This window comes from Oncorhynchus kisutch, linkage group LG15, assembly GCF_002021735.2.
Source record: "Oncorhynchus kisutch isolate 150728-3 linkage group LG15, Okis_V2, whole genome shotgun sequence".
In the NCBI taxonomy this organism is placed as follows: Eukaryota; Metazoa; Chordata; class Actinopteri; order Salmoniformes; family Salmonidae; genus Oncorhynchus; species Oncorhynchus kisutch.
Window position 1 is genome coordinate 63,082,784 of NC_034188.2, and position 223,761 is coordinate 63,306,544.

Here is a 223,761-nt window from a genome sequence, read left to right on the forward strand (position 1 = left end):
ACTTGTTCCTTCTTTCTATGTCTTCCGGGCTGAGATGCTCGGCGAAACGCATACCATGGCTCTGAAGGAAGGCGTTCTTCCTAGCAGCTTTCCAGACAGCATCCCTGTAGAATCTGGTAGTGAATAGGATGATGATACCCCTGGGTCTTGAATCGCTTTGCTGTTGCTTCTTGCCGAGGCGATGTACAACGTCGATGGTATCACCAACTTTGTTCTTCTCTGCAGGCAAAACTTCTTGGCAGATACGGATAGCCTCTCCTCGCACATCTTCATTCTCCACCTCTGGCAAGCCGTAGAGTCTCAGGTTCCATTTTCTTGTGTATTGTTCCAGATCAGTGAGACGTCTATGGTAGACATTGTTATTCTTTTCCACCCTTTCCACATTTTTTTCAACTTTTGCCACTCTCGTTTTCACATCATTAATTTCACCACATGCAAACTCCAGTCTTTTTCAAGCCTTCGATAACCATGGTGTTCGCGCCTACCATTTTCTCAATGGCGTCACACCTGGAGTTGATGAGTAAGGAGAGGGTAGCCACGATGTCAGAGTTCATGTTGGGTTTTTTGGAGGGTGGAGGTTTGCACGGAGTAACCGGTAAAGGGGGGAATTCGTCATCTTCAGCATTCGAAAGCATGATATTATCCATAGGCAAAGTGTAGTTATGGCAGTTGTCTATAAGCACGTTTCTCTCTTGTTGATTAGCAATAGAACGGCTAACTTTTTCCTTTCTTTTTTTGTCACGACTTTGCATGGACATGCTGAAATAAATTATCCAATTATCATTCCAGTCACAGGAAAGGTCTTATATCTTGAACAAATAAAAATAATGACTAAACTTTAAAGAAAAAAAAAAACAATTTTCACAATCTTTCTGAAGTTTGGTACGGACCCCGGAAAAAAGCGTCTGTTCAAGCAGCCATCTTGGCAGTTCTCCCCCCGAACACAGCTATCCTGTCCAACTGACGAGACTTCCGTTTCTTAATCCGGGGACTTTGAATTAGTGCGCATGTATTTTACGTTTGCGCATCTTCTTGCGTAGCTCATTTGTTTGTGTTGGTCGAAATCCATCAAACAGCGCACTGTACGTTCGTGAATTCAAGCGAAGTGCGCGCAACGTGCGGTGTCGTTCACACTGCATGCTTTGGACAGGAGGAAGGCTAGTCTATACAATCGTGAAAAGCGGGGAAGAGTTCATTGAATTTTTACAGAGAGATGTTGTTATAATCGTGTGCAAACCAAGGCAATTTTCAAGACAAAGCAGTTACCCTGGACGTGGAGCAGGAGGTATGGTTTGGTAGACCCTCTGGTTGTGTAATTGAGCTGGTTAGCATTAGCAGACTAACGTTAGCTAGTACTTTCATTTTGGGCCTTCACAAAAAAAGTTGTCGCCCAACCAATCACAATTACTAACCAACTAGTTGTTTAAATCAGACCATAGGTTAGTATTTTGTTAATCTATTGGTTAACAAATTTGCCCACTTTTTTTAAATCTCCCCAATGAGTGTGCTAACGACGCACTTGAAATTGTACGCGTGCTACAACTAAGTTACAAAGCATTCGCACATTCATTGGCTAAGATAATTTAGCTAGCCAGCGAACTAACGTTAGCTAGCTTTCCAGACTTTGCACTGCTAAAGAGTTCACCTACTTAACTAACAAACATTAGGGCGAATTTACCAGATAGCAGCAGCCATGCCTTTACATGTTACTAATTCGAAAAATGTCTTGATGAATTTGGTTGAAGCACAATAAGCTGATGCGTTACTTGTTATTGACATGCATGGACTATGTACGTTGCTGAAGTACTAGTTAACTAATAATACATTATTCTAGTTTGCACAATTTTTATGTTTTTTTGTATACATCTTTCAAGTTGTGAGTCGCCATGGCAGCTGCATTCCCATATAGAGGGGTACCAGGTGGAATGCCCCCAGGTATCCATCCCCCAGCCCAGGTTCCAGACTACATGTCTGAGGAAAAACTGCAAGAGAAAGGTGGGTTAAGCTCAATGGAGAACTTTTGATCCATGTGTTTTATCTAATGCACAGCTACTGGACTGGCTTCATGGAGCTGTCTACTAAAAAGCATAACATTTCATTGCCCCTTTGGCTATGATTTCCATGGGGTTGTTATTCGATTCATAAAATGGAAAGTTCCTTTGAATGAACATATCATATAACCATTATTGTTCTCTTCCCAATCCGACAGCCAGAAAATGGCAGCAGTTGCAGGCAAAGCGCTACTCTGAGAAGAGGAAGTTTGGGTTTGTTGACGCCCAGAAGGAGGACATGCCACCTGAGCACGTCCGTAAGATCATCAGGGACCACGGTGACATGACCAACAGGAAATTCCGTCACGACAAGAGGGTATACCTGGGGTAAGAAGCAACTTCCCAGTGTCTCTATGGAACTCTGGTGATTTGGATTAGAATTGAGAAAATGTTGTTTATGATACCCAGGGGTGAATGTAAAGCGGTACGGTGTCCTGGGCAAAATAAATAATGTGATACGCAGTACATAGAACATGAACCTATCGCAATAATTATAACAAAAGGGCAAGAAAACTGTAGGCTATTACACCACTATTTATCATTACTGCTTGTCAGAGGCATGGAGAATTTAGCGAATGGACTTTAACTATATATTCATGTACATACTACCTCAATTGGGCCGACCAACCAGTGCTCCAGCGCATTGGCTAACTGGGCTTATCTGCAGTCTGACCCGCCACCCCCTCTCTTACGCTTCTGCTATTCTCTGTTCATCATATATGCATAGTCACTTTGACCATATCTCCATGTACATACTACCTCAATCAGCCTGACTAAATGGTGTCTGTATGTAGCCTCGCTACTTTTATAGCCTCGCTACTGTATATAGCCTGTTTTATTCCTTTACTTACCTATTGTTCACCTAATACCCTTTTTTGCACTATTGGTTATAGCCTCTAAGTAAGCATTTCACTGTCAGGTCTACCTACACCTGTTGTATTTGGCGCACGTTACAAATAAACTTAGATTTGAATGGACCTGAAAACGGGTGATATAGTGTATGGTAATTTTTATTTTATTTTATTTCACCTTTATTTAACCAGGTAGGCTAGTTGAGAACAAGTTCTCATTTGCAACTGCGACCTGGCCAAGATAAAGCATAGCAGTGTGAGCAGACAACAAAGAGTTACACATGGAGTAAACAATTAACAAGTCAATATCACAGTAGAAAACAAAGGGGGAGTCTATATACAATGTGTGCAAAAGGCATGAGGAGGTAGGCAAATAATTACAATTTTGCAGATTAACACTGGAGTGATGAATGATCAGATGGTCATGTACAGGTAGAGATATTGGTGTGCAAAAGAGCAGAAAAGTAAATAAATAAAAACAGTATGGGGATGAGGTAGGTGAAAAAGGTGGGCTATTTACCAATAGACTATGTACAGCTGCAGCGATCGGTTAGCTGCTCAGATAGCTGATGTTTGAAGTTGGTGAGGGAGATAAAAGTCTCCGACTTCAGCGATTTTTGCAATTCGTTCCAGTCACAGGCAGCAGAGTACTGGAACGAAAGGCGGCCAAATGAGGTGTTGGCTTTAGGGATGATCAGTGAGATACACCTGCTGGAGCGCGTGCTACGGATGGGTGTTGCCATCGTGACCAGTGAGCTGAGATAAGGCGGAGCTTTACCTAGCATGGACTTGTAGATGACCTGGAGCCAGTGGGTCTGGCGACGAATATGTAGCGAGGGCCAGCCGACTAGAGCATACAAGTCGCAGTGGTGGGTAGTATAAGGTGCTTTAGTGACAAAACGGATGGCACTGTGATAGACTGCATCCAGTTTGCTGAGTAGAGTGTTGGAAGCCATTTTGTAGATGACATCGCCGAAGTCGAGGATCGGTAGGATAGTCAGTTTTACTAGGGTAAGCTTGGCGGCGTGAGTGAAGGAGGCTTTGTTGCGGAATAGAAAGCCGACTCTTGATTTGATTTTCGATTGGAGATGTTTGATATGAGTCTGGAAGGAGAGTTTGCAGTCTAGTTAGATGAGAACACTGACATTTTGCTAAGGTAGCAATGAGTGGCTGCATAAATTCTGGCCTAATGACAATTGCCAATTGGTGTGTTTTGTGTGACATATGCCTCTTAACATTCACCATTGTTTGGAGGCTGGAAATATGTTTAGAGTGGATTAACATGCGCGGGCAGCCTAGTAAATGAGCCCTTTGAAGTGTTTATTTGACAGGGGTCCCGTACAGGGAATACATTCATCTTACTGCTGATGAAATCTGACATTGTTTGGTTACCATTTTGAACCTGGTTGTTTAGATGTTTAATTTCATGTGGAGATTACAATGGTGAAATCTACAGTGAATATTTGATCAATTATTGCATGAGAGCACAAGGTGTTCTGGATGACTGATCTCGCTCTTCGTAGCCGATGTAAGACCTTTAAACATGTTAACATTCACAAGACCGCAGGGCCAGACGGGATACCAGGATGTGTACTCAGAACATGCGCTGACCAGCTGGCAAGTGTCTTAACTGACATTTTCAACCTATCCTTGATCCGGTCTGTAATACCAACTTGTTTCAAGCAGACCTCTATACACCCCGTGCACATGAACGCCAAGGTAACCTGCACTCACATTTACAGCGATGAAATGCTTTGAAGCTATGGTCATGGCTCACATCAACACCATCAGAAACCCTGGACCCACTCCAATTCAGATACCGCCCCAACAGATCCACAGATAACGCAATCTCTATTGCACTCCACATTGCTCTCGCCCACGTGGACAAAAGGAATACCTATGTAAGAATGAGTTTCATTGACTACAGCTCAGGACCCTGGGAATTAATACCTCCCTCTGCAACTGGATCCTTGACTTCCTGATGGGCAGCCTCCAGGCATTGAGGGTAGTCTACAGCGCTTCCGCCACGCTGACCATCAACACGTGTGCTTAGTCCTCTCCTGTTCTCCGAGTGGCCGTGCACAACTCCAACACCATCAAGTTTGCTGAGGACACGACTGCTCAACTTGAGCAAGACAAAGGAGCTGATCATGGACTACAGGAAATGGAGGGGCAAGCATGCCCCCACCCACATCGGTTGTACTTTAGTGGAGCGGGTCAAGAGCTTCAATTCCCCGGTGTTCACATCACTAAGGAATGAACATGGTCCACCCACACAGTTGTGAAGAGGGCATGACAGCGCCTCTTTCCCTTTAGGAGGGTGAAAAGATTTGGCATGGGTTCTTAGATCCTCAGCATCTTGACGGGCTGCATCTCTGCTCAGTAAGGCACCTGATTGCAAGGTGTTGAGTACGGCCATGTACATCACTGTGGCCAAGCTCACTGCCATCCAAAAATGGTCAGTCTCCAGCCACCCAAGTCATAGACTGTTCTCTCTGCTACCACACAGCAAGCGGTGCCAGTGCAGCTGTGTCTGGAACCAACAGGACCCGGCATACACGCATACTTACACTGACATTCTAACACACACGTCATACGCGCACACATGCATACGGAAGCCACACAAAAGGAGAGGAAAGTAAGCATTTCACTGTTAGCCTATACCTGTTGTTTACGAAGCATTTGATAAATAAAATGTTTTGTGGTTTGCTAACTATGCCCCCCCGTCCTCCTCTTTTCACCCAATGCTCACACCACTTCCTATGTCTCCTAATCTTCCCATCTCTCCTTTGTGTGTGGTCTTCTCCACAGAGCTCTGAAGTACATGCCCCACGCGGTGCTGAAGCTACTGGAGAACATGCCCATGCCCTGGGAGCAGATCAGAGACGTGCCTGTCCTTTACCACATCACTGGAGCCATCTCCTTTGTCAACGAGATCCCCTGGGTCATAGAGCCTGTCTACATCGCCCAGTGGGGGTGAGACAGACTAATATTCTGTTCGTGCATGTTTTTATTTCTGTTTTGGTGTAATTTTTAGAGTGAATGAACAATTGAGGACTGTGTATGGATTTAAGCATGCCTAGTTTCCATTAAAGTCCTATTTAGAATTTTTAGAAACTAGAGTTAGCCATAGATGCCTCAAACCACCTAGATGATCCTCGTTCACTTCCTAGTTAAATTCTCTCCGTAGCGCCATGTGGATCATGATGCGTCGTGAGAAGAGGGATCGTCGTCACTTCAAGCGTATGCGCTTCCCTCCTTTTGACGATGAGGAACCTCCGCTGGACTACGCTGATAACATCCTGGACGTGGAGCCACTGGAAGCCATCCAGATGGAGCTGGATGCAGAAGAGGACTCCTCCGTGGCTGAGTGGCTCTACGAACACCAGCCCCTCAAGGACGCCAACAAGTGAGTCACAGCGAAGCCTGTTTTGGTTTCTCTCTGGTCAGTCCTGATGTGTAAAGGACACCTGCTCACTGAGTTTAATTTTATTTTCAAATTACACAGTTTAAACTATTGCCTGGTGCTCATCAGAATATTATCACAGTGTACCAAAGACCTGAAACCTCTTAATGTAAGCCACAATATTTAAACACAAGTCTTGGTTGGTTTAGCACAAGTTCTGAGTAAGTTGAAATCAGTCAAGTGTTCTTCAAGCTAAAACCCTAGATTGGTTGTCTATTTTCTTTTTGTCCTTGTATGAACCTGCCTTTCTCACCTTCCCTTCAACCCTAGGTATGTGAACGGGACCACGTACAGGCGTTGGCAGTTCACCCTGCCCATGATGTCCACGCTGTACCGTCTGGCCAACCAGCTGCTGACTGACCTGGTGGACTACAACTATTTCTACCTGTTTGACCTGAAGGCCTTCTTCACCTCCAAGGCCCTCAACATGGCCATCCCCGGGGGACCTAAGTTTGAACCCCTAGTTAGGGACATCAACCTCCAGTAAGAGCTGGGGTATTTAGTCTGTTACCCCTTAGTGGGGACTCTTAAGTACATTGCTGAATCGCTCAAATAAATATTTTTAGTGCTGTCTAACTTGTGGTGGCTTTTGGGCATTACACTGTGGAAGTATCTGTTCCTCAACTCTCTTCTCCCATCTCAGAGATGAAGACTGGAACGAGTTCAACGACATCAACAAGATCATCATCAGACAGCCTATCAGGACAGAGTACAAGATTGCCTTCCCATACCTGTACAACAACCTTCCCCACCACGTTCACCTCACCTGGTGAGAAAGATGCCCTCTACTGACATTACTGTCTATCTCATACAGGCCCCAGAACATCCTCCTAGATTCTAGAAATGGAAAACTCCTATTGACATGCACACATTTGGGTGATATGCTAACAAGTGTTTCTGTAGGTACCACACTCCCAATGTGGTGTTCATCAAGACTGAGGATCCTGATTTGCCAGCGTTTTACTTTGACCCCCTGATCAACCCCATCTCCCACAGACACTCAGTCAAGGTATGTGTTGTTTTTAATGTACAGTACGTTATGCACTGCAACCAAATTGCCATTCAGAGACAAATTCCTCTTGAATTGTAATGAACCCTGCCCAAGCAGCTCCTTTAACATTAACTTTAAATGTTTTCTCAAATTGTATCTACCTAGCTAGTAGCCCTCCCACAAAGGCGCACTTGCATTGGTTTGCTTGCAAGTGCGTAACGACTGGAGGAAAATTGAATTGAATGGTGGGTTACTGGCTGAACAGAATCTGTGCTGCAGTTGGTCCATCAGCATTCAAACACCTATTTTGAGATTGGAGGAGTCAACTAATAGCAGATACTTCTTTATTGTAGTGTTGTTTTGTCCCCCCCCCCCCCCCCCCCCCCCAACATCTCTCACACATCGCTCACACCCCTACAGAGTCAGGAGCCTCTGCCAGAGGATGACGAAGAGTTTGAGCTTCCAGAGTACGTGGAGCCCTTCTTGAAGGAGACGCCCCTCTACACAGACAACACAGCCAATGGAATCGCTCTACTCTGGGCACCACGCCCCTTCAACTTGCGCTCTGGGAGGACCAGGCGGGCCATCGATATCCCACTCATCAAGAACTGGTGAGGAAACACTCAAATAACATTATGGTGGGATGTAGGATGGGAATTGATATTGCTGTGTAAATGTATTTATTGCCTTTTTTAAACCAGGTAAGTCATTGGAAACCTTCTCTTTTACAATAAATACTCAGTAACTTGTCCTACATGGACCTTTAATGACTGAAGATGACTGCTATATCTGTGAACTCTCTTGTCTCTGCTGATATTGTAAACCTAATAAAGATGGCATGGTAATACTAAATGAACATCTAATTAGTCAGTGTCTGCCTGACTGCCTCCCATGTCAGGTATCGTGAGCACTGCCCGGCCGGCCAGCCAGTGAAGGTGCGTGTGTCTTACCAGAAACTGCTCAAGTACTACGTACTCAACGCTCTCAAACACAGACCACCCAAGGCCCAGAAGAAGAGGTAAGCATCAATGATGCTTCTGAAGTTACTAAACTAACCCCCAAATGATTGTTCGTAGATATTTGATACAGAAAAATAACTTTACTATTTGCAGCACAATTTGGTGGAAAAAATATACCACAAGTACAACAATCTGACCAGCCTCCTCTGTCCTCCCCTACCAGGTACTTGTTTCGTTCCTTTAAAGCCACCAAGTTCTTCCAGTCGACTAAGCTGGACTGGGTGGAGGTGGGCCTGCAGGTGTGCAGACAGGGATACAACATGCTGAACCTGCTCATCCACCGCAAGAACCTCAACTACCTGCACCTGGATTACAACTTCAACCTCAAGCCTGTCAAGACCCTCACCACGAAGGTAACCAGACAAACTAGATGCCAACTGATGTAAGAGGGGCAAGACGGAGAGAAGTCCTGTCCAACCCCCGGGTTACCGCAGACCTTCTTAGTTGTCAACATTGCGTAACTAAATCCTAATTTGTGTAGCACAATATTAACGGGTGCTTGTGACATGCTGCATTGCAAGCATGTTTTATCTAACCTGCAGCGAGTTAACAATTTAGTAGTGGTGTTGGCCAACCTTGTGGAAATTTGCAGATAGAAATGTCGTGTCAGAGGCATGTTTGTTCTACTTATCATATTTCTATCTAAATGCAGTCCATAACCTTGTGCCCTGCTGAATGCGCCTGTGGTGTCTGTCTTTTCTTCAGGAACGTAAGAAGTCCAGGTTTGGGAATGCCTTCCATCTGTGCAGAGAGGTGCTGCGTCTCAGCAAGCTGGTAGTGGACAGCCACGTGCAGTACAGACTGGGCAACGTGGATGCTTTCCAGGTCAGCAACACAGCACTTGAATAACATCCAATAAAATCTTCCTTTATTTGGTGTTAAAAATAAATTTGATTTTGGCTCACAATTGGAAGTGCCTGTTAGAAATTCAAACCTATTTAAAGTCTTTCCTAATATGTATTGTTTCTCCCTACTTCCTCCTTGGTCTGTAGTTGGCAGACGGGCTGCAGTACATCTTTGCCCACGTGGGCCAGCTGACTGGCATGTACCGCTACAAGTACAAGCTGATGAGACAAATCCGGATGTGCAAGGACCTCAAGCACCTCATCTACTACCGCTTCAACACTGTGAGTACAGAGTATACACCCACACACTTATATCCATGTAAATGGTCACAAACATTACCTACGTTGTCAATTTCGTAAAGGAAGAATTTTCCATTATTGCCAACATGTCTGAAACACCACTAAGTAACACATCTGCTCTGTAATGTATTGGTGGTGATATTGGGACACAACTAAAGGCTGAGTTTGTTGTTGAAGGTATGTGTTTTGCTGTGTGTTCTCAGGGTCCAGTGGGTAAGGGTCCAGGCTGTGGGTTCTGGGCACCAGGATGGAGAGTGTGGCTGTTCTTTATGAGGGGCATCACCCCTCTGCTGGAGAGATGGCTGGGCAACCTGCTGGCCAGGCAGTTTGAAGGTAAGGCCTTTTAACTTCCCTTTATCATAGGTGATGTTAGAACTGTTTGTGATACTAATTATCACATGAGGCACAATGGCCTATCAATGAACTACTTGCTTACCCAGTTGCATTTGAGCCCTTGAACAAAAGTAAATATTTCGATAAGTGTGTTTGTGAAGGGTGAGGAGAGGGAAAAAGCAGGACCATGAACTGTGACGACAAGAAAACGCAAATGAATTCACTGTGGATCGTGAGAAGCTCTCGTACTGATGGACTGATTGGGAACACCAGTAAATCAACCAATTGTGGATGTCCCCTTCAACAGGTCGTCACTCCAAGGGCGTGGCGAAGACTGTGACGAAGCAGCGTGTGGAGTCCCACTTTGACCTGGAGCTGCGTGCGGCCGTGATGCACGACATCCTGGACATGATGCCTGAGGGCATCAAGCAGAACAAGGCCAGAACCATCCTGCAGCACCTCTCTGAGTCCTGGCGCTGCTGGAAGGCCAACATCCCCTGGAAGGTATGAGATTATAGAGATGAAAAGGCATGAGGCAGCATATAGGGGGAAATGAATGTTGGGGCTTCATTCCAGGGTCTTGTGTGCTTGATTTTACAGCCAGAAAGGTAGGGGCAGTTCAGGGAATGTTTGCTTTAAGAATATTTATTGGTGACATGTTATAGAAATATAATCTTTCATCAAACTCGGTTGTCTTCAGCATTTATGATTTTGTAAGCAATAAACAGAACTTGTTTTCCTGAAAGGTTCAACATTTGCCATTACTGGAAGGTAGTTTATTTACACCTATGTAGTACTGGGACAGTTTTTGACACACTTATCCATGTCGTCCCTCCAGGTCCCAGGCCTGCCCACACCCATCGAGAACATGATCCTACGCTACGTGAAGGCCAAAGCTGATTGGTGGACCAACACGGCCCACTACAACCGCGAGCGAATCAGGCGCGGCGCAACCGTGGACAAGACTGTGTGTAAGAAGAACCTGGGTAGACTGACCCGTCTGTACCTGAAGGCTGAGCAGGAGAGGCAGCACAACTACCTGAAGGTAATACAGCACACACTATGATCCTCGTTTATGGCATGGAAGGCACTAGGTAAGTGCATAGCTGTTGCAACCATAGAGGTAGAACACATAGTTCTCTCTATTGTGCAACTACCTTCTCTGCTGTGAGGAGTGTAGACAATTCAGCCATGCAACAGCAAACCAGCAGAGTTAACAGGGCCACCAGTCTCTCAAGAACAGGCTGAGTCGGTAGTATAATACTCTGACACTTGTTTTAAAAAATGTGTGTGTATATATGGGATGTTTGTTTATAGAAAAATAGAATTTAATGGTACGGCTTATTTATTTGTATCGTAACTTGGTTCCTATGACTTCATCTTGCCATATGCAGTGTGTATAATGTGTCAGCTGTGTCTCCCAGGATGGTCCATACATCACAGCAGAGGAGGCTGTGGCCATCTACACCACAACAGTCCACTGGCTGGAGAGCAGACGCTTCTCCCCCATTCCCTTCCCCCCACTGTCCTACAAACACGACACCAAACTGCTCATCCTGGCCCTGGAGAGGCTCAAAGAGGCCTACAGGTAACACACACCAACTCCCTGTAGCTGCCTCCTGTTAGGGAACATGTACTGAAAAAGATGGCTTTAGATCCTTTCTGCTAGGGTATCTTGCAGTGATTTGGCCGTGTGGTTGTTTTCTCTTCCCAGTGTGAAGTCCAGGCTGAACCAGTCTCAGAGAGAGGAGTTGGGGCTGATAGAGCAGGCCTATGACAACCCTCACGAGGCCCTGTCCAGAATCAAACGGCACCTGCTCACACAGAGAGCCTTCAAAGAGGTTGGTCCCAGGACCAACTCTAAATACATACTGGGCTTTTTGCTTAAGCCACCCTCTAAATTTCATCCCTTTTCGTCTAACTATATGGAAATGATTTGAACTTTCAGTTGACCAAGTTAACTGTCCTAAGAACCAAATCTATCTCGCTTCTATGAACTTAGCACTCACCCATTCCACTCCAATTGCTCTCCTCCCCCTCTCTCTCTAGGTTGGCATAGAGTTCATGGACCTGTACAGTCACCTGGTGCCTGTGTATGATGTGGAGCCCCTGGAGAAGATCACGGATGCCTACCTGGACCAGTACCTGTGGTATGAGGCTGACAAACGACGTCTCTTCCCCCCCTGGATCAAACCAGCTGACACAGAGCCTCCTCCACTCCTCGTCTACAAGTGGTGCCAAGGTGAGGACTAGGTTGGGTAGATTTTGAGTGTGTTTATAGTAGTTGTATTTATGTCCTGTATGTGTATTCACAGAGCCAAGGCATATTGTATAATAGGAGAAAGTATCTACGCCCTATGCAATCGTTTCTGTTCAACGCTTTCAATAATTCTATATCCATTCATTGTAGGATACAAATCAGACTTTTTTTCCCTCATGTTTTGTAACCAGGCATCAACAACCTGCAGGATGTGTGGGAGACGATGGAGGGAGAGTGTAACGTGATGCTGGAGTCTCGCTATGAAAAGATGTATGAGAAAATAGATCTGACGCTGCTCAACAGACTGCTGCGTCTCATCGTGGACCACAACATCGCTGACTACATGACTGCCAAGAACAATGTGGTCATCAACTACAAGGTGAGAGCACCTTGCTGTCTCGAAGAGGGGTTTGTTGTGCAGGGTTTGGATCAAGTCAATTTAGTTTGAGTCAATTCAGGAAGTAAACTGAGATTCCAATTTTCCTCATTCAAAAGCAATGACGAAGATATTGTGCTGGTCTTTTTGTCAGTTAAATGATGGCATTGCTTGATATTATACCTTTTTACTTTTCGCTCCTAACTGTTTAGTTGCTTATATATATCCTTCTCTCCCATCCCAGGACATGAACCACACCAACTCGTACGGTATCATCCGTGGTCTGCAGTTTGCCTCGTTCATTGTGCAGTACTACGGCCTGGTCATGGACCTGTTGGTGCTGGGGCTCCACCGGGCCAGTGAGATGGCTGGACCCCCTCAGATGCCCAACGACTTCCTGTCCTTCCAGGATACAGCCACAGAGAGTGCTCACCCCATCCGCCTCTACTGCAGATACATCGACCGCATACATATCTTCTTCAGGTACAAAACAGCAACACAACACCTTAGATAGAAGTTAGTACTCCTTTAACTGACGCTACATCAAATACCTGAGTAAGAGCAGAAGAGACACACACATACATACACAGATTTTACTTGGTGCAGACTAACGGCTTCGACTTATCCATGTAGGTATCTGTTGAAATCTGTAGAAGCTCAGTGATTGACGTGTCTGCTCTTTTCTCCTTCTTCCAGGTTCTCAGCTGATGAGGCCAGGGACCTGATCCAGAGGTACCTAACGGAGCACCCTGACCCCAACAATGAGAACATTGTGGGATACAACAACAAGAAGTGCTGGCCCAGAGACGCCAGGATGAGACTGATGAAGCACGACGTCAACCTGTGAGTCGTTGTCGCCCCCCCATTGTTTGTTCTTTATATGGAACAGTAGCAGAGTAGCTGAGAAAATAATGCAGGACTCATGTGAGATGTACTGATGTGAGACATCCACATTTTATTTTCCCTGCTTCACCAATGTTGGGATTCTGGTTAATTCAGCTTCAGAAGTCTGCATTGTCAGTTGAGCTCTGCAGAATCACTGCATTTTGGACTTATCTTTGTTTCCAAACATTGAATATTATTAATCATTAGTTATGCTAGACACATCAGGGGTGCGATAGTCTACGGTCTGTACCAGAAGTTAATGGGTATCTGTAGGAGGAATGGTCAGTGCAATTAAGCTTGGAATGTACTGAGTGTAGGGGAAACGGTCACATGTGGCAGCAGTGATAAGGGGAGAGAGCCGTGGTTTAGTGATTGACGGGGGTCGAGGTCAGGTCACATTAAGGGAGAAGGAACACTTTATTACCTGTATCACTTAATTTCCTGCCTAGCAATAAAGATGCAATGTTTAGCAAGAAGGAGGAGACTCTACCCCAAATTGGGGTGTATATATACCACCACTGGTAGAACCACTTCTTGGTCTGTTCAGCTGTTCTATCCTCTGGGATGAATAAACTTTGTTTAAGCTTTCATAGTGTCTGTTGAGATCTTACTCTGATATTTAGAACCTAACACCAGCAACTTGAATGGGAGGAATAGCGATACTCCTATCTTGTGAAATAATAGTTGTCCCTCCCTCTCTGTAACCGTCCAGGGGTCGTGCTGTGTTCTGGGACATTAAGAACCGCCTGCCTCGCTCTGTGACCACGGTTCAATGGGAGAACAGCTTTGTGTCAGTCTACAGCAAAGACAACCCTAACCTGCTCTTCAACATGTGTGGCTTCGAGTGCCGCATCCTGCCCAAGTGTCGCACCAGCTACGAGGAGTTCACCCACAAGGACGGAGTATGGAACCTGCAGAACGAGGTGAGAGGGCAAACAGAGGGATGGAGAGAGAAGGGCTGGAGGAAGAGGGATGTTGCCTGGTTAACTTAGTTTATACCCAGTTTAAACTCAGTTTATACCAGTTGACCCTGTCCTTCGTCCCCATGGCGATACAGTGGTGTGCTAAATGATCATGGCAGCTGCCACCAGATAGTCAGACCTTTATCACCGTGGCTGACTGGAACTGATACGTTGCTACGCTGTTGTCCCTTGTACTAAGACAAGGCTGTTCTTGCTGTGTGTGTGTAGGTGACCAAAGAGCGTACTGCCCAGTGTTTCCTGCGTGTGGATGATGAGTCCATGCAGCGGTTCCACAACAGAGTCAGACAGATCCTCATGGCCTCAGGATCCACCACCTTTACTAAGGTAAACAACTCATTTACAGAACCTCACTGTTTCTTTCTTCGCCGAGGTTCTGTAATTTTATATAGAAGTATACCAACTAAAGAAATCTGTTGTCAAAATGAAATTCATAACAGTAGTTATGAGAACCGTACTAATGTTGAAATACATTAACCCCCCCCCAATCTCCCCTCAGATTGTCAACAAGTGGAACACGGCTCTGATAGGGCTGATGACGTACTTCCGTGAGGCGGTGGTCAACACCCAGGAGCTGCTGGACCTGCTGGTGAAATGTGAGAACAAGATCCAGACCCGTATCAAGATCGGTCTCAACTCCAAGATGCCCAGTCGCTTCCCCCCTGTGGTCTTCTACACCCCCAAGGAGCTGGGAGGGCTGGGCATGCTGTCCATGGGACACGTCCTCATCCCACAGTCCGATCTGAGGTAAGCGCAAAATGCATGTAGAATGAGTGTAGAAGCTAGGATTTGTCCAAAAAGGGCCATAGATGTTCCTGTATGAGGTTAACAAAGTCTACTTACTGCAAACTTAGAGAACATGGTATTGATAGAAATGTGAGCTGGATAATGATGTGACATTCCTAGTTGACTAATGAAGATAGACCTGGTTGCATTACTTCCTCTTTGAAATGTAGTTGTTACATATTAATGCATGTTTTAAATTACGAGTTAGAGGGAAGTTTTCCTTCCTGCCACTAACCCATCTTGTCCTGCTGCCCTCCCTCTCCCCCAGGTGGTCAAAGCAGACTGACGTTGGCATCACCCATTTCCGGTCCGGTATGAGCCACGAGGAGGACCAGCTGATTCCTAACCTGTACCGCTACATCCAGCCCTGGGAGAGTGAGTTCATCGACTCCCAGAGAGTTTGGGCAGAGTACGCCCTGAAGAGACAGGAGGCTATCGCACAGAACAGGTACTGAACACCTGCACAGGCAAGACAGTTGCTCTATCTCAACCCCTGGTCCCCATGTAGGCTGGATTTAAGCTCCACTTGGCGTTCTTAATCACACACTGCACGGATGGTTCCACTTGGAGATTTAGGTGCATGTCAGAATGTATAACTCAACATTTTAGAGGTTTTGCTAAGGAGAAGACTTTTCAAAGTGTAAATGTAGCCTTCGCTCCATATTCTTTAACTAGATGGTCATACGGTTCAGAGGTTTAGTACTATGAGAGTTGATAGATGTCTTGTGTTCCTGTCAGGCGTCTGACCCTGGAGGACTTAGAGGACTCTTGGGACAGAGGTATCCCCCGTATCAACACCCTGTTCCAGAAGGACAGACACACGCTGGCCTACGACAAGGGCTGGAGGGTCCGCACTGACTTCAAACAGTACCAGGTAAAACAGTAACCAGGTGGTACTCTCGCAAAAGTTAACCAATTATACTCTGGTAAAAGCCTTCAGTGTATGTCCAGGCATTAATGTGATGCTCTTTCTCAGTGTGTCCTAGGTTGTGAAGGAGAACATTAACTCTGTTCTGTCTGATTGTCCTGTAGGTTCTGAAGCAGAACCCGTTCTGGTGGACCCACCAGCGTCACGACGGGAAGTTGTGGAACCTCAACAACTACAGGACAGACATGATCCAGGCTCTGGGAGGGGTGGAGGGCATCCTGGAACACACACTCTTCAAAGGGACCTACTTCCCCACCTGGGAGGGTCTCTTCTGGTCAGTACCACACACTCATTCACTACGTGACGTAGGTTATTGTTGCATGTTTGTGTGCGCCCATTTTCTAACGTATTTATGTAATTCATGCTCAGACATTTATTGCCGTATAACATAATGTAGATGTGGGGTTTTACCTAGCTAACCTCCAGCCTTATCTCTACTTCACCACAGGGAGAAAGCCAGTGGCTTTGAGGAGTCCATGAAGTGGAAGAAGCTGACCAACGCCCAGAGATCTGGTTTGAACCAGATCCCCAACCGTCGCTTCACCCTCTGGTGGTCTCCCACCATCAACAGGGCCAACGTGAATACCTGATTACACATACACATGGATGCATATCCCAGATTGGTTTTGTGTCTTATATTGTCACTCTTAACTCACAATCATGCTCTGTACTCTGTCCTCTCTAGGTGTACGTGGGTTTCCAGGTGCAGCTGGATCTGACCGGGATCTTCATGCACGGAAAGATCCCCACCCTGAAAATCTCCCTCATCCAGATCTTCAGGGCTCACTTGTGGCAAAAGATCCACGAGAGTGTTGTCATGGATCTCTGTCAGGTACTTTTATCTCCAGCTTGATGTATTTGGTTCAATCAGGGATCACAGGAAGACGGATGATCTTGAGACATGGCTGTAGACTACAATGATACGTTTGTGTACCTTTCCCTTCAATGCCTTTCCAGGCAGCAATAACTTGCAGAACCCAAATACATTTTATTAAGGACATTCTCTACCAACATCACAAAAACAACGTGGTTGAAAAGTACATTTTTATCATATGAAACTTTTCAAAGAAATCTGTTTCCTCTGTCTGTGTAGGTGTTTGACCAGGAGCTGGATGCCCTGGAGATCGAGACAGTGCAGAAAGAGACCATTCACCCCAGGAAGTCCTACAAGATGAACTCTTCCTGTGCCGACATACTACTCTTCGCCTCCTACAAGTGGAATGTCTCACGCCCCTCCCTGCTCGCTGACTCAAAGTACGACGCTACAGTTTTTTTTTTCCTTATTCCAGGTTAACACTGAAGCTGTGTCTTTGTTGGTTGGATATGAGCTATGTTTTGCAGGTATCCATTTTAATGTGCCATCTCAAAATGGAAACGGCTTCCAAACTTCCATGACATAATAGATCCAAGTTCGACAAGAAGCCAAGTTATTCTTGCCAGAGAGACAATGACTCGCACGACATCGAGACCTTATTTCTGTCTTAGTACTGATTAATCCTTGACGTCTCTCCCTCTTCAGGGACGTGATGGACAGCACCACCACCCAGAAGTACTGGATCGACATACAGCTTCGCTGGGGAGACTACGACTCTCACGACATCGAGCGCTACGCCAGAGCCAAGTTCCTGGACTACACCACAGACAACATGAGCATCTACCCCTCCCCCACCGGGGTGCTCATCGCCATCGACCTGGCCTACAACCTCCACAGGTAAGCATAGCTACGCTAGCATTTCTGCTAATGTCTGGATGACAAGTAATGGATACATTTGCTAGCCTGTAGACATGAGTTCTAGCATTACCACTAATGTCCACATGATAAGTGTGGTGATGGGAAATGTTGTTAGCGTAGCTAGTAGTCTTGTATAGTTGTCAACAGTTGCCCTCTCACACACGTGAACTCAAGGGTGTTACTGAACACTTGTTTGTTTACATCTATCACATGACATAGGAACTCACCAGCCACCCTCTTTCTTTCCTACCTCTCTCCCGTCTCTCCAGTGGGTACGGTAACTGGTTCCCGGGAGGCAAGCCCCTGATCCAGCAGGCCATGGCTAAGATCATGAAGGCCAACCCTGCTCTGTACGTCCTGAGGGAGCGCATCCGTAAGGGTCTGCAGCTCTACTCCTCAGAGCCCACTGAGCCCTACCTGTCCTCCCAGAACTACGGCGAGCTCTTCTCCAATCAGATCATCTGGTTTGTGGACGACACTAACGTATACCGTGTCACCATCCACAAGGTGGGTGAGGAGTCTGGGGCTGAATTAGAATTTAGAATTATTAGAGAACCGACATTCTGAGATTCATGTCAACGTTCTAGGGCTTCAAATTTGATGGGTTGGATTCTCTGACACAGCAGTGTACCTCCTAGAATATTTTTTTACTGTAACATTTTCAGACAATGAAACATTTCTGAAAATATATACTGTTAGGTAACTAGTCTCAGACGATGTTAAACACTTTATCTTCGGTCATGTAAATACTCCTGCTCTGTCCTTGCAGACGTTTGAGGGTAACTTGACCACCAAGCCCATCAACGGAGCCATCTTCATCTTCAACCCCAGGACAGGACAGCTCTTCCTCAAGATCATCCACACCTCTGTGTGGGCCGGACAGAAACGTCTGGGACAGGTTCGTCTTCAAATGAAAAATACCTTTTACTCTCTTTCGCAATGCATAGGGCAATCAGACTCTGGAAAGGAGCAAATCAAAAATTAATGAAAGACTAGTTATGCTCAATGTCCTCACTACTTTTTCTCCCCTCTTTCTTTCCTTCTCTTCTCTCTCCCTTTTTATAGCTGGCGAAGTGGAAGACAGCTGAGGAGGTGGCTGCTCTGATTCGTTCCCTTCCTGTGGAGGAGCAGCCCAAACAGATCATTGTCACCAGGAAGGGCATGTTGGACCCCCTCGAGGTGATACCCCATACCTCACAATTACATTGATTGATTACACTGCACCTCATTGATATAGTCATAGCATTAATCTGCCCAATTTACAGATCAGTACTTGACTGAGATGATAAATATTTTGACTATCACGCTTCTTTCTCTGTGATACGGTTGAGATTATTGAAAAACTGAGATGACCAATGTGTAGCAATCACAATCTCTTTACAACCTAACATTTTATTTTTATCCCTTTCTCCTCCCAGGTCCACTTGCTGGACTTCCCCAACATTGTGATCAAGGGCTCTGAGCTGCAGCTGCCCTTCCAGGCCTGTCTGAAGGTGGAGAAGTTTGGAGACCTAATCCTGAAGGCCACCGAGCCTCAGATGGTCCTGTTCAACCTGTATGACGACTGGCTCAAGACCATCTCCTCCTACACCGTTAGTCTACTTCCTACTATTTTTGTACAAGAATGAGACTTAAGCAAGGTGGTGGTAGTAGACTGACTGGTTCAAGGCGTGAGTGGCTGTTCACTTCCTGTGACCGATAATACTAGAATGAGACTAAAAAGGATTCAACAGCGATTTCTGCCAAATCTAGCCATTAGCGGTTAATGTTTATAAAACAATTAAGTGTATTGTATACATAAGAGCCGGCTAACTGAAGAATAATGCCATAAATATCAACAATGTCTAGTCCTGTTTCTCATTCTAGAAGCTCTTCTGGAGTGCAAAACCTTTATTGGGCGAGCCGTTTCTGTCATACCCCTGTTTAACCAGTGTCTGTGTGGCTCTGTTTCCTGTCTCTAGGCGTTCTCCCGTCTCATCCTGATCCTTAGGGCGCTCCATGTGAACAACGACCGTGCCAAGGTGATCCTGAAGCCCGATAAGACCACCATCACAGAGCCTCACCACATCTGGCCCACGCTGACCGATGAGGAGTGGATCAAGGTGGAGGTGCAGCTCAAAGACCTCATCCTGGCCGACTATGGAAAGAAGAACAAGTGAGTGGCTATAATGTCTGTGGTGGCCTTTGTAAAGCTGTCATGAAGCTTCACAACGCTGTCATATGTATATTAACTTCCATTTGCTATTATGAGAGTTCACAACACCTACAAGAATAATCTCTAACCATCTCAATAAGCTATTGCAAAAATGTTTATGGAATCAAGTAACATCTAGGATACCCACTACAAGCGAGCATGCATTTCAATCCCAAATCTCCCTCAACCATATCTGACCTCGACTCTCTGAACTCTCCAGCGTGAACGTGGCATCTCTGACCCAGTCTGAGATCCGTGACATCATCCTGGGCATGGAGATCTCTGCTCCGTCCCAGCAGCGCCAGCAGATTGCTGAGATTGAAAAGCAGACCAAGGAGCAGTCCCAGCTCACTGCCACGCAGACACGCACAGTCAACAAACACGGCGATGAGATCATCACCTCAACAACCTCTAACTACGAGACACAGACCTTCTCCTCCAAGACAGAATGGAGAGTCAGGTATGTAGGGGGGAGACATTTTTTGGTACCCTTCCCCAGGTCTGTGCCTTGACACAATCCTGTCTTGGCGCTCTACCGGCAATTCCTTCAATCTAATGGCTTGGTTTTTGCTCTGACATGCACTGTCAACTGTTGGACCTTTTATATAGACGTGTGTGCTTTTCCAAAACATGTCCAATCATTTGAATTTACAACAGGTGGACTCTAATCAAGTTGTAGAAACATCTCAAGGATGATCAGTGGAAACATGATAATGTCTCATAGCAAAGGGTCTGAATGCTTATGTAAATAATGTGTTTCTGTTTTTTATTTTATTCTCCAAAAATTCTAAACCTATGTTCACTTTGTCATGGGGTATTGTGTGTAGATTGAGGAAGAGAAGAAAAAAAAAGAATTTTAGAATAAGGCTGTAACGTAACAAAATGTCAAGGGGTCTGAATCCTTTACGAATGCACTGTATATCCTTCCAATCACCCTTGGTGCTGACAAGGGAATGTAATACACTTTGGAGCTTTTTGATTGTTATATTATAGTTATTCTTCAAAGTAGGAGTTGTGAAATCATGGCCATATCTTCAGAGGTGAATGGAGCGCCAATAATGGCTCTTTGATAACTTCCTCCTGCAGGGCCATCTCTGCTGCCAACCTGCACCTGAGGACCAACCACATCTACGTGTCGTCTGATGACATCAAGGAGACGGGCTACACCTACATCCTGCCCAAAAACGTCCTCAAGAAGTTCATCTGCATCTCAGACCTGCGAGCCCAGGTCAGTACTGCAGCCTACTGTTTATCCTGTTTGCATCACCGTAACCTCTCCTAGTTATCTCTTTGCTTGTGACCCTTGTGGTAAAATGCCTACAATGATGCTAAAACAGTCAAATCACTCTACCTTCATCTCTTTGTACATCTCTTTAGATATTATTGTAATCTTCTTTATATATGAATGAAGTGCTTAACTGCTTATACAGCTAGAACAGGATTATTTGGTACCCTCAATCATGTCTATTGTATAGTTTTTATATATCGGTCAGTCTGAATGTCTGTTGCTGATGTGTGCATCCTCTCTGCCTCCAGATTGCAGGTTACCTGTACGGCACCAGTCCCCCTGACAACCCCCAGGTGAAGGAGATCAGGTGTATTGTCATGGTACCCCAGTGGGGAACGCATCAGACCGTCCACCTACCCAATCAGCTGCCAGGACACGAGTACCTCAAGGTACAGACTTAGGGGATACCATACACACATGAACACACATGCTCAGATACAAGCATATAATTTGATTTGATGGCATGCTGTTTACTGGATCATGTCTCATTACGTGGAAGTGATTAACCATGGACAATGGCTCATTTTCCTTGTCTTTATGTTTTTGAGGCTCATACCAAGTGTGCAATAGCCTTTGAAATTGGAAGTGTTCAGTTCCTGATCAGGGCAGAACACACACGCACTCCTGCTTCCCCTGTCTCACCTCCTCTCTACCCCTTCTCCGCCTACAGGAGATGGAGCCCCTGGGTTGGATCCACACCCAGCCCAACGAGTCTCCCCAACTCTCCCCTCAGGATGTCACCAGCCACGCCAAGATCATGGCTGACAACCCCGCCTGGGATGGAGAGAAGACCATCATCATCACCTGCAGGTAGGACAAATACTGTTGTACTTGCTTTTTATTAATCAGCAGTTAATCTACATATAGCAGCAAATTTGAAGAAGGTTTTACTTCATGACAGATCAGGCCAGCCCGGTTATAGAGGGCTTTATTGTATGTTGGTTGGATTGACAGACTTGGTTTAAACCCAGACTGTCTACTCGTCACTGGGCTGGGTTAGCCTAAACTAAGGCCTTCAGGTCTCGTCAAGGTTATTCATCGTCCCAACCACCCCAGCTACATTTGTAAACATTGATTAACTCCACCTATACATGCATCACTCTTCTAAACATTCAAGTTGCATCATGTACATCAAGGCTAACTACCGTATAACATCTTTATTCATTTCCAGTTTCACTCCCGGCTCCTGCACTCTGACGGCCTACAAGCTGACTCCCAGTGGGTACGAGTGGGGCAGACAGAACACAGACAAGGGCAACAACCCCAAGGGCTACCTGCCCTCCCACTATGAGAGGGTTCAGATGCTTCTGTCTGATCGCTTCCTGGGCTTCTTCATGGTGCCTGGACAGGTCTCCTGGAACTACAACTTCATGGGTGAGTAGTGCATAGAACCCGGGATTTCGCAGACACTGATTAAACCTATTCCTAGATTGAAAAATGAATAATAATAATTAATGAATAATGGAAAGTCTTGTATAATGGCTAACGTCCGTTATCAGTGTCTTCAAATCTTAGTGTATTTGAAACAATGAAATTCAACATCTGTGTAACATATCAGGAAAATAAGCATATTAGGAGAATAAGCATTTTACAACCACATGCTTGCAGTGTTTGATTATCAACATGTTGTCGGGATGTGGACAGCTGCTCGTCAAACATCTCATTCCAAAATCATAGGTATTAATATGGAGTTGGTCCCCCCCTTGTTGCTATAACAGCATTCACTCTTCTGGGAAGGCTTTCCACAAGATGTTGGAACATTGCTGGGGAGACTTGCTTCCATTCAGCCACGAGCATTAGTGAGGTCAGGCACTGATGTTGGGAGATTTAGGCCTGGCTCGCTGTCTGCGTTCCAGTTTATCCCAAAATTGTTGGATGGTGTTAAGGTCGGGGCTCTGTGCAGGCCAGTCAAGTTCTTCTACACCGATCCATTTCTTTATGGACCTCGCTTTGTGCACTGGGGTATTGTCATGGTGAAACAAGAAAGGGACTTTCCTAAACTGTTGCCACAAAGTTGGAAGCGCAGAATTGTCTAGAATGTCATTGTATGCTGAAGCATTAAGATTTCCCTTCACTGGAACTAAGGGGCCTAGCCCCAACCATGATAAGAGCACCTGACTATTATTCCTCCTCCACCAAACTTCACAGTTGGCACAATGCATTGGGGCAGATCGCGTTCTCCTGTGATCGACCAAACCCAGATTTGTCAGTCGGACTGGCAGATGGTGAAGCGTGATTCATCACTCCAGAGAACACGATCCACTGCTCCAAAGTCCAATGTTGGCGAGCTTTACTCTACTCCAGGCAACGCTTGGCATTGCGCATGGTAGACTTAAGCTTGTGTGCGGCTGCTCGGCCATGTAAACCCATTTCATGAAGCTCTCGACTAACAGTTACTGTGCTGACGTTGCTTCCAGAGGCCGTTTGGAACTCTGTAGTGAGTGTTGCAACTGAGGACAGACGATTTTTACACGCTTCAGCACTCAGCGGTCCTGTTCAGTAAGCTTGTGTGGCCTACCACTTTGTGGCTGAGCAGTTGTTGCTCCTAGACATTTCCACTTCACAATAACAACACTTATAGTTGACTGGTGCAGCTCTAGCAGGGCAGAAATGTGATGAACTGGCTTGTTGGAAAAGTGGCATCCTATGACGGTGCCACTTTGAAAGTCACTGAGCTCTTCTGTATGGCCAATGTTTGTCTTTACTCAATGTTATACACCTGTCAGCAACGGGTGTGGCTGAAATAGCCAAATCCACCCATTTAAAGAGGTGTCCACATACTTCTGGCAATATAGTGCATCTCAATACATCCTCTCTTCCTCTTTCAGGTGTTCGCCACGACCCCAACATGAAGTATGACCTGCAGCTGTCCAACCCCAAGGAGTTCTACCACGAGGTCCATCGGCCCTCTCACTTCCTCAACTTTGCCTCCCTGCAGGAGGGAGAGATCTACAACGCAGACAGAGAGGACATGTATGGTTGAGACTGGCGCTCCGCTCAGAGATGAGAGGATTACCTCTCTATTGTACATATTCTATGATATGGACATCCTTATGCGGCCTGTCTAGTACAGTCAGACGTATTATTTGACCCAGCCAGCCATGAAGTTATGAATATAACTACTGCTCCATGAAGAAAGGAAATGAGGTACAGCACAGCAATGGCAAACTCACGAGTGTGTGATCTCCATAGCTGTGATGGACTGAGTGTACCAACTGATAGGGATGTTCTGAAGATATTGGGGAATTTGTATGTAAGCCTAGTACCACCTTTTTAGGACACAATGTCACATTGTGTATGTTTTCTGCAAAATTATGTTTGTTCCATTTGGTTGCCCTCTCCCCTCTGATCTCTCCAATAAGGCTTCAGCATGTGAATTCTACTGCGTTTCATTTATGGCTTTCCTTTTGACACATTGCTGCCAATGTGTAATGGTATTTGTGTTTGTCTTCAGTCTGTAGTAGTTGATATAGCTGTAAGATTAATTGTTCTGTGGCATTTCTTTAAATGGGTAGTTAATCACATTCATAATGCTCTTTTTTTTGTAGAAACTGAACTGTGACAATGGAATTGATATGTACTGTTTATGCTAGCAGTCTCTTACCCACTTGCTATGTTGTGCATTCATTGTGGACACTTGGTTTGGGTTAAAATAAAGATCAACATTTTATAAGTATTTGCCCTTGTTTGCTTGTCTCAGTTTTGTGTGGGAGTGCAGTTATCATGTATTTTGTGAATAGCACCATCTTATAGCAAGGACATACCAGGGATACTGACTGCTGTCAAACTGGTGGCTGAGATGGGACTCATGGGACAGGGTGCAAACTGGCCAAAGACTGAACCTTTTATTTTGTGGCATTGTCTCCATGAAGAATTTAGCATTCAAAAAAGTACAAACGTTTTTTTTTTTACTCTGATTTGTCGTGGCAATGAAACAAATGTGGGTAGACTGTCCTTTTAATTGTATTTGATCTATTTTGTTTGATCAATTCCATCGATTCCATTTTACCTATGGCTGCTGTTAAAGAACAGTACAGCATCATTGATCGTTTCCCATGCCTTCAGAGGAAATCCAATTTGTATGCTCAGACTGCCTGATGCATTATGGGTGACCTAGCGTAACATTACACTGTTATGTGGCTCTTGAAGAGGAGCTTCTTGGACTGCTGAGTGGTGCAGTGGTCTAAGGTACTGCATCTCAGTGCAAGAGGTCACTACAGTCCCTGGTTCAAATCCAGGCTGTATCACATCTGGCCGTGATTGCCATAGGGCGGTGCACAATTGGCCCAGCATCCGGGTTTGGCCATTGTAAATAAGAATTTGTTCTTAACTGACTTGCCCAGTTAAATTAAGGTACAATAAATGACTCACTCCTATTACATTGGTCAGGAAAGTAGGAGGGATGTTGAAACAAGCCGAGAGTGGGCAGAAATATTGGCCTCCAAGCGATTTTTTTTTACACGGTTTTTTATTTGAATTGGGCCTCATATTAATGTTCTAGACTAGGGTTAGGTAAAATGTGTGACGTATACTCGAATGAGGTTCAAGTTTGAACGGGTTTGTTCTAGTCTCTGACCAAGCATGCAACTCAGAGTCAAGTTCGAGCATAGGGTGACGATTTGACGAATGCATTAAGTTTAGATGCAGCAGCATATCGCGCTGTTTATTGCGAGAACACTTTCAATTTAATTGTGTTTCGACTCTTTCACCGGGGAACTGTCATGTCGCGGTGAGAACGACGTTCTTTTTATTTCTGGGTTTCGATAGTAACACTTGTGCACTTGCACACTTGTGTAATAATGGAGAAGGATTGCGGTAGAAACGATCAAAAGCAAGACGTCAAGAAGACAGAGGTGTGTTTTGAAAGGACCTGTTCAGCACTAACTGTGGACGATGTATACGAAATAGCTAAATTGATTGGCTCGGAAGTGGAAACACTTATTGACGGCTACGGTAAAGAGAGCGCCACAGGACTGGTGCCTAAAATTGTCAAAGTTCTAGAACTTTTGGAGAGCTTCGCATCGCGGAACCATGCTCACAAGTCAAAAGAAGAAGAATTACTTAAAGCGTTCGAAACACTTAATGTACAGAAACAGAAGAAGACGAGAAATGTGAAAGAATGCGAAGAAAGCAAGAGCGAAATACAACGGGTGAGTCGGTGGTAATAATATGGTAGTAACATGGGAGATAATAACTCCAGTGACGTATCGTTTCAATTAGCGGACGATATGTGATTTGGAGTTGCTGCTACAATGTAGCAATTTAATTGTTTTGACGGCTAGGGTACAATTGAATAACTATACTACTTGCTGCACGTTAGTATGCCACGTTATTCATCATGCCCATTCAGTGGCAAGTGACAGCTCACAAAACATATTTGTTATCTGTGTGACACATTATGTGTAGAGTGTAGACCTACCACTGGCAACTATTCCCCCACACAGAGAAGGCTCCATTTTAGTTGTATTAGTAGCCTAAGCGAAATGTAGACTATATTTCGTTTTTGTTATGTAACATCACGGAATGGTGTGTTCGGGAATGGACGCTCGTGCAATTGTCGTTATGATGTTCCTCGTGTGTTTTTATTGACAGGTCGCTATTGCCACAGTATGTATCACGGATTTCGGGTTTGATAAAAATACATTAACTGCACTGTGCATTACGTGGGTCGAATGCTGTAACAACGCAGAATTAAACAATAAAAGTATCATGCAATGGATTATGGTCAATGTAGTTAATTACCACATTTTCTGCAATGAGCTATGTAGAATATTGTCATGTTGGAAACTACAACTCCCTACTACATCGCACATTTCGGTCTTGATCAGATGTATCTCTGGAGAAACTGCATTGTGCAGTGTTTAATAAATAATAACCCAGGCTATATCGCAGTATAATTAGGGAAGTCACTGTTATCTGTGTTATCTGGTCTGTGATCTCAACTATCATAGATTTGATATGATAGGAGGAAACATGTTGGTACTACAGTTTTCACTACACCACATGTCTATGCACTACACACCACACCATGGGCCCTGCTCATTACAACACGTTGTTTCTGTCTCACACCTGATTACACTGTCGGTTATTGGTCTTGTTGGCTTGTTTTTCTCTTTCACTTGGAACATTCTTCAGCTAGCACTCAGTAGCTATCAATATATTTGATTTAATTAGGAGCCTATTCTTCCTCACCACCAAGTACCTGTAGACTCCTCTGGTATTGGGCAATGAGTTCACTAGAAGTCAATGGTTATGGGTACCATAGAAATATAACGACTAGAATGTCATTCTATTTCTATGGTGGGTATGCTGTGTGTCTCCTCCTAACCCAGAGTCTGTAACAGCTCCTCCTTGTCCCCCAGCAGGAGGTGCAGGAGGAGGTGGAGAAGCAGAGGAGGAGGTGCGAGGAGCTGCAGGCCCAGGTATTGCATCTACAGATGGAGAATCAGGAGTTACAGAGCTGCCTGAGGGGCAACCATGTCCAGGAAGGTTGGTTTAAAACACATAAACACACATACACACACTGTAACGGTTTTGACTTGAGGTTATTATTTATAGGGGTGCCAGGTAGGTTGTGCCTACCAGAGAAAACATTGGTTTCTCCTTTTGGTTTGGGAGGGAATGAGTCCCATCTGGTCCGTCAAGTCTACACCAATACAAAGGACTTATGTTAAAGTCAGGATGGAAATAAACTTTTCATAAACCCTTAAAACATTGAAAATAACTTAAAAAACAACTATATTCTTTTGCGTGGGTTGTATTAGCAACATCAATGATTACACACACATATAATAATATAACACAATGAGTTCTGGTTCCTCCAGAAATGTCCTGTACCTCGGGCCTAAAAAGAGTCCAGCCCGGTAAAGGAGTTCAGGGAACTCAAGTGACTTTTGTCACTCAATGTTTGTCCGTTCATTCAGTGTAGTGTAAACCCAGTATTAATCATACAATCAATATAACAATTATTTTACCACAGAACGTTAAAGCGTATCAACTCTTACTAAGTCCTCAACTACAACTAACTACATAAATCATCACAGTATACATCACAAACAAAAAAAATGAAATACCGTATACAAAAAGGTTGTAGTTAGTCGGTCAGTCAGACAATCCAATCCACCAACAGATCTCCAGCGGAGAAAGGCCACGAAGAACGGAGAGGTGTAGTCCACGGACGCAAAGAGTGGATCCGATCCTGGGTAAACTCTATTAGGCAACAAAACAAACGGAATAGAGAAGCTTCGGGAACTGAGGGTTGAACACATCCTCATTCACTGCTCCATCACAACCCCACTTTTGCGCAGCTGATGCTGGCTATTTAATTGGGAATTAAAGGGAAAGCGCCCTATTGGAAGGAGAAGCACTATTTAATTGGGAATTGAAGGGGAAGCGCCCTATTGGAAGGAGAAGCACTGAGACGGTTCAGAAAAATTCAGGGCCGTCACAACATGCGATTGGCTTAAACAGTGGCCTTAAGGGCAACGATATAGGGAGGTTGGTTGATATAGAACAGCCGGAAAGTTAGGACAGGAAAGTTAGTTTAAACAACAGGAAAGTTAGTTTAAAAATCTGCCTTAGGGTCAACCATGCTCAGGAAGGTTAGTTTAAACATCTGCCTTAGGGGCAACCATGCTAAGGAAAGTTAGTTTAAATATTTACCTTAGGGGCAACCATGCTCAGGAAGGTTTTTTTAAACATCTGCCTTAGGGTCAACCATGCTCAGGAAAGAAGCTGTAGAAGCTGCTATAGAAGCTGCTAAGAGCACCAACCCTAGTATCATTCAACAAGATAGTATCACGATTCAGGATATGAACCAGATGCAGACACAGGAGGTCGGATGGTTCGGTTCTCAGAATATTTATCACAATAAAGGGGCAGGCAGAGGTTCGTAGTCCAAGGCACAGTCAAAAAAGGGACAGAACAGCAGGCTCAGGATCAGGGCAGGCAGGAGCAACAAAAGACGAACAGCAGAGGGGCTAAGGACATTAGGGATTGGGAATGGACAAATAAAATGGGAGGAATGTATTTGAGACTCCACCCGGAGGGGCAGACCACGGGTGGACAGCCATACCCATTGCCCTGGCCGATAGCGGGGAGCCGGAGGCCGGTGATGCCTGGAGGTGGTCGTAAGAAGAGCGGACCGGCCTCTCTTCCAGGTACGCCGACAGCGGCGGACGAACATCTGGGCCGAGGCTATGCTGACCTCTTCCTCTTGCTCAGGGAAGAGCGGGGGCTGGTAACCCAAGGAACACTCGAAGGGCGAGAGTCCAGTGGCCGAGCAGGGAAGGAGTTGCGGGCGTACTCTACCCACACAAGTTACTGGCTCCAGGTGGTGGTTTTGGCAGAGACGAGGCAGCGAAGAGTAGTTTGATTAGCTCACTCTGATTAGCCGTTAGACTGGGGATGAAACCCGGAGGACAGGCTGGCCAATGATGCAATGAGGGTGCAGAATGCCTTCCAGAACCTGGATGAGAACAGATAACCCCAATCGGAGACCATGTCGACCGGAAGTCCATAAATCCAGAAGATGTGCTGCACCATAAGCTAGGCTGTCTCCTTGGCTGAGGGTAACTTTGGAAGGGGAATGAAATGTGCAGCTTTGGAAAACCTATCCACCACAGTAAGGATGGTGGTGTTGCCATCAGACAGAGGGAGACCAGTGACAAGGTCCAGGGATATATGGGACCAGTGGCAATGAGGAACAGGGAGTGGTTGAAGGAGGCCAGCCGGAGCTTGCCGCAAAGTCATATTCTGTGTGCACACAGTGCAGGCGGCAACGAAGGCGGAGATGTCCGGGACCATGGTGAGCCACCAAAAACGTTGGTGGAAGAAAGCCAGGGTCCGGCGGGAGCCGGGATGACAGGTGAGTTTAGAGGAATGGCTCCATTCCAGGACCGGAAAATCTGGGATGAACATCTGGTTAGCCGCCCCCTCCCCGGGGTCTGGCTGGGAAGGTGGCCCCTTGCGGACCCGGTTCTCAATTCCCCAGACTAGTGTAGCTGCTAGACAGGAGGTAGGGAGGATGGCCTCAGTGTCAGATGCTGTAGCAGCGGAACTATACAGGCGGAAGAGGGCATCAGGCTTCACATTCTTGAATCCAGGGCAGTAGGAGATGGTAAAATTGAATCGCGTGAATAACAGAGCCCAACAAGCCTGCCTTGAGTTGAGCACTTGGCGGTGCGAAGATATTCCAAATTCTTACAATCGGTCCACACTAAGAATGGATGTTCCTTCCCTTTGAGCCAGTGCCTTCACTCCTCCAGTGCCATCTTGACTGCAATAAGATTTCCCACATCATAGTTCCTCTGAGCGAAATTGAGACGATGGGAGAGGAAAGCGCATGGATGCAGCTTTTGGTCCTGGACAGAACGGTGGGACAGGACGGACCCCACTCCAATGTCTGAGGCGTCAACCGCCATCACGAACTGACGGGATGTGTCCAGATGGATTAGGATGAGGGCTGTGGTGAAACGGTGCTTCAAATCCAGAAACGCCCGGTCAGCAGCTGGGGATCACATGAACGGAACCTTGGGAGAGGGGAGTGCAGAGAGGGGGGAGGCCAGGGTGCTGTAGCCCTGAATAAAGCGGCGGTAGAAATGAGCAAATCCCAGGAAACATTGCAGCTGAACTCTGGATGTGGGTTGGGGCCAATCCACCACGGCTTTCACCTTGTCGGACATTGCGAACATGCTCTTGAGCCGCCAGGGAAAAGACAAAGATGTTGTTGAGATAGACAAACACAAACCGGTTCAACATGTCACAGAGCACATCGTTGACCAGGGCCTGGAACACTGCGGGAGCGTTGGCCAGACCAAATGGCATAACCAGGTACACATTGTGTCCGCTAGCCGTGTTGAAGGCTGTCTTCCACTCGTCTCATTCCCGTATCCGAACCAGGTGGTAGGCGTTCCGAAGGTCCAACTTAGAAAAGATGGTCACCCCCTGGAGATTCTTTACAGTGATGTCATTGAGGCCCCGGTAGTCAATACAGGGTTTTGTCCTTCTTTTCCACATAGAAAAACCCTGCACCGGCAGGAGAGGCAGGAGGATGCATGATCCCGGCAGCTAGAGAGTCCTCAATGTATACCTGCATGGTCTTGGTCTCCGGGGCAGACAGGGAATAAAGCCGACCCGAGGTGGCGTAGTGCCCGGGAGGAGGTCAATAGCGCAATCATAGTGTCGATGCAGAGGAAGGGATGTGGCACGAGCCTTGCTGAAAACCTCCCGGAGGTCCTGGTACTCCGCGGGAGATCCGAGGCTTTCCCCAAGCCCGCAGCAGGCTGCGCCGCCTTAACGCAATGTGCATGGCAGAACGGACTCCAACCCAGGATAGAACTAGTAGCCCAGTCGATCAGGGGGTTGTGCCTCTGGAGCCATGAAAATCCCAAAACCACAAGTGTATGAGGAGATGCAATTAGTAGAAACTGTAGGGACTCACTGTGATTACCCGACACTTGCAGGTTAATGGGAACCGTACTGTGAGTAACCCTGCCAATGGAGAGTCCGTCAAAGCTCTGGCATCCATGGGAATGGAGTTGAGTAGAGATTCCCAGCTCAGCTACCAGGGTAGCGTCCATGAAGCTCTCATCAGCCCCAGAGTCAATGAGCACCCGAATACATTTTGACCGACCACCCCACAGCAGCAGTGGAACTTCCTAGGAAACGATGCAGTTTTTTGTTTTTTTACGTGTTATTTCTTACACTAGTACCCCAGGTCATCTTAGGTTTCATCACATACAGCCGAGAAGAACTACTGAATATAAGATCAGCGTCAACTCACCACCAGTACGACCAAGAATATGTTTTTCGCGATGCGGATCCTGTGTTCTGCCTTACAACCAGTGCCACGGGATGGTTCCCATGCAGCGACCCCAAAAAACGACTCAGAAAAAGAGGGAAACGAAGCGGTCTTCTGGTCAGACTCCGGAGACGGGCACATCGTGCACCACTCCCTAGCATTCTTCTTGCCAATGTCCAGTCTCTTGACAACAAGGTTGATGAAATCCGAGCAAGGGTAGCATTCCAGAGGGACATCAGAGACTGTAACGTTCTCTGCTTCACGGAAACGTGGCTCACTGGAGAGACGCAATCCGAAGCGGTGCAGCCAGCGGGTTTCTCCACGCATCGCGCGGACAGAAACGAACATCTTTCTGGTAAGAAGAGGGGCGGGGGCGTATGCCTTATGGCCAACGTGACATGGTGTGATGAAAGAAACATACAGGAACTCAAATCCTTCTGTTCACCTGATTTAGAATTCCTCACAATCAAATGTAGACCGCATTATCTACCAAGAGAATTCTCTTCGATTATAATCACAGCCGTATATATCCCCCCCCCAAGCAGACACATCGATGGCTCTGAACGAACTTTATTTAACTTTAAAACTGGAAACGATTTATCCGGAGGCTGCATTCATTGTAGCTGGGGATTTTAACAAGGCTAATCTGAAAACAAGACTCCCTAAATTTTATCAGCATATCGATTGCGCAACCAGGGGTGGAAAGACCCTGGATCATTGTTACTCTAACTTCCGCGACGCATATAAGGCCCTGCCCCGCCCCCCTTTCGGAAAAGCTGACCACGACTCCATTTTGTTGATCCCTGCCTACAGACAGAAACTAAAACAAGAAGCTCCCACGCTGAGGTCTGTCCAACGCTGGTCCGACCAAGCTGACTCCACACTCCAAGACTGCTTCCATCACGTGGACTGGGAGATGTTTCACTGCACACTGCCCTAACCCATCTGGACAAGAGGAATACCTATGTGAGAATGCTGTTCATCGACTACAGCTCGGCATTCAACACCATAGTACCCTCCAAGCTCGTCATCAAGCTCGAGACCCTGGGTCTCGACCCCGCCCTGTGCAACTGGGTACTGGACTTCCTGACGGGCCGCCCCCAGGTGGTGAGGGTAGGCAACAACATCTCCTCCCCGCTGATCCTCAACACTGGGGCTCCACAAGGGTGCGTTCTGAGCCCTCTCCTGTACTCCCTGTTCACCCACGACTGCGTGGCCACGCACGCCTCCAACTCAATCATCAAGTTTGCGGACGACACAACAGTGGTAGGCTTGATTACCAACAACGACGAGACGGCCTACAGGGAGGAGGTGAGGGCCCTCGGAGTGTGGTGTCAGGAAAATAACCTCACACTCAACGTCAACAAAACTAAGGAGATGATTGTGGACTTCAGGAAACAGCAGAGGGAACACCCCCCATCCACATCGATGGAACAGTAGTGGAGAGGGTAGCAAGTTTTAAGTTCCTCGGCATACACATCACAGACAAACTGAATTGGTCCACTCACACAGACAGCATCGTGAGGAAGGCGCAGCAGCGCCTCTTCAACCTCAGGAGGCTGAAGAAATTCGGCTTGTCACCAAAAGCACTCACAAACTTCTACAGATGCACAATCGAGAGCATCCTGGCGGGCTGTATCACCGCCTGGTATGGCAACTGCACCGCCCTCAACCGTAAGGCTCTCCAGAGGGTAGTGAGGTCTGCACAACGCATCACCGGGGGCAAACTACCTGCCCTCCAGGACACCTACACCACCCGATGCTACAGGAAGGCCATAAAGATCATCAAGGACATCAACCACCCGAGCCACTGCCTGTTCACCCCGCTGTCATCCAGAAGGCGAGGTCAGTACAGGTGCATCAAAGCTGGGACCGAGAGACTGAAAAACAGCTTCTATCTCAAGGCCATCAGACTGTTAAACAGCCACCACTAACATTGAGTGGCTACTGCCAACACACTGTCAATGCCACTGACTCTACTCCAGCCACTTTAATCATGGGAATTGATGGGAAATGATGTAAATATATCACTAGCCACTTTAAACAATGCTACCTTATATAAAGTTACTTACCCTACATTATTCATCTCATATGCATACGTAGATACTGTACTCTATATCATCGACTGCATCCTTATGTAATACATGTATCACTAGCCACTTTAACTATGCCACTTGGTTTACATACTCATCTCATATGTATATACTGTACTCAATATCATCTACTGTATCTTGCCTATGCTGCTCTGTACCATCACTCATTCATATATCCTTATGTACATATTCTTTATCCCCTTACACTGTGTATAAGACAGTAGTTTTTTTGGGAATTGTTAGTTAGATTACTTGTTCGTTATTACTGCATTGTCGGAACTAGAAGCACAAGCATTTCGCTACACTCGCATTGACAAATAAATTTGATTTGATTTGATTTGAAGTAATGGGAGTTTGAAGACTCCCTGTATGGCCCACCAGTGTACCCGTACCTACTGATGAGCCTGTTCTTTTACTGGACAGGTGGCTATGTAATGTCCTGTAGTACAACAATACAGGCAACTGTTGAAGCTCAGCCTGCGTAAACGTTCACAAGGAGACAATCTAGCCCTGCCCAGTTGCATGGGTTCAGGAGGAGACTAGTCGCTGAGGGGGCTCGGGTGATTTCGGATTCTCTCAGGAATGCAGGCGTCGGGGACTTCCGGGGTTCTTCGGAGGCGAGGGAGAAAACGTGGACGAGCGAGTGTGCACTTAAATAAATGCACTTAGACCAAACGGCATAACCAGGTACTCATAATATTTTACAGTGATGTCATTGAGGCCCCTGTAGTCAATACACGGGCGCAGGGTTTTGTCCTTATTTTCCACAAAGAAAAACCCAGCACCGGCAGGGGAGGCAGGAGGACGCATGATCCCAGCAGCTGTCCTGTAGTACCACAATACAGGCAATGTTGAAGCTCAGCCTGCATAAACGTTCACTAAGAGACAATCTAGCCCCTGCCCAGTTGCATGGGCTCAGGAGGAGACAAGTCGCCGAGGGGCTCAGGTGATTTCGAATTCTCTCAGGAATGCAGGCATTCCGGGGTTCTTCGGAGGTGAGGGAGAAAACATGGACACATGGAGTGTGGGTGAACACAGAACTCCTCTCTCTCCTACGTTCCCGTAGGCGCCCATCGATCCTTATATTCAAGGCTATGAGGGAGTCGAGGTCCCTGGGTAACTCCCAGACTGTGAGTTTGTCTTTGATTTCCTGCGATAATCCATGAAGGAAGGTGTCGAACAGGTTCTCCGGATTCCAGGCCCTCTTGGTGGACAGCGTCCAAAAGTGAACCACGTAGTCTGCCACACTGAGGGAGTCTTGACTCAGATGAGGTAGCGTCCAAGCCGCCTCTCTCCCGGACACTGGGGAATCAAACACCTTCCTTACCTCCGCCACAAAATCCTCCAGACTAAGGCAAAAGGCAGATGGTTGATCCCACACTGCCATAGCCCAGGTGAGCGCCCTTACAGACATCAGCGTTATAAGATACGCTATTTTCGACTGATCCGAATTAAACAAAAGGGAGCTGTACCTCAAAGATGAGGGATCACTGGGAGAGAAACGCCCAGCAGGTTCCAGGATCTCCAGCATAGCGCTCCTGAAGAGGTAAGCAGGGTTCTCGGGAAGCCGGGCTAGGCTGGGGAGAAGAACCACTGGTAACGGGGTTACTGAGAGTCAGGGGTGTTACTGTAGTGGCTTGTTGCCCAGTTGATAATCCTTGTAATTGCTCCAGCAATGTAGTGAAAGTGTGGCAATGGCATTCCACCAAGGTCTGGAATCCTTCCATAAGGTTTTGAAGTACCTCTTTGTGTCTTCTAATGGGGGCTCCTTGGAAGGAGACAGCATTGCGGAGCTGGTCCGATTCTGCTGGGTAAGTCAGGGCCAGTTCGTACTATCACGACTCAGGATATGACCCAGATGCAAACACAAGAGGTGGATGCTTCGGTTCTCAGAATATTTATTATAACAAGGGGGCAGGCGAAGGGCAGGTCGTGGGTAGGCAGAGGTTCGTAGTCCAAGGCAGAATCAAAAAGGGACAGAACGGCAGGCAGGCTCTCATTTTGTTTTATTTATAAAAAAGTATAGAAAATTGTGGACCACCTGCAGTACCTCTACGGGCCCAGGCCATACTACACGCTGAAACCAGTTTTCCCACCAAGAGGTCCATGTTAGCTGCTTGTTGTTAAGTTTGATTGTTTTATTGCAGTTTGGCCTAGGAACATTAGTGTCTCCAATGTCCATCCAAAGCAAAATGCCATAGATCCTGAGTGGCGCAGCGGTCTAAGTCACTGCAGACCCGGGTTAGATCCCAGGCTGTATCACTACAAGACGTGATCGGGAGTCCCATAGGGCGACGCACAATTGGCCCAGCGTCGTCCGGGTTAGGGGAGGGTTTGGCCGGGGTAGGCCGTTGTTGTAAATAAGAATTTGTTCTTATCTGACTTTCCTAGTTAAATAAAATAATCTCCACCATAGGTTATGTATCAGTCATTACATGTCCAGAGTAGTGTGTCTGAATCAACAGGTATAAACCAGACCGCTTAAAGATGACCATGTGCTGAAGGATAATCCTTAAGTGTCTTTACTGTTTAACCACAGACCTTAAGATACACTCCACTGAGCAGCTTTGGCTGGGGACTTAGTCTTGACCGACTGTTGATGGTTGATGAACTACTAGGTCATGTTCATTAGGGACTTCCTGGACATTTTATGCCCTACTGTGTTGTCTCTGTGCCGTCTGTTGACCATTGAAAACCCACAGTGATGATATTGTATTGTTGTGGTCCTGTGTTTCAGACCGTGTCCAACGGCAGGAGCGGGAGGTGATGCTGAAACTGAAGGAGGTGGTTGACAAGCAGAGAGATGAGTTGAGGGCCAAAGTACAGCAGATAGGAAGCGTGTCTAAGGAGGTGGAGGCGGTAAGGACAAGAAGACTACATGTACAATCTGAATACACACACACACACACACACACACACACACACACACTGAGTGTACAAAACATTAGGAACACCTTCCTTATATGGAGATTCAGTAACTTTTGCCCTCAGAACTAGAGGTTGACCGATTATGATTTTTCAACGCGATATCGATTATTGGAGGACCAAAAAAAGCCGATACCGATTAATCGGCCAATTTTTTTATTTGTAATAATGACAATTACAACAATACTGAATTAACACTTTTATTTTAACTTAATATAATACATCAATAACATCAATTTAGCCTCAAATAAATAATGAAACATGTTCAATTTGGTTTAAATAATGCAAAAACAAAGTGTTGGAGAAGAAAGTAAAAGTGCAATATGTGCCATGTAAGAAAGCTAGCGTTTAAGTTCCTTGCTCAGAACAGAACATATGAAAGCTGGTAGTTCCTTTTAACATGACTCTTCAATATTCCCAGGTAAGAAGTTTTAGGTTGTAGTTATTATAGAAATTAAAGGACTAATTCTCTCTATACCATTTGTATTTAATATACCTTTGACTATTGGATGTTCTTATAGGCACTTTAGTATTGCCAGTGTAACAGTATAGCTTCCGTCCCTCTCCTCGCTGTCAACGGTGGGTGTAGCTGGTGCATGGAAGTCAGGAGCAGGAGAGCAGAAATGAATGGACAAAGCACTTTACTTAGACAATCATAATACAGAACACAACCGCGTGACAACACAAAATGCCCAAAGAACAAGATGAGGCAGCAAAAGTACAAAACCCAAGTACAAAGTACCGGCTGCCACAAAGCACGGGTAATAAAACAAAACCCGGCGCAAACCAGCCGGAAGCGTGCCTTGACAATAAACAATACCCCACAGAGACATGGAGGGAACAGAGGGTTAAGTACACATGTAATTAGTAGGAGATGTAAACCAGGTGTGCAGGAAGTCAAGACAAAACAAATGGAAAATTAAAGGTGGATCGGCGATGGCTAGAAGACCGGCGACGACGACCGCCGAACGCCGCCCGAACAAGGAGAGCAACCGACTTCGGCGGAAGTCGTGACACTCGCCCCTACCTGGGCTTGAACCAGGAACATATCGATAACAGCCACCCTCGAAGCATCGTTACCCATCGCTCCACAAAAGACGCGGCCCTTGTAGAGCAAGGGGAACAACTACTTCAAGGTCTCAGAGCGAGTGACGTAACTGATTGAGATGCTATTAGCGTGCACCCCGCTAACTAGCTAGAGATTTCACATCGGTTACACCAGCCTAATCTCGAGTTGATAGGCTTGAAGCACAGCGAAGAGCTGTTTGTAAACGCACGAAAGTGCTGTTTGAATGAATGCTTATGAGCCTGCTGCTGCCTTCCACCGCTCAGTCAGACTGCTCTATCAAATATCAAATCACAGACTTAATTATAACATAATAACACACAGAAATACGAGCCTTAGGTCATTAATATGGTAAAATCCGGAAACTATCATTTCGAAAACAAAATGTTTTCAGTGAAATATAGAACCGTTCCGTATTTTATCTAACGGGTGGCATCCATAAGTCTAAATATTCCTGTTACATTGCACAACCTTCAATGTTATGTCATAATTATGTAAAATTCTGGCAAATTAATTTCCAACTTGTGTATTGATTTTAAGAAAGGCATTGATGTTTATGGTTAGGTACATTGGTGCAACGACAGTGCTTTTTTCACGAATGCGCTTGTTAAATCTCCCGTTTGGCGATGTAGGCTATGATTCAATGATGAATTACCAGGCACCACATTGATTATATGCAACGCAGGACAAGCTCGATAAACTAGTAATATCATCAACCATGTGTACGGTAGTTAACTAGTGATTATGTTAAGATTGATTGTTTTTTATAAGATACTTTTAATGCTAGCTAGCACCTTACCGTGGCTCCTTGCTGCACTCACATAACAGGTAGTCAGCCTGCCACGCAGTCTCCTCGTGGAGTGTAATGTAAATTGGCCATGATCGGTGTCCAAAAATGCAGATTACCGATTGTTATGAAAACTTGAAATTGGCCCTAATTAATCGGTCATTCCATTTAATCGGTCGACCTCTACTCAGAACAGCCTCAATTCGTCGGGGCATGGACTCTATGTTGACTCTAATGCTTCCCACAGTTGTGTTAAGTTTGCTGGATGTCCTTTAAGTGTTAAGCATGAAATACCCAGCAGCGTTGCAGTTCTTGACACACTCAAATCGGTGCACCTGGCACCCACTACCATACCCCGTTCAAATGCACTTAAATATTTTGTCCTGCCCATTCACCCTCAGAATGGCACACATACAACATCCATGTCTCAAGGCTTAAAAATCCTTCTTTAACCTGTCTCCTCCCCTCCATCTACACTGATTGAAGTGGATTTAACAAGTGACATCAATAAGGGATCATAGCTTTCCCCTGGGTTCACCTGGTTTGTCTATGTCATGGAAGGATCATGTTTTGTACACTCAGTGCACATTCATGCTACACACACATCACAACTGCTACTACGAGATTCTTGTTATGATTGCTTAATAGTGCACAATTCAAACACTTGCCCCTCAATCCTCCCTTCCTCTAAACACATGTAAATATTGGACTATAAATAGTGTATTATACATATACTAAAATGTTTATTCTATTCTACTGAGCCATTTACTTTACGTTTGTATTCTTATCTTTTATTATTTATTGTTGTTGCATTGTCAAGAAGGAACCTGCAAGGAAGCATTTCATTGGACGGTGTATACCATGTGTATCCTGTACATACGACTAATACAACACGATACTGAAAGAGTACTGGTATAGTTGTTATGGTTATGGGTTGTGCAGGGCATCACCCACACCTTGGAGACAAGTCTGGGCCATGACTCCACTCCCTTATTCACAGCAGCTCTCTGTCACACAGTAATGGTTTTAAACTCCAGCTCGAGCTGGGTGTGTATGTTGATGTTTCTTGGCTTTTCACCTTACTTAGAACCCAGGGCATCCTAAATTAAGTTCGCTCAAAATTATGCTTGAACATGCTTTTCTGTTCATGGGAGTAACCCCCTTTGTTTGTCTAATATGGTCCTCTCCTCTTGCTCCCAATGAGTCCCTGCACCCCCACAAAGGCCTGCTATGATAACTATCATATATCATCGGCCTGGATGTGAATGAGTGTATATGTATGTAATATGAGTGTTATGTTAATGTGTTGTTACATACCTGTGTGTGTGTGTGTGTGTGTGTGTGTGTGTGTGTGTGTGTGTGTGTGTGTGTGTGTGTGTGTGTGTGTGTGTGTGTGTGTACAGCTGCAGGAGCAGTTGGAGCGCTTCATGAAGATGAATGGGGAGCTGAGACACAAGCAGAGCATCGTCACGGCCCAGGTGAAGAATGCTGTGGAGAGGAAGGCTGACATGGAGGCAGACCTCCGAGAGAAACAGAAAGAGATAGAACGCCTCACCACCCAGCTGGAAAAAGCCAACACTGCTGCTGGCACGGTAAGAAGTGTCTGTGTGAAAGCGGTGGGGTGTGTGTGCATGCATGGTGTGGGGGGTTGTATGTGTGTGGATGGGTGGCTCTGTGTGTGTAGAGGTGTGTTTGTCCCTTGTTGAAAGGATAGGATTCATTTCCATTTTTGAATTGGCCTTGGACCTTCATATTATATTTAAGCAAAAAATCCCCCAAATCCCTAAGGTGCATTATTGCTATTATAAACTGGTTACCAACCTGAATAGAACAGTAAACAAGTACTTTTAAGTCATACTTGTGGTATATTGTCTGATATACACATAGTTGAAATGCTGTTTCAGCCAATCAGTATCCAGGACCCAAAGTACCACGTTTATAATACTACATAACATTAGTCATCCAGTGTATTCTGACTCACTTTGCTGACTTGTTTGTTCCACCTTGTTGTCATTTCTCTAGAGAACTTTTAGTGTCCTGCCCTCTCCCTCAGTTTATTTTGGAGCTGAACTTTAATCTTTGAACATTTGTCACTGTCCTCTCTCTGCCAAGTCTTACACTTGGCCTTTGTTTCTTTAAACTCTTCTCCCTGTAAAAGAAACTGTAGCCATTTTGAAATATTTGTTATGATTAAGATAAGAGAAATTAAGGTAATATCTGTGACTTTTTTCTCTGACAAAGGAGTTAACTTATAGTTCTGAGAGGAAACACCATTGGCACAAGATGTGCATGTATGTATTGTCCACCTACAGTATAATGTGACTAAGACATCTCACTACAAGAAAAATGTTGTCTTGTTACTTTGTAATAGTCACACATTTTGCCAAATCTCATCATTTTGATGGGTATTATGCTTTTCCTATTGCTTTTAGACAATTTCATAGACTGTGAAGTTCACTAAATGTGTTATACCAGGTGAACAACAATATTTTGTTTCCCTTAGCCATAAAACACATGACTGTTGTTACATTAACTAAATTGTGTACCTCTGTTTTCTCCACCCCACAGGCCAATCCGTGTAAGACCGAAGTGGACCTGACTGACAAGCTCGTGATAGACTTGAAGGATCCCAACAGACCCTGTTTCACCAAGCAGGAGGTCAGAGAGATGCTGACAGAGAGGAACGAGCTCAAAGCCAACCTGTTCCTGGTGCAGGAGGAACTCTCCTACTACCAGAGGTAGGTACTATGGGGGATGTTTCATACCTTTTATGAGTGTGTGTGTATGTGTTTACATGTTTGTGTTTGTCTAGTTTCATATACCTGTGTGTGTATGTACTGATGTGTGTGTCATTTGTGTCATCCTCACAGGGAGATCCTGAATGATGAGCGGTGTCCAGGCTTCTTGCTGGACGCTGTACGTTCTGCCATAAAGAAACAGAAAACTGTCATCAAGGCCAAGATGTTGGGCATGCCAGAGGATGAATGCAGCAGGTGACACTGACACACACACACACACGGGTACACACACACAGTTACACACCCATACGCACACACACACACACACACACACGCACGCACGCACGCGCACACACACACACACATGTACACACACACACACACACGGGTACACACACACAGTTACACACCCATACGCACACACACACGCACGCACACACACACACACACATGTACACACACACACACACACACACACACAGTTACATACCCATACGCACACACGCACACACACACACACACACACACACACACACACACACACACACGCACGCACGCACGCACATGTACACACACACAAAGACGCAGTGCTGACTTTGTGGATGTGCTTTCCTTAAACAGTGATGAGGAGAAAGGACCCCTGTTTGAGAGGAGAGCAGAGACAGAAACCGGGACAGACAACACTGACAGCAAACCACAAGAGTCTCGCATCAGGAACCTGTAAGTACTACTGGCCTGTTTTTGCTAATGTAAACAACACATGTATTAACATAGCTATTTACATACAGAAATGTAAGCATGTTTAAAGAACATTTACAACATTCAAAGAAACCCAGTCAGAATATAGTTCTAGAAATTTGGTATGAATAGTTGCCTGTTACAATGTTGTTACGCTGCTAAACTGATGCAGGACCTTGTTCTGTTGGAGAATTCCTGCAAAAGCCTGATTTGAAATGACAATGAGCCTCAGTTAACTATGCAGTTCCCTACCATAACCCTTACTGCGAGGCCACTGATTGGCTATGCAAAGTTGAGGCATGTCTGTGGTTGGTTAGATAATCGTTCCATCAACTTGTTGCTAAGTCCTGAATCCTGATTATATTGTCTGTCTATGTTAAACTACCCCTGGTCTCCTGATCATACTGTTGTGTGTCTATGTTTACCTCTTGGCAGACATTCAAACACATGCTGCCGCTCTGTTCACTGTTCTGCTTTTACTTTCAATGTATACATTTCACAGCACCTGCTGATGCCTCTGACTAAGCCCATTAATATAAACATAGACTACTCCCCCTTGTGGTGTAACCAGGGATTACCTCATATCTACAGAATGTAGTACTTACTACAGGTTTTATTTATTTTTTATTTAACCTTTATTTAACCAGATAGGCCAGTTGAGAACAAGTTCTCATTTACAACTGCGACCTGACCAAGATAAAGCAAAGCAGTGCTAGAAGAAAAAGAAACGCACACCTATTAGGCGAGGTGCTGGCTAGAGGTGCTGGCTAGAGGTGCTGGCTAGAGGTGCTGGCTAGCGGAGTGGAACACCTATTAGGCGAGGTGCTGGCTAGAGGTGCTGGCTAGAGATGCTGGCTAGAGGTGCTGGCTAGCGGAATGGAACACCTATTAGGCGAGGTGCTGGCTAGAGGTGCTGGCTAGAGGTGCTGGCTAGCGGAATGGAACACCTATTAGGCGAGGTGCTGGCTAGAGGTGCTGGCTAGAGGTGCTGGCTAGAGGTGCTGGCTAGCAGAGTGGAACACCTATTAGGCGAGGTGCTGGCTAGAGGTGCTGGCTAGAGGTGCTGGCTAGCGGAGTGGAACACCTATTAGGCGAGGTGCTGGCTAGAGGTGCTGGCTAGCGGAGTGGAACACCTATTAGGCGAGGTGCTGGCTAGAGGTGCTGGCTAGCGGAGTGGAACACCTATTAGGCGAGGTGCTGGCTAGAGATGCTGGCTAGAGGTGCTGGCTAGCGGAGTGGAACACCTATTAGGCGAGGTGCTGGCTAGAGGTGCTGGCTAGAGGTGCTGGCTAGCGGAGTGGAACACCTATTAGGCGAGGTGCTGGCTAGAGGTGCTGGCTAGCGGAGTGGAACACCTATTAGGCGAGGTGCTGGCTAGAGATGCTGGCTAGAGGTGCTGGCTAGCGGAGTGGAACACCTATTAGGCGAGGTGCTGGCTAGAGATGCTGGCTAGAGGTGCTGGCTAGCGGAGTGGAACACCTATTAGGTGAGGTGCTGGCTAGAGATGCTGGCTAGAGGTGCTGGCTAGCGGAGTAGAAAACCTATTAGACGAGGTGCTGGCTAGAGATGCTGGCTAGAGGTGCTGGCTAGCGGAGTAGAAAACCTATTAGACGAGGTGCTGGCTAGCGGAGTGGAAAACTTGAAAATAAAGGAGAGCTGCACACCCTAGGAGCTCAGATGCAAAAATGTTTATGTCCAACGTTTCGACAGCCAAGCTGTCTTCATCAGGGTATAATCAAACACTGCGGGATGACTCCTTTATATAGTGTCAAAAGACACAGGTGTCTGTAATCATGGCCAGGTGTGGCCTAATATCATTGGGTAATTATCAATTGTTAAAATGGCATACAAAGAACAGAATACAAAAAAACATATGATCATAGATTCATTTTAGACTACAATAGCTTACAAACAATTACAATGGCAAAGTCACAATAATCACAAGAATGGCTTCAGATCAAAGTCTACTTTGAGACCGAAGGGAGCAAGGGTCTTTAAATTAAAGATCCAGGCAGCCTCTCGTTTTAACAATAAATTATCAAGGTCACCCCCTCTCCTAGGGAGGCTGACATGTTCGATGCCAATATAACGCAGAGACGAAATCAAGTGGTTTGCTTCCAAGAAGTGGGCCGCAACTGGGTAAGTCGAGTTTTTGCACCTAATGGTGCTACGATGCTCTGAGATACGTACTTTTAATTCGCTCTTTGTTAACCCACATTTTTTTACCACAAGGACAAGTTATAAGATAAATAACTGCCTTAGTGGAGCACATAATAACACCTTTGATTGGGATCTGTTTCCCTGTTTGTGGGTGTTTGAAGGATCTACATTTATAAGTGCCATTGTATTGAGCACAGCCATTATACTTGTAATTTCCATCCAGTAGGGGCGCAAATAGACGTTGTTCAGGAATATCTTGGGGTGGTAAATCAGAGTTTACCAATTGGTCTCTGACATTTCTGCCCCGTGAGAATACGACCAAGAGAAGGTCAGAAAACACATTACCGAGACTATCATTGGATTTTTGACGTTAAGGTAGACATGTTTAAGTTCTTTAGAAACATCCGTTTAAGGGAATACTTTAGCTCCTCTAATCTTAATATTCCTACTGAACCAGTAGGTTACTCACCTGCACATACTCAGACTCCTTTTAGAAGTAAGAGTTATTTTATACCTCCAGCCAATCACAATCACTCTATCGAGACATATTGCAGACTCGTTGAAAAAGAGATCGTTCATCTCCTTAAGAACAAACAGGAGTCCAAATCTTTCCATAATTTCCCTAAGGATGAAAAACAAGCTTTGCTTGATAAGGGTGGGTTGGTTGTACAATCCGATACGTCAGTCCTTACCCGCCCTGCTGATAAGGGTGGGTTGGTTGTACAATCCGATACGTCAGTCCTTACCCGCCCCTGCTGATAAGGGTGGGTCGGTTGTACAATCCGATACGTCAGTCCTTACCCGCCCTGCTGATAAGGGTGGGTTGGTTGTACAATCCGATACGTCAGTCCTTACCCGCCCCTGCTGATAAGGGTGGGTCGGTTGTACAATCCGATACGTCAGTCCTTACCCGCCCCTGCTGATAAGGGTGGGTCGGTTGTACAATCCGATACGTCAGTCCTTACCCGCCCTGCTGATAAGGGTGGGTCGGTTGTACAATCCGATACGTCAGTCCTTACCCGCCCTGCTGATAAGGGTGGGTCGGTTGTACAATCCGATACGTCAGTCCTTACCCGCCCTGCTGATAAGGGTGGGTCGGTTGTACAATCCGATACGTCAGTCCTTACCCGCCCTGCTGATAAGGGTGGGTCGGTTGTACTCATGGATAGGACTGTTTAAGTAAATGAGTGTCATAGACAACTGTTTGACAACACTTTTTTACAAGAAACTCAGAAGTGACCCTACTTCCCAATTTCAGAATACTATCTTTACTGTCCTAGATGGTTATTTAAGTTCTGGTCAGATAACCAAAAAAGAACATGACTTTTTGGCTATTCAGCACCCTAAAATTGCCACTTTCTATACTTTGCCGAAATTACACAAGAATGTTACAAAACCTCCAGGGCGCCCTATTGTAGCGGGCATTGATGCAGTAACGGCCCCTCTATCTACTTTTGTTGACTTTTTTATTAGACCACTTGCAGAACAGCTCCCCTCCTTTGTAAAGGACACCAGCAGTATGATCTCTATCATTGAATCTCTTGATCCTCTCCCTGAGAATACCTTGTTAGTTACTTTTGGTGTTCAGTCGTTATACACAAATATTCCACACGGGGGCGGTATTGAAGCTATGGAACATTTTCTTCTGCAACGTGACCCTAATGAACTACCTTCCAGTGCTGCATTATAACATTGGCTGAAATACTACTCACACATAACTATTTCATGTTTCTAAATGATTTCTTTATTCAGATGAAGGGTACTGCTATGGGATCCCCCATGGTTCCTAACTATGCTAATTTGTATGTGGGTTACATGGAGAAACAGTCTATTTTCAATCCCCTCAAAAATGTTTTCTTGCCTAACATCATTATGTGGAAACAGTATATTGATTATATTTTTGTAATATGGAGGGGTGATGTAAAACAGCTCCAGGCGTTCCATGCTTTTCTTAACTCCTGTTCTGAGCATTTGAGATTTAATATGTAATCTGACACGTCAAATCAGTTTTCTTGATCTTCTGATGTTGTGTGAAGATAAAGCTCTATACACTGATCTTTACAGGAAACCTATTGATCGTAACAGTTTGTTGAGGGCTGACAGTTGTCACCGACTTCCCTTGGAAAACAGTTTTCCCTACAGCCAATTCTGTCAAAAGAATTTGCAAAAAACATTCAGATTTCGACAGAAATATGGCTGAGACACAAAGTAAATGATCAGATTAATATTTTCATTGAGAAAATTCAAAACAAAACGAGACATGACCTTTTTCAAGGTCAGTCTCGCAAAAAGACGCATTCTTGCCTTCTAACTACCCGCTATTCAAAGTGCTCTGAACAAATTAAGGGAATCGTTCACAAACATTGGCACATTCTAAAATCCGATGATAGTCTCGGTAATGTGTTTTCTGACCTCTTGGTCGTATTCTTGCGGGGCAGAAATCTCAGCGATCAATTGGTAAACTCTGATTTACCACCCCAAGATATTCCTGAACAACCTCTATTTGCGCCCCTACTGGATGGAAATTACAAGTATAATGGCTGTGCTCAATACAATGGCACTTATAAATGTAGATCCTTCAAACACCCACAAACAGGGAAACAGATCCCAATCAAAGGTGTTATTACATGCTCCACTAAGGCAGTTATTTATCTTATAACTTGTCCTTGTGGTAAAAAAATGTGGGTTAACAAAGAGCGAATTAAAAGTACGTACCTCAGAGCATCGTAGCACCATTAGGTGCAAAAACTCGACTTACCCAGTTCCGGTCTACTTTTTGGAAGCAAACCACTCGATTTCATCCCTACGTTATATTGGCATCGAACATGTCACCCTCCCTAGGAGAGGGGGTGACATCGACAATTTATTGTTAAAACGAGAGGCTGCCTGGATCTTTAATTTAAAGACCCTTGCTCCCTTCGGTCTCAAAGTAGACTTTGATCTGAAGCCATTCTTGTGATTATTGTGACTTTGCCATTGTAATTGTTTGTAGGCTTGTGTAGTCTAAAATAAATCTATGATCGTATGCCATTTTAATATTTGATAATTAACCGATGATATTAGGCCACACTTGGCCATGTCTTTTGACACTATATAAACGAGTCATCCCGCAGTGATTGATTACACCCTGATGAAGACTTGGCTGAAGATTGGCTGTCGAAACATTGGACATTACATTTTTGCATCTGATCTCCTAGAGTGTGCAGCTCTCCTTGATTTTCAAAGCAAAGCAGTGCGACACAAACAACAACACAGAGTTACACATGGAATAAACAAACATAATAAATTGAAATATATACAAAAAAATATGAAAAATAAAAAATTTACACGGGAGAATGACAAACAACGTTTGCACTGCTACGCCATCTTGGATGCGATCTCAGAAACACTGAACCAAATCTCACATGCACGCTTACTGTTTAATGATCACAGTCGGTCACAAGAGACTATGTGGCATATAACCTTCCAGACAATATCTCTGACCTGTGAACTGTGTTGTTTTCTCTCCTCCTGTGTGTACCTTTAGTTTCTTCTGGGTGTGAGTTAGTATAGCTGATCCTAGACCTGTGTTGTCTCCTAGCTTTGGCTTCCTGACCCGCTCCGGCAGCAACCACAGCAGCCGTAGTCCCGGTGAAAACAACGCTGCTTCTTCCTGGGAAATCATCGACGACACTGACAACACTGCGGAGACAGAACCCCGACAATCACCATGACACCCCTCAACACCCAACCAACTACACTCCATTCTGTTCAGTTTTCACAGGATGTTTCATACTGGTTAGGTCTCCACAGCAGCCCTAAGAAAGGAAGAGCATTCTCTCATCCCTTCCTTCTTCATTTGTTATTACCCCCTTGTCCTTGCTCTGTATACCTTTCTCTTCCTCTCTCTCTTCCTCTTCCTCTTTCTCTTCCTGTCTCTCTTTCTCTTCCTCTCTCTCTTCCTCTTTCTCTTCCTATTTCTCTTCCTCTCTCTTTCTCTTCCTTTCTCTTCCTCTCTCTTTCTCTTCCTCTCTCTTTCTCTTCTCTTCCTCTCTTTCTCTTCCCTCTCTCTTTCTCTTCCCTCTCTCTTCTCTTCCTCTCTCTCTTCCTCGCTTGCGCTTCTCTCTCCTTTCTCTCGTCTCCCTCTTTCTCTTTCCTCTCTCTGTCTCTTCCTCTCTCTCTTCCTCTCTCTTTCCTTCCTCTCTCTTTCGCTTCTCTTCCCTCTGTTCTTTCGCTTCCTCTCTCTCTTTCTATTCCTCCTCTCTCGCTTCCCGTTATCTTCTCTTCCTCTCTCTTTCTCTTCTTCACCTCTCTCTCTTTTTTCCGCTCTTTCATCTTTCTCCTTTCCTCTTTCATCTTCCTCTCTCCTCTTTCGTCTCCTGCTCTCTCTTTTTCGTCTCTCTTCCCTCTCTCTCTTCTCCCTCTCTCTCACCTCGTCTTCTCTCCTCTTTCTCTTCATCTCTCTTTCTCTCGTTTCTCTTCTCTCTTTCCTCTCGTCCTCCTTTCCTCCTCTCTCTCTTTCTCCGCTCTCTTTCTCTCTCTTTCTCTTCTCTCTCTGTTTCCTCAGGATAGGTTCAGAATGGTGAAAATGGCCAACTGTACACGTTGCATTGACAATAACTGTGCAGGACATTATTAAGAGGGCCTTTTTTTACTGGATAATGCTTTGGTCCTTGTTTTAGTATTTGTATTCAACATTATAGTGATGTGTATGGTATGTAACCATCTACAACAAATCTCTGTTGAATCTCTGAAGCAAATTTGTATTGAGATATTTTAACAAATATTTTTAGCCAAAGATACCAAGATATATTTTGAACGCAGCAATCATTAGTCATTGCAGGAACACGTTTGTTCCACAGAGGGCATTCTAACTATTAACAACCATGGTGGACTTCCATGTGTTTAACATTTGACCTAGTGTGGCTGTTTTTGGTGTGCTTTGTGGTTGCTGTAATTCTTACAATCTGTCACTGTCTTGGACATGGTGTGAGTTATAGGAAACGTTTTGCAGTAAATTATACTGTGTGTTACTTCTGAGCCTGAATGTATTGCCACAGAGTAACAGTCATTTATTGATTAGACTTTACATTCTTCACCATCAGCTCATCTTACATTTTTGATAGAGTCCTGTTATGAGTTCAACCATGTCTTCCCTAGGACCATGAATTGAGCATTGGGGTTGGTTGTTATGCATGTGGCTGCCAAGTGTGCGTGTGCACACCTGTCTCTCTGTGTGTGTGTGTGTGCGCGTGTGCGTGCGTTCGTTCACTGGAGCACCAGCCCCTGTAAGTTAGTTGCTGCACTTACAGAGGAAATGTGTGTTTCCTTGGGGGTAAATGGGAGATGGTGTGTGTGTGCCGTCACTATCCTTCCATCTGACCATGTCGTTAAACAAACACACACAGAAACACACACCTACAACAATGGCTGCCCCTGCCCACTACCATAACTTATCGGTACTCAGACATCTGCCTCTGGCGTAGTTTTCTGACATTCTAAATGAATGCTGCTGGTGATTGTGTTGAATGACGTATTTTCCTACAAACTGTATGTACATGTTATTTTTGTAAGCATGACTATTTTTAAACGGAGAAGCCTCTGAGCTACAAAAAACAAATAAATATCTGAATTTAAATCAGAAGTGTGTATTGTGGGAGCATGTGAGTTGGGCTGTCAACATACATCCATTTGCCAAGAGAACATCCCACTTCTGATCTAGGATGGACAGTTAGGCTTTTCTTTACAACAAGGTGAGTGAGTTGGTGTTCTTGAGTGGAAGACAGATGTACAGTACACAAACACATCTAAATATGCTGCTCACCTCTTTCCATCATCTCTCAGTATGTGGTGATGTCTTAAAAAAGCCTTACTGAGGCAGATTGAATGGGAGGAAGTGGCTCTAACTTCCCCAGGAAAGAGGGAGAGGAAACGGACGGGTTTGGACTGCTCAGTCAGGCTGGACATACAACTACAAGACTAATGACTGAAGAGAGCTGGCTGGGGAGAAAGACAGATAGAGACAGGGAGAGAGAAACATAAAGAGAAAGACTGCCTTCCATTGGCCTACAAGACCACAGAGTTGGACTAGGGAAAATAAAGTTAGGACGAGAGAGTGGCGGGAGAAAGACAGACTGAGGGAGCGAGAGAGAAACATAAAGAGAAAGAGAGAGGACTTCATTTTCCATTGTCCTCTTCTGGACTTGGGAAGAGAAGAGTGACCGAAAGAGAAGAAAAGGAGAAAGGGATTTTCCTGTGAGTTGGACACGTTCTGAGATCTATTGTGGGCTGGTACCTGGTTGTGGGGTGGACATGGGCCAGTTTCTGACGGGTCTAGGACTACTGCTCTGCTGTTCCCTCTCCTCCCCTCAGAGACTGGCTCCCTCAGGGAGAAACGTCTGCCAGGACCCCAGGTGATGACCACATTACACTCTCACACTTAATTTTTCTCACTTTCGTTTTCTGCCTTTTCTATCCAGACATATATCCTTGCTTTATGAAACATTCTCATTATCTTCATAATTGTAATCTTCCATTATTTCATGAAAAAAACACAGTATAAAGTCGCATCAAGAAACTTCCTACTATGCTTTACAGTATGTATTATGTTTACCCTTCTCAAACAGGAATCCTTCCACTCTTGTCTGTTGCACTGGATGGAGACAACAGAGAGAGGAGTGTACTTTACGTGAGTACCATTTTAGGGGAGAGGAGTGTACTTTACATGAGTATCAGTTTAGGGGAAAGGAGTGTACTTTACATGCGTATCAGTTTAGGGGAGAGGAGTGTACTTTACATGAGTATCAGTTTAGGGGAGAGGAGTGTACTTTACATGAGTATCAGTTTAGGGGAGAGGAGTGTACTTTACATGAGTATCAGTTTAGGGGAGAGGAGTGTACTTTACATGAGTATCAGTTTAGGGGAGAGGAGTGTACTTTACATGAGTATCAGTTTAGGGGAGAGGAGTGTACTTTAGGGGAGAGGACTGTACTTTACATGAGTATCAGTTTAGGGGAGAGGAGTGTGCTTTACATGAGTATCAGTTTAGGGGAGAGGAGTGTACTTTACATGAGTATCAGTTTAGGGGAGAGGAGTGTACTTTACGTGAGTATCATTTTAGGGGAGAGGAGTGTACTTTACACGAGTATCAGTTTAGGGGAGAGGAGTGTGCTTTACATGAGTATCAGTTTAGGGGAGAGGAGTGTACTTTACATGAGTATCAGTTTAGGGGAGAGGAGTGTACTTTACATGAGTATCAGTTTAGGGGAGAGGAGTGTACTTTAAATGAGTATCAGTTTAGGGGAGAGGAGTGTACTTTACATGAGTATCAGTTTAGGGGAGAGGAGTGTACTTTACATGAGTATCAGTTTAGGGAAGAGGAGTGTACTTTATGTGAGTATCATTTTAGGGGAGAGGACTGTACTTTACATGAGTATCAGTTTAGGGGAGAGGAGTGTGCTTTACATGAGTATCAGTTTAGGGGAGAGGAGTGTACTTTACATGAGTATCAGTTTAGGGGAGAGGAGTGTACTTTACATGAGTATCAGTTTAGAGGAGAGGAGTGTACTTTACATGAGTATCAGTTTAGGGGAGAGGAGTGTACTTTACATGAGTATCAGTTTAGGGGAGAGGAGTGTACTTTACGTGAGTATCATTTTAGGGGAGAGGACTGTACTTTACATGCGTATCAGTTTAGGGGAGAGGAGTGTACTTTACATGAGTATCATTTTAGGGGAGAGGAGTGTACTTTACGTGAGTATCATTTTAGGGGAGAGGAGTGTACTTTACATGAGTATCAGTTTAGGGGAGAGGAGTGTACTTTACATGCGTATCAGTTTAGGGGAGAGGAGTGTACTTTACATGAGTATCAGTTTAGGGGAGAGGAGTGTACTTTACATGAGTATCAGTTTAGGGGAGAGGAGTGTACTTTACATGAGTATCATTTTAGGGGAGAGGAGTGTACTTTACATGAGTATCAGTTTAGGGGAGAGGAGTGTACTTTACATGCGTATCAGTTTAGGGGAGAGGAGTGTACTTTACATGAGTATCATTTTAGGGGAGAGGAGTGTACTTTACATGAGTATCAGTTTAGGGGAGAGGAGTGTACTTTACATGAGTATCAGTTTAGGGGAGAGGAGTGTACTTTACATGAGTATCAGTTTAGGGGAGAGGAGTGTACTTTACGTGAGTATCATTTTAGGGGAGAGGACTGTACTTTACATGCGTATCAGTTTAGGGGAGAGGAGTGTACTTTACATGAGTATCATTTTAGGGGAGAGGAGTGTACTTTACATGAGTATCAGTTTAGGGGAGAGGAGTGTACTTTACATGAGTATCAGTTTAGGGGAGAGGAGTGTACTTTACGTGAGTATCATTTTAGGGGAGAGGAGTGTACTTTACATGAGTATCAGTTTAGGGGAGAGGAGTGTACTTTACATGCGTATCAGTTTAGGGGAGAGGAGTGTACTTTACATGAGTATCAGTTTAGGGGAGAGGAGTGTACTTTACATGAGTATCATTTTAGGGGAGAGGAGTGTACTTTACATGAGTATCAGTTTAGGGGAGAGGAGTGTACTTTACATGAGTATCAGTTTAGGGGAGAGGAGTGTACTTTACGTGAGTATCATTTTAGGGGAGAGGACTATACTTTACATGAGTATCAGCTGACAGTAAATTGTGTAAAACCATCCAGGGCACATAAGAACAGGCTTTTTGTCTTGTTTAGGTAGTATTGTATAATTCAGCACTGTGTCTGTTGTTTATGATTCCAGCTGTGTGTGATGGTGAGCAGGCCTGCCAGCAGGATGAGGTGTGTGTATACCCGGGCGTCTGTCGCTGTCGGCCTGGCTACTATGGAGCCCACTGCAAGACACGTAAGTCAAATCAACTCTGACGTTTAAGTTACATAGGCTGTGTCACTCAAACAATATATTTTGAACACAACAAGAGTCAATATAGCAACTTTGGTAGTGCTTTACATTGCAGGAATAAAAGGGTAAGAACATTGTAATTAAGTGGAAACTACTGAAGTATTACAGCCTGTCTCCCTCTTCAGGCTGCCCTCCAGAGTTCTGGGCACCGGACTGCCGTGAGCTGTGCAAGTGCCACCCTCACGGGCGCTGTGACCCGATCACGGGCAAGTGTACGTGCCTCTCTAACCGCTGGGGGCCACTTTGCCAGAACACCTGCAAATGTGGCCGTCATGGACACTGCCACCCCGTACACGGCAACTGCACCTGCGACGAGGGCTGGTGGACACCCACCTGTACCAAGCAGTGCCAGTGCTACCCAGGCACCTCCACCTGCGACCCACTGACCGGCAGGTGAGAGAGAATGGGTTTATTTACAATGGGAGGCATTAGTTAGCTAAAAGCTGAATCACTTGATACAATTTAGGCTGTAATTTAATAATTAAAAGGACAGTGTACACACATATTTTTTAACACAATAGCTACAACACAATAGAAATATATGTTTTCTTAAAAAAGGTTTGTTGGCAGGTGTCAGTGTGCCCCGGATTACTGGGGTCAGAAGTGCAGTCTTCAATGTAGCTGCTACATATCATCCTGCCAACAGAAGACGGGGGCGTGCGAATGCCAGAACGGGTGGTGGGGTCCGACGTGTGACCGCCGCTGTAACTGTGACCTGGAGCACAGCGAGTGTAATGCCGTCAGCGGGGAGTGTGTATGTCAGCCTGGGTACAAGGGAGCCTTCTGTAATGAACCGTGTGGACCTGGGGAGTATGGCAGTGGCTGTAAACTGAGGTAAGAGAGTGTTTTTGGATATGGCACTGATGTTTTGATGGTACAGCCTTGTCATTTGCTGTGGATGTCTCTCTCTCCCCTCCTATGTAGCTGTGGCCACTGTGAAGGAGGCCAGTCGTGCTCTGTGGTTGATGGTGTCTGTACGGCCTGTGAGCCTGGGTGGAATGGCACACACTGTGACCGTCTGTGCACGCATGGTTACCATGGAAACCACTGCCAGGAGGCATGCCCACGCTGCAGGAACGGTGAACCATGTGACCCCAGGACGGGGGCGTGTTCACGATGTGACCCAGGATGGACCAAACCCAGGTGTGTGTGTGTGTGTTTGATGGCTAACTACCAGTGAAACGTATCTGAGAGTTTTTACAGTAATTCCACTTCCCAGACATGCATGTGTCAATGATACTGAAAAGGTTCAGTGTTTTCTTCTAGTGCTGATAGTTTTGTTGTCTCTCTGTTATCTGGGCCACTCTGTATGTCTGCAGGTGTGACGAGCCATGCTCTAACAGGACATTCGGGGACGCCTGCCGCTCCCTGTGCAGCCCCTGTTTCCATGGCCACTGTGATCACGTGACAGGAAGTTGTGTCTGTGGGCCTGGGTTCCAGGGACGGAGGTGAGAGTACTGAGAAACCAGACAGAGGTTCTGTTTGAATACTCTTAAAATGCATCCTTCCTTACCCTCTTCCTTGAAGTGATGTGAAACAATGCTTCAAATAACTGCGTTTCTCCAATCCAATCATGTCTGATTTAGACATCTTGCTGGGATTGTGTATCTTGCTGTCACTAACAGGTTTCTCTCTGTTGTGTCCCCAGTTGTAACATCACCTGTCCAGATCAGCTGTATGGCTTTAACTGTTCCTCTGTCTGTGACTGTGGAGAGGGAACCGCCTGTCACCCAGCGACGGGGGCGTGTCCATACAGTATGTACTCCTCCTATTGGATACAGCGCTATTTGGTGGATAATGTGTAGCTAATGAATAGTAATAATAAATGGGCCTATGGATTCAAATATTAGTTTTTCCTCAAGAAGGAATATGTGAGGTTGAATCACATTTGTTTGTGTGTGTGCGTGTGTGTGGTGTCAGGTGGTCACAGGGCTCTGATCACTGGTCTCCTGGTCCCTCTGCTCTTGGTGCTGCTGGGTCTGGTCTGCTGCTGCTGCTGCTGTGGAGGACCTACTGATGGCAAAGACAGGTGTGTGTGTGTATATAATTCTGATGACAAAGACAGGTGTGTGTATGTTCCTCTGACCTCTGACCTTGCTCTGGTCCTACAGGGTAGCAGTGGGTGACGGTGGTACCTCTGGCCGTATGAAGCATCATGTGTATAACGTCCTGGCCAACGTGAGCTCTGCTGTACCCTGTATCTCTGTCTGGTCCTCTGGGCTACCCAGAGTCACAGGTCAGGACAATATCACACTAGAGATCATGTCATATGTCTGTATCTATGTAAGGAAGAAACTCCAGTACTTAGATGCTCTGAAAGTTTTTATCCATGCGCTTGGAAAAGGGACTGGTGTCCATACTATACGTATTACATTATTATGACAATAATAAAAATAATAAATGCTTCTCTCTCCAGTGTCACACCACGACCCTGAGCTGACGTTCAACCACAGCTTCATAGAGCCTCCCTCCTCAGGCTGGGTGACGGAGGGATCCTTCTTCGACAGTGATGAGGAGACCGGAGAGGTGCTCTACTGTGTCCCCCCCAGAGAAGGTAATCAGTGTGTGTGTGTGTGTGTGTGTGTGTGTGTGTGTGTGTGTGTGTGTGTGTGTGTGTGTGTGTGTGTGTGTGTGTGTGTGTGTGTGTGTGTGTGTGTGTGTGTGTGTGTGTGTGTGTGTGTGTGTGTGTGTGTGTGTGTGTGTGTGTGTGTGTGTGTGTGTGTGTGTGTTCAACCCTTTGGGTTTTGATTGACTCCATATTTTCTCTCTCTCCCTGTCCCTCTATTCCCCCGCTCTTCCTCCCTCAGACATCCCTGCAGTTGCAGGCGGTGAGTTCCAGGAGTTCCAGCACGAGATGAGTTCTAAGTGTAACATGTTCCCCGACCCCTCTGCCTTCAGTATTAGTGCAGAAGACATGTCCCTCCCCTTTGGCATCCCCCGCACCTCCAGCAACGCCAAGTCCAAATGCCCCTCCGTCTCCTTCGCCGAAGGCACCAGGTAACACCAGGTCGTAGTCATCTTGATGAGGACATTGGGCACTACACACACCACACCACACTACGCAGCACTTCAATTCTCTTTTTGTGATTGTTTTTAATGTTGAGTGAATGTCAAAAAAATTACCCTTGTAGATTAATAAAGTACAATCTCATCTCATCCGAGGTTCAGTCCCAAGGAGCGCCGAGGCTCTGCCCAAGATTTGACACCCGGGGCCCCCCGCACCAAACACAAGTCCCCCTGGGGGGTCCTGATGCTGTCAGCCCTCCAGGCCCAGGGAGGGAATGCCTCAGAGGGGGAAGAGACGGAGGGGGGGGTGGATGGATGTGGAGGTGGGACTGGACCATTAGAAGACCCAGAATTCAGTGGTGAAGCAGAGGACCCCGATGTGGACAGGTGGACAGCTACCCCGACCCGAGCCATGTCTACCCTGCAGGTGCCTGGAGCAGTGGTAGGACGCACCATATCCAACGCTGCTGTTCCCAGAAAGGGAGGGCAAACACCAGGGTCCACATCCGATGGCCAGCAGGCAGAGATGGACAAAGTGACCACAGTGTATGTGACAGTGGGGAAGGCGGGGGTGGGGAGGCCCCTGTCTAAACTAGAGCTCCCCAGCTTGGAGGGCCCGGTACAGGCCATGCTACGTAGGCTAGGCAGCCTCCAGAGACACAAAGACCAGGAGGTGGGAACTAAGCCCAAGGGGAAGAGCCCGGGGGCGGAGGGGATCATCAAGCCCCCCAGGAGGAAGCTGGGGACTAGGGCCAGTGTGTGGGAGCAGGGGGCTCCCCCACCCTCGGGGGTGGAGGGTGCTGTAGGGGAAGGCGTATCTATGAGAGAACCCAGTAGGAGGAAACAGCACGCCCACCATAGCTCCCCTGCTGTCATGGGAAACACAGACGCTGGCACTAACACTCAACCCCCACCAGAGGACACCCCTGCCACCGTTACGCCCACGAGGCCCCTGTCCTCCATTTTGAAAAGCGTGCCAGAGGTCGCTGGGTCAGAGGTTAGGGGTGAAAGGTCAGGGGTAAGGCGAGAGAACGGCGACCCTGGGATGCAGACTGATAGTGGATATCGAACAATCGGGCCAGCTGGATTTGTAACGGACACTGTTAGTCTGAGTGAAGTCATCGCCAATGAAGGAGTGGTGGCTGGTGTGGACGATGGACCTAACCTTTATGAGAACGTGATGATTATGCATTCCTAATTTCAGATGCAATGACTGTGGTGCTCTGTCTCTTCTCACAATTGAGTATGTAGTTCGACTACTAATGAATGAGGAATTTGGAAACTAGCCTACTCTACTGAGTTAACAGTCGAGTCTGACATAAACTAGCAATCTTTACAATATTGAGTATACAATTTTATGAATTACAATATGTATATGATGGTTCTGTACAATATGTACTGTATGTAACAATAGGATCATGTTGAAATCACCTTACCAAAAAGTTATTGCCACTGTAACTGCCATGTGTGAAACAACTATGCAAATGAAAACCAAAAAATGCTCCTGTGCACTTTGTTCACTTTGACTTGTCTGTCATCACTGGGATAACATTGCTCTGTGGTGCCAGGTTGAACCATTTAAAAGTGTTGGCACTGGCAGCACCAACCCTTCCCAAACCATCACCTGTCTGTGATATGTATTATTCACTGGAACACTGAGGCTGTGTCCCAAATGACACCCTATTCCTTTTATAGTGGCCATGGTCAAAAGTAGTGCACTATAAAGGAAACAGGGTGCCATTTGGGATGCACACTGAGTGAAACAAAACAAGTGATGAAACCTGCCATACATCTGATGTATTGTGGTGTCTGACAGCTGCATTCCCAATATTGTAGGGTTGAGAGCATTTTGGTTGTATTGGGATTTACATATAAAAGAAAATAAGCCACCATAGACATATCTGTAGAGACTATATTCATCTCTATGGTGACCACTCCCCTTCTGCTTGTACAGGATTTAAGGAGGGGTTGACAGACAGGGTTAGAATGGACGATTGATGACTTGATCTTCTTTAATCTCATTTCTGAATGTTTCCAAAAATCAGCAGTGAATCAACAAGTCCGGACCGCGTACGCTGTGGAATTGAGTTGTAATGTAAAAGAATGCAGCATGGTGTCTCATTGGAACAGATATCCCCCGGCTACCTGGCATAGTCTACTATCAGGCTAGCATAGTCTATGTACTATCTGTAGGTTTTGCCAAGCCTGCGTCCTCTTGATCACTGTTAAACTTGCCTCCCACATAGCATGTCCTTCTATGCAGCCAAAAACAGTTTCATCATATTCCACTGAAAGCGCTAGTCAGGAAATGGAGACCTGGTGGTCCAGAGTTGTGTTTGTTGATGTCTTTGTAGCCTGTCGTTCACTAGGTGTTAGTAGGGTTTCTGTATCACACTGGCAATCCCACCTTTAAAGACCCCTCTTGTAAACTGGGTCAGATATTAGAGAGGAGAGATAACCCACATGTAAAAATGATTACAGTTTACAATAGAATTCAGTAGTATACTGTAGAATACTATACTACACACTGTGAAAGCCTCCACTTCTATGTCAAAGATATTAAAACAAAAACACTATAGTAAATACAACAATAATGTCCGCAAAAACACTACAGTAATTACTACAGTATACTACAGTCTGCAAAAACACTACAGTAAATACTACCGTATACTACAGTCTGCAAAAACACTACAGTAAATACTACAGTATACTACAGTCTGCAAAAACACTACAGTAAATACTACCGTATACTACAGTCTGCAAAAACACTACAGTAAATACTACCGTATACTACAGTCTGCAAAAACACTACAGTAAATACTACAGTATACTACAGTCTGCAAAAACACTACAGTAAATACTACCGTATACTACAGTCTGCAAAAACACTACAGTAAATACTACAGTATACTACAGTCTGCAAAAACACTACAGTAAATACTACAGTATACTACAGTCTGCAAAAACACTACAGTAAATACAACAATAATGTCCGCAAAAACACTACAGTAATTACTACAGTATACTACAGTCTGCAAAAACACTACAGTAAATACTACCGTATACTACAGTCTGCAAAAACACTACAGTAAATACTACCGTATACTACAGTCTGCAAAAACACTACAGTAAATACTACCGTATACTACAGTCTGCAAAAACACTACAGTAAATACTACCGTATACTACAGTCTGCAAAAACACTACAGTAAATACTACCGTATACTACAGTCTGCAAAAACACTACAGTAATTACTACCGTATACTACAATCCGCAAAAATACTACATTAATTACTACAGTTTTCTTTCACTGCAGTATTTATACTATAGTAAACTGTAAATACTACAGTAATAACTATAGTATTCACTGTAGTGTTTTTGTGGACTTCAGATTGCACACCAACCAACCAGCTGAACTTTGCCCCAAATCATGGGGAACAGAGGGGGTGGGGAACAGAGATGGGTGGGCCTTCATTGATCTCCAATAAGGGGAGCTACAGCGCAAATACTACAAGTCTACTTTGACTGAATTGAGCCTTGGATTAATTTCAATACCCCCTATAACATGTGGGTACCCTTTACAGCTAGAAAATGTTTAATTATAAAAGTATTACACACAAGTATTCCAGGTACAAAGAGAAAGGTCCTCATAACAGAACATTTTTGTGAAGTGATTCTTCTAATTTAGAGGCGAAAGAAACGCACACCTATTTAGGCGAGGCGCTGGCTAGCGGAGTAGAACACTTGAACAATGAAAGGAGAGCCGCACACACTAGGAGCTCCGATGCAATAGTTTAATAACCTCATATCCAACGCTTCGACAGACAAGCTGTCTTCGTCAGGGTATCAGCTTGTCTGTCGAAATGTTGGATATGAGGTTATTAAAGTATTGCATCGGAGCTCCTAGAGTGTGCGGCTCTCCTTTCATTTTTCAAGTGATTCTTCTAATTATCCAGCTTTAAATTACTGTCTATTTGAGTCTTTGATGTAAAACATGTTTTGACATACTGCATATGTTTCTTTATCCAGTTGTGAATCTATTTCTTCTCGGCCTCCAGGTGTTTTTCAGGGCAGCCCAGCCAGTACTTGCCAATGGACCTGGGGTAAGGAGGGCTGGCTGGGTCCACTTTCTTGGTCTTCAGATCCACTCTGTAGTATTTATCTGGAAAACGAATACAGAGAATATGTCTGGTGGATTTCGAGTTGTTCTGTGCCCTTAGGGTGTGTGTTTAATGGGAGGCTAAAAAGAAAAAAGCAATAGGACAATAAAGTATCCTTCCTTACCTCCCTTGAAGAAGTAGACGCTCTGCACTGGCTGGCCCTTGTTGACAAACTCCCAGTAGGCCCTCCCCTCAGCGTTGTATCTGGAGTCATAGTTGTATCCATCTCTTCTGTCCTGGTCATCCCTCCTCCTGTCCTGGTCATCCCTCCTCCTATCCTGGTCATCCCTCCTTCTATCCCTGTCTCTGTCTTCATCCCTGGCATCCGTTCGGCGCATGTCCCACCCTCCAAACATCCCCTTCTCTGCTAACGCCTGCCCCATAGCCATCCTCCTTTCCGCCAGCTTCCGACCGAGATCCAAACCCTTCTCAGCGAATCGTTTCCCCATATCCATCCCCTTCTCTGCGAACGCCTGCCCCATAGCCATTCCCGTCCCGGCACCCCAGTAAGACTGGCGCCTACTTCTGCGGTGGCCCCACTGCTGTTCCCACTGCTGTCCATATTGTTGCCCTTGTTGTCCATATAGTTGTCCATTTTGCTGTCCATTTAACTGATCCTGTTGACCATACTGCCCCCACTGTTGGTCCCATGGCTGGCGCCTCCCGTCGTTGTGGTCCCGTAAAGGGGGTACGGGTGGGAACAGGGGTGGGGCCAGTGGCCTGGGGGTGATGTAGAGTCTCCCTGTCATGACAGCGTCCACTGGGGCCTTGATGCCTATCCAGTCCTTGTTGATGAACCGATGCCCACCATGGTGGTTGGGGACTGGGGGAGAGAGAATGGCAGATGAGATGTAGCATTATATGGTGGGGGCTAGCTTGAAAACTATTCTTGTTTGTTAAGCAACCATTTTCTTAAAGTCAACATTGTGCCATGAATGATTCCTTATATCCTCTTTCTTCACCTCCTCAATACGCATTGGATGAGAAGGTCCACAGGTAAGAGACTTGGATCTTCTTCTCCAATGCGTTTGGAGAAGGAGGAATGGAAAGAGGAAGTGAGGTCACAAGAAAAGATCATTGAGAAAGCGCCACAGCGTCTTACTGCCTCTGAAGAGCATGTTGAAGAGTTCCTCCCAGTTGTTGTGGTAGATGTCAGTGTAGGCTGTGAACAGAGCGGAGGGAGACTCAGCTGCCATCTTGATACACTCCTCATGTGATGGCTGGTGCTTGAACTCATACTGGTAGTACTGGTCACCTGGGAACACAGACAAACAACGGGTCTGTTAACAAAACAGATTATGTGAAAAGAAATTCACTGGAAACAGCGAGTTAGTCACTTCATTGTGGCTATATCTTCCATCATTTGAATAAGTTCAGGAGGAGGACTATCATTGTGAGGTGTTCTCAAGTTTAAACACAACAATTAATTCAATCACTTATCAATTAGCAACTGCCTAGTGTATTGTATGTTCTTCATTTAAGATTTGGTGTGACCTTTGAAGAAGTAGACCTTCTCTTTGCTGTGGTGTCCAGGGGCTGCTATGGCGAAGGCTGCGTCCACGTCGTCTGGTATCTTCTCAAAGCCCACGTTGATATCCCTGGGATAGTCCGCCTCCAGCACACCATCATCAAACCGCCAGTACTTGTTACCCTGTTGGAGGATTTGCAATTTGAAAAATCTGTTTGAAATTAATAAATGTAAGTTTGGAATGAATAAATGTAATTTATATCAGTGAAGTTGGCAATGTAACAAATGTATTACATTTACAAAATGTATAATAAATACAGACAGCTTGAGATATAACTTCCATTGCCAACCTTCTACCGTCCTACCAACATTTAATCTTTAATCTACGCTCTCTAGCCAAGGTATTCATCCCACCTTGAACATGTATGTCTTGCCCTGGCAGTTGATACGTGTAAAGGCAGCATCTATAGGCCCTCTGATACCCCAGATGTCCTGGATCAGTTTGGGGTAGCCGGGCATCACCGACTTCTCATCCAGCTCAAAGAACCACTCCCCTAGGAAAGGACACAAAACAAACACCTACATTGAGATACAGATAAACAAAACCTCTCCTGGTGTTTTTCTCCCACTCATCGACACCTCTGAAGGTGACGGAGTAAGACCCCTGAAGACCCTTACCTCTGAAGGTGACAGAGTAAGACCCATGAAGACCCTTACCTCTGAAGGTGACGGAGTAAGACCCATGAAGACCCTTACCTCTGAAGGTGACGGAGTAAGACCCATGAAGACCCTTACCTCTGAAGGTGACGGAGTAAGACCCCTGAAGACCCTTACCTCTGAAGGTGACGGAGTAAGACCCATGAAGACCCTTACCTCTGAAGGTGACGGAGTAAGACCCCTGAAGACCCTTACCTCTGAAGGTGACGGAGTAAGACCCCTGAAGACCCTTACCTCTGAAGGTGACGGAGTAAGACCCCTGAAGACCCTTACCTCTGAAGGTGATGGAGTAAGACCCCTGAAGACCCTTACCTCTGAAGGTGACGGAGTAAGACCCATGAAGACCCTTACCTCTGAAGGTGACGGAGTAAGACTCATAAAGACCCTTACCTCTAAAGGTGACGGGGTACGACCCATGAAGACCCTTACCTCTGAAGGTGACGGGGTAAGACCCATGAAGACCCTTACCTCTGAAGGTGACGGGGTAAGACCCATGAAGACCCTTACCTCTGAAGGTGACAGAGTAAGACCCATGAAGACCCTTACCTCTGAAGGTGACGGAGTAAGACCCATGAAGACTCTTACGTCTGAAGGTGACGGAGTAAGACCCATGAAGACCCTTACCTCTGAAGGTGACGGGGTACAACCCATGAAGACCCTTACCTCTGAAGGTGACGAGGTAAGACCCATGAAGACCCTTACCTCTGAAGGTGACGGTGTACGACCCATGAAGACCCTTACCCCTGAAGGTGACGGGGTACGACCCATGAAGACCCTTACCCCTGAAGGTGACTGGGTACGACCCATGAAGACCCTTACCCCTGAAGGTGACGACCATTACCTCTGAAGGCGTAGACAGAGCCGTTCTTGAGCTGCATTAGGGAGTCCCAGGGCCTGCTGCTGCATGGCTCAGCATCTGGGTCTACTACCGGAGCCTTGGTGGTCGTCACCACTTCCTCTGTGGTTGTCTGTAGGACTGATGTTGCCTCGGTGGCTATAGCTGTCTCTGGGAGTGGGACTACCGCTGGGAACTGGCCTCTATCTGAGCCTCTACCTGCCTGTGTTGCCGACGGTGCCTTGGTGGCTTTAGCTGCCTCCGGGAGTGGGACTACCCCTGGGACCTGGCCTCTCTGTGGGCCTCGAGCTGCGCCTCTAGCTGGCTCTGTGACTGGGGTTATCTTTGTGGCAATTTTGGCAGGAGTAGGGGTGGTGTTGATGGTTCTGATGCGTGTGGGTTGCCTATGTTGGCCCCCTGAGGTTCTGGATGCCCTGTCTTCAGGTTGGGTCGGGAAGGCGGGCGTTGTAGGGGTAAATGGACCATCATCATCCTCTGCAAATTCAAAGGTGTCCCCACGTGCTGAAGGAAACAGAGGTCACATTAAATTAATAACGCAATTAATTAATAGCAAAATATTATATGAATGTTGAACATATGCAACTCATTACCATGTTAATCAGTGGTGCATTATTCAATATTACCTTTAAAGGTTGTTAAAAGGGAAATCTGGGACTCTTCTAACAATCAATATACAAACACACACACATATACACTCTTTTTACTTTTCATATGACAGGTGGTCTCGTAGTCTGAGCAGCAGCTCTTGTAGTACCGACACATGGTGTCACACTGGCAATCCTTCTTGGAGTCGAAGCCATTCTCACAGCGGTCCATGCATGACTCTGACACACAAGGACAGCACAGAGAGGAAACGTATAAATTACTTATAGAACAGCAAAAATGTTGGGAAATACCTCCACCAACTCCAATATATAGTCCCTAACTGAGTTTCCAAATACTATCTTGAAATTCATGAGTTCTCCTTCACCAGTAACAACTCAGTTTAATTTCAACCAAAACATCACCACTACATTTTCAAGTCAATCTAGACTATATCTTTTTAATGGTATACTTACCCTCTGCAGCAAACACAGTAGCTAGCCCGGCTAGCAGGAGTATCAGCCCGAGCCTCATGCTGTCTGTCTCTCTGGGTCTCTCTGGGTGTGTGACGGAGAGGACCCAGGGGATAGAGAACAGTGTGCTACTAATCAATTACAAATGCAATGCAATGGCTACCAGTGTCATTCACCTCTACAGAATGTTTACTTAAACCTTGTTTCAACCTTGTTATCAACCTTGTTTTTGCTGAAGCAATAAGTAAATAAAGAGTTTCGCTCAAAAAATGCTTTATATCAAATGCTGGTAGTTAGCTTTCATCGTTTAAAGAACTTGTGAAAGAGGTTGGTGTTTTTTATCACTAATCTAATCATGGCATGGGGTTGTTCAATGACATCTATCCCTTGATGGTTTCATTTCAGAGTGACAAATTATCATTTTTTGTTGTTGCAAAACACTATATATCTGCCTCACTCTCAGAGAAATAAGTAGTACTGCTGGTTTTACATAGTCAAAGTAACAAATAACGACATTTGTAATAAAGAACTGTACAAATGATACATTTGTGACATCAATAAATACAAAATGTTTTTACAAAATGAATCAATACAGTAATATGAGATCTGTAACATTTGCATTTGACACTTTAGTCATTTAGCAGATGCTCTTATCCAGAGCTGTCACAAAGCCTGGAGTGGTGGGTGCGGAGTCAAGCGCAGAGAGCAGAGGATAATGAGGAAACCGGACTTTATTTCGGCCTCCAATATAACGCCCAAAACAACAGGCAAATAATCAAAAATTGTCCAACCCAACACAGGGCACAAACAGACTGTAACACTACACACAACAACCTCGACTGACAGAAAACAGGCTGGCCAAACAGGCTTAAATAGTCCTGAATCAAAACAAAATAAGAGACAGGTGCAACCAATAAGACATAACAAACAGAAAAGGAAAAGGGGATCGGTGGCAGCTAGTAGACCGGCGACCGCAGAGCGCCACCCGAACAGGCAGGGAAGCCACCTTCGGTGGGAGTCGTGACAAGAGCGATTTACACTATTAAGATATCTAGCTGAGACAATCACATATCATAGTCAAATATACAATATATACGAACATTCCATTCCAGATAAACAATTAATAATTAGCGTTGAGCAAAAAATTACAACATTTAATACACATCTAAAATCTATCAATCTGAGAACAGTAATATTTTAAACACAAATGAAGGTACCCATAACCAATCATTTCTAATGAAAAAACACAAACGTGAAAAATTGGTGGATATAGCTTTTTGGGAATACACTTTTCAAAATGAGCGAGAGAGTTTGAGTTCCAATTGTCTAGTTAATCTACTTTGAAGAAGTTACATAAGCCTACAGTACTAGGTAGGTTGCACAAAATCCAAAATCTCACAGTATAGATGTCCGAGTGATCAGTAGTGTAGACCTAACACAGTTTCTGTTAGTGGCCTTGTTGGTCTGGTTGATAAGGGAATCACTGACACTATTTGTAAATGTTGTAAATTATGTAAATTATAATCATTAAAGGGGCAGTCTGCAAATTGAACAATAAAAAGTGACTACCTACCCCGCCAATGTTTCGGTAAACAGCTGAGGGATGGGGCTGGAGAAATGTTACCAATCTAAAATTCATAGTTATCAGAGCTATGAATGCAAGGACTGACCAACCATGCTATAAAAAGTATAGTTTAAACCGTGTTTTGAGGCTATACAGTGTTTGTTTAAAATGACAGATTTTCAAACAAAAGAGTCAAACAAGCTGATATTTTGGGTTGTGATGGGGTCACTCAGTTGAACTAAAACCAAGCTCATGAAGTATTTATGAATGATATTATTCCAGAATCAATGGCTATTACAGTGCCTTCAGAAAGTATTCACACCCCTTGATTTCTTCAAAATGTTGTTGTTACAGCCTGAATTGTTTATCACTGACCAACACACAATGTCCCATAATGTCAAAGTCAAATCATGTTTTTCAACATTTTTACAAATTCATTAAAAATGAAAAGCTGAAATGTCTTGAGTAAACTATTATTCAACCCCTTTGTTATGGCAAACCTTAATATGTTCATGAGTAAAAATGTGCTTAACAAGTTGCATGAACTCATTCTGTGTTCAATAATAGTGTTGACCATTACTTTTGAATGACTACCCCATCTCTGCACCCCACGCATACAATTATCTGTAAGGTCTCTCAGTCGAGCAGTGAATTTCAAACGTAGATTCAACCACAAAGACCAGGGACGTTTTCCAATGCCTCGCACAAAGAAGGAGACTTATTCGTAGATAGGCACAAATAAATCAGACATTGTATATCTCTTTGAGCATGGTGAAGTTATTAATTACACTTTGGATGGTGTATCGATACATCCAGTCACTACAAAGAGTTGCTTACCAAGAAGACAGTGAATGTTCCTGGGTGGCCGAGTTATAATTTTGACTTAAATCTGCTTGGAAAATTTGAATAATGGGCAAATGTCTCACAATCCAGGTGTGGAAAGCTCTTAGAGACCCAGAAAGACTCACAGCTGTAAACGCTGCCAAAGGTGCTTCTACAAAGTAATGACTCAGAGGGCTGAATACTTATGGTGTGGAGATGGGTGAGAAAAGGTTTTATTTCATCCATTTTTAAATCAGGCTGTAATACAACTAAATGTGCAATTACTCAAGGGTAAGAAAACTTTCTGAAGGCACTGTGGCCTATATCATGAATTAAAAAGTCCAAAGATTGATGTAGAAATCACAGATTGACCCTTTAAGCAACAGTGAAAGGCCTAATGACTACAATGGACAACATATTGTTATTTGCTTCTGCTGATCTAGTAATTGATGTGCACTGTTTTATCTTATTGTAGCTCCATAACAACATATTTAGCACAGTTTATGTGTGTAACACCTTGTGGATTGATTATGCTTCTACCTTGATCCACAAGGGGGCATAGTGGAGACGAGCAACATACTGGCGCTTTGTTGCTGAGCAGACCTCGGCAAGACAGTTGGTCTGTAAATATATCCTGAAGGTAATGGGCGGTCCTAGTTTCAGGATGCTCGAAGATGCTGAGGAAAGGATGTCAAAGAGAGGGCTATTTTAATAATACGGAAATAAGATATATATTTTGTGTGGTTTAAAGCATAGCAATAGAGTGTCATGTGAATAGAGAGGAAAAAGGAAAACCGTGAGAGGCATTTTGATGAACAGTGCGTCTTTGTCTGGATTAAATCTCAGTAATGCAAGCGAGAGACAGAAGACAACAGAGCTGTTTATATTTCTCCATCCAGCTGGTAAACGTCATTTGTGTAATGGGCTTTTAGAGAAAAAAAAATCCCGTCTAGCAGCTTTGTGAACGAACATCCGCAGTGGTGATACATTATTTCATAGTGGATACAGTGGAGGCTTGATAATTTATTTGGAGTCGGGTTATTCTGAGTAGACATAATTTGATCCAAGAAGGCCTCGTGTAAACGATAGGAGAAAACGGAGGACATCCGTGTTTAAGTGCAAGCATAGTGTGACTGCTTGGTCATGATGATGCGAGATGAGTATGTCTTTATCCACTTATTTTCAAAGATGACATCAGTGTGATGATGATGCAATTTACTAAAAGCTGTCACTTTTCATTTGAAGTTTAGCATCCAGTCCAGATGATGGGATTGTAATTTCACCTATTGTGGTTTGTTTATGTATCTAAAGAACTCGAATGCAAGACAAACATTGTTTCCCATTCAGTTCTAACCAGGTTAATGTGCACCAGTTTATTTCTCCTGAGAAATAGACAATTGATCTGTTATTGATCAGGGCCTGCCACAAGCCCTCTGGGCCCTGTCAGAGCTAGTTGGTGGATGCTCTTATCTCTAACCGTTTCCCTCTGGAGACTCTATCGATACCTCTCCATGTTCAGCTCTGAAAGACTCACAGTGCCGGAATATGTCAGCCGGATGGGGAACCGGAGGTCGGGCAGCTCTAGCTCATCCTCGGAACCGAAAGCACCACCGGTCTCGCCGGGTGTCTACGGTGCCGACGTTCAGGATGTTTTGGACACCTCGCTCCCAGCCCTGCGCTCCGCTATCAAGACACTGAAATCAGCCAAAGATACCTTGGATCTAGATGAGACCCGCAGAGCCATAGCAGAGACGTTCCAGTTAGTAGAGGAGGCCTGGGTTCTACCCACTGTGGGAAGGCAGGTCGCAGAGGAGATATGCAACAGGATACGACTGGATGGAGGACTGGAGCTGCTCCTGCAACTCCTCATGACACCTGCTGTGGAGATCACCTATGAGTCTGCCAAACTACTGGAGCAGATACTGGTCTCTGAGAACAGGTGTGTATTCACTACATGCCTACATGTACTTTTTCGGTTATACAAAATATTGTCTTGGTCCTAACCGTTAGAGCCAGTTTCCAGGACCCACATACAGTAAGTCTTAGTCTTTATAAACCTAGTTGTATACTCATCTTCTTGTTTACCCCTTTCACCTCTCTCTCTCTTCCTATCCAGAGATTACGTGGCTCGCATGGGTCTGGGGGTGATCCTGAACCTGACGAGGGAGACAGAGGATGCCCAGCTGGCCCGCAGTGTCTCAGGCATCCTGGAGCACATGTTCAAACACACCGAGGAGACGTCCGCCCAGCTCATCGCCAACGGCGCCCTGGATGCCCTGCTCTTCTGGTGCCGCGGTACCGACCCCACCGTCCTTCGCCACTGTGCCGTTGCGCTCGCCAACTGCGCCATGTATGGTGGCCATCGCTGCCAGCGGCTGATGATTGAGAAGCAGGCAGCTGAGTGGTTGTTTCCATTGGCGTTCTCCAAAGAGGACGAGCTCATCCGCTTCCATGCGTGTTTAGCGGTGGCCGTGCTCGCCAATAACCGGGAGATTGAGAAGGAGGTGGGTCCTGTGTGGCTCAGTTAGTAGAGCACGGAGCTTGTAATGCCAGGGTGGTTGGTTCGATTCCTGCTCGGGCCACCCATATGGAAATATGGATGTGCATAACACTGTAAATCACTTTGGATTAAAGTGTCTGTTAAATGTATTATTATAGGTGGTGAAGTCCGGGACATTAGAGCTGGTGGAGCCCTTTATTGCATCTCTGGACCCTGATGAGTTTGCCCGGAGCTTGCTGGACAGTGCAGACAGCATGCAGGGGAGGACGGCTGCAGACCTACAGCAGCTCCTGCCACTACTGGATGGGGCCAGACTGGAGGGGAAATGTATCGCTGCCTTCTACCTGTGTGTCGAAACCAGCATCAAGTCACGCCAGCGCAACACCAAGGTCAGTATCAGGGAACAAAAGCACAACTGGTTCATCCTTGATGAGCAGTTGATTTACTGAATTCAGATGTGAGTGCTGGGCTGGAACAAAAGCCCGCACGCCCTCCCTGTAGCTCTCCAAGTTACGACATGGTTGGTAAGCACTATAGTCCAGCGTTTCCCAAACTCTTTCCTCAGGACCCGAAGGGGGGCACGTTTTAGTTTTGGCCCTAACACTACACAGCTGATTCATATTATCAAAGCTTGATGATTAGTTGATTAATCAGCTGTGTAGTGCTAGGACAAAAACCTAAATGTGCACCCCTTGGGGTCCCGAGGACTGAGCTTGGGAAACCCTGCTTTAGTGGGTAGCGGATACAGGGATTTCATCCAACAACCTTATGGGGCCCAAAACTACTTCTGGTGCCCACATCCTAACTATATATCAAATCAAATCAAATTGTATTTGTCACATGCTTCATAAACAAGAGGGGTAGTCTAACAGTGAAATGTTTACTTATGGGCCCTTCCCTACAATGTAGAGAGAAATATAGAAATATAATAACACAAGGAATAAATATACAACGAGTAACGATAACATGGCTATATACACAGGGTACCAGTACAGAGTCCTTGTGCAGGTGTACGAGGTAATTGAGTTAGATATGTACATATAGGTAGGGGTAAAGTGACTGGGTAACAGGATAGATAATAAACAGTAGCGGCAGCATATGTAATCAGTCAAAATAGCAAAAAGGTTCAATGTAGATAGTCCAGGTAGCTATTTGGTTAACTATTTAATAGTCTTGTGGGTTGGGGGTAGAAGCTGTTCAGAGTCCTGTTGGTTCCAGACTTGCAGTGCATCGGTACCACTTGCAATGCGGTAGCAGAGAGAACAGTCTATAACTTGGGTGGACATTTTTAGGGCCTTCGTCTGACCCAAGTGATGTACTGAACCGTACGCACTACCCTCTGTAGCACCTTGCGGTCGGCTGTCAAGCAGTTATCATACCAAGCGGTGATGCAGCCAGTCAAGATGCTCTCAATAGTGCAGATGTAGAACCTTTTGAGGATCTGACGGCACATGACACATCTTTTCAGCCTCCTAAAAGGGAAGAGTCGTTGTCGTGCCTTCTTCATGACTGTGTTGGTTTGTGTGGACCATGTTCATTCCTTAGTGATGTGGACACAAGGAACTTGAAGCTCTCAACCCGCTCCACTACAGCACTGATGATGTGGATGGGGGCGTACTCGGCCCTACGTTTCCTGTAGTCCACAATCAGTTCCTTTGTCTTACTGACATTTAGGGAGAAGTTGTTGTCCTGGCACCACACTGTCAGGTCACTGACCTCCTCTTGGTAGGTGGTCTCATCGTTGTCGGTGATCAGGCCTACCACTGACATGTCATCAGAAAACATAATGATGGTGTTGGAGTTGTGCACAGACACGCAGTTGTGGGTGAACAGGGAGTACAGGAAAGGACTAATTACACACCCTTGAGGGGCCCCCATGTTGCGGGTCAGTGTGGCGGACGTGTTGTTGCTTACTCTCACCACCTGAGGATGCCCCACCAGGAAGTCCAGGATCCAGTTGCTGAGGGAGGTGTTCAGTTCCAGGGTCCTGAGCTTAGTGATAAGCTTGGAGGGCTCTATGGTATTGAATGCTGATGAATAGCATTCTCACATAGGTGTTCCTCTTGTCCAGGTGGGGAAAGGGCAGTGTGTAGTGCAATATAGATACTGTCGTCTGTGGATCTGTTGGGGCGATATGCGAATTGGAGTGGGTTTCAGCGTGTCTAGGATGATGGTGTTGATGTGAGCCATGACCAGCCTTTCAAAGCATTTCATGGCTACAGATGTTAGTGCTCTGTGCAATAGACATTTAGACAGGTTACCTTGGCGTTCTTGGGTGAAGGGACTACAGTGGTCTGCTTGAAACATGTAGGTATTACAGACTCAGTCAGGGAGAGGTTGAAAATCTCAGTGAAGCATATGCTCTGAGTACGCGTTCTAGTATCCGTCTAGTCCCACGGCCTTGTTAACATGTTTCAAGGTCTTACATCGGCTACTGACAGCGAGATCACACAGTCGTCCGGAACTGCTGGTGCTCTCATGCATGGTTCTGGATTATTGTCCCGCTCCTTGAAAGCAGTAGCTCTAGCCCGCAGCTCAGTTCAGATGTTGCCTGTAATCCATGTTATTTGATTGGGGTCACTGTAGGGAAGACGTCGTCGATGCACTTACTAATGAAGCCGGTGACTGATGTGGTAAACTCCTCAATGTTATCGGATGAATTCCGGAGCTTTTCCAGTCTGTGCTAATGACATAGCCCCTTAGCTTAGCATCCGCTTCATCGGACCACTTCCGTATTGAGCGCATTACTGGTACTTCCTGTTTTGCTTGAAAGCAGGAATCAGGACAATATAGTTATGGTCAGATTTGCTAAAGGGAGGGTGAGGTAGAGCCTTGTATGTCAAATCAAATCCAATTTTATTTGTCACATACACATGGTTAGCAGATGTTAATGCGAGTGTAGCGAAATGCTTGTGCTTCTAGTTCCGACAATGCAGTAATAGCCAACAAATAATCTAACCTAACAATTTCACAACAACTACCTTATACACACAAGTGTAAAGGGCTAAAGAATATGTAAATGAAAATATATGAATGAGTGATGGTACAGAACAGCATAGGCAAGATGCAGTAGATGGTATCGAGTACAGTATATACATATGAGATGAGTAATGTAGGGTATGTAAACATTATATAAAGTGGCATTTTTTAAAGTGGCTAGTGATACATTTTTCATCCATTTTTAAATTTTTAAATTGGCTGGAGTTGAATCAGTATGTTGGTAGCAGCCACTCAATGTTAGTGGTGGCTGTTTAACAGTCTGATGGCCTTGAGATAGAAGCTGTTTTTCAGTCTCTCGGTCCCTGCTTTTATGCACCTGTACTGACCTCGCCTTCTGGGTGATAGCGGGGTGAACAGGCAGTGACTCGGGTGGTTGTTGTCCTTGATGATCTTTATGGCCTTCCTGTTGCATTGGGTGTTGTAGGTGTCCTGGAGGGCAGGTAGTTTTCCCCCGGTGATGCGTTGTGCAGACCTCACTACCCTCTGGAGAGCCTTACGGTTGTGGGTGGAGCAGTTGCCGTACCAGGCGGTGATACAGCCCGCCAGGATGCTCTCGATTGTGCATCTGTAAAAGTTAGTGAGTGCTTTTGGTGACAAGCCAAATTTCTTCTTCTTCTGCCATCAATCCACGGTTTCTGGTTTAATAGTTGCTGTGGGTACGACTTTGCCGATGCACTTGCTAATAAACTCGCTCACCGAATCAGCGTATTCGTCAATGTTGTTGATTGATGCAATGCGGAACATATCCCAGTCCACGTGATCGAAGCAATCTTGAAGCGTGGAATCCGATTGGTCGGACCAGCGTTGAACAGACCTGAGCGCCGGAGCTTCCTGTTTTAGTTTCTGTCTATAGGCTGGGAGCAACAAAATGGAGTCGTGGTCAGCTTTTCCGAAAGGAGGGCGGGGGAGGGCCTTATATGCGTCGCAGAAGTTAGAATAACAATGATCCGGGGTTTTACCAGCCCTGTTTGCACAATCGATATGCTGATAGAATTTAGGGAGTCTTGTTTTCAGATTAGCCTTGTTAAAATCCCGAGCTACAATGAATGCAGCCTCAGGATTTGTGGTTTCCAGTTTACATAGAGTCAAATGAAGTTCGTTCAGGGCCATCGATGTGTCTGCTTGGGGGGGAATATATGCGTCTGTGATTATAATCGAAGAGAATTCTCTTGGTAGATAATGCGGTCGACATTTGATTGTGAGGAATTCAGGAAGTCAGGTGAACAGAAGGACTTGAGTTCCTGTATGTTGTTATGATCACACCACGTCTCGTTAATCATAAGGCATACCCCGCCGCCCTTCTTCTTACCAGAAAGATGCTTGTTTCTGTCGGTGCGATGCGTGAAGAAACCAGCTGGCTGTACCGACTCCGATAGCGTGTCTCGAGTGAGCCATGTTTCCGTTAAGCAAAGAACGTTACAGTCTCTTATGTCTCTCTGGAATGCTACCCTTGCTTGGATTTCGTCTACCTTGTTGTCAAGAGACTGGACATCGGCGAGTAGTATGCTCGGGAGCGGTGCGCAATGTGTTTACGGCGTCGTTGTTTTGGTTCCCCGGCTGGGATCCGATCCATTGTCCTGGGTGGTGGGCAAAACAGAAGATCCGCTTTGGGAAAGTCATATTCCTGGTCGTAATGATGGTGAGTTGATGTTGTTCTTATATCCAATAGTTCCTCCCAACTGTATGTAATAAAACCTAAGATTACCTGGGGTACCAATGTAAAAAAAAAGGAAATACTGCATAGTTTCCTAGGAACGCGAAGCGAAGCGGCCATCTCTGTCGGCACCGGAAATGAGATATGTTTCTGTGTATGGTGTTTCTGTGTATGGTGTTTCTGTGTATGGTGTTTCTGTGTATGGTGTTTCTGTGTATGGAGTAAATGTGATAAAGAGTTTTGTTGCCTGTAGTTGCACATGTGACATGGTGGTAAAACATTTGGTAAAAAATTGTTAAGTTAAGTTTCCCTGCATTAAAATCACCTGTCCTACAATATCAATAGACATACAATTGAATGTGTGAGCGTTATTCCTCACAGATCTTCCAGGAGATAGGTGCGGTGCAGAGCCTGAAAAGGATCGTCATGTACTCCAGCAACGGGACGGCCTGTGCCCTGGCCAAGCGTGCACTAAGGATGATGGGGGAGGAGGTGCCACGACGTATACTGTCCTCTGTGCCCAACTGGAAGGGTGGTGAGGTGCAGAGATGGCTCCAAGTGATTGGATTCAGCGCTTACACTGAGCGCTTCCAGGTGTGTGTTTCTGTGTCTCAGTGTGTGTGTGTGTGTGTGTGTGTGTGTGTGTGTGTGTGTGTGTGTGTGTGTGTGTGTGTGTGTGTGTGTGTGTGTGTGTGAGAGAGAGAGAGTAAGAGAGATAGCGATAGCAAAAGAGGTTTGAACAATAATGAATGAGAATGCTATTCTATAGTCCTTGTAGAGATGTTGAAAAAATAAGGTGAATGTTTGGTTTCATATCGATTAAATATGAATACCTACAAGTTACTGTCAAAATAATGGAAACACTTGAGTAAATGAGTTAATTAAGCAATTAACATATCATCATGCTTAGGGTCATGTATAAAAATGCTGGGCAGGCGATTATTTTGGCCATTATTTTGTCTACCATGTCTATGCCCCCATAACATGACAATAGCCCCATCTACAGGGCACGAGAGGTCACTGAATGGTTTGATGAGCATGAAAACGATGTAAACCATATGCCATGGCCGTCTCAGTCACCAGATCTCAACCCAATTTAACACTTATGGGAGATTCTGCTGCAGCGGAGACAGCGTTTTCCACCACCATCAACAAAACACCAAATGATGGAATTTCTCATGGAAAAATGGTGTCGCATCCCTCCTATAGAGTTCCAGACACTAGTAGAATCTATGCCAAGGCGTATTGAAGCTGTTCTGGTTTGTGGTGACCCCACGACCTATTGAAGCTGTTCTGGTTTGTGGTGACCCCACGACCTATTGAAGCTGTTCTGGTTTGTGGTGACCCCACGACCTATTGAAGCTGTTCTGGTTTGTGGTGACCCCACGACCTATTGAAGCTGTTCTGGTTTGTGGTGACCCCATGACCTATTAAGACACTTTATGTTGGTGTTCCTTTTATTTAGTCAGTTACCTGTATTTCTCCTTTGCCTCTTGCTCACTATATTCACTCAGTCTTTCTCTCTCCTCTCTGTGCCTGTCCTTCAGGAGCTGCAAGTGGATGGCGACCTACTGCTGAACATCACAGACCAGGAGCTGAGCACTGACCTGGGTATGACTGCAGGACTCACTCGCAAGAGGTTAGTTCAGTCATCTGTCAGGTTTATGTCAAGCTTATAAAACATCTGTTACACCAGTCAACTTCAGTTAAATCCCCACCTCACCCTGTCTTCTAGGTTCCTCCGTGACCTGCGCGTGCTGAAGACCTACGCCAACTACTCGACCTGTGACCCCAACAACATGGCTGACTGGCTGGGTGAGGTGGACCCGCGCTTCCGCCAGTACACCTACGGCCTGGTACAGTCTGGAGTGGACCGCAAGAACGTCCTCCACCTCACCGACCAGCAGCTCCAGTCAGACTGTTACGTAGGTGGGTTATGAACCAAAATACACATTTATGTTCCCTGCGAGACAAATAAGCAATAAGGCCCGGGGGGGTGTGGTATATTGCCTATATACCACAGCTAAGTGCTGTTCTTAGGCACGACGCAAAGCGGAGCAGTAAAAATAAATGTTTTGTCATACCCGTAGAATACCACGGCTATCAGCCAATCAGCATTCAGGGCTCGAACTACCCAGTTTATAATGGAGAATAAAGTATTAATTTTCTCCTTCTAGAGAACGGCATCCACCGCGCCAAGATCCTGGCAGCCACCCGTAGGCCGATAAAGCCATGTCTGACCGATGCCCAACCCCCTGGACCGGATGTGTTTATTAGCTACCGCAGGACCACCGGTTCCCAGCTCGCCAGGTATGGAGAGAGGGAGATGGAGAGGGAGAGCGGGAAAGCTAGGGAGAGGGAAAGAGAGGGAAAGCTAGGGAGAGGGAAAGAGAGGGAAAGCTAGGGAGGGAAAGCTAGGGAGAGGGAAAGCTAGGGAGAGGGAAAGAGAGGGAAAGCTAGGGAGAGGGAAAGAGAGGGAAAGCTAGGGAGAGGGAAAGTAGGGGGAAAGCTAGGGAGAGGGAAAGAGAGGGAAAGCTAGGGAGAGGGAAAGAGAGGGAGAGTGAAAGAGAGGGAAAGCTAGGGAGAGGGAAAGAGAGGGAGAGGGAAAGCTAGGGAGAGGGAAAGAGAGGGAGAGGGAAAGAGAGGGAAAGCTAGGGAGCTTTGGAAGACAAACACCTTAATCAGGTTCGTCTAAGATCTGCAGATTGTCAATCGTTACTTTCTCCCCACCTTTTTCTCTGTCTCCCTCTCTCCACTCCCTCTCTCCACTCCCTCTCTCTCCCCTCCCTCTCTCTCCCCCCAGTCTGTTGAAGGTCCACCTTCAGGTCAGAGGTTTCAGTGTGTTCATTGACGTGGAGAAGCTGGAAGCAGGGAAGTTTGCTGACAAGCTGATCCAGAGCGTCCAGCGGGCACGGAACTTCATCCTGGTGCTGTCTGCCAACGCCCTCGACAAGTGCATGGGCGACACTGGCATGAAGGACTGGGTACACAAGGTCAGACATAGACAGATCTATACATAGATCTGTGCTGCATACAGAACAATATAGATCCAAAAGTATACAGCTGCAGCTACCTGTCTAGATGTTCAAATCAAATTGTATTTGTCACATACTTCGTAAACAACAGGTGGAGACAAACAGTGAAATGCTTACTTACAGACCTTTTCCAAAAATGCAGAGAAAAAAATAGAAGAAGAGAATAACACACAGAATAAATACACAATGAGTAAAGATAACTTGGCTATATACACAGGGTACCAGTACCGATGTGCAGGGGTACGAGGTAATTGAGTTAGATATGTACATATAGGTAGGGCTAAAGGGATAGGCAACAGGATAGATAATAAACAGTAGCAGCAGTGTATGTGACGAGGGCTCACGTGTTGAGGGTTAGCGTGGCGGATGTGTTGTTGCCTACCCTCACCGCATGGGGGCGGCCCGTCAGGAAGTCCAGGATTGAGAACAGAGGGAGGAGTTCAGTCCCAGGGTCCTGAGCATGGTGATGAGCTTCGAGGGCTCTATAGTGTTGAACGCTGAGTTGTAGTCGATGAACACCATTCCCACATGCAGTTGAAGTCGGAAGTTTACATACTTTTAGGTTGGAGTCATTAAAACTCGTTTTTCAACCACTCCACAAATGTATTTTTAACAAACTATAGTTTTGGCGAGTCGGTTAGGACATCTACTTTGTGCATGACACAATACATTTTTCCAACAATTGTTTACAGACAGATTATTTCACTCATAATTCACTGTATCACAATTCCAATGGGTCAGAAGTTTACATATACAAAGTTGATTGTGCCTTTAAACAGTTTGGAAAATTCCAGAAAATGATGTCATGGCTTTAGAAGCTTCTGATAGGCTAATTGACATAATTTGTGTCAATTGGAGCTGTACCTGTGGATGTATTTCAAGACCTCAGAACAAAATGGTAGACCTCCACAAGTCTGATTCATCCTTGGGAGCAATTTCCAAATGCCCGAAGGTATCCGGTTCATCTGTACAAACAATAGTACGTAAGTATAAACACCATGGCACCACGCGGCCGTCATACCGCTCAGGAAGGAGACGCATTCTGTCTCCTAGAGATTAACGTAATTTGGTGCGAAAAGTGACATTTCTGACATTTCACATTCTTAAAATAAAGTGGTGATCCTAACTGACCTAAAACAGGGAATTTGTACTTGGATTAAATGTCAGGAATTGTGAAAAACTGTGTTTAAAAGTATTTGGCTAAGGTGTATGTAAACTTCCGACTTCAACTGTAGATCCTATAGTATCTAGATGGAATTACAATTATTTTCTATGTGTATAATCCGGTCACCCTGGCCTTTACATGTCTAGATGTTCCATCTCTATGTTGGTGATATATAATATTAGACATAGAGAGGTGCCCTCAATACATTTGAGAGATTATTTTTCCCATATACCCCTGCCCCTTACATGTGTAGACATTCCATGTCTGCGGGGGCATTCTGTGTCTGTCCGTGATTTAACGTACCTCTCGTAAATCCTGCAGGAGATTGTCACAGCTCTGGCTGGAAAGAAGAACATTGTCCCTGTAACTGATAACTTCCTGTGGCCTGACCCAAACACTCTTCCCGAGGACATGAAAACTATCCTAAACTTCAATGGCATCAAGTGAGTCACAGAGAGAGATACAATACCGCAGAATCTGTTTGAGAATGATTGGCAGTTTGGACATTTATCTGAAGTGTACTTATTAGGAATCAAATCTCTTTCATTTTCGTTCTCCTTCTTTCTCTATCACTTTCTCTTTCCATCTCTCTTCACCTCTCTTTCTCCTTCCCTCTCTCTTCCTCTGGCTCCCTCTTCCTCCCCCTCCCTTCCTCTCTCTCTCTGGATACAGGTGGTCCCATGAGTACCAGGAGGCCACCATTGAGAAGATCCTACGTTTCCTCATGGGCAACCCCAGCCAAGACCTGACCGACAGCCCCAAGACAGACTGCCCCAAGGGGCCTCAGGGACCACAGAAGAAATAGAGGCCTCTGATTGGAGGTCCTCTGGTCTGTGATGATGTAAAATGGTGACCAATAGTGATCAGTAATCAATAATACCAAACAGAGCGTGCTCTGAGCTCTGATTTGTCAGCTCTAACCCTGTGCATGTGAAGACATGTTTAATAGGCTGCATTTAGATCATATGCTAATGAGATGGCTTTGCTACTAGCCGTTGATCCAGATGTAAAGTTATTATAGTCCATAGCGTTATTATAGTCCATAGCGTAAATACTAAATGTAATTTGGGGTTTCAGCACTTCTAAATACCATGTACTACTCCCTTAAACTGCACGGCCACAGTCATAAGCTGTTATTGGCGTGGTCAGGGATATTTTGTGTCTCTCAGGAAATAACCAGTGTGATATATCAGCTTTCGCTGGCACCGAGCATAACACATAATAACAATCTGGAGTATCTCTGTTGCCTCTAAATAGCACTACACTCTCATTGTTTTAAATAGGCCCATACTTTCTAAGACAAAACAATATCCTGGTTTTTAATAATGATCCAGTGTAAACTATATAGCGTATGGGAAATACTATGCCTCTTTTTTTCTCATGGTGCTTATAAATGAAACCCTGTATGCTCATTGGTGGTCAACTGCAGCCCTTATTTGATATGTCTCTTTATGATAGTGTAACCTAGGTGATGGCAAACAGCCTAATCCAACAGAGATGATGTACGATCTCTATATGTAACGGTGATTTGGAATCCTGCTCTCGTGATGAGGTAGCCCTGCCTGTGACTTAAAGCCAGTGTCACCCTCTGCCCAAGGGGGAATTAGTCTAATGGTTAAGGTGTTAGTTTCCGGACCAGGAGAGAGGGGTTCAGATCCCACCAGCTACATATACTCATTACAAACTTGTGCTCATGTGCTTAGCCACAACCAGAGGTTCACAAAGAACTATCTCAACCAAGCTTAAGGCAATGAAAACTACCATTATCAAAGCATCTTGCTGATGTGAAAACGGATAGACGCTCTCACTCTCTGTTCACAAAGATACAATTAGTTTACAAAACCAGTATCTACACTACCCCTTAAGGCGGAAGCTACTCCATGAAAACAGTTACATCATCTTCCTGTCAGAAATTCTTGTAGTATACAGTCACAACATGCTGTTACTTTGTTCGGCTAAACCGCTGTATCTACAATACTGATTTGTGGTTTGGTTCCTTCATAACGCTAAGAGATTCTGTCATTGATTTGGCTGCTTGACAGTTAGCCTTAGTTCACTTGCTTGTATCTATTGGATAGAAGCAGTTCAGTAGATAAATGTTACCACATTGAGGGCAGAGCTAAATACTGTATACTTGGCTCACATCGAGGATCCTTCTTAGACATGTACCAGCATGCACCTACAGTCTTACTATACTATTATCTGTGACAAGATAAAGATTCTAGAAACATCCAACCAAAACAATCATGCAGTATCTGATTATCAGTTTAGATATTATGTAAGTGTTGCAAAATGACAGCAGAAGTCATAAAATCACCAGGTTATCGTATCTCTAATTAACTGAAGTGGAATGGTAAACATTATTTTAAACATGGAATTCTTAGGTTCAGTGACATGTTTGTTTTGTAGATTCATATCTGTTAATGATGTAGATACTGAATGTGCCCACACCTTCTGCTAAATGGTGTGTAGGAAGGCAAACACAAAATGTCACCTCAGTCTAAAGCTCCAGTATTTGCTCTCAGCACTACTAGCTATATCTTGTCACTGTTTTGATGGCTCTTCTGGGCTTTTTCCCCTGTTGCCTTAATATATGTGTTGCTCTCAATACAGGTATGTTGATTAAATACTGTATACATGGACAGGACTTAGGCAGTGTTGTCATTTAACAATACAGTGACGCAATAAAAACTACTAACCTGAGGATACAGTGCGTCTGTGATTCTTTTCACTGTACTTGAAATAGATTTTTATGAAGCGTAATGCCTTATTATAATTATAATTAGCTAATAGATGCAATCGTTTTATGAAAGTGCAGACTAAATCAGTAAGGCATGAGGCAGAAGGCCCATAGTTGTGAAACGCTCATGATAAAACACAAACTTTTGCGTCTTGCTTTATTGTAGAGTTTCATATGTTCCGTGTCTGAATCTACAAGGTGCTATAAATGTTTTATAATGCAATAACATTTCATAAGTAGCCACTTAAATTTAAGTGTTACCAAGTATATCATCTGCATGATTTAATCATCCATTCGTTCCCTTTTTAAAGATGATAAATATCATTCACTGTATCTAAAAAGCAGTTATACTGTACGGTGCAGACATAATCAATTCACAATATCTTCTCACATAAACTCAGAGAAAAAAGAAACGTCCTCTCACTGTCAACTGCGTTTATTTTCAGCAAACTTAACATGTGTAAATATTTGTATGAACATAACAAGATTCAACAACTGAGACATAAACTGAACAAGACATGTGACTAACAGAAATTTAATAATGTGTCCCTAAACAAATGGGGGCGGGGGTCAAAATCAAAAGTAACAGTCAGTATCTGGTGTGGCCACCAGCTGCATTAAGTACTGCAGTGCATCTCCTCCTCATGGACTGCACCAGATTTGCCAGTTCTTGCTGTGAGATGTTACCCCACTCTTCCACCAAGACACCTGCAAGTTCCCGGAAATTTCTGGGGGGAATGGCCCTAGCCCTCACCCTCCGATCCAACAGGTCCCAGACGTGCTCAGTGGGATTGAAATCCGGGCTCTTCGCTGGCCATGGCAGAACACTGACATTCCTGTCTTGCAGGAAATCATGAAATAACAAGCAGTATGGCTGAGCCTGCAGGAAGGGGAGGAGGATGTCTTCCCTGTAACGCACAGCGTTGAGATTGCCTGCAATGACAACAAGCTCAGTCCGATGATGCTGTGACACACCGCCCCAGACCATGTCGGACCCTCCACCTCCAAATCGATCCTGCTCCAGAGTACAGGCCTCGGTGTAACGCTCATTCCTTCGACGATAAACGTGAATCCGACCATCACCCCTGGTGAGACAAAACCGCGACTCGTCAGTGAAGAGCACTTTTTGCCAGTCCTGTCTGGTCCAGTGATGGTGGGTTTGTGCCCATAGGCAACATTGTTGCCGGGGATGTCTGGTGAGGACGTGCCTTACAACAGGCCTACAACCCTCAGTCCAGCCTCTCACAGCCTATTACGGACAGTCTGAGCACTGATGGAGGGATTGTGCGTTCCTGGTGTAACTCGGGCAGTTGTTGTTGCCATCCTGTACCTGTCCCGCAGGTGTGATGTTCGGATGTACCGATCCTGTGCAGGTGTTGTTACACGTGGTCTGCCACTGCGAGGATGATCAGCTGTCCGTCCTGTCTCCCTGTAGCGCTGTCTTAGGCGTCACACAGTACGGATATTGCAATTTATTGCCCTGGCCACATCTGCATTCCTCATGCCTCCTTGCAGCATGCTTAAGGCACGTTCACGCAGATGAGCAGGGAACCTGGGCATCTTCCTTTTGGTGTTTTTCAGAGTCAATAGAAAGGCCTCTTTAGTGTCCTAAGTTTTCATAACTGTGACCTTAATTGCCTACCGTCTGTAAGCCGTTAGTGTCTAAGCGACCGTTCCACTGTGCATGTTCATTAATTGTTTATGGTTCATTGAACAAACATGGGAAACAGTGAACACTCTTTACAATGAAGGTCTGTGAAGTTATTTTAATTTGTATGAATTATCTTTGAAAGACGGGGTCCTGAAAAAGGGACGTTTCTTTTTTTGCTTAGTTTATATTTTAGTCATTTAGCAGAAACTTTAATCCAAAGCAACTTCCAGTCAGCGCATTGAAAACATTGGTTGCATGATTTGGGGTAGTCTAGTGGTTAGAGCGTTGGGCCAGTAACCGATCGGTTGCTAGAGCGAATCCCAGCGCTGACAAGGTCAAATCTGTCGTTCTGCCCCTGAACAAGTCAGTTAACCCACTGTTCCTAGGACGTCATTGTAAATAAAAATTTGATCTTAACTGACTTCCCTAGTTCAATTAAAAAATAATAATAATAATTCAGAAAATAGGAAGCCAGTAGGCCTATCATGGGCTTTCCTTTCCCATAACAGCCAATCAAAAGAAATCATCACAAATACTGAGTGACAGTAATGCTTCAACCCCTCCCCTGGCCTCAACCTCTCAGTTCCGTTGCACCATTTAAATGTGTTATAAGAGATCTGGTTGCCCCTCTGTGCTACTGAGTGTAGAACCCAGGTCAGTGTGTGTGGTGTGTGTGTTAGCTGAGGCCTCATGTTCAGGGGTTATCATGTGTTGCTATGTGGGAACACTTTAGGGAGCAGGAAGTTTAGACTAAGCCATCAATTGACAGACACAGACAGACACACACAGAGAGACTTCTCTGTGTATGTGTATTGTATGGAGGGGTGACAGGGTTGTGGTGTTAGGGCACTTAAGGGGTTAGACTGGGCTATCTGTTGAATGGAGGGATGACAGTAAACTGTAAGCAGTGTAACTCAGTACTCCCTGACTGCTGCTAGAAGCCGATCAGTCTCGTTTTGTTAAGAGATACTAATGGTTGAGTCTGGACAAGTTGGGCTAAAGCCAATCTTTCTGCTGCTCGTATGCTAGGGTGACATCGAGATCCACTGTTATTGAATTTCATATTTTCTGAGTCATGCATTTTCTGCCTACCCTTGGATTTTTTGATATAGTAGTGTGGGTATTGCAGTTTTTTACAGTCACTTTGGCACTAATTTCAGAACCTTGGTAATTTTTCAAAACTCTAGACACAAAACGGTCATCATTGGAATACAGGCTGTCCAATGTTCAAAACATTGCATTGTGCATTCATATCTTCAGAGAAACCCTGGACTCAAACCCTGAACCCTGGACTCAAACCCTGAACCCTGGACTCAAACCCTGAACCCTGGTTCAAATAACTACAGCTTTTTTTTCAATTGCTAACAAGCATCCGTCAATACTGAAGCCACTTTTTCAAAACTCTTCAGTCTGCTTTATTTATTTTACTAGGCAAGTCAGTTAAGAACAAATTCTTATTTTCAATGACGGCCTAGGAACAGTGGGTTAATTGCCTGTTCAGGGGCAGAACGGCAGATTTGTACCTTGTCAGCTCAGGGATTTGAACTTGCAACCCTCTGGTTACTAGTCCTACACTCTAACCACTTCTAGCCACTCCAGCCACCTCATGCAGCTTGGCCAAACAGTCAATCTGTCCTCCAAAACTCACTCAAACCACCAAAACATGTCTCAAAATAAGCTTGTTCGACCATAACACTGGCAACAATTCTCACTCAGAAAGCATACATTGTCACGCATAACACACTGACCTACAAAAAACACTAACAGGGAGCATTACATAAATTAACTTTTCTCTTTGAAGTTTGAATGATTTTTTACATAAATCAGTATTTTATTGAATAAGAATAACACCTTTTCACATTGACTGTACTAAAGTATATGTAACAAGAATGAATCAGAAATGCAGCAATTTGCTTCAATAGCCTTTAGTTTTTCTTTATCTTTGCATATAGTCATTTACTTGTGAAAAATAAAAAGTTGAAACAAAAACAAATTCCTGAAAAAACAACATAGTAGTATAATAGTATAATCACTTGTACTGGGTGGCAGGTAGCCTAGTGGTTAGAGACAGGTAGCTTAGTGGTTAGAGGCAGGTAGCCTAGTGGTTAGAGGCAGGTAGCCTGGTGGTTAGAGCATTGGGCCAGTAACCGAAAGGTTGCTTGATCAAATCCCTGAGCTGACAAGGTCAAAATCTGTCCTTCTGCCCCTGAGCAAGGCAGTTTTTCAATCTTTTTACTGCAGAAATGCACAGCATTTGCCATCATTCTGTTTTGAATGTGTTTTTAAACGTTTTGGAAACAGTGAGTTTGCATTTGAAAACATGTGCTGCAAATATATAGTTTTGCAGGTGGTGGAGTATGAATGAGAAAAGAGTTCATGGATTTTGGAGAACATGGTCATTGAATGCATTTTGTGTAAAAGCAATGAAAATGATTCACAATTTGGTCCACATACACTTCTGTTTCGCTGACTGTGTGAAGAGTTCTGACAATATGACTTCAGTTTTGACCAATGCATGTTAGCAATTTTTTATTTTTTTTATCATGAAATACCATAGGAACATTAATTTAGATTACCCACACACAAGATACCGATATTTTCACTGTGTAGTTGTTCGTACAATCATCAAATATTGCAGTACAAAATATGTGATATGTTTTATTATGGTACTACACGTAAATACATCACTGTAAAAGGACTAGTAGAGAGAATACTACAGACAGTGGAATCATTGAACAAAATCTGAAATGTATTGATTAAATACAATAAAATCACAACACTCGTTTCTTTGAATCAGAGCAAAAATAATTAGCTACAAAAAAGAAAACTACAGTAAAACGGCAATTACAGTGATCCTCACCTGGCTTACTGTAAAAAGCAAAACAAAGGATTGATTACTGTACTTCTATATTTCCATCAACCCTGTCTTGTGGATTCAGCCACAGGTTCTCAACTACATCACAATGGATGTTTTCATTAGCCAAACATCTTGGGAAGAAACTTCGGGCATGGCGAATCCAGGCCTGACACTGGTCTGCCGTGATGTCATTGCATGCGTCATCCATGGCCTGGAGAAGGGTGGCTTGTTCGTGAGAGCACCTGTCACAGTTGTCAAAACGAGGAGACTAAGGCACAGCGTGATATGAATACATTCTTCTTTTAATAAAGAAAGAACACTAAACGAACAAAATAACAAAACGAATGTGACGCTATATACAACAAGTGCTGAAACAGGCAACTACACATTGAAAATAACCCACAAAACCAAAAATGGGAAATGGCAACCTAAATATGATCCCTAATCAGAGACAATGATAAACAACTGTCTCTGATTGGGAACCAATTCAGGCCACCACAGACCTATAATAAACCTAGACTAACAAACACCCCTGTATATACAAAAAAAACCTAGACAGGACAAACAAGCATACCCACCCTCATCACACCCTGACCAAAATAACGTTTCAACCTATCATATACCTTCCACCTCCATGTGGAGAAGAATGTCTCAATCGGGTTAAGGAAAGGGGATTATGTGGGTAAGTATAGGGTGGTAAATTGTGGATGGGCCTGAAACCATGCTTGCACCATTTGAGCATGGTGGAACCTGACATTATGAAAAATAAAGGAGAGCTGCACACCCTAGGAGCTCAGAAGCAAAAAATGTTATGTCCAACGTTTTGACAGACGAGCTGTCTTCATCAGGGTATAATGACAAACACTGCGGGGTGACTCGTTTATATAGTGTCAAAGGACACACACAGGTGTCTGTAATCATGGCTGGGTGTGGCCTGATATTGTTGGTTAATTCTCATATTAAAATAACATACCAAAAACATGAATGGATAGCATACGATCATAGATACAATTTGGCTACATAGGCCTACAGACATTTACAACAGAAAAATCACAAGAATCACAAGAATGGCTTTAGATCAAAGTTTCGGAGCATCGTAGCACCATTAGGTGCAAAAACTCGACTTACCCAGTTGCGGCCCCCTTTTTGGAAGCAAACCACTCGATTTCGTCCCTACGCTATATTGGCATCGAACATGTTACCCTCCCTAGGAGAGGGGGTGGTCTCGATAATTTATTGTTAAAACGAGAGGCTGCTTGGATCTTTAATTTAAAGACCCTTGCTCCCTTCAGTCTCAACGTAGACTTTGATCTGCTATTTTAATATATGAGAATTAACCAATGATATCAGGCCACACCTGGCCGTGATTAGACACCTGTGTGTGTCCTTTGACACTATAATATACGAGTCACCCCGCAGTTTGTCATTATACCCTGATGAAGACAGCTTGTCTGTCGAAACGTTGGACATAAACATTTTTGCATCTGAGCTCCTAGAGTGTGCAGCTCTCCTTTATTTTTCAAGTGTTCCACTCCGCTAGCCAGCACCTCGCTTAAATAGGTGTTCCACTCCGCTAGCCAGCACCTCTAGCCAGCACCTCTAGCCAGCACCTCGCTTAAATAGGTGTGCGTTTCTTTCGCCTCTAGGAACCTGACATTATCCCACACAATGACATAGATCACTCCATCAGCTCCACAGACCTGATTTAGCTCATCAAGGAAGGTTACAAGGAGTGCTGCATTATATGATCCAATACGAGGTCTGCATCCCACCACACCATCTTCTGTTATAGCCGCACACAGGGTGATGTTGGCCCCACGTTGTCCAGGTACTTGGATGGTTGCCTGCTGGCCAGTGAAATTCCGACCTCTCCTCCTTGTCTTGGCCAGGTTGAAGCCTGCATCATCCAAAAAGAGGAATTTGTGATGGTTGTAGAATTTGGGGGAATTTTTCACAACAGGCATCTTGAAACTGAACATACCTGAAGATACTCAATTCTCAGTTGCTTTACTCTGTCTGCATTGTTTTCAAAAGGCCCACGGTATAGCTGTTTTAGAGACACCTGGTGTCTTTTAAGCATGTGGGCAATAGTCTGCAAACTTATGGCTTCCACATTGTTGAACATGTCGTCATTGTCCAAGATCTGCTGCCAAATTTCTGTAAGGTGAATATAATTTCTGGCCCGAACCAAATTGACCACAGCCAGCTCTTGTTGGTCAGTCAGAATTTTGCCTCTGCCTCCCCTATTTGGCCTAGTCTCAATTCTGCAGGGAAAATTACAGTAAGAACACATTTAGTCACATCACCTACTCTGTGGTACACATTGGCATGCAGTATACTGTACAGTCATTTGACAATTGAGAGTAGCCTAGTGTTTAGTGCAAGCTGATGACATAGCGGTTCTCATTGCGGAAAGTTCTGATGATTGAGGCCACGGTTGATCTTCTGAGGTTTGGTTGAGTCATTGTAGCTGCCTCAGTCATTGTCATGCTATGATTTACGACATGGTCTACAACTATTGCTCGGGTTTCATTGGACACTGTCTTGGTCCGTGGCCTTGTCCTCTATCACGTTCCCCCACACCTCTCAAATGAGGCCCACGACCACCTCTCAGAAGGGGTGCTTGTCCCCTGCCATTCCTTTGACCACCACGTCTTCCTCGTCTTCCTCCTCCCACTGCTTGACCTCTATTGTGACCTGGATCACCTGATGGCTCCATGTTATCGCTATGTTGTTGTAGGTGGATACCACTCATTTATATACTCGTACCACAATGTGAAATCAATCATCAGTAACGAGTTGGCAGTATTGGAAAAGCAATTACAAGGGCTTGCATACATACCACTACCGGCCACTTTATTAGGTACACCTGCGTGTTAACGCAAATAGCCTGCTCCTTCGAACAGCGAATCACGTGGCTTCCTGCAACTCAATCTATAGAGTAGTTGTTGTTCGACCAAACATTACAAATCTAAGCAACTTTGACCTTGGTATGATTGCTGGTGCCACACATGGGGGTTCCAGTATCTCAGAAACAGCTGCCTTCCTGGGATTTTTATGCACTACAGTCTCTAGAGTTTACAGAGAATGGTGTGATAAACAAAACACATTCAGTGAACGGCAGTTATGTGGGCAAAAACACCTTGTTAATGAGAGAGGTCAGAGGAGAATGTCCAGACTCATTCAAGCTAACAGAAAGGCCACACATGGTGTGTAGAAGGACATCTCTTAACATACAACACCGTGAATAATTCAGGCTGTTGGGGAGGTAAAAGGGGGTCCTACCCAGTACTAGATAGGTGTACCTAATAAAGTGAATATAGTGTATAGTAATGTCAAATCTGAAAACATGGTCTGGAAAAGTGGTACATGAGACCCTAGAAACAGTGTCTGATAAAGAATGATGATGAAATATTACATCCATAGATAATGTAGTCCAATTGGTTCATGTCCCACGGTAATGGGTGTCAATGGATCTTGTTATCCTGAAACTTTCATGATCTAAACATGGAAAATTGTTTGTCAGTTTCCTTAAAACTATGCATTAAGAGTAATGTAACAGTTACTTCTCATTTTGAGCAGTTGTATCAATTGATAGTTAGATCATTGTAAGGAAATGAATAGACAGTCATCTCAGATGTAATGTGTGAATTGCATTTTGAAATGGTAATACTTTGATGTCAAGTTGTCATTTTGAACAGGTGATTTTAGTTCAATGTACAAATGATCTTAGCTTTATGGGTATTGTATCCAAGCAAGTGGAAAAAGTGTTAGAGTTTTGAAAAATGACATCAAGATTCTGAAATTATTGCCAAAGTGATTGTAAAAAAAACTATATTTGACCACAATTGTATGCCAGCTCACATTAGATTTTCGGTTTAAAATACAACAGGGACTTCTCTTCTTGTCTCACAGTGATGTCTGTCATGGGGGGTTGGCTGGTGGTTCCAGCTTTTTGGTTTTGGTCTGTGTGTTGAAGCCACAGAATCCAACCTCTGTGTGGTCTAATGACAGTTAGACCACACTAATGACAGGTCTAATGACCTCTCCTACACACTGCTGAAAAGGTGTATGTAGGGCAGCAGAAGCTGTGTTCTTCCAGAGGTTAGAGCTGTGATGTGATGAAGTTTATCTACTGTCTGTCTGTCTGTCTGTCTGTCTGTCTGTCTGTCTGTCTGTCTGTCTGTCTGTCTGTCTGTCTGTCTGTCTGTCTGTCTGTCTGTCTGTCTGTCTGTCTGTCTGTCTGTCTGTCTGTCTGTCTGTCTGTCTGTCTGTCTGTCTGTCTGTCTGTCTGTCTGTCTGTCTGTCTGTCTGTCTGTCTGTCTGTCTGCCTGCCGGCCTATCTGCCTGTCTGTCTGCCTGTCTGTCTGCCTGCTTCAGGATGTTGCAGTCCTCTCTTCTGTCTGTCCTCTGATCCCGACACCCCCACTATCCTAAACACACAACAACATGCATGAATCACAAGGTGTTTATGGCTGCAGTGTTTTAAATGAGGAAAACTGAAATAGGAAATTCTGGAAAGGGAGGACTTACCCAATGATTCCTGTGGGGAGGAGGAGGAGGGCTCCGAACAGGAAAGGGAATTTGTTTTTGTTTTTGTTATCTATTACTTTAAATTTTTTAGGTATTTTCTTAAAACTGTTGTTGGTTAAGGGCTTGTAAGTAAGCATTTCACTGTAAGGTCTACACCTGTTGTATTCAGCATTTCACTGTAAGGTCTACACCTGTTGTATTCAGCATTTCACTGTAAGGTCTACACCTGTTGTATTCAGCATTTCACTGTAAGGTAACGTCGTATTCGACGCATGTGACAAATCAAATTTGATTTGATTTGATTAGTGATGTGCAGGGTGGCTGCGTAGAGAGAGTTAAAGAGGCCGCTGGCCACCAGGGATCACAGCCCCTTCACACAGGCCACCGAAGCAAACAACTCACCTGAAACACAAAGGACAAAGAGGATGTCTGTAATACTTAAAACATATTCTCATGAAATGTTATGCTACATTATGAACATTTATAGCACCTTATAGATGTAGTCATGAAACTGTATACATGAGAGTCCGTGACATATTGATAACATATTCCAGCTAAGGGCCTCTCTCTCACCTTGTTCTTCAGGCCCCACCAGCTTGGCCCTGGGGACTGGAGTGGCTGCCATGTAGAGGAAGCACAGCCCATAGCCTGTTAGAAAAGGGGAGTGGATACACATTTACCTGTTAAAGGTACGCTATGGAAGTTTACTTGGGTATTTTCCATGTATTCATCTATCACCATCACTAGAGGGCAGTGAATAAGCGAAGAGTTTTGTGACCTTTACCCAGCTGTGTGTTTTCTGTGGAGGAAACAAGACAGGAGGAGAGAGAAAACAGAACTCCTCCAGGGCAGGCTTATTTATCTATTACTCTGGGAGACATGTGTTTTACTGTGTGATACTAGAGCGTTTCCCCCTGTGCACTGTTCTCCAGACACACCACCAGATAATACTGCTGACTTATACTGTTGCTAGCTCAGCCAAGAACACATGTTCATAACAATAAAGAAATCTATTCAACTCTAAACTGATGTAATGATGACATTTTAACTGATTTTATCTTCTGGGATAGCCTCTCACCTGTGAACATGAGTTCAGTAGTGTTGGCCAGTGAGATGACCACCAGGCCAGTCATGCTTGAGGCCAGTACCACCAGAGACATCCAGAAGTCCTCTAGGCATCGCTGCATGGTCCTTAACCCCAGGAGGCTGCTGAGGTAGGCCAGGTTCTGGGCTGCAGACCCCCAGCCGATCAGCCGTGGGCCCCAGCACAGCGGAGAGGTCAGGTAATCAAAATATGAATTGAAGAAGAATAAGACAATGATATGTTTTCAGTCCACAGATAGTTAGCTACCTTAGGCCATGTTTGTGCCTGTCACCACTGCCACCTTATGTTACTGGCCAGCATGCCAGCCAGTCACAGATTGGCCTCCAGCACTGCCACCCTATGTTACTGGCCAGCATGCCAGCCAGTCCCAGATTGGCCTCCAGCACTGCCACCCTGAAGGTCTGGGAGCCCCTGTTGCTGATATCAGACACATACGCAATGCAAAATGCCTGGATGGTGTTGAAGTCGCCTGAGAGTAAGGATGAGTTAGTTGATTCATCGATAAGTCAGTCAAGGGTGCCCACAATGATAAAGCAGATTAATTGGTTTATTGGCTCTAGCAACTAATTGATTCTGGACTGGAGCGTGGACCTCAGTTCGTCTTTCAATCACCCACGTGGGTATATGCTCCTAAAAACCAATTGGTTTTGAATGATGAAATGAGGTTCACACTGTAGTCCAGTTGGTACTGGTAATGCAGCTTAAAGTTGGTTACCAACCACCATATAAAGTCCAAAGAAGCTGAAGATGAAGCCTGATGGAGGAGAGGACCTTGTGCCTATCAGGTAAAATAACAGCCCAATCTTTATATCCCAGGACGAATTAGCTAGCAACAGCAAACTTGCTAGCTAAATTGCCATAAATGTTTAATGTTTTTCGACCTGTCCCCAAATTAATATAGTTGGTTCAGAGTTCGTTTTGATATTTCAACCTGAGTGACCTGAATGCGTCTGGTGCGGGTGGACAAGAACGCACACGCATGCGGTCTGTTCTGCATGTAATGGTCTCGAGATCGCTCCATCTGGACAAAGCTTTAAACTGCACCTCGCGCTTCTGTTGCTTTCTGATTTCAGGACAATTCCATGGTATCAGAGTCACACAGATGTCACTTTAAAATGTATGTCAAACAAAAAACAATGATTGCAAAGTTAAACAAACCACACACCTCTATGCACAAGGACTAGTTTTAACAATTTCCACTGAAAAATGTACAAAAATACATTTACTTGAAGAACAGCGCAGATGCAAAGTTTGATAACAAAATTATGGTTTGTGCTGTCAACGATTTTTTAGATGTAACCCAAGATAGACAACAGCCTCTAGGCGACCCCACCTGTAAGCAAATGAATCATAGCGGGCAGAACAAGCAAGGAAGTGGGCAGAGCAAAGCACAAGCTCGCGAGAGCCTATTGGTGCATTCAAGCATGTATTTTAATATTTCCGTTAGAAAACGCCTACTTTGTGAAGTGCAGTGTGCAATAACTCAATTCGCCCTTGCAATACCTTCTAAACAACACAATTTATTGACACATTGGCAAAGGGTAAACTCTACAAAACTTTGTCTACTCTGTTCATAACAGATTCTAGTTTTGGAAACAAAAACATTTATTTTCGATGAGAAAATTTGCAGAATGTCGGCCAAAATCCATCTTGCTTCATTTTCCGACTGCCACTGGGCTTCCTCTCAACATCATATTTGGTGGTGAGTGGAAAAGCCAACCAAATGCTTCACATTTATACATCTGGTGAAATATCTGTCTCGTTGTTTTATTTGTGGTGCTGTCATTCTGTTACCAAACTTTGCATTTGCACTGTTCTTCAAGTAAATGTATTTTTGTTAAATGTTCTGTGGGAATTGTTAAAAGTAGACCTAGTCCTTGTGCATAGAGTTGTATGGTTTGTTTACCTTTGCAATCATTGGTTTTTGTTTGACATACATTTTAAATAGAAAAAGCTTGTCACTCTGTTTCTTTGGAATTGCCCATCAACAAATTGTCACAATGTCACCACATGCATTTGTTTCAAAATAACGGTCAAACATTTAGACATTTAATCTACGAATGATTACACATTCTGCACTCTTTATGTTATTAGATAGTTATTACACATGTAGCCTTATAATAGCTTAACAGGCCTAGACCATTGTATAAACTTATTTATTTACATTTATTTAAAAAGTTTCTTAAAGATATATTTGTTGCTATAAAATCCAAGTCTGTTTTTTCCCCTCTAACAATTGATTTTGTCACGCTCTGACCTTTAATATCTACGCTTTCTTTATATTTTGGTTAGGTCAGGGTGTGATGAGGGTGGGTATGCTAGTTTTATATTGTAGGTCTAGGTATTTATATGTCTATGGTGGCCTGATATGGTTCCCAATCAGAGGCAGCTGTTTATCGTTGTCTCTGATTGGAGATTATATTTAGGTGGCCATTTTCCCTTTTGTGTTTGTGGGTTCTTGTTCTATGTTTAGTTGCCTGTCTGCACTACTCATATTAGCGTCACGTTTCGGTTTGTTATTTTGTTTTAGTTTTTTCAGTTTTTTTATAATAAAGAAGAATGTACGCTTACCATGCTGCGCCTTGGTCTACGTGATAGATTTAATTAATCAAAAATAGATATTAAAGGAGCAATCTACAGATCAAACAACTACAAAAGTTCACCCATCACTGTTTAAAACTTTTGAGAAACACCTGAGGGATGGGGCTGGAGAAATGTAATCACGTTCTCAAATTCATAGACAGAGCTATTGATGCAAGGACTGTCCATGATCCATTATAACAAAATAATAGTTTTAACCATGTTTTGAGGCCATACAGTGTTTGTTTACAAACAATAGAGTAAAATAAGCTTATATTTTGGATTCTGGTGGGGTATGACAGTTGTACTCATGAGGCATTTATACGTTTTCAAGAATCAATGGAAATACACTGAGTGTACAAAACATTAGGAACACCTGTGCTTCCCATGTCATAGACTGACCAGGTGAATCCAGGTCAAAGCTATGATCCCTTATTGATGTATCCTGTTAAATACACTTCAATCAGTGTAGATGAAGGGGAAGAGACAGGTTAAAGAAGGATTTTTAAGCCTTGAGACAATTAAGAAATGGATTGTGTATGTGTACCATTCAGAGGGTGAATGGGCGAGACAAAATATTTAAGTGCATTTGAACGTGGTCTGGTAGTAGGTGCCAGGCGCACCGATTTGAGTGTGTTAAGAACTGCAACGCTGCTTGGATTTTCATGCTCAACAGTTTCCCATATCAAGAATGGTCCACCAGCCAAAGGACATCCAGCCAACTTGACACAACTGTGGGAAGCATTGGAGTCGACATGGGCCAGCATCCCTGTGGAACACTTTCGACATCTTGTAGTCCATGCCCTGACTAACTGTGGCTGTTCTGAGGGCAAAAGGGGCTGCAACTCCATATTAGGAAGGTATTCTTAATGTTTTGTACACTCAGTGTATATGTTATCAAGTCCAAAAATGGATGTACCAATCGCAAATGGATCTTTTTTAAATATTACACTGAAAAAAACTTTATTGGGTGATGGTTTATCATTTTCAATAGCCTTCTGGATGCTGTCACAGTATTGCCTTAGCTTTAATGTGCTACAAGTTGATACAGGTATTTGTGTAGGTATTTGATACAGGTCCAATTCCGCACTCTTTTTGCCAATGTTTAAATCAGTTTATTTGCATAAAAGGGCATTTTCATCCTGCTTGTGCCCTCACAGGTTTCACCAATCCCTCTCAGAAATATCCTCACATATCCTGTTGTATTAAAGATGCATTCCATAACATGTCCAAGTTTATGTCTGCGATACAGTATCTGTACGTTAAAGACACAGAATTACAGAACATTACAATCAATCATTTCGATCAAAAAGTACTTTCCATTATTGCAATTCAAATTCCACTATTACTGAGAACAAAGGTTTGTTGGGAGAAAGGGACCTTTCACTTCCAGCTGCAGCAATTGAAGTGCACTGTTAAACAGGTCATATAAAGACTTTATAACTCAACGGGAATTTGTGCTGAAGAGTAATTTCATCCCAATTCATGGCTGCCTTGTGCAATACAGGGTTTATGTAAAGTACAATTTATGTAACATTGTCATGGGAGAGTTGACATGAAAACTCTTACTTTTCCTTGGTTAACTTATTGTGGTACACACATGCAGACAGACACACACACACACACACACACACACACACACACACACACACACACACACACACACACACACACACACACACACACACACACCTGAGTTACGGGTGGCATGGAGGAATATTCCTTCTAAACAGTGGTGTGTGTACTTTGCCCAGAGATGATGACACCATGTAATTGTTACGTGGAGTGGAACAGCGGAACCCAAGAGCAGACTCAGATGAGGAGACTGGGATGAAGTAACCAAGGTATTTATTGAAACACAGGGGGGAGATGGAGTGCAGGTCAGGGGAAGCTCGGGCAGGTTGCTGGAAACCAGGTGCAGAGGCTGAGGCTGAAGCGAGAGGGGTTGAGACAGGGTAAGCAGGTCCAGAGGGGAATCCAAGGGAGTAGTAGAGCGGGGAATCCAGGACAGAGTAGCAGGATGATGAGATGTGGGACTGGAGACAGGTACCAGAGTCAGAGCGGGCAGAACTGTAGCAGAGAGGAAAACAGGCATAACAGGATAACAGGATCTGAATAGTAATAAACGGCTAGAAAGACTGACTGAGCAGAGATTACGATCTGGACGCGTGGAAGTGGCAGGGCTGAGTATTTGAAGAGGTCTTGATTATGGAACAGTTGCAGCTGGTGGGGTTCTGCTCTGACTCCAGCACACCTGTCTCCGCCCACACAATCACACAGAGAGAGAGAGAGAGAGAGAGAGAGAGAGAGAGAGGGAGAGGGAGAGAGTACTGGGGGATTGGTGGCAGGTCAAGGAGACACAGGGTGAGCAGTAGAGGGCGTGGCAGGAGCAGATGTGACAGTAATGACAGTGGTTAAAGCACCAAACATGCTTAGGAACTTACATTTCCTAGTCTAATATGTTTTCACTCTGAAAACATAGTGGCTTAGGATTGTTCCAACAACTATTCTTCTTCTGTACAACAGACAACTGTTGTTATGGGACAATAAACTGGCTTCAACAGAAGATGGACTTCTTGGGTCGTGTTCATTTGGGAATCCTGTAGCAAAATGTTTTGCAATGGAAACAGTATATGAGCGTCTCGTATTAGAAACATTCAGATTGTACCGCCCCGTTTTCTTCAGGTTATAGTTATTGAACATCACCCAGATTTCAGTAGGAGAGGCCCTTATGCAGGTATTTAATTGACAAGGCCTTCTGTCCAGCTCTTGTCATTGTTTTTTTCTTCAATAGACTTTAGCACAACCCAAACAAGGGGGAGGTGGGATGGGTGAGGCATCCTCAGGTGAATGTGATGACCATGTGACAGGGTGGACAATGGATCAACAGAGAAATAGGTAACACTGTTCTGTGAAGGGTAACACTTGCAAAGCCAGCAGTGCCTTAAGGGCTGGGGGTAGGAGATGCACGGTGTACAAAACATTAGGAACACCTTCCTAATATTACATTTCACCCCCTTTTGCCCTCAGTTAGTCGGAGCATGTACTCTACAAGGTGTGACTGAATTATTCACTGACTCACACTCAGCCCAGTTACCTCACTCAAAAGTTAATATTTAATTCAGCCTCTACGTTATATACTGTATATATACTGTTCTGACTTTAAACAGCGTGGTAGCGTCCCCAATTATGTCGTAAAACCTTTGCACCCACACTCCGATGAGATTTTCTGTCTAATATATCTATCTCTCTTCTCTGTGTACCTGAGCTACTCTCTGGATATCTGGACCAGCCATGGTGGTGTGTCTGACTGGGCTATGGAGGTATCGGAATTACCTGGTCATATTCCTCACCCCACTGTTGATTCTACCTCTACCCATAATAGTTGGGGGACCGGTAAGAGTGTGTGTGTGTTTGTTTGTGTATAACTGAGGCTTTGATGTGTTTGTTTTAACCCTGTTGAAAGTTCAGAAGTTATTCTTAGTTGAGGATAAAGTTCTGAAGCATTTCAAGCCCTGGCCGTACACAAATTGAATGCCGGAATTCCTAGACAACACTGTATGTTTATTAAAGCTTCACTGAATATTTTGGTTACACGTCTGTATGACATTTCCATTGTATTTGCGCCATTTATAATTATTTCCCAATATCCAGGAATCAACTGTAGACTGGTAATTTAGTGTGTGTAGATAGGAGCTTCAGCAGCCATGCACATTACAGGTTGAGTACCCTGTGAGTTACGGTTGTCCTCCAGGACAATAAATCATCATAAATGAAAGACTTGCGGTACAGGCAGTTTATAGTTCTTCATCTTTTATCATCAATGGCTTACCGTGTGTCATAAAATATATTTGTTTCTCCAAAATCCAAGCCCGTTTTCCCCCTTTAAGAATGTATTTCATTAACTTCATGTATCAACATATATGTATTAAAGGGGCAATCCGCATTTCAAACAACTACAAAGGTTCACCCGTCACTGATTAAAACTTTTGGTAAAAGCTGAGGGATGGGGCTGGGGAAATATAACCACTCTCAAATTCATAGACAGAGCTATGGATGCAAGGACTGACCATCCATCGTATAAAAATGATAGTTTTAGCCATATTTTGAGACTATACAGAGTGTGTTTACATTACATTGTTTACAAACATTGGAGTTAAACAAGCTCATATTTTGGGTTCTGATAGAGTATGACAGTTGAACTAAGCTCATTAAGCAATATAAGTTATATTCTTCAAGAATGATTGTTATTTACTAAGCATTGTAAGAACAACTGTAACTGAAACGAACTGCACACAATAAGATACCTTTCTGTTCTAAAACAGTTATCCTACTTGTGAGTGCTTTGATGCTGTTGGCTGTGTGTCAGATGATTGTTCACTGAGAACAAAATGGTCCTGAGAGAGGAATGACTGTGTGTTGTACGCGTTTGTACGTGTGTCCTACAACAACAGTTCTTGTATGCTACCTACCACAACAGTCCTCTCACAGTCCGTGTGTGTGTGTGTGTGTGTGTGTGTGTGTGTGTGTGTGTGTGTTTACAGGAGGCTAGTTGTGGCTATGTGATCATCCTGACGGCCGTGTACTGGTGTACAGAGTGTATGCCCCTGGCTGTGACCGGTCTGCTGCCTGTCATCCTCTTCCCTATGATGGGCATTATGGAGTCAAGTGAGGTACCAACACCACTATCCTCTCCCCTCTCTACTCAACCACCTTCATACCTAATGACTGGTTCTTACCCACCCACTAGACTCAGCAATGGAGAAAACAAGATTCTGTTTTATGATCAGAATAAACAGGTCAACAGTTGTTATGACTAAAATGTGAAATGTAAATCTTGGTTTAGTAGATATAGTGTTGAGGACGTATGAATAAAGCACCTACACTACAGTTCAAAAGTTTGGGGTCGCTTAGTAATTTCCTTGTTTTTTTGGTCAATTAAAATAACATCAAATTGATCAGAAATACAGTGTAGACATTGTTAATGTTATAAATGACTGGTTTTTAATGGAATATCTACATAGGCGTACAGAGTCTCAACATCAACAGTGAAGAGGCGACTCCGGGATGCGTTGAGTTGCAAAGAAAAAGCCATATCTCAGAATGGCCAATAAAAATAAAAGATTAAGATGAGCAAAAGAACACAGACACTGGACAGAGGTATCTCTGCCTAGAAGGCCAGCATCCCGGCGTTGCCTCTTCACTGTTGATATTGAGACTGGTGTTTTGCGGGTACTATTTAATGAAGCTACCAGTTGAGGACTTGTGAGGCGTCTGTTTCTCAAACTAAATACCCTAATGTACTTGTCCTCTTGCTCAGTTGTGCACCGGGGCCTCCCACTCCTCTTTCTATTCTGGTCAGAGCCAGTTTGCACTGTTCTGTGAAGGGAGTAGTACACAGCGTTGTACGAGATCTTCAGTTTCTTGGCAATTTCTCACATGGAATAGCCTTCATTTCTCAGAACAAGAATAGACTGACGAGTTTCAGAAGTTCTTTGTTTCTAGTAATTTTGACCCTGCAATCGAACCCACAAATGCTGATGCTCCAGATACTCAACTAGTCTAAAGAAGGCCAGGTTTATTTCTTCTTTAATCAGGACAACAGTTTTCAGCTGTGCTAACATAACTACAAAAGGGTTTTCTAATGATCAATTAGCCTTTTAAAATTCTAAACTTGGATTAGCTAACACAACGTGCCATTGAAACACAGGAGTGATGGTTGCCTATGTAGATATACCATTAAAGTCCAGCTACAATAGTCATTTACAATATTAGCAATATCTACACTGTATTTCTGATCAATTTGATGTTATTTTAATGGACAAAAAATTTGCTTTTCTTTCAAAAACATGGACATTTCTAAGTGACCCCAAACTTTTGAACGGTAGTGTAAGTACTGTTGATAAAGTCCTTACTGTTGATCCCATGTTTAGTATATTATGGTATTTCTCAGCAAAACCTGTCTCAGGCCAGTACAGTCATTAAGAACCCACCTGTCTGTCTCTCATCCAGGTGTGTACCCAGTACATGAAGGACTCTAACATGCTGTTCGTCGGAGGGCTGTTGATGGCTACAGCTGTGGAACACTGGAACCTTCACAAACGCATCGCCCTCAGAGTACTGCTCCTAGTAGGGGTGAAGCCTGCCCTGTAAGAGACCCCCTTTACCTGTTTTAATTCTCCTATTACAGAGATGTTTGGGCTAGTGTTCTGATAACCTAATGTTGAATTATCTGTTTCCTTTTTAAATGGTCTCTCTCTCCCCTTCCTGTCTCTCCAGTCTGATGATGGGCTTCATGGGCACCACAGCCTTCCTGTCCATGTGGATCGGTAACACAGCCTCCACTGCCATGATGCTGCCCATCTCTAATGCTGTGCTGAAGCAGCTGTGTGACACCGAGGCCCAGGCAGAGGAGAGGGAGATGGACCTGATCTCCCTCAGGGGGGCCGGGCCCGGGACTGGGATACCTAAGGGCCAGGACAACCAAGCCTTTGATATGGGTGACAAGGAGAACATTATTACCATATGTGTGTGTTGTTAAGAGGAAGTGGTGTGTGTGTGGGGCGGGGTGTGTGTATGTATGTATGTACAGTGGGGCAAAAAAGTACTGTATTTAGTCAGCCACCAATTGTGCAAGTTCTCCCACTTAAAAAGATGAGAGAGGCCTGTTATTTTCATCATAGGTACACTTCAACTATGACAGACAAAATGAGAAGAAAAAAAATCCAGAAAATCACATTGTAGGATTTTTTATGAATTTATTTGCAAATTATGGTGGAAAATAAGTATTTGGTCACCTACAAACAAGCAGGATTTCTGGCTCTCACAGACCTGTAACTTCTTCTTTAAGAGGCTCCTCTGTCCTCCACTCGTTACCTGTATTAATGGCACCCGTTTTAACTTGTTATCAGTATAAAAGACACCTGTCCACAACCTCAAACAGTCACACTCCAAACTCTACTATGGCCAAGACCAAAGAGCTGTCAAAGGACACCAGAAACAAAATTGTAGACCTGCACCAAACTGGGAAGACTGAATCTGCAATAGGTAAGCAGCTTGGTTTGAAGAAATCAACTGTGGGAGCAATTATTAGGAAATGGAAGACATACAAGACCACTGATAATCTCCCTCGATCTGGGGCTCCACGCAAGATCTCACCCCGTGGGGTCAAAATGATCACAAGAACGGTGAGCAAAAATCCCAGACCCACACGGGGGGACCTAGTGAATGACCTGCAGAGAGTTGGGACCAAAGAAACAAAGCCTACCATCAGTAACACACTACGCCGCCAGGGACTCAAATCTTGCAGTGCCAGACATGTCCCCCTGCTTAAGCCAGTACATGTCCAGGCCCGTCTGAAGTTTGCTAGAGAGCATTTGGATGATCCAGAAGAAGATTGGGAGAATGTCATATGGTCAGATGAAACCAAAGTTGAACTTTTTGGTAAAAACTCAACTCGTCGTGTTTGGAGGACAAAGAATGCTGAGTTGCATCCAAAGAACATCATACCTACTGTGAAACATGGGGGTGGAAACATCATGCTTTGGGGCTGTTTTTCTGCAAAGGGACCAGGATGACTGATCCGTGTAAAGGAAAGAATGAATGGGGCCATGTATCGTGAGATTTTGAGTGAAAACCTCCTTCCATCAGCAAGGGCATTGAAGATGAAACGTGGCTGGGTCTTTCAGCATGACAATGATCCCAAACACACCACCCGGGCAACAAAGGAGTGGCTTCGTAAGAAGCATTTCTAGGTCCTGGAGTGGCCTAGCCAGTCTCCAGATCTCAACCCCATAGAAAATCTTTGGAGGGAGTTGAAAGTCCGTGTTGGCCAGCAACAGCCCCAAAACATCACTGCTCTAGAGGAGATCTGCATGGAGGAATGTGCCAAAATTCCAGCAACAGTGTGTGAAAACCTTGTGAAGACTTACAGAAAACGTTTGACCTCTGTCATTGCCAACAACGGGTATATAACAAAGTATTGAGTTAAACTTTTGTTATTGACCAAATACTTATTTTCCACCATAATTTGCAAATAAAGTCATTAAAAATCCTACAATGTGTAACGGTTTTCTTCTGGGGAAAGAGAGGCGGAGCAAAACGCAGGTGGTTAGTTTTGTGCATCTTTAATAAAGATGAAAATACAACAATCTACAAAACAAGAAATGTGAAAAAACTGAAACAGCCCTATCTGGTGCAACAAACACAGAGACAGGAACAATCACCCACAAAACCCAACACAAAACAGGCTACCTAAATATGGTTCCCAATCAGAGACAATGACTAACACCTGCCTCTGATTGAGAACCATATCAGGCCAAACGTAGAAATAGACAAACCAGACACACAACATAGAATGCCCACCCAGCTCATATCCTGACCAACACTAAAACAAGGAAAACACACACGAACAATGATCAGAACGTGACACAACGTGATTTTCTGGATTTTTTCCTTCTCATTTTGTCTGTCAAAGTTGAAGTGTACCTATGATGAAAATTACAGGCCTCTCTCATCTTTTTAAGTGGGAGAACTTGCACAATTGGTGGCTAACTAAATACTTTTTTGCTCCACTATATGTGTGTGTGTGTGTGTTTGTGTTGAGAATAATTTGTTTTGTGTCCATTAGCCTTGACACCATCCGTTCTAGGTTTCTCAAGCCATTCTCAAACTAAAATACAGCCTGGTACCACTAGACTATGTGTCCATGAGCTTTCACAATCACAAGCTGATTCACATCTTTCTGTTTTTGTAATAAATGATATCTCCCTTATTTGGCAGATGATGGATGTACTACCGAATGTACAAAGGATGTCAAGCCCATGAAGAATGGAATTCAGTTAGGTAAGTAGAATAGAGTGTGTATTCTCTCAACATCAGTGTTCCTCAGTCATGGTCCTTGAAACCCACAGGGTGGACAGGCTTTTGTTCCAGCCAAGGACTAACACACCTCATTCAAACCTGTTGTGGATTCCCTGAAACACCTTTCTGTCAATTGTTTTATCATTCATCTTAGTAGAGGAACACAAGTAAGTAAGATATATTGATAAGCTTATTCAGGATTTGACCTTATTGATTTTGTCTGTTCAAGACAAGATTGTTTCGACTTCTCTCATCTGGCTAAGATGGAATACAACTGACTCAGACATATTGTACATCATATTCTATATCATCCCTGTTTCAGACTCTGAAAACAACAGGTGGAAAATATTTGCCCTAATCCCTTAGTTACCCTTAGGAAAACGTTTGACAGACTGACCTCTAACCCCTGAACATTCTGATTGGCTGACCCATGGTTCTCTCCCCCCAGAGCCCGAGCCAAAGGTGGAGGAGAGTCCGGAGGCGAGGGAGAGGAGGCTAAAGAGGGAGGCTAAGTACCTGAAACTGGATAAAGGCATGAGTCTCAGTGTGTGTTACGCTGCCAGCATCGGAGGAACAGCCACCCTCACTGGCACCGCCCCGAACCTCATCCTCAAAGGACAGGTCGACGAGTATGTTGATATGTCTGTTTATAAAGGCTTACTATGTATGCACATTATTACAAGTAAATACGGTATGATACCCATCTGAGTAGCTCTCATTAAAGGGTTATTGTGTGTGGATACAGTATTGCACACGGGTTTAGCAACTGTTCTTCTCTGGGAAAACTGCAGTGCCCAGTGTACTTTGTTTACAGCAGCCAAAGCACAAGACTGGATACACTGACTGTACAGTAGTTCCTTGGCTTGGGAGTTAGCTAACATCTCTGTCACTTCCTCAATAGAATTAGAATTCCCTGCACATTCCCGTTCAATGCAGCATTTTTTGGTGGGTGCACCGCCCGGCGACCATGTTAGGTGTACCTACAGTACAGTACCATTTGGAATGTTCATGTAACTGATGCTTGTTCTAATTCTATCATTCTATCATTCTTTCCCCACAGACTGTTCCCAGGAAATGGAGACATCATCAACTTTGCCAGCTGGTTTGGTTTCTCCTTCCCCAACATGGTTCTGATGCTGATCATCTCCTGGCTGTGGCTGCAGTTTATGTACCTGGGCTGCAAGTGAGTCCTTCTTTCCTGTTATGTTTTACCTCCAGTCAATAACATCCATAACACTGTCTCTTGACAGGAAGCTGAAGCAATGTGATTATTAGGGGACATATTCATGAACAAATCCAATAATCAAAATGCAATATAATAAGCATAGTAAAACAATAGAAGGTAATGGTTTATGGTCATATATCACTTACATAGATATCCATTTATGTTAGACATTGACCTACAGACAAAGTAGATAAAAGCCTATATTAGACCCAGTATCCTATACAGTACTGTAAAGAGATCAATTTGTCCCATTCACCCACAGTATGAAGAAGTTGTTTGGCTGTGGAACGAATAAAGATGGTGACAAGGAGGCGTACGGGGTGATAAAGAATGAGTATAAGAAGCTGGGCAGTGTGTCCTTCGCTGAGGGCTGCATCCTGGTGCTGTTTGTCCTGCTGGTCCTGCTCTGGTTCACCAGAGAACCAGGCTTCATGCCCGGCTGGGCCGCTGTGCTCTTCAACAAGGACAAACCGTGAGTGATAGATATCAGTATGTTCTGTGTTGTAACTCCCTGTGGTTCTGCCTGGTTATCTCGCTTTTTTAGAATCTGATAGCTTTCTGCTGTGTTACCCAGTCTTTGCTCTTTGTAAGCAACAAATACAGCTATACACATAATATATACATAAACTGTAATTACACTGTACATGCCTATGTAATTACCATATTAATACATAGGGACATGTTGAGTGGGACTGAAAGACATTGTTTATATGTAGATGTATATGTCCCAGGTATGTCACTGATGGCACAGTGGCCATGCTGATGTCAACGCTGTTCTTTGTGATCCCATCCCAACTACCCAGATGTGGCGGGTACTCTGAGGATGGTATGTGTGTGTGTGTGTGTGTGTGTGTGTGTGTGTGTGTGTGTGTGTGTGTGTGTGTGTGTGTGTGTGTGTGTATGCACGTTTGTGCATGTGTGTGTTTTTTGTCAATATATCTTTGAGTGGTGAGTACATTAAGACCCGATCACTGGACACTTTAATAAATGGATCACTAGTCATGTTAAATAATGGCACTTTAATAATGTTTACATATCTTACATTACTCATATCACATGTATATACTGCATTTTATTTATAATGTTTACATATCTTACATTACTCATATTACATGTATATACTGTATTTTACACCATCTACAGCGCCTTGACTATGCCGCTCTGCCATCGCTCATCCATATATTTATATGTACATATTCTCATTCACCCCTTTAGATGTGTGTGTATTAGGTAGTTGTTGGGAAATGTTTGATTATTTGTTAGATATTACTGCAGTGTTGGAACTAGAAGCACAAGCATTTCGCTACACTCGCATTAACATCTTCTAACCATGTGTATGTGACCACATTTTTTTATTTGATTTGACATGGGTGTGTTTACGAGTGTGCGATTGAGAGAGACGGTGTGTGTGTCTGCCTTTCTGTGATACTATTGTATAGAGCGGCCTTTCTTAAAGTATGGGTTGGACATGTTAATGGTGAGTCGTGACATAATTTTTTGGGGGGACTCAGTCGGCGTCTCAACTTACTCAATTTACTCATTGTAAAATACACAATGTGCAGTTTTGACATTTGGTTGTCCACCATCAGTTTTCCTCTAGTTATGTCAGTCATTGGCAGTCACTCAATTAGCCATGTGTCACGCGGGACTAGGTGTGTGTGCAGGAATCAGACGCAGAGAGAGAGTAACGGAGTAAAGTCCTTTACTATTGCACACCAAACTAATAAGCCCAATAAAATACAGGGCGCAGGACACTATATCAGACAACCCAAAACCACAGGGTGTCCAGTATAGAAAACAAAATACACCACGACGTAATATGTACACACGTAACAAAAGACAATCCCGCACAAAACAAGGGCGGGTCAAACTACTACATATAGGGAAGCTAATTAAACCAAAATACACACAGGTGAAACTAATAAGACAAAACCAACAGACAAACGAAAAAGGGATCGGTAGCGGCTAGTAGGACGACGACGACGACCGCCGAGCACCGCCCGTACAGGCAGGGGAACCAACTTCGGCGGAAGTCATGACAGTACCCCCCCCCCCCCACCCCACCCCGATGCGCGGCTCCCGCAGTGCGCCGCGATCGGCCTCGAGGACGACCCGGAGGACGAGGCGCCGGGCGATCCGGGTGGAGGCGGTGGAAATCTCTCAGGAGAGAAGGGTCCAGAATGTCCCCCACCGGAACCCAGCATCTCTCCTCCGGACCGTACCCCTCCCAGTCCACGAGGCACTGTAGGCCCGATAGACTATGTACAGCTGCAGCGATCGGTTAGCTGCTCAGATAGCAGATGTTTGAAGTTGGTGAGGGAGATAAAAGTCTCCAACATCAGCGATTTTTGCAATTCGTTCCAGTCACAGGCAGCAGAGAACTGGAAGGAAAGGCGGCCAAATGAGGTGTTGGCTTTTTTTTAGATTAACTAACTTCAAATTAATGACTCGGGACGTCGGGTTTGATACGATAGCTTCTTTTAGGGATGATCAGTGAGATACACCTGCTGGACGCGTGCTACGGGTGGGTGTTGCCATCGTGACCAGTGAACTGAGATAAGGCGGAGCTTTACCTAGCATGGACTTGTAGATGACCTGGAGCCAGTGGGTCTGGCGACGAATATGTAGCGAGGGCCAGCCGACTAGAGCATACAGGTCGCAGTGGTGGGTGGTATAAGGTGCTTTAGTAAAAAAACGGATGGCACTGTGATAAACTGCATCCAGTTTGCTGAGTAGAGTGTTGGAAGCTATTTTGTTTATGACATCGCCGAAGTCGAGGATCGGTAGGATAGTCAGTTTTACTAGGGTAAGTTTGGCGGCGTGAGTGAAGGAGGCTTTGTTGCGGAATAGAAAGCCGACTCTAGATTTGATTTTAGATTGGAGATGTTTGATATGAGTCTGGAAGGAGAGTTTACAGTCTAGCCACCTAGGTACTTATAGATGTCCACATATTCTAGGTCGGAACCATCCAGGGTGGTGATGCGGGTGCAGGCAGGGAACGGTTGAAAAGCATGCATTTGGTTTTACTAGCGTTTAAGAGCAGTTGGAGGCCACGGAAGGAGTGTTGTATGGCATTGAAGCTTGTTTGGAGGTTAGATAGCACAGTGTCCAAGGACGGGCCGGAAGTATACAGAATGGTGTCGTCTGCGTAGAGGTGGATCAGGGAATCGCCCGCAGTAAAAGCAACATCATTGATATATACAGAGAAAAGAGTCGGCCCGAGAATTGAACCCTGTGGCACCCCCATAGAGACAGCCAGAGGACCGGACAGCATGCCCTCCGATTTGACACACTGAACTCTGTCTGCAAAGTAGTTGATGAACCAGGCAAGGCAGTCATCAGAAAAACAGAGGCTACTGAGTCTACCGATAAGAATATGGTGATTGACAGAGTCGAAAGCCTTGGCAAGGTCGATGAAGACGGCTGCACAGTACTGTCTTTTATCGATGGCGGTTATGATATCGTTTAGTACCTTCAGCGTGGCTGAGGTGCACCCGTGACCGGCTCGGAAACCAGATTGCACAGCGGAGAAGGTACGGTGGGATTCGAGATGGTCAGTGACCTGTTTGTTGACTTGGCTTTCGAAGACCTTAGATAGACAGGGCAGGATGGATATAGGTCTGTAACAGTTTGGGTCCAGGGTGTCTCCCCCTTTGAAGAGGGGGATGACTGCGTCAGCTTTCCAAACCTTGGGGATCTCAGACGATATGAAAGAGAGGTTGAACAGGCTGGTAATAGGGGTGGCGACAATGGCGGCGGATAGTTTCAGAAATAGAGGGTCCAGATTGTCAAGCCCAGCTGATTTGTACGGGTCCAGGTTTTGCAGCTCTTTCAGAACATCTGCTATCTGGATTTGGGTAAAGGAGAACCTGGAGAGGCTTGGGCGAGTAGGTGCGGGGGGGGGGCGGAGCTGTTGGCCGAGGTTGGAGTAGCCAGGAGGAAGGCATGGCCAGCCGTTGAGAAATGCTTGTTGAAGTTTTCGATAATCATGGATTTATCGGTGGTGACCGTGTTACCGAGCCTCAGTGCAGTGGGCAGCTGGGAGGAGGTGCTCTTGTTCTCCATGGACTTCACAGTGTCCCAGAACTTTTTGGAGTTAGAGCTACAGGATGCAAATTTCTGCCTGAAGAAGCTGGCCTTTGCTTTCCTGACTGACTGCGTGTATTGGTTCCTGACTTCCCTGAACAGTTGCTATTCGATGCTATTGCAGTCCGCCACAGGATGTTTTGGTGCTGGTCGAGGGCAGTCAGGTCTGGAGTGAACCAATGGCTATATCTGTTCTTAGTTCTGCATTTTTTGAACGGAGCATGCTTATCTAAAATGGTGAGGAAGTTACTTTTAAAGAATGACCAGGCATCCTCAACTGACGGGATGAGGTCAATGTCCTTCCAGGATACCCGGGCCAGGTCGATTAGAAAGGCCTGCTCACAGAAGTGTTTTAGGGAGCGTTTGACAGTGATGAGGGGTGGTCTTTGACTGCGGATCCGTAGCGGATGCAGGCAATGAGGCAGTGATCGCTGAGATCCTGGTTGAGGACAGCGGAGGTGTATTTGGAGGGCCAGTTGGTCAGGATGACGTCTATGAGGGTGCCCTTGTTTACAGATTTAGGGTTGTACCTGGTGGGTTCCTTGATAATTTGTGTGAGATTGAGGGCATCTAGCTTAGATTGTAGGACTGCCGGGGTGTTAAGCATATCCCAGTTTAGGTCACCTAACAGAACAAACTCTGAAGCTAGATGGGGGGCAATCAATTCACAAATGGTGTCCAGGGCACAGCTGGGAGCTGAGGGGGTTCGGTAGCAGGCGGCAACAGTGAGAGACTTATTTCTGGAGAGAGACATTTTTAAAATTAGTAGTTCGAACTGTTTGGGTATGGACCTGGAAAGTATGACATTACTTTGCAGGCTATCTCTGCAGTAGACTGCAACTCCTCCCCCTTTGGCAGTTCTATCTTGATGGAAAATGTTATAGTTGGGTATAGAAATCTCAGAATTTTTGGTGGCCTTCCTGAGCCAGGATTCAGACACGGCAAGGACATCAGGGTTAGCAGAGTGTGCTCAAGCAGTGAGTAAAACAAACTTAGGGAGGAGGCTTCTGATGTTGACATGCATGAAACCAAGGCTTTTTCGATCACAGAAGTCTACAAATGAGGGTGCCTGGGGACATGCAGGGCCTGGGTTTACCTCCACATCACCCGCGGAACAGAGGAGGAGTAGTATGAGGGTGCGGCTAAAGGCTATCAAAACTGGTCGCATAGAGCATTGGGGACAATGAATAAAAGGAGCAGATTTCTGGGCATGGTAGAATATATTCAGGGCATAATACGCAGACAGGGGTATGGTGGGGTGCAGGTACAGCGGAAGTAAGCCCAGGCACTGGGTGATGATAAGAGAGGTTGTATCGCTGGACATGCTGGTTGTAATGGGTGAGATCACCGCATGTGTGGGAGGTGGGACAAAGGAGGTATCAGGGGTATGAAGAGTGGAACTAGGGGCTCCATTGTAAACTAAAACAATGATAACTAACCTGAACAACAGTATAAAAGGCATATTGACATTTGAGAGAGACATACAGCGAGGCATACAGTAATCACAGGTGTTGCTTGGGAGAGCTAGCTAAACCAGTAGGTGAGACAACAACAGCTAATCAGCTAGCACAACAACAGCAGGTTAAATGGTGTTGACTAGGCAGAGAGGGTCGGATTAACTACACACAGAGCCTGAGTGCGGCTGGGGCCGAAAGATAAAACATAAACAAACAGAATGGAGTACCGTGATTAATGGACAGTCCAGCAGGCATCAGCTATGTAGCCAAGTGATCACAGTGTCCAGGCGGCAGCGGTTGATGGGACAGGGAAGCTAGACTGGTGAGTATTATCCAGGCAAAAAAAACTGGCTGGCTGTGCTGAAGGTAAAAGCCGCTAGCAATAGCTTGTAGCTAGTTAGCTGGTTAGCTTCTGGAGGTTATTGAATGTGTTCTAAAAGTTAAAAATAATAGCGATTCCATATCACATTGGGTGAGGCAGGATACCGGAAGGTATAATCGAATTAAAAATCGAAAAGAGATTGAAAGTAAATATGGGTCCAGTGAGTGGATGGGCTGGCTGGGGATGCGGCGATTCAGACAGTTAGCAGGCCTGTGCTAACAAGCTAACAGTTAGTAGGCCGGGGCTAAACAAGCTAGCAGTTAGCGGGCCGAATTAGCAAGCAAGCAGATAGCAAGGGCTAGAAAGTTAGCCTTTGGGGGACGTCGCGATGGGGGTTAAGTCTGTTTATGCCTCTTCATGCGGTGACATCGATAGACCGGTCGTGGGTCCGGATATTGTAGCCCAGGAGTATGCTTCGGTGGTAGCACAAGAGCTCTGGCCGGGCTAGCTTCAACCTCAGGAGGCTGAAGAAATTTGGCTTGTCACCAAAAGCACTCACAAACTTCTACAGATGCACAATCGAGAGCATCTTGTCGGGCTGTATCACCGCCTGGTATGGCAACTGCTCCGCCCACAACCGTAAGGCTCTCCAGAGGGTAGTGAGGTCTGCACAACGCATCACCGGGGGCAAACTACCTGCCCTCCAGGACACCACCCGATGTCACAGGAAGGCCATAAAGATCATCAAGGACAACAACAACCCAAGCCACTGCCTGTTCACCCCGCTATCATCCAGAAGGCGAGGTCAGTACAGGTGCATCAAAACTGGGACCGAGAGACTGAAAAACAGCTTCTATCTCAAGGCCATCAGACTGTTAATTAAACAGCCACCACTAACATTGAGTGGCTGCTGCCAACACACTGACTCAACTCCAGCCACTTTAATAATGGGAATTGATGGGAATTGATGTAAAATATATCACTAACCACTTTAAACAATGCTACTTAATATAATGTTTACATACCCTACATTATTTCTCTCATATGTATACATATATACTGTACTCTATATCATCTACTGCATCTTTATGTAATACATGTATCACTAGCCACTTTAAACTATGCCACTTTGTTTACATACTCATCTCATATGTATATACTGTATACACTTATGTGTATAAGGTAGTAGATTTGGAATTGTTAGCTAGATTACTCGTTGGTTATTACTGCATTGTCGGAACTAGAAGCACAAGCATTTCGCTACACTCGCATTAATATCTGCTAACCATGTGTATGTGACAAATAACATTTGATTTGGATTTGATTTTAAGCTAAGTGGATGGGAACGCTAGCCAGGAGTAGTCATCCGGGGGTTGCGGTTAGCTAGTTAGCTAGTTGTGAAGATCCAGATGAAAAAGTTCAGTTTGCGGTGGGAATCCGGGGATAAAAATAATAGGTCCGTTATGCTCTGGTTAGAGTCGCGTTGTTCGAACTGGCGAGAGCTTTCCGAGCTAAAGGTTAGCTGATGACCGCTAGCAATGGTTTGCTGACTGATAGCTGGTAGTTAGATCACCTGGGGTGATCGAGTAGTGCTCCGCCTGCCCTCCCGACTCCCAGACGAGTTCCTCCAGCACCGGTCGGCCGTGTGCCCTCGCCGACCACAACTGGTGCAGGAGGACACTCCTCCTCCGGTCCCCCTCGAAGCCGCCCCTCCTAACTCCATAGGGATAGGAGCAGGAGGGCTGGGAAGTGGCAACGACAGGACCTGAGCCGAACGCCCGCGGGCAGCCAGCAGGTTGTCGAGACGGATAGCCATGTCAATGAGTTCATCCAGTGTGAGGGTGGTGTCCTGACATGCTAGCTCCCTGCGGACGTCCTCCCTGAGACTGCATCGGAAATGATCTATCAGGGCCCTGTCGTTCCACCCTGCTCCTGCGGCCAAGGTCCTGAACTCCAGGGCAAAGTCCTGCGCGCTCCTCGTCTCCTGACGCAGGTGGAACAGCCGTTGAACTCTGGGTAATGATCCCTCACCGAGTCCGGACCATTCCACACTGCGTTGGCCCACTCGAGTGCTTGCCCAGTCAAACAGGAGACGAGGGCGCTCACACGCTCCTCTCCAGAGGGAGCAGGACACACGGTAGCCAGGTACAGTTCCAGTTGTAGAAGGAAACCCTGGCACCCAGCCGCCGTTCCATCATACTCCCGTGGGAGCGTCAGCCGAAGAGCCCTGGAGCCAGATGCGGTAGCAGGAGCAGGAGGTGCTGGAGGAGGGGGTGCTGGAGATGAGGTGGAAAGGCCACTCCTCTCCCATCGATCCATCCTCTCCATCATTTGGTCCATGGCCGAACCAATCCTATGGAGAACGCTGGTATGATGGAGGACCCTTTCCTCCATCGATGGGAGAGGAGATGCGGCTGCTCCTGCTAATTCCATGTTGTTGGTGCGGGATTCTGTCACGCGGGACTAGGTGTGTGTGCAGGAATCAGACGCAGAGAGTAACGGAGTAAAGTCCTTTACTATTGCACACCAAACTAATAAGCCCAATAAAATACAGGGCGCAGGACATACCAGACAACCCAAAACCACAGGGTGTCCAGTATAGAAAACAAAATACACCACGACCTAATATGTACACACGTAACAAAAGACAATCCCGCACAAAACAAGGGCGGGTCAAACTACTACATATAGGGAAGCTAATTAAACCAAAATACACACAGGTGAAACTAATAAGACAAAACCAACAGACAAACGAAAAAGGGATCGGTAGCGGCTAGTAGGACGGTGACGACGACCGCCGAGCACCGCCCGAACAGGCAGGGGAGCCACCTTCAGCGGAAGTCGTGACACCATGTCAGCTAACAGTTTTTAGATTGGTAAGTTAGTCTAGCCAGCTATCTAAACTTGTAGTAGTCATGGCTGAATAGCGACCGGGCACGCAGGGCACATGCCCAGGGGTCCTGACCTCCGTCCCCATTGATTTTGTTAGCCACTCTCAATCAGATATCATATTAACATGGCAAAATGTGTAGAATTGTAGGGAATTAACTTTAAAAATAAAATGTTTCTCTCCTCCAGGAGGGGGCCTCTAAAATATTTTTGCCCGCGTGCTGGGAGGTCCCACAAAATAGGGCATGTTTTTAGGAGCTTGGGTCGCATAAATTTCTAATTTGGGTACCATTCTGAAAAAGTTCAAGAACCCCTGGTATAGAAATGCAATCTTGCTGACTCAGTGCTTTGTAATTGTCCTGATAGCACTCTCACTTCCCAGGGCTCACACACGCTTGCGCACACACACACACACACACACACACACACACACACACACACACACACACACACACACACACACACACACACACACACACACACACACACACTCCAAGAAACATCAGAGGGAGCTGCATCGTGATAGCACTAGCCTCAAGGTCAGCCCTACATGGCTCTACTCTCTGTTCTGACCCTGAAATAAATAACTTTCAAATCAATAAATGACTGGTGGACACTTATAAATACATATCTCCTTTTCTCCCTCTGTAACTTAAGCTGAGTTTAGTGTTCTTACTCCTGATAAGTGACAAGGTCAAGCTGCAAAACGGAGGGCTCCAGTAATTCAGCACCTACCTCTAAACGGAGGGCTCCAGTAATTCAGCACCTACCTCTAAATGGTGGGCTCCAGTAATTCAGCACCTACCTCTAACCGGAGGGCTCCAGTAATTCAGCACCTACCTCTAAACGGAGGGCTCCAGTAATTCAGCACCTACCTCTAAATGGAGGGCTCCAGTAATTCAGCATCTACCTCTAAACGGAGGGCTCCAGTAATTCAGCACCTACCTCTAAACGGAGGGCTCCAGTAATTCAGCACCTACCTCCAAATGGTGGGCTCCAGTAATTCAGCACCGACCTCTAAACGGAGGGCTCCAGTAATTCAGCACCTACCTCTAAACGGAGGGCTCCAGTAATTCAGCACCTACCTCTAAATGGTCGGCTCCAGTAATTCAGCACCTACCTCTAACCGGAGGGCTCCAGTAATTCAGCACCTACCTCTAAATGGAGGGCTCCAGTAATTCAGCACCTACCTCTAAACGGAGGGCTCCAGTAATTCAGCACCTACCTCTAAACGGAGGGCTCCAGTAATTCAGCACCTACCTCTAAACGGAGGGCTCCAGTAATTCAGCATCTACCTCTAAACGGAGGGCTCCAGTAATTCAGCACCTACCTCTAAACGGAGGGCTCCAGTAATTCAGCACCTACCTCCAAATGGTGGGCTCCAGTAATTCAGCACCGACCTCTAAACGGAGGGCTCCAGTAATTCAGCACCTACCTCTAAACGGAGGGCTCCAGTAATTCAGCACCTACCTCTAAATGGTCGGCTCCAGTAATTCAGCACCTACCTCTAACCGGAGGGCTCCAGTAATTCAGCACCTACCTCTAAATGGAGGGCTCCAGTAATTCAGCACCTACCTCTAAACGGAGGGCTCCAGTAATTCAGCACCTACCTCTAAACGGAGGGCTCCAGTAATTCAGCATCTACCTCTAAACGGAGGGCTCCAGTAATTCAGCACCTACCTCTAAACGGAGGGCTCCAGTAATTCAGCACCTACCTCTAAATGGAGGGCTCCAGTAATTCAGCACCTACCTCTAAACGGAGGGCTCCAGTAATTCAGCACCTACCTCTAAATGGAGGGCTCCAGTAATTCAGCACCTACCTCTAAACGGAGGGCTCCAGTAATTCAGCACCTACCTCCAAATGGTGGGCTCCAGTAATTCAGCACCTACCTCTAAATGGAGGGCTCCAGTAATTCAGCACCTACCTCTAAACGGAGGGCTCCAGTAATTCAGCACCTACCTCTAAATGGAGGGCTCCAGTAATTCAGCACCTACCTCTAAATGGAGGGCTCCAGTAATTCAGCATCTACCTCTAAACGGAGGGCTCCAGTAATTCAGCACCTACCTCTAAACGGAGGGCTCCAGTAATTCAGCACCTACCTCTAAACGGAGGGCTCCAGTAATTCAGCACCTACCTCTAAATGGTCGGCTCCAGTAATTCAGCACCTACCTCTAACCGGAGGGCTCCAGTAATTCAGCACCTACCTCTAAATGGAGGGCTCCAGTAATTCAGCACCTACCTCTAAACGGAGGGCTCCAGTAATTCAGCACCTACCTCTAAACGGAGGGCTCCAGTAATTCAGCACCTACCTCTAAACGGAGGGCTCCAGTAATTCAGCACCTACCTCTAAATGGAGGGCTCCAGTAATTCAGCATCTACCTCTAAACGGAGGGCTCCAGTAATTCAGCATCTACCTCTAAACGGAGGGCTCCAGTAATTCAGCACCTACCTCTAAACGGAGGGCTCCAGTAATTCAGCACCTACCTCCAAATGGTGGGCTCCAGTAATTCAGCACCTACCTCTAAATGGAGGGCTCCAGTAATTCAGCACCTACCTCTAAACGGAGGGCTCCAGTAATTCAGCACCTACCTCTAAATGGAGGGCTCCAGTAATTCAGCACCTACCTCTAAATGGAGGGCTCCAGTAATTCAGCACCTACCTCTAAACGGAGGGCTCCAGTAATTCAGCACCTACCTCCAAATGGTGGGCTCCAGTAATTCAGCACCTACCTCCAAATGGTGGGCTCCAGTAATTCAGCACCTACCTCTAAATGGTGGGCTCCAGTAATTCAGCATCTACCTCTAAACGGAGGGCTCCAGTAATTCAGCACCTACCTCTAAACGGAGGGCTCCAGTAATTCAGCACCTACCTCTAAACGGAGGGCTCCAGTAATTCAGCACCTACCTCTAAATGGTCGGCTCCAGTAATTCAGCACCTACCTCTAACCGGAGGGCTCCAGTAATTCAGCACCTACCTCTAAATGGAGGGCTCCAGTAATTCAGCACCTACCTCTAAACGGAGGGCTCCAGTAATTCAGCACCTACCTCTAAACGGAGGGCTCCAGTAATTCAGCACCTACCTCTAAACGGAGGGCTCCAGTAATTCAGCACCTACCTCTAAATGGAGGGCTCCAGTAATTCAGCATCTACCTCTAAACGGAGGGCTCCAGTAATTCAGCATCTACCTCTAAACGGAGGGCTCCAGTAATTCAGCACCTACCTCTAAACGGAGGGCTCCAGTAATTCAGCACCTACCTCCAAATGGTGGGCTCCAGTAATTCAGCACCTACCTCTAAATGGAGGGCTCCAGTAATTCAGCACCTACCTCTAAACGGAGGGCTCCAGTAATTCAGCACCTACCTCTAAATGGAGGGCTCCAGTAATTCAGCACCTACCTCTAAATGGAGGGCTCCAGTAATTCAGCACCTACCTCTAAACGGAGGGCTCCAGTAATTCAGCACCTACCTCCAAATGGTGGGCTCCAGTAATTCAGCACCTACCTCCAAATGGTGGGCTCCAGTAATTCAGCACCTACCTCTAAATGGAGGGCTCCAGTAATTCAGCACCTACCTCTAAACGGAGGGCTCCAGTAATTCAGCACCTACCTCTAAATGGAGGGCTCCAGTAATTCAGCACCTACCTCTAAATGGAGGGCTCCAGTAATTCAGCACCTACCTCTAAACGGAGGGCTCCAGTAATTCAGCACCTACCTCCAAATGGTGGGCTCCAGTAATTCAGCACCTACCTCTAAACGGAGGGCTCCAGTAATTCAGCACCTACCTCTAAACGGAGGGCTCCAGTAATTCAGCACCTACCTCTAAATGGAGGGCTCCAGTAATTCAGCACCTACCTCTAAACGGAGGGCTCCAGTAATTCAGCACCTACCTCTAAACGGAGGGCTCCAGTAATTCAGCACCTACCTCTAAATGGAGGGCTCCAGTAATTCAGCATCTACCTCTAAACGGAGGGCTCCAGTAATTCAGCATCTACCTCTAAACGGAGGGCTCCAGTAATTCAGCACCTACCTCTAAACGGAGGGCTCCAGTAATTCAGCACCTACCTCCAAATGGTGGGCTCCAGTAATTCAGCACCTACCTCTAAATGGAGGGCTCCAGTAATTCAGCACCTACCTCTAAACGGAGGGCTCCAGTAATTCAGCACCTACCTCTAAATGGAGGGCTCCAGTAATTCAGCACCTACCTCTAAATGGAGGGCTCCAGTAATTCAGCACCTACCTCTAAACGGAGGGCTCCAGTAATTCAGCACCTACCTCCAAATGGTGGGCTCCAGTAATTCAGCACCTACCTCCAAATGGTGGGCTCCAGTAATTCAGCACCTACCTCTAAATGGAGGGCTCCAGTAATTCAGCACCTACCTCTAAACGGAGGGCTCCAGTAATTCAGCACCTACCTCTAAATGGAGGGCTCCAGTAATTCAGCACCTACCTCTAAATGGAGGGCTCCAGTAATTCAGCACCTACCTCTAAACGGAGGGCTCCAGTAATTCAGCACCTACCTCCAAATGGTGGGCTCCAGTAATTCAGCACCTACCTCTAAACGGAGGGCTCCAGTAATTCAGCACCTACCTCTAAACGGAGGGCTCCAGTAATTCAGCACCTACCTCTAAACGGAGGGCTCCAGTAATTCAGCACCTACCTCTAAACGGCGGCAGCTCAATATATTTGGTAAATACATGTGTGTCACAATGATTAAATGCACTTAGTGAAGAGTTAGAGTTTGGAGTGCAAGGCAGCAGAGTTTGTGAGGCAGACTTTGAGGTGCCTTGTCATGGCTCTTTGACTTCTGTTTTCGTATTCCTGGCAAAGAGTGCTTTCGGGGTCAATTTAGTATCTAGGATTTAATGATGGCCTTTGATTCCCGAGTAGCAATGTAAGTAGGCATAAGTTAGTACAGTGCCATCTAGGACAGAGTTCAGTACACTGTAACAATATAATCTCTGACCATATAGATTTGGACAGAGATACAATTATCATATTACCATGTTCCTTCAGGAGTGCCTAGAATCGAGCCTATAAGGACCGTGATTGTAAACCTTGTGTCATTGCCCAGTGTATGCCTTGTCCCTGTAGGAAAGCCCCTGAAGGCCCCTCCCACCCTGCTCAATTGGGACGTGGTCCATAAGAAGATGCCTTGGAACATTCTCTTGCTAGTGGGAGGAGGCTTCGCTCTGGCCCGGGGCAGCGAGGGTACCGTCAGTCTGTTGTTAGGTCGGTCGGTCTGAATTGGTCTGTGTGTCTGTCTGTATTATATTTTTTGTAACAAAAATTATGACAACTGTGGTTATGTTTTTATCCGTGTGAAGACGTCTGGTCTGTCTCAGTGGCTAGGAGAAAGTCTGGCCCCCCTGCAGTCCATCCCTCCCGTTGCCATCTCTTTCCTCCTGTCTCTACTCATCGCCACTTTCACTGAGTGCTCCAGCAACGTAGCTACTACCACATTGTTCCTGCCTATACTGGCCTCTATGGTAAGAGCAGAGAGAATCCCTTACAAATTCGCATACCCACACCCAGGCAACACACATGGTAACACAGATGTTCACTTAGAAAACCTGGATAAATTATTTTAAGTGGTGCTAGATTTAGTTTGGAGTTTGTCATTTTGGGACTATTCCATTGGTTCCATTTTACCGGGAAAACTAAATCAAGCTCAGGTAAGTATAAGACATGTGTACTGGACCCAGGTCCCAGGTCTGACACAGGTCTGACATACACTAAATGTTCATTTCACCCCTTTGACCCATGTGTGACCCTGTCTGTCTGTTCCCAGGCCGTAGCCATTAAGCTCCACCCACTGTACGTCATGCTGCCCTGCACCATCTGTGCCTCGCTGGCCTTCATGTTGCCGGTGGCCACACCCCCTAACGCCATCGCCTTCTCCTATGGCAACCTCAAAGTCATGGACATGGTACGACCTACGACCCTTCACCCCTCACCTCGCACCTCTCTCCATACAGTACTTTGTATAGAGTGAAATACAGTACTGGATCCAAACTGAATTGTTATTTTTCACTTCATGATTTCAGTCTGGTCATCTCTTCATTGTAAAAAACACTTTGTGATAATTACTGATATAAAAAGGGCTTTATTCTGTAAATAAATGTGATTGATTGATTGAGTCATTGAAACCAGTGGTGAAACGGAGCAATTCAGTTTGGATGCAGACTAGTAGAATACATGGTTGTGAAACATTCTGTCTGTGACCCATGTTTTTTACTGCACTGACAACAGGCGAAGGCTGGATTCGTGCTGAACATTATTGGTGTCATCACCATCAACATCGCCCTGAACACCTGGGGAACAGCTATGTTCAATCTCAACACCTTCCCTGACTGGGCCAATGTTACCACCATACCCACCCCCTGATCTAGTGACACCAGAAAGGAAGGAAGGAGGGAAGGAGGAGGAGGAGGAAGAGAGTGGAGGGATGGGAAGAGGGGAGAGATGCTGTATGTACACCTCTATCTGGGGCAGGCTGTAAACAGAAGTGCTGATGGTCAACCTTCTCAGGGTGATCTAAAGCTGCTACTGTATACACACTCCATATAACAACACACACAGTATCTGTTTACCGGTTGGACTGGTACTCCTCCTCCACTCTGTCAAAGTTTTGATTGTTTTGAATTAAATCAATTTAAATGAATCAATTTAAATGGTTTTTGTACAGCTAAACTATGCAGGTTGTATTTGATCCTTTTTGGGATAGCCAAATCTGCTTAAGTTTAGAGGAGCGGACACGAGGTGAAAATACTGTGTCTGTTTGGGGAATAGAACAGAACAGAATAGTTATACCTTAATTATAAGGTATTCTATGAGATCATTTCTGTTTCTCTGAACATATTATTATGTCAAAAACAACAACAAACTAACAAACATCTATTTAATGTGAATGGCGATCTGTGTTGGAATACAAATGTTATTTTGATGTCAGGAAATCAAATGTAATTACAATGTATAGAATTAATTAAAGGAACAACTGACAGGATGACCTTTTCATGACCAAGGGTCATCAGGGCAGTTGGTAATAAAATGAGATATAAAAACATTTGGGTTATAATCTGGGTAACATTCTGCCGTGATCATTGCATGGTCATGCATAGATGGGTAGTAGGGTGGTTTCATGCATAGATGGGTAGTAGGGTGGTTCCATGCATAGATGGGTAGTAGGGTGGTACCATGCATAGATGGGTAGTAGGGTGGTTTCATGCATAGATGGGTAGTAGGGTGGTACCATGCATAGATGGGTAGTAGGGTGGTACCATGCATAGATGGGTAGTAGGGTGGTTTCATGCATAGATGGGTAGTAGGGTGGTACCATGCATAGATGGGTAGTAGGGTGGTTTCATGCATAGATGGGTAGTAGGGTGGTACCATGCATAGATGGGTAGTAGGGTGGTACCATGCATAGATGGGTAGTAGGGTGGTTTCATGCATAGATGGGTAGTAGGGTGGTTTCATGCATAGATGGGTAGTAGGGTGGTTTCATGCATAGATGGGTAGTAGGGTGGTTTCATGCATAGATGGGTAGTAGGGTGGTTCCATGCATAGATGGGTAGTAGGGTGGTTTCATGCATAGATGGGTAGTAGGGTGGTTCCATGCATAGATGGGTAGTAGGGTGGTACCATGCATAGATGGGTAGTAGGGTGGTTTCATGCATAGATGGGTAGTAGGGTGGTACCATGCATAGATGGGTAGTAGGGTGGTACCATGCATAGATGGGTAGTAGGGTGGTTTCATGCATAGATGGGTAGTAGGGTGGTACCATGCATAGATGGGTAGTAGGGTGGTTTCATGCATAGATGGGTAGTAGGGTGGTACCATGCATAGATGGGTAGTAGGGTGGTACCATGCATAGATGGGTAGTAGGGTGGTACCATGCATAGATGGGTAGTAGGGTGGTTTCATGCATAGATGGGTAGTAGGGTGGTTTCATGCATAAGATGGGTAGTAGGGTGGTTTCATGCATAGATGGGTAGTAGGGTGGTTTCATGCATAGATGGGTAGTAGGGTGGTTCCATGCATAGATGGGTAGTAGGGTGGTACCATGCATAGATGGGTAGTAGGGTGGTTTCATGCATAGATGGGTAGTAGGGTGGTTTCATGCATAGATGGGTAGTAGGGTGGTTTCATGCATAGATGGGTAGTAGGGTGGTTTCATGCATAGATGGGTAGTAGGGTGGTTCCATGCATAGATGGGTAGTAGGGTGGTTCCATGCATAGATGGGTAGTAGGGTGGTTCCATGCATAGATGGGTAGTAGGGTGGTTCCATGCATAGATGGGTAGTAGGTTGGTTCCATGTATAGTTGGGTAGTAGGGTGGTTCCATGCATAGATGGGTAGTAGGGTGGTACCATGCATAGATGGGTAGTAGGGTGGTTCCATGCATAGATGGGTAGTAGGGTGGTTCCATGTATAGTTGGGTAGTAGGGTGGTTCCATGCATAGATGGGTAGTAGGGTGGTACCATGTATAGTTGGGTAGTAGGGTGGTTCCATGCATAGATGGGTAGTAGGGTGGTACCATGCATAGTTGGGTAGTAGGGTGGTTACATGCATAGATGGGTAGTAGGGTGGTACCATGCATAGATGGGTAGTAGGGTGGTACCATGCATAGATGGGTAGTAGGGTGTTTCCATGTATAGTTGGGTAGTAGGGTGGTTCCATGCATAGATGGGTAGTAGGGTGGTACCATGTATAGTTGGGTAGTAGGGTGGTTCCATGCATAGATGGGTAGTAGGGTGGTGCCATGCATAGTAGGGTGGTTCCATGCGCAGATGGGTAGTAGGGTGGTACCATGCATTGTAGGGTGGTTCCATGCGTAGATGGTCGGTAGGGTGGTTCCATGCATAGATGGGTAGTAGGGTGGTACCATGCATAGATGGGTAGTAGGGTGGTTCCATGCATAGATGGGTAGTAGGGTGGTAGCATGCATAGATGGGTAGTAGGGTGGTTCCATGCATAGTCAGATGGTAGGGTGGTTCATGCATAGATGGGTAGTAGGTTGGTTCCATGCATAGTTGGGTAGTAGGGGGGTTCCATGCATAGTCAGGTGGTAGGGTGGTTCCATGCATAGATGGGTAGTAGGCTGGTTCTATGCATAGATGGGTACTAGGGTGGTACCATGCATAGATGGGTAGTAGGGTGATTCCATGCATAGATGGGTAGTATGGTGGTACCATGCATCGTTGGGTAGTCGGGTGGTTCCATGCATAGATGGGTAGTAAGGTGGTTCCATGCATAGATGGGTAGTAGGGTGGTTCCATGCATAGATGGGTAGTAGGGTTGTACCATGCATCATTGGGTAGTAGGGTGCTTCCATGCATAGATGGGTAGTAGGGTGGTAACATGCATAGTTGGGTAGTAGGGTGGTACCATGCATAGTCAGGTAGTAGGGTGGTACCATGCATAGATGGGTAGTAGGGTGGTTCCATGCATAGATGGGTAGTAGGGTGGTGCCATGCATAGTAGGGTGGTTCCATGCGCAGATGGGTAGTAGGGTGGTACCATGCATTGTAGGGTGGTTCCATGCGTAGATGGGTAGTAGGGTGGTTCCATGCATAGATGGGTAGTAGGGTGATTCCATGCGTAGAGAGGTAGTAGGGTGGTACCATGCATAGTCAGGTAGTAGGGTGGTACCATGCATAGTTGGGTAGTAGGGTGGTACCATGCATAGTCAGGTAGTAGGGTGGTACCATGCATAGTTGGGTGGTACCATGCATAGTTGGGTAGTATGGTGGTTCCATGCATAGTTGGGTAGTATGGTGGTACCATGCATAGTCAGGTAGAGGGTGGTACCATGCATAGTTGGGTGGTACCATGCATAGTTGGGTAGTATGGTGGTTCCATGCATAATTGGGTGGTTACTTCCAGCAACTCTGTCTTGAAGAGAATTGAGGAGAGTGACGGACGACTTACTACCACAGTTTCCATAACGGGTGAGTCATCATCGCCTTCTAAACCATTATTATATATATATATTTTTTTTTACACCTGTTCCCCCCCCATTTCGTGGTATCCAATTGGTAGTTACAGTCTTGTCTCATCACTTCAACTCGGGAGAGGCGAAGGTCGAGAGCCATGTGTCCTCCGAAACACAACCAAACCAAGCCGCTTCTTGACACAATGCCCACTTAACCAGGAAGCCAGCCGCACCAATGTGATGGAGGAAACACTGTACACCTGGCGACCGTATCAACGTGCTTGCACCCGGCCCGCCACAGGAGTCGCTACACACACGACCCTACGCAAACAGCCAAGACAACTCAGGAGTGGCTTCGGTACAAGTCTCTGAATGTCCTTGAATGGCCCAGCCAGAGCCCGGACTTGAACCCAATCTAACATCTCTGGAGAGACCTGACAATAGCTGTGCAGCAACGTTCCCCATCCAACCTTACAGAACTTGAGAGGATCTGCAGAGAAGAATGGGAGAAACTCCCCAAATGCACGTGTACCAAGCTTGTAGCGTCATACCCAAGAAGACTCAAGGCTGTAATCTCTGCCAAAGGTGCTTCAACAAAGTACTGAGTAAAGGGTCTGAATACTTAGGTAAATGTGATATTTCAAAAAAATGTTTTTACTTTGTCATTATGGGATATTGTGTGTAGCTCAATGAGGGAAAAAAGCAATTGAATCAATTTTAGAATAAGGTTGTAATGTAACAAAATGTAGAAAAGGTCAAGGGGTCTGAATATATTTCCGAATGCACTGTAGGTCATCACATATTTTCTATAGGCTACTGCACTCTGTTAAAGATAAGGTACATGTTATATTTCACTGTGTTTTTTTATGCCCATTTTTATTTTCAAAGAGAGCTAACATAAGAGGCCTGCATAATATTGTTCTAATATGTCTGCTGGGTAGACAGCTGCTGTTTAATAGCATATAGGATGTGTCCCAAATGGCACCCCGTTTCCTCCATTGTACACTAGTTTTGACAAGGCGCAGGTCAAAGTGCATAGGGTGCCATTTGGGATGTTCGCACTGAATCACTGGGAGAGTAAATAAATATATATTTTATATACCTTTACCATGAGCCAAGAGTGGAATCACTAAGTTATAAATCTATTTATGTTCCCTGGGGGTTGGGAGTGTTCTTTTTAGAGTTTTAAAACATGAACTCATAAATCTTGATATTTAAGGACACAATATTCCTCTCTTTCTGAGTAAACCAGGTCATCAACATGTTACCTCTCTCACCTGCCTCTCACATTGGCGTCAAACATCATCAAGCTACCCACATATATTAACACATACACTACCCACAGTCTTGTTCTATAAGAAACACTGTTTTACATGTGTTATAAACATCACTTTGTTAAAATAATTTAGTATTGGCAGTTTACACAACTTTAGCATCTAGCTCTCTGCCAGGTCACTGGCATCAGGATTGTCTGTACTGTAGTCAAGCTACCCTGTCTGGCCTGACCTGGCTGTGTGTGGAAACTTCACCTAGGATTTCTTACCTAGGTTACCAGTCTAGCAATGCTCTATTTTCCGGCTACCCGGATAAAGCACTAAATAAACTTCAGTTAGTGCTAAATACGGCTGCTAGAATCCTGACTAGAACCAAAAAATTTGATCATATTACTCCAGTGCTAGCCTCTCTACACTGGCTTCCTGTCAAAGCAAGGGCTGATTTCAAGGTTTTACTGCTAACCTACAAAGCATTACATGGGCTTGCTCCTACATATCTCTCTGATTTGGTCCTGCCGTACATACCTATACGTACGCTACGGTCACAAGACGCAGGCCTCCTAATTGTCCCTAGAATTTCTAAGCAAACAGCTGGAGGCAGGGCTTTCTCCTATAGAGCTCCATTTTTATGGAACGGTCTGCCTACCCATGTCAGAGACGCAAACTCGGTCTCAACCTTTAAGTCTTTACTGAAGACTCATCTCTTCAGTGGGTCATATGATTGAGTGTAGTCTGGCCCAGGAGTGGGAAGGTGAACGGAAAGGCTCTGGAGCAACGAACCGCCCTTGCTGTCTCTGCCTGGCCGGTTCCCCTCTTTCCACTGGGATTCTCTGCCTCTAACCCTATTACAGGGGCTGAGTCACTGGCTTGCTGGGGCTCTCTCATGCTCTCCCTGGAGGGGGTGCGTCACCTGAGTGGGTTGATTCACTGTTGTGGTCATCCTGTCTGGGTTGGCGCCCCCCCCCCCCCCTTGGGTTGTGCCGTGGCGGAGATCTTTGTGGGCTATACTCAGCCTTGTCTCAGGATGGTAAGTTGGTGGTTGAAGATATCCCTCTAGTGGTGTGGGGGCTGTGCTTTGGCAAAGTGGGTGGGGTTATATCCTTCCTGTTTGGCCCTGTCCGGGGGTGTCCTCGGATGGGGCCACAGTGTCTCCTGACCCCTCCTGTCTCAGCCTCCAGTATTTATGCTGCAGTAGTTTATGTGTCGGGGGGCTGGGGTCAGTTTGTTATATCTGGAGTACTTCTCCTGTCCTATTCGGTGTCCTGTGTGAATCTAAGTGTGCGTTCTCTAATTCTCTCCTTCTCTCTTTCTTTCTCTCTCTCGGAGGACCTGAGCCCTAGGACCATGCCCCAGGACTACCTGACATGATGACTCCTTGCTGTCCCCAGTCCACCTGGCCATGCTGCTGTTCCAGTTTCAACTGACCTGAGCCCTAGGACCATGCCCCAGGACTACCTGACATGATGACTCCTTGCTGTCCCCAGTCTACCTGGCCATGCTGCTGCTCCAGTTTCAACTTCCACCTGACTGTGCTGCTGCTCTAGTTTCAACTGTTCTGCCTTATTATTATTCGACCATGCTGGTCATTTATGAACATTGAACATCTTGACCATGTTCTGTTATAATCTCCACCCGGCACAGCCAGAAGAGGACTGGCCACCCCACATAGCCTGGTTCCTCTCTAGGTTTCTTCCTAGGTATTGGCCTTTCTAGGGAGTTTTTCCTAGCCACCGTGCTTCTCCACCTGCATTGCTTGCTGTTTGGGGTTTTAGGCTGGGTTTCTGTACAGCACTTTGAGATATCAGCAGATGTACGAAGGGCTATATAAATAAATTTGATTTGATTTGATTTGATTAGTAAACGCAGAGCTCTGATTGGCAGCTCTCTGTTATTTCCAGGGCTGCTGTTGTCAGGTGTTATCAGGTAAGCAGTAAGCAGGTGTGTACAGGGAGCACCCATTTCAGCACCTGAGCCAAATAACCACAATAAAAACTCACAGTAACAGAATCGGTGATTGATTGAAAGTTCTCATTCATATGTATATGTATATGTGTTCTGATTTGCTGAACTGATTACATATAAGAGTTCCAGATGCAGTATGAGTCATTCTGATGACATGGCCCCATTAGAGGCAGCAGGCAAGCTACACAACAAGAGGTTTAGGTCACAGTAAGTCCGTCTGTTGTCATTTATCTCCAGTGGGGATAGCCATCTTATGGTTTCCTTTCTCTTCTGATGTTCAAGTGGTGTTTGTTGATATAGCTTTATTGAATCATTGGCACCGACACTACCTGGAGAAAAATAAAGTGTGGGATTAAACTTTAGTGTATTGTACTGTAGTAATGACACACATCATTTCAGAGTTAACAAACTGGCAACACTTTACGTGAAGTAGCCCCTATACCTACAGTATGTAGCATACTGTAGATATGTAGCATACTGTAGATATGTAGCATACTGTAGATATGTAACATACTGTAGATATGTAGCACACTGTAGATATGTAGCATACTGTAGATATGTAACATACTGTAGATATGTAGCATACTGTAGATATGTAGCACACTGTAGATATGTAACATACTGTAGATATGTAGCATACTGTAGATGTGTAACATACTGTAGATATGTAATACACTGTAGATACTGTAGATATGTAACATACTGTAGATATGTAATACACTGTAGATACTGTAGATATGTAACATACTGTAGATATGTAATACATTGTAGATATGTAACATACTGTAGATATGTAACATACTGTAGATATGTAATACATTGTAGATATGTAACATACTGTAGATACTGTAGATATGTAACATACTGTAGATATGTAATACATTGTAGATATGTAACATACTGTAGATACTGTAGATATGTAACATACTGTAGATATGTAATACATTGTAGATATGTAACATACTGTAGATATGTAATACATTGTAGATATGTAACATACTGTAGATATGTAATACACTGTAGATATGTAACATACTGTAGATATGTAATACACTGTAGATATGTAACATACTGTAGATATGTAATACATTGTAGATATTTAACATACTGTAGATACTGTAGATATGTAACATACTGTATGTAACACAAGTGGAATCCCAGGGTGGATAGGATCCTGATCTAAGTACCTTAGTTGGCTGATACAAGGCACAGTGTATAATTCACTTCACAGAAATGTCTGTTTCTTTCTAGCACTCACTACACTCTATTACCATGTACTAACATAGCAGTTGCGGCCCTCCCGGGTGGCGCAGTGGTATAGGGCACTGCATCGCAGCACTAGCTGTGCCACCAGAGACTCTGGGTTGGCGCCCAGGCTCTCCCAGTTGCAGCCGGCCGCGACCGGGAGATCCGTGGGGCAACGCACAATCGCCCTAGCGTCGTCCGGTAGGGATATCCTTTTCTCATCGCACACCAGCGACTCCTGTGGCATGCCCGGCGCAGTGCGCTAACAAAGGTAGCCAGGTGCACAGTGTTTCCTCCGACACATTGGTGTCGCTGGCTTCCGGGTTGGAGGCGCGCTGTGTTAAGAAGCAGTGCGGCTTGGTTGGGTTGTGTTTCGTAGGACGCATGGCTTTCGACCTTCGTCTCTCCCGAGCCTGTACGGGAGTTGTAGCGTTGAGACAAGATAGTAATTACTAACAATTGGATACCACGAAATTGGGGAGAAAATGGGGTAAAATGTATTTAAAAAAAATAATAACATAGCAGTTACACATAGTTAAAAGGGCAAATTGTGTTACACGTGTTTGCGGCATCAATTGTTTCAGGGATTTGCATGATCGGTTTGTTTTGATGAGCCTGTATGGAGCATGTGCTAAGGTGGCAACCAACGGAGAATGATTCAAGACTAGAATCCCCCCCCCGCCCCCTTCCATTTCCCGAAAATAAACCATTCTAGTAAAACAACAGCAAACAAGGTAACCTCAGTGCTACAGGTTTTTTCTTTTTACCAAGTGGAGTTTGGTGTCATTTCAACAAGTGCCCTTTAGGACTTCTTTCCCACATTCCACTTCTTCAGAAATCCCTGTTTCTGTCAGGAGGAGCCCCCTGCGGCTACTTGACTGCGCTGAGAGGTTGGCTGAGACCTCCCACTGTAACCTAAGATTTTATTCATCTGTAACTTATCCCTCTGTCTATTTTTCATTCACCTCAGCCTGGTTTGAATAATAAGGCAGCTGAGAGAGAGAGGAGAGAGAGGGAAGGAGAGAGAGAGAGGTAGGAGAGAGAGAGAGGCTAGAGAGAGAGAGAGAGAGAGAGAGAGAGAGAGAGAGAGAGAGGGAAGGAAGGAAAGAGAGAGGGACGGAGGGAGGGTGCTACTTTCTTGGTTTACTTGGAGGGTTGGATAGGAATTTACCTGTATTGACATACTTCTTCCACTCTCTCGCTTACTTTCTTTCTCTCTCCTTCCCCCCCCCTCCTCCCCTTCTCTCCCTCTCAGGTGTTGGTCTTGATCCATCTGTCAGTATAAAAGTTTGGAAGAGGTCTTCAGCGGTTCAGTCCATCATTTGCTTTCTCAATGAGAGGCTCAAAGGGTCAACCCCTCTCCTCTACCCAGCGCCACTCAGTTTATCTTAACCAACAACCACCTTGGCATGTGACCGGTCTGACAGAGTGTGACACATCTGGCACTTCTTCTCTGAGCCTGTGCCGTCTGCTCAGCACCTGACTGCCTGGCACTGCATCCGCGACACACCTGGGCACATCTGGGTACGTCTAATCCAGCAGTTTAATTTGTTAACTAATGCTATTTTATGCAGGTGCATCAAAATGTCAAAAATTTTAAATCTACAAAAAATATATGATAATGATAATATATTGCCGTAGCAAATGAGAGCCCTGACGCAATCAAAGAACAGCAATTAGTGTCAATAGACCAAATTAGATAATTGAACTAATGTGCTATACAGGCTCTTATGATTGGTGCAATTACACAGGGAGAACCAGATCCTATCCTACAGGTCCTTTCGATGTGGACGAGCTCTGAAACCAGGGCTAAGTCCCCACTCTCTCTCAGTGGATAGGGGATGTGATTGAAGTGTATCTGATGCCCCATTCACACAAGTCTTCAAATCAGGTAAAGAAAGAGGGAAGGAGAGAGAGACAGAAGTGGTGACTTCAGCAGTACAGTAACTAGGCCTTTGGAACCTGTTGTGACAGGTTTCCTTCTATGTATCTCATAGCGCTCTGCTGGGCTACCGTGGGTTGGCTGAGGGCCAGACAGAAAGAGAGAAAAAGAGAGAGAGAGAGTGAAAGAAGAGAGAGAATGAGCATGAGATTAATGCTCTGAAGGCTGGAACCAGCCCTTCAGCTCTTCTTCCTACTACCACCACACTCTTCTTAGTCAATATATCTTCAACAGTATTCTTCAAAAGAAGAATCGCTCTGTTGGAAAGTGTTCCAGGTGTTTAGGCTAAACCATGTGCATTATGTGAATCTGATCAATTCTTCTTCTTCCCCAGACTGGACTGGAATGATTGATTGTCACCACGAGATTCAAATAAGATACTGTGGCCTACTGGCAGAACAAGATTGTTGTCGAATCAAGGAGGGTGAGTTGAGCATCTCTAAATGGTCAAGGATGGGAAAACTTTGGAAACTTTGGAGCAAATATGCCGAACCTATGGCAATACACCTGTCTGTGCTTCTAACCAGCTATTGTTTCTTTATTAAGTGTGACATGCCTGTGAAATGACACTGAAAACTCATGTACGGCATGTTAAGGCCCACAAGGAGAGGACCTTGTTTGGTGGTTGTGTGTTTGCTGGGGTGACAAAACTTTCAAAAGAAAAGCTGTGTCGTTGAACAAAGATGAGTCTTGTCTTCTTACCTGCAACTGATGTTTAGCGGCTGAAAGGGCACCGACTAACGACATTAAGCATGCTTTAGTGGCCTTCTGGCCCCGTGTCAGCCACAATGGACTGAGTAACTACCCCTACTGTATGATCAACTTAGCTACAAAGTCTTCCTACAACTGACTCATGATAAAATGTTTAACAGACTTCTGGCATCTGTGACTTTCAAATATATGGATCAGGTGTTATAGAGTCAAATGCTAAAGTATAAATTATTGTAAGCAAATATATGTATCATATCCTGGTTAGGGTTATATTAGCGTCAGCTACCAGGGTTCACTACTGATAGTGAGATGAAAGCCTGTGACAGTGGCTAAAGTTATAGAGCATAACAAAGTTAGAGGCAAGGTAATCTAGGTCAGGGGGAGGTGCAGAGACAATCAGATAATCTAGAGAAATCGTGAGAGATTAGGATCGTTAGCATGACTGCTGTCAATAAATCTCCCAGTGGGAAAGGTTATAAAGACATCTTTACTACCGATGAATGACAGGTTCCATAATGACATAATGACATGGTGCCTGGGACCTAAAGGTTTCTGTAGTTTACAGAGAATATACAAACTTCTTGTTTTGAAACACTTACATAACATTAATCTTGAGCCTGAAATTGTAATTGGCAAATAATGTTATGGATGCTTTTTTGAGCGGTGACAATAAGAAATATTAAAAGATAAGAATACAAACATAAAGCAAATGGCTCAGTAGAATAAACCTTATAGCAAGTGAGTAACATCAAGGAGATTAACATTCAAAAGCTTGTTCAGTTCATGAGGGCAAATTCTGTCATGACAGCCACGTTTTTTATACACAGGACAGAAGTTTACAGGTTTTTGTTCCAGACTTTCACTAACACCTCATTCAACTTATTGTGGTCTAAATTGTAGACGATGAATAGTTGAACATGGTGTTTGCTGGGCAGGAATAAATACTTGCACACGGTGCCGTTCACGGAGACAGAGATCCCCCAAGTCTGTATTTTAGACTGACGGTCATATGTTACAATGAGCTGACAATTCTGCATGATAGAGAATAACCTGTGAATATATTTCTAACATAGTGATGTTGCACAGTGCTGAACAAACTCCTGAATAAACTCCTGGGATATGGTGATTTTCCTGGTGGACGGAGGGTTCCCAAGTTCTTTCCATCTGTCTGGGTGATGGGGAGGGATGTGCTTCAACCTGAGGAGAACAGAGCAGAATCATAAGGCTAAGGAAGGAGAAATTAACCTCACCTATTATGGGATACCCTCCCCACCAAAGGGAATGAAAAAGTATGCTCCCATGAGTGCTTTGTTTTCCAGAACTCCCAAGTACGCTTATAGAACTTCCAGTAACTTAGTACATACTTGTCTTTGAACAGTCTTATGTTTGGAATCACACTTGAAAAATGACAGTTGCCTTTCGTACTTGCTATACACTCTAGATAGAACACAAGTATGCATTTTGGAACACTACCAGTGTTTGTTTGACTAAATAGTAAATGTAATGTGAGAACTAACAAGAGTGCTGTGAGTTGTATAACATGACTATCACATTGTTGACAACAGGCAAGCCAGCACTTTCACATGTAGGCATGAGAGCCTGTACAGAGAGGAGAGGCTATGGGATTATGCCTTTGCCTGGTTTCATGGTCCTATCCAATGGTTTCCAGGAAAAACTTCCCCAAAATGACTAATTCATGGTAAACAGGTTGGAGGAGCACCCAATCTAAATTCCTAAAAAAAAGCATATACGTTGTATTCAGTAAAGTATTGAGACCCCTTGACTTTTTCCATATTTTGTTACGTTACAGCCTTATTTGCATGTTTTCTTTTCTTCTTATCAATCCACACACAATAACCCATAATGGCAAAGCAAAAACAGGTTTTTAGAAATGTTTGCAAATGTATCCCCCAAAAAACCTGGAAATCACATTTACATGAGTATTCAGACCTTTTACTAAGTACTTTGTTGAAGCACTTTTGGCAGCAATTACAGCCTTGAGTCTTCTTGGGTATGACTCTACAAGCTTAGCACACCTGTATTTGGAGAGTTCATTCCATTCTTCTCTGCATATCCTCTCAAGCTCTGTCAGGTTGGATGGGGAGCGTCGCTGCACAGCTATTTTCAGGTCTCTCCAGAGATGTTCGATCTGGTTCAAATCTGGGCTCTGGCTGGGCAACTCAGGGACATTCAGAGACTTGTATCGAAGCCACTCCTGTATTGTCTTGGCTGTGTGCTTAGGGTCGTTGTCCTGTTGGAATATGAACCTTCACTCCAGTCTGACGTCCTGAGAGCTCTGGAGCAGGTTTTCATCAAGGATCTCGCTGTACTTTGCTCTGTTCATCTAGTCTCCCAGTCCCTGTTGCTGAAAAACATCCCCACACTATGCTTCACCGTAGGGATGGTGCCAGGTTTCATCCAGTAGTGACGCTTGGCATTCAGGCCAAAAAGTTTAATCTTGGTTTCATCAGTTCTGAGAATCGTCTTTCTCAATTTCTCATTTCTTAAGAGTCCTTTAGGTGCTTTTTGGCAAACTCCAAGCGGGCTGTCATGTGTCTTTTATTGAGTAGTGGCTTATGTCTGGCCACTCTATCATAAAAGCCTGATTTGTAGAGTGCTGCAGAGATGGTTGTCCTCCTGGAAGGTTCTCTCATCTCCACAGAGGAACTCTGGTCATCTCCCTGACCAAGGCCCTTCTACACCAATTGCTCAGTTTGTATGTATGTATGTAAATATGTAACTTTCACACATTAACAAGTCCAATACAGCAAATGAAAGATAAACATCTTGTTAATCTACCCATCATGTCCAACTTCAAAAATGCTTTACAGCTAAAGCACAGCATATGATTATGTTCGATCACCATCAAGTCGAAAAAACACACAGCCATTTTTCCAGCCAAGGAAAGGAGTCACAAAAAGCAGAAATATAGATGAAATTAATCACTAACCTTTGATGATCTTCATCAGATGACACTCATAGGACATCATGTTACACAATACATGTATGTTTTGTTCCATAATGTGCATATATATATAAAAAAATCTCAGTTTACATTGGCGCCTTACGTGCAGTAATGTTTTGATTCCAAAACATCCGGTGATTTTGCAGAAATACTAATAATAAACATTGATAAAAGATACTAGTGTTATTCACAGAATACAGAATTAAAGATAGACTTCTCCTTAATGCAACCGCCGTGTCAGATTTTTTAAAAACTTTACGGAAAAAGCATAATCTGAGAATGGCGCTCAGAACCCAAAACAGCCAGAGGAATAGCCACCATTTTGGAATCAACAATGTTAGAAACAACACCATAAATATTCACTTAACGTTGATGATCTTCATCAGAAGGCACCCCCAGGAATCCCAGTTCGACAATAAATGACTGATTTGTTCCATAAAGTTCCATCATTTATGTCCAAATAGCCACTTGTTGTTAGCGTGTTCAGCCCAGTAATCCATCTTCATGAGGCGCGAGCATTTCATCCTGACAAAAACTTTCCGTTACAGTCCATTAAAAACATGTCAAACGATGTATGGAATCAATTGTTAGGATGTTTTTAACATAAAACATCAATAATGTTCCAACCGGAGAATTCCTTTGTCTTCAGAAAAAGCACTAGAACGCGAGGTAACTCTGTCGGGAGCACGCATCATGAGACCAAGGCTCTCTGCCAGACCACTGACTTAAAGAGGTCTCATGAGCCCCGCCTTTATAGTAGAATCCTCATTCAAGTTTCAAAAAACGGTTGACATCTAGTGGAAGCCCTAGGAAGTGCAACCTCATCCATATCTCAATGTGAACTCGGTAGGCCAAGCTTTGAAAAACTACAAACCTCAGATGTCCCACTTCCTGGTTGGATTTTTCTCAGGTTTTCGCCTGCCATATGAGTTCTGTTATACTCACAGACATCATTCAAACAGTTTTAGAAACTTCAGAGTGTTTTCTATCCAATGCTAATAATACTATGCATATATTAGCATCTGGGACAGAGTAGGAGGCAGTTCACTCTGGGCACGCTATTCATCCAAAATTGAAAATGCTGCCCCCTATCCCAAAAAGGTTCAAATGTTTAACTTAGGTCAAACGTTTCGGGTAGCCTTCCACCAGCTTCCCACAACAAGTTGAGTGAATTTTGGCCCATTCCACCTGACAGAGCTGGTGTAACTGAGTCAGGTTTGTAGGCTTCCTTGCTTGCACACGCTTTTTCAGTTCTACCCACAAATTTTCTATAGAATTGAGGTCATGGCTTTGTGATGGCCACTCCAATACCTTGACTTTGCTGTCCTTAAGCCATTTTGCCACAACTTTGGAAGTATGCTTGGGGTCATTGTCCATTTGGAAGACCCATTTGCGACCAAGCTTTAACTTCCTGACTGATATCTTGAGATGTTGCTTCAATATATCTACATAATTTTCCATCCTCATGAAGCCATCTATTTTGTGAAGTGCACCAGTCCCCCCTTTCCAAGCTGTTTAAAGGCACAGTCAACTTAGTGTATGTAAACTTCTGACACACTGGAATTGTGATACAGTGAATTATAAGTGAAATAATCTGTCTGTGAACAATTGTTGGAAAAATGACTTGTGTCATGCACAAAGTAGATGTCCTAACCGACTTGCCAAAACTATAGTTTGTTAACAAGAAATTTGTGGAGTGGTTGAAAAACAAGTTTTAATGACTCCAAGCTAAGTGTATGTAAACTTCCGACTTCAACTGTAGATAGTGAGGTCTACAGCTTATCATGAGATACTCTACCTCAGGTGAGCAAAACCTCGAGACTTCCTTAGATATCGTACACCTGCTGTTGTTTACAAATAAACATAAACACATGGGCTACTAACAGTTTACTACACAACATACACTTAGTATTACTTTCTTAGCTACAGTATAAATATCTCCCTGGCATATTACATCATTTATGCAGCAGCGTACAATACATTTTCAGACTCACTTTTATTTATTTATTTAATTTAACCTTTATTTAATGAGGCAAGTCAGTTAAGAACAAATTCTTATTCACAATGTCGGCCTACCCCGGCAAAACCCGGATGACGCTGGGCCAATTGTGCACCGCCCTATGGGACTCCCAATTATATCCGGATGGGATTCCTTCTGGATTCGAACCAGGTACTGCAGTGACGTCTCGGGAGCCCAGAGTTGTGCTGTGCTCACATGAACAGGAAGGAGGCACGGCAGTCCTTCATGGGCAAATTTTGTCATCAAACTTTGTCATCAAAGTTTTGCATTCTTTGGGTTTATGGTGCTTTCAAGACAACCTGGGAACTCAACAAAAGAAACAAGGTTGAACATGATGACGTCAGTGATCTTCAGGTCGTAACTCTAGAAAGAGGCCCGAGTTCCTGACTTACAATTCCGATTAGGATGACCATTCAAAATTGTATTTTTCCAGTCAGAGAAAAAAATGTCATAGTATTTTCTTCTGGCTGCCCTACCATCACAGAAAGCACTGAGCTGAAACACCTGTATGTTGGAGTTGCCTCTTCACTGTTGACGTTGAGACTGGGGTTTTGCAGGTACTATTTAATGAAGCTGCCAGTTGAGGACTTGTGATGCATCTGTTTCTTAAACTAGACACTCTAATGTACTTGTCCTCTTGCTCAGTTGTGCCTCCCACTCCTCTATCTATTCTGGTTAGAGCCAGTTTGCGCTGTTCTGTGAAGGGAGTAGTACACAGCATTGTACGAGATCTTCAGTTTCTTGGCAATTTCTCGCATGGTATAGCCTTCATTTCTCAGAACAAGAGTAGACTGACGTGTTTCAGAAGAAAGTCCTTTGTTTCATTTTGAGCCTGTAATCGGACCCACATATGCTGAAGCTCCAGATACTCAACTAGTCTAAAGAAGGCCAGTTTTATTTATTCTTTAATCAGGACAACAGTTTTCAGCTGTGCTAACATAATTGCAAAAGCCTTTTCTAATTATCAATTAGCCTTTTAAAATGATAAACTTGGATTAGCTAACACAATGTGCCATTGGAACACAGGAGTGATGGTTGCTAATAATGGGCCTATGTGCCTATGTAGATATTCCATAAAAAAACAGCCATTTCCAGCTACAATAGTCATTTACAACATTAACAATGTCTACACTGCATTTCTGATTAATTTTGATGTTATTTTAATGTTTAAAAAAAAAGTTTACAAAAAAAAAAACAAGGACATTTCTAAGTGACTCCAAACCATTGAACGGTAGTATATGTATTTTTTTTGCTGAAAATGTGGGCTCTGTCCCACCTGCCCTGAATGACGGGTCGTCACTGGTTGTAATGTAAAAATAAAAAGGGAAGGGGTCTGAATACTTTCCGAAAGCACTTTAGTTAAGGGGCAGGAAACAGTAGCCACAATATTTGCAGGCTTTTGTTCCAGCCCAGCTCTAACACACCTGATTCAACACATCAACTAATCATGATCTTCAATTTAGACTTGTGTTAGTTGAAACAGGCGTGTTAGTGCTGAGTCAGAAGTTGCCCACCCCTGTGTTACTGTCTGTGACATGACATGTAGGAGCATAGAGATACTGCACAGAAGCTTATAACGTCTGTGATGGATGACTTGGAATGTCAACAGGTCACAAAACTGTAAAGTGAACGAGAGTTAAGTCCCCAGTATTCGTTCTTTGAGATTATATTAGTTTTCTCCCCTCATCTCACTGCTGGTACTCTGAGATTCAGTTATAACAACACAACTCAGGAACCGACAGAGCAAAGGAGATGAAAATGAGTACTTCCTAATTACATGATGGATGAAAGTGAAAAAGTAGGCTTTCTTGGTCGATTAGAACTGCCAGTCAAGGTGAGGGTTAGTTATGGCAACATTTCAGGACTGGGAAAGCTGAAACATACTCAGAAACAAACACACTTGGGTTCAAATACTATTTGAAATCTTTAAAATACTTTGTGCGTTTGCTCTAGCTTGCCCCGAGTGCTAGATGGGTGGGCTTTACAATTTTGGGACTATTCTATTGGTCCATTAAGCAAGGCATGCTCAATCAAGCACAGATAAAGTATTCATAATGATTTCAAATACCATTTGAACCCAGGTCTGTCAGAAACCAGCACACCGTTCAGCTTTAGAAGAACGTTAAAAAGGAATTGGACACTTAAAGAAAAACCAGCACCACTAAACATTGGTGTATCAAATTATTCACATATATATTTTTGTCTTTAAATCAGATGGGAACCATTCATTCATACATTTTGGCTCCTAAATTGTGGGAATATCCCCAGGACAAACTGTGGACATTTTGATACCTGATTTTTAATGGGTCGTTTTTCTAGAGTCATGATAACATGGCAGACTGGTGCCATTTCTTTTCCCACATCAACTCACAGACAATGGCAGCGTTTGTTCATCTGAATGGCACATACTGTACATTTGTCAGTATTAGCTTCTGGTTGTGGAGACCATTATCAGTACACAGTTCCTAGAGTCAAATCATTTAGACATTAAGGTTAATTGTGAAGATGTATTATATTGGTTAGTTCCCAGAGTCTAACGAAGGACGCTGCTGTTACATAGCAAGTGCACTTCACCTATGTCATAAAGGTCCAGCCCTTTTGTCAGAGGTCACAGTACGCTTACAAACAGGGATGTCACACTATAGTCCTCAACCGTCCACAGATCCCGCTCCACCTTAAATCCAGTTAACCATCTTTGGCCAAAGAAATGGCAGCACAGTGATTATTTTTCTTGATCAGTTATTCTTCCTCGTCAGTGCTCCAAACGGCTAATCAGAGGTTTGAGTCAAACAGGTCAAAAGTCAAAGCTGCTGTTGCTGCAACAGAACAAAGGCTGTCTCAACTCTGACATTTCACTTCCTTTTTACTCCTGTATGAAAACTTCCACAATCTCTCTCTCTCTCGCTCTCTCGCTCTCTCTCTCTCGCTCTCTACATCTCTGAAACGAGTCGCCATCAATAATGGTAACACAACAAAAGAGTCTTGATTTCACCCTTCAACCCACCTCAGCAATAGCTGGTTTTGAGTGACCTAATCTTCATAGTTTGTTGCCCTTTTTAATGAGCTTTGAGGAGTGTGTGTGTGTGTGTGCGCATGCGTGCGTGCGAATATGTGTGTGTATGAGGTTACCCTTCCTGGAACCTCTGCCACGTGCCTCACACCTCTTCTGATAACAGTACTGTAAACTGATGAAGATGGAAGAGCACCTTGCCTCCTTCCTTCCATAGAGTCCTAGACTAAATTTTTCTCAATTTAAAGTGCTTCTTAGTCCAAGATTCGACTTGATCTGTGTCCGGGTAACTGTTCCATCGAACCTAAACTACCCACACCTGTACAGTGAAAGATCACGTACTGTATCGCTCCTAGTCTTGTACAATGATAACTCAGTGATGCCCAGAAGACCACTGAGACGTTACACTGGGGTTAAGTGCTGTAGCCTTCCTGAAAGGTACATTCATACTATGAATGACCCAGACTGAAGGATACAATAAGAATATAATGTAACACATGGATGGCACTGGCAAGCATCAACCACAAAGAGATGAATCATACAAGCCACTGTGCATACAGTACATGTCATGGACCTGTGAAAGCTAGTCATGACACATTTCCAATTCCAAATCACATAGAGAAAAAACACAGGGAATGGGATTGTGACTCATAACACACATGTTGAGCTACACTGAGTGTACAAAACATAGACTGACCACATAGACTGACCAGGTAAATCCAGGTGAAAGCTATGATCCTTTTATCAGTGTCGATTAATGGGGGGGGGGGGGGCAGATTAAAGAAGGATTTTTAAGCCTTGAGACAATTCACATATGGATTGTGTACATGTGCCATTCAGAGGGTGAATGTACAAGAAAAAATATTTAAGTGTCTTTGAATGGGGTGTGGTCGTAGGTGTCAGGCTCAGTTTGAGTGTGTCAAGAATTGCAATGCTGCTGGGTGTTTCATGCTCAACAGTTTCCTGTGTGTATCAAGAATGGTCCACCACCCAAAGAACACCTTGTAGAGTCCATGCCCTGATAAATTGAGGCTGTTCTGAGGGCAAACTCAATATTAGGAAGGTGTTCCTAAGGTTTTGTACAATCGGTGTATATCACACCCCAAACTCAAACATGTTTGAGGGGCGGCAGCTAGCCTTGTGGTTAGAGTGTTGGACTAGTAATCGAAAGGTTGCAAGATTGAATCCCTGAGCTGACAAGGTAAAAATCTGTCATTCTGCCCCTGAACAAGGCAGTTAAACCACTGTTCCTAGGCTGTCATTGAAAATAAGTATTTGTTCTTAACTGACTTGCCCAGTAAAATAAATAAATAAATAAAATGTATATTTTCTTCCCGGGTGCAGATTTCTTTCTAGGCACACCATCATGTCTACAGACTCTCCCAGCTCCACATTTACACCCAGTGCCAACAGGTTCCTGACAATGACACCAGCCCCTCAGACCTCCTCCCTACGCACCTCTGATCCTCCAGGGTCCTCCTTCCAGCAGATGGCGCACTCACTGGTACCAGAATCCACTGAAAACTTAACTTAACTATTTTTAAGACGCACCCATTTTCACCCAGAAACAATCCAGATGTTAACCATAGGCATGGAAACACTCCATTTTGATCTCGCCCAAAGCCATGCATGCTTTACCCATCAAATCTCCTTTCCTGCACCTGCATTAGGCTACTGTTCCTCCAGTGGTAATTCCAGAATCTACACTGTGATCTTAGTGCATTAGCCCTTAGCTGTTTGACTAACCAAACCTCAGTTCAAGTAGTTTGTTATCTTTGTTATCTTTCAAATACTTTGAGCATTTGCTTCAGCCTGCTTGGAGTGGTAGATGGACAGGTTTTGAAAAATATACCTTTTCTTTGGTTCCGTTGGTTCCTTTTAATTTGTCATTTTCATTGGTTCCAGTGTGCCAGATAAAGTATTTGAATGAAAATGAATACTGTTTGAACCCAGGTCTGCTTGCAACAGAGAGATAGTTTACATCCTTTTAGATTCACTCATAAACAATCTACCTATCGCACACACAGGACCTTTTCAAGGACAAGATGCCCTGGAGGAAATGTGTTAAGTTTTATCCTGACATTAATCACGTTCCTCTTCTTTTGGACTAATTAATTACCCACCCTTGGGGCAGTAATGTCTATCTAGAGATCAAAATACGACCACACCCCCCTTGAAACAGGCAGGATGTGTTTAAACAGAAATAATATGTGCGTCCCAAATAGCACCCTATTCCCTACATAGGATGCCACTTGGGACACAGACAATGCCAGGGGATAAAAGGTAGGTGATTGTTGGCTATTTCCACTTGCATTGTTTTATGATTGCAGATGCTAGCCAGGAGATTCTGGACGTTGCTAAATAACCAGCTTAGAAATTGTATATTCATCTCCCCTCAGTGTGAGGAGAGCAGTTCTGTGTCATTTACCACTGCTCAGCGTGAGAGAGAGAGTGCCACCTACAGACAGAGAAATGCCGCTGCAGAGAGCTGCAGGAGGCACAGCGTTGATGGAGCCATGGTGGGACAGAGTCAAAGGTCAAACTTAGGGTCAGGAACGGCTGACCGCTTCCACCCCTACCGACATCAGTTCAGCGATGATGGGGTTGGCAACGGTTGCCTGGCCCCTGGTGCCCCTGGGTCTCGTACCTTCGTCTGTCTCAGAGAGGTAGAGGCTCTAGATAGCTTCGCTGCCACACGCACATCTACCAGTGAGGAACAGACATCCTGGGATCCATACAACGGGAGTTTCCAGGCTTCCAGACTGATGGTATGATACAGTGATACTCATACTCTAAATGGCTATTCATTCTAGTACACGCCACCAGCTGAACTGTAGTACCATACCCAGGTGTACATGGCCATCGGGGACAGCCCCACATGCGCAAGTAGTTCCCCATAGACAGATCTCTCATACACACCTACAGCTCCTATCCACACACCCACCCACACATCACGTTGATACTAGTGCTGCCAATGAGTTTTCTCAGATTTCATCACTTGAATCATGCTATTATCTTCATTCATTCCCTTCATTCAACACAGCAGGGCTCCCAGCGCTCTTACACAGAACCACAGGATGCAGCCGAGGAACCTTCCTGCTTCCTGTCTCAAGGCCACGCCTCCTACAGCCCCCTAGCCCCGCTACCGCAGGTGAGTGGGCAGGACCAAAGTACAGGGGGAGGTGATAACTTAAGGGGGAGTTTCTTAGAGGAGCTTATCTCAATGGGGTGATTTTGGAATTGTACAGAAAATAAGGTCAGTGGTAAACACAGGCTTAGGAGATCTTATAGTATATGTTTTGTTTTATGAGATAATCTTCATGTGCTAACGTAAACATTTTTGAATTTTGAAGCATTTATGTAATTGAAACAAGCACACAAAGCACTTAATAAGGCTTCATAATTCATAAATGTCATGTTTACTGATTAGTATTCTCTCAAAGAACAACACTCATTTCTGTTTTTTAGGACTACAAACTGGCGAACTCATTTTGTTTGGGTGGAATTTTGGCTGTGTATAGGTTGATTGACATAGAAACCACCTACGGTACTGCATATCTTTCCTATTAGGTGTGTATTCTACTGCATATCTTTCCAAGGATTAGTGCCACTCTGCCAAATACCTTGTCAAACACCTTGCCAAGGAAAATATCACTTTGCCAACAGGGCTTGATTATATCATACCGTGAACTTGTTTACAGTTGTCGGCTTTGCAGCACACAGCTGTGCGGTTTGGAAAAACCTCACTGTGTACACACTCTGTTGCTAAAGTAATACAAGTTCTGCTGTAACAATGTGTGTGTATGTATGTGCATGTGTACGTGTGTGTGTGTGTTCTCTCCAGTTCTCACCAGGTATGTATTCTACCAGTGGACAATCCAAAAGTTCTCAGTACTCTCTCCAGTGCCTCTCCACTCCAACCCATCAGGACAGTAGCATGCAGTCCCTCTTCCCCAAGCCCATCTACTCATACAGGTGAACACTGTCGTGACGTGACTATCATTCATCTAATGACTGTTATTTATTTTGTCAACTAACTATGTTTAATTGTTACTCAATTGTTACTCAATTAAATGAATCATGTAACAATTAATTCATTAGGAATTTGGGGCACCATGGAATAAGTTGTTTAATGACTTACCACTTCCCAAATTAAACTCTAAAGATATGTTCTGCCTGTGGCTGTGGAATCCTGACCTGTTCACCGGATGTGCTACCTGTCCCAGACCTATTATTTGACCATGCTGGTCATTTATGAACATTTGAACATCTTGGCCATGTTCTGTTATAATCTCCACCTGGCACAGTCAGAAGAGGACTGGCCACCCCTCATAGCCTGGTTCCTCTCTAGGTTTCTTCCTAGGTTTTGGCCTTTCTAGGGAGTTTTTCCTAGCCACCGTGCTTCTACACCTGCATTGCTTGCTGTTTGGGGTTTTAGGGTGGGTTTCTGTACAGCACTTTGAGATATCAGCTGATGTACGAAGGGCTATATAAATAAATTTGATTTGATTTGATATGTAGATATCTCTTACATCAATAACAGTCAATTATGAATTATTACCTCATCAGTCTCAGTCTGAACATCACATAATCCTTGGATCCGCAAGAACCCTAGTCCTTCTGAATATTCAGTACTACACAAATTGATTTAATCATTTATTTACTAACTAACAAAATAATAACACAGAATACACATACACACGTACATGAGATAAAAGTCCCTAGTGGACTGACAAGATATGACGGCTTGTTACACATATGGAGAGGGAGGGGTAGGTAAAGAGAGGGAGAGACAAAGAGTCAACTTATCCTTGTTACATTTGGAACCTACACTCAAAGGAATAGTAATACTTTGCACATGAACCACCGCTCATTCGGATAAGAAGTACAATATATACATTTACGCATAGCTGTCCTTGATCGTCGTCGATCTCTGTTGAACTCGATGACTCCTATGGTGAAGTTGTCGATAGATGTAAGGTTCTGGTTTGTCCACCAGAGGTCACAATGTCTTTTGTAGAGCTTCACTGGTTGTGGAGAGGTTGTTGGAATAGATACTTCAGATGTGCCAATGGTTGTCTGAGAGGAACCTATTCCTTCCCCTCGTGTCTTTGATCAAATGTCCTAGACTACTTTACATGCCGGCTGCAGACTGGTAAATGCTACGGTCTAGTGAGTTTCTTCTTCTTGTGTAGAGATTGAGAGTTTCAGAGTTTCACCATTTCAAACGTATGGACTACCGTCTCCCATTTTCTGGTCTGTAGAGTTGAAACCATTTGTCACGTTTAGCTCACGCTGTACGTTGGCTGGTCTCGTAATGGTCTCAAGGCTGATTATTCAGGTTCAGGCTCCCAACCACTTTACACACCAGCAGCAACCCGGGATGTTTTGGTCTAATGTAAATTTAGTGTCCAAGGCTTTTATCCTTGGGTAAAAAGGGGGGCATTCCATCACGCCGACACAATGTCTGTGCTCACTTGGGCGTGTGGTTACTGACTGGGCACAAGTTTATATGAAAAACAATTAGCTAATTTAGAAGGCTAAAATTACATCACTATCTTCACAAAACTGTTCTCATATTTAATCATTTATTTTACACATTTAGATGTAAACTTAACACATAGAATGCATACACTGTCAGAGTTACAGTTACTATACCATGCTTTTTTATTTTATTTATTTTTATTTGACCTTTATTTAACTAGGCAAGTCAGTTAAGAACAAATTCTTATTTTCAATGACAGCCTAGGAACAGTGGGTTAACTGCCTGTTCAGGGGCAGAACAACAGATTTTGTACCTTGTCAGCTCGGGGGTTTGAACTTGCAACCTTCCGGTTACTAGTCCAACGCTCTAACCACTAGGCTACCCTGCCGCCCCTTAATGACATCACAAAATAATAAACAATATGACATGATTATTCTTAGATCCCCACTGATCATTCTTAACATTCCTATCTTATAAATATTGTTCCCATATTCACTTTCTGTACAAAAAGGTTTTGGCGGCAAAAGTCTCTCTCTACACAAAGCACATTCCAACCTTGCTACTAGAGAGCCATAAGGAGAGTTCTCTCTCCCTAATTTATGCCAGGGTGTGAAGGTGTCAAAACCATCCCAGTCCGTCAGCCATTTGCCAAGCTGATCTGGCACCTTTGATCCTCACCCAGGAAAGAGTCATGACAGCACCCTACTTCGATACTCCATACATGTGCATAATCACAATATTTTACCAACCTGTAAAATCAGGTTTTGGACTTTGGTGCAACATTAATTATATACTAAAGACCTTATTCAATCAATACCTTATTTAATCAAACCCATTTCTCACTCTTCATCAATCTTCTTTCTCTGCATGTTTGAAACAATGTTTACAAGGTGAAACAAAAAGAAGTTGAGCTGTAAGCATGTCAGTTCTTTAATAACCCCTAAAACCAGTTTACCAGTTTGGATTGAAAGTGAACCCAAGTATTCAGTGTTCAGCTATGATTTCAGTTAGTTTCTGTACATTTTGTACTCTGGTCCTCTGAGGACAAGATGGTATATATTTCAATAATGATTTAACCTAAACTCCTTTCAAGTATCAATGTTACATAACACAAATAATCACCGTTATCCCTCAGGCTTGCAGGTGTGAGGTGGATGGGGTGTGTGTGTGTGTGTGTGAGATGGCCCATGCCCTAGATCTTCACTGGTTCTGCATACACAGCACGGCCTCTTATTCAAACCCACAACGGAAAACTATTTGTGCTTTTATTTACGATAATGTCAATTCTACTGTATCTACTATACTTATTTTCAGACTTTTTCCTCAAAGACTGAATTAGTATAATAATAACAACATGAATGTCCTTGTTTCCTTTTAGTGTTTTGTGGATGTCATCATGGATCCTTGTCATGAATGTACACTCATAGAACATAATATGCTATCTAGAACCTTAAAGGGCTGTCCCCATAGGAGAACCCTTAGAATAACCCTTTTTGGTTCCAGGTAGAGCCCTTTTGGGTTCCATGTGGAACCGTCTGTAGAAAGGGTTCTACATGGAATCAAAAAGGGCTCCACCTGGAATCAAAATGTGTTTTACCTGTAAACAAAAGGGTTATTCAAAGGGTTCTCCTATGCCTATGGGGACAGTCGATGAACCCTTTTTTCTGAGAGTGTAGTGTATATGAAATGGAGAAACAACACTGATGTTAAATAATATAATGTAATATACGTAATAATAAATATAATAATAATATTGACTACATCTGATTGACTACACTGACTACAATGTTTGTCTTCTATCCATAGCATCCTGATCTTCATGGCTCTGAGGAACAGTAAAACAGGGAGTCTCCCGGTTAGTGAGATCTACAGGTTCATGACTGAACACTTCCCCTACTTCAAGGTACAGCAGGAGGACATTATGGCTTCTCACTGACCCAACAGTCATCTCTTTTTCATTATTCTCATCCTATGTATTTTATCTGTGCAATGTCACAGGCAGAGTTTCTCATGCACTGAGAAATTGTATGAACTTTGCATCACCTAACTTACCAAAACAGACACATAAGTGTGTTATGCATTGTAAAGTAAATACCTTGTAGTATTTACATGTGGTTTAAAAGACTCAATCACTGAGAGATCAACGCCTGTTGATCTTCAATCCTCTCTTATCTTCTTATCTGGCGATAAGCCCTTTATAGAAGGACACGGAGAGGGAGAGAGAGAGAGAGAGAGAGAGAGAGAGAGAGAGAGAGAGAGAGAGAAAGAGAGAGAGAGAGAGAGAGAGAGAGTGATATCAATAGAGAGAGAGAGAAACCACATATTTTCTTTAGACCATAGGAAGGATTGGCTCTACCACCTAGCTGTCTCCAGATCTCCTGGCAAGCCTCGGGGAGATGGATGATGAATGATACTGTAATAGTGTATTTAGATTCAACAGTGTGCCAAAGCAGAAGCAGCCGTAGGCTAGCCTCTTCCCCAGCCGTTTGTTAGCCATCATCGACCCCTACCTATTCCATATAGAATACAGGCGTGGCCTATAGGACCTAGTCAAAAGTAGTGCACTTGGTAACAGGGTGCCATTTGGGACACAACCAGTGTTTAACGAGGCTAACGGTGGGCCACCCCGGCTGATTCCCGTTAGGGCTTGATCAGTGTCTTCCCATCCATCCCAGTGGTTATAGACCCATGAAATGGTTGGCTGTTTGTTGGCTGGCTGTTTGTAGGAGGAGGTGGAGGAAGGTGCAACGTGGCATTGCAACAGCTTTGGCTCCTCTCCAGCCAAACATACAGTAAGACCTTTGACTGAGAGACTACCTCAGGGGGTGTGTGCACATGTGTGTTTTCAACGTGGCACTCACACTGCTTTGGTTCCTCTTGACTTTTGACTTGATTTTGAATGACTTAATTGGTTAGGGTTTTGGCAGTTGAAACAATAACTCAGTGTTCTGCCCTCCCCTGTTTGAGGGGAAAAGCTGAGGGATGGGTCAGGACAGAGCTATGGATGTAAGGTATATGTTGTTTGTTTACTCTTTAATGTTCACAAACAGTGGAGTAAAACAAGCATATATTTTGAGTTCTGAACTAACTTATAAGTTGTATTCTTCAAGGATCAGTGGGTAACACAGGAGGTTGGTGGCATCTTAATTGGGGAGGACGGGCTCGTGGTCATTTGTGCCATTCCAGCCATTATTATGAGCCGTCCTCCCCATAGAAGCCTCCACTGATGGGTAAATATCAATCATTGAAAAGTCCAAAAACGGATACGTCAATCGCAGATCGTGTCACGACTTCCACCGAAGTCATTTCCTCTCCTTGTTCGGGCGGCGTTCAGCGGTCGGCGTCACTGGTCTTCTAACCATCGTAGATCCACTTTTTTTCCCTACACACCTGGTTTCCATTTCCCTCATTATTTGTTGTGTATTTAACTCTCTGTTCCCCCCATGTCTTTGTGTGGAATTGTTTGTTGTCAGTGCTTGTGCACGTTTACTGGTGCGCGTTGGGTTTTTGTACCCATATTCTGTTGTATTTTTATACTGTTGGTTTTTGGATTAAACTGCTCCGGCTATTACCTAGTTCTGCTCTCCTGCGTCTGACTTCCCTGCCACCAGTTACGCACCCCTTTACAGATAACCCCTTTTAAGGAATAAATAAATGTTAAATATACTTCAAATCAATACCTTGGTTATTTACATACAAACTGTACAATAGTATATCGAAATTGAACAATTTAAGAGAAAAAAGTATCCCATGGAGAATGTAAAAATACACTGTTACTGTGAGTTTTTCCTCTCCTTTCTGTCTCTCAGACGGCTCCAGATGGATGGAAGAACTCGGTCCGCCACAACCTGTCTCTGAATAAGTGCTTTGAGAAGGTGGAGAATAAGATTGGCAACTCTTCCCGTAAGGGCTGCCTGTGGGCCCTCAACCCAGCCAAGATAGAGAAGATGCAGGAGGAGCTACACAAGTGGCGCCGCAAAGACCCCCTCACTGTCCGCAAGAGCATGGCCAGGCCAGGTAGGTGGTCTATACATCACAGACCAGGACTCCCCTTAGACCTGGGCTATGTTTTATTTGCGCTTCCTCAAAGTTCGGATGCCAGTATTTTAGGTGGAGGGTAAGCTTGGCAAGTCTCAGGTCTGTCATGGCATAAATTACACCATAGAATAAGATGTGGTTACATACAGGGTATGTTACCTTTGAGACTCTGAGCAACTCCAGCGTTCTGGGGATTCTATCTACTCAGACTCTCTCTCTTTCTCTGTTTTCTCAGAGGACCTGGATCACCTGTTGGGGGAAAGACCAGAGAAGCTGAAATCTTTACCTTCTTACCACAACCAGATCCCTACCACTTCCTCCTTCACATCCCATCCTCCAGAGCCCTGTCATCCTCTTCGACGTCCCCTCTACCCCCACGTCCCCCCTCCCTCCCTGACAGTCCAACAGCACCCCCGTTACCTGCCCCCCACCACCCCCCAACCCTTCTCCTTCTACTCCCCCTGCAGACAGCAGCCTCTATCGGGAATCCCCCCCAATGTGGGTACCCTGGGTTCCCCTCTGGTGGGGCAGACACCCCCCACCTGTAGCGCCACCATACAGGCAGAGTATGATGCTGGGCCCAGGAGCATACAAGAGCTACAGCTAGATGAAGATGCTAGTAACGATATCGACACGCTCAACCCCAGCTTGACTGACCTGCAGCTCCACGGTAAGGATGAAAGAGAGAGATAGAGAGTGAGAGGCCAAGACAAAGAACCATATTCAGGAAGAATTTTTTTATACAATCTACAACAAGATTCACAACCCTGTTCACTCTCCTCTCAGGTTACTTGTGGGACGAGCTGAGAGAGGACAGCCTGGCTCCTGATTCGCTGGTGCTAATCAGTCCCTCCCTGTCCCCCTCCTCTTCCCAGCCAACACACCTCCTCCTGGGGTCCAGTCTGAGGAGCACCGGTCCTGTCAACCAGACATCAGAGTGGATCTCCGACGGGCTGGGGAAGGAAGATGAGGAGGAGATGGGAGGAGGATGTGGAGGTCCATCAGACCTCCATATTAATGGACAGTACCACACAGCCTACCCAGGTGTGGAGAGCTTGGCTAGTTACCTCACTTCTATGGGGAACACCCCCATACCTTTGCTTTGAAGCCCAGGAATAGGGCTCCCTTCGTGGAATAGCTCACAAAGACCTTCCCCCTGGACCTCAAGACTGTGGTTGTGAAGGTCAAGACTTATCCCAAAGGGCTCAGTTTGAAGGTGAATGTAGCAATGATCACAATCAAATGTCATATTTTGCTTTGCTTTGAACATGCAGAGCACGTTGACTCAATTTGTCGACAATGAGTCTGAAGAGAATGGGGGAGCCTGGGTTCAGATTTGATCATAACCGTGTTAACAATATGTTTTTATTCATAACAATGACTTTGGCTGGGTCAAAGTCAAGACTTGACGAATGAGAATGAATGTATCCAAAAGCTCATGACACACCTGACTGTTCAGTGTTTAGGAGTAGAGTGCAGCATGAGCTAACTCCACACTAGATGGCAGCAGAGAGCTGTAGTTACTGGGAACTTTAAAGTTGTAGACAGAAATACAGCACTGATGACATTTTTTCCGTATTCTACACTACAGAGAATCATATTCATGTTCTACACAATACATTTCTATGTTGAGCATTCTGTGAAGTCCCATTCTCCTGAATAAGCCCCCTGGTGTGATATGTTCCCACTATTGCAATTAGCATTTTATACAGCTTATGGTGACAGGAGATGATTCAAGCCAGTTGTTTTTTAGCTCAAAGCTAATGAATACAATTACAAAATGTGTCTCAGCATAATTTCTTATGCGGTACAGGGAACATACTCACTATTTACTCAATTCATTTTGCTTTCTAGAAATAGTTTTCAAAGCTTTATAGCTAAATTACCATTGAGGATGGAAGTCTATCAAGGCAGAGCCAGACGACTGTTCTCAGGCCTTCATCTGGTTCCTGCAGGCACTATCACCTTAGCAGACACATTTTCGAGAGTGTATTTTAGTCAAAGCATGTGTGAAAAGCCCCTTTTTCTTGTATGACTTAACTGAGTATATAGTAAACTGTTTTTGATTTACAGCGCTTGAATTCATTCATTAAATTATATTCTAGTCTAGACAATTGTTCTGTGTCTATCTATGCAATTCCTTTCTTCTAATTTCTGTCACAGATCTATCCAGTCATTGTAAAACAACATTTGTTATGCAGTGCATTCGGAAAGTATTCAGACCCCTTGACGTTTTCCACATTTTGTTACGTTACAGCCTTATTCTAAAATGGATTAAATAAAACATTTTCCTCATCAATCTACACACAATATCCCATAATGATAAAGTGAAAACAGTTTATATTTGGTTTATTAAAATTCAAAACAGAAATACCTCAGTGAAGCATGGTGGTGGCAGCATCACGCTGTGGGGACGTTTTTTTAGCAGCAGGGGCTGAGAGACTAGTCAGGATCAAGGGAAAGATGAACGGAGCAAAGTACAGAGATCCTTGAATAGATCCTTGAAGAAAACCTGCTCCAGAGTGCTCAGGACCTCAGACTGGGGTGAAGGTTTGCCTTCTAACAGGACAACAACCCTAAGCACACAGCCAAGACAACTCAGGAGTGGCTTCGGGACAAGTCTCTGAATGTCCTTGAGTGGCCTAGCCAGAGCCCGGACTTGAACGCGTTGGAGAGACCTGAAAATAGCTGTGCAGCGACGCTCCCCATCCAACCTGACAGAGCTTGAGAGTATCTACAGAGAAGAATGGGAGAAACTCCCCAAATACAGGTGTGCCAAGCTTGAAGCATCATATCCAAGAAGACTCGAGGCTGTGATCGATGCCAAAGGTGCTTCAACAAAGTACTGAGTAAAGGGTCTGAATACTTACGTAAATACTTAAATATTTTTTAAATATTTGCAAACATTTCTAAAAACCTGTTTTTGCTTTGTCATTATGGGTTATAGCGTGTAAATTGATGAGGGAAAAAAACTATTGAATCCATTTTAGAATAAGGCTGTAACGTAACAAAATGTGGAAAAAGTCAAGGGGTCTTGAATCATTTCCGAATGCACTGTGATTGGCTATTCCCACATATCATCATCTTCCTATCAAGTGAATAAAGACCACAAGACGCATTTCAAGACTTCCCAAAAAATCACATATATTTATTTCTCAAAGTGGCATTTCAACCATCTAAACTTTACACTATTTTTTGTTTTAATTTACAAAAACCACATTTATTTTAAATAAATCTGCAGATCACTTGAGACTAAATAGTATGTGCTGGATATCAAAATGAATATCTGGTTTTGAATTCCTATATGACTATCCTTCACCTACTTTTAACTCCTCAAAGTGGATATTTAAAAAAATACTTTGGAACATAAAACTATGAGTATACGGAAATAAACACGACTAGGATTGCAAAATTCTACGAACTTTCCTAAAATTCCCAAGTTTTCCGGAAATCCAGGTTGGAAGATTCCGAGAATCAGGTTGGAATAAGAAACGCAGGAATCCTCCAAACGGGACTTCTGGAAAACCAGGGAATTTGGGGAAAGCTAGAATTTTACAACCCTAAATACGACACATTCACTGTAAAAGAGTACCTGTCCCATTCTACGACTTACTGTACCCTAATGGCATTCGACTGGTTTCTAGTGGAATGGTGATCGACAAAGAACTTCATCAAACAGTAGTACTATTCCTATCAGGGACATCGAGTCATTCAGAGCTAATGGCTATTTATTAGAAATTCAATAAACTTTTTTTGACTTTCTTTAAGAGTAAAAAAAAGTTGCTGAACCCTAGTAGAAATATATAGGTTCTGCTTGCTCGACTAGAATACATGGTTTGAGAATGTCAGAGAATTGTGTGTCTGTGTCACTTGGTCCTGCGATCGACAACTGGCGGGTCTGTCTGTCTGTCTCTATTGTTTAAATAGCTTAATGTTAATGAGATGAAGGGCAGATAAGCAGACCCTCTCTCTATCTCTCTTTCTCTCTCTCTCAATTTTTTCTGTCTCTCCCTTTTCTCTCTTTCCTGCTCTCTTTTTCTCTTTAGTAGATTGACTGAGCCCTTCAGAAAACGCTGACTAGACATTCAATCTCATTCATTGTTACTGGCCCTTACATACTGTACTTGTTGTGCTTTTATTTGGTCTAGATCAGGCCACATCAGACGTGTCCCATAGCGAAGGTCTGTGTGTGTTTATGTATGCTAGACTGTGTACACATCTACAACACTCTCTATCAGACACAGAAACATAAGTTGAGAGGTCATTGCAAGAGACTTGGAGTAGGGGATTGCAATTGAGGCGATAACAAGCAATGGGGGAATTCTGGTTGGAGAAATAAAGCTGCGGAGAGTGTGAGAGGCTGTCCATCAGCCCTGTTGCTTGTGACCTGTCAGTCCGTCCATACATCTCTCCATTCGTCATCTGTCAGCACGTTCGTCTGTCTGTCTGTCCGTGGTCCCATGGGGGGGTGGGATTGAGTTGGAGTTGGGATGGGTCTAGGTGTCTAGGAGGGTCCTGTGGTCCTATGGACTCCCACTGTAGGAGTAGTCTGCCTTGTTGTGCATCACCAGCTTGTTGTCCACAAAGTAGAAGCTGTCGGACTGCGTTTTGTATGGGTGCAGGATCATCTCACGCACTGAGGAAGAAGGGAGAGCAAGGACACATCAGTGTGTGTGTGCTTGTGTAAGTGTGTGTGTTTGAGTGAATGCGTGTGTGTGTGTGTTTGAGTGAACGTGTGTGTGTGTGTGTGTGTGTGTGTGTGTGTGTGTGTGTGTGTGTGTGTGTGTGTGTGTGTGTGTGTGTGTGTGTGTGTGTGTGTGTGTATGTGTGTGTGTGTGTGTGTCGGACTGTCTGGTATGGGTACAGGAAATGCATGCATGCGTGCTATGTCTGTGTCTCTGTTTCTATGAGTGTCTATACTCACTGATGTCCTCTGACAGAGGGGGGAACTCATAGATGTGTTCACAGGTGTTCTTGCTGCTGGGCATACAGAAACCAAACTCAAAATCAAAGCTCTTGAGGAGCTGCTCTCTGAAGTAGTGCCTCTCAATCATCCTGAAGTTGTTGATGGGCATGTCTCCCACTGTGAACTCCACACTGTGTCAGAGAGGACAGGGGGACAGAGAGATCCGATAAACTCTTGGAAGCACACTTACACACATCATTAGTTTGTCATAGTTTGATGCAGAACGGAAGTATAATTCCATGTCTCCTCATCTGCCCCCATTCTGTAGCCCTTTCCTGCAGTCCAATGAAACACTGACCTCATGGCTGGAATGTTATTCATATTTTTCAGAATTTCCTAATTAATAAAGATTATTTTAAACAGTCGAACTTCTGGTGATTCTATGTCAAACAACTTTGTTATATTTCAGTCTTCTATGATCTACATAAAGTGTAGTATTGGGATGCAAACTACAAACATTTCAACTTTATATCTGAAATATTACAGGTGTCTTCTTTTTTTAAGCCCATAACCATGTGTGTGAGGTGTATACTTTGGTTTCAAAGTAGATTTGTTTAAGACTACCAAGATTTAGCCCACTGCAGTAATTAATAACAACTGGCCCGAATGTCATTTTCCTCATCTCTCGGTCTCTCTCTCTCTTTCTCCCTCTCTGCCTTCTTTTTTCTCCCTCTCTTTCTCTCTCTCCCTCTCTCTTTCTCTCTCTCCCTCTCTTTCTCTCTGCCCTCAACTGTACGGCCTTCCTGGCTCCTTGGTATCTGTCACTCACAAACACGCATGCAAGCACGTAGGCATGCACACACTCTCACCTCCTCTCACTCTCCGAGAATAGCCCTCCCCATCTGTCTCCTCTTCGTAGAGCAGCAGGGCACTGAGTGTCCACCGCACCACCATTCTTACACACCCACACACCCTGGCGGCCATCTTAGCTCTGACTTACGTGGCTCCGACCTGGCGCAGCTGCAGGAAGGCGGGGGTGAACTGGTAACGGACGAAGCGGCCTCCGTTGGGGTCCAAGTCCTTCTTTTCGCCCGCTGCCACAGTGTCACAAAAGATACCGCGTTAACAAGCCTGCTGTTTTGAAGCGCGGCCTCTCTCAGAGCCTTAGATGATCAACTCACGCAGCGAAATAACACCTTCTCAATGGCGACCTAGCAATTCATTCATGAATCATGCATATTACTGACTGGGCCTAGTTAACCCAGAGGTTGAAGTCGGAAATTAACATACACCTTAGCCAAATACATTTAAACTCAGTTTTTCACAATTCCTGACATTTAATCCTAGTAAAAATTCCCTGTCTTAGCTCAGTTAGCTCAGTCACCACTTTATTTTAAGAATGTGAAATGTTAGAATAATAGTAGAGAGAAGGATTTATTTCAGCTTTTATTTCCTTCATCACATTCGCAGTGAGTCAGAATGTGTACATATACTCAATTAGTATTTGGTAGCAATGCCATTAAATTGTTTAATGTGGGTCAAACATTTCAGGTAGCCTTCCACAAGCTTCCCACAATAAGTTGGGTGAATTTTGGCCCATTCCTCTTGACAGAGCTGGTGTAACCGTGTCAGGTTTCTAGGCCTCCTTGCTCGCACACGCTTTTTCAGTTCTGCCCACAAATTTTCTATAGGATCGAGGTCAAGGCTTTGTGATGGCCACTCCAATACCTTGACTTTGCTGTCCTTAAGCCATTTTGCCACAACTTTGGAAGTATGCTTGGGGTCATTGTCCATTTGGAGGACCCATTTGCGAACAAGCTTTAACTGATGTCTTGAGATGTTGCTTAAATATATCTACATAATTTTCCTCCCTTATGATGCCATCTATTTTGTGAAGTGCACCAGTCCCTCCTGCAGCAAAGCACCCCCACAACATGATGCTGCCACCCCGTGCTTCACGGTTGGGATGGTGTTCTTCGGCATGCAAGCCTCTCCCTTTTTCCTCCAAACATAACGATGGTCATTATGGCCAAACAGTTCTATTTTTGTTTCATTAGACCAGAGGACATTTCTCCAAAAAGTACAATCTTTGTTCCTATGTGCTGTTGCAAACCGTAGTCAGGCTTTTTATGGCGGTTTTGGAGCAGTGGCTTCTCCCCTTGCTGAGCAGCTTTTCAGGTTATGTTGATATAGGACTTGTTTTACTGTGGATATAGATAATTTTGTCCCTGTTTCCTCCAGCATCTTCACAAGGTCCTTTGCTGTTGTTCTGGGATTGATTTGCACTTCTCGCACAAAAGTACGTTCGTCTCTTTTTCTGAGGTCTTAGCTGATTTCTTTTGATTGTCCCATGATGTCAAGCAAAGAGGCACTGAGTTTGAAGGTAGGCCTTGAAATACATCCACAGGTGCACCTCCAATTGACTCAAATGATGTCAATTAGCCTATCAGAAGCTTCTAAAGCCATGACATCATTTTCTGGAATTTTCCAAGCTGTTTAAAGGCACAGTCAACTTAGTGTATGTAAACTTCTGACCCACTGGAATTGTGATACAGTGAATTGCACAAAGTAGATGTCCTAACCGACTTGACAAAACTATAGTTTGTTAACAAGAAATTTGTGGAGTGGTTGAAAAACTAGTTTTAATGACTCCAACCTAAGTGTATGTAAACCTGCGACTTCAACTGTATGTACTGCTCACACATACTGTAGGTCTTAAAACCTATTCGTCATCAGAGGCTATGACCTATAGTTTAGTGCCACAAGTCATATATCCTAGGGTCTAATAATAGAGAATATGTTAACATGTATCTATGAATATGTTAGGGGACACAAATACTAACGGTTATACACTACCGTTCAAAAGTTTGGGGTCACTAAGAAATGTCCTTGTTTTTGAAAGAAAAGCACATTTTTTGTCCATTAAAATAACATCAAATCAGAAATACAGTGTAGACATTGCTAATGCTGTAAATGACTATTGTAGTGTTTTGTAGCGTTTTGAACGGTCGTGTACATAATACTGACCTGGTGCTGGGGGCTTGGTGATCTCAAACAGCACCGTCCCTGTCTCCATGTCTTGATTAAATACATTATAATTGTCACGCCTTGGTCATAGTGTTTTGTGTTTTCGTTATATATTTTGGTCAGGCCAGGGTGTGACATGGGTTTACGTGTTGTGTTTCGTATTGGAGTTTTATAGGATTGGGATTGCTAATGATTAGGGGTGTGTCTAGTTAGGTTTGGGCTGCCTGAGGCGGTTCTCGATCAGAGTCAGGTGATTCTTGTTGTCTCTGATGGGGAACCGTATTTAGGTAGCCTGAGTTTCGCTTTGTATTTCGTGGGTGATTGTTCCTGTCTCTGTGTAGTGTTCACCAGATAGGCTGTAATTAGGTTTCACGTTCCGTTTGTTGTTTTTGTATTTATTAGTTATTTCATGTATCGTTCCGTTTTTCTTCATTAAAGACATGAGTAACCACTACGCTGCATTTCGGTCCGACTCTCCTTCAACAAACGAAGAACGCCGTTACAGAATCACCCACCACACTCGGACCGAGCAGCGTGTTAACAGGCAGCAGCGAAGGGAGGACGTTATGGACAGCAATGGCATGGAGTATACGACGTGGGAAGAAATCGACAGGTGGGCGGCCGACCCAGAGAGAGTGCAGGAGCCCGCCTGGGATTCGCTGGAGCAGTGTGAAGAGGGCTATAGGCGAATGGAGTCGAAAAGGAAAACACGGCGGCGCAGAGCGAAAACCGAAAGTAACCCCCAAATATTTATTGGGGGAGGGCTCAGAGAGAGAGTGGCTGAGTCAGGAGTCAGACCTGAGCCAACTCTCCCGGTTAATCGTGAAGAGCAGCTGCAGTGGGAGAGCCTGCACCACCTGGAGAAATGGACATGGGAAGAAGAACTGGACGGTAAAGGACCCTGGGCTCAGCCTGGTGAATATCGCCGCCCCAATGAGGAAATCGAGGCGAGAAAAGCGGAGAGGCGCTGGTATGAGGAAGCAGCACGGCGACACGGAGCAAAAACCGAAAAGCAGCCCCAAAAATGTATTGGGGGGGGGCTCAGATGGAGAGTGGCTGAGTCAGGAGATAGACCTGAGCCAACTCTCCCTGTTTATCGTGAGGAGCCAAGGAGGAGACCAGAACCAGAGCCGGTGTTGGAGGTGAGCGAAACAGAGACTGTGAAGGAGTTAATGGGGAAATTGGAGGAGAGAGAAATGAGGGAGTTGCTGTGTTGGTGCTTTTTGCATGAGATTCGCCCGACGGAACGTGTTGGGGATTTGATGGCACCTGGGTTAGCGCTCCATACTCGTCCTGAGGTGCGTGTTAGTCGGCTGGTGAAGTTGGTGCCAGCCTCACGCACCAGGCCTCCTGTGCGCATCCCTAGCCTTGCACGTCCTGTGCCAACACTGCTCTCAAGATCTCCAGTACGCCTTCACGGTCTAGCCCATCCTGTGCCACCTCCACACTCCAGTCCTCCGGTAGCAGCTCCCCGCACCAGGCTTCCTGTGCGTGTCCTCGATCCAGTACCACCAGTTCCAGCACCACGCATCAGGCCTACAGTGCGCCTCGCCTCTCCTGCGCTGTCGGAGTCTCCCGCCTGTTCAGCGCTGTCGGAGCCTTTCACCTTTCCTGCGCTGCCGGAGTCTCTCGCCTGTTCAGCGCAGCCAGCGCTTTTCTCCTCTCCTGCGCTGCTGGAGTCTCCCGCCTGTTTAGCGCAGCTAGAGCCTTTCTCCTCTCCTGCGCTGCCGGAGTCTCCCGCCTGTTCAGCGCAGACAGAGCTGCCAGCCTATATGGAGCAGCCAGAGCGGTCAGTCTGTAAGAAGCCACCAGAGCTGTCAGCCTGCATGGAGCAGCCAGAGCTGTCAGTCTGCATGGAGCAGCTGGAGCTGCCAGCCTGCATGGAGAAGCCAGAGCTGCCAGCCTGCATGGAGCAGCCAGAGCTGTCAGTCTGCATGGAGCAGCCAGAGATGTCAGTCTGCATGGAGCAGCCAGAGATGTCAGTCTGCATGAAGCAGCCCGAGCTGTCAGTCTGCAAGGAGCTGCCAGTCTGCAAGGAGCTGTCAGTCTGCAAGGAGCTGTCAGTCTGCAAGGAGCTGTCAGTCTGCACGGAGCTGTCAGTCTGCAAGGAGCTGTCAGTCTGTAAGGAGCTGCCAGTCTGCAAGGAGCTGCCAGTCTGCAAGGAGCTGCCAGTCAGCACGGAGCCGCCAGAGCTGTCAGCCTATATGGAGCAGCCAGTGCCGCCAGTCTGCCCAGCGCCGCCAGTCTGCCCAGCGCCGCCAGTGCCGCCAGTCTGCCCAGCGCCGCCAGTGCCCCCAGTCTGCCCAGCATCGCCAGTCTGCCCAGCACCGCCAGTCTGCCCAGAGTCGCCAGTCTGCCCACCGTCGCCAGTCTGCCCAGCGTCGCCAGTCTGCCCAGAGTCGCCAGTCTGCCCAGCGTCGCCAGTCTGTCAGGATCAGTTAGATCCACCAGTCAGCCAGGATCCACCAGTCTGCCAGGATCCGCCAGAAGTGCCAGTCAGCCAGGATCCGCCAGAAGTGCCAGTCGGCCAGGATCTGCCAGTAGTGCCAGTCGGCCAGGATCTGCCAGTCAGCCAGACTCTTCCAGATCCGCCAGTCAGCCAGACTCTTCCAGATCCGCCAGTCAGCCAGACTCTCCCAGATCAGCCTGTCAACCAGTCTCTTCCAGATCTGCTAGTCAACCAGAATCTTCCAGATCTGCTAGTCAACCAGAATCTTCCAGATCTACTAGTCAACCAGAATCTTCCAGATCTGCTAGTCAACCAGAATCTTCCAGATCTGCTAGTCAACCTGAATCTTCCAGATCCGCCAGCCAGCCAGGATCTACCGGAGCCTACTACCTACCTGAGCTTCATCTCAGTACTGGGCTTCCTCTCAGTACTGGGCTTCCTCTCAGTTCCGGGCTGCCCCTCAGTTCCGGGCTGCCCCTCAGTTCCGAGCTGCCCCTCAGTTCCGAGCTGCCCCTCAGTTCCGAGCTGCCCCTCAGTTCCGAGCTGCCCCCTCAGTTCCGAGCTGCCCCTCAGTCCCGAGCTGCCCCTCAGTCCCGAGCTGCCCCTCAGTCCCGAGCTGCCCCTCAGTCCCGAGCTGCCCCTCAGTCACAAGCTGCTCCTCAGTTCAGTGGGGTTCTGGGTGAGGACTATTAGGCAATGGTCGGTGGCGAGGGTGGATTATCCCAGGACGCGAAGGGGAGGAACTAGGACATTAATGAAGTGGGGTCCACGTCCCGAGCCGGAGCCGCCACCATGGACAGACGCCCACCCGGACCCTCCCTATGGTTTTGAGGTGCGTCCGGGAGTCCGCACCTTGGGGGGGGGGGTTCTGTCACGCCTTGGTCATAGTGTTTTGTGTTTTCGTTATATATTTTGGTCAGGCCAGGGTGTGACATGGGTTTACATGTTGTGTTTCGTATTGGGGTTTTATAGGATTGGGATTGCTAATGATTAGGGGTGTATCTAGTTAGGTTTGGGCTGCCTGAGGCGGTTCTCGATCAGAGTCAGGTGATTCTTGTTGTCTCTGATGGGGAACCGTATTTAGGTAGCCTGAGTTTCACTTTGTATTTCTTGGGTGATTGTTCCTGTCTCTGTGTAGTGTTCACCAGATAGGCTGTATTAGGTTTCACGTTCCGTTTGTTGTTTTTGTATTTATTAGTTATTTCATGTATCGTTCCGTTTTTCTTCATTAAAGACACCACTACGCTGCATTTCGGTCCGACTCTCCTTCAACAAACGAAGAACGCCGTTACAATAATGATGGACAGTATCTAATATCTGTACTGTATAATATGATAGTTTCGACATAGCACATACCTGGTACAGGGGGCTTGGTGATCTCAAACAGCACCGTCCCTGTCTCCATGTCTTGATTAAATACATTATAATGATGGACATGTATCTAATATCTGTACTGTATAATATGATAGTTTCGACATAGCACATACCTGGTACAGGGGGCTTGGTGATCTCAAACAGAACCGTCCCTGTCTCCATGTCTCGGATCTTGAACCGTGTGAAATCGATCATGTGAACGTTCTCCTCTGGGGAACATAGGTAGTCTGAAACAGAAAGGAGACAGAGCACCTTTTAATCTGAATACAGGAGGGCTACAGGAGGGCTACATACTCTACAGAGCACCTTTTAATCTGAATACAGGAGGGCTACATACTCTACAGAACACCTTTTAATCTGAATACAGGAGGGCTACATACTCCACAGAACACCTTTTAATCTGAATACAGGAGGGCTACATGCTCTACAGAACACCTTTTAATCTGAATACAGGAGGGCTACATACTCCACAGAACACCTTTTAATCTGAATACAGGAGGGCTACATGCTCTACAGAACACCTTTTAATCTGAATACAGGAGGGCTACATACTCTACAGAACACCTTATTATCTGAATACAGGAGGGCTACATACTCGACAGAACACCTTTTAATCTGAATACAGGAGGGCTACATACTCTACAGAACACCTTTTCATCTGAATACAGGAGGGCTACATACTCTACAGAACACCTTTTAATCTGAATACAGGGGGGCTACATACTCTACAGAACACCTTTTAATCTGAATACAGGAGGGCTACATACTCTACAGAACACCTTTTAATCTGAATACAGGGGGGCTACATACTCTACAGAACACCTTTTAATCTGAATACAGGGGGGCTACATACTCTACAGAACACCTTTTAATCTGAATACAGGGGGGCTACATACTCTACAGAACACCTTTTAATCTGAATACAGGGGGGCTACAGAAGGGCTACTACAAGAGGGCAACATACTCTACAGAACACCTTTAAATCAAAGGAATTAACAGTTGTTCCACAAAGACTATGGGATACTTTTACGATACATTTGTTCAAGTTCATGAACATTCTAGAATTGTCAATTGTCAACCTCTTGCATACAAACCAGACCAGAAATGTTTAATATAAAATGTAACTTTGATCAAATAAAGGAATGTAAAAGCATGAAACTTGGTGTAACAATCATCTTCGGGAGAAAGAGAGGAGGACCAAAGCGCAGCGTGGTAAGTGTTCGTGATGATGTTTAATTAAAACTCAGAACACTAAACAATAAATGACAACGTGAATTTACAAAACTGAAATGGTACCGTGTGGCCCAAACACTCACACGGAAACAAACACCCACAAACCAAAAGTGATACCCAGGCTGCCTAAGTATGATTCTCAATCAGGGACAACAATTGACAGCTGCCTCTGATTGAGTACCATACTAGGCCGAACTCAAAAACCCACATAGAAAAACAAACATAGACTGCCCACCCCAACTCACGCCCTGACCATACTAAAACACAGACAAAAACAAAGGAACTAAGGTCAGAACGTGACACTTGGTACACCTGGACTACAAGTAATAATATCTATGTTAAAAGACAATTATGCAGTTGTTACAGCCTTGTGTACACTGATTCAGCTCTTCTGACCCTGCCCCATCCAGCCACCTGGCCAGCCTGTCAGATCCTCACCTAACACAGAGACAGAAATAGCTATTTTTACTCCTCTAATCCTTGAGTCTGCCAAGATGTGACACTGACAATAACCACAGAACCTCTCTGTGATAACATGCAGGACCACAGTGTTTTGTGTCACACTAACAGAACTGACAGCTTGGAATATGAGACACTTCTATAAGGCCCTCTCACAGAACTGACAGCTTGGAATATGAGACACTTCTATAAGGCCCTTTCACAGAACTGACAGCTAAGAATATGAGATACTTCTATAAGGCCCTTTCACAGAACTCACAGTTTGAAATATGAGACACTTCTATAAGGCCCTCTCACAGAACTGACAGCTTGGAATATGAGATACTTCTATAAGGCCCTTTCACAAAACTGACAGCTTGGAATATGAGACACTTCTATAAGGCCCTCTCACAGAACTGACAGCTTGGAATATGAGACACTTCTATAAGGCCCTCTCACAGAACTCACAGTTTGGAATATGAGACACTTCTATAAGGCCCTCTCACAGAACTGACAGCTTGGAATATGAGACACTTCTATAAGGCCCTCTCACAGAACTGACAGCTTGGAATATGAGACACTTCTATAAGGCCCTCTCGCAGAACTCACAGTTTGGAATATGAGACACTTCTATAAGGCCCTCTCACAGAACTCACAGTTTGGAATATGAGACACTTCTATAAGGCCCTTTCACAGAACTCACAGTTTGGAATATGAGACACTTCTATAAGGCCCTCTCACAGAACTCACAGTTTGGAATATGAGACACTTCTATAAGGCCCTCTCACAGAACTCACAGTTTGGAATATGAGACACTTCTATAAGGCCCTCTCACAGAACTCACAGTTTGGAATATGAGACACTTCTATAAGGCCCTCTCACAGAACTCACAGTTTGGAATATGTGGAAGGGAAAATATTAGGACAGAAATAGAACACTGACAAGCACGTATGGTTCCAATACAGCTCAGTTGGTTGGAGCATGTTGTCGACAACACCAGGGCAACACCAGGGGGCCAGCCAACATAACCTAAGGTTTGGGTCGAGGGTACCGTACGCTGATCCCACACCCTTAGAAAAAAAGGGTTCCAAAAGGGTTCTTCGGCTGTCCCCATAGATGAACCCTTTTTGGTTCCAGGTAGAATCCTTTTTGGTTCCGTGTAGAGCCCTCTCTGTGGAAAGGATAATACATGAAACACAAAAGACTTCTAGCTGGAACCAAAAAGGGTTCTTCAAAGGGTTATCCTATGGGGAAATGCATAGAACCCTTTTAGGTTCTAGATAGCACCCTTTTTGCAGATCTGTGCCCAAGGGACAGCATCTACAGCCCTGTGGCATACACTCACCTCCCCACAGGCTGTGGATTAGGACTAAGAGGCTTACATTGTTTCACCGTCATATGGACAGATTGGAAGACGTTAAGGGGATTTGGGGAAACTATAGGTTTTGCTGTACTATAACCCCCATTCCCCCGACACCATCCCAAACATTGACCACTACACCCCTTTCATACACCCCTCCCTACCTGCGTCCCATTAATGGAAACTACAGGTGGGCACCTGCCTCTAAGCCTTTGATATAACTTCATGTCAAAACTGTACTGAGGTAGAATAGTAAGAGCATGTTCTAGTAAGAGTTCATCGAGGCCTCAAACACACACAAAACAAACACTGTGTGCACACTCTCTCTCTTTCTCTCTCTTGCCTCTTCCTATCTCTCTCTCTCTATCTCTCTCTCTCTTTGTCTCTCCTCTCTCTCTCTCTCAATTTCAATTCAATTCAAGGGCTTTATTGGCATGGGAAGCATGTGTTAACATTGCCAAAGCAAGTGAGGTAGATAATATACAAAAGTGTCTCTCTATCTCTCTCTCTGTCTCTCATCCTCTCTCTCTGTCTCTCATCCTCTCTCTCTCTCTCTCTCTCTCTCTTCCTCTGTCTCTCTCTCAATTCAATTCAATTCGCTTTATTGGCATGACGTAACAATGTACATATTGCCAAAGCTTATTTTGGATATATACAATATATAATAAATGAAATAAAAATGAGAATCAAAATGGTCAACGGGACAACAGTATCAACAATAACCAAGTGTCAAAATAACCCTACATTTAACAATAACAATAAGCATACAGTAGAGGACATGTGCAGGTTGATTGGTCTGTCAGACACTGTGCCTCATCTTATGGCAGGCAGCAATGTAGTGCGCTGCCAACCCACAGCTCTCTGCGTCCTCCCCCAACAGGACGGGTAGCCTATCCTCATCAGAGAGGTCTTTGAAACCTTGAATAAGGGTTTCAAATTTGGGAAAATGACACTCTCTAATTATTTGATATTTTTTAAATTTTTTCAGGAAATGCAGCTCCGTCTCAGGTTCGACTGTTGTACAGTGGTTGCACAGCCTTTCCCTTCTCAATGGCAAGGCTGTGCTCACTGAGCCTGTACTTTGTCAAGGTTTTTCTAAGGTTTTGATCAGTAACCATGGTCAAATATTTAGCCACGATGTACTGACGATTTAGGGCCAGATAGCACTGCATTTTGCTTTGTGCTTGTGTTTGTGTTTCCCAATAAGCATTGTAGTTTTGTTTTGACTGTGTTGTAATTTGGTTTATTCTGATTGATTGGATGTTCTGGTCCTGAGGCTTCAGTGTGTTAGTAGAACAGGTTTGTGAACTCAGCCTCAGGACCAGCTGGATGAGGGGACTCTTTTCTTTGCTCAGCTCTTGGCATTGCAGGGCTTGGTAATATATGAGAGGGGATATGAGAGGGGGTCACTGTATTTTAGACGTTTCCAAAACTTAATTGCTCTTTTTGAGTTTTTGTTATTAGTGGATATTGGCCTAATTCTGCCCTGCATGTATTGTTTGTAGTTTTCCTCTGGACATGTTGGAGAATCTTACAGAACTCTGCATGAAGGGTTTCAATGGGGTGTTTGTCCCATTTGATGAAATCTTGTTTTGCAAGTGGACCCCACACCTTGCTGCAATTGGTTCAATGACATATTCAATTCGTTTTAATAGGTATTTCAATTTCAATTAGCTTTTTAATGGCGTAGAATGCCCTGCGTGCTTTCTCTCTAAATTCATTCACTGCCTCATTATTTTTAAACCTAAGTAATTGTAGTGTGTACAGTACAGTATATGTTGTACCAATTGAGAACTTTGGTCTAATTCCCTGAGATCTCTCTGTCTCTCTGTATCTCTCTCTCTCTCTCTCTCTCTCTCTCTCTCTCTCTCTCTCTCTCTCCCTGTCTCTCTCTCCCTCTCTCTGTCTCTCTCTCTTCAGTTCTTTACTTACCTAAGGGTTAGGAAGCAGATGGACCAAACTGGCTAGCCAATGACCAGGAGATATTTTTAGCCTTCCTGTTACCTAGCTGTGCTACATGGAGAGAGGGGAGGTGTGTGTATGTGCAAGTGAGTATGAAAGGTCTTGTGTGTGTGTTTGTGTATACGCATGCACGTGTGTGTGTATGTGTGCGCTCACATACGTGTGTGTCTACGTGGGTGGAGGAGGGCGGAGTGTTGCACTCAAAGGGCCTTCACACAAACCTGCTGAGGTCTTAAGACGACGCCCTCGTTCCCTGCTCAGGCCCCGGTGTTGTTAGGTTCATTAATATAATTGGTAGCAGGCTTTGGACTCTGCTGTGTGTGTGTGTGTGTGTGTGTGTGTGTGTGTGTGTGTGTGTGTGTGTGTGTGTGTGTGTGTGTGTGTGTGTGTGTGTGTGTGTGTGTGTGTGTGTGTGTGTGTGTGTGTGTGTGTGTGTGCTGTGCAGATGGCAGTAATTCCCTTGTGAGTTGTGACTGGGTTTCCTGGCTACTTTCCATCTCACCTACTACCCACCTGTCATTATAATCCACACCACAGTACTACTACACCCACAGATAGATAGTAACAACTGTATATACTGTGCGTGTGTGTGTGCGTGCGTGTGTATTCTGTACTGGTGGGATAATGGACCTTTTTAATATGTAAGACCGGGGCTCTATGTCTAAGTCCAGAAAGGTTGTCTCAGTGGAGTTGATGGGAAAGCACTCAGCACTGGGATAGCCACACAACATCACATGTCTGCTGGAATAACAGACCAGTCAACAGATGTACTTTACATGTAGCTCTCCAACTTAAACCAGCAACCACAAATTCTGTGATTTTTACTTCTGAGGCCAACCTACTGTAAGGTTGAGGGTTACAGTGGTCTGAGGGTTACAGTGGTCTCAGGGTTACAGTGGTCTGAGGGTTACAGTGGTCTGAGGGTTACAGTGGTCTGAGGGTTACAGTGGTCTGAGGGTTACAGTGGTCTGAGGGTTACAATGGTCTGAGAGTTACAGTGGTCTCAGGGTTACAGTGGTCTGAGGGTTACAGTGGTCTGAGGGTTACAGTGGTCTGAGGGTTACAGTGGTCTGAGGGTTACAGTGGTCTGAGAGTTACAGTGGTCTCAGGGTTACAGTGGTCTGAGGGTTACAGTGGTCTGAGGGTTACAGTGGTCTGAGGGTTACAGTGGTCTGAGGGTTACAATGGTCTGAGAGTTACAGTGGTCTCAGGGTTACAGTGGTCTGAGGGTTACAGTGGTCTGAGGGTTACAGTGGTCTGAGGGTTACAATGGTCTGAGAGTTACAGTGGTCTCAGGGTTACAGTGGTCTGAGGGTTACAGTGGTCTGAGGGTTACAGTGGTCTGAGGGTTACAGTGGTCTGAGGGTTACAGTGGTCTGAGGGTTACAGTGGTCTGAGGGTTACAGTGGTCTGAGGGTTACAGTGGCCTGGGGGTTACAGTGGTCTGAGGGTTACAGTGGTCTCAGGGTTACAGTGGTCTCAGGGTTACAGTGGTCTGAGGGTTACAGTGGTCTCAGGGTTACAGTGGTCTGAGGGTTACAGTGGTCTCAGGGTTACAGTGGTCTGAGGGTTACAGTGGTCTGAGGTTTACAGTGGTCTCAGGGTTACAGTGGTCTGAGGGTTACAGTGGTCTGAGGGTTACAGTGGTCTGAGGGTTACAGTGGTCTGAGGGTTACAATGGTCTGAGAGTTACAGTGGTCTCAGGGTTACAGTGGTCTGAGGGTTACAGTGGTCTGAGGGTTACAGTGGTCTGAGGGTTACAATGGTCTGAGAGTTACAGTGGTCTCAGGGTTACAGTGGTCTGAGGGTTACAGTGGTCTGAGGGTTACAGTGGTCTGAGGGTTACAGTGGTCTGAGGGTTACAGTGGTCTGAGGGTTACAGTGGTCTGAGGGTTACAGTGGTCTCAGGGTTACAGTGGTCTGAGGGTTACAGTGGTCTGAGGGTTACAGTGGTCTGAGGGTTACAGTGGTCTGAGGGTTACAGTGGTCTGAGGGTTACAGTGGTCTCAGGGTTACAGTGGTCTGAGGGTTACAGTGGTCTCAGGGTTACAGTGGTCTGAGGGTTACAGTGGTCTGAGGGTTACAGTGGTCTGAGGTTTACAGTGGTCTCAGGGTTACAGTGGTCTGAGGGTTACAGTGGTCTGAGGGTTACAGTGGTCTCAGGGTTACAGTGGTCTGAGGGTTACAGTGGTCTGAGGGTTACAGTGGTCTGAGGTTTACAGTGGTCTCAGGGTTACAGTGGTCTGAGGGTTACAGTGGTCTGAGGGTTACAGTGGTCTCAGGGTTACAGTGGTCTGAGGGTTACAGTGGTCTGGGGGTTACAGTGGTCTGAGGGTTACAGTGGTCTCAGGGTTACAGTGGTCTGAGGGTTACAGTGGTTCACAAAATAACTGATGTTGATGTATGACACTTCTGTACTACTAAGAATATTATGCCAGAGTCAAGTTTGATTTGTCACATGCACATGTACAGTGACATGGTTAACTGTAAGCCATATCCAACAGTGCAGTATTCAATATCAAAACAGTATAATATATATAAAATATAGAAACTTGAGAAATAAGAGAGGAAGAAAAAGACAAAAACAGAAGAATGTCAGCTATATTCAAGGTCAGTGCCAATACCAAATGGACAATGTGTAGTGATACTGGAGTATTGAGGTAGATACTGTAGCTGTAGGTGAATAACACAGTGTTTTAGGGGTAAATGTGGTAAATAAACAGTAGGAATATGGAGGGCTGCACACTACAGTATATCTTAAATAATTGCCCATTGAGCCCAAACACTAACTTACAGCTCTTAGGCTAACCTTTTCCTCCTTGGGGAGCACAGGTCATTCAGGTTCAAATTGGTGTGAAATAATACATTTCAAATGAAATGTTGCTGTCCCCTCAATAATAAACAAAGAATTATAGAAGGTAAATATTCATAACAAAACACTGTAGACTATTACAGCTCTATAACATGATTGTAGGTCAGTTATATGTGTAGTGACTGAATGACCTTCATTTACACGCTGACTCTGGTGCCATACGGTAGGTGTTATCTAACACCTAACACGTTAGATCAGAGGCCCATGCTGTGTCCAGGCATCGGCTAACAAGTGGGAGAGCAGAATAGTGCGGCCCTTAAATCCTCATCAACACACAACCATGTTGCATCACAGTGTAAGACAAGTCAAGTGTACATTCAATCTCTGGTTGAAAAAATAATGCTGTGTCGTACTCAAAATTGTAAGAAATTACGTTATTATGACCATTCAATTTCTATAATCGATGTCCCTTTTTCCAATCTGTCACTCAACCCCAAAGGCTCCACACACATTTCTACAGCCATGACAACTACAACCACAGTGTGTTGGAACTGAAGGTGCCGTTACCCTGGCAACACTGGCACTATGTTCTTGGCACATGGCAGCCTTACCTTCTTTACAGTGACTGTGATGTCTGATAAGAGTGATGTTCTCAGAACATGAGACAGCTACAGATCAGCTAGCTAAACAGGAGCTCCACGAGCAAATTGTATGAGCCCCACTACCCATACTGCAGTACAAAGGTTGCATTTCAGTAGTCGTCCCCATGACCCATAGTACAAAGAAGGCCGCATCTCAATAGTCTAAAGTGGCTTCCTCCCCTTTACTGATCTGAACACAGACAAATCAATTATGGAGGATGCTTTCACCTGTTCATTTCATTCATGTCAGTGTAGATTGCCGGAAGGGCACAAGGAGAGACTATTGAGACACACCCAAAGTGACCAATACTCCATTGCTCATCACAAAAGATGACAATGATAATATCACTACATTATCTGTACCTACTGTAGGTCCAATAGTAATTGAGCCATCTGAAGTAACAGGGTCTGAAATGCTGAAGGCTCAGAGTAAGATAGCATCAGAGACCTTTGTGCAGGCAATGCCAAAAGGCACATGGACCCTGTTCCATCAGACTGTCATGATGACTCCCTATAATGCTTGTATGAGCATGAGCTTTTCAATCATTTCAACTAACATGGCATGGGCCACGTTATCCCTGATTATTCATGTAGCCTAAATATTGTATTCCGTTCTCAACACATCCAGATACACAATATACACCGCACATCATATAAGTGATCATGTCAGCTTCCTCATTGGGAATTCTACTTTCTGATTGATTTCTGTTGCAGCTTTAGCTTTGCCCACTCATTCAGTCCAGTGGGCAGGTAGGTAGGGAGAGAATACACTACATGGCTGCCTAGCATTAAATTGAATCTTTGGCCCCGTGAAACACTGCACCGCAAAACGTGTGTGTGATTCTAAATCTGAAGCTGACTGGACAGATTACCGACAGATGCCCTGCAGAGGAGGGAGAGCAACACGCCAAGTCACTCACACACACACACACACACACACACACACACACACACACACACACACACACACACACACACACACACACACACACACACATGCTAAGTCAGCCAGAATTACAGATGGAGGGAGAATGTCATCAGACATTACACACTATGCTAATTAACCTGCGCTAATTTCCCTCATCGTGATCCAGGCGGTGTGAACATTTGCATAGAAATAAATGTACTCTACTTGTAAACAAATGTCATACCCAACGAGTCACCAAAAAGCCCTGCAATCACAGCTCCTAAATGTCTCTCCATTCTCTCTCCTCGCTGAGTAAGGCCTGCATGTACATAATAGATGGACATAAGTACAGTAATAGCCGCTGTTAAAATCCTAACAGACCCCATCCGCTGTACTTTAAGGGTCATTTAAGTGATCATTGTGTATATTTCCTCACAAGGAACGACAACACAAGATTGTGATTTACGTCTAAAACATTGAGAGAGGGACAGAAAGACAAAGTCACGACAAATAGGGCGTGAATCATCATATTCAACATGAAGAGGTTCCACTTCCGATTCATCTGAATGGTTATCCTTGAAGAGGAGAGAAGGAGAGGAGAGGAAGAGATGAAAGGAGAGAAGAAAAGGATGAGAGGAGAGGAGAGGAAGAGAAGAATGGAGAGGATTCAATGAGAGGTGGGAGAAGAGGAAGATTATACATTGTAATTGAATGTTAAAACAGTTCTGTCCATTAACCGGATCCCAGCAACGACCTGGTCCATGATGACCTTTACCAGTATTCCCTGGAGTAACTAGGCTAATAAAGATGAACAAAGCTATTGCTTAATTTACAGAGAAAACCATCAAAAGGACATTTCTGCCATCCCACCAGGAGTTGACCTGCATATTACAATACATCAATGTCTGAGTAGAGACAGCCTATTGATATCATTGAGCAAGGTGGCCCAGATGATCTACGCATCTATGGAGGGTATATGAATAAGTATGTGTGTGTGTGTGTGTGTGTGTGTGTGTGTGTGTAAAGTATGCATGTGTGTCTCTGTGTATGTGTGTGTGTGTGTATTCCTTTGTAATTAATACATTTGTCTCTGTCTAAATTCAGTCTGATTGGTCCAAGCACACTTCCAGTATGCAGCAGGACAGAGCACAAATGAACCTGCATTGTATCAGTCTGTAGTCAAAATCAAATAAATAATTATAGGCCAAACTCAAAGCTGTCCCCCCTGGTGAAAATACTTGAAACCCATGTGAGTGAACAGCTAAAAGAGTTTTTATTTACTAACTCTATTTTATCAATGTACCAATCGGGCTTCAGGAAGAAGCATAGCACAATTACAGCAGCCATGAAGGTTTTAAATGACATCACTGAAGCCCTTGACAAAAAACAGCACTGTGTCTCACTTTTTATTGATCTCGCTAAAGCTTTTGATACAGTTGATCATGCTATACTGAGGCAGAGATTGTCGAGTGTAGGTCTTTCGGAGCATGCAGTTGCATGGTTTGTTAACTATCTGTCTGATAGAACTCAGTGCACTCAATTTGATGGGCTCATGTCTGTTAAATTGTCTGTCTGTAATGGTGTGCCCCAAAGCTCTGTACTTGGTCCTCTCTTATTCACTATTTATATAAATAATTTAGACAAAAATGTCCAAAATGCGCAACTTCCTTTTTATGCTGATGATACTGTTATTTACTGCTGTGCCCCGTCTCTTACAAAAGCTTTCCAAAACTTGCCAAATGCTTTTTATACAGTTCAACATACCTTGTGTCAATTGAAGTTTATCCTCAATACTGACAAAACTAAACGAATGGTGTTTTCTAAAGCAAGAAATAGACCTCTGAACTTTTCACCTATTATGACCTGTCAGGGCATTGAGATTGAGACTGTAACCTCATATAAATATCTTGGAATTTTAATTGATGACGGCCTCTCTTTTAAATGACATATTCAACAATTTACAAAAAAATGTAGGCTTGAAATTGGGATTTTATTTTAGGAATAAGGCCTGTTTTTCTTTTGAAGCCAGGAGGCTAGTATCAGCTACATTTATGCCTTTACTAGACTATGGGGATATTTTATATATGAATGCTTCCGCTCAGTGTTTGAGATCAATTGACACTCTTTACCATGGCACTTTGAGATTTATTTTAAACTGCAAAACCCTTATGCACCCACTGCACTTTGTATACCAGGGTTGGCTGGCCTTCTCTAGTCACTCGTAGGCTCAGTCACTGGTATACTTTTATTTACAAAGCCATTTTGGGTTTACTACCTTTTTATTTGGGCATTTTTATTGTTCAGAAATGTGGTGGGTACTCTCTACGTTCGCTGGACTTTATCCTGCTAACTGTTCCAAATGTCCGAACTGAATTTGGTAAAAGGGCTTTTATGTACTCTGCGCCATCGTCTTGGAACGCCTTACAAAATTCTTTTAAACTGGAAGAACTTGTCCCGATTGGTATTTTTAAATCACTGATGAATGATCTTGAGACTGATTCCCTGACCTGTCAATGTTTTTAATCTACTGTGTTTGATTTTGTTATACTGTTGTGAATTCTATGGTTTTTACTAGATTACTTGTAGTTTTTCATGTTGTTTGTCTGTCATTTTTGTAAATACTTGGTGCTGCCTATCTTGGCCAGGACGCTCTTGAAAAAGAGATTTTGAATCTCAATGAGCACTTCCGGGTTAAATAAAGGTTTAATAATAATAATAAATAAAAAATCTAAGCACATTTTATTGGTCACATACACACATTTAGCTAGATGTTATTGTGGGTGTAGCGAAATTCTTGTAGATGCCTACAATGTCAGGTGTATTGATGTTCCAGTACCAGCATGGTTCAGTGAGTCAGAACATTGAGCAGTGGCTTACTGCTTACTCTTCAAAGCAGAGGGATTCTCTCTGTAATGAACTTCACCAAAACACTTCCTTCAAACTGCTGGCTGTGCAGATATCAGACAGGAGCTGCTTGGCAGAGACTTGAGGGATGCCACTGCACTGTGCAGTTAAAAGGCCAGTTTACTTTGTAGTCTAGTCTACACAGAGTACCACTGTTGTCTTGCTGACTTCAGCGTGTGTGTGAGTGTGCGTTTGTGTGTGTGTGTGTGTGTGTGTGTGTGTGTGTGTGTGTGTGTGTGTGTGTGTGTACTGCATCACAAGAAAATTGCCATACAGGTGGCTATTCATCAACCTGTAATGACTAAAAGGTGATATTAAAATGACAGGTGGGTGACATTAGACAGTTCATGAGAACCAACTCTAATATTGATAGAATTCATAACTGATAAACGTTTTTTCCCCCTGTTTGTGAGGAAGCATGTCATCCTAACGGAAGCAGTCTGGCACCTGATAATAATATGAGCTCTAGGTCTTATTGTATGTGCTTATGCACTGTAGATACTGTGAGTGGGATAGAAATGGGCTTCACAGAGTGTGAGTCGAGCTCTATGGATCGTTCTGTGTGAATTAGGATCTGGCGGATACAGTATATCACTGTGTCCTCTGGCTCTCAGCTAGATACAGTATATCACTGTGTCCTCTGGCTCTCATCTAGATACAGTATATCACTGTGTCCTCTGGCTCTCATCTAGATACAGTATATCACTGTGTCCTCTGGCTCTCAGCTAGATACAGTATATCACTGTGTCCTCTGGCTCTCATCTAGATACAGTATATCACTGTGTCCTCTGGCTCTCATCTAGATACAGTATATCACTGTGTCCTCTGGCTCTCATCTAGATACAGTATATCACTGTGTCCTCTGACTCTCATCTAGATACAGTATATCACTGTGTCCTCTGACTCTCAGCTAGATACAGTATATCACTGTGTCCTCTGGCTCTCAGCTAGATACAGTATATCACTGTGTCCTCTGGCTCTCATCTAGATACAGTATATCACTGTGTCCTCTGACTCTCAGCTAGATACAGTATATCACTGTGTCCTCTGGCTCTCGTCTAGATACAGTATATCACTGTGTCCTCTGGCTCTCAGCTAGATACAGTATATCACTGTGTCCTCTGGCTCTCAGCTAGATACAGTATATCACTGTGTCCTCTGGCTCTCATCTAGATACAGTATATCACTGTGTCCTCTGGCTCTCATCTAGATACAGTATATCACTGTGTCCTCTGGCTCTCAGCTAGATACAGTATATCACTGTGTCCTCTGGCTCTCAGCTAGATACAGTATATCACTGTGTCCTCTGGCTCTCATCTAGATACAGTATATCACTGTGTCCTCTGACTCTCATCTAGATACAGTATATCACTGTGTCCTCTGACTCTCATCTAGATACAGTATATCACTGTGTCCTCTGGCTCTCATCTAGATACAGTATATCACTGTGTCCTCTGGCTCTCATCTAGATACAGTATATCACTGTGTCCTCTGGCTCTCATCTAGATACAGTATATCACTGTGTCCTCTGGCTCTCATCTAGATACAGTATATCACTGTGTCCTCTGGCTCTCATCTAGATACAGTATATCACTGTGTCCTCTGGCTCTCATCTAGATACAGTATATCACTGTGTCCTCTGGCACTCAGCTAGATACAGTATATCACTGTGTCCTCTGGCTCTCATCTAGATACAGTATATCACTGTGTCCTCTGGCTCTCATCTAGATACAGTATATCACTGTGTCCTCTGGCTCTCATCTAGATACAGTATATCACTGTGTCCTCTGGCTCTCATCTAGATACAGTATATCACTGTGTCCTCTGACTCTCATCTAGATACAGTATATCACTGTGTCCTCTGGCTCTCATCTAGATACAGTATATCACTGTGTCCTCTGGCTCTCAGCTAGATACAGTATATCACTGTGTCCTCTGGCTCTCATCTAGATACAGTATATCACTGTGTCCTCTGGCTCTCATCTAGATACAGTATATCACTGTGTCCTCTGACTCTCATCTAGATACAGTATATCACTGTGTCCTCTGGCTCTCAGCTAGATACAGTATATCACTGTGTCCTCTGGCTCTCATCTAGATACAGTATATCACTGTGTCCTCTGGCTCTCATCTAGATACAGTATATCACTGTGTCCTCTGGCTCTCATCTAGATACAGTATATCACTGTGTCCTCTGACTCTCATCTAGATACAGTATATCACTGTGTCCTCTGGCTCTCATCTAGATACAGTATATCACTGTGTCCTCTGGCTCTCATCTAGATACAGTATATCACTGTGTCCTCTGGCTCTCATCTAGATACAGTATATCACTGTGTCCTCTGGCTCTCGTCTAGATACAGTATATCACTGTGTCCTCTGGCTCTCATCTAGATACAGTATATCACTGTGTCCTCTGGCTCTCATCTAGATACAGTATATCAGTGTGTGCTATATGGGATGCTTGGTATTAGCTGATCTAATACAAGGCCCTGTGGTTTGACAAGTCATGTGGTTTGTCTGTGCGTGTGTACATATGGATGGATGGTTCTTTGTGTGTATAGTTTGGTTGTTCTGTGTGTGAATCAAGGATCCTGGGTGTAATTAGATATAGGGTGTCACTGTCCTCTCAGTCTGCGTTCTACGGGATGCCGCTGCTTCATATGGTCAAGGAGATCTGGTTGGTCTGGAATCCTATGTGTGGTTCTGTCTGTGTATGTGTGAACATAAGGGACCCTGCTCTATGAGTGTTTATGCTCTATGAGTGTCTATGAGCTCTATGAGTGTTTATGCTCTATGAGTGTCTATGAGCTCTATGAGTGTTTATGCTCTATGAGTGTCTATGAGCTCTATGAGCGTTTATGCTCTATGAGTGTCTATGAGCTCTATGAGTGTTTATGCTCTGAGTGTCTATGAGCTCTATGAGTGTTGATGCTCTATGGGTGTCTATGAGCTCTATGAGTGTTTATGCTCTATGAGTGTCTATGAGCTCTATGAGTGTTTATGCTCTATGAGTGTCTATGAGCTCTATGAGTGTTTATGAATAATATGTGGCCATGCGTGTGTGTATCTCTTCCTGTGCGACTGTGTGTGTGTGTTTGTCCGTGTGCTTGCCCATGTGTGTCGGCAGCTCGGTGGCAGCCAGATGCCGGAAGGCTCTGAAGTGGCAGCGTCTCCCAGGTTCCCTCTGTCTCTCTCTCAAAGCCTCTCTCTCTTTCCCTCTTTTTCTCTCCCTCTCTCTCCTTGAGAAGAGTGCCACTCTTCACTTCCTTTTCCTTTAACAGCATCACCTAGCAACGCTCCTTCTGATACCATGCCAGGACATTCTGCTTTCTGCTCCACCTCTATCCCCTTTCCTCCCCTCCACCCTCCTTTCCTCCACCTTCCCTCCTCTCCACCCACCTCTCCTCCTCCTCCAACTTTCCTCCCCTCCACCCACATCTCCTCCACCTTCCCTCCCGTCCACGCACCTTCCCTACTCTCCACCCACCTCTCCTCTACCTTCCCTCCACCTTCCCTTCCCTCCACCCACCTTCCCTCCTCTCCACCCACCTCTCCTCCACCCACCTCCCCTCCACCCACCTCTCCTCTTCTTCTACCTTTCCTCCCCTCCACCCACCTCTCCTCCTCCTCTACCTTTCCTCCCCTCCACCCACCTCTCCTCCTCCTCTACCTTTCCTCCCCTCCACCCACCTCTCCTCCTCCTCTACCTTTCCTCCCCTCCACCCACCTCTCCTCCTCCTCTACCTTTCCTCCCCTCCACCCACCTCTCCTCTTCTTCTACCTTTCCTCCCCTCCACCCACCTCTCCTCCTCCTCTATATTTCCTCCCCTCCACCCACCTTTCCTCCCCTCCACCCACCTCTCCTCCACCTTTCCTCCCCTCCACCCACCTCTCCTCCTCCTCTACATTTCCTCCCCTCCACCCACCTCTCCTCCTCCTCCAACTTTCCTCCCCTCCACCCACCTCTCCTCCTCCTCTACCTTTCCTCCCCTCCACCCACCTCTCCTCTTCCTTTCCTCCCCTCCACTCACCTCTCCTCCTCCTCTACCTTTCCTCCACTCCACCCCCCTCTCCTCCTCCTCCAACTTTCCTCCCCTCCACCCACCTCTCCTCTTCTTCTACCTTTCCTCCCCTCCACCCACCTCTCCTCCTCCTCCAACTTTCCTCCCCTCCACCCACCTCTCCTCTTCTTCTAACTTTCCTCCCCTCCACCCACCCACCTCTCCTCTTCTTCTCCCTTTCCTCCCCTCCACCCACTTCCCCTCCACCCACCTCTCCTCTTCTTCTACCTTTCCTCCCCTCCACCCACCCACCTCTCCTCCTCCTCTACCTTTCCTCCCCTCCACCCACCTCTCCTCCTCCTCTACCTTTCCTCCCCTCCACCCACATCTCCTCCTCCTCTAACTTTCCTCCCCTCCACCCTCCTCTCCTCTTCTTCTACCTTTCCTCCCCTCCACCCACCTCTCCTCCTCCTCTACCTTTCCTCCCCTCCACCCACCTCTCCTCCTCCTCTACCTTTCCTCCCCTCCACCTGTCCACATTGCTTTCTGTCCACTTTGCATAAGCAAGACAAAGCAGAGCTGAACGGATCATGTTAGGGTTGATTCAAATGGTAATGAAACACTCTTAGCTGGTCTCAGATCTGTTTGTGCTGTATAGATGTAACTTATATTGTTGTTGAAATGCTACTTTACAGTGATCTGATAAAGTGGTGTCAGACCACTGGGCCTCCTGCTGTGTGTGTGTGTCCGTGTGTCTTTCTCTGTCTGGTACTTAACATGAGGTAGGGCCAGTAACAGAAAGGTTGCTGGTTTGAATCTCAGAGATGACTAGGTGGAAATCTGTCTGTACCCTTGAGCAAGGCACTTAACCCTTAGTAAGTTGCTCTGGATAAGAGCGTTGACTCAAATGTAAAAAAAATAAATAAATGAGAAAGACCTTTTACACACTTTGGCTCAGAAAGCAATTTGGCTGTTACTGCCTGAGGCTCTGCCTGTAATACATTACAGTGTGATGCAGAACACTTTCAGATATGTCTTGGAACAGATGTGTCAACATACAACACGGTACATTGACATGAACTCCACGTAATAGGGATGTGGGTTTTATGCAGGTTCTACGATTTATGTACAGTCCTTACATTCGTGCACAGTAGACGACAAGGCTACAGGATATGATAGAGCCTCAGGTTATTCCAAAACTGGACACAATACAGCATGGGCTGACACTGATCTGCATTTCTGGCATCGAATGCTTCAAAGCTCACAGAAGTATTGCGGAGGAGTAAAATTAGACTCAGTCTTGAGTCATGCTGTTCTTATAAAAAGGACCTGTATGACACAAGATGGCCGTTCATGGCATTCATCATCAGCAAGTGACTGCCATATATAGTTCTTAAAGAAAGGGACCTGTTTTGACACAAGATGTCTGTTCATGGCATTCATCATCAGCAAGTGACTGCCATATATAGTTCTTAAAGAAAGGGACCTGTTTTGACACAAGATGGTTGTTCATGGCATTCATCATCAGCAAGCGACTGGCTGTCATTTATAGCTCTAATCCCCCAGATTAACCAGGAGGACTTTTCAGCCACACGCTTCATTCACATCTCCTATTTAAAGTACATGCCCAAAACCTAACAGTTGACAGTCTCCCACAGGAACAAATCTACATTTGAAATAGTTTTTTTCTTCAGGATGATAGTGATAGGCTTTTTATTATGCTTCTTCACACAGCATGTCTCAGATATGCTGCCTGTAGGCTACTGGTTGGCTGCCTGGCTGACTGTGAGGTGATTGGCTGGCTGGCTGACTGTGAGGTGATTGGCTGACTGGCTGTGAGGTTCATTGAAAGGTTGTGTTTTATTTAAGAGCTGAATGGAGATGAGATCTCCTCCTTCCTCTTATCTTCCTCCTCAGCCCCCGCTTGGTCTGTTGTTTGGTCAGTGTGAAAAGGCAGCTTGATTTTGAAGGGAATGCGTGAGAGGGCCTGTGTCTGTTTGTATAATGGTCTGGGGGAGAGGTATCAGGAGGGTTTACGTCTCCATCACACCGACAGCGTCATTGTGCAAAATGGTACGCAGCATCATCTGGATATGTGTGAAACAGAAGTTCAATATTCCCTTTTTGCTACCATTTCTGTCAAGCCGTCTACGCATACAGTTTGATACATACGTTCGATAAATCCAACGTATGCACCACACACAATGCACTGCAACTGCCTCTGCATCGCAATGCTGCAAGGCAAACGCAGAATTCCATTGGAATTGAATGTACTTCTGGTGTACCAAAATGTAATGAAGCTGTCGGTGTTATGAGGCGTTAAGGTCTGAATTTGAGCTGGAATTGGCTGTGAGAGAAGTGTTGCTGTGTGAACATACTAGCTCTGTTCACAAGCCCTGTGATTGAACACTATGTTATGTTGTGCTAGGTGCTACATCATGCTAACCACACACATCAGGGTAACTAAGCGATTGCCTCACCTATCAAATAGGGTTGCATTCCAAATGGCACCATATTCCCTATCTAGTGCACTACTTTTGACCAACACTATTGCACTTGATACAGAATAGGGTGTAATTTGGGACGCACAAATATCCTCACTTCCTGTTCAAGCTTTACTCTGCTGACTTACAGTAATAGAGATGGAACCCTCCCGATCTGACCCCAACACACACATAAACACACCTACACCTCACTATCTCACACACACACACACACACACACACACACACACACACACCTCATATCCACTTCCCTTTCCTGCCACTGACATATTAAATATCATTGCCAGTTGTGCAATACAACAGCACAGCAATTAATGCTCCACTTACATTTACAGGTCTGTCACATTTACTAGACTAATACCACCATCTTATCTAATGTTAGTGTGAGTTAGGTCTACATGTTAACATAGTGTACTGCTCCTTTATCATGATGCAGGCCTCTTGCTTTGTAATGCAGGTGGCTGTGGTAACTGTCTGGAGAAGCCCTCTCACTCACATTTACTGCACATACAGCCAGGTAGAAAGCTACTGTCAGCAGCACACTGGCTTGGGGATTTGATGCTCAGCAGGGGGTGCTGCTGTCCCGAAAGGGTTAACTGCATTAACCCTGTAGAGGTGCATCTGCAACAGACAGCTAGTTAACTGTTTCCCACTTCAACAACATGGAGGAAGTGGACCAACTGCGTGTCTACAGTAGCCTATAACAACAATATGTGACGGTAAATCATTGACTATAAAACGAGGCCTTTTTTAAACACAAACAAGATAGACCTACTAAGTGATAGAAAATGTCTATCATTTAGTTTAGATTTAAACAAACCTTCCTATGGTGTTTTGTTTACTGGTCACAATCCTTTTATTCATCTGCTTTAGAACTTTGAGAAGCAAATCTATTTTTATCAGAGAGGCAGAACAGTAGAAGCCACAATATAAGCTGCTACAGGTTACTACACTGCTTCAGCGAACCAGGAACAAGTATAGACACATAATAGGAGGTGGAGGATCAAAGGAAAAGCTCTGACCCTTAACCTTAAAATAAGCATATTGTAGGGCAAAAAAAGTATAATGTTATAGCCAAGTTTGACTTTGCAGCTTGGCCATGTAGGCCTAGTTGGAGCCATGTTTTAGGGCCATAGGAAAAATAAACAAAGCCCAGGAAGCTCCAGTTACACTGCAGTTGCACATCTCTCTGACAGATTTCCTCTGATATCTACCATCTACCACTACAGTACTTCACTGGCCCCCAGGGTCACACTGCTACCAGTTGAGAGAGAAAAGGCCGGCGGCCATTTTAAACTCTGCTCTATGTTGATAGGATTCTGTGCCAAACGTCACAAAGAATGGAGGCAACTGAAATGAATACGGCTTGGTAAGAAGTACTGTTGTGTTATTGTACCGTAGGGCTGTTTTAGCTTGAACGCGAATCGGCTCAGTTCATCACATCATCCCATTCAGAGGGTGAACACACACACGCACACACACACACACACTTTAACACACTCACACTCGTGGCGGTATGACTAAGCTCATATATTCCTCCAGGGTCTCTTTCCACTACGTGGCATACTGAGTTCACCGGTCTGTCTGGAAACAGATTCTCCTACCCCAGAACTTTAGGCACAGACACATTCAAATATCATGTGAACCTTTTTTCAGACCTGCATCATACAATAGTAACACATGTCCTAAGACTGGTGTAACAATGGTCTGTCCAACAATAAAAGCGTAATAATATTTTCGTATTTTTCATTATGCAAATGATACAATAGCATATTGTGGAAGGTTTTGCTTATGTAATACATAATGTTGAGGGCCACATGGAAATGTCATGGTGGGCCGCGTACAGCCATGGCGTGGAGGGTTTTTGTGTCCCTGACCGAAGAAGTAATTTCCTCCTCCACCAACAGTGTTGAGTGAGTGGCTCCTTCTTCTTCCTTTCTACTGGTGCACAGACTCTGTGGTTGGCTGGCACACACACACACGCGCACGCACACACACACACACACACACACACACACACACACACACACACACACACACACACACACACACACACACAGAGAAACAGGCCATACTGACTGACTCAATCCTCATCAGATGAAAATGAGTCAATGGCTTGCTGCTTTCAACAAGCAATGATACATTCTCAATACCCCAATGTGCCACTCAATAGATCATACATGTTGTATTACTTAGGCCTATCTGACTTGCGTTAATTGTTAACCTTCAAATATACAGGCTATCACAACTGTTTTGTTATACTAAAGATTACACTTGTTTAATCAGATTTAGAGTTTAGTTGCTTTGACCCAAGTGAGGAACAATATCCCCACCAAAATACATCTATCCACATGCAGAAATTAGAGGAGAAGACAGAAGAGCACAGGACAGGACGGGAGAGGACAGGACGGGAGAGGACAGGACGGGAGAGGACAGGACGGGAGAGGACAGGACGGGAGAGGACAGGACGGGAGAGGACAGGACAGGACGGGAGAGGACAGGACGGGAGAGGACAGGACGGGAGAGGACAGGACGGGAGAGGACAGGACAGGACGGGAGAGGACAGGACGGGAGAGGACAGGACGGGAGAGGACAGGACGGGAGAGGACAGGAGAGGACAGGACAGGACGGGAGAGGACAGGACGGGAGAGGACAGGACAGGAGAGGACAGGACGGGAGAGGACAGGACAGGACGGGAGAGGACAGGACGGGAGAGGACAGGATGGGAGAGGAGAGGACGGGAGAGGACAGGACCGGAGAGGACAGGACGGGAAAGGACAGGACGGGAGAGGACAGGACGGGAGAGGACAGGACAGGAGAGGACAGGACGGGAGAGGACAGGATGGGAGAGGAGAGGACGGGAGAGGACAGGACGGGAGAGGACAGGACGGGAAAGGACAGGACGGGAAAGGACAGGACGGGAGAGGACAGGACGGGAGAGGACAGGACAGGAGAGGACAGGACGGGAGAGGACAGGACGGGAGAGGACAGGACAGGAGAGGACAGGACGGGAGAGGACAGGACAGGACGGGAGAGGACAGGACGGGAGAGGACAGGATGGGAGAGGAGAGGACGGGAGAGGACAGGACCGGAGAGGACAGGACAGGAGAGGACAGGACGGGAGAGGACAGGACGGGAGAGGAGAGGACGGGAGAGGACAGGACAGGAGAGGACAGGACGGGAGAGGACAGGACAGGACGGGAGAGGACAGGACGGGAGAGGACAGGATGGGAGAGGAGAGGACGGGAGAGGACAGGACCGGAGAGGACAGGACAGGAGAGGACAGGACGGGAGAGGACAGGACGGGAGAGGAGAGGACGGGAGAGGACAGGACGGGAGAGGACAGGACGGGAGAGGACAGGACGGGAGAGGACAGGACGGGAGAGGACAGGACGGGAGAGGACAGGACGGAAGAGGAGAGGACAGGAGAGGACAGGATGGGAGAGGACAGGATGGGAGAGGACAGGACGGGAGAGGACAGGACAGGGAGAGAACAGGAGAGGACAGGATGGGAGAGGACAGGAGAGGAGAGGACAGGACGGGAGAGGACAGGACGGGAGAGGACAGGACGGGAGAGGACAGGACGGGAGAGGACAGGACGGGAGAGGAGAGGACAGGAGAGGACAGGATGGGAGAGGACAGGATGGGAGAGGACAGGACGGGAGAGGACAGGACGGGAGAGAACAGGAGAGGACAGGATGGGAGAGGACAGGAGAGGAGAGGACAGGACGGGAGAGGACAGGACAGGACGGGAGAGGACAGGACGGGAGAAGAGAATAGAAGAGAGGACTGTCCTGCCCATCGACATCAGATGAATGACCCCCATAGAACAGTAGCTTACCTTGTGACAGATACAAAGAGTAGATTTAAATTAGGCCGGCTACACAGATCAATTTGCTTTTAAAACTCCAGCCATTGTGGTGACAGTCAAGTCCAGAGACTGTAAATACAGTCATGGGAATATACAGTTAGAGGGAAAGGTTGTTGTTGATCAGACAGACAGTGATGCAGTATTTCCCTGGATTTAATTCAATCTCTCTATGATGACGGAGACATCGAGAGTGTATAGGAGCTGGACGTGAAGTGGGCTGGACTCACTGAATAAGAGTTTCATTACTGGAGAGCTAATATACTTACATTAATATACTTACAGTAATGTCTTTCATACACTCATTTGAAGAAAAGACAATTACACTGCAGACAAATAAACACACAATGAGTGAGGAGGACTGGACAACAATTGGAGGTGACTAGGAATAGCTAATATACATTATAAACCGGGTGGTTTAGTTTTACTGCTCTAATTATGTTGGTAACTAGTTTATAATAGCAATAAGGCGCCTCGGATGTTTGTGATATATGGCCAATATACCACGGCTAAGGGCATGTCGCAACACACCTCCTCGGGCCTTATTACTTAAGTATAGTACTGTTACTTTTTGATGTGGCTCGACAACTACAGTAAGAAGTCAATAAGTGTGAGAAAGAAAAGCTATAGTTCTACTTTTAGGATCTCATTATGTTACCTAAGGACAACTTATTGAAGTGGCCTATATACATGTATCTGATGTGGTGAGACTGAGACCTGCCAGTATGTATACAGGCTGGTTCCCCACTTCACCCCACACATACAGAGCAGTCCAGGATTCTGCCAGGAGCCTGTTGATGTATTGTTGGCTTTGGCTACCTAGAATGGTTTTCCAAGAGTGGTGGCCTATATTCAAGCAATTGCTTGTGTGGCGAGACACTTCCTGAGAGCCAAAAGCCTGTTGGGTTAGTGTTGGCTGACTAGAGTGGAATGAGCTGTCCCTGAGAAAGGATTCTCCCTGGTGAACAATCTGAAGCCATTATGACTAATACTTTCACAACAAAGCGGGGCATCTGACTACATTTGAGTAATAAGATGACAGCCAATGTTGTGTGAACTAGTCACATCAAATGTCAAATGGCCCGCGGTTTATCTAATAGATGTGAGCATGTGCCAAAGATAAAATGTTTCTTCAGTTTCCTTTGGAAACAGATTGTATTGTGATGCATTTGCATCGTATCTCATAACAGTATGAAATATACTGTACATGAAGAGTTTCCAAAACACTATATCTACCAATTTTTTCATGTGTGTTTTTTCATCAGAAATGATCGCTTATGTGTGTGTGTGTATAACATATTACTGTTCTCAGATTTTTGATGAATAGATCTTAGATAATAAATAATAATAATAATATTGATGTCACAAATGTATCATTTGTACATGTATTTATGACAGATGTAGTTATTTATTAGATTTGACTATGTAAAACCTAGCAGTACATCTTTCTCTGAGACTGAGGCGGGTATATAGAATTTTGCTAAACAACATGATTATTTGTCTCCCTGAAATGAACCCATCAAGTGATAGATTTTAAATAAATACATGTCTGCCATTGAAAAACCCCATGATTAGATAGTGAACAACCCCATGATTAGATAGTGAACAACCCCATGATTAGATAGTGAATAACCCCATGATTAGATAGTGAACAACCCCATGATTAGATAGTGAATAACCCCATGATTAGATAGTGAACAACCCCATGATTAGAGAGTGAACAACCCCATGATTAGATAGTGAACAACCCCATGATTAGATAGTGAATAACCCCATGATTAGAGAGTGAACAACCCCATGATTAGATAGTGAACAACCCCATGATTAGATAGTGAACAACCCCATGATTAGATAGTGAACAACCCCATGATTAGATAGTGAACAACCCCATGATTAGATAGTGAACAACCCCATGATTAGATAGTGAACAACCCCATGATTAGATAGTGAACAACCCCATGATTAGAGAGTGAACAACCCCATGATTAAATAGTGAACAACCCCATGATTAGATAGTGAATAACCCCATGATTAGATAGTGAACAACCCCATGATTAGATAGTGAACAACCCCATGATTAGATAGTGAACAACCCCATGATTAGGTAGTGAACAACCCCATGATTAGATAGTGAACAACCCCATGATTAGATAGTGAACAACCCCATGATTAGGTAGTGAACAATCCCATGATTAGATAGTGAACAACCCCATGATCAGATAGTGAACAATCCCATGATTAGATAGTGAACAACCCCATGATTAGATTGTGAACAACCCCATGATTAGATAGTGACCCCATGATGCCATGATTAGATAGTGAACAACCCCATGATGCCATGATTAGATAGTGAACAACCCCATGATGCCATGATTAAATAGTGAACAACCCCATGCCATGATTAGATAGTGAACAGCCCCATGTCATGATTAGATAGTGAACAACCCCATGCCATGATTAGATAGTGAACAACCCCATGATTAGATAGTGAACAACCCCATGATTAGATAGTGAACAACCCCATGCCATGATTAGATAGTGAACAACCCCATGATTAGATAGTGAACAACCCCATGATTAGAGAGTGAACAACCCCATGATTAGATAGTGAACAACCCCATGATTAGATAGTGAACAACCCCATGATTAGATAGTGAACAACCCCATGATTAGATAGTGAACAACCCCATGATTAGATAGTGAATAACCCCATGATTAGATAGTGAACAACCCCATGATTAGATAGTGAATAACCCCATGATTAGATAGTGAACAACCCCATGATTAGATAGTGAACAACCCCATGATTAGAGAGTGAACAACCCCATGATTAGATAGTGAACAACCCCATGATTAGATAGTGAATAACCCCATGATTAGAGAGTGAACAACCCCATGATTAGATAGTGAACAACCCCATGATTAGATAGTGAACAACCCCATGATTAGATAGTGAACAACCCCATGATTAGATAGTGAACAACCCCATGATTAGATAGTGAACAACCCCATGATTAGATAGTGAACAACCCCATGATTAGATAGTGAACAACCCCATGATTAGAGAGTGAACAACCCCATGATTAAATAGTGAACAACCCCATGATGAGATAGTGAATAACCCCATGATTAGATAGTGAACAACCCCATGATTAGATAGTGAACAACCCCATGATTAGATAGTGAACAACCCCATGATTAGGTAGTGAACAACCCCATGATTAGATAGTGAACAACCCCATGATTAGATAGTGAACAACCCCATGATTAGGTAGTGAACAATCCCATGATTAGATAGTGAACAACCCCATGATCAGATAGTGAACAATCCCATGATTAGATAGTGAACAACCCCATGATTAGATTGTGAACAACCCCATGATTAGATAGTGACCCCATGATGCCATGATTAGATAGTGAACAACCCCATGATGCCATGATTAGATAGTGAACAACCCCATGATGCCATGATTAAATAGTGAACAACCCCATGCCATGATTAGATAGTGAACAACCCCATGTCATGATTAGATAGTGAACAACCCCATGCCATGATTAGATAGTGAACAACCCCATGATGCCATGATTAGATAGTGAACAACCCCATGCCATGATTAGATAGTGAACAACCCCATGCCATGATTAGATAGTGAACAACCCCATGTCATGATTAGATAGTGAACAACCCCATGTCATGATTAGATAGTGAACAACCCCATGCCATGATTAGATAGTGAAAGAACACACCAATCTCTTTCATCATTTCAATAAAGAATAAAAGCTAATTTACCAACATTTATGAAAATGCATATATAGTGTTTTGGAATGAAACTCTGCACATCTTACATACTATTAAATACATGGCATGCTGCAAGCTGAATGAATTCCTGCAGTGACTACTGTATTTGATATCCCTTCTCCCTTTCCTTTCCTTATAGCATAAGCGCCCCATGCAGCATACATACACTGATAAGAAACCATTTCTCATTTCACAAAACACTCTCTCTCTACTGGTTAGATTACATTTATTTTCCTCATCATGCCTGTCTCAGAGAAACAGTGTGTCCCTCCCTTATCAGCGCTGAGCCACTGTGTCTCCCTGCCTCCCCAAAATGGACGCAGTTACCTCCCAAAGCACTGCCATGAAAGTCATTTACACAGCAAGCCTTGCAATTTTCTCCTTCAGTCTTTCACTGGTTATTTCTCCTCCACTGAGCAGAAAATGGACAAAATTGATCTCTGTACAGTCTCAGCATACATGTAGCATATGTACTGACTGAATAATGAAGATTCTCTGGTTCATTAATACAGTATGTACTGTGCTGATTCAAAGGGAGTAAGGCAACCATAGGGCCAAATTCAATACGACTGCATCTCCTACAGGAGAGGGGACAACGATATTCTATACAATGACCATGAATCAAATAATTATTAGGCCATAGCAGGTGGCTATCATAAAGCATTTGTCAGAGAAATGTCATTTTTGCCATTTGATCTATGGTTTCCTGAATGTATCCTAAACTGCAACTATGTGGGCTAGAGACCAAAACAGTGAACACAGAAAATGTAACACATATAGTATCAGCTAAACATGGCTTCGAATCAGAAATGATATGCCCTGTAAACAAATGTCTGGATGCGTTGTTCATTGAGTGTTTTGTTGCATGCTGCTTGACTCTGAAGCATTAATTAACTAGAGTCAATCAGGTCATAGAAGTGCCACATTCCCTTCCTTTCTGACATAATCCAGATTACATGTCAGTGGAGAGCAGAGATTATCACTATGCAGCCTTCATCAGTGATTTCTGTATTATCTCACCACTGCAGCCCGATGCTGCTCTTCTGCTCTTCCTCTGGGGGTTACAGAACCAAACAGCTAACACTATCGGACAGGAACATGGATAAAAGGGATGACGTTGGCGGGCTAGTGTGCCTTTTGGGATGAGTACTGCTCCGGATGATGAGAAATGCCCTTTGCTTAAAGCAGAGACTCTCCGCATAACAACCAAATTGTTCAGACACAAGTCTGCAGTATATTGAAATGACTCATCGTACATGGAGGCTTAGGTTAAAGGCCTTATTACCATCTAGCTAACCCACAACCACAGGGCATTGGTTTGTGATATAAAATGGAACTAGCGTGTCAAGTACAATATGGATGCATCCCAAGTCTCTAAAGTGGCCTAGAAGGCCCTTATCCTACAGTGTCTACAGAATAGTACCGTAGTATGCCTGGCCTTCGCTCTATTGTACTGTATATCCGCTACTGATGTGAAAGGTGAATTGATGCAAGCAATACAACAGCCACCAGTCTGTATACTTTGTGAGGCTGGTGCAATTCATTTTAACCTGAGAAGCAGTCTCTTTCAGACCAGGAAAAAGCCACTTGATAGAACCAGGATGCACTCAGGTAGTTGACATAAAGATGACCCCGTAAAATTACTTTTACAGCTAACCAATCACCAGTAACCTAGTGTGAATGCAGAAGGAACAGAGAGTGGATGTGCTTTATACAACAACAACAACAACAAAAAGCCTATCTGTGTCCCAAGTGACTGTAGCTGTGTTGTTGTGTCATGTAACAATCTAATACAGATCTTTAAATAGGCTCTGAACTGTCTCAGTCTCAGTTGGCAGGCACAGAGCACTGACCACCTGTTACCTAAGAGGAAACACGTTCTTCAGGTTGGGGAAAGGATTTAAGAGAAGTCTGATTGACTTTTTTTCATCAACGTGGACAACAGCGGGCATTAGAAAGAACAATCACATGAATCCCCTGCCTGTCTGGTTCAAAAATACTATTTACACACACACTCTCTCTCGCTTGCTCCAACCTTCTCTGTCTTTATCCCTCTTTTTAGCTCCTTCTCTCTCTCTCTCTCTCTCTCATACACACACACACACAAGGTTGTGTGCATACCTATGTTCCGGTCTACTAAACCTGTCTGAGCTAGAGGCTGATAGCCTACTCCCCTGTCTTACATCATTATCTAATATGCCGAGATTGCCCACACAGAAACATTCAAGTATACATTTCGCTAGCCTATATAACCTGTATTTCCACACGCACAAATAGACTACTTTAGCCTAATGTTCCTCTATGTCGCTATCCAATGCACTGGCGGGATACCCTTGAAAAATGAAAACCTGGCACGAGGGCAACTAATATGCTACTACGCGGATGGATGAATAGATGGATGGCTGGCTGCAAGTTAAAAATGTAACGTTGTTGCTGTGGACCGGATGCTTCATGCCAGGCATCAGGCATCCGAGCAACAGCAGGTGCGCTGTGGCCAGAACTGTTCAGGTAGCCATGCAGCTACCCTTCAGACCAATTAGTAGCCTACTTACTTTCAGTGATCTTCTGTAACCCAAGTACATCCTCAGGCGATATTACGGGGTTTCTTAGCAACTCGTCTTCCGATGTAACCGGGACCCCAGCATCTGTCGAGTTGCAGCCTTTCTTCACTTTCATGGCCACGAGCGGTTTGGGGTGCGACTGGCGTGAACTAGGGCTTCTGCTGCTGCTGTCGAGATCTCCGCTGCCACGGTTCGTATTATTAGTAGCCGCTTCCTTCGCACTGGCGTTAGGTGCGTCCTGGCTGTTACACACAGCCTCTGTGGTACAAGAATAGCTCATTCTCCGTGCCTCCTCCCCCTCCCGATCTGGTGAAGATACAAATCAGTCTCTCTCCCTCCCTCACCCAAGGCTCAACGGCTCTCTCACTCGGTATGTAATTTAAATCCTTAAGTTCTTTAAACCCGTCTGTCCGTGACTGCTTGTGTGCCGCGGCTGAATAGCCCTTGCTCTTGGAGCGCGCGTGTGGTGGTGGCGGGGGTTTACAGACTTCAGAACGTAGAGAGAGGAAGGAAGGATGTGGTGGGTCGTCTGCGCTCATACGAAAGCATCATAAACCGTTAATGAAAATACATATAAACTCAAATGATAGCAGGATATTCTCACATAAACGGAGTCCTTTCACCCTACATGCATCTCTGCGGTGGCCAACTAGCGGATGGACATGCGCTCCCGCGTTGAACAGCCTATGACTCATTCAATTGTTACTGTAACTTCTCATCAATTTATGACATGATCATTACATGACTCCCAGAAACTGTAAAAATGGCCACTTGGCCAGTGTAGGTCACGTGAAGCAGTCGTCCCTTCAGCTCACATCCATGACTATTCACGTGTACATATGCAATTTACATGTTTGCAGATTATTGCAAGTATTGATCATATCTACAGAAATCAGCGAATCAGACAGCTTTTTGGACACATTCTTACCAAAATTCTGTGAAGAATTTAACATCCTTATATACTGTATCTGGCACAACTGGCAGACGTGGTTGTGTATTCTACATCACTATGAACATTTAAAGATATTTCAGGGCATATTACAATTATATTTCATAGAGTTATGGTCCTGCGAAATTTTCTGATAAGACCACGTTGAGTTGTTTGGTAGCCATATTGGATAAGAGCTTCTGTGGGGCTAGTGAATTATGTGATGGCCCTATAGCTACAAATCTTTTTTTAAACCCTGTTCTACCCTGTGCCTCTATCACCAAAGTTACAATCCAAAAACGGAGCTGCCACATTACATGGAATTATGTGACTAAACGTCCAACATTCTAATGTCAATGGCACAATATGGGCGATTTTTAAACAATAGTTGCAGCTGATGCTTTCAAAGTTGGTTATATTATACAGTACCAGTCAAAAGTTTGGACACACCTACTCATTCAAGAGTTTTTATTTGTACTATTTTCTACATTGTAGAATAATATTGAAGACGTCAAAACTATGAAATAACACATATGGAATCATGTAGTAACCCAAAAAGTATATATTTGAGATTCTTCAAAGTAGCAACCTGTAAGGGTGCGTGCTGGTGGCAGGGAAGTCAGGCGCAGGAGATCGAACTTGGTATAAACGGAGCAGTTTAATAAGTGCTAAAAAACTCAGAAAACCAAAATATACTGAATAAAACAAGTGGGTACAAAACCCGTCGCACACCAGAACATAACTTGCACAACGCTTACAAACAAACAATCCCCGACAAGGACAATGAGGGGGAACGGAAGGTTAAATACACAACATGTAATGACTGGGATTGAAACCAGGTGTGATACAAGACAAAACCAAAGGAAAATGAAAAGAGGATCAGCGATGGCTAGAAGGTTGGCGACTTCGACCGCCGAACACCGCCCGAACAAGGAGAGGGACCAACTTCGGGGGAAGTCGTGACACAACCGTTTGCCTTGATGACAGCTTTGCACACTCTTGGCATTCTCTCAACCAGCTTCCTGAGGTTGTCACCTGGAATGCATTTCAATTAACCAGTGTGCCTTGTTAAAAGTTCAATTGTGGAGTTTCTTTCCTTCTTAATGCGTTTGAGACAATCAGTTGTGTTGTGACAAGGTAGGGGGTTATACAGAAGATAGCCCTATTTGGTTAAAAAAACATGTTCATATTATGGCAAGAACAGCTCAAATAAGCAAAGAGAAATGACAGACCATCATTATTTTAAATCATGATGGTCAGTCAATCCAGAAAATTTCAAGAACTTTAAACGTTTCTTCAAGTACAGTCGCAAAAACCATCAAGCGCTATGATGAAACTGGCTCTCATGAGGATTGCCACAGGAAAGGAAGAGCCAGAGTTACCTCTGCTGCCGAAAATAAGTTAGAGTTAACTGCACCTCAAATTGCAGCCCAAATAAATGTTTCACAGAGTTCAAGAAACAGACACAAAATCAACTGTTCAGAGGAGACTGCGTGAAAGGCCTTCATGGTCTAATTGCTGCAAAGAAACTACTACTAAAGGACACCAATAAGAAGAGATGAGCAATGGGCATTAGACTGGTGGAAATCTGTCCTTTGGTCTGATGAGTCCAAATTTGAGATTTTTGGTTCCAACTGCCGTGTCTTTGTGAGACGCAGAGTAGGTGAACGGATGATATCTGCATGTGTGGTTCCTACCGTGAAGCATGGAGGAGGAGGTGTGATGGTGTGGGGGTACTTTGCTGGTGGCACTGTCTGTGATTATTTAGAATTAAAGGAACACTTAACCAGCATGGTTACGACAGCATTCTGTAGCGATTCACAATCAAATCAAATCACATTTTATTTGTCACATACACATGGTTAGCAGATGTCAATGCGAGTGTAGTGAAATGCTTGTACTTCTAGTTCCGACCATACAGTAATATCTAACAAATAATCTAACCTAACAATTTCACAACAACTACCTTATACACACAAGTGTAAAGGAATTAATAAGAATATGTACTTAAAAATATATGAATGAGCGATGGCCGAACGGCATAGGCAAGATGCAGTTGATGGTTTAGAGTACAGTATATACAGTGCCTTGCGAAAGTATTCGGCCCCCTTGAACTTTGCGACCTTTTGCCACATTTCAGGTTTCAAACATAAAGATATAAAACTGTATTTTTTGTGAAGAATCAACAACAAGTGGGACACAATCATGAAGTGGAACGACATTTATTGGATATTTCAAACTTTTTTAACAAATCAAAAACTGAAAAATTGGGCGTGCAAAATTATTCAGCCCCTTTACTTTCAGTGCAGCAAACTCTCTCCAGAAGTTCAGTGAGGATCTCTGAATGATCCAATGTTGACCTAAATGACTAATGATGATAAATACAATCCACCTGTGTGTAATCAAGTCTCCGTATAAATGCACCTGCACTGTGATAGTCTCAGAGGTCCGTTAAAAGCGCAGAGAGCATCATGAAGAACAAGGAACACACCAGGCAGGTCCGAGATACTGTTGTGAAGAAGTTTAAAGCCGGATTTGGATACAAAAAGATTTCCCAAGCTTTAAACATCCCAAGGAGCACTGTGCAAGCGATAATATTGAAATGGAAGGAGTATCAGACCACTGCAAATCTACCAAGACCTGGCCGTCCCTCTAAACTTTCAGCTCATACAAGGAGAAGACTGATCAGAGATGCAGCCAAGAGGCCCATGATCACTCTGGATGAACTGCAGAGATCTACAGCTGAGGTGGGAGACTCTGTCCATAGGACAATAATCAGTCGTATATTGCACAAATCTGGCCTTTATGGAAGAGTGGCAAGAAGAAAGCCATTTCTTAAAGATATCCATAAAAAGTGTCGTTTAAAGTTTGCCACAAGCCACCTGGGAGACACAACAAACATGTGGTAGAAGGTGCTCTTGTCAGATGAAACCAAAATTGAACTTTTTGGCAACAATGCAAAACGTTATGTTTGGCGTAAAAGCAACACAGCTCATCACCCTGAACACGATCCCCACTGTCAAACATGGTGGTGGAAGCATCATGGTTTGGGCCTGCTTTTCTTCAGCAGGGACAGGGAAGATGGTTAAAATTGATGGGAAGATGGATGGAGCCAAATACAGGACCATTCTGGAAGAAAACCTGATGGAGTCTGCAAAAGACCTGAGACTGGGACGGAGATTTGTCTTCAAGACAATGATCCAAAACATAAAGCAAAATCTACAATGGAAGGGTTCAAAAATAAACATATCCAGGTGTTAGAATGGCCAAGTCAAAGTCCAGACCTGAATCCAATCGAGAATCTGTGGAAAGAACTGAAAACTGCTGTTCACAAATGCTCTCCATCCAACCTCACTGAGCTCGAGCTGTTTTGCAAGGAGGAATGGGAAAAACTTTCAGTCTCTCGATGTGTAAAACTGATAGAGACATACCCCAAGCGACTTACAGCTGTAATCGCAGCAAAAGGTGGCGCTACAAAGTAAGGGGGCTGAATAATTTTGCACGCCCAATTTTTCCGTTTTTTATTTGTTAAAAAAGTTTGAAATATCCAATAAATGTCGTTCCACTTCATGATTGTGTCCCACTTGTTGTTGATTCTTCACAGAAAAATATAGTTTTATATCTTTATGTTTGAAGCCTGAAATGTGGCAAAAGGTCGCAAAGTTCAAGGGGGCCGAATACTTTCGCAAGGCACTGTACATATGATATGAGTAATGTAGGGTATGTAAACATTATATAAAGTGGCATTGTTTAAAGTGGCTAGTGATACATTTATTACATCAATTTTTCATTATTAAAGTGGCTAGAGATGAGTCAGTATGTTGGCAGCAGCCACTCAATGTTAGTAATGGCTGTTTAACAATCCCATCTGGTTTGCGCTTAGTGGGACTATCATTTGTTTTTCAACAGGACAGTGGCCCAAAACACACCTCCAGGCTGTGTAAGGGTTATTTGACCAAGGAGAGTGATGGAGCAGTACATCAGATGACCTGGCCTCCACAATCACCTGACCTCAACCCAATTGAGATGGTTTGGGATGAGTTAGACCGCATCGTGAAAGAAAAGCAGCCAACAAGTGCTCAACATATGTGGGAACTTCTTCAAGACTGTTGGAAAATCATTCCTTATGAAGCTGGATGAGAGAATGCCAAGAGTGTGCAAACCTCAGTGGTGTAAAGTACTTAAGTAACGATACTTTAAAGTACTACTTAAGTCATTTTTTGGGTTATCTGTACTTTACTTTACTATTTATATTTTTGACTACTTTTACTTCTACTTCACTTACATTCCTTAAGAAAATATTGTATTTTTAACTCCACACATTTTCCTTGACACCCAAAAGTACTTGATACATTTTGAATGCTTAGCAGGACAGGGGAAATAGTCAAATTCACGTCAACCGAACATCCCTGGTCATCCCTACTGCCTCTGATCTGGCGGACTCACCAAACAGAGAACATCCCTGGTCATCCCTACTGCCTCTGATCTGGCGGACTCACCAAACAGAGAACATCCCTGGTCATCCCTACTGCCTCTGATCTGGCAGACTCACTAAACAGAGAACATCCCTGGTCATCCCTACTGCCTCTGATCTGGCAGACTCACCAAACAGAGAACATCCCTGGTCATCCCTACTGCCTCTGATCTGGCGTACTCACCAAACAGAGAACATCCCTGGTCATCCCTACTGCCTCTGATCTGGCAGACTCACCAAACAGAGAACATCCCTGGTCATCCCTACTGCCTCTGATCTGGCAGACTCACCAAACAGAGAACATCCCTGGTCATCCCTACTGCCTCTGATCTGGCGGACTCACCAAACAGAGAACATCCCTGGTCATCCCTACTGCCTCTGATCTGGCGGACTCACCAAACAGAGAACATCCCTGGTCATCCCTACTGCCTCTGATCTGGCGGACTCACCAAACAGAGAACATCCCTGGTCATCCCTACTGCCTCTGATCTGGCAGACTCACCAAACAGAGAACATCCCTGGTCATCCCTACTGCCTCTGATCTGGCAGACTCACCAAACAGAGAACATCCCTGGTCATCCCTACTGCCTCTGATCTGGCGGACTCACCAAACAGAGAACATCCCTGGTCATCCCTACTGCCTCTGATCTGGCGGACTCACCAAACAGAGAACATCCCTGGTCATCCCTACTGCCTCTGATCTGGCAGACTCACCAAACAGAGAACATCCCTGGTCATCCCTACTGCCTCTGATCTGGCAGACTCACCAAACAGAGAACATCCCTGGTCATCCCTACTGCCTCTGATCTGGCAGACTCACCAAACAGAGAACATCCCTGGTCATCCCTACTGCCTCTGATCTGGCAGACTCACCAAACAGAGAACATCCCTGGTCATCCCTACTGCCTCTGATCTGGCGTACTCACCAAACAGAGAACATCCCTGGTCATCCCTACTGCCTCTGATCTGGCAGACTCACCAAACAGAGAACATCCCTGGTCATCCCTACTGCCTCTGATCTGGCAGACTCACCAAACAGAGAACATCCCTGGTCATCCCTACTGCCTCTGATCTGGCGGACTCACCAAACAGAGAACATCCCTGGTCATCCCTACTGCCTCTGATCTGGCGGACTCACCAAACAGAGAACATCCCTGGTCATCCCTACTGCCTCTGATCTGGCAGACTCACCAAACAGAGAACATCCCTGGTCATCCCTACTGCCTCTGATCTGGCAGACTCACCAAACAGAGAACATCCCTGGTCATCCCTACTGCCTCTGATCTGGCGGACTCACCAAACAGAGAACATCCCTGGTCATCCCTACTGCCTCTGATCTGGCGGACTCACCAAACAGAGAACATCCCTGGTCATCCCTACTGCCTCTGATCTGGCAGACTCACCAAACAGAGAACATCCCTGGTCATCCCTACTGCCTCTGATCTGGCAGACTCACCAAACAGAGAACATCCCTGGTCATCCCTACTGCCTCTGATCTGGCAGACTCACCAAACAGAGAACATCCCTGGTCATCCCTACTGCCTCTGATCTGGCAGACTCACCAAACAGAGAACATCCCTGGTCATCCCTACTGCCTCTGATCTGGCGTACTCACCAAACAGAGAACATCCCTGGTCATCCCTACTGCCTCTGATCTGGCAGACTCACCAAACAGAGAACATCCCTGGTCATCCCTACTGCCTCTGATCTGGCAGACTCACCAAACAGAGAACATCCCTGGTCATCCCTACTGCCTCTGATCTGGCGGACTCACCAAACAGAGAACATCCCTGGTCATCCCTACTGCCTCTGATCTGGCGGACTCACCAAACAGAGAACATCCCTGGTCATCCCTACTGCCTCTGATCTGGCGGACTCACCAAACAGAGAACATCCCTGGTCATCCCTACTGCCTCTGATCTGGCGGACTCACCAAACAGAGAACATCCCTGGTCATCCCTACTGCCTCTGATCTGGCAGACTCACCAAACAGAGAACATCCCTGGTCATCCCTACTGCCTCTGATCTGGCGGACTCACCAAACAGAGAACATCCCTGGTCATCCCTACTGCCTCTGATCTGGCGGACTCACCAAACAGAGAACATCCCTGGTCATCCCTACTGCCTCTGATCTGGCAGACTCACTAAACAGAGAACATCCCTGGTCATCCCTACTGCCTCTGATCTGGCGGACTCACCAAACAGAGAACATCCCTGGTCATCCCTACTGCCTCTGATCTGGCGGACTCACCAAACAGAGAACATCCCTGGTCATCCCTACTGCCTCTGATCTGGCAGACTCACCAAACAGAGAACATCCCTGGTCATCCCTACTGCCTCTGATCTGGCGGACTCACCAAACAGAGAACATCCCTGGTCATCCCTACTGCCTCTGATCTGGCGGACTCACCAAACAGAGAACATCCCTGGTCATCCCTACTGCCTCTGATCTGGCAGACTCACCAAACAGAGAACATCCCTGGTCATCCCTACTGCCTCTGATCTGGCGGACTCACCAAACAGAGAACATCCCTGGTCATCCCTACTGCCTCTGATCTGGCGGACTCACCAAACAGAGAACATCCCTGGTCATCCCTACTGCCTCTGATCTGGCAGACTCACTAAACAGAGAACATCCCTGGTCATCCCTACTGCCTCTGATCTGGCGGACTCACCAAACAGAGAACATCCCTGGTCATCCCTACTGCCTCTGATCTGGCGGACTCACCAAACAGAGAACATCCCTGGTCATCCCTACTGCCTCTGATCTGGCAGACTCACCAAACAGAGAACATCCCTGGTCATCCCTACTGCCTCTGATCTGGCGGACTCACCAAACAGAGAACATCCCTGGTCATCCCTACTGCCTCTGATCTGGCGGACTCACCAAACAGAGAACATCCCTGGTCATCCCTACTGCCTCTGATCTGGCGGACTCACCAAACAGAGAACATCCCTGGTCATCCCTACTGCCTCTGATCTGGCAGACTCACCAAACAGAGAACATCCCTGGTCATCCCTACTGCCTCTGATCTGGCAGACTCACCAAACAGAGAACATCCCTGGTCATCCCTACTGCCTCTGATCTGGCGGACTCACCAAACAGAGAACATCCCTGGTCATCCCTACTGCCTCTGATCTGGCGGACTCACCAAACAGAGAACATCCCTGGTCATCCCTACTGCCTCTGATCTGGCGGACTCACCAAACAGAGAACATCCCTGGTCATCCCTACTGCCTCTGATCTGGCAGACTCACCAAACAGAGAACATCCCTGGTCATCCCTACTGCCTCTGATCTGGCGGACTCACCAAACACAAATTCTTTGTTTGTAAAGGCTGTTGGAGTGTGCCCCTGGCTTGCCGTAAATAAATAAAAAACAAGAAAATGGTGCCATCTGGTCTTATTAATATAAGGAATTTGAAATTATTTATACTTTTACTTTTGATACTTACGTATATTTAAAACCAAATACTTTTAGACTTTTACTCAAGTATGACAGTTGGATACTGTTTCCACCACTGGCAAAGCTGTCAAGGCAAATGGTGGCTACTTTGAAGAATGTAAAATATATAATATATTTGTTTAACACTTTTTGGTTACTACATGATTCCATAGTTTTGATGTCTTCACTATTATTCTACAATGTATAAAATAAATAAATAAAAATCACTCTGACATCAGCCCAAGAGAGTCCCCGACAGTCCAAATTTGGGCTATTTGTTGGATTGCATGAACATGACATGGTTACAATTTGTCACTGTTGATGTTGATGCAGGATCGTCTTTGTGAGGATATCTATATTATGTAGAATAATGTTTTGAATGTTCAGCATAACTGATATGAAAACGTGGGACAAACACCACAGATAATCATACAACACACAAGAGAACAAAAAGTCAAACAAGTAACCTGACATGAGCCACTGATTGCATTTCCAGCACTGAGGTTAGGAATCTTCATTCATTTTTTTATTTGATTGGAAAGTCGCTTTCCAGATGCCAGCATCCCTGAGAAATATATAGTGTATATAACAAGATTCCTCAGCAACCCCATCATTAAGAGGGGGGAGGGGTCTCCCAAAAGGTCAGCATGTCTAGAAAAACACTACCAGGTAGCCTACAGCAGCCTGTCTCCCAATCATGCCCCCTAGCTCACTTCCTCCTTCAGACAGCCTCACTGCCCTAGACTGAGTGTGTCATGGGCATAGCTTCCCTGCCCTAGACTGAGTGGGTCATGGGCATAGCTTCCCTGCCCTAGACTGAGTGGGTCATGGGCATAGCTTCCCTGCCATAGATTGAGTGGGTCATGGGCATAGCTTCCCTGCCATAGATTGAGTGGGTCATGGGCATAGCTTTGAAGCCTTGAAGGTAGAATGTCATTGGGGAAATTATGGTTGAGGTGCAATCCCTAAACTAGAAGGTGGCTTTGGGGGAGAGTACATGGGGAAACAGTGCCTCCCGTGGATGATTGAGCTCACTGCAGGGCATGGACAGAGCACAGAGAGCTGGCAGCTGTCCACCGTAGCTTAGAGACTGGAGTGAGAGCAGTATGTCGTATCTCTGCTCTCTAAAATGATTCACAGATCGCAGGAGGGTAGAGCATTGTAATGAACAGGCTTATTCGGCATCATTAGGTATATAGCTAAGAAATACATAAGCAACTAAAGATGTATAAAATAAATTGGGTTTGCAGATATGGAAACAAACTAGTGAACACAAACTAATGAAGTTATATAACTTGTTAAAATCTTTGTTAACTAATTCCCTTTCTCCAATTAAAATCCCCATCATAAATATCATAAATCTTCTCATGCTATAATTCCATCAGGTCTTGGAACAGAGAGTACAGCTATCACTTTCACCAGTATTATTATATTCAGGCATTGTGGAAGTCAGCTGTAGGTGAGCTGCAGTAGCAACCTTTGCCCAGTAGGTGGCACTGTCTTCATTCAAGGATTGTGCATTACAGTACACACACCCTGAATGTTACTACTTGTAAAAGTGATTGAGTTGGAGCCAGTGATGTACGCTGTTAGCTTATGTTGGCTGTGTGGAGTTCCAAGATGGAGCTCCAGACCCAGGGATGGTTAGCTCCAGGGCAAGCCAGGCTCCTTCCCCTCTGTCCTGCTGGCCCATGACCCGTCGCCTGCCTGGCCCCATCTAGACGGTCCACTCAAAGCAGCCTCTCCGATGTGTCTGCATGTCCCTCACTCTACGGATGGACTGGATCTGGGGATGGTGGGCGCCCCACTCGTTCCAGTGCTTGAAGACACCGCACTCGAACACGTACTGGTAGCCACGGTAACCGGGGTACTGGTAGCCAACCCAACTGTCATCCAGAGAAACAGACGGAGATAATGAGAGAGAGAAATGGAAGTTAACATCTAAAATCAAATGGATGTGTAGATGGATGGATTGATTGATTGATAAGTTAATATGCCAACTCACGTTCCTCCAGTGACCTGGATGCTGGCCACACGGTCCTGGAAGCCGTAGGACCACAGACTGGGGATATCCTCATCACACACCTCCATCTTACGGCCCTCAAAGTTATTACACTCAAACAGGCAGATCTTGTGGTCCTGGGTGTCCTGTAGGCATAGAGGGACAGAGGGAGGGATATCAGCAATAGAGTTTACCACCTATTCACCCACATCCCTCAGACGAGGAGGGGAAGCCACTTAGACTAGAGTATCCATGTAGTGGATGGATGGATGGACAGACTAACCATGCGAACGGGCCTGACGGACATGAAGCGGTCACACCTGTAGCTGTTGCTCCAGGTATCCCAGCGGGGGTACTCTCCCTTCTCCAGCATGAACATTTCTCCGCTCAGGTTCTGCTGCTCATAGCCCACCCAGCTGTATGGGGACATTATATAAGTGTTACAGCACAACTATAACACACTTATAATCAATTAACACAACTCTTTTCACCATGATCAGAAGCCTTGAGGCTAGGTACAGCTAAGTGATTAGAAGGTTCCTATGTGACACCATGTTAGATGTCACATGTTCATCGCAAAAGTCATGCATCATTGGAATTTGCATGTTGTAAATGAACTATGTATCTGGTGTCTCATTGGGCTAAGATAACGTTAGTATTAGTAGGTTTTATTGGTTTCTCTTAGTCATAGACTGAATTGTAAACCAATTTACAATCATAACATCAATCACATAATTATAAAATAGTTTAGGATTGTACTATCAAAACACTTAATATAATAACATGTAAAAAATATGTAATATATACAAAACAACAATACTACGACAACAAGGTTTGGGGTGGCAGCTTTAGAAAAGGCATCTTCAGAGTTCAGAGGCATTTCTAAGGCCCCTGGGCTATATGGTGTGTGCATTGATCAGTTTAGTGAAGTATGGAATGGGAGAGTTCTGATAGCGGCCTGTGTGTGTTATGGGAGTGTTCAGTTTGTGGTTGTTGCGCGTTGCCTGTCCAGTAATCTGAGGTCTGGTAGGGGGGAGCCAGTCTGCAAACTGGGAGTTCTGTGGGGATTTAGCAAATGTCAGGCAGATCTGCTCCCGTCTGCTGTCGAAGGACATGATTCCAAGGGTTTTGAGGGCTTCCCAGTAGCTGGTGTACGACCCGCTCAGAATTATTCTGCAAGCATTCTTCTGGACACTCTCCAGCTGACAACTTCATTCTAATGGCTCGAATAATATGAATCCCTATGAATGTTTTTTTTTTATCTTCTATGTAAACAGATGAAGTTAGATATGACGTACGGTCCACACTCCACCCTGATGGAGCCGATCCTCTCAAAGCCCTTCTCACACAGGTTACGGCACTCAGTGATGCACTCCATCATACGACCCTGGAAGTTCTCAAACTCAAACAGGTACATCTGTAAAGATAGCGAATACCACATTATGGTAATTTACCGTAATAAGCTATAATATAATACTGTTAATGATTTGATATGGAGATCTTTGATCAAGATGGCCGTCTTGGGCATTGAAAACAACTGGAAATGCTGTATCTTCGCTAAAGATGATTAGTTATGATAAGTAGTTTGTTAAAAAAGTGTGTTGACCTACTTTGTGGGCACGCAGCCCCATGGCTGGGTGGCTCCCAATGCTGCCCTGGGCTCCGGAGTGGGACATGGTTGAATCTGTGGCCAAACAGGAAGAGAGTGAGAGGGAAAGAGAGAAATAAAGAGGGAGAGAGGTTAAAGCCTAGCCTCTTGGAAAAAGAGCTTCCTTTGACCTTCATATTGTGACACTCATTTTAGTCATTTAGCAGACATTCTTATCCAGGGAAACTAGGGTTAAGTGCTTTGCTCAAGGGAACATCAACAGATTTTTTCACCTCGTTGGCTCAGAGATTCAAACTAGCGACCTTTTAGTTAATGGCCCAACACCCTTAAGCACTAAGCTACTTGCAGCCCATGCCCCAGCTGTGTATCTATTTAACAGGCCCCTAGCCCCCCAAGAGTCATATCTGTTCAGCTAAATAGAGCAAAGAAATGTTTCCCACCGGTTTCAGATACAAAAGAGAAAAAAAGACCAACGGTAGTTCACGTTCAACTCAATGACTATAAACAGATTTCAATATTCGTCTTTTGGCAAAATTCCATATCAAAACCCACTTATTCACCCAAACTATTAATGAGAACATAATCTACTTGTATCTAGTCACTCAAGGTCTTAATCTAGACTGGTTTTTAGGCTTTTTCCTCTCTCATTAACTCTACCATTAACTCTACCTCTACCACACCTTTTGATGTTGAAGCCTGTTCTAAGAGACTTGCCTGTGCAATTTACCCCCACTAAATATTCCATAAAGAGCAATTCCTCTGTGAAAAAACCCCAAAGATCTTTTTTAAACATGCTCAAACATATTTTTCTTACAATTACTACATTTAGTGACACTGAGCACACTTTCATCTGCCAGATGCAGGTAGGCCTGTCATGTAGTATTACTGAGCTGAGAGAAGATCACAGTTAAACATGGGCTCATCTCTCTCACCGCCATTTCCCATTAAATGAACCACAGAACAGACAGAACGTCAAAGTAATGCATAACATCACTCTCTTGATATAAGACAAAAGAACATCCCAGAGTTAATTGAAAATTGAAGTCAAAAGCTTCAATTTGACAGTCCTTGATTTAGGTTATGGGACGAAGAGACCACACCTTTGCCCCCCATCTCTCTCGCTCACAACCCCCTTCCCTGAGTGTGAATCTCACCAAGCGGCTGGTTGTCAGGTACAAGGGAGGAACGGACGTCCAGAAAGATAAGCCTAAGAGTTGGAATCAAGCCCCCAGAGTAGGGATATATATACATTTACATCCCCATGCCGCCTATCGGGCAGGGATCCCACCTGGTCATTGGATGAGCATGGTTTTCTTTGGGGGGGGGTGGGGGGGGGGGGGTGTCAGGGGTCATATATGCTGATCTCCACTAAACCATGCTGAGTCGGCTGCTCCCTTTGTTGTCCTGCGCTGTGTGGTGGATCTCTCGCTGTCTCGCTCTCTCTAGCAGCGCAAGCAATGTGCTGACCTATTGTGTGTAGTGTGAATAGGCGCGCCGGCTACTGTCCAGTTGGAACTGGCACGCAGGGAGGCAGGTATGCACACACACAGTTTGGTGTTTGCTAGGTTTTGTTTTGTTGCTATAGCATGGGACACCTCAATGGACAGTAGTGTCTGTCAGACTGCCAACATCTAGTATAGTGAGAGGAACACAGCAAAAGGACTTGGCACCCATGTCATTTTACAATACAAGAATGGTTTACAGTGAAACAGTCAGAACATGACATAGCTAGATATTCTCTGCCTGGCCTAAGTGGAAATCATCAGGTACAGTTGGGTGAAGAAAGCAGGTTTGTAAAGCATGTTGTTTGGTACAGGTGTCACATTATATAGTACATCATATCAAATATAAGGGGGGGGGGGATCAAGTGGATTGGGATAGAAATAGAGCTTATTGATAATGGTGCTTAATATACTCTACAAGTCTAAGCTGTTGGGGGGGGGGGTTCTACTAAACTAACATATGGAATGTTTTAAGATGATCAAATCATGGCTCATTTAGCTATTTGATTTTGAAATGTAGGACACTTAGGTAGAAAAAAAGATTTACTTCTATAGCCCATAGAAATGCATTAAATAACACCTTCATAAATGGCAACAAAGACAGTCCAAAAAATAACAAGGATTTGAAGTGTCTGTCCTATATCTAGGAGATATAAGAAAACGCAGGAAAAAATAAAATAATAATAATATATATTTAACCATCTCTATAATTCCATTCATTTGTATGGGTTACATTCCGATGATTCCCGTGACACTTATGGAGTCATATTAGTTTGTAGCCTAAACGGTTCAGATGCTACGAACATTTTCGTGAGAAGAGCGATTTTCGGGATGTCACATGGTCTGACAAACACCGATGTAACTCGGCCGCCTTCCACCGCAGATGCGGAGAGTTGAGTTGAAGCCCATGCGGCTCAACTCTACCATTGAACTCGTGATTGTGCCTCTATGTCATCAAAAGGGAGGGGTTCGGTATGAAATACACTCCCTTCCAGATGTGTTGGGTGGTACCACCTCAAGGCTTACTATAAAAGCAGGTGAGAGCGTGCCTTATGTGGCAATGGTCTTGGTATGCAACCTGGTCTCAAAGCATTTCGTATGATTTTGTACGTAAACCCTAGACACTCCATTTAGTATATGTTAATGTTTCGTATGGTATCTATTCATTTGTGGATGTCCATTACCCATTTCAAATCAAAATCAAATTTTATTGGTCACATACAGTACACATGGTTAGCAGATGTTATTGCAAGAGTAGCGAAATGCTTGTGCTTCTAGTTCCAACAGTGCAGCAATATCTAACAATTCCACAACAAATACCTAATACACACAAATCTAAATAATTTATGGAATAAGAATATATATATGGATTTCAGAGCGCCATAGGCTAAGTTGCAGTAGATAATATAGAATACAGTATATATACATTATTAAAGCGACTAGTGTTTCATTTACTAAAGTGGCCATCTGTATGTAGGCAGCAGCCTCTCTGTGCTAGTGATGGCTGTTTAACAGTCTGATGGCCTTGAGATAGAAGCTGTTTTTCAGTCTCTCGGTCCCAGCTTTAATGCACCTGTACTGACCTCGCCTTCTGGATAGTAGTGGGGTGAACAGGCAGTGGCTCGGGTGATTGTTGTCCTTGATGATCTTTTTGGCCTTCCTGTGACATCAGGTGCTGTAGGTGTCCTGGAGGGAAGGTAGTTTGCCCCTGGTGATGCGTTGTGCAGACTGCACCACCCTATGGAGAGTCCTGATATGTTACGAATTGCAATTCATATTATATTTTACGAATATGTTACAAATTTTCAAATCGTATGATATGTTACAAATTCTAGCTAGGTAGCTAGGTGGCTGACATTAGCTGGCTGCTAACATTAGCTAGGCTAGGGGTTAGGGTTAAAGTTAGGGTTAAGTTTATGAGTTAGGTTAAAGGGTTAGGGTTAGGAGAAGGGTTAAGGTTAGGGGAAGGGTTAGCTAACCATCTAAGCAGTTGCAAAGTAGCAAGCAGCTGAAAAGTTGCTAATTAGATAAAATTGCCCCCTGACAAACCACCCTACTTCCATTTGACCTTAAGTAACCATTGGTCTTATGTAACCATACCAAACGTACCATATCATACTAATGTTACATCTAGTCTATGAGACCAGGCTGTGTTAAGTGGAGTGTGTCAATATGTGCATGATGCTTCCTTGACTAGACCACTGACATTAAACAAAATTCAAAAGGCAGTAAGTTACATTTCCTTCGGGAATTCAAAATTACACCGCAAGTTGCAATAGATGTCAGGAACTCTGCACCTTACCACTGTGAGCTAACTGTCTGGAGGAGTGTTTGCTCTAGATGCATAATCTTATTATCAGAGCGTGCCAATGGACTTCTGGTAAGTATGCTTTAGTGAGAAAGTGTTGGGATCAGGTACAAAATTCCCCCCAGCCACAATGTATCACCTGAATGTATTTTGTTTTAAATTTGAAGGGGTTGAGCAAAGGATGAAATTTGGGTTGAGAGTTACCCTTTCAGGAAAATGTTCTTGTTTAGTATTTCTCCAGTAGGTTTCCTCAAGGAGAAAGTCTGCACTTCTATGTCAAAGATAATAAAACAAAAATACTACAGTAGTGTCTACAAGAACACTACAGTAAATACTACAGTCAGCAAAAGCACTACGGTACATATTATGGTATACTACAATCCGTAAAAACACTACATTAAGTAGTATATACTACAGTTTTTTTGCTACAGTATTTATACTATAGTTAACTGTAAAATACTTGCCTAGTTAAAAGGTTACTTTAAAAAAAAATCACTATACTACACTATTCACTGTACTGTTTTGTTCCACAGAAAAACTACAGTGAATGGAGCCAGCAGCATAACACCCTGCATCCCACTTCTGACTTAAATCTCAAATCTCAGGGTTGGTCCTGGATGGGAGACCAGATGCTGCTGGAAGTGGTGTTTGTAGGGCCAGTAGGAGACACTTTCTTCTGGTCTAAAAATAAATCATTTCCCCAAGGCAGTTATTGGGGACATTGCTCTGTGTAGGGTGCTGTCTTTCAGATGTAACGTGAAATGGGTGTCCTGGCTCTCTGTGGTCACTAAAGATCCCATGGCACTTATTGTATGAGTTGGGGTGTTAACCCTGGTGTCCTGGAAAAATTCCCAATCTGACCATCATGGCCACCTAATCATCCTCAGCTTCTAATTGGCTCATTGATCTCCTCAATTGTCATCTAAGAAACACATTTTTAAATGGTTTGAATTTTGGTACATCCTCTTTCTGACGTGTGTCTCTATCTTTTTCCTCAACAGCATATACATTAACTACTGCAATCGTGTCATGGGTTAGGGGTAGGGCTATGACCAGGACTGGGTGTAGTCTATGTCTGTATAATCACGGAGTCCGGGCGCTTGTGTTAATCGGCACTGGGCACGGTGCCCTGCATCCAGACCAGTACACCAGCACACCATGGCAGGCGGGGGAGAGCCTAAAGCCCTGTGGCTCAGTATGGAACAATGGAGGCCACAGCAATGTGCTGACTCCTACCCCGTCCCACAGGCCTGGGCTCCATTTACCACCACTGTGTATAAATAGGTCCGTTTACTCAGGGGTCAGGACATCGTTTTGTGGAGCCCCCCGTGAGCGCTACACAGCAATTTTTTGGGGTAGGTCAGGTAAGCCCTCCATCTTTAGACCGTTCAGCCTATGGCCTTTTGCCAGCATTGTTGTCCATTTACATTGTCCATTGTCCTGTTTTTTTCCTTTGTTGTTTTCTGCTGAGCCTTGGGAATGTATAGAAAGGGTCATATGTACACACACATTCTCTAAATGGACACGCCAATCGTCATCATAGTCAACATCATACATGACGCCATCAACAGCACAGTTTACTTTACACAATCAGGGTGTGACAATGGCATGACTTACAGGCACATGACACAATGGTTCACAATGTAGAATTTATAACAACTAATAAAGAAAAACATAATTATCACATATTATTCAGAAATGTGGATGGATGCTTTGCATTGTACTATTTTATTTGTGGTATTACATACCAACGTTAGATACCAGACCTATGTATTAGAGAGGATTTTTTTTCAGTATTATACTATAGTATTTGCACTTCTCTGTTGGTATCTGTTTTCTGCTTTGTATCGTTGCTCTGGCTTTAGCTAGATGTTTTTGTGGCGTGCCTCTCTTTAGCTAGCTGTTTTTGTGGCGTGCCTCTCTTTAGCTAGATGTTTTTGTGGCATGCCTCTCTTTAGCTAGATGTTTTTGTGGCGTGCCTCTCTTTAGCTAGATGTTTTTGTGGCATGCCTCTCTTTAGCTAGATGTTTTTGTGGCATGCCTCTCTTTAGCTAGCTGTTTTTGTGGCGTGCCTCTCTTTAGCTAGATGTTTTTGTGGCATGCCTCTCTTTAGCTAGCTGTTTTTGTGGCGTGCCTCTCTTTAGCTAGATGTTTTTGTGGCATGCCTCTCTTTAGCTAGATGTTTTTGTGGCATGCCTCTAGCTAGCTGTTTTTGTGGCATGCCTCTCTTTAGCTAGATGTTTTTGTGGCATGCCTCTAGCTAGCTGTTTTTGTGGCATGCCTCTCTTTAGCTAGATGTTTTTGTGGTGTGCATCTCTTTAGCTAGCTGTTTTTGTGGTGTGCATCTCTTTAGCTAGATGTTTTTGTGGCGTGCCTCTCTTTAGCTAGCTGTTTTTGTGGTGTGCATCTCTTTAGCTAGATGTTTTTGTGGCGTGCCTCTCTTTGCTAGCTGTTTTTGTGGTGTGCATCTCCTCCCTCAGCCCTATGTGCATTGTATTATCATCAGCAACAGCACAGGGCAGTGCTTTGTTTGGGCTTGTCATGAGTCTCTTGCATAGACTCTCTAGTTCCAGCCACATTAGCATAACCATAATATTTATATATTTGGGCATTAGCTGCTGGGCACAGACTGACGCAAGAGCAAGAGCTGAGTGGAGATGAGGTCCATTGGGGTTTAGTCAGGTCTACCCTGGTCTTCCTGTAAGGCCAAACAGAAATGTGACTGCATGACTGTCTGTGACTGTGTGCTTTCTGCACTGCAGGTAAATTATTACTGAGATATCAAACATGGCGCTGACTACTCCTAACCCAGTGGGACCATGGAAGGTGAGTCAGTGTTAGGTACACCACGTTTCCACAACACTTTTCCATTTTTCCTGAAAACAGACGCAAGAGGAGAAAGGAAAGCTTTGCACACGGAAGTGCATTCTCTAGCAGAGATACTAGTTGTGTTAAAAACAGTCAAAAATACAAATAAAAAAACATTTAAAACAGCAATAGCAGATTACAAATATGCACCATATCCTCTGTCCTAGATCACTGTCTACGACCAGGAGAACTTCCAGGGAAAGCGTATGGAGTTCACTGCTTCCTGCCAGAACATCATGGAGTGTGGTGTAGACAACATCCGCTCGCTGAAGGTCGAGTGTGGAGCGTAAGTCAGCCAGCCCCCCAAAACACATACTGTATACTGCATACTGTAGGATATTTATCCCCCCGACAGGTTACACATTGTCCTTCAAGCCAGGGGACCATTGCACAGGCAACCATTTCTAAGGGATACTGATAGACACATACTGTATCATGGACACATGACAAAGTCTTTGCCCCACCTTAGCAACTATCTACATGTACTGTATATCTCTATCCCTCTGTCTCTCCATGTCTCGCTATTCATTTCTATGTCTCTCTATCACTTTGTCTCTGTCTGACTTTCCATGTTTCCCTCGCTCTCTCTCTCTCTCTCTGTGTATGTGTAGCTGGGTAGGGTACGAGCACTCCAGCTTCTCCGGGCAGCAGTTTGTGTTGGAGCGTGGAGAGTACCCTCGCTGGGAGTCCTGGAGTGGCAGCAACGCCTACCACATCGAAAGGTTGATGTCCTTCCGCCCAGTCTGCTCTGCTGTGAGTGTACTATCCAAGCCTACTTCCTGTTCCTGCCAGACCAGGCCAGACAGACACTCTCCTCTGTGGACTATGTTCCAATATCCATTGTAGAATTCCACTTAGAATGCCCAATACATTCACATTGTATGTTAGTACCGATATTGGAACAGAAGCCTGGGTTCTGGCCTCAGTCCATGTCTCTGGCTCTTGTGACTGACACTGACAGAGTCTAGCTCTACTCAGTATTACTGACACTGACATTATTACATTTAACAGATACAAGTAGCTGTTCTTGATAGCCTCTACCAGCATTATTGAAAGTACTAAATGACAAAGTGAATAAAACACAGTATTATAAAGATTTCATACTTTCATTCATAATTCTACCCAGTATATCTTTCGTAAATAGATTGGAGTGAAACAGGTTGAATGTAACCTGACATTGCCTAATCCTCTTTCTGAACTGCACAGAACCATAAGGAGTCCAAGATTGTGGTGTTCGAAAGGGAGAACTTCATTGGCAAGCAGTGGGAGATGAACGATGACTACCCCTCCCTGCAGGCCATGGGCTGGGGCAACAACGAGATCGGATCCATGCAGGTCCAGAGTGGAGCGTAAGTAGTAGGAGTAGAAATTCTGGCTTCCTTTTTCACACTACAGAAGACTATGCTCATAACAAATCAGAAATAGAGGAATCAGGCCTCTCGAGTGGTACAGTGCTAGAGGCATTACTACAGACCCGGGTTCATTCCTGGGCTGTCCCATAGGACGGCTCACAATTGGCCCAGCTACGTCAGGGTTAGGGGTGGGTTTGGCCGGAGGGGCTTTACTTGGCTCATCGCGCTCTAGCATCTTCTTGTGGTGCACCTTTTATTATTAGTATTTTTTTAAGTGGAACTTGATCTGCGGACCTACAAAAGTGTCCGCCTGCTGGCTGACCCCAGTCGCCAGTTGAACGGTGTTTCCTCCAACACATTGGTGCGGCTGGCTTCCGGGTTAAGCGGGCGGGTGTTCAGGAGCGGGGTTAGGTGGGTCATGTTTTGGAGGACGCATGACTCCACCTTCGCCTCTCCCGAGCCTGATCGAATTTGGGGAGAAAAATACAAAACTTGGACAAACTGCTAAAAAGGTGCAGTAAGATTAAAATCCATTGTAATAACTATATAATTCAAATCCTTTGTAATAACTATAGAAACTGTGAGAGGATAATCCGTTCTGTAATAGATCATAATATAACTAAGCAAAATACTATTTCAGAACTGAAATGATTAATTATCTAAACGAGTGTCCTGTGACCTTACTGACCTCTCTTTGCCAAATGTGTTAAAGAGACACTATTGTGAAAAATGAGCTATTATATGGTATATTATAATGCGCTATTATATGGTGTCCCTGGATATTATACAGAGGATTAACATGTACTGTAGAGGCCAACTATTTCTGATCTGCAAGGGCCTATACTGCAAGGGCCTAGACCAATCTGAAAAATGTTTGCTGACATGGGCTAATTGAGTGACTGTCATAAGACAAACTGCTTATGAACAACCAAATTTTGAAATTGCACCTTGAGTATTATAATTTTCTTTTGTGGAACTTGATCTGCGGACCTACAAAAGTGGCCGCCAAGTTGCCCATCCCTGTTCTACAGGGTACGGGCTGGGGCTTGTTTCCTGGTATTTTCTTACTTCCTCTCCATCTCCCCCTTTAGCTGGGTGTGCTATCAGTTCCCCGGTTACCGTGGCTACCAGTACATCATGGAGTGCGACCGTCATGGCGGAGAGTACAAGCACTACAGGGAGTGGGGCTCCCACGCTCAGACCTTCCAGGTCCAGTCTCTGCGTCGCATCCAGCAGTAAGAGCGTCCACAGCCTCCTCCCTCTTTCACCCCTCCTCTTCCTCCTTTCCCCTCATCCCTCATTCGCCCTATCATTTCAAGCTTGACCAGTAGTCCTGTTAGACCTCCAAGACCGACAGCTCCTGAAGCTTCTGGTGCTCCACAGCGACAAACATGTTTACAGCACTTTTGTTGAAGAAGAAAAACGAGAGAATGAAAGAGTAAGATAGAAAAGTGACAGCTGCATCCCACATCAAGCGGAGTGAAGGGTCTCGGGTGATGTGGTGGTACAACCCAGGCTTTGATGCTGTTCTTCAGTGTTGTCACGGGGAATTGACAGCCACAGTGATCAATAAAGAGAAAATGAGAAAAAAATAAACAGCGATACAAGAGTCTGCTATTAACCTGCTCAAGTGTCTTTACTCTTTTCACTGTCTTCTCTTGCATCTTTTCTCAGCCCTTTCCTCTGTAGGCGACTACTTTCTAATGAAGGCCTCACTATCTGTAATAGAAGTTAGTAGAGTTGGTTATGTCAGGGCTATAATCTACTGGTTCATGTTCAGCATCTGGTTTCCAGTCACTATAAAACGGGTCGAACTGGGCTGGAGTTACACCACAGCATTCCACCACTTCAGGGCCTACCCTTACAAGCCTACAGTAGCAGACAAGTAGCTATAAACTCTTAGTTGAAATGACCCTATAATGTCAGTTACTTTTATGTACAGTAGTTCCATCACCTTGAACAAACTAATTTCACCCTTGCTTATAAGAAATATAGAAAATATGGTTAAGAAATATAAAGTGTCTACTAAGTGGACCTTCATACTGAAAGCAAACTGACACATATTCCACCCTTATTACACGCTATAGCACAGCACACGGTTAGAAACTCCAGTAATCAACGTATTTTAGCCATAATTCAATATACAGTACAAAGATTAAATAATGAGTGAAATTTTTTATTTTAATTAAACTCAGATCTATTATCAAATCAAAGTTTATTTGTCACGTGCGCCAAATACAACAGGTGTAGTAGACCTTACAGTGAAATGCTTACTTAGAGGCTCTAACCAATAGTGCAAAAAAAGGTGTTAGGTGAAAAAAAGGTAGGTAAAGAAATAAAACAGAAAGATTTCAAAGTGTTTATCCAAAGGCGCCCTCTCAGGCAACACTAAAAAACCCAGTTTGTCTCAATTCCGTGTCAAATCTTGCCTAAATGCATGGTGTCTGTCAGGCATATCCTATGTAATTTAGCATCAATAGTCTACTGTATGAGGAATATGTTTAGGAAATTGAGGCTATGGTAATATTGGCAATTTACAACCTACCACATTTCAGAAATATTCATACACTGGATATATATTACATTACTGATTCATGTTGACATTGTACATAACTAAAATGCACTGTACATGTAGTCTCAAAGTCTAGCTTCTTCAAGCCACCTTAAAAAGGAGGGTCAATGCGATCTGGAATCCTGCCCTAAACCCTAACCCCTACTCTTACCCTAACTATAAACATAACCATTACGTAACCCTAACCCTTAACTTAACCATTTAAAAAATGTCAACTTCATTGGAGGTAGAGACATCACAAGGACCCCGGATAGCGCTGCCCCTAAAAAGAGGCTCCTCCGCAAGGAGGAGACTGACATCAGATGAAACCCCACCTCTTTATTAAGAGTTGGATGCAGACACTGGCAGGCTGGCCGGAGAGACAGCTAGCAAAATTCTAGATAGCTAGAAATGTTTTCATCATTTACCTTTTTATTTCACAAGCCATGATGTAGGAGTGTGGTGCTCTATGGCATGGTAGAATTGATTAGAAATGATTCGGTTTACCGTTTAATGTGTGGATTAATTGGTGGAGTAGAGGACCTTGTGCATTTCAGGTAAAGTTACTCAATGTTTATATCCAAGGACAAATTAGCTAGCACAGCAAGCTAGCTAGCTAAATTGCCATAAATGTTTAATGCTTTTTGACCTGTCCCCAAATTAATATAATTGGTTCAGAGTTTGTTTTGATATTTGAACCTGCGTGTCGTGATTGCGTTTGGTGTGGGGAGAAAAAATACATTTATGCACGATAGCAAACGCACGCAGCCGGTTTGGGTTCTGTGTTAGCCATTGGCATGCACGAGCATTGTGGGTGCAATAATTGAATAATATAGATTTCTACATTTATTTTGCAGCGCAAGCGGTGTAGTCAGCCTGTAAGCCTTATTTATACCCTGCATACGTATTACTGCAAGTTTTACAATTAGCTACACAAAAATGGCGACCCTGCGTAGTTAAATAGCAAAAACATATTAACCCTACTTTGAGTGTCAATGAGGATAGCAGGGATGTCAGTAAGAGCTTCCTGTGTTTCTGTATAGGGACCAGAGTTTTTAATGGTCAGATCAAATGGTCAGGAAAGACTTGTGACCCTAGCTATTATCCTACCCCCCTTCTACAGAGCAGAAACAGAACCTGTCATCCAATCAGGGCTCAAACAAACCAGTATCCAAGGAAAAACTCCCTAGATCAGTGATCACTAACCGGTCGATTGCAATTGACTGGTCGATCGCCAAGCCATTCCTAGTCGATCACCTAACATGGCTGTAAAACAAAAACAAAAGATTAAAGCCTATCCTAGCTTTTCCTTCCAGTGACTGGAACGAATTGCAAAAATCGCTGAAGCTGGAGACTTACATTTCCTTCACTAACTTTAAACATCAGCTATCTGAGCAGCTAACCGATCGCTGCAGCTGTACATAGTCCATCTGTAAATAGCCCACCCAATCTACCTACCTCATCCCCATATTGTTTTTCTTTTCTGCTCTTTTGCACACCAGTATCACTACTTGCACATCATAATCTGCTCATCTATCGTGTTAATCTGCTAAATTGTAATTACGTCGATACTATGGCCTATTTATTGCCTACCTCCTCACGCCATTTGCACACACTGTATATAGACTTTCTTTTTTTCTATTGTGTTATTGACTGTACACATGTTTATTCCATGTGTAACCCTGTGTTGTTGTTTGTGTTGCACTGCTTTGCTTTATCTTGGCCAGGTCGCAGTTTTACATGAGAACTTGTTCTCAACTAGCCTACCTGATTAAATAAAGGTATTAATAAAAAATATTTATATATTTTATTTGTTTTGCGCTGTTGTCAGTAGATGCATTTGATTCAGCAGCGCTAGCGCTGGGAAGGCAGTGTTCCCATTTTTAACCGTTTCATGTGTCTGAACGTAGAATCCCCCTACCCAGCTAGCCCAAAGAGCAAATCATGTGCATTTATAGGCCTACCGCTGGCAAATCAGATAGCCCAGATCACCGTGTCTGCACAGGTTCCTCGAACGCACAGCAAAGTTGGCCATGTGAAATTTCAAAACTATGAAAACCATGACTAGAGAGACTCAACAAATCTGCTGTTTGTATGAGTAAGTTCATGTTTAAGTTGTTATTCAGCACTGTCAACACTTTGTTTATAAGCCAGAAAATGCACACTCCTTACTTCCACTCACGCTACAACCAGCATTGCAGCTGCAATGAATGAGTTTAGCCAAGTGTTTTGCTAAGCTTGCGTTATTATTTGCAGCTTGTCTTTAATATAGAGGAATATTTCACTTTCTCTGGTCATAGGAGTAACATGAATTGGTGCATGAGGCAGAAATAATGCAGTGTTACTTAAGTTTCGCCATCAGCTGGAAGACTGTCCCCTTTTCTCAGCGGAGGGAGGGAGAAAGGAGGGACAGTGAGTCGGGTGACAGGCAGCCTCACTGCTGCTCCCTCCCCTCAGACTGACCATCAGATGTGGGCCATCAGTCCAGTAAAAAAAATTAAATAATAATTATGCTCACTCAGCTGTGCCAAGTAATACAACAAAGGATCTATTACCAGTGTGATCATATACATAACATTTTGAACTACAATTTCAAAATGGTCTAACATTGGCAGGGCAATTTAAGCGTAGCCAATATGTAGTGATAATGTATTGAGCCTATTGCACAAACCTCGTTGCTAACAAAACTGTTTTTAATTGGTTCATGTTGCACAGGCAACATTAAGCAAACCTCGTTGCTCATTAAGCAAACCTCGTTGCTAACAAAACTGTTTTTAATTGGTTCATGTTGCACAGGCAACATTAAGCAAACCTCGTTGCTAACAAAACTGTTTTTAATTGGTTCATGTTGCACAGGCAACATTAAGCAAACCTCGTTGCTAACAAAACTGTTTTTAATTGGTTCATGTTGCACAGGCAACATTAAGCAAACCTCGTTGCTAACAAAACTGTTTTTAATTGGTTCATGTTGCACAGGCAACATTAAGCAACATTAAGTAATGTTTTTTAGTTTTATTTTTTTTAATAGATCTCGGCTTCCATTTTGACTCAAAATGATCTTGACTCAGAAAAGGTTGTTGACCACTACCCTAGTTAGTGTATATCTAGGGAGTTTCCTGGTGTTCTGGTCATGTAGTGAGAAAAAAAACTGTCCTACTGCTAGCTACAAATAGAGCATTTTACACACTGCCAATAAGCACCAGAGTAAAATGTGCTCTTACAGTCAATAGAAACCACTGTAATAAACTGTCTCTTGATTTTGGTTGGGTTGTGTCCTCCGATACACAACCCAACCAAGCCGCACTGCTTCTTAACACAGCGCGCATCCAACCCGGAAGCCAGCCGCACCAATGTGTCAGAGGAAACACCGTGCACCTGGCAACCTTGGTTAGCATGCACTGCGCCCGTGGATTTTTTTCAGACCTATTTATGTAATAGTCTTGGTAACTGCTGGGTGTCCACTCCTTACCTGTCTTCCATGACTATTTAAGGAGCTTCACTAGGCCCCAGTCTTAGCTCCTCATCTAAAGTTTGGAAGGATATCAGGTCCTACAAGAGTAGCAATTTTATTTTTCTTCAATAAGTTGCTGTTGGTATTGTCTTGCTAGGGAAGTTTAATTTAAGTTCTGTTTCTACCTGGTAGCCTACTTAATAGGGGTGTAATGGCACAGGTATTGGTACCGAACCATTCAGTACAGGGACCTCGGTTTCGGTCCGCACTGTGAACCTGAATGAATACATAAAAATATTTACAAAATAAAAAGACTAGACATATCGGCTATGCCTACACTGTTTTGTAGGCTCATGCTTCTTGAGTAAATTTGAGCTGAAAACACATATCCGTTAATACAACTAAAGCCTATGCGCTTGTTATCATCAAAATTCAAATCTTAATTGCCAGATTTCAAAGCTATCCTCCATCGTGTAAATCTCCAGTTTGGGAACATTTTGGCTTCCCAGTAGACTACAACGGCGATGGACAGAACTGTGGATAAAATTCTTAACATTATGTTGCCTCGCTCAATGAGAATAGCCTATGCAGCTGCCAACACCGCACATATTTTGACACATTTACACCAACAGCACCCCCAGTGTACCGGAGCAAGATGGAAATGTAAAGAACCGCCACAACGTCGCCTCCTCTCTGCATTCAAGCAACCCTTGAAAATTACAATAGCAATAAGTAGGCTATATTTTTACATGTTTATAGTCTTTGGTTTATAGCTGTGTATATGCTCCCATTCTCTGTGGTTGAGAATAGGGGATTTCAGCACCTCGTGAAAGTTAAAGATACATTATGAACTTCCCTCTTGCACCCAATTCAGCAAACAGGTAGTACCTGATCTATACAAGCAAGCCAATGTCTACGTTTTGAATGAATTAGCCATTGCACAGCCGGTCAAATAGCTAGGTTCAGCTCCGAGACAGGATTGTGTCAAGGCACAGATTTGGGGAAGGGTACCAAAACATTTCTGCAGCATTGAAGGTCCCCAAGAACACAGTGGCCTTCATCATTCTTAAATGGAAGAAGTTTGGAACCACCAAGACTCTTCCTAGAGCTGGTCGCCCTGCCAAACTGAGCAATCAGGGCCTTCGGCCGGGAGGTGACCAAGAACCCAATGGTCACTCTGACAGAGCGCCAGAGTTCCTCTGTGGAGATGGGAGAACCTTCCAGAAGGACAACCATCTCTGCAGCAATCCACCAATCAAGCCTTTATGGTAGTGTGACCAGACGAAAGCCACTCCTCAGTAAAAGGTACATGACAGCCCACTTGGAGTTTGCCAAAAAAGGCACCTAAAGGACTCTCAGATCATGAGAAACCAGATTCTCTGGTCTGATGAAACCAAGATTGAACTCTTTGGCCTGAATGCCAAGCATCACGCATGGTGGTGGCAGCATCATGCTGTGGGGGTGGTTTTCAGCAGCAGGGACTGGGAGATTAGTCGGGATCGAGGGATAGATGAACGGAGCAAAGTACAGAGAGATCCTTGATGAAAGCCTGCTCCAGAGTGCTCAGGACCTCAGACTGATGTGAAGGTTGACCTTCCAACAGGACAATGACCCTAAGCACACAGCCAAGACAACGCAGGCATGGCTTCGAGACAAGTCTCTGAATGTCTTTGTGGCCCAGCCAGAGCCCGGACTTAAAACTGATCGAACATCTCTGGAGAGACCAGAAAAGCTGTGCAGTGACGCTCCGCATTCAACCTGACAGACCTTGAGAGGATTTACAGGGAAGAATGGGAGAAACTCTCCATATACAGGTGTGCCCAGCTTGGAGCGTCATACCCAAGAAGAGTCGAGGCTGTAATCGCTGCCAAAGGTGCTTCAACAAAGTACTGAGTAAAGGGTCTGAATACTTATGTAAAAATGTCTAAAAACCTGTTTTTGTTTTGTCCATATTGTGTGAAGAGTGATGAGTGAAAAAAAGCTATTTAATCAATTTTGGAATAAGGCTGTAACATAACAGAATGTGTTAGAAGTCAAGGGGTCTGAATACATTCCGAATGCACTGTAGGTCCTGCCGGCTGGCCAGATAACTGTTCAGATAACCCTGCTCGCTCCTCGCTTTGTGGGTTTTACAGACGCTTCCTTGGCAGCAAACCTAATTTAGTTTATTCTGCATGCACAACCTGTGGAATTCCAGCAGTGTTTGGAACTACCGATCTGCGGTCAAGAAAGCTGAGTTCATCCCTACACTCTTTGGCCCTGACGGACACTTGGACTACCCCAGAGAACAGTGCTACTACAGCTGCTTTCTCGTCATCGGATTATGTGTTCTCTCATAGTCTGAGTGCATCTGGTCATTGCGGTGGTGGCACAGGGCTACTTATTTATCCTAAATGGGAGATTTTATTTTCCTCTCTCACCTGTATCTCCTCATTTGGATGACAACAGTCAGGTCCGTTGATCTTGGTACCCTGTGGTCTCTATTATTGTCACGTTGGTATGAAGGATCGGGGGACGATTTCGTGCGCCTATTTTTAAATTAAAAATTTATTTCTTACCCAAATTACGGCGTGCCGTGAAAAGGCACGGGGACGAAGACCAAACAAACACTATAGAAAACACTGGGTTGAAACCCAAACAAAAGAGAGAGGAGTACCTCGAATAAATAACACAAGGGCACAATGATTAACACACCGGACGAGACCCGTAATCATCTGCGCAATCCACAATGGCACGAAAGCCAAAACACACAGCACAGGTACTCACACGAACCAACGGACATTGTAACAATAATCGACAGGACACTGGTAAACCAAGGGCACACTTATACAATTACTAATCACTGGGAATAGGGGCAAGGTGTGCGTAATGAAAGTTCCGGGGGGATCCGTGACAATTATGTCTGGTTTAGTGTATCATGACTTAACATGAGGCTGAAATGAGAACTGCTTGGCCTACTAAAGATCTGTTATTCCAGTTATATTTGTTTTTATAACTGATTAGGCTGTTATTTTCTAGCTCAATGACATCACAGCTAGCCTTTTAACAGCCATTAGCACAAATCATTATGATGTGGTAGTGAACTCTATTAAAGAGCATACGTGTATGTGGCTTCATTTACAGTTACAATACTGAAGGTGTCACGACTTCCACCGAAGTTGGCTCCCCTGCCTGTTCAGGCGGTGCTCGGTGGTCGTCGTCCCCGGCCTACTAGCCGCCACCGATCCCTTTTTCGTTGTCTGTTTGTTTTGTCTTATTAGTTGCACCTGTCTATTTATGTGCTTGATTGGCTTCCTTATTTATAGTACGTTTATCCGCCCTTGTTTCGTGCTGGATTACTCATATGTTACGTGTGTATGTTTTTTTGGTGTTCGTGCTCTGGACCTGGTACCCTGTTGTGTTGGGTTGGTCCACATTTTCCGAGCCCTGTTTTGTTGGGCATTATTTTCTGTGCGATATTAAAAGTGCACGTCTTCCTGTGGAACTATATGCTCTCTGCGCCTGATTCTTCCCTCATGCACCAAGTTACCTGTGACAGAAGGCCTGGATGCTCCAGCTCTGCACTAAATGTTATTCAAATGGGGTTGTTTTCTTACTAGCTGGATTAGGTACCCTGTATTCATATACCTAGCAGCTTTATGTGTTTGTAGCTTTTGTCTGGATTCTGGAATGAATCAATTTTGATCTGCTTGTCTTGGGCTGTAAGGTTAATGTACAACAATAACTGTGTCACATTATGGATGTTTTTTTGTGACATTGCGTTGGAAAATTTATCAATGGAAATTCAATCAAGCGCAGCTGATACAATACACTAATGTATATTTGAAAGCAAATACATTGCCTTACAATTTGAACCTAGTTCTGGTTTTCACACATTTCGGAATCAGAATGTCAGAAAACCCACGAACTACAACAAGGGCTGATAACAGTAGTGTTACATTAATTCCTGTTCTTCTTTTGCTCTGTCCTCTACCACTTCAGAGCCTGTGGTTGTAAGTAAAGTAAACAGGAAGTAACAGATCTAGTGTTTATTTAACCCCACGCAGCCTTTTTAACGCCATCCGTTCTTATATTATGTATAGATCTCATCTATGAAATCTGGGGGCTTTACCCGGGGCTTGGGTCAGGTGATAGATATAGACACAATGGTTTCCTCACAGTGAGATGTCCATAGAGGCACTGTCAGAGACAGCCTAGGCCTGTTGCACCCTGCTGGTGTCACCATATGGGACTAAGCCCCTGAGAACCATCCTGAACTAACATCCTTAAAGTACTCTGTAAAACAGGCTCACATAGGGCACTGCCCTGTTGATCTGTTTCACCACAGCTGTCAGCTGAGCACAACTAGACTGGGGCTTACACACACCCTGCCATTTAACAGTCATGCTACATGTTTAGTAATGTTTCCACTACCATGACTCAAGCAAAATACTATGAAAACTCTATGAAACATGTATAAATATATGTTATGCTGCTGCCATAAAGCTTAGAATCAAATAGATTTAAAATAACCCACCAACTGTCTTGTGGTTTTATATCTAAACTCTTTACCAGTCAACCAAAACCACAGAACCCAGAATCAATCTGCAGGCCAGGCAGTCACAGTGATGCAGCCATTTGAGATGATGTACAACAGCTGCATGTACCACTCTGGCTTGTATTCTGGCTTGTCCGAAGCTTACTCAGTACTGTGTTAGTAAGGGCTTATTCTGTGCTTTCTGATACCTTTCGTCTCTCAGTGAGAACTGGCCTAGCACACACACATTCAACCCTGATGTATGTGGATTAAACAGCCGCCTTACTGGAGATTTATTTTTTAAACTGGTGCCTAGTAAGTTAGTCACTCACTGAGGATGGATGGATGGGTGGACTGACACTTGTTTCCTCTTTTCCTTTTCTCCCCCACCTCACCCCCTCTCACTGCCTCTGTGTCAAATAACTTCTGAAGATTCCTGAATTAAAGCCACGTCCTGTAGTTGGACAAATCTCAAGCAGACATATTAGCTGTCTCACACACCCCTGCTGCTGCCGGGGTGTGTGTGTTGTTTAATTATGTAAATGCTGAATCTGCTGTGTTGTATCTTGCCCACATCATGCTCTCTGATATCATAATATGCACACAGCAGCATTTCTACCCTGAGGCTGGTAGGCCTCACACATTCAGATAAAAGAGCAGGGGTTGTTTGTGATGTTTGTCTCCTGTGAATTTGTGTGTGTGTGTGTGTGTGCACGTGCGTGTGATTATGCGCACTAGCATGCATTTGCACGCTGGATTGTGTCTGTGTAAAGGCGGCAGTAACTTGGCCTTGTTTTTCTGTGTAAGGAAGATAGTTTAGTTTCCTACTTTAATTGGGTTCCAGTGCCCACCTAGTCATGGCAACCCTCCAGAGGCCTACTGCCTGCCTGCTTTCTGGCTCTGTGCTGAGGGCAATCTGGGAATGCTGCCTGAGCGGCAGGTGGCACCAGGTCACCGCAAACACATTCCTCCCCCAGGCAGCCCTCGACTAGAGGAAAGGCTGGTGCTGGCCACAGCCCACTCTGTTCTGCCAGAGGAACTTTGCATTGATCAACATCTTGTAGCCTACATCCTGGGTTATGTGGAGATTTAAGGAAGTTCCTGATTCAAAGCGTTAAGGCTGTGTCCACGCTGTTGCTTTCATGACCTAAACAGAAGAGATTGAGTCAACACACTTGCTTATGACAGTCAAGTTTATTTTCTATGCTTGCCCACTTTATTTTGTTTGTGCTTCCAAAAATTATATTGATGTCTTCATGAGTGTTTTTGAAGCAGAGGGACAATGAAATGTTTACAAGAAAAATGTTTGACATAGTGTCACATTCTGACCTTAGTTCCTTAATTTTGTCTTTGTGTTAGTATGGTCAGGGCGTGAGTTGGGGTGGGCAGTCTATGTTTGTTTTTCTAGGTTGTGTTTATGTGTTTGGCCTGGTATGGTTCTCAATCAGAGGCAGGTGTCGTTCATTGTCTCTGATTGAGAATCATACTTAGGTAGCCTTTTCCTACCTGTGTTTTGTGGGTGAATGTTTTCTGTTTAGTGTATGTCACCTTTCAGAACTGTTTCGTTTCATTCTCCGTTGTTATTTTGTTTAGTGTTCTGTTGAGTAAATTAACATGGACACGTACCACGCTGCATATTGGTCCGATCTCTCCTACTCCTCCTCAGACAAGGACGACGAACGTTACACATAGGCTATATTTTCATATCTTCTAATCTCTGTTCAGGAGACATGCAGGACTATAACTACCTGAAGCCCACTTCCTGTTCCTGTCAGGCTAGGCCAGACAGGCACTCTACTCTATGGGCTATGTTCCTATATTCATTAATAGTGTCACACCAACTCCCTCTCTCCAGCACTCAACGTCGCCAGTCTACTAACCACTGGCCCTGGCAACCATTATTACGCACACCTGCTCTCCATCATTACGCAAACCTGCTTCACATCATTAAGCACACCTGGACTTAATCATCACCTTGATTACCTTCCCTTTATTTAGCCCTCAGTAGCCTCAGTCATCAGGCAGGATTGGTTTGTTTTCATGTTCCATAGTTTTGTTCATTTGCCTTGCATCCTTGTTATTAAACTCTTCTACTGCACCTGCTACCTGACTCCTTGCCTATACGTGACAGAATACTACCTCACAATATGGAAGCAGCAGAGGAGAAAACCATCTTCCAGAAGGTCCAGGAACAGGGTCATCTACTCCACCAACACCACGACCAGCTGGCGCAACTGGGTACGGCCATGGAGGATGTCCTCTGCATTCTCCACCGCCTCGACACCACCAGCGAGGCTCTCCATATACCTTTCAGAGGGCTTCCGACCATGGGTCGTCACAGTGAGCCAGTCGACCAGCCTACCCAGCCATCCGCCCAGGTCAGAGATGCCTTACTGTCCCTTCTAGAGAAGTATGACGGTACTCCATCGAAATGCCATGGCTTCCTACTCCAGTGCTCCCTCTATTTCGCCCCACCACCGAGAGGTCCAAGATTGCCACTGATGACCGGGCAGGGGTTGAAGTGGGCTACGGCTGTCTGGGAGAGAGGAGAGGAGGCGCTAGGTTCCTATGAGAGGTTCATGGCTCTGTTCAGGGCGGTCTTCGACCATCCACAAGAGGGCAGAGAGGGAGTTGAGCGACTACTCCAACTCCGGCAGGGTGCTCAGACCGCTGAGGAGTAGGCCCTCACCTTCCGGACTGTGGCAGCCTCCAGATAATTGAATGAGCACCCTATTCTGAAGAGGACTGCCAAGAGGTTGCCAGTACGACAACCTTTCCCTGATGTGCTCATCGTGATGGCCATCCGCCTGGACAACCTTCTTCGGGGGCGCCAGCGCTTCTATCGCCCCTCACCCTCCGCCTTTGGCCGTCCTGGGGCAGAGTCTGAACCTATAGAGATACACATCTCTCCGTGGCAGAGTGAAGTTGCCAGAGACAGTTGGGCCTGTGTCCCTGTTGCGGCCAGGAGGAGCACTGGCTCCCAACCCTAAGTCCACTGGGGCAGAGGGACGGCCCTGTGATCAGCCGTCTCCCAGGGTAGGCATGAGTATTCCTTCATCGTTTTCTGCCAAACCCTCCCTGGTTTCCATTTCACTGGTTGGCTATCTCTCAGTTGTTGTCTCTATGGCTCCAATGGACTCAGGTGCTACGGGGAATTTTATCGACCAGGCCTTCGTCTCCTCCCTGAACATCACCACATACCCGCTCTCCTCTCCTTTCCCGTTCCAAGCCTTGGATAAATGACCATTGGGATCCGGCACTATCACGCACATTACAGCACCACTCACCCTCACTGTGGAGACCTTGTACCAGGAAAGCCATCCCTTCCCCATCACCACGGTTACCTTACACAAAGTCATCCTGAGGCACTGTTCCAGCAGGTCTTCTGGCACTATGGCCTTCCGGAAGACATCGTCTCCGACCGTGGCCCCCAATTCACGTCACGGGTATGGAAAGCCTTCATGGAGAAACTGGGGGTCACGGTCAGCCTCACTTCCGGTTACTAGCCTCAGTCTAATGGGCAGGTGGAGAGGATGAACCAGGAGCTGGTTAGGTTCCTGAGGAGTCACTGCTAGGACCAGCAAGAGTACTGGGCCCAATTCCTTCCCTGGGTGGAATACACCCAGAATTAATTGCGTCACTCCTCCACCAGGCTGACTCCCTTCCAGTGTGTTCTGGGTTATCATCCAGCCCTGGCTCCGTGGATCCGAGCCATTGAGCTCAATTTCGAGTTTCATAGCAAAGGGTCTGAATACTTATGTAAAATAAGGTTTTTTTTTATTATTATTTTTTTTTAAATTTGAAATACCTGTTTTGCTTTGTCATTATGGGGTATTGTGTGTAGATTGAGGACTTGTTTTATTTAATCAATTTTAGTAAAAGGCTGTAATGTAACAAAATGTGGAAAAAGTCAAGGGGTCTGAATACTTTCAAAAGCACTGTCAATGAGTGTCCTGTGACCTTACTGACCTCTCTTTGCCAAATGTGTTAAAGAGACACTATGGTGAAAAATGAGAATAATGTGCTATTATATGGTGTCCCTGGATATTATACAGAGGATTAACAAGTACTGTAGAGGCCAATTCTTTCTGATCTGCAAGGGCCTAGACTAAGGGCTGGGGCTTTTTTCTGGATATTTTCTCCCTTTCCCCCTTCCGCTGGGTGTGCTAGCAGTTCCCCAGGTAACGCGGCTACCAGTACATCATGGAGTGCGACTGTCATGTTGGAGAGTACAAACACTACAGGGAGTAGTCCAGCAGTGAAGGTTTCCACAGCATTCTCCCTCTTCCACAGCCTCCTCCTTCTTTCACCCCTCCTCCTCTTATCCCTCCTCCACTCTATCATTCCAAGCTTCTGGTGCTCCACAGCAACAAAGACGTTTACAGCACTTCTGTTTTGTTCAATTGCAGAAAGAAGAACAATGAGAGAATAAGAAAGAAAATGAAAGTGGCGGATTCGCCCCACAGCAAGCGGAGTGAAGGGTCTTGTTCGGTGTGGTGGTACGACCCAGGCTTTGATGCTGTTGTCATGGGGAATTCACAGCCACAGTGATCAATAAAGAAAGAATGAGCAACAAAAATAAACAGCGATACAAAAGTCTGGTATTAA

The 223,761-nt window shown here is 44.6% G+C and overlaps 10 protein-coding genes across 20 annotated transcripts; 7 read left to right on the top strand and 3 right to left on the bottom strand.

The window, feature by feature from the left end:
- Window positions 1-1,042: 1,042 nt before the first annotated feature.
- LOC109905647 (pre-mRNA-processing-splicing factor 8) lies at window positions 1,043-24,725 on the top strand. The gene is made up of 43 exons (XM_020503151.2): window positions 1,043-1,285; window positions 1,875-1,995; window positions 2,210-2,378; window positions 5,714-5,878; window positions 6,093-6,311; window positions 6,639-6,851; window positions 7,012-7,137; window positions 7,272-7,377; window positions 7,780-7,970; window positions 8,258-8,377; window positions 8,542-8,731; window positions 9,084-9,203; window positions 9,371-9,505; window positions 9,727-9,856; window positions 10,164-10,360; window positions 10,695-10,901; window positions 11,281-11,444; window positions 11,571-11,697; window positions 11,906-12,098; window positions 12,308-12,495; window positions 12,737-12,975; window positions 13,189-13,335; window positions 14,090-14,300; window positions 14,568-14,684; window positions 14,857-15,104; window positions 15,412-15,591; window positions 15,882-16,017; window positions 16,176-16,345; window positions 16,520-16,649; window positions 16,757-16,903; window positions 17,165-17,325; window positions 17,591-17,782; window positions 18,073-18,310; window positions 18,573-18,701; window positions 18,869-18,982; window positions 19,222-19,395; window positions 19,765-19,958; window positions 20,218-20,457; window positions 21,084-21,225; window positions 21,534-21,674; window positions 21,956-22,095; window positions 22,457-22,659; window positions 24,114-24,725. The coding sequence occupies exons 2-43, from the start codon at window positions 1,887-1,889 to the stop codon at window positions 24,266-24,268; spliced, it is 7,017 nt and encodes a 2,338-aa protein (XP_020358740.2). The 5' UTR covers window positions 1,043-1,285; window positions 1,875-1,886; the 3' UTR covers window positions 24,269-24,725.
- An 866-nt stretch (window positions 24,726-25,591) lies between these two features.
- On the top strand, window positions 25,592-50,210 carry LOC109905650 (RILP-like protein 1). 2 transcript variants are annotated; one of them, XM_031790761.1, is made up of 8 exons: window positions 25,592-26,435; window positions 27,648-27,774; window positions 36,917-37,038; window positions 40,361-40,549; window positions 41,526-41,695; window positions 41,828-41,950; window positions 42,317-42,415; window positions 48,174-50,210. In XM_031790761.1, the coding sequence occupies exons 1-8, from the start codon at window positions 26,085-26,087 to the stop codon at window positions 48,304-48,306; spliced, it is 1,314 nt and encodes a 437-aa protein (XP_031646621.1). In that variant the 5' UTR covers window positions 25,592-26,084; the 3' UTR covers window positions 48,307-50,210. The 2 variants fall into 2 exon arrangements, with proteins under 2 accessions (XP_031646621.1, XP_020358745.2); XM_020503156.2 differs by having other exon boundaries at window positions 25,761-26,435; window positions 27,651-27,774.
- A 90-nt stretch (window positions 50,211-50,300) lies between these two features.
- LOC109905651 (scavenger receptor class F member 1-like) lies at window positions 50,301-58,011 on the top strand. 2 transcript variants are annotated; one of them, XM_031790759.1, is made up of 13 exons: window positions 50,301-50,985; window positions 51,199-51,260; window positions 53,344-53,445; window positions 53,628-53,895; window positions 54,073-54,336; window positions 54,427-54,645; window positions 54,822-54,950; window positions 55,151-55,257; window positions 55,423-55,531; window positions 55,614-55,738; window positions 55,919-56,056; window positions 56,310-56,499; window positions 56,665-58,011. In XM_031790759.1, exons 1-13 carry the CDS (start codon window positions 50,885-50,887, stop codon window positions 57,704-57,706), a joined length of 2,856 nt encoding a protein of 951 aa, XP_031646619.1. In that variant the 5' UTR covers window positions 50,301-50,884; the 3' UTR covers window positions 57,707-58,011. The 2 variants fall into 2 exon arrangements, with proteins under 2 accessions (XP_031646619.1, XP_031646620.1); XM_031790760.1 differs by having other exon boundaries at window positions 56,671-58,011.
- A 401-nt stretch (window positions 58,012-58,412) lies between these two features.
- On the bottom strand, window positions 58,413-64,900 carry LOC109905652 (vitronectin). The gene is made up of 8 exons (XM_020503160.2): window positions 64,769-64,900; window positions 64,415-64,534; window positions 63,696-64,211; window positions 62,552-62,691; window positions 62,164-62,320; window positions 61,772-61,924; window positions 60,794-61,492; window positions 58,413-60,671 (listed from the first exon to the last, which is right to left on the bottom strand). The coding sequence occupies exons 1-8, from the start codon at window positions 64,824-64,826 to the stop codon at window positions 60,547-60,549; spliced, it is 1,968 nt and encodes a 655-aa protein (XP_020358749.1). The 5' UTR covers window positions 64,827-64,900; the 3' UTR covers window positions 58,413-60,546.
- Window positions 64,901-67,780: 2,880 nt separating this feature from the next.
- Window positions 67,781-81,209, top strand: LOC109905653 (sterile alpha and TIR motif-containing protein 1-like). Its single transcript, XM_031790763.1, has 10 exons — window positions 67,781-69,090; window positions 69,268-69,655; window positions 69,810-70,040; window positions 74,687-74,899; window positions 75,853-75,944; window positions 76,041-76,234; window positions 76,483-76,615; window positions 77,109-77,298; window positions 78,827-78,948; window positions 79,178-81,209. The coding sequence occupies exons 1-10, from the start codon at window positions 68,612-68,614 to the stop codon at window positions 79,308-79,310; spliced, it is 2,175 nt and encodes a 724-aa protein (XP_031646623.1). The 5' UTR covers window positions 67,781-68,611; the 3' UTR covers window positions 79,311-81,209.
- Window positions 81,210-97,159: 15,950 nt separating this feature from the next.
- LOC109904831 (solute carrier family 13 member 2-like) lies at window positions 97,160-119,873 on the top strand. 4 transcript variants are annotated; one of them, XM_031790765.1, is made up of 13 exons: window positions 97,160-97,367; window positions 98,516-98,644; window positions 99,984-100,120; window positions 100,251-100,498; window positions 102,753-102,815; window positions 103,282-103,462; window positions 103,894-104,016; window positions 104,321-104,530; window positions 104,790-104,884; window positions 117,824-118,017; window positions 118,153-118,296; window positions 118,599-118,736; window positions 119,060-119,873. In XM_031790765.1, exons 1-13 carry the CDS (start codon window positions 97,266-97,268, stop codon window positions 119,192-119,194), a joined length of 1,899 nt encoding a protein of 632 aa, XP_031646625.1. In that variant the 5' UTR covers window positions 97,160-97,265; the 3' UTR covers window positions 119,195-119,873. The 4 variants fall into 4 exon arrangements, with proteins under 4 accessions (XP_031646625.1, XP_031646624.1, XP_031646626.1 ...); XM_031790764.1 differs by having other exon boundaries at window positions 97,161-97,367; window positions 118,135-118,296; XM_031790766.1 differs by having other exon boundaries at window positions 97,163-97,367; window positions 100,251-100,471; window positions 118,135-118,296.
- A 7,788-nt stretch (window positions 119,874-127,661) lies between these two features.
- Window positions 127,662-149,507, top strand: LOC109904832 (forkhead box protein N1-like). Of its 3 annotated transcripts, XM_031790769.1 has the most exons (11): window positions 127,663-128,751; window positions 128,979-129,118; window positions 129,504-129,593; window positions 139,220-139,379; window positions 140,275-140,643; window positions 140,919-141,026; window positions 141,720-141,850; window positions 145,167-145,263; window positions 147,170-147,377; window positions 147,634-148,068; window positions 148,185-149,507. In XM_031790769.1, exons 4-11 carry the CDS (start codon window positions 139,242-139,244, stop codon window positions 148,502-148,504), a joined length of 1,806 nt encoding a protein of 601 aa, XP_031646629.1. In that variant the 5' UTR covers window positions 127,663-128,751; window positions 128,979-129,118; window positions 129,504-129,593; window positions 139,220-139,241; the 3' UTR covers window positions 148,505-149,507. The 3 variants fall into 3 exon arrangements, with proteins under 3 accessions (XP_031646630.1, XP_031646629.1, XP_031646628.1); XM_031790770.1 differs by having other exon boundaries at window positions 127,662-128,751; window positions 128,979-129,593; window positions 140,922-141,026; XM_031790768.1 differs by lacking the exon at window positions 128,979-129,118.
- Window positions 149,508-150,516: 1,009 nt separating this feature from the next.
- On the bottom strand, window positions 150,517-188,906 carry LOC109905654 (protein unc-119 homolog A). 2 transcript variants are annotated; one of them, XM_031790771.1, is made up of 5 exons: window positions 188,139-188,906; window positions 159,268-159,381; window positions 153,305-153,398; window positions 152,323-152,495; window positions 150,517-152,034 (listed from the first exon to the last, which is right to left on the bottom strand). In XM_031790771.1, the coding sequence occupies exons 1-5, from the start codon at window positions 188,425-188,427 to the stop codon at window positions 151,922-151,924; spliced, it is 783 nt and encodes a 260-aa protein (XP_031646631.1). In that variant the 5' UTR covers window positions 188,428-188,906; the 3' UTR covers window positions 150,517-151,921. The 2 variants fall into 2 exon arrangements, with proteins under 2 accessions (XP_031646631.1, XP_031646632.1); XM_031790772.1 differs by lacking the exons at window positions 159,268-159,381; window positions 188,139-188,906 and adding an exon at window positions 159,137-159,203.
- An 8,572-nt stretch (window positions 188,907-197,478) lies between these two features.
- LOC109904833 (beta-crystallin B1-like) lies at window positions 197,479-201,885 on the bottom strand. Of its 2 annotated transcripts, none has more exons than XM_031790773.1 (6): window positions 201,760-201,885; window positions 200,607-200,680; window positions 200,295-200,413; window positions 199,280-199,412; window positions 199,000-199,142; window positions 197,479-198,880 (listed from the first exon to the last, which is right to left on the bottom strand). In XM_031790773.1, the coding sequence occupies exons 1-6, from the start codon at window positions 201,854-201,856 to the stop codon at window positions 198,712-198,714; spliced, it is 735 nt and encodes a 244-aa protein (XP_031646633.1). In that variant the 5' UTR covers window positions 201,857-201,885; the 3' UTR covers window positions 197,479-198,711. The 2 variants fall into 2 exon arrangements, with proteins under 2 accessions (XP_031646633.1, XP_020357551.2); XM_020501962.2 differs by having other exon boundaries at window positions 197,494-198,880; window positions 201,706-201,824.
- A 3,704-nt stretch (window positions 201,886-205,589) lies between these two features.
- LOC109905655 (beta-crystallin A1-2) lies at window positions 205,590-210,261 on the top strand. Of its 2 annotated transcripts, none has more exons than XM_031790774.1 (6): window positions 205,590-205,779; window positions 207,178-207,241; window positions 207,451-207,569; window positions 207,895-208,036; window positions 208,490-208,632; window positions 209,727-210,261. In XM_031790774.1, the coding sequence occupies exons 2-6, from the start codon at window positions 207,203-207,205 to the stop codon at window positions 209,872-209,874; spliced, it is 591 nt and encodes a 196-aa protein (XP_031646634.1). In that variant the 5' UTR covers window positions 205,590-205,779; window positions 207,178-207,202; the 3' UTR covers window positions 209,875-210,261. The 2 variants fall into 2 exon arrangements, with proteins under 2 accessions (XP_031646634.1, XP_031646635.1); XM_031790775.1 differs by having other exon boundaries at window positions 205,706-205,770.
- The last annotated feature ends 13,500 nt before the right edge of the window (window positions 210,262-223,761 follow it).

What these genes read in the sequence shown, in the direction of transcription:
- LOC109905647 (XM_020503151.2), top strand. Translation starts at nt 1,887, where the DNA reads ATGGCAGCTGCATTCCCATATAGAGGGGTACCAGGTGGAATGCCCCCA. An exon ending in CGCATACATATCTTCTTCAG is followed by an intron (nt 12,976 to 13,188) that starts GTACAAAACAGC and finishes TCCTTCTTCCAG; the next exon opens with GTTCTCAGCTGATGAGGCCA. An exon ending in ATGAAGCACGACGTCAACCT is followed by an intron (nt 13,336 to 14,089) that starts GTGAGTCGTTGT and finishes GTAACCGTCCAG; the next exon opens with GGGTCGTGCTGTGTTCTGGG.
- LOC109905650 (XM_031790761.1), top strand. Translation starts at nt 26,085, where the DNA reads ATGGAGAAGGATTGCGGTAGAAACGATCAAAAGCAAGACGTCAAGAAG. An exon ending in GCAAGAGCGAAATACAACGG is followed by an intron (nt 26,436 to 27,647) that starts GTGAGTCGGTGG and finishes CTTGTCCCCCAG; the next exon opens with CAGGAGGTGCAGGAGGAGGT. An exon ending in TGTCTAAGGAGGTGGAGGCG is followed by an intron (nt 37,039 to 40,360) that starts GTAAGGACAAGA and finishes GTGTGTGTACAG; the next exon opens with CTGCAGGAGCAGTTGGAGCG.
- LOC109905651 (XM_031790759.1), top strand. Translation starts at nt 50,885, where the DNA reads ATGGGCCAGTTTCTGACGGGTCTAGGACTACTGCTCTGCTGTTCCCTC. An exon ending in CCAGGATGGACCAAACCCAG is followed by an intron (nt 54,646 to 54,821) that starts GTGTGTGTGTGT and finishes GTATGTCTGCAG; the next exon opens with GTGTGACGAGCCATGCTCTA. An exon ending in GACGGGGGCGTGTCCATACA is followed by an intron (nt 55,258 to 55,422) that starts GTATGTACTCCT and finishes GTGTGGTGTCAG; the next exon opens with GTGGTCACAGGGCTCTGATC.
- LOC109905652 (XM_020503160.2), bottom strand. Translation starts at nt 64,826, where the DNA reads ATGAGGCTCGGGCTGATACTCCTGCTAGCCGGGCTAGCTACTGTGTTT. An exon ending in CTCTGTCTACGCCTTCAGAG is followed by an intron (nt 62,692 to 63,695) that starts GTAATGGTCGTC and finishes GTCCTTTCCTAG; the next exon opens with GGGAGTGGTTCTTTGAGCTG. An exon ending in GAAGGTCTACTTCTTCAAAG is followed by an intron (nt 61,925 to 62,163) that starts GTCACACCAAAT and finishes CTGTGTTCCCAG; the next exon opens with GTGACCAGTACTACCAGTAT.
- LOC109905653 (XM_031790763.1), top strand. Translation starts at nt 68,612, where the DNA reads ATGCTCTTATCTCTAACCGTTTCCCTCTGGAGACTCTATCGATACCTC. An exon ending in CTTACACTGAGCGCTTCCAG is followed by an intron (nt 74,900 to 75,852) that starts GTGTGTGTTTCT and finishes CCTGTCCTTCAG; the next exon opens with GAGCTGCAAGTGGATGGCGA. An exon ending in TGAAGGACTGGGTACACAAG is followed by an intron (nt 77,299 to 78,826) that starts GTCAGACATAGA and finishes TAAATCCTGCAG; the next exon opens with GAGATTGTCACAGCTCTGGC.
- LOC109904831 (XM_031790764.1), top strand. Translation starts at nt 97,266, where the DNA reads ATGGTGGTGTGTCTGACTGGGCTATGGAGGTATCGGAATTACCTGGTC. An exon ending in CCATAATAGTTGGGGGACCG is followed by an intron (nt 97,368 to 98,515) that starts GTAAGAGTGTGT and finishes GTGTGTTTACAG; the next exon opens with GAGGCTAGTTGTGGCTATGT. An exon ending in TTTATGTACCTGGGCTGCAA is followed by an intron (nt 104,017 to 104,320) that starts GTGAGTCCTTCT and finishes ATTCACCCACAG; the next exon opens with TATGAAGAAGTTGTTTGGCT.
- LOC109904832 (XM_031790769.1), top strand. Translation starts at nt 139,242, where the DNA reads ATGTCTACAGACTCTCCCAGCTCCACATTTACACCCAGTGCCAACAGG. An exon ending in AGCAGATGGCGCACTCACTG is followed by an intron (nt 139,380 to 140,274) that starts GTACCAGAATCC and finishes ATCTCCCCTCAG; the next exon opens with TGTGAGGAGAGCAGTTCTGT. An exon ending in CCCTAGCCCCGCTACCGCAG is followed by an intron (nt 141,027 to 141,719) that starts GTGAGTGGGCAG and finishes TGTTCTCTCCAG; the next exon opens with TTCTCACCAGGTATGTATTC.
- LOC109905654 (XM_031790771.1), bottom strand. Translation starts at nt 188,427, where the DNA reads ATGAGCTATTCTTGTACCACAGAGGCTGTGTGTAACAGCCAGGACGCA. An exon ending in CTGCGCCAGGTCGGAGCCAC is followed by an intron (nt 152,496 to 153,304) that starts GTAAGTCAGAGC and finishes TCTCTGACACAG; the next exon opens with TGTGGAGTTCACAGTGGGAG. An exon ending in CCCTCTGTCAGAGGACATCA is followed by an intron (nt 152,035 to 152,322) that starts GTGAGTATAGAC and finishes CTTCTTCCTCAG; the next exon opens with TGCGTGAGATGATCCTGCAC.
- LOC109904833 (XM_031790773.1), bottom strand. Translation starts at nt 201,856, where the DNA reads ATGTATATATATCCCTACTCTGGGGGCTTGATTCCAACTCTTAGGCTT. An exon ending in ACCTGACAACCAGCCGCTTG is followed by an intron (nt 200,681 to 201,759) that starts GTGAGATTCACA and finishes GTTTGGCCACAG; the next exon opens with ATTCAACCATGTCCCACTCC. An exon ending in ATCCAGGTCACTGGAGGAAC is followed by an intron (nt 198,881 to 198,999) that starts GTGAGTTGGCAT and finishes TCTGGATGACAG; the next exon opens with TTGGGTTGGCTACCAGTACC.
- LOC109905655 (XM_031790774.1), top strand. Translation starts at nt 207,203, where the DNA reads ATGGCGCTGACTACTCCTAACCCAGTGGGACCATGGAAG. An exon ending in TCCGCCCAGTCTGCTCTGCT is followed by an intron (nt 208,037 to 208,489) that starts GTGAGTGTACTA and finishes TGAACTGCACAG; the next exon opens with AACCATAAGGAGTCCAAGAT. An exon ending in ATGCAGGTCCAGAGTGGAGC is followed by an intron (nt 208,633 to 209,726) that starts GTAAGTAGTAGG and finishes CTCCCCCTTTAG; the next exon opens with CTGGGTGTGCTATCAGTTCC.